The sequence below is a fragment of the Falco biarmicus genome, chromosome 5 (genome assembly GCF_023638135.1).
Source record: "Falco biarmicus isolate bFalBia1 chromosome 5, bFalBia1.pri, whole genome shotgun sequence".
Lineage (NCBI taxonomy): Eukaryota > Metazoa > Chordata > Aves > Falconiformes > Falconidae > Falco > Falco biarmicus.
In genome coordinates, this window is record NC_079292.1 from 66,614,620 (window position 1) to 66,902,977 (window position 288,358).

Genomic DNA, 288,358 nt, shown 5'->3' on the forward strand with positions numbered 1-288,358 from the left:
CATAAGGTCATGTAAGTAAAAAGGAGAGAGAAAGCAAGCTATGCTCAAGGAAATGTTCTACTCTTCTCCTGTTTCTTCTTTCTTCTGCAGTGACAATCAACAGCCACTATTTAAAAAAAAGTTTAAAAAACGTGGTCTAAGCTCCCCATTTGAGACATTTTAGCGAGGTCTGATTCCCGTGGCAAGACTGACAACTCTTCTAAGTGTACCCCATATCCAGAATCAATAGTCTCTAGATTTTTTCCAGATCAAGTTAAATTCCTTGTGGAAAATAGTGAATTAAAAAATTAGCCAAAGCTGCTCCCAATATTGCCCACAAGTTCCTTATGGTCTGACAGGAAAATACATTCCAGCAATATCCGGGGAGTGCTTTTCCCAGGAGCTGCTGGGGAGCTGGCGGTGAGCTGTGCTAATCCGCTGCTGATGGCAGCAGCCAGCTCCTGGCCACCATCTCGTATGGGCCCTGCAACTTCTCCCTCTTCTAAGAGGGGCCCATGCCTGGTTAGGTGGTGGGACAATTGGTAGTGACTCCTGGGGAAAAGATAACAGCTTGTGTGGAAGGAGCTGGTGGCTGCTATGAGCTGTTCCTCTGGCATGCTCCCTGCACGGGGTTCACAAGCTCCAGGAAGGGCTGCAGCTGGAAGAAGGGGCTCTGTCCTCATGGAAATGTGTGACCATGAAATGAAGTGCTCTTTAGCATTGCTTTGCATTTATTTCCAATGCTTAGCCTGGGAGAACTCTGCTCTCTCTTGTTGGTGCTATGATATGTGGGATTGTGCCTTATTTAAAGAGCCGTGTACTGCTAAGGTGCTGTATACATTAAATATTAACCATACTCTCTCTATGAATGATTACCTAAACATTAAAATGTTTTAGTTCTCTTCTTAACAAATCAACACTTGGAGAGCAACTCAAGGCTGATAAAACACGTGGAAAGAAAAGCATAATTATTACTTCCTTCCCTGGAAGTCTCAATATTGCAATACTCCTTTAACTTTCTTTTCCTTATTGTAAAACCCAAGCTGTCAAGTACTTAGGATTGTTTCTAATGAGGCAGATGGTACATGCACAGGAGTTTCAGCATGCTTCTCAATAATTTATAGTGACTTTAAACAGAGAGACTTCAAAGCTGTTGCTGCATTTGCAGACTCCTCTAAGTTAGCTTCATCCATCCTTGTTTTCCTTCATTCTGTTCCACATTCCACAAAGTCCCTTGGATCTTTCTGGGCTGAAATGTGACAATGTGGAGCAAAGGCTGTGAAAAGGATATAAATGCTGCTCCTATTCCACTTAAACTCGCACTTGTATCCTGAATCACAAAAATAGCATTCCATTCGTATTTATAATTTTTTGAAATGTATTTTTACCTCCAGAGATCAAACAGTGTCTAATTTGGAACTCAGTACTTCAGGCAATCTTTACGGTATACATCTGAGGCTTTATGCACTGCAAATGGCTGTAGCTTTACCATACTGAAATGTGCCATGATTTTACATTCAAGCATAAATAGCACTAAGCATAACTGCACAGACAAGGGGTCTGAAACCTCAGAAACTCCACGATCTTAGTTTAGGCTGTATCACAGATTTATAGTCAGGATTTTGAACTCAGTCTTTAAAGGAATGTCGTCACTTTAAAGGAAATCCAAGTTCTCTACTGAAAAAGAGTATCTATATTTTACTGAGCTAACATTGCTGGGGAAAGAAAAGTTTTCCCATGTTTAGACAATATTTTCATCTTGTGCCTTGTGAGTCAAATACCTTTTTGGTTTACAGGCCTGGCAGACAGTCAGAAGGAGGGCATAAGTCTAAGGAAATTAAATACAGAAAGTGGAAGTTAAACCTCAGCTATTTATAGTGAGGTTCTATTAATATTAAGCACTGCAAAAATAAGGAACGAGCTCTGAACCAAGCCGAGCACTCAAGCAATGCAGGTTCTGGAGCAGGGTATGTACCACATGGACTAAATAACTCACCTTGCTGAAAGCACCCGGCTACTGCATCTAAAACTACTTTGGTATTCCAGTGTGTGCAGGGTGGATGTATGTGGAGAGATGAAGGGTTACAAGTAAAGAAACCTGGCTCACTTTGTAGAGTGTTGATGTTTTCCCATAGCACAGTCTCAATTTGTCTATCTGTAGGTGAGAGATAACAGTAACCATTTTGCAAAGACGTTTTGGTAATGAATTAATACGCATAGAGTGCTCTGAAGATAAAAAGAACTACTTTACATTTGGCTTAGATAACAAAAACCTTTGAAAGCAGTGGTGGCTTCACAGAGGCATTTTCTTTTTAGGTAATGTAGTACTTTGAGATTGCTGGTATTTGAATGCAGTGCACTTATAGTAGTTCTAATTTTACATTTCGCATGGCTGAAGTTGAGTAACAAGCTGGTCATGAAAGCACTCGTCAGTCACATCTTCAGATTGCATGAGATACTCACGTTATGCCCACCGTCCTGTCATCTGCTCCACATAGGTAAGTGCCCAGCATCTAGATGGGACTCACTAAAGTCCATGGCACTTAGCTCCAACCCAGGGGTCTCTTTAAATCAAATTTCAAAGGAATGAACTGAATGGCAGGTCTATTCATTCTTGTCAAAGCAAGTTTTCCAACCAGCTGTGAATGACACGAGATAAACGCCGCTATAGCCATGAAGAACAGCTGCCACTTCATCTTAGAGCACTGACAAGCTGTACCACTATAGAAAGAGTTACCTGGGATGGATCAGCATTGAGCCATCTGAGTTTACAAAGGCTGTCTGCCTCTAACAGAGGTTTCTTGCCACTATAGCAGAGTCATTTAGTCTTTTATAGGGGGATAGAAGACAACCTCTGTACTGCAAAACCAGTAGCTCTTTTTCTGCTGTGATCATAGGCCTTTCCCACCTCTGGGTGGATGAACAAAATATTGGGCCCACATTTTCTGCATTCAAAATTCGATCTTCAGGGGAGCTCATGTAGCTCTCCATATTAAATTCCTAATCTGAGCAAACAGCATGACAGCATTGAATACCAAAAATCAATTTCCTTGAGAGAGGTAATCAACACTTATAAAGATGAAAGCCCTCCCCAGGGAGGGTATCCTATGAATAAATTTAAATGGACACAACTGCCTCATCATTTATTTCCAAAGTTTCCTGGTAACTCACTTAAGGGGGATGAAAGGGCTTCTCTTTCCCTCTCATATGGAGCTTTCTCACTCATAACATTTTCTCAATCGCGTACTATTATAACAATATTTTAAACATTTTTTTTCCCCTAAAACCAGTCACCAAACCTTATTGCTGAAGTTAGTTTCCTCCAATATGATAGAAGAGAATTTATTAATAGTAACAAGTGAAATATGCATTTTCTAATATCCTGCTTTAGTCAAGAAGGAATAATTCTTGCAAAGGTCAATATTTTTTAACGGGTTATTAAGCTTCTACTGAGTTGTCAGCTATAGTATTGAGCCTTATTTTGGTGCAGTCAGGACTTTCTTCTTTCATTCAGACAATGACTCAAACCTTCCACTGAGAGGAAGGCCTTACTTCAGATGAGAGCTGGCTTTATTCCAAGTATTTTTTCCCAGGATGTACATAATTACTATTATCATTTTTTCCCCTGTATTTTGTTCTATATATAAAGTCTTCTCAATGTTTGTCATTCACAGGCTGCTAGATGTGGATGTCAGCTCTTTGGTATGGCTCTTTTTATAGTACCTCTGTTCTTGTTACTGGTCTCATGAATCATGAAGCCTAGGTTTCAACTTTGTTCAAAATTATGCAATAATTTTTTACGCTCAACCTGAGTTTCCAGTGGCCTGTTGGTATTTTATGTTGTTAACAGAACTAAACCATGGCTCCTGCTGCCTTTAGGTATTACGGGGAGTTTTTACCTGCATTTCTCTAAACATAACTGCAGGATTTATCAAGGGAGGTATCTAGAAACAAAGACTTGCAGAAGTAAAGTTTAGCTTCAGCTTCTTTTCCATTTTCATTTGGCATATTTCTGTAGGAAAACCAATAGTTCATTTGTCAGAAATTACCCCATATTCCACAACAAGGGGCAAAGGTGCTTCTCAAGGGAGATAGAGTGCACAGATATTTTCTTTAGAAACAAAAGATACATTTTTGGAGTTTGTTTATTTTCTTTAACCCAGACTATATAATTATTTATACCATTGCCTTTCAGAGAGCTCCACAGGACCACCTGTAGAGACGATACAGAGGAAGGGGAAGGAGCTACACAGGTTAGAAGCTTCTCCAATCAACTTTGCCATGAGAACATTCACACAAGGGGCAACCCTCTGGGAAACTGCTACCAAAACAAATAGGCGGAGGAAAAAAAGTTTGCCTTCCCCTTTTTTTAAACTCTCAGAAGAGAACTCTTTTAATTTAAAATTGAAGGGAAGGAACACCCAGTGTAAGAAAATTTTACCCAGAGCAGTCACACTTCTGCTAAAACAGTCCTGCAATGCTGTTGCCAAAGGCACTTCTGCAATGAACACAGATAAGGTGGGAGACCTCCCCAAGCTAGACGAGAAAAAGGAAGAAAAGGGCCAAGTGGGAAGAACTTTGATAAGTAACAGCTCTTGAACTGCCTTTCTGTCACCATGCACAAATCCTGTTACTATCCGAAGCATCTCTGTAGCCAGCTAAAAACAAAGCCAGCCCTCCAATTGACTTCCGTTGGGTCAAGCATCAGAGCAGGCTTGGAGGTGCAATCCTTCCTCCAGGCTCCTCCCGTTTCCTGGCCTTTCCTAAAAGCTGGACATTTGCTACCCCTCAGAGACCCTGCGAGCAGTGAGGTTCACTGGGGGAGCTGCAGCAGCTGCCTGCCTGCCAGGAGCTGAGCTCCCAGATCAGTGCGGGACTGGCTGCTGGGGGAGGATTTTGAGCCCCTTGCTGTCAGAGCAAGGCTCTTCCGCAATGGAAAAGGATGTTGTGGTACGCTGTACTGTGCACAGCACTCCCAAACCAATTTTATGCTGACTTCAGCTCTTCTTTTGCTTCTACATCCCCTGAGGGGTATGCGGAATTCTTACAAGGAATTCTTGTACTGAGACTATGCAGATGTTGCAGCATTTCAGAGATTACTCAGATCTGTTGGAAACACTATATGGGGAATCAGTGTTTTATTATCTCTCTCAATCTCAGAAAAGAGCAAGCATCTTTGCTTTAATTCTCATTTGCGTTTCCTTTAATGTTGATTTCCCTTCTTCATTTCCTGTCTGATACCTTTGAAACTTACCGTTATGGATCTTTATGAGCTAAATAAATGTAGAAGTATAAGCCAAGCCAAGGCACTGCAAACTGATGTAAATAGAAGTAGACCAGACAGCGTGGCATTAAATGAACAAAAATGGCCAGTTTATTCACTGGAACAGTTATGCATTACACTGTAATTTTAATTGGAACATAAAGATGTAAGAATCAGTATATTGGCTTCTTTAAATTATTTTCTTCAGCACTAGAGTGTTTTTCCCAACCATTTGACTGCATGATCATATTACACATGTACAAGCACAGACTTTATGAATCCCTCACAAGGCATTAATCTAGGATTGTCTACAAGAACAAGGAAGAGTTAACATGGAAAATACTTCAATTTTAAAAACAAATGATGCATTTTTGGAAACAAGAATTATTTAACTTTTTTGCTTTTAGCATAAAGTAGCAACAAGAAGAGTTTCCAATATTCAGTCCTTAGCAAATGAACACATATACTTTTATATTCTTCACCACCTAGAAACACTCTGTCATTTAACCCCAAGAAGGCAGGACAACATACTGTCAATTCAACATAGGAGTAGCTGAGTTATTACAGCAGTAAACATACAGTATACAAATTTGTGTTTGTCACAAACTCCACCAATGTTAAAACTCGTTTGAAAGGAACACAGCAATCTGTATGGTTTGTTAGATACAGAACATCATGCAAATGGAAACATTCAAGAAATTACAAAAGTCACAAAACATCAGTTTTCTTTTTTTTTTAATTGTTTACAAAGGATCGAGTTAATTAACCCTTTAACAGTCAAACCACAGGGCTGAAAATCAATAGGACAATAACTAATAAAATTGACTTAATTTATCTGCTGGCATAGCACACACAGCCATATCTGTGAACCGGAGAGAAAAAAAAAAGCTAGATTACTCTTATTTCTTCTTCATAGCTGATAAAATAACAACGCAACTAGCAAGCCATTCTACTTGAAACTTTTATCAATCACTTGTGTTTATTGATTTCCCAAATATTTTTGAAATCAAATAACCAATACAAACTGTTTAACTCAGATTACTAATGCTGAGGAAAAAAACACACACTCTTTTCCATGCTTTCTTTTGCAGCAAATTGTGATAACCAAAATAAATACAGAGATTTGGAGGAAGACAGTTTTGAAACACAGGGCCCTGTCACCCAAAGTCTGCCTGCAATCAACTCCAGTCATGGAATACAGGATTTTTCCTTTACCTTTTGTCAGTTTGTCACTTGCTTGCCATTAGATTTCACAACAGGGATTTTCAAGACTTGCACAGGAAACAGATTAAAAACCAATAAGGATTTAAGCTGTGCACCTCTGAATAAAAGATACGGTGTCTCTGTGACAGTCCTCTTGCCTTTCTAGCAAGAGGAATATGCAGATCGCACAAGAAATAAGAATTTTCTAGCTTGGTTATGGATATGGAAAAGCTAAACGATGTTAAGAAACTCATGCACGCATTTTACATTGCATATTTAGATGCATATGTGCCTGAAGGCGAAAGGCAATTGCTTTTTTGTTTCTCTTCCACAGGATGCTTAATTATACTAAAAAAAATCCTTAATTGCTAAAAAAGTCTGAATATTGTATATCCCTTTCAGACTCACTGCACACACAGCAAAGGAAAATTGAAGAAAAGCAATGACTGTAATTTTTAAAAAGGTAACTATAGCAATTACCATACTTCAAAGGTAAAACATCAGTGCCTGCCATTCTCAAATGAAGACTTCCAAAGTACAAAAGAAAGAAATTTACTGTAACTTCAGTGGATATGCATCTTCCGCCAAAGAAAGGAACAGACCTCAGAAGGGCTGATATAATCTATACCTTATGACGATGATCAATGCAGCTATAGTCGAACTGGTAGCACAACTACTGACTTTGGCATTGCACGCTGAACGACAAGGTTGGTATCAAAATAAGGGCCCAGATTCATGGGTGTCATTCCCAGTGTGATAAGGACTGGGTTATATCTTACTAACAGCTTAAGTATTTTCAACATAACTGCCATGAGCAGCCTTCATAGGTGAGGTCATATTTCATAAATGAGGCTATATTTCATAAAATAATCTCCTTTCTGTTCACACTTAAATATGGCAAAAGGCTTAAGTTTACCATTTTTAAAAACAAAAAATAAACTTAAAGTCATCTTGGCATTCAAACGTGCAGTGTTAAATACAGTTTCATTCTAAGAACCCTACTGTATATTTATGATTACATTAGTTTACTGTGAAAAACGTGGATGCAGAGAGCAGAGAGATGCCAACCTGTCAATCAGATCTTTCAGAAATAATATTCCTATTACCTCCATCTAGAAGGCAGAAACTTCTATATGATTAGCATGAAAAATGGTAACATTTCCTCTTTCTGTAAAACCTCCATTTATCTTCTGACTGATAGAAAATATTTTTCCATACTATTACATTTTACAGTTCATTTATTTATCTTTTCCTCCCCATATATTTGATTTATTTCCTTTTTTTTTTCCTTTTCTGTTTTCCCCCACACATTTCATATAAACTGGATTTCCAGAAGTAGATCATTTCACTGAACAAGGAATATTTTTTCACTACATTCGAAAATAAAACCCAAACCCAAATGTCCCAGAACTGAATAGGGTATTCCAAATCCAAAGAAATGTCAAGGCCATCACAGAGAACAAAAGCTGCCTTTCAGATACAAAAGTCAGAGCAGGGTTTGAATTGCTTCCTCACTGTGTAGGACACATTTCGGCATTTCTGAGTATACTCAACTATTACAAATACATGTATATTTTTTTCTTCATCTTTAAAAATCAGAATAAATATCAACACATCTAAATTAATTTTAAATTGGGAAAATATAAGAATTTGCAACCTTTAAAAAAACAGGCTTTCATTTCTGGTTTTGTCTGCATGTAAATATTTCGTATAAAATCTCTCACAAAGTTGTACGTTATTAATCACTATATAATAAAGAAGAATTTATCATCTCAAGTTCAAGATATGGATTTTATTTTGCACTGGTTAACTGATAAAAGTTGTCCCAGGGACCTACACAGGTACTTACAATGCAGTAACTACAGCCATTTGTACATTTACGTTGGTTTGTTTCTAGTTCTCTTACATTTCCAACACTTAAGTTTTCTTACATATAAAAAAATGTAAATTGAAAACTTAGAAATTAAATATTTAAAGCTTAAGAGAATAAAAAATTTAATAAAATCACTTATTTCTATAAAAAGGGGCCACAGTTTCTATACCATTGGATGCTGTTTCATAACTCTTGATCCACATGGACATACCAGTACAATGTTTCTATTTTCCCAATCTGCTCTGCAAATCACAACTGGAAACAAATATGTTTCTAAAGCACTGTTCTAGTACAACATTTTTTCCACTAAATTCATATCTATATAGAAAGAAAATGTATTTCACTGAATTTCTGTTTATTTTGACTTAAATTTGGGGAAAATGCATTTGATTTGGATATGAAAATAGGAAAAACTATTCCAAGTGCAGCCTGCAGTAACTGTATTCAAAGTGCAATGCAAATTCTTTTTCTTTTTAACAATATACAGTAGCTGTCTTTGTTGAACGCAGACGTGGTCACTGTATGATATTCATACACCAGTCTGACAAGGTCAAGAAATTCTGAGACACTTTTTGAAGGCAGCATTTGCCTCAGATAAAATGTTGGTTTTTAAAAAATAAAAATCAAAATAGCAGCCAATCTCAGTGTTAGACATTATAATAGAATGGAACAAGATTTCACTTGACTTTTCTATGACAAGACAACACATAGGTTAAGTACAATACAGAACAGGGATGTAAATGCGTATGAGAAGGATCATGTGAACCGCATGGATACCGAAGTCGAAACACTGCTGAGTGCTGTCTGTTTGATCTGATCAGAATTGGATATCAGTTTGTTCCTATTTTCTCCACCTCTGGCTCTGAATGTTTTGTTACAATAGCTCAGCTGCTTTGCCAAGGTTACACGACATACGTTGTTGATGACATAGAGTATTTGTATTTACAGCACCTTAGTTACTGGTACTATGGTAATAATGATTTGTTAGGCACACTGAGTGGTCACTGATCCTTTCCTCTGCTGATGTTTTGTGTATTGTAACATTTGGTAAGCACTGTTAGTAACAGAAGACTGACTTCATTTTCTCAGATCCAGGCAGAATATGAAAGAATTATTCCAACCACACCTGCAGCAATTTTTTTTTTCCCCAGCTGCTCTCCACCTTATGCTGAACTGGTTTCCCACTTGTAGGTCATACGTGTGCTGCAGAGAAGGAATAAAGACGTGGAAATATCTAAGCCTTTCTTCTGTAAATAAATTAAGGCCACCTGACAAAGCAAGGAGTCTGCTAGTTACCGACAAGCAGGCAGGGATGCAGTACTGCAGTCTTTTTTTTCTAGCTGATGACCAGACGGGAAGCTCATAGATGCTGAACCATGACTCCCTACTTAGCCGCTTGCCTTGCTGTCAGGTACTGTGCAAAATAAATTCTGCTATCTTTGATTTTGTTCTGAAACTCACTACTTTTTAAGAAAAAAAACCCAGACTTACTCAGCTTTTACAGGAAAGAATCTTTAACTAGGAACACTGTGCACTGTTGCGATAGAGTCTGTGTAGCGTAGATCACCTGAGTATTTGTCATAAATCGACATGAGCTAAGGTTCTGCGTCTGTTGATTTTTGGCAAGGAAAAAATGCACTACAGTAAAGTCTTACTAACTCTGATCCACACCATTAACCCTACCTGCATGAGTTCTTTCATCACAGAATGCTTCACACAAAATGCATACGACTTTGCCATTCGCACTAGCCTTTCACAGTAAGGCCTCGAGCTATTATCCTGAATATGGGAGCAGGAAGAAAGAATGTTTTTAAGTAGCACACAACATTTTACTTGTTTTAGATTTTCTTTCTCAGATACCGAATAGAAAGTAACCTCAAAAAACAGCACCAATTCATCTACATGTCTGAAATGCAAAAATATAGTTACATTGCAAGCAAACAACTGAAAACAAATCAATACATCATCCTTTCATCTCCTTCTTAGGCTTAATAATTATCTTTCAGTGAAGAGCTAGAACAAAACCAGAAGCTAGTGTAATAGGAATTAAAAACCAAGTGCATAAACAATATCAGTGCAGCAGCAAAATATACAGTCATTGTTAACATTCCAATTCAACCTATTCCCAACATTTTTGTGCAATAAAAATTGGCCATATGCTGGCCAATGCAACAAGCCTCTTTTTAATATTAACACAGTCATTCTTCACTTAAGCTATTTCTGTTTTTAAAAAAGAAAATCAATTAAATACAACTCTCACAAAAAAAAAAAAGACTGTATCTTATAAACACAAAATTCTGGTGCAAATAAAGTAAGAAATAAATATCACACCCTTAACAACAAAAGGAAATTTGAACTGGTTCCTATGGCTGAACTTAGAGGATGTGAGGGTAGGATTTTTGTAACATACTTTTTTTCAGTATTGGCTTAAGTCTCTCATTATTTCCGAGGTAAAGCCAAGCAGCTGGGAGAACGTTTTTGTTGACATGTTAAATTTTACTACACTTTAGTTGTGATAGCAAAGTTTGAATACAGTCGGAGGAACCATAAAAAGTCTTCTTGATAGGTTGGGCTCTGTGCTTTGTGTTCTTCTTCTCAACCTTCCCTCAGTCGCCAGAGCAGGGGATATGAATCCAGACTTGTCAATGCAGCAACAAGGCAGGATTGTCTACCCGCTTGCTGGGAACAACCCCAACCTTTGTTGCATGAACTCCACTCTGTTTGCATTTTCTCTTACGTTGCATATGAAGATTAGGGGTAAGGAGGAGGCTTAGAGAGACAGTTGAGAGGGGCACACTGAGAGCTGGAATGTGGCTGCTCTTCTGGAAGAGCATTAGGACTGAAAATTAGAAAAAAAAAAAAAAAAGAGAAAAAGTGCTTAAAATACAGAGCAAACTTTTTACATGCACGTAAATAGTACAGGACTGGAAACAAACTTTAAAAGGGGATGAAGCCTCATCTCTGAATCTGGATCCTCAGATACACAGTATACATAAAGAAAATCCTCAGTGTGCACACACATTCAATGACACCTGGATGCATATCTGAAGTGGCACAGATATCCTGCTTGCCAGTTCATGTACACAATTTCTGTGTGCATGCTCTGATGAAAAATGCTGTGTGGAGAAATGAACGCATGTGCAAAATGGGGGAACAAATTTTGAAAGACAATATAGGTGCCATCTTTGTGGGATCATTAAAGATTTTCTATATGCAACTCTTTAATTGCTTGAAATGAAGGACAGTGCCATTCTGGAAATAAGTTTTCATAACTTTGTGAAAATGTGATCTCTTACCGAATGTGACCTATTTACTAGTACATATGAACAAATACAGTGTAACCTTCTTCATCAGGCAACCTAAGCATTACATATTTTGTAATTGACACTTCCAAAGGGGCTTTTTTGTGGTTTGTTTTCTTTTGGTTTTGTGCTGTTTGAATCCTCTTCAATTCTGTCATATACTTTGTCGCTTGGCTGTTTTTTGTGTACAATTTGTTTGAAAACAGTATTCAACCCTTAAGCCTCTAAAAGTGCATCTATAGCGTGCACTGTCCTATAGCGCAGAGGTCTGAACCAGCGTTCAGCAAACCAGGTGGGCCTGGAGTAGCAGCCTAGCAGTGGCAGCACAAAAATAAGGGGCCGCTAACACAAACATACCCCACTTCATCCTGCTGAGTGCCAGGGTGCTCCTGCTAGAAAAGTTTTGGATAATCAGGTTTGCTCATTTAAAGGCAGCTCAGCAGTCTGCACCACACAGCAGTAGGCAATGCAGGCATAAATCGCCCCGTATGATTCCTCAGCCTTGACCTGTCCTGTTGTAAAAGGATGAACTTCAGCTCATCTTGATGATGTCAAGCTAAGTGACAGCCTTTAAACTTTCAAGGAAAGCATGTGGCAAAACAAGATACCAAAATAGAATGCAAGTAAATGTAATTTATTAAAAAAAATAAATTAAAAAATCAATCAAAAACCAGTTTTCCTATGTGTCTGGGGAGACTTTTTTTCCTAATGCTTCAAATGTTCTGCAGTCTTGAAGTTATTCCAAGCTCGACAGTGTGATATATATGAAGCACAATCATTTATGTCCCTGTCTTCAAGAAAATTTGCCTTTTCCGTTTTCCTTCTTTAGAAACCGAGATGTTACATATTATCTCTGCAGCAGACTATTGGAGTGTTGGCTGAAGGGATGCAATTACTCTATTGCTGGAAATGAATCAATTTGAAATGCCAGAGGTATATGAAAATCTGCCACTGGAAATGCCAGCTATACTGAAATTGTCTGTAGTTCCACATATAGCACCTACTTGGGGAAACAAAGAAATGACATTGCACTTGCTTGAAGACAGAAACAAGTGTGCGCCATCACCATTAAGAAAGTAGATGGCAATGTCCACATTTTCAAATCAGAGAAGCCTAGGAGACAATGACCACAAATCCACAGGTATTACAATTCAGCAGGAGCTACAGTCCTTGCACCTCTGGGTTTGTTTTGGGTTTTTTATTTATTTGAAGATCATAGACTTGCACATTTTAAGTTAGATTCTCTTTCACATTAATGCTCCTGAAGATGAGTTTTGTGATCGCAGAATAGCTGGTGAAAGTGGGTTATAGAAGCTCAGGACCTCACAAGCTTTGTTTTGTGCTCAGCTGTCTGAGTAGGTCGGTCCCCAACATGTAGTGTTAGGGACTATGACTCTTTGGTTTCCATATAGATTTAGTCTAACCTAAATCTCTATGTATAGATAGGCATAAATACTTAATCTAAAATATTTTCTTGCAACTTAGTAGTTGGACTTGTTTAATCGAACACTCTGAGAAGACACAAACCCTGTCTTCTCCAAGTAATTTTTTCCATGGCTGTATCCTTTTCTTCTGCCATGTTCTGCCACACACAGATGCAGATACAGCATCTAAAAAGGTGTCTGATCAAGATCTTTGCCTGCTCTACCCAAATGAGTCTGTATCAGGAGTGACTACAGATGGATCAAAAAGGTCTGCATTTACTGTCAAACTTATCCACTCATCAAGAGCCAGCCCCTGGCTTGAGCTCCTCCTAAATTTACAAGATAGGCTTAGGAGAAGCACTAGTCTTAAGTCCTTCAGAGAAACAAAACCAATTTAGAACTTGAACATCACATTTGGGGAGTAAAAACAAGGAGGTGGTCACATTACCCTATGAAGACTGCCTGACTCTCCTCCCTTTCTGTCCCATTTGATTTGTAAAGGACTTCCATAATTGTCAGGAAGGAACAGAAACTTGACCGAATTTTCCTTGCTCATTAGCAGAGATGTGTTTGTCTTTTGGGGCTTCCTTCCCAGCTTTAAAAACAAGCAACAAGCTATTCATGCTCTGAGGGAGAGGACTGGTGAGGAAATGGCCACAGTTAAGACTTATGTACAGCAATGGCCTGAAAGAGGGCCTCTTTGAGACACAGCAGGTTCTCCTCTACACAAATATGCACAAGCATATTAATGTTTTGGCATGACCTTCAGTACAAAGTCAGCTCTGACTGCAACTACTGTAATAAAAACTATCCCAGCCTATGCTCAGATTAGGAAGCACTGTGCTTAGAATTCCTTTCATTATTACATTCAGATTACACACTTCTGTGCACAGAAGAAATGCAAAACTTTGTTTCACCATTCCCCTTTCAACCAATAATAAATATTAGGGGCATTAGGAAGAGAAAAATAATTACAAGGCTACAAGGCACCTTTGTAGCAACATGTATACACCCATCATTTGCAGTAGGTTTCAGTCTTTTCCTAAAGCTCTACTGTTACACCATCCTCTCTTCAGAAACACAATATATCCAGTTCAGTAATGCAGACTACCGTAGCAGTATATAAACAAAAATTAGATCAGAATCAGCAAGCGACACATGGCACTCAGTGTGCTTTTGATGGCAGTATAGGTGATCATGGCAGCAGGTCCTGGAGCTGAGCTATCAGGCACATTGACAGTCGTGGGCAGTAGAGGATGGCAGGTGAGATTAATAACACAAAGCAATAGAGAGACATGGAAGAAACTGAAGCTGTTGACTGTTAACTGAGAATAAGGAAGAATATTGTTACATTCCCCCCATGGGATATGTGCAGCTTTTAAAACACTTGGTTTTAATAGATATTTTTGTAAACCTCTCTTTAAAGGCTGGTGTCATTTGGGGATATATTCATTCAGCTGATGAGTGAAGCCTGTGTCATTTTTTGCGTTAGTATTATTTTCTGGTTTTAAGCATATCTTTTTTTTTTTTCCCACCAGTGCTCTAAATGCTAATCATGTATTTCTAAAATCAATTGAAAAAGAGCATGCAAAGCCCTTCAGTGTTAGTAAGTACTCTGCTCTCTGCCTTAAAGATGCCATTTGCATGCAATATTGTCTGGCATTGATTCTAAGTGTAACAAATCAGCAATGGAAAATATAAACAGACCGGTAATATTTTCAGAATGCAACTATTCTGCATGCAGTAATATTTTACCTTATTTCTTATTTTATATAAAATACAAGCATTATTTCTTAAAAAAGATAATATTAATTTAATTTGCAGTATAAGGTTTTTTGGGTTTGTTTTTTGTTTTTATTAATACATAACTTGGGTCTACAGTTTGTCTTCTAATAAAGAAAATGAGATTTTCACTGCATTAAACAGAAACCTGAACATTATCCAAAGACAGACATGCTTTTTTTAATACTACATGATGGCAATATCTTAGCCCTGTCCAATCTTGTCCATCGGACAGGTAGTTACAGACGCTAGGAATGGTGAACATCATCCAGTAGTTTTCAGGGTAGGCCTAGGTTTGGGTGCTTGCCCCATACTCCTGAGCTTAGAAATTTGAGGTGGTGCATGGAGGGCAGAGCGAGACTTTAATGCATTGTTGCATTAGTTTACTTAGAAAATATCTTACTAAAAGTTCTAACAGATTCTTTAGATCAGGTTCCAGTTGAAATATGTAGACTTAAGCAAAAAGACACAGATGAACAGGTAAATAAATTTACTAGATGTGTCCTGGAGTGTCATTTGGCTTGAATCTGTTCATAGCTTACGCAGTGAGGTTCACCAAAACCTATGCACTGGAATCACAATTACCAGAAAATCCAGAATTACACAAATCCCACTTAAAATCCAGTATAGATAATGGATGAGGGAAATCTTTCTGTATTTGATATTAAAGTTCAAAGTGAATCTATGTGTTATGGTCAGGAATACTAACTAGCTTGAACATGATTATACATACTGCAAGTTGCAGAAAACATCCGTGTGAATTACAAATCTTAACGAGCTGTTGTTTAATCCTGGGTGAGATGCCACTGAGAGGTCACGTTACTGCAAGAGTAACGTTAAAGACTTAAAAACAAGCATACCTCTCTCAAAATGGGTGACTTCAGGGCTGGACAGAACTTTAATCTGCATCATTTGGCATCACCACATGACTGAAAGCATGTCCCATGCCAGGAGGGACTGTCAGAGGACAAGGAAGGGCAGTGCAAGCTCTCGTCTTCCTCCTCTGCTGGATTTAGAAAATCTGAACCTCAGTAAGCCTAACTGGTTCTTTACATGACTTCAAATTTTACTGCAGATTTCAATTACTTTATTTAAAGCAGATGGCAACTTCTGCCATCAGGCTGACTTGCACTAAATCTTGTTACACTTCACTACTTTATGACACTGTGCAGCTACTTGGCTGAGACAAGCAAGGCAACAGTGCTAATATCTCAAAAATAGTGTGTTGTTTTCACCAGAAGAGTATCAATCTAGTGGTAAAAAGCAATAGTCATTTAAAAGTCAATAGTTCAGCTAAGTATACAGGTGTGTGTTGTTTGTGAGATGACTGATCTGATTTTTTAAAAATATTAACCATATCTGTAAATATCATTACTGTTTTCTATGTGCCAGATTTTGATTTGGAAACAGTGGCAAGAAGGGCCTCTTGAACGCTTACAGTTCTGGTTGTAGCTAATGGGGTCTTCCTAACTGCAGAAGAATTCAGGGACAAACCAGAAAACCTTGAGACTTTCCGTTCGGACCTTATCCCTTTCTGTGGGTTTGTTTGCAGAACAAGGTAATGCTTGTGGATAAATGTATAGCAGCAACAAATCAGGTAGGTCTTCCATTCTGAAAAGAATTTTTAAAATTGCAGAAGCAATTTGTTTGTTAGCATTTAGGAAGGGATGGTAGTAGAGTATATTCTCCACCAGAGGAGTAGCTCTGGAAGGAACAGGACAGGCTTTGGTTTTGTGATGGTAAATTAAATAGGGTTAAAATAAGAATCATTGACATTAAACTTCTGTGTATCCAAAGCACCTAATGACATTCTCAGATTGCTGTAACATCTAAAATACAGCAGAACTACTTCGTATGGATTTTAAATGGAACTAGTTTTTTTTAGTGTGCTGTAAAACTCCTATGGTACTTATCAGTTATAATGAGCTTTTGCCAAATTTTCAGTAAGATTTTTGTAGTACCTTTAAATAGAAGGAAGTTAATAATACTTCCACTTTGTAGGGAATAAAAGATAAGCACAAATGAAGTGGCTGTTCCAAGACAACTGAGAGAGCCCCTGTGACTCTCAGAATTAGTGCTTGGCAGTGTCTGATGTGCAGTCTGAAATCTGTAGCATACCTATTTCCCGATGCACATGAAGTTTAGTGCTGTGCAGGAAACAGCTTCATTATATGTAGGGCTATAGATCAACTTGGTCACTACAGACCAGGCAAAGGTCTAAAAATAATGTAACCTATTATAGGCATAAATGAATGTATGCAAATGATGTACCATGAACAGATAAAAGAAAAATATTGTAATCTCTTTTTGCTTAGGTTTAGGTTTGTGCCTTGATTAACTCAACCACCTCAGAAGCACGATTTGACCTTTGCACCAGCTATGAACAAGGACACCAGGAGTTTACTTTTAACAACAAGATTAAGAACTGACTGCAGTGGGTCTGAGTTTCCAGGTCAAGGAGAGCTTTCTAAGAACTGTCTGCTAAAATCTTACAAATGCCTTTAAAATGCCATCTTGCAAAAGGGAAGCCTATACCTATGCCTAAAATTAAAAGTCCCCTTTTAAGTAAATTTATCTAGAAACAAAATAAAATCTTCACTATTTTGGCATCATTGAGAAACTGTCTATATAAAAAGACCAAATGAGGACTGCAAGATCCAACGCTGCATTTTTTTCCATGTTTTTACATGGATATAAGCGCATGAATGCTGTCATTCATGTCTGTGTTGTCACTGCAGAGTTATCACTGTTCCTCAAGTTGTTAAAAGTTTGCTGTTAGTGAAGAAGTGTAGGGAAGAGCTTTTGTACAAGGAAGAGGAGGGGAGTTGCAGACGTGCATGCAGCTATGTGCAAAGAGAGGAGAGTTAGTTAAGTTTACCTGACAGTCTGGCAATCTGGCCCCCTGGCTAGTTGTGAGCCGTGTGGCGGTATGGAGGCAGCAGGCTGCTGACAATCTACAAGAAACTGATAAATTAGACATATATACAGAGAGATTACAGAGCAAGGGGTTAGTAACAGTAGTACATAGGCTACGCATCTGATGGAGAGATTTAGTGAGGAATGTGTTCTTGGTTCCTTATCTCACAGAAACATCTTTTTTCTGATAGTAATAACATTAGGTTTTGCCTCTTTTTTCTTTTCAGGAGAAGCAGTAGAGACCTTGGGGTTTTGTTTTTCCTTAGCACTGGCAAATTTTTGTTTAAACAGACAGCAATAATGGGCTGTATTCAGGATCTGGGTTTAAGCCTTGTAATTCTCATTCTTCTGCTGTTGCTGAAGTTGTTTTGCTTAATCTATTATAAGAAGTGTCAATAAAGCTACTCAACTTCTCCAGTGAACTTACATCCATATAACAATTACAGATGTCATTTCATTATGGCCTTTGAGAAAAAGCTTGCAAGAAAGTTTTCACAACTTCTAAATAGTGCTTGTGAGATTGTTTTTTGTAGAGAAAAGAGAGAACTTGATACAGTCTGTTTTCACTCTTCCGTCTAGATTATTTTATCAATTCTCTGCCAAAGCAGTTTCCTCATTAATCACTTGCAAAGCTGTATTCTAATTCTTAATTTATTAAATAACAGTAACACCAAATAATCCTTTGTTGTTACGTTTTTACTGTGACATTTGCAATATGAAGATAGCTTTAAACTCAATATGTGTGGGACTTCATGAAAGTAGCTGAACAAGAAAACCCTGCTTTCTAGCTCACTAGTTTCTACCAGGATTTCCAGATCTCAAGATCTGCTCATTTTCCCCGCAGTGGTCTGGCCTTTCATTCCACTGCCTGTGTGATTCAGACTGTCAGATAACAGTGTCAGCAGGGTCTTTTTGAACATTAAAATCTATGGGTGAAATTCTGACCATCTGGAAAGCTGCTGGAGATTACTCTTTGTTTCCAGCAGGGTTTGCAGACCTATTATCTTCTCTGACTGCTTCAACCTAATTCTTAACTGACAATTCAGTGGAAAGGAGTTACTTTCCCCTGAACCTTAAAAATGAGACAAAAGCACTTCATGTACTTGGAAAGAAGTTGATTCTGTTTTTTTCAATTGGTTCCTACTTAAAGCTCAACACCAGTAATCATTTCTCTTTACAAGGTAGGTGTTTTCCAAAACCCACTTCTATTCTTTGTCTCAGTCAAGTGGAAGAATATACAAGCAATTTGCTGTCAAGGGTCTTGAGGTGACATCAGGTACAGTGCAGAGAAACACACCTTCCTAGCAACACTGAGCATCACATCAGCTATCACATTTCTGTTTCACACAAGCCCAGAGTGCTTCTCCCTACTTCCTATGAAGATCTGTGCTGACCTCCAGTGGGTGGAAGCAAGCGTACCCAAATCACTAGTTTCTTCCTGCTTCAGCCAAGAGGAGAGTGGTTTGGACCTATTTTCAATTTCACAGGTACCTACGTCAGAAAAATATATGCAGTTAGTGCTGGCACCATTGTGTCAGGAAGTAAAAATGGAATGAGAAATTATACTGTGCCATTCTCTCATTTATCAGGATGGTCACTACAGTCCTCAGTACGTCTTTTATCAGAGGAGTGCAAGAGTTTGCTGTGTATTTGACCCATGAATACAGTCATTTCAGTGCAAAGCTCAGTTAAAAGAAAAGGTGCCTGGGGGGACAGACAGGGCAGGTTAACTGCAGATGAGAAATGATTGTAAAAAAAATAATAAAATAAAATTTTAAAAAGTGAATGCCTTGTTCTAAACAAATTAGCTTGCAGAAGTCCAAAGCAAAGTCATCGCTGACAGCTTATAGAAGGTAGTCAGTGAGAAAAGGAGTACAGAACAGAATGCTGTGTGATAAAAAGATGTGGACATAAATACAGAAGATTTTGTTCTGACAGGCTTTTCCAGAACAAGGCAAATGCCTGATTTATGATCCTATTCTAATATCTCAAACATCCTGCAAATATTTTATGATTCCTCTTCATCTGCTAGATTTGGCAGAATGCATGAACAGAGTGCCAGTCTGCAAGCATTATGCAAGCTGCATAATAACTATTCCATGTGAACAAACTCCCTTGACTTCATATGAAATAACAATTTACCTGGTGTCAGCAATGCTCACATAATCTGGCTCACACTCACATCGGTATGAAATCTAGTGCTCCACATAACAAAATGGCTGAATCGTCTTCCTACATCCTCCAGGAGTGAAGTTTTGAGGATTATGCTAAGAAAGAGCTAAGCAGAATGCATATAGCTTAGATACACACATTTCAAATTCAAAGGCGCTCATAGCTACTTATTTCCATAGCTGTGCCAGAGCTACCTTTATTCCTTCTATATTTAATCCTTTTAAGTATTTTGGAGGGTTTGTAACACTACTCTCTAATGTCATGACAACCATAAAATGACTTCTTGTTACATGGTGCTTAAAGGTGAAAACTAGCAGACAGCAATTCAGTCCTTCATTTCTGCTAAGGAACTCCTGCCTGTATCAAATAAATGTTTGCTTCTTTCTGAAATACTCTGCTGACGGTTAAGAGATTCAAAGATGTCTTTGCTGATTCTGTGGTCAGTGTCACATACCATAAAGACAAGGTAAGAAAGACATGCCCTCTTTTACTCAAAAATAAAAATAAGATAAAAAATGATGTTGGAAGATGCCTGTTCCCAGTTATTATTCAACAAGGAGTGTCAGTTAAGCTATGGAGTGAAGGAGATGCTTGGGGAACACCAGCACCAAAATTATTAATAAAGTTATTAAATACAGATTATTTTATTTCTCCATCACGTCCAGTTGCTGTGAGAAAATAAACTACTAGGGGCGCTCTGTGTGTGTGTGCTTTCTGATCTCTTAAGAGTCCTTTTATGATTCTATGAACCTATAACCAAGAAATGAAGTTCAGTGACCATTTCATCCACAAAAGGCAAAGAGCTACTGTACACAAAAAAATCATATGATGGTTTTCACTGAATTCAACAGCTGGAGTCTTTACAGAGTCCCATGGCAGTATCAGACAATGTTCACCGCTATATCTGTTGGAGCTTTGAGGCTTGACTCGTGCTATACATTAGGCCTGTTCTGATTTTCCAGTTCTTAACATTTCAGCCATTTTCTAGCAATGGTGGTGTAAAGGCCTCAGAGATTTCCTCTGTCTCAGATTAGCCAGTGCTGATTTTCCTTTGGAATCTAACACCTAGTCCTAATCAGGTTCCATCAGCTCCTGATGCAAGAGCATTAAAAATACGAAGCTGAGAGAAGCTACATCTGCTCATATGAGGATTGAATGTGCTGCTATAAATTACTGGCTTAGAGCAAATCTCAAAAAGAAAAAAATGCACCAAACTCTTTTCCTGTGCTTCCCTTTGGCTCAGCCACAAGAACAACGCATTTCCCTCATGTCACAAGGTGTGCTTTGCCCTCCGGTTTGTGAGGTGTGTGATTCTAATCAACACAGGCCTGCTTAACTGGGTTAATAGTGTCCAAGAGATGGGCATTGCCTTCTGTTGACATCAGCAATGTCCCCAGTGAAAACACTACATGCAAGCATTTTCAGTCCCACCTGCTCAGGAACCAGCATACTGCAATGGAACATTTTAGCACATTTTGACACTCAGTAAATTACTAATCTCTGTATAGTGCTGTCAAAGATAAGCATTGAGGATGCTGTGAATGAGTAACTGATACATAACATACTTTTAACTGTGTCTAGTTCAGTTAACTAGTGGAGACCTTTTTTTGGTTTATCTGAAAGGGTAAAATTGAGAATCAAGCAATGAACCAATCAAACGTTCTTTTTTTTTTTTTTTTTTTTTTACAGTTAATGTTACATATTTGGTATTTCTGATGTGAAAAACACTGGGAGAAAAATCTGTTCTTGGTGAAAGAAAAGCTGTCAAGAAACACTTATAACAAAATACAAGACTGAGGCTTTTTCAGTCTTTTAAAACAAACTCTCCTTACCATCCCACTGACCACCCCAGGCCAACAGAAAATCCTTGTTTCCTACCTAAAAGTTTTCAAGCTACCTAGCTTTGTGTCATGCTACCCAATGTCAATTGAACTTGCCCCATAACGTTTGAGGAATTTGATAACATGTCTATGAAGATGTTATTGACAATTTACTTGAAATGAGAAGCTGTCTCCATTTATATTGTGATGAATTGTTTTCTTTCCCAAGATGTCAATTTAATGGGAAAAAATAAATGGTTAATAGCATGAGTCAAAAGTATTGGGCAAAGAACAAATCAGTAATCTTATGACTGTGCAGAGGCAGAAACATGCTGCATCACACAGAAAGTCCTATAATGACAATAAATCAACCCTCTCTACTCAAAGGTGGGGAACAAGGAAAATTTCCAAACCCAAAAGACAAATGCGAAATGTCAAGAAGAACAGGGCAGAGAACACTAAAACTCTCACCAACCTCACCGTATTGAGATTTGTGGAGATGCTTTCAAACTGTAATCTGACAGGATGAGAAAAGTCCCAAAACTGTTTATATCCAGTGGTGACAGGCACAGAAGTTTTTACTATTTTTTGACTAGCTGGTTTCACTTACAATTTTTCTCTGTTTTTCTAAAGGATGTCAAGAAAACCTTGACCTTCCTCAAGGCCAAGAGGAACTTTAAGTGGTAATGGTTATCACAAAGAACATCTGGTGAGAGGACAGCTGTGGCTTACTTTAGGAAAAAAGCACAAACAATGGTAGAGGTCAAAGATTAGAAGTGTCTCTCCCTTCTGCTTCCAGGGTCAGCTTGGGTCTGGAAATAACACAGTTACCTCTGCCCTATGCACAGCCCCAGTGGGTCAGTCCGCCAGCTGCCAACTGGGAGCAGCTCTGTATTTCTGTGGGCTGTCCCTGGAAGTAGAGGACTATAGTGGAGCAAACCACATGGGTTCCACTCAGAGCCTGGTCAGCCTTATTAACCCCAGCTCTCAAGAGCAGGGTTGACTCGGGTTGTCCTGGCCTGGGAGCAAAGTGAGCAGCGCTGGGGGACCAAGCCATGCTGTAGAGCCATTGTACAGCTCCATGACAGCCAGCCCTGTTCTGGCACAACTAGCACACAGGCAGCCTGACGAACTTCACCAGCTGCAAGGCAGCCTCTGCACAGACATTTTCCAGTACCCAGATGCTCTGGGTTTCCACACTGTCTGAGTTTTACCTCCATTCCCATTAAACTGAATAACGGATTGTTGCTTGGAGATAGTTGGTACTTGGTTGATAAATTTGTCTAAGTTTTGGCTTACTTCACGGTAAAGCTGATCTACTGTAAAATTTCTATGTCAAGTCTTGTAAATAGCCAGGTAACTCAGATCGTAAGCTTGCTATACAGAGAAGCTTGGTGTCTGAGATTATTGTTGGTTTGAGAAGTTTCAACAACAATGAATTCTTCCACTCCTTATTTCTTAGTCTTCTCAAAACTTATTTGAAGAATAACAGTTAAGAGATGCAAGCACACTGATGAACTCCCATTAGCACACAGAGCTGGAGGCATCAGAAACATCTATATATTGCACTAAGATGCAACAGGCCAGCAGTAGGATGCGTCTAAAATCCTCATCTCCTGTCACCTCCACATGTCCATTCTCTTCCTTCCAAATGCGGCCCAGGAATGTCCCACTGTTTCTACAGACTCTTGATACAGGCTTCCTTCTGCTCCTCTTCCTCTCAGCTCCTTACCTTCAGGACAAGGCCAGACAGAGTGAATGTAACAGAGAGCCTTCTGTTAAATGCTGCTCAAGAATAAAAGCATGTGATTAAGCTTATTGGAAGAGGTAGGGGATTTAATTGCTATTTCTTTATAGCATTTAGAGAAATGCTATCTGTCTTGGCAAAGCCAACTTGTGGAGCTTCACTAACAACTTCACGCACTACCTGGCACATAACACAGACAGACATGGTTTAGTAGGTCACTGATTCAGTGGTTTTCCAGAACGTGACAGGTTTCCTGGCTATGTTCCAGTAAGTCCTTTCATCTATACAACAGCTACAATAGATGAAGTGGTTTTTCTCCTTATTTCCTTATTCTGCATGATTTGATTTCTACTTTCTTTTTAGACCTGAATTACCCCAACCTAGAGAGCTGTTTTGCCTTCAGCCCACGTGCTTCAGCGGTAACGTGACTGCTGGCTCAAAGTACAGTGATAAAGCTATAAACCTAGCCTTGCCCTTTGCTGTAGCTCATATTCAGTATAATTTAAAAAAATAAATAATACCTAGTCATTAACAAAATTAGTGAAATGCATTTTTCTCCAGTTACAGACTAAGAACATTAAGGTTTCTTGTCAGCTCTGTAGGTTTTTTCACACTTTCTCTGTCATGATGTGTTTATATTGTTTCTCAAATGATTTCTGTGAATGCTTTAAGTAATTCCTCATTAAATCTACTGAGAAGCTAAATAATGGGTTAGTAAAATAGCAGAAATGGAAATGGTAGAAGGTGAGAATATATATTCAGTTCCTCTCTTTTATATACAGTTCATAAAAAGCACATTTAGAAAGGTCTGATGGTTCAAGAAATACTTACTCATTAAAAGACACACACATTTTAAACATTTCAAAAGAGGAAAAGACAGGTCTTAAAAATACAGGTATCGCCACACTTGTGTCTTGTTGATTACTCATCTTTCATGGAAATGTAAGTGTCTAGGATACATTTCAGACAGCCAGAAAAAAAACCCACAAAACCAAACCAAAAATACTTGTGCTATTTTATGGGTGAAGAAGGGCCTGATCCAAAAGCTGAAGTCAGTGGGAACTAACTTTAGCAGGCTTTGGAAGAAACAGCATAAGGTACAACTACAAGGTTTCATAGCCCTAAGAAATACAGACAGGGAGATACTTACAATCAGGGATACTAGTCTTGATTAAAGAATTGCTGGTGAGCTTACTCCATACATCACAACATCCCAAGGAACTGCTCTATTAGAGAGCTAAAATATCAGCATGTCTAATTTAAACAGAGACTTACTTCAGCTTTGCCTATTTTCTGAGACGAGAAGCACAGTATTGAATATTCCTGTATATTTGATGTTAAAAATCAATAAGTCATGAAACCACATTAAACCTTGTCATAAAAGAAGATGAAGATGGATATTTTTTGTTACCAACATTGTCAAGGTATTTCAATAACTGTTTCAGTTAATTGATATGACTGGATTCCAAAGCCCAAAATTTTCATAGAAAGCAACAAATATCTGGTAACACGCCTTAAAGATATGACGTGTCACCTGCATACCTGTTTAGTTAGAAACAACCAGAAGTCTAACAAGATTTTACTGGAGAACTTGAACAAATGACACTAATATTAACCATTCCATCCAGCAATGACATAACTTAGATAACCATGACATAACTTAGATACACCAGCAAAGCATGGAATTCACTGCACTTTTGGGTTTTTTTAGTGTTTTAACAAACTGATTGGGGCTTCCATTAAAAGTGGGTTTTATTTCAGAACTGCTTTCTTTATATAGTGAAAAATACAAATACAAATCAAATGAAACTTGTAAAACTGCAGTGAATTCATGCCATTATTCCATTCATGCCAGCTAAATTATATTGAAGTAGCTAAATTATATTGATCAGCATGAAATGTATGGTTTTGATCTCATCAGTGATAACTGGAAAGCTAAATGCAAGAGAGAAAAAGCATAGAGCGAAAAGGTCCTATTCACAGTGGCACCAAGAGGTAAAAGTACATTGAGCCAGCTGACTTCTTCATCAGTTACAGCCAACTAATGTCCTTGGCAAGGATACTGTTCTTCAAATTCAAAATGGCCTCCACAAGGACAACGTACCATGCTTGAAATGACATAAATATGCAATGCTCATTAAGCTTACTTAAATGAGCATATCAGATGCAGGACGTGGCCCTGAGAGCAGGAAGATATATACATATATCTGTATATATGCACTAATACTGCTCATTAAACAATGAACACATATATACACAAACACGGCATGTTTACAAACCCCACAGAAAATAGAACAATGCAGAACAAAAAAGTGAACACAGATAGAAAGGTAATAATGACTGAATTATCCTTTTTGTGAAGAGCATCATGTTCCAGTGAAAAAAACCAAAACAAACCAAAACCAAAGTACACTTGATTTTAAAAAATTCTGCTGAAAAGAAATAAAATCTATTTTTCACAGAGAGCAGAGACAGATTAGAGCAATACAACATGAGTCTTGCAATAGCCAGTATCTTGCCCGATTACACAAGCTCAGACACATCTTGCAGGTACAGGATCACCATCAACACAAATACATTCTTGGTAGATAAAAATACAACATATTTATTTATAGCTGAGGATTCAGAAGAATCACCCACAGATCTCTAATGAGGCAAAGGGAAATTTGCACTCAGACTGTAAATTTGAGTTGTCAGAATAAAGTTGTGTTTTTAAAAAAATAATAGTTCCGAAGAACTTGCATGTTCCACCTGCTTTGCATTGCTTGGATGAAGCGAATCAAACTTACCTGACTGAACAATTCAGAGCAGACTAGTCTGACTAGTTAAATATTATATGGCTGCATATCTTATTTAATAGTGGTGGCTCAGTTAACCGTCTGCACTACTTTTTAAGAATAAACTTTCACTTAATGTACAGATAAATCCATATTGTTCATGAAGTAGCATTCAGAATAAAATTCTTTAACACAAAATCAGCAAAGAAAGAGGTATCTAGGCCCTAGTCATGTTGATTTTCCTTTTCATTAATCTATAAAATTCCTTCATGAAGGAAAAGAAAGAAATAATTTAAAACTGTTCACTGGGTGACCTGAGCAATCAAAGATCTACAAAGCACCCTCCTAGCAAAATTCATGTCTGAGCTGACAGTGTTCCTCAAAGGACTTCTTCCACAATAATTTTCAAAAGAAGCTCTGCTTTCCTCCATGTTCAGATTTCTAACAGTCCTGCTGTTTCAAAATTGAGAAGTGCATAAAAAACGAAAAGTTGAGGTACTGAAGCAATGTTTACAGCAGCAAGGCTTAGATACCCACAAGCAGCTTTCTGACATTGGACTTAAGCTCAAAAGCAAAGCTAGAACTATTTTTGGCAAAATACTCTTGAAGAAAAAAAAATGTGCGCAGCTGAAGACCTTGCACATAAAGCTGTTTCACCACACAATGAAAGAAGACACAAACCTGTTATCAAAAATTTATTCCCCCTACCTTTCCAATGCTGTAAGATATGCAGGCTCACCTCTGCAGCCAGCCTCTGCTGTGGAGAGTAGTGTCAGCCTGAGCATCCCTCGATCATTTTCCCAACCCCATCATCCAAAAGGGCAGGGTAAAGACAGCTTCATTTCCTATCAAGAGTTTCTACCCCTAATATTCCTTTTGACCATGTTTTTCCATATCTTCATGCTTCCTAAACAAGATGAAGAAGCAAGGAAGAGGAGCCAAAGCCAAGAATCTTGCCCCACATGGTAAATTCCACTTTAACATTATTTTAAGAAAAACATACAAGGAACATGAGCTTCTGATTACACAGAGAATAACCTTTTACAGAATATTTCTGAAAATTATATCCTAAACACTGCCCCTTGAAAAAGTTCAAAATCCAGAAAGAAAAAACTAAACCAGGAACACTCTACTCAGCAGACCTTCTGCCCCTTGTGTTAAAATGTGTTTGTACTACGTCCAATAGATCAATGCATTCCCAGGTTTCTAACCTATTACAGTTGAAACCACTTCCAGTGTAAAGGGCAATTAGTAAAGACAACTCTTAAGCAATTCCCTTTGAGTCTCAGCTTACAGACTTAATTGGAAGACTTCTTAGGACCTCTGCATTGGGGTGATTGACTTTTTTTCATTATTATTTTCCTTGTTAGCTTCTACTTACAGATGTTGATTAGCTCTTGGAGACACTATTAGGGTCACTCTATAGAAATTTCCTTTGGGATAGAATTTCTGTAAATTAAGGTAAATTTTATGGTAAGAATGCAAGCCAACAAACAAAAGCTAGTTGTTGGTATCATATTGTTATTCATATTTGATTTGCCTGTAAGCATAGAGCCACAGCAGAAATTAATCTTGGATTACTTCTATATTGACAGTATTAACTACATAGTCTTAATTATGTGTGACAGGTGGTGAGCTTAGTGCTTGAGCAGTTGCTGCACTATTATATGGCATTTTTTATCCTGTCTTTCCATATCAGTCTCACCTTGTGAGAATTAAATGCCATTCTGTAAATCAGTCTTGAAAGACACATGAAAAGCAAGAAAACTTTCAGGTTTAATGTGCTTTCAGAAATGAGCAACTCCACAAAATTACTTGATTTTGCTACAGTCTTTCTTTTTACAAGTTTTAGAAGAACAATTTTATGAAATGGACTTGTAACAATGAAGAACAATAAAATCTAAACCCTACAAAACAAAAACTTGGGACTGGAGTAAACTAGCATAATTCTGCTGAAACCTGTGGGGCTAGTCTGGTTGTGTCAACTAAACATCCAACCTCAGCTGGACCTTGAGTTTGAGAGAAATGTATCACATTTTAAGGCTACTTTCCTTTTTCTATTTTAATAAAGTGAAATATATGACTGTACAGAATTCTCTAGAAGGGAAAGGATTGCTTATTATGATCTTATGATCTGATTTCCTTGGAAACACAAAATACTTCACTATTCAAAGTGTTTTCCTGTGCAGGATTTTAAATACTGAAATCTGCCTGGTGATACCTTACAAGCATAACAATAGGGAAAAGAAGCATCTACCACAGTTTGTTTGGGGTGCACTCCAATGAAGGAGAGACTCTCAGGTGGGCTGTTGTTGACTCTGTTTAAGGGAGAATGCTGCAGCCATTAGTTGTTCTCCATCTCATAAGCCTGTTGGGAAACCTTTTTCTTCAGGTGCATCATCCCTGCAAGAATCTTAATTGATTTAATTTTAAGTTAAAATCACAGAACTTTATATTCAACTTTTAGAATTTCCATGCTCAAATAAACAGAGAGAAAAAAGTGGTATCAGGGCACCCACAACAGACTTTTTCTGTCATGGTCTTTCCCTGAAGAAGTCAAGATAAGCATATTTTGTATTTGGGACTGTGGGATATTAAGAGGCATCTGTTGACTTCGTCTTCAAGGAGTTTGAATGGAACTGCAATGGAAATGTCACTTCTAATACAGTGTTACACACTGTCAAATCCAGCCTTAGGCTTTCTACATGCCCTGAATTTTCATGTAGTTATGAACACAGTCATGTGCAAATGTGGGCTGGAACTGTGCTGGGCACATACTGGCTGCTTCTGTCTATCAGAAGAATAAAGACTTTAAAGTGTAAAAATAAATGTTAATAACAGAAGTAAAGAAGAAACACACAGCAAAGCTAAGTGCACACTATTATCTAGGAGAAATAACCAAGTGGCATTTTCAGCCACTGCAGTTAGGAGCTATTAGTTCAATTAGAAAGCCCAGATAAAGTCATACTGCCACAGTTTATGTTGGAGGGACATGCGTGCTGATTTAAAGCTGAGGGCAGTCAAAGGGAGACCAAGCAGGAAACTACAATCTATTTCTTGAGAGGTCTTCGGTTCAGCTGGTCTTCACCCCTGAGTCTTCACCAGAGTCTTCCTCTGAAGAAGGCAGGCAAAAGCAGTCCCAGCTTTCCCTCTGCTAGGTAGCCAGCAGCAGTCAAAGCCAGAGCTGGAGCACAGTGAAGGCAGACCCTTCTGCCAAGCACCAAGTCCAGAAGGAGATGCAAGAGAAAGACAGGCACAGCTGGCCTCTGCATGAGGCAAGGGAGCCTGCCTGGCTTCTCCCTCTATCAACTTGAGTTATTTAGGCTCCTGGCCTCCATGAAATGCATTACCAGCCTCCCAGTCCCCACCACACTGGGACCCAATGAAAGGACAGGAAAGACCACACATCATATGGATGAAATATTCAGATAAAGGAAACAGTTCACAAAATTTAAAAGAAAAAACAAACCCAAAACCTGATCCCATTTAATTTAGGCTTAATCGTTCTTACCCCACTACTGAGGACACAGCCTCAAGCCAAGCTATACTCTGCTCCACGGTGTTTGGGTTTGTGTGCTGCTCTTGCAACCCCCAGATGAAGAAGCACGTGTGGGTGGCTACACTTCTTGCTGGCTTGCTTGACTGCCTAAATCATCTGAGAACAGAAACTCTTTCTGATACAAGGCTTTTAAACATTCCCTATAAAACCCTTCACTGTTTCTTACTTTCAGGAAGCAGATAATTAGACAGAAGGTAAAAAATCCTAGTTGGTGCATCGTTCCTTTGATCTGCTAACAGTAAGAAATCTTCCAGAAACTGGTAAGAACAATGCTGAAAAAGCCCTACCTAATCCTCAATCTGGTTCTAGCACAGACCCTGCTAATACTGGAATCTGAGTGCTCAGAAATATCTCTGGTTTGAGCTGGTCGGTCTCACAGGCTGAGACTAAGGCCGTGTGATAGCATAAAATTCTGACAAATGCATTCAGAAAGCTGGGACTGTTGTAGATTCATAAGGACAACTGTAACATAAGTCATTAATACTGTCTCAAGACCCTTACATTCTGAATATGTAGAGATGTACCTAAAGTATACCAGACAAGACTGCAGGCAGACATTATTTGCTGGACAATTCTACTTTTTAGGCTGCTTCACCCTTTGGCCTCTGTTACTGGAAAAAGTGAGCGACTGCGTCAGAGTTTCTCAGTCTGTGTTGAGAATGATGATATCTCATGGGATATCAGATGGTGGTCCACAAAAATAGTGAAAATAGAAAAAAAATATTAATGCATGAAGACAGGATACAGAGTCCCAGATTCAAAGATCACATATTTCATCATTTACTAACAATTTTACAATACACTTAAGTTGTGTTTCCCTATCTGTTGAGCATAGTTCTTTTTTTAATCATTACTTCTTCCAACCACTAGACTGCATTTATATACAGTCAGGATTCTTCACAGAAAGGTCATCCAGGCCTGGCACTTTTGTAAATTGTACATGGGAAGTACAATTACATTTAGAAGAGTCTAGTAAATTGTACTTTAGAAGATTGCCATTTTTGGGCCTAGATCCTCACATTTCCAAATTACGTAGGCGAGTTTGGCTATACAGCAAATGGAAAATCCAGTTCTTTAAAGAAATTTAAGTGTCCATCAGAAAGAAAATGATCCTTATTCTGTTATAGGACAAAGTAGAAAGAATGTAAGAGACATTGCCAGTGTTTAGGAAACAGACTCCTGTTGATGGAGTAGAAAATGAACATGCGGTCTTCCATTGCCAACAACAAAAAAAAAAAAAGGAACTGCTGAAAGTTCAGTACTTTACACATTTTAAAGCCTTTGCTTCTTTCCCTCTCCCTGCCTTTTCCTCCCCAGGAGCCAACTCTTTTAATTTTACTGCAACATTCCTTAGGAAAATGTCTTGTTTAGACTCTCTGCAGTTTTACACTTGTCCTCTGAGTGGGTGTTATTTGCATGGCACTACTCAAAGGCGGCCTGCGATATTGCTGGCACTGAGAGATATAGCATACTATTGGGTATTGCTTAGCTTTCCAGAACAAATATCTGCTTCAGCAGAAACCACTTTATAGGCCTTAGCTTTTATATTTTCTACTTACATTTTTTGTGCATAACAAATTTCAAAACAAAGAATGAAAAAAATCACCACCAGACAAGAGTGTGCCCATTTAAAGGCTAAAGGTTCTGCTCAGACACAGAAAAAAAATAATTATCAACTTGTCTGTCAGGAGAAGAAAGATGTCACAACCTTTGAAATTGCATTCCAGTTTGCATTTCCTTTCTATGCTTGTTTGAAGCAGATGCTACATTTTGGCAGGAAACAAAGAGCAAAAGCTTCCTGCAAAGATAAACCTCATGACTCAATCTATATAAACTAAATCTCTCTGAGTTTAACATTACCCTTTAGAAAAACCTGATTGAATGCTCCAGGGTGAGCAGAAGACGGATGCTGCATAAGCTCCTGCACATTGCCAATCACTCCCTTGCTGGTCCTCACGCATCTGACTCCTCTGTCCCATTGGGTTCGTGACTTCCATGGGGACTCCAACACAACCACCAGACTAAGCACACCCAGGCACAGGGGTGCAGCTTCTGTGGATGACAGCAGGACTGCACCCACCTATACCACAGCAGGACTTTCCCCTACTGCATCTGGAACCAGTTTGGGCCGCTGCCAGCAGAATGTCATCTCCTGCTACAGGTGATACAGAAGGAGACATTTTGCTTTTCAGGTCTCAAAAATATGCCCAAATTAGATTGCATTTGCAGTGCTGGGAGGGTTCCCTGCTCTGCTAAACACTCAGCACCACATGCACCCAAGGAAAAAATGTTTACCTGGTGTGGCCACGGTTAACCTTTTTTCCTTGCTGAGACGGTGCCCATGGATGAATTCACTCATGGAAGGGGAGCCCCTCAGAAGATATGATTCTGTGGAGGCAGGATGAGGGGGGGCTCTTAATAATTTCTGGAGGTAGGTCCCTGAAGTCCTGGGATGGCTCTGATCACAAAGGGAAGGTGAGAATAGTCTTGCAGGAGATCCAAGAAAAATACATATGGAAACAAAAGAGTTTTACTTTAATTACCTTTCAAAGCCTCATGAATGACAACATCATGTTAATGTGCTTAACAGGTAAAAATCAACTAGCGTTGCCACCCCATGTCATTTCCACAGCAGGGCACCTTGCCTGCATTGGAAATCCTGGTGCGTATTAGGGGAGGAGGAAATGAGGCTGAGTTATATCCCAGCATCCTGGAGTCAACATGTACAAGGCTCCCTGAATGTGCTCTTGTTTTTGCATTGTGACTAGAGCATATAAGAAAAGGGAATGGTTATGTAGGACTTCTCTAACAGAGAGTCCCCTTCACCTTCAGAACTGTGGAGGTCCCCACATCTATAGAGCTTTGGCAGGGCAGTCACAAGACAAGATGAGAACTCACTGCTTGAACAGCAAAATATTTGCATCAGGTTATGAATGGCAGCCATCCCCCTTCAAAAAGTTGCTTGCTCCCATGTAGAAAAACTGATCTGAGTGAACACATCCCATATTCTTTTCACACTGATGAAGAAAAAGTGAGCATCAGCGCTTAACAGATAGATGTAGATTTGTTTGTGTTAAGCACTGAAATGCTCGTAGAGCACAACCCTTTTTTTATTTCAGATGCTCGTTATGGAAAACCTTAAGGAAAACTTAAGGAAAATGTCATAAAGAAAATACATTCACACTGATATTAAAGACATACAAGATGCACTGAGACACTGACAGAATATAGTTCAAAACACTGCATTAAGGAGGAGGAAATAACAGTGAGTAGGTGGATCAGAACCACATGTTGCCAGGCTTTGAATTTCTTATTCATATCCTCCCCACCTCCTCCCCAGTCGAAGTACGGAGGAAAAAAAAATTAAAAAAAAAAGAAAATAATTATAATGTTTACAATTCAGTGAACAACTTTAATTAAAGTCTGGCCACTGCACTGTACTGTAAAGATCACTGCATGCATACCTTTTCCTCTGAGTGCCACTGCTGACCAGTAAGTTTGGTTGCTGTGGGCCCTGACTATGCAGGAGGAAAGTGTCTATGCTTGGCACGGTGGCTGATGCCTCCTCACTTACTTTAGGGCTGCCGATCTTGCTCTTTCCAAGCTTGCCTTTGCTGCGTCTGGACTGCTCATGGTCGAACTCTAAATCCTCCAGTCGCTGGGTAAGGGCAAGTTTTTGCTGGATAGCCATGCGCAACAGAGAGTTCAGGGTCTTCTTCTCATCCTCCGCAGCTGCAAGCTGCCTCTGCATCTCATCCAGCTGTGTGACGTACTCATCACACCTGGGAAAACAAACAAGGCAGAAATCTGGGGAATTGATCCAAGAACCAACCCTACTGGTGATCACATTCCTGGGCTGCAGTTACAGGGGCAGATTCAGGTCCAAGTTTTTGCCAAACATAATCCTGAAAGCAGACAGCCTAATTCTTCCTTTCCCACTTTGAATAGATTTGGACTTGGATCTGAATGCCAACATTTCCTATTCAGCAGGAGAACCTGTATCTATAATATCAGATTAGTCTGTGTCAAAGTAATAGGCTTCTAATGCAGATGAGCAATCAGAGAGGGGTGTGGGATTATCTCCAGGCTAGACCACAAATAGCAATTCTGGGTGCTGGTTCTGCTAGTAACTCACCATGGATAAGGATGTCTACTAATTGATAAGACTATCTGCCATTAGACAGTAATATCCACTTCAGCAAAACATTACAAAAAATGATGATGAAAAAGACTGCAAGTACTCGGAACACCTGAACCATCAGATTTTGTGAAATGAGAATCCCTCAGTTGTTTGCCATTGTTAACTGAATAAAGAGGTACCATTCCAGAAACTCCACACCTGGAAGTTATTTCACATTTACTGTTAATTAATTGTTACATCTCTTGGAGGTGTGCTCAGGTATTCATTGCTACAGTTACCTGCTCCTTCTTAACCCTCAACCTCTTCTATCTGCAAGAAGAATTGTATCTTTCTCACTTGCTTTAGATCTCTCAGATTTTGAAATAAAACCCCCTTTCTCATGATTTTGTTAGCATTTAAGACTGAATTCAGTTTAGTTCTGCTTTAAACAATGATTTCTACAGTGAGCAGGAAGAGCAAGGCGTTTCAGAATGGCCTTTATCACTTAAATGGAATAGCTTCAGTTTGTTAACAACAGACCATTTATTCAGTAAGAACCAAGAGTGATAAATGCATACCGGTAGTGTATGATTCGCAGATAGCAGTACTGTCTGACCATTGGACATTTATGGCAACATCCAAGACTTTTTCATGTTAAATGCAGCTTTCACCAAATCTCTTCCCCATCTGAATAAATCTATATAGCTTTGCTGTGTAATTACAGCAGGGTAATTGATGAGGATTTAACTTTACCAATATCACTCACAGAAAACAAGCATAGAAAATAATTTTAGTTTTCCTTCTTATAATATGTGATGCAATAAACTGTCAAATTATTGCAAACTGAGGGATGAAACTAATTTCTCCAAAACTAACTTTCTCTTTGGGAAACAGAAATACTTGAAAATTCATAGTTATTCTTCACACATGAACACTCACATATATATATTGCACTCTCCTTTTGAGTAATTCAGGTGCTGGAAGAAAAATTACGAAGTCAGACATAGTTTCATGTACAGTTTCAGTATTATCATTCTTCTGCAGGACCTTAATAAGCATGACTGTCTATTCAAGCCTTGAGGAAGAGCGATATTTCTGAAACACTGGTTGGCTTAAAGCCAACTTGCACACCTATTTCTGCTCCAAGCCATGAGATGTCTATTGATGCTTTAGCCAGTTTCTTTGACAGAGACATTAGAATGACATCAGCATTCTGGAGATTAAATTAAATTAATTTGAAATAGGAATTAGTATAATGCCTGTGTTATGAGAGTTTTAAAGACTCATTCTTGCAACCAGATGGATCCTGTATCCAACTCTTATTCTCTGCTGCTTTCTAGGAGACATCTTTTTTTTCCAAATACATTTTCTGTTAGAAATTTTAAACAGTAACACCTGCAGCAACACCTGTAGCACAGTGCTGCCAGGAATGAACAGACTTGCTTCAGTATGCCAGTAAGCCAATTCTGGTTTTGGAAAAAGACTGGGTTTCCTCAGGCCCCAGGATGTGTTCTTGCTATTTAGGCAACTGCTTTGTAAAACAGTGTAACTGAGCACTTAAGAGACATAAGCTCCATGAAGGTGGGTATTACTAAAGCAGACTTAGACAAAACTGCTTTTCGCTACCTGCTACAAACTATAACAAAGCTGGCCCTAGGAACGTGGATATACTACACGCTGTTAGCTGGCCTTATACTTGAGACAAGAACAAATCTTGTTAATACATTTTCCTACTGTTCTGGTTAATTATATGCCCTTCCTAGAAGCCTCCCCATAACTGCTAACCCACATTTTCGGCAGTTCACTGCAGTGTTTTGTGGTTCCAGTCATCTGACCTCCACCATGACTCGAAGTTTCCCATTAATTTTCACAAACACATGGTCCATTGTCTCTGTGTTTTGTTGCTCAAGCATGGTGATTTTTTTGTTGAGAAATAGTGTTCAGAAAGGTTAAACCTAAATCGGTTAAGTAAACGCCATAATTAACTTCAGAAACTGCTGAATTAGCAGCCTCAGATCTCCTTGAATCTGCAGCAGTGAAGGTTATTCCATGTAGTGGGAGGCAGCTACTGCTTGCAGCCACGGCATTTCCCTTCACTGAAATATTCCCTGCTACATGCAAGTGTGGGATTAAGAGAGAAGTGTTGCCGATTAAAAAAGAAAAATGCATTACACTCACCCAAATTGCCTTTTGCCTACACATTTTACAAATGTTTGTGAAGTCTCACAGTATGCCAAAGAAGAAAAAGGTTAAGAGCTCCTAAGAGAGATAACCTGACACAGCACAAACCGTTGTGGACTGAGCAGGGCTCCAGGATGCATCAGGGTTCCACGAGGGTCTCTCAGAAGTACTCACACAGTAGTGAATAACGGAAGTTAGGTTATGTCCTGCTGAGTCAGCTCTTTCCAAATTTGTCTCTTGCCCCAGGACAGGTGTAAGCTGCCAGTAACTATTAAATAAACAGCACCCTTATCTTGCTGTCTGCTGGTCTACTTAATGCCAGAGCAAAAGTCAAGATTTCATCTCTTTCTCATTTCTCTTGTCTCAGTAAGGAAGCAGATAGACAGACAAGCCCACTTATTTTGTATTAACTGATCCAATAAGCTTATATAGGAGTTTAAGGGAATTCTAGTTCCATCTGTCTCTCTCATCTAGGAAGGCAAACCAAATACCGAGTCAGGTTTATGCATAATTTAGGTAACATAAATCATAGCAGATCTTGAGCTAAAACCCAGTCATGCTGACAGTGACAGGCTCCTGCTCTAGCCATATAAACATAATTCTCTTCTGCTCATAAACGTTTTCTCATCTAGGATAGATCCAGGACCTGTCTGCACTTCCTAGTCCATCTCTTCAGTACACGTTTTTCATTAAATATAAATCATAAGAAAACGTTTTGATGGACGGCGAATAAAATCAATGCATGCAGCGTCAGGACTTTGGCAATATCACTAGTAATATTTCCTCTCTCCTTTTGAGTATCTCTGTTGAGGCTGGGAAAGCAAGCAAGTAGATGGACTCAGTGAAATTAGCTGCCTGAATCCCTTTAGGATCCTGCTTTAAAAGTATGTTCTCTCCTTTAGCACAAGACTTCCCTTCTTTTCCCGGACAACTCCTATTCTAGACTGGAAAACTAATGTTTTAAAGAATTTATTTTTCATTTGCCCTCTAGATGAGTGCTGGCCACCTGTCTCACTGCCTGACACTCTCACAGCTCCTGCCATGGGTCAGCAGCTCAGGGTTGGAGTGAGGGGCAATGACAGGCCGAACAGAAAAGGCTCTCACCATTTTTTTAGTTTTTCTGGTAGTTTACCAGTTTTTTACCAGTTTTTCTGGTAGTTTATTACTACCAGAAGCAGCCCAGGGCAAAACAAGCAGGCTAAAGGCAGGAGCTGCAAATCTGATGGGCAGCACATGGCCCTGGCATCAAACAGGAACTTCAAATCTGCTCTGCCAACACCATGCATCCCACAGGAAAGGTTTTATATGCTGCTGCTTTCTTTTTTAAGAGAGATCTTTGGGGAAAAGGGAGCTTGAACTGTATTGAGGACATATTCTTGACAGGTCTGTAGTAAATTCAGAAAGGAATCATAAGGCTAATGAATAGGTAAGAAAAAAGCTGTAGAGATCAGAACCACAGAGATTTTGGATTGGGAAAAAAAAATAGTCCCAGAAGGAAAAAGAGCAAAAGTAGAGATGCAAGCAGAATGGATGGACTTTTGAGTGGAAGGAGAGAAGAACTGAAGAAAGAGCTTAAGGATTGGAAAGATACACAAATGTAAGGGGAAAACACAGAAAAAGGATGGCTCCTGCTTTCTGTATAGGGGAGATTTGGAGAAAAGTGTTTTTGCTGTTCAGTCCAGAAACAGGTGTGCTGTGTTGTCCTTATAACATGGCATGACCTTTATCTGGTGCATTTGAGGAACAAACTGTGCAGTTCAGCACCAGAATGAACAACCATTTGGGGACCAAATGAACAGAAAAGAATGGTTTATGAAAGAGAAAGCATATTGCTCTATCAAACAGTACATGAAATAATTTTCAGGTCTATAACATAGCTCTACTATCAGCAGAATGTTCTCCCTACAGTACAAATTCAGGAGTAAGTACCATGTGATGCAGGATAACCATGGAAACCATTGTTTTATTCAACAGAAGACTAAGCAATTGCTTTTTTATGCTGAAGGTTGCTATTGCACCTAATGTTACTGCATGGAGAATCTTACAGTCTTGTATTTTCAAACAGATTTCTCTTCAACAGACATCTAGAGTATATCAGCTCTCTGTCGTTTAAATAACTGCTGTTCCAAATGGACTATTCAGAATGAGTCAATGATTTGAACATTTAGGAAGACTGATTTAATTATAAAGGCCATTATATTCCAGGGAAGGAAGGAAAAGGAATATTTTACAACAGAAAAATCAATAGGAGCACACTGATGCACAAGACCTTGCAGTGAATGACTTTTTATAACTGTGCTCAGGTAATACTAGGCAAAACTTATGACCTCAAGGGCAGAAATACATTCCATAGTCCATGTACTGACTTTTTAATCACTACAGAATGGAGTTTACCAACAACAGTAGATGCTTCAGGTGGGTGTGATGATGCATCTCACCCCCTTCTCTGGGCTCCTCTACGATCTCAGGAATCCCCATTGGGCCTTGGCATTTGAGTAATGAGTTGGGCAGTTAAGCACCCCTTCACCGTACCAGCAATTCTTGAATGACTAAGTGGGGAATGGTTCTACCTGTACCAGGAACTCCTGTTGCCTGGCAAAGGTGAAAACAAAAATGATGATCAGTCACCCTCTGACAGCCCTGGGACATTCATGACCTAAATTGTAGCCTGAGTGAAATGGTACCATAGTCACTGAAAAATGACCAACTCAGATTACGTCCAGGATGGAATTTTACAGATGACTGAAATCAATCATCTCCAACTCTATAAACAGTGGTCTTAAGTGAGACCCTTTGAGTTCTCCTGGACCGCAGCAGGCTGCGATCAGTATCTCTCTCTGAGGGGAGAGCTCACAAACTGCCAAGTTTGCAATACTAAGGGGACCATCACCGAAAGCTGACGACAGAGCCTGGGCTGATACCCCTGCTCCTCAGGGCTCAACTCTTCGCCTGTTGAGAAATGCAGAGGCATTCAGCATGAATATTTCACTAAACTTGAGGAGAACTTTTAATAGGTATACAACTTTGTACATTTGTACATATATAGCTATACACCTGCCCCTTTGTGTGCTTGTGTATGTGTGAATTGATTTAGATACCTCATAACCAGTACAGTATAAGTGTTATTATTTCAGATCCATAATTAAATCAGTTACATTTGCAGTGAATCCTGTTGATTCACTTTGTAAATGTTAATTGATGAGTAAGTGCTGCTAAAATCTTGTGATCAACCTTAAACTGTGAAGAAACCTTCATTCTCTACATACATATATCTCTATATATGTTGTCCTAAGTCTGAGACTAGGATTGGACCCAGCTGCTCTGAGCTCTATCAAGAGTTTAGAAAGCAAAGGGGTCCACTCTGAACCTTGTGACTCAATGGGAGGGTCTCCCTTGCTCTTTTACGTCTTTGGTCCCTGTGTAAACCATTGCAGCACAATTCTAACTTGATTTTAATTTGATTTTTCTTTTTGTGTATCATCCATATAATAATTGACCATTGTCATCAAACTTTGAAGTTGCACTCCCACAAATTCATATTAAAACTATTTCCGTTAATACCTTTGATGGTAATTCTTTAAGCGACCCTAAACCACTCATTTGCGACAGCGGGGTTTATCTCTACTAACGTTAGACATTTACAAAGAGGAAATCTGTAACTCAGCAAGGCACACTGATTCCCTTTATAGTTCATAGAAGAAAACAGAAGCTTCATTGCATCCTACACACAAGACATCTAGAAAAGATACCTAGATGAATGTCCTTACTTAAGCCTAATTCTCAAAGACAAGATGCTGCTGTCTCCCACCAGCTTTAGGACATGCCTTAAACTCAGCCCAAGTGTGCACTCAGGATGCCCAAATAGGATAAGGAGCATTCAATACACCAACAACGTAGCATTCCCTTTAAGTAACAACTTCTAAATCTTTGCAAACTGCTTTTACCTTGTAGGTTCATGATTTATGCTCCACACAAGACCCTTGTTTGCTTTATGCTCATGATGCCACTCCTCTCCTCTGGAGTTAGTAGCCTTCCAGATAGTCTTATAGAGTTAGTACATTCATGCATCTCCTAGAGGAATTAGCTTGCAAGTAAAGTTCAACACATGAATTTCTAATACACACACACAACTTTCCTTTCTTGAAGAAAGTGTTTAGATACCAATGAAATCAATGGAGCTACCTTGGTTCACACCACCTGCTGAGTTGGTTCTTCATTTCCATTATGGCACTACATGTACTCTTCTGACGATGAACCTATGATGAATTTGTACACAGCACCAAGGTTATGGCCTGTAAATGTCCCTTCTCGTTCCTTCCCACCTCTCCCAGCTACTGCTGCCACTGTCATTAAGCAACAAAGGGCATTAGAAGCCTGGAAGAGGTTAAGATGGCACCTATATACTGCAGGGAGCACTAGGCAGACTTTGGCATGAAGCACAAAGTCATCTTTTTACTTATAGACTCAAGCACAAGCAAGAAATCTGCATTGTGTTTGACCATAAGGGGTGGTGGGTGGTGGAAAGCCTTGATATAACAGAATAATTTCCTGAGGATACTAATTTCCTTGCATATTTGGGATTTAAGAATTTATTGATGAAAGTGTTGGATCTTTAAAGAAATTATTTTTAGATAATCTTTTAAAACACAGCTAAACCCAAAAGCTCTTCTGAAGAAGGTGTGGGTGAAGGAAAGATGAGAGATGATTAATTACTGTTCTGCCAGGAGGAACTATGTTAGAGAAGATAAGTGAAACTTTTATCCTGTGAAGGAGAAGATAATAAATTGAATCTCACAGTGGGAGAAAATAAGAACTCATGTTGGAATGGGAAATTGCAATGGCCTCACAATTATTAGTGCTGGATTACAGCATGAGCTGGTTGATGAAATAGATTTTACTAGTGGTAAGTAATAAATCTCACAATAATGAAAACATGGGATTCCGAAGATCATCATTAACCATGTGATAGCTTTACATGACAGAATCTCTGCGTACTTCTGAATGCAAAGATCAGTCACATAAATCTACTTTTTGATTTCCACTTTAAAAAGTCCTATAAATGCAAATACACTGCAGGCATACATTGGCATTTATACTTTGCTCAAGGTTGTATTGACATTGCTATTTTCCAGCTTTATTTTCCAAGACATGCATCTCAGTAGCACTTGAAAGCTTGCGGGTTTTGCACAGTGTGCACTCTAAGACTTGTTCACCTTCATCCAGCAAACCTCCGACCTTGCAGAAAATAATTTCTGTCTCTCCTCCTAAACACCCAACATACAGGGCTAAGTCTGTTCTCACTTTGCACACACATGTTCACTTTCACAGTGCTGAGCCAGACGGTGACACCATTTCCCCTACCTGGTTGCAAACATTGCTCTCAAGGATGAGAAAGTGGCTGCGTCTTCCTTCAAAGCCTTTAATTCATTCCGTAGTTTGGTCATGGTTTCAGTTACCATTGCTTTTTCATTTTCGTATTTATTCTTCAAATTGGCTAGTGCCACTTCAGCTGTCTGAAAAGACACAAAAGGACATATACTTATGAGACAGATATCTGAAAACAGCTAAGATGCCCTGTTTTATTTTAATTTTGATTTCCTCTTCATTCACACAGTAAAAGAAGTTAGATCTGAGCTTCATCACACTGCACCCTTGAATATCTGCTTTTAAGTTGTACTCCATGAAACCAGGAAAAGGGGTAAGCACTTCAAAGGACAAAGCCAATTTCAATGCACTGGCAGCAAGTTGATGCCTTAAATGTCTCTTCAAAACTGTGCAGCTGTGTTGAGGACTCAGGCAAGTAAATTACTACAGCTTAAGGAGCTGCTACCACGTTGTTTGAGCTGCAGTAAACAACCAGGTGTGCCCGCTCACCACACTGGAAGGAGGCCACACGGCACGTGAGACTCGGCCTCTGTAGCCAAGGTGTGAACTAAGGTGTTTGGGCTCATGCTCCCTGCCAACTGAGGTTTTCCTCGGGCCAGGTGACTGCCAGGACTTGACAGCTTGCTTTGATGTCTGAGCACTGGCAATGCCTACTGTTGTGCAAACCGGCATTATTTTGGCAGTTTCAACCACTACAAAAAAAACCAAAACAAAGAAACAATTAAAAAAAACCCCTACAACAGCAACAAAAACAAAAGAAGTGGAAATTATAATTTTCCCTTAAGAGGAAAGCAGTGCTTTGTAGTCATCCTATTCATTAATTTTTTCTGCTCCCTCTTGTCTTTTTTCAATTTCATCCAGTAAATTTACTACCCTACTACTTTTAATAGTTACATTTGTCTTATTTTTGCAAGATTTGAGCTTTTTGTAGTATCATTTTGAAGTTATTCAAAATACACAGTTTTGTAGAGGCTTTATGCCTACTGCTGCTATGATACGTTTATAATTATTGCCATTGAATGAGGTGAAGAAAAAATGATTCCTTTTACATTTACTCAGTGGGGGTTATGGGTGTTTTTTTACTTCATTTAGTGCTTAAAAAGTTGCAGCATTTCATACAGGCAATCAATTTCCCCTCTTGATCTTGTGGGTTCTTGAGCCACCACCAAGGGAGAGAAGTGTCGAAGAACATCAGTTTAAAGCGACCAGCAAGGGGATGTGACACAAGGTGGTAATGGCCAAACAGTTGGAAACCTATTTTAAACTCAGTTTTCTGAAACTCAGTATGTTTCCCACTAACAATGTCTCTTAACAAAGTGCATATTAGCATCTCCTACTAAAATACAACTCTGTTTATTTGGGTCTGGTAACAGCAAGTTAGAAATGGAAGTGTTAAAATAATTCAATATTTTTTTCATATTGCATATTTACCAATAATGTTTTCTCTGCTTTCACACTAGTTTACATTGAGGGAAAAGATTTTAAAAAATCACTAGTAACTACCCGTCATTTTAAATAGATGGCTTTTTCCATGCCAAATGTGAAAGCATCAGCAATACATGTTAAAAAAATCAACCCCTTAGGGATATATTCAAATAAATGCAGCTTTTCTCAACCTTGCTGACAAATGCTTTGGTATAATGTAGGATGGTAGACACCACCCTACACCTTGGCAAGCTAAAGCTGAAATCGTCAGCTTTCTATCTTTTCAGCTATGAGCAAAAATGTACACTCGTAAATTAACATGGAGACGAATTAACCGTGTTTAATAAAACTACATTTCTGCAGGGAAATCTAGGAAACAGTGCATGAAAGGACAAATTCATATTTAATAGATATGATTAAATCAGATTTATTTAAGAATTTTCAGGTGACTAATGAGGCAGAAGTGATTTATGAGAGCACAGGTAGACTCTATAGTGCAAACTGAGTTCTGCTTTGTCCCTAAGCCAGGAACTCTGATCTCTTTGCTTTGCAAGAGAAATACAGCCCCATGTCACTTAACCTATCGTACCTCATTTTCAAATACAGAATTCATGTAAAGATTTTCCTTTGTTTAGGAATGAAAATGACTTAAAGATATGTGCTACCTAATGCTAGACTTTTTTAAAAAAGCACGTTAAATTGTTTGAGCAGTGGGATTACATATTCCGTGTCAACCCAACAATTTGCACATCAGTGAAACAGTGCACAATGATCAGACAGACATTTCAGTCTGGATGTCAGGATAAGTTAAATGGACGTGTAACACCACAGGATGAAAAATAACTTAGAAATATAATTTACTTGTTGAACAAAGGTAACAGAGGAAGGACTGTGTCAGATCTTCAAACCTTTTTTTTCTCCTTGTTAAGAGTTTTCCATATAATAATACATAGAAAACAAAGCATAAATTACAAAACCTATTGGAAATTCCCGGTGGCTCTCCATGCACCAAACAAGTTTTTGAACACACCCCTTTGCAGGCTGGTGAGGGTCTCCCCTCTCAAAGTCCCCTAAGCAAATAATGAATGAGCTCTACTGAAGAGGCAAATAAAACTAACAAAAATGTGTTTTTAATAAGTAAGAGAAGAAAGAAGGGGAAGCAAGCTATGAGAGCTGCTGTTGGAAACCTGCAGCCAGGGCCAGCAGAGCAGCAGGGCACCACGTTAGCATGAGGCAGTGTGCACCCAGGAGGTCCTTGTAAGAGCTGGTGGGCACCGGATGGTGCAGATGTTCAGGTTACCTACAGCTCATTGGTTTGGGACCTGGATGCTGACTGAAGCCAATTGCTGTCAGACTCCTCAGCTCAGAGGCTGCCATTTTACAGTGCAGCTAAGTCAATTTATATTGGTTAGCTGCTGCCAAATGATTAATTACCCAGCCTTTCCCCAACCCTACCCTATGCACACCTGGTGGTTTTCTTCTGTGCCTACTGGAACCAGTTTGGGGAGTTTGAAGAGTCAGAAAACTTGCCTGAAGTACCCTGAAGCCAGAATATGTAATGGATAGTGGGGCTGAGGGGAGAAAGGGAACTTGGACTCCATCTTTCAGAGGTACCTAGCTTCATCTTATTCTTCCTCCAGCACCAGCTACAGTCTAAATTTTTCTAGTCTCCAAAATCGTACCCGCTGAGCTCTATATGTGTGGTTGTGCCTGAAACCAGTTCTGTAGGATAATCTAGATTTTAAAGACCTAGGGCAAATGGTGCATTCAGAGAGTGCTCTGAAGGGAAGGATGGGGCAAATAAAAGTCTAAGCAGTAGGTACCAGAAGGAAGCAGGTGCCTAGGACTGGCTTTGTTTTTAACAGGTTTTTTTCTGAAGCATTTGTTTTTAAACTATGGGTAACTACAAAATTGTATTAGAGAAATTAAAGAACTTTGATCCATGTAAAAATACAGCTTCTGATCAACACACTTGGAAATGGGGAGCACAAGAAAAAAGGTGAAAACTCAGAAAAATGTGTGAATACTCTTCAGTGAAATAAATAATGCAATAAGACAGGAGAGGGGCTAATGACACTCCTGTCAGACCAGTCATGCCAAGGAACTGGGCAAACAAACTACCCAGCTGCTCAGTGAGCCACCTGAAGGCATGGGATTAACAGCTTGCAGAGAACGTAGCATTTGCTGTGCAGAAGACATCACCTGGAGCTGACAGTGAGGCCAGGAGGGAGCACAGAGTTCCAGCACCTGGGCTTCTGTGGTGTGTGAAACAAGGAAAGCAAGGAAAAGAGAGCTGGGGCACACAGAGCTGAGCACCCCCTACCCCAAAACCCAGTCATGGAGCTACACAGGCTGAGGTGAGCGCACACCTGAGCCCCAGCGCTCCAGGCTCTGCCAGAACATCCTTTCCAACCCTCTCTTTATATTTACAGAAGAGATGTTTGCCCAAATCCAGCTGCCTAGGGGTTGCCACCTTAATCCTGAAATCTATGATTTTCTCTATATATCCATATTCTATGATGACTCCGTATCCCATTTACTTTACATTAACAGTGTGAGCAGCACACCAAGTAAAAAAATAGTTGATGAAAGAATATTATGTCTTACAGCGGTATTTTTTAACACAAGAAAGCATTGTCTTTTTTACACAAGAAAGCACAAAGTCTGTTATTTTAGTGCACAAATTGTATGTGGTACTGGATCTTTTCATTCAGCCTCACTTTCCCAGCAGAAATTCTACCGTATTCTGTCTATATAATATTGGAGCATTTGTTTATAGATAAGGCACTGTATGTCTGGGGTTATGAAGTTATTTTTTCTGAAGGACTTTTATGGGTTTCTCCGTTATGGGAGGTAGAGACACCATAGTTACTGCCAATGCAGATGTGAAGGTCTTACTGACTCAACTCCTTCCCATCGAACCATCTACCTATGAGAACAACCAATCATTTTTCAATCAGAACTTTAGGATATTAAATTTCCCTCACAGGCAGCTTTGCTTTCTGTGTGTTATTAGAAATCAAAATCAAAACCATTATTGAACTGGTCCTAAAAGTTACTGTATCGTTAATTTGATATTACTTTACAATTTATGCTACTTGTTAATGTTAATGCTACTTGGGTTTGCTCCACAAGACTGGTGCTGACACAGTAATTATGGCTATGAATAAATGGATACATAAATCAAGATAAGGTAAGCAAGCAAGCTAGCAAGATATATGTGCCTTGCTATCCTGAGCAATCGATTTAATAATCCATTTTCGCAGGATTAGATTTGCAGCTTCTTACAGCAAATCTTGCTGTCTTGTTTGTGTTACAGAATTTTGTGTAGTCTGTTCACAGCTCAGCCTAACACTAAAATGTTTATATAAAAATATTACTAAAGAAAACACAGATAGAATAAAAAGAAATATCAGATATTGTCAAATGCTTTGAACTAGGCAACAGCTTGTCAGGTTCAAGCAGAAACTTATTGTATGTTGCTAAAGAATTAAAAGGCGTAGCTGCACTGCTGGAGTGCCAGGTGCACTGCAGCAAGAGACAGAAACAGAGACACCTTCAGGGCTCTCCTGCAGTCGGACAAGTCATGGTGAAGAGAACTGGAAACAATTCAAGTTAGGAGGCAGAAATTCCATTTGCTCTTTTTCTCTCCCGATGAACCATTTGCCCCTGCATAATTAACAGTACGTCAGCACACTGCGCCCAAGTGTATCACCAGGAAAACTGTATGATTCTGGTTTTGATCTGATGTTGCAATGCCTCTGTGGTGGTCACTAAACAGCACACATGCTTCCCTGGTTAAGGGTGCGATTTCTCTGCTTAAGTGTAGCCCAAAATACCCGACCCAGGGACCTGCTGCTGGTCTTCACCCCTGGATCTGAATGGTGAGATGCTCTAGGAAGGCCAGGTCTTGCTATTTTTACAGTGCGTTTGTTGTGTTCACCTTGCTTTTCCGTATTACTCCAACCAAAAAAGCTTCACCTAAAGTGTCTCTGGAGTGCTAATAAATACAGATGTTCTGTAACAGTATTGCTACAAAGCACGATGAGATGTGATCTGGCCCATCAGGAGGCTGAGGATGGGCCAGGGCATCCAGCCCCCCGCCAGCTGCAAGCTTCCCTCACCAAGGGGCCTCCCTGCAGCTCTCCCCTGCTACCCTGGGCACCAGCATGGTCTCACTGTGCCACGTAAGGGATGAAAACGCATAGTTTCATATTAATGTCGCTTTATTAGGGCTCAGGGAAGGTGGGTTTAAAAAAAAAACAAAACAGCAAAATTCTAGCTCTTGTGGTTGTGGAGCAAACGTGAAAAACTGAATTAGATGTCCTCTTTAGGCTCGTCTAAACTGAAACCCACAAAGGAAAAAAAAAATATTCCCAGCTTATTTCTGCTTAAAAGCATTATTTTGGAGCGGAAGAAGTCAGGGGAATGAATCTTGGCTCCTGTTTTTTGAACATGAGATGTGCTTTGGGTCCTGGGATATACCCATAGCTTCAGGCTGGCAGTACTGCTAGCGCATAATAAAACTCACCTCCCTCTCTGTAACTTTAAATTTCCTCTTCCCTTTTACGTTTTTTACACATATATATTAAAATACATATTTATTTTAAATACTTTATATATTATATATAAATATATATAATTATATATTTATATATAATTATGTCATTTAACTTGAAAGTTTGAGGATGTAGATATTTGGTTTGCATGAGCAGTATTGCAAGATTCTATATCCAGTTATACAGCTACCAATATCTACGTTGCTATCCAATAAATAGAAGTTTAGTTAATAGTGCCTCCTTACCCAGCAAAGCTATTTATCCATTTCAGTGAGCACACTTAAGGATGATGCTCTATTTCTGACAGCAATAAAAGAGTAAGACTGAGTTAGATTCTCTGGTAGTATCAAAAAATAAATGACAGCTCTATGCTAATGGAAAAAAAATCTTTAATTTGGAATCTAAATTGATATACTTCAATTATATCTTAATTACATTTTAATTACATGGAAAATCCGTGTATGATTGCTCAGAGCTATTATTATTGCTTAGCTAGAGATGGTCTTTAATTACTTGAATTAATATTTAACACATGTTGTATTGGAGGGGGGAAATGCTATAAAAGACTCTACATATTGAAATATTGCTGTGATTTCAAAATCCCCAATACGCTAGAAACACGATTGCAGACACAACAACCGATTAAACTTGAAACTGTCTTGTTTCTTGGCTATTGGGAACTTTAACACTGAAATCCCATCACTGTTATCAGGTAATAGTATCCCAAGTTGTTAATTCAGGATTCATGCCCCCACGTGGTGATCACTGCACTGGTTTTAACTGGAGAAAGTCCCAGAGCACCTGCAACAATGACTCTGAGGCTGTATCCTCTTGCATTCAGGTTAAATTCTGGGCATAAGGAGAGGCACTGAAGTAAATAAAACTGTTTGCATGCTTAAATTTAACTTCTTTTGAAGTATCTGCAGACCTGGAATCTAACGGATACAAAGAGCTTGGGAGGATATATTATGCAAAAAAAGTCAACAGTACTTCTGAAAAGCACACCATTACATGGTCCACTTTTGGCATTTGATATAAAATGTGATAATTCTCAGCTTATTTGCATTGATGAAACATCAAAAATAAAGAGATTTCATTACTTTTTTAAGATGGAAACCTTTTTAAATTATAATTTGAAATGGCTTATTATCTTAAAATACAACTTTATAACAAATCCTTCTCAAAATAAAAAAATCATAGTTACTGCTTCATTCAGCTTTATCATTTAGTGATGTTCTTTTTCATAAAAAAAAATAATGCTGATTTTATTTCTCAAAGGTTTAAAAACGTGACAATGGCAGGAGACATTATTTCTGACTAAAAAGGAAAAATCAGTTAAAAAAATTCTAACTACCTGTAATGAAAATAACTCGGTACTTTGCCTTTTGTCTCATCAAATAAATGCTCAGTTTCTGTCCAAAGCCACTGGTCACACTCTTAACACCTGCCGTTCTCTTCCTGAGGCACACTTTAGCTTTTATGGCACTTATCTTTCACCCCCTTAAATCTGCTGGGGGGCATACAAGTTTTGCAGCCTGCGGAGTATTACCAAGAGCCAAGCAAAATGAAATGGGTTGTTGGCACCACCAGCCCTGCTAGACCCCACTGGCAGGGCCACCTGCAGCTGCTGAGGTGCTGGCCCAGGTGGCCTCCCCTACGCTTGCCCTCCCCACCGCTCCAGCAGTACCTGCGCTGGCAGAGGGCCAGCACGCCCCTGGGAGCCTCTCCATGCACACTCCATTTTCTTTTCCAGTGTTGGCAATCTTATCATTTTGCAATAATACTAGCAGCCCCTCAGCTTTTCTCTCACTCCACAGGAAAGGTTCCTCTGCCTGTGCCCTCGGTAAATAGCAGGTGCTGAGAAAAGCAGCACTGAAGAGCTTAAAGAGGAGGCGAGGAGGGAGGGAAGAAAGGCCTGCCCTCACCGTGATTGAGAGATGGGCTAAATAGCCTGTGAGTAAAATCTCTCTTCTGAAATACTCCTGCTTGCAAGTGACCTGTATAAATAGCAGGCATTCCCAACTGACTGCTTTATTAGCATCTTACCTGCTTGTTGGCTTTCAGCACTGCTCTCAGGGTTGCGATCTGTTCCCGCTTTGTACTCAGGAGCGATTTCAGTTTCAGTATCTCTTCCATTAAGGCCTCCTTGTCTTTATCGATCATAGGCGCCAGCTCCCGAGCTGCAGCACGCTGGCGCGACAGCTGCAGCGACCGATCGACAGCCTTCTGCAAGTGCTTGATTTGGTCCCTTATTATGGCATTGAGGTTATAGATGTTCATGGGCTCTTTACGGATGTCACTGGTATCGGAGACAGGAGAGGAAGGAGGGGCTGTGATGACAGGAGAAATGGTGGGTGTTTTTGTTGGGCTTTGCTCTTTGCCAGGCTCCGTGGCCTCTTTCGTCACCTGTTCGGTTGGGGTCCTGGCTTCTACAGGTGATGCCACCCCCCTTCTGGCGAGCCGCGGGGAAAGGAGGCCTCGAGGGTCATCTGGTCCCTTCAGGCTCCCACTGCGGGTGACTCTGCTTTGCCTGTAATAGTCCAACATAACCCTGTTTGGTGTCTCGTTGTTGCACAGGCAGACGTGATGGTAGAGCTGAGCCAGCTCCTCACTAAACGTCACCAGCTCGTCCTGGGCGGTGTTGAGGGTATTATGGTTTTCATTTGCTATGCTTGTCATCCTTTGCAATTCCTTTTCCATGTGGACCATTTTTTCCTGGCTTTCCTTGGTCGATTTTTCCAGGCTTGTCACCTGCTCATCATAAGTCTGGATTCTGCTCTCATACTTGGCCTTCTCTTCAGTATAATTTTCCACGTACTTATTATATTTCTCCTTTAAGGCTTTGATTTCTGCTTTAAGGTCTATCACCTCCGTAACAGCTACTTTGTATTTACATTCTAGGATCTCCAAACCATTGATGTCCACTTCATAGTCATGTGCTTCTTCACCGGGGTCTCGGCCCTTCTCACAGTCAAGCTCAGCTTTTAGCTCTTTGTTGCTCTGCAGCCCCCTCATGGCATTGACATGCTCCGTGAGCCTGTGGACTCGCTCATGTTGCTCAGTCAAGGCTCCCTTGGTGTGCTCCAGCTGTGTCTGAGACTCCTGAAGGTTGGCCAGGAGAATGGCCTTCTCTCTCTCTACCTGCAACAGAATCAAAGTGAGAAACCCAGGATCTCGTCCTACCTGTGCTGAACACCAAACTCTGCAATCACATTCATCTCCTCCGCTCTGCATACACAACTTGAGGGCTTCCAAGGCATTTTAGCCACATACACCTAAACCATAAAATCAAGTCAGAGAGATGCATGTAACTCTCAGAGGGTTATAAAGTCCCAGCCTCTGTTAAAATTTGCAATATCACCAGGTCATGATTTTACACACTGACCACCAAAGAATTACTTAGGGCCCAAGCACTAAGTGCCTAGTCAGCTAGAGCAATAATACGGGATTTATTAAGACATATGTTCCTTCAACACAGGAACTGCATCACTGTCAACTGTAAGCCATTCCATTGGTACATACAAATTTCTCAATGGAGTCTGAATTTACATTTCCTGTGAATAGCTCCACCAATCCTTCACAATATTTATTTGTATCTTTGGACTGTTGCAAACTCTCATCAAGGTTTGATTACTGAATGCAAACACAGTAAACAAATGGCTGTGTATATTTCCACAGATTAAATAACCCGCTGTGTGGAAATGTAACACAGATCAGAAGAGTGAGCAAATGCCATCCCCAGGACTCCCCATCCCCAGCACTTGACTGTAAGCAAAATCCATCCTTCCAAGGACAAGGCAGAAAAAGCAGTATTTGTGGTATAACTAACTAACAAACCATTGGTTCTGACCTAGTAAGTTCTTTTCTGAATATCCACAGAGAAATGTGGATGTTGAACCGCAGAGGAGGTCATGGAGGACTCCTCTAGAGGTTTTAATGCACAGCATCTTAAAGCAAGTGAACAAGACAAACTTAAAGTTTGATCTGCTCAAGTATTTGCTACTCATGATAACACCCCTGAAAGACTCCTATTTCAAGTTTTAAGTGTAATGCTCCATTTTTTCTGTGCCTTTGTCCTATTCCAAGCTGTGAATTGGGAAGCAGAGTACACTGAGATGGGATCCTTCTTGCTTTCAGGGCTTTTGCAACAGGACCCTGAGCCTACCAGCCTTACTGCTCGTCCCCCTCCATGGCTGCAGGATCTCAGCCTTGTGTTTACACGTGCAGTGAAAATGGCATGCTCCATGTTCCCTTTATGAGTGGCTGAATTACTAATTCTGAGAACGCAAAGCTTTCAGCTCTGAAAAACCCTTTAAGAAAACCCAGACTTTCCTTCCCTATCAGTATCCCCTCAGGTAGTATTTGGAAGAGAGTCAAACTGGCCACCATGCATCTTACTGAAGGAAAAGAAAAGCCTTTTAGGGACTGAGGGGCTATTACTGCCATCTCACAAAATGTTCCAAGCAGCGCTTCAGACTCCTATTTTCTCATAACAAGGCTTTTGAGCAGTGGCTGCTGCTCAGGAGTATTAAGGCACTAAAGCATATGATGATCCCCTGGTTTTACAGACAGACTTTCAAAACACAGCCTCTGGTAGAACCTGCAATCAACTGCAGGCAGAAACTGCAACAATAAAAATAGAAGCCATGTTAAAAACATCTAAAAAAATCAACCTAGTTTTCTTGTGTACAGGGGACTGATGGCTTAAGAATTAAAAAAACAGGGCCAAACCTCATCATTATTTTATGATCTGGGAAGAGCCTGTCTCCTTAGATATAGGGCGCTCCATTTTAGTCTGTGCAGAAGAGGACAGCCAAGTACCACCAGTGTATTGGTACCTTTCTCCAATTGATGCTGTTCCTCCATTGCTGCCTCAGTCTGCCTGCTACCCTGGTAGCTGCTCACTCGCTCTGTCAGCCCATTGTCCTTGAAAAAATCCAAAACAGGGCAACCTTTCCCTTTGCCAAGAGCATCTTCTTAAAAGGTGACTGCTTTACACGGATCTCTCAGTCAGACTGGCCTGGCGAGCCTCAGAGATCCACTCAGCAGAAGCCTCTTCACTAGCTTTCCGCTGCTTTTTCCATTAAGCAATCTGCCCCAAGTCTGCTCTCCCCAGAAGTTTTCAGCTGAACTCTAGTTGTTACCACCTGGTATAAACCAGCTTAGTCTTAAATTACATTACCCTTATCAGATAACGAAGGTATTTATTCCTTCAGGTTGGTAAGGTGAGCTACACGTGTGCATGAAAAATCTGAGTTTTGATTAATTTAAAGGACCATGTCACCTTATGGTGAGAAGTCTTAAGGGTAATCAAACCCCATACATTACACACCAAAGGCGGTTGGCTTTTTAAGGTGTATAGGTCCACTGTATGTTCATACCAAAGTAGGTGATTAACCGTAGATTGCACCAGTATAAGAATAAATATAGAGCTTACAGTCAGAGAGCACCTTTCCTTCAAGAAAACAACTTGGTGTTCAAGAAACACAGTGTTTCAGTGTCCACTTAAATTAATCAGACTGAATTGATACTGCTGGATTACTATCTTAGTTGTCATACTCTATCATGAAGGAAAATTTTAACAGAGTTAATTGGGCTCTCTATGATAATTTCTCTTCTGAATATAAATGTGTTCTGGAAACAAATATTTCTTTCAAATAGAAAGTATACTCTCCAGGGAAAACATGCAACTTAAAAACCCCATATAACAACTTGGATAGTACATAAAATGAAATATGTGGATCTACTAAATTTTACTCATTCTGGTCCAGTAATTATGGATTAAACTAATCCACATCTGTTTGAAGCTGTACATACATGCTCCTATTTCCAAGGGAAAGAAAACCCCAAAGCTCCAACTCAGCCCTGAGCACACCTTCTGCATATTAATGGCTCTGCTGTTTCCAAGTATGGTAGTTACATTTCTTGTTCTAGACAATACAATACTCTCTATTTCCACCCACAGCAAACTTTTGGGAATTGCAGTTATTTTCCAGTCCAATTGGTGGAGGCTTTCTGTTGACATTGAAATCAGTAGTTGCAGTAAGAACTTTTATCATCTTAAACTAAAAATTAAAACAATTCAAAAGTAGCTTTACCTATTTTGTGATGCATCTTCCCCTTCAGAGATTTCAGTTTAAGGAGATTTCCTTCCCAATTTGTTCTATACTTGGCAATTATGGGAAAACAATTTTACCATTGTTATTTATCTCCCCCCCTCGCCCCCCCCCCTTTTTTTTAAATAATATCAGAATATCAGTGAATAATTCCTAATGGAGACTGGAACAAATTAACAGGAAAACTCAGCTCAAGAACCCTGAATCTCATTTGTATCAAATGGTCAGAGAGTACCAGGCAGCTGGAGAACAGGGTCAGAAGCTGGGCTGCATACCTTTTTGGTTTTTTTCTTTTTCTTTTTTTTTTTTTTTTTGTAAGAGAGTTTTAACTAAAGGTTTTGAAATGAGATGTTGGTCTCAGAAATAGGAAAAGCATCACCATGGAAGAGAGAAGTCCTATGCTTTAAAGATGACATACAGAATTCTTTCCACTAGAAAATAAACACGAAGAAAGAGCAGAAAGCTTTGAGCTTTTCAGAGAAAATCTCAGAATACAAGAATTTTCAGCAAGTTACTCAATGGAATTCATTGATGGAAAGGGAACAATTACAGTTAAATCTCGCCTAGGTGTGAGTACAGATCATGGAGCAGCATCAGCATCCTAAAGCTGCAGAAGGAATTATATCTGTCATACCAACTCTTTTAGTGAAGGCTTCTTTTTGAAATTGAGGAGTGAAAAAAATTGCCACGCACATACAAAATGGCAAATCTGAAGTCTGCTTGTCTCAGAGAAGTCTGCTGTCCTATAGACATAAAAATAGTTCCCAAGAGAGGGTCAGCTCCTTCAGCAACTCCAACAGCCTCTTCAGAGAAAACAAGAGGAGTAATTTTCTGCTGGGCAGAAAAGGACCTGGGGTTACTTGGTCAACAGCGAGCTGAGCACTAGCCAGCAGTGTGCCCAGGTGGCCAAAAAGGCCAACAGCATCCTGGCTTGTATCAGAACTAGTGTGGCCAGCAGGACAAGGGAAGTGATCGTCCCCCTGTACTCGGCACTGGTGAGGCCGCACCTGGAACGCTGAGCTGAGTTTTGGGCCCCTCACTGCAAGAGGGATGCTGAGGTGCTGGAGTGTGTCCAGAGACGGGCAACGGAGCTGGTGAAGGGTCTGGAGCACAAGGCTTATGAGGAGCGGCTGAGGGAGCTGGGGTTGTTTAGCACGAAGAGGAGGAGACTCAGCAGGGACCTTATTGCTCTCTACAGCTGCCTGACAGGGGGCTGTAGGCAGGCGGGTGTTGGTCTCTTCTCCCAGATAAGTGACAGGACAAGAGGAAATGGCCTCAAGTTGTGCTGGGGTAACTTTAGGTTTGATATCAGGAAAAATTTCTTCACTGAAACGGATGGTCAAGCACTGGAACAGGCTGCCCAGGGAGATGGCGGAATCACAATCCCTGGAGGTGTTTAAAAAACACATAGATGCAGTGCTTAGGGACACGGTTTAGTGATGGACTTGGCAGTCCTGGGTTAACAGTTGGACTTGATCATCTTAAAGGTCTTTTCCAACTTAAATGATTCTAATTCTATGATTCTAACACATACCAAATGTTGAGATATGGCTGAATGAACACCACATGGCAAAGACACGAAAAGGAGAAAAAAAAATCCAATTTTACTGAAGAATTAGCTTTTGTCAGTTTAACCTGATTAAATCTCCCATCTACAATGAGAAAAATTTTCAGAGGAATTTTCACATTTAATTTGTGTGACCCAAGGTGAGCAGAGGCAAATCAACAGAGAAGATGACCACTTTATAAAAAAACGTACATCAGTGTTTTGCAGTGAGCCTTTTCAGTATCTAAAGAAATCAGGTTTCCAGCTAGGTCCAGTCTTTCTTTTTAAGGCATAAACCTTGTAACAGGATTAGAATGCCAAGCAATGTTATCAACTATTGGCAGGAGGGTGCTGGGGCCCAGCACTGAGACTGAGAAATGGTTATATTTATTGTGTATGGTCCTAAGTTTACAGTTGGTGACTGTCAGAAAGCTGCCTCTTTGTTTAAGAGGTATAAAATAAGTAAGTTTTCAAGTCAGAGATGATAAGAACAGTTGCAGTACTTTCAAGTAGAAGTTTGCTGATTCATCAAGTTCAATATTTAATCTAATAAAATCAAGAAAAAAACAATATTTGATTATTTCCAAGCAACTTTCACTCCAAATTTATATTGCATAAACTTCATTGTAAATATGATTCAAAATTCTTATGCTGTATTTTAAAATGTGAACATTTCAAAGCATTTCTTCTGAAGCTGTGTTTTTTAAATTTGTAACATTGCATTTCTGAATGAAATCAAAAGCTACACTATATATGTGCATGTATTATATACATAAATTTATATGTACATAGACATGCATAATTTTATGCACATATGCATATATGCACAAAATGCACACACTATTCATATTTTAATACTGGAGAAGTCTGACAAATTTTTCACAGAAATAAAATTCTAAATGTTAAGCTTTCCCACTTAAATTATGTATGTCTTACATCAAAGTTATTTGTGCAAAGCACTAGATGTCATCAGTGTTTGCCATGTCACAGCTCAGATCAAAACTTCCCGTGGTGAGCTTGGCAATGAAGTAAATAAAACAATTAACTCTTCAGCAAATATAGGACAGACCATGCAGGGATTTATTTTACTTTAGCAAGCACTGAAAATTGAGTTTACCTTCCAAATCACCTTTTAGGTTTTAAGCAGTAAAGGATTCACCTTTACTTTCTTTAGAAGAGGCACTTTTTGGAAGCCTGCAGCTAGAAAATGCTGGCTGTTTCATTGATGGTGCCGAAAGCTTTCAAAGCTCTTGTGGCAGAGCTGATGCTCAACAGCTTGGGCAGCGGGACCCTTTCTCTGTGTGGCACTGTACCCCTTCTAAGATGATGTCAGCATCGGGGCTGGCAGCTTGACTTTTTATCTGGCTGGCATCCCAGACTCCTATTCTGGTTGTGCCTGGGCTGGGCTTGGATGAATAGAGAACAAACGCTCGCTGTACGGTCCCCAAGGCACCCCCTGCAGCCTGCGCATCCGCCAGGACTGCCAGTGTGGACAAGGGCACTCTGTGACATCTCACACACCACATGCTCTCCCAGTGCACGGTTATTAAGAGGAGCACTCCTCTCCTTTTGTTTTCTCTTGATGGTATGCCAAATCTTGTTCAAACTTAACGGCAAAAACTCCCTCCGACTTGCAAGGCAGAAGGATCAAATCTGTATGTATTTTAACAGGGTTTTGTTTTTTTTTCCAGATTTTGATCAAACTGAAGAGTACTTTATTCTACTTGCAATTTCAGGGACATTTCCCATTATCAAAGCAGCAAAAAAAAGAATCTAACCATCTGCAACCACAGCAACTAGGTCCTTTTCTCCTCTTTGCACTAAACATCTGCTCAGATCACACTGACTTTTTGCAGACATGCTGTTTACTAGGGATATTTCTAGCAAAACCTGGATATGAAGAAACGAAAGCAGAAGTCTGAGAACAGAACATACATGGTCAAGAACGTCACTGAGGGAAATCATTGCAAAAGCTGGCACTAGGGTCTACTGGATCATAGGATCTACATCTAGACACTTCAGGACATCAAATTCAGCTCTTACCTGCATGAGTTGCTGCTTCAGTTTCTGTATTTCTGATATATTGAGCTCACTGAAGAGGTCAGAGACGGGGTGCAGAGATTCTCCTTTCCTACCTGTGGGAGTTCGGTAGTCACTGTTGAGTTTCACAAGAGGCCCATGGATATGTCCGTTCATTTTGTCGTCATTATTGGGCTCACCCCCATCCTCTGCAAACTTCAATCCATCTACTGATATATTAATATGGTTATTATACATACTATCACTGAGGTTGATATACTGCGAGAGTTCCTTCCTCAGATTGTTCTTTTGCTCTCTTTCATTTTTTAAAGTTTCCAGGGCTTCCTCCAGCTGATGCTCAGCAATCTCCTTCAGCCGGATGGCATCTTCTAGCTGACTATTAAGCAACACTGTCTCCTCCTCAAATCGTTTAATCTCATGCTTTAAGCCTTCATATTCAACCTGAATTAGACAAGACAAAGAACATTCATAATACTAAAACTTGAGTCATGAAAACCTGCCATTTATCAGCCTTATTGAAATAGGTGTTACAGAAACTACAGTTTGAAATACCAGGCACTGCCTGCAGCTGCAAAGAACTGACTGCAAAGAAAATGCAAGTGGAGCTTGCTCTGTTAAATACTCCATTGCTCACTTTTTCAGCATGTAAGAGTCAAGAAATACAGAACCTTTTTCTGAGTAACTTACAAGGACAAACAATGTATTTATGTATTTCATGGAAAGAGGGGTGTTTAGTAGCAGATATCCTGGTAACCATAGATTTGTTATGAATTGCCATAAGCAATGTTGGTACGTACAGATCTTATGTTAATATTGTCTGATTTATTAATTGCAAGTATTCTAAAGATGACTTCCTATCCAAATTCTTGCCAGATGTAAAGTCACTCAGGCACAGATTCTCAAGGATCGGTTTCTGAGTAGTTTTCAAAAATACGGATGGAACATACAGAAATGATAGAAGAGCCTCAACTCTCTTCTCTGTCACACAAGGCTCTCCATTATCCAAGCAGCATTTAATTTTAAAAATTAAACAGCAAACTATTCATACAATGAGTTTAAACTCTATGATGCTCCATGTTAAGAGATTTTTAAACTACCAGAAAATGCAGTAAACAGCTCATTCAGCCACACAGTCCTTGATCTGCACGATGAACACACATCCCTATGCTGTTTTGGAGCACACGGCAACTTGTTGCTCCAACAGCGCTCCCTGAAGTGTGTCCCAGCGACCTGGTGCAGCCTCACCAGGCTTGGAGGGACTTGCTCCTTCTCAGAGGGCAGGCTCTCTGCCTCAGACCGAGGTGCAGTGTTTTATCAAAGTATTTACAGGCACTGTGGGCTGAGGAAAACGTTAGCTTCTTCTCTGCTTTAAAGACACCTGCCATGTTTACACAGTCCTCTCTATTGTTCCCAACAAGAAGTAAAGCCTAGGAAAACCCAATCTAGCTCAAAACCAGTTACTCAGCAATATCTAGATGGTGCAGTAGATCCCCACTGCAGAATGCTTTGCCTTGCTGGCCCTCCTCATCTTCCTTTTCACTGCTGGAAAATCCCACAGCAATTGATGTTCATGACCATGCTTGACCAATTCTCCTAGTAAAAATGATCACCCTTTGATTTTTTTTAATTTAATTCTAATCATGTTACTCATATACCTCGTCATGTATCAGGTGAAATAATTCAATAGCTCAGTGAAAAAGAAATACTGAATTTTCATGCTTCCATAAAAATACTTTTTGCAGCTGAGGCCTTTATAATTCAAATGCATCACTATCTGCAATTTTAAGGCATTGTCCAGAATATTTTTTTATTTTATATATGTATAGATATTTAAATAAACTATAATAAGGTTCTTGTGAAAATAGAAATAGCCACCATTCCTATTGGAGTAGAATATTTATCAACCTGTCAAAAGTCTCATACTCAAACCTTTGGAAAGGCAAACTTAAAAACCAAAGCACTAATCTTCAAACCCATAAAATGGAAACATATCAAAAACAAAGTAAGTTCCAAATTCATACTGGGAATTCTTAAGTAGAAAAGGAAAATTCATGAGATTTTCAAATCTACTTTTAGGAACTTTGTATCTTTTCTGACTGGAGGGACAGGTCCATCTGAAAAATTATGTAATCCAATCAAGTAGCTATGTTTGCAACTTAAGGACATGAAAAATAAAAAAAATAAACCCCCCAACCATTTTACAATTTTAAATCCATATGAGAATCAAAGGTCTATATTATCTACCTGGTTACCATCACACAGATTCTTAATTACAAAAGTTGCAAAAAACCCCCCAAAAACCCCAGGCAGTGACAGTTTAGAACTACGACTTGTAATATATAGTTTTGAAAATTAGAGCATTAAAGTATAAAATGCTCTTGAGATTTTATCTTGTATATCAAAGTTATTTTAGGAATCCTAAGTGCATAGATATGTGATGAAAAATGACTGATTATTAAAGCCATTCAAAATATAGCAATGCTTTTCCTCTCCATAGACTGCTGCTGTTTGGTTTCACTAAGAATGAAACATTATGACAAATATAAACACTTGCAAACAGATTTTTCTGCTGGAGGAAACTAGGACAGTCCATAAAGGGTCTTTAATTTACTGATAGTGTGAAAATGTCTCCTATGAGGTTGGTGAGGAAAAAAATCCGTGCCTCAAAGGGGGAATTTGCTGGCTTGGTAAATAACGGATACAAAGATGATCCGCTATAAATTCAATTTCAGGAGTGTGAAAGTCTAGGTATCTTTGTAAATAAGGAAAAAACATAGCCGCTTCTATTACCTGCATATTCCCTGTCACACAGCTCCATCGTTTTAAATGTTTCAATTACATTTGTGCTAGAATCCTAAAATAGTAAAAGATAGCTGAAATGGCACTGCATATTCCTGCAGGAATAAGGCAGATTTGTTACCAGGCTGCCGTTAGAAACAGCGACAGTCCTGGCTATTTGATAGAAACCCTAACTGAACCAGGCAGTAGGTTAGGACGTAAAGCAGGGGCTGCAACGCAGTGCTGTTACTATCTGCTGGCAGCTAAGGAAATGGTGTTTGGAAGTGCAACAATACGCTGATCTGGACAGTGTCTAAAAGGCAAAAAGTGTTACATCATCCAACTCAGATACTTAAATATTGATCATGGTACGTTAACTCATCTGATGTGCAAAGAAATCTCTTTTGTTCTATTTAAAGGACAACTGTGTTCTGGATTGCTTCCTCAGCGGTATGTGTGTCGCACAGCAAAGGGAGCTGCGCTTTTTCTAAGGGGAGAGAACAGACTCCATGACTTCTCACATCTGGATGAAAAGGGCCTCTTGTTTATGGGGGCTCCTTGGGGTGCATTCTGCACTGCAGTGAGAATTGCTGTGGGTTGGTTTGCCATCAGCTGCAAATTGCTGTAATGAGGAAAACAAAGGAAAAACTAGGAACACCTGATATCACCTATTTTTGAATCTTGCTAAACTTGTGGGTTAGCATGGCTGAGAAGAGAGTAGCACCAGTACACGAAAACCTGAGGAGCAGGAAAAAAAACCCGGAGAACAGGGAGAAGATTATTTCCTCTTTTCTCTGCTTCAGAAGAGGAAAGGACATGCAGGAAACCAACCAAGAGGAAAGAGAGGGCTGAACTCTGCCACTGGGCACTGAGTTGAGTCTGCAGGTAGCGAGGACAGGAAAAGCAGGAAGCAAAAAGATGCTATTCTATCTATTTTAATGATTCCTCTGCTTTTACAAAGTTCTGCAGTGAAATATTCCACCAGGATTTCACTAAAGCTGTGGTAAGAGCCTCCACATACATCAAAAAAGTTATTACACTGTTTCAGAGCAAGCATTCAGCAAAAAAACAACCGAAAAAAATGTACAAAGAAACTTCTATCAAAGTGCTCTGCGGGATCACATTATGGGATACTAGAGGAAAAGGTGTCATTTTTCAGCATAATGGCTTGAATCTTTCGTTGCTTACTTGATTCTGCTTCAGTGTGGACACCAGTTTCTGTAAAGTAATGTTTTCTTCTTCAAGCTCAGTGTAGTCCTGTAGAAGTCTCGCCTCTCGAAATTTGTATTCTCTGATTTCATCTTTCATTCGTATCCTCTGTAGTTCCACCATTTCGTTATTCTGATGAAAGAAAAGGCAAGTACATTACCATTCATGCACAGCCACTTTAATGAACACTGCCCTTAGAAAAGACTAAAGAAAAAATTGTCAAATAAAAACGATTTAACAGTGAAAATCAAGACAGCATCACCTTTTTTAAAGTGAGGCCAAGCAGTAATTTCAGGTGTGTGTTGGCAACGCAGAAATGAGAACATCTGATAAGGAAGCTTGATTAAAACAGTTTCAAAATTAGATGCTTACTGAATTGGAAAACCTGGCAAAGCTTTATCATCTCATTAATTTTATTGTTCTACGGTACAACTTGATTTAAATAAAATTACCACCTGCTTTCCACTGAAGGATGCTCTCCACTTTTATACAGAAAAGCAATGAGTAACAGCATCTGTTCTGTAAAGGCATCTGTTACTGAGCAAGACGCACTCACAGGCTGGTATCTGCAGGCATTAGGGAGGCACACAGGTAGGTGGGGGGGACCTGCCAGGCAGATGGCTGTAAGGCACTCCTCAAAAACCTGACAAATGCATTGCTGTGCTGAGCAGGATTACACCCAGGAGTCCTGAGAACACACAAGGTCACCACTTTATTTTTCCCATTAGTGAATACAGCTCCCAGGCAGCCTTATGAGAGAGCTCGCGAGGGATCAGTTTCACCAAAAATTGTTTCCATCACATTCCAGCTCTGAATGAGTTTGACATCAAGGGTCAGGTTATTCTGTGAGGACTCTGCTGGCATAACCCTGATGTAAATTGTGCTATGGGAAGATGGAGTTAACACACAGCTGGAAGAGTACAATGACATGGTGGGTAGGAGCCCTCTCCCCCTCAGCTTTGAAGAGAAGCCCACATTTTCCTGATTAATAGGAACAGGCATATTGGGTCACATCTTCTCCTTGCCTGCCAGAGAAATCTGAGCATTGCCACAGCAGGTGCTGGAGAGAAGCACTACTGCAACCTTAATGATGGGGCAGAGCCCCCTTGCTGCTGGGGTGTCAAAAAGAGCACACCTGAGCAGCAGTGAAGGGTTTCTGTAAAAGATTCCAGTGTGGAGGGAGGGCAGCCACTGGCCTCACACCTACCTGAAAAAAAGTCAAATGTTTAAGAAATCATTACAGCAGAAACTGTAGTCAGGGAGCTCTAAACACATCAATCTGTACAATTCACCTTCTGATATGTAAAGGATAAAACCCCGTGTTGTGATTTGAGGGTAAAAAGAACTTTGCTTAGCACCTAGGTTAAATAAACAATTATAAGCCCCTGGAAAATAACATTGCAAAGCATGTGGAAAAAAACGTTGATGCAAGAGTTACAAAAGCACTTTTTAAAATGAAGCCTTTTTCTTCAAGAAAAATAAAACCCATCACCCTCCCCCTAACAGCTAATTAAGAAGAAATGAAGAAACCACCAAATTTCTTAACTGAAGGCAACTGAAAAGATCCCCGGTGGCAGAAGAGTCACAGAGCACTAGATAAAAGTAACTGCAAATATTCCTGCATCCGTCACTGCCTAATAAACCTCTGAGTGAACTGTAAGACTAGTACTGCAGATGATTTCATGAAGTGAAGGCATTTGATACCTCAGGGCTGCCTTTATACATTTTGTTTCTGCCAGCATGTTCTCAGCTGTGGCAGTGATTTACACTGGCTGGCTGCGGGTATACGTGCAAGTCTGAGGCAGCGTGTGGACAGCACCAAACACACGACTCCGCTGTGTCAAGTATAATTAAGCCGCTCTGCAACTCTCCTGGTGTTTGGAAGATGATTGGCCCAGGGAATGAATAGCAACTGGCTGACATCCATCCAACACTGACAGGAGCCCCGGGAGCACGAGGCTGTGCAGAGCAGCTCTGCCTGCTTGGCTCCTGCCATGGCAGCAGCCGGCCGTTCCCAGCGGCTCAGCCTGCACCTCGCTGGGGTGAGCTCACCGCCACCACCGCCACCACCACCATCACCACGCAGGACAGGCGGCTGCCAAGGGTCAGCTCATGGCCCAAACTGGCTCTGCTGTTCAACACTGCAGATTGAAAGGAAGGCCTCTCCCAAAAAGGCATAAAAAGGAACAAAAAAAGGTGGCCAGAGATGGAGGACCTGAGCAAAAATTTTTACAGAATCCTGATATATTATTTCCCTGATACAGTACAAGGCATGCTGCTTTGAAAAAGCCTCAAAAATTAACTCTGTAAGATCAGAGCACTCCTTTGTCTTTTCTGTTATTGCAAACAGCAGCAGAAAACATGAGCTGTCATCTTGCTTGAATGCACCACCATTTCCTTAAGAAGAGAGAAACCACATTCCTTCACCATTCTCAACTTCTCCTTCTCCTGTATCATCCTGGAGGTATAATCAGAAACATATATAGCTCTCCTCCCCTTCTTACACACAGAGAAACGCTCTCTGCAGAGCTACCTCTATTTGTTATTACTCATGGCATTTGGTCAAGGAAGAAACTACATGAAAAGGGAAAATGCACCAGCCGCAGCATCCCGTCTGCCAGGCCTGCCGCAGGGCTGCCTGCCGTGCTTCCCCCAACCGGGGCCAAGGCCTCCGCTGGAAGCAATCCTACTGCTCTGCCACATGGGCAAAACAAACCCAGCACATCACAGGATACAGTATCACCTTCTCAAAGTAACATAAAGCATGTGTTTGGTCACTGAAAACACCCCGGCATCATCCTCCGTGCTCCCAGATCCCTCCTCCTGTTTGCAAACATCTGCATTGTGCTGGCAAACATCCAGCTGCAAAGCGCTCTGGTGCTGTCACGGCTTCCTACGAGAGGCAGGGCTTCCACGTTACAGGGCAAAAGCCCGGTGTTATCAAGGTTTACGAGTGAGTAGCCACAGGACCTGCTGGAGGGCTGTTCTGTTGTCCTTCATAGGAGATTTCTATGCATTTTGTGGAAGCAAACTAGTCTTCAGCCTATTAAAAATATTCATGCTGAGTTTATTCTTTGTTATTGTCAGTAAGGATATTAGTTGTTTCCACCAAATGATCTAATTAAATGCAGTAACTCCTCACAACTCTCTATTGTTATTCTGAACTATTTTAAATATGTATTTCTTCAGTAGAATATATAGAGTTATAGAGGATAGACCTTAGCTGTACTGACACAGTGGCAGTAACATACAAACTTTTTATTTGGCCATTGCATCAGTCCTCTTGTGAGGTGACTTGGACTTGCATGAAAAATGCATGAGAGGATTTAAAAGCACAAGGCAAAAGGAGTCTGTCATCAGGGCAGTTATCTATACGAGCCACTAGAGGCCAATGTAACCCAAACTGTTAGTAAAAGAATTCGTAATTAAACTTTACTGGTTATCAAGCAGTGAACATTAAATCCCCAGGATAGAGCAATCGAGCCAGACGATTTTACTATGGCACTGCCTCAGGACTTCTTACGTTTCCAGAGAGGATCCCCCTATGAACTTACTGGATCTGTAAAAACCAAATTAATCCAAGAGGTGGAGCTAATGATACACGAGCAATGCTTTAATGGCTGTAAATTATTTTCAGCCCTTGTCACCAGCTGAACATGGTGCAATGGTTTTAATGGTTCGGTGCCAAAGAAGAAGGAAAAAGCCTTTCTGTGAAACTATAGGAAACAACAAAGTCCTTCAGCATTGCATCTCATTATACATGAGCTCTAATTGTGGAAGATGTCAGTCACATAGCACGTCTAATGAACCTACACATAACGGAACAGACCACGAGAAGTTAAAAACCAAAGGATCGGCTGAGATCAAGTCTGTTCAGGTCACCTATTCACTGGTACTTAGATATATTTTTCAGACTTGCCATATATGAATGGTGAAAGACATCTCTAGATTTTACAGGGGCAAGGACCACATCTCTGCAGTACAGCCATCACTTCAATCCTGGCAGGTCTCTGAGCATCACTGGAATACAAATATTAAATAATAAACTTTTGTACTTCTTACCAAAATTAAATGCAATATATATGAATATATTATTAATTTTTGATTCAGCATAGACTTTTAAAATGCTGTAGTCCATATGCTACATACATAGCACACTGTATTAATTGTGTGTGTTGATACATTGTAATGCATTGTGTGATATCAAATAATTGCAAGTGAGAAGGTACTTTAAAATGAAAGAATGGAAATGTCTGATGTTGAAAATTATGAGAAAGAACTATGAAGAAATATATGATTCCTCCAGGGTCATTTTTATGTCAGAACACCCCCAGTGTTGCCCAAGAAAGATACCTGTTACATTTTTGTCTCCTACAAATATACCGAAGGAAAGCAAACTGGGCAAGGGGTAGTGACCTTAAGCTGACTGTTCTCATCTCTGAGGCAAGAAGTGAGCTCTACTGGCTTTTGATTTCCTGAACTGTGGACCCATAAATGGAACTTCTCGGAAACTGGTGGTATTTTGAAGCCTTCTTTTTAAAGTGAGTGCAGCTCCATTAACTATTTTGGTCCTCCCCCATCCTGGAGTGCATAAAGGACATTTTTATTTCTGTTTTTTGTCTACTGGGGTTTATTCCAACAAAAATTAGGGAACTAGTGTTTGGGCTTTTTCCCTACAGTTTTTGTCATAAGAATTTTCATGAAAAGATTTCAGGTCCTTACTGCAGTGACACATGCTATTTTTCACACTGTAAAGCAGCCTTATAATCAGAAATTAATTATACACGCCAAACTACTCTAAATCAGTACTTATCTGTTGGAATATGCAAGTCATAGCATGATGTTGTGCATAACTTTCTAATTTTCATAACTTGTAAGAGAACAATTGAAAATTTATATATTTCCAATTTAATGGCATTGTATTATAGTTGATGCAGTATGAAATCCCATTTGATCCAATGACAGGTTTTGCAGTAACAGTAAATTGAATGTAATAGAAAGTTTATGCTCAGAATAACATCCAGGATTTCATGTATTTGTTGACAAGTCTCCCTGTAAATTTGTACGTCATGTTTACTTTACTCTGCAGAGGAAAATAAAAGGTGTATTTTTTACGAAGAACAATAATAGGCATATCATAGAAAATACAATTTAACTGGGGTTCAAATTTAATTACAAACATGCTAACTTCACATGAGGAAGCACTACCAGCACAATTTTGGCCAAAATCAGGTTTGGGACTTCCTTCAGGATCATTCCTTCACAAAATTAACCCCACTTGGAAATTATTTTTGCTTCTCTTTAAGTGCATTGTTTGTATCTACTTGGCAACATGCAAATATAAATAAATCCATGAGAAATTAATGAGGAAAGAATAACCCAACCCCAAAGTACCTTTGATTCATTACTTTTAGAATATACAGATATACCCTTAGAAACTTTAAAGCCCAATTATATCTCCCCTTTAGAAGCCTCTAATGTGATTTATGGGTACACATAAACAGTGGAAAATCTCATTCTGCATCATACAGAGAATTCTTCTCACCGGCACGATGTAGCAGGACACCACTGGAAAGCCACCCCTCCTCTCCTTTCTACTGATGGAAGAATCCAGAGAGGAAAATAGTACAAATTAAAGACCCAGAAAGAGATTTGTCACATCAGGGAGGAGGCAGCCAGGGAGAATCAGGTGGTCTGCAGAGATACCCAGCTTGCCCTGGCAGGTCCTGATTTTTCATCCTGAAGGGATAAGGGAAGTTGAGAGAAGAGAGGACGAAAGGGAGAATAGAAGAGCAAGGACTATTTTTATTTACCACCAACTTGTTTTAGGTCTCCAAAGAAGGTCCTCTAGGCTAACCTTAAAGTTTCCCTTTCTCATATGCAGGAATACTCACCTTGAAGTGAAAGAATGACATTTTCCATGCTTCCAGATATATTTAAAACCATAATGGGATTTTGTGGATGACCTAGTGTGACCTCTTCTGACCCTTTAGCAGAATTTGCAGCCCGATCATCCTGATTCATAGATGTAAATGCCTAGCTGAGCAGGGATGGAGCATGTCTTGCAGAACCATTTTTGCTTGCCTTTCAATACACAGATACCTCTATATCCCAAAATAAATAGTCAAATACTCTCTTTCCTCATTGTTAGAGGTCTGCATCCTCCTTTTTAATCTGAATTTATCTGATCTCATCCATCAAAATGCATCATTCAGTAGCATTATTAGAGTTCATGGTATTGTATCTGATCTAAGCAGCCGTATTGGCATACTACCTTCAGAGCATGAATACAGCTTCTATTATCTAAACCCAGAAACTACTGACTTTTGAAATTATGTACGATTCTGACATTCTTTAGCTTTTGATATATCATTCACTGTCTCAAAACCAGAAAAAAAAAGCAGACGTGCTATTGTGCACAAGATATTTTTACAAATACATCTGTAGAACAGCATAAGCAACTATAATCTTTCCCTTCCATGGATTTACTCACAAAATGACAGCACTATGAAAGCCAAGGACAAAAAAAGCCATATATTTGTTAGCTATAGCATATTGAATAGAAGCCAGATCAAGATAATGTATGTTTCAAGTTTCTTCACCAGCAACGGCTTTTAATTAAAGCATTTACAATACATCTAATAATTTAATCCTCTGAAATGCTCAACACATTTAATTGGAATCGCTAACTCTAAAGGAGTAAGGTGAATTTCTATCAAGGGCAATTAAATGCCCCATTTATGTAGTTATCACAGAGTTTTAAACCCATAATATTTAACATTGTAAATCCTGCTACATATAAATCCTTATGAAGTATCTATTTTATTGACTTTCATATATAAAAAGACTGAATTAAGGAATGTTCTGGTGGTTTAAGTATTTAATTTAACTGCTGAATATCTGGTCACATAATATTATAATGACTTCATAAAATGAAATAAACTACAAATCTCGAATCATACATATTCATCTGAAAAATAATGGTTTGATTTGGCTGCATTTATAGCAATTAATTAATTAGTATTAATGTGTTGTATATATTAATATTTAAATTATAATTAATACCAGCACCCTGCAACAAACACTGCTATAATACTCCTAACTAATCCCATCAAAGGAAGGAAAACTTTACCAAACTAAACTGTATTAAAATAGCATGATAGGAAATTGAGACTCCAGGGTTATAGCACAGTTCAGTTACGATCTTTCTCAGTATCTGCAGAATGACGCCATACGTTAACATATGATCACTGCAAATAGAAAAATATCAATTGGCTGGAAAATGTTTTGCCATAAGAAGGACATTGTGGTGGTCATTTTGTTTAAACGTAAAACTCTGCTACTCAACTCTCTCCTGCAGCTCTAGTGGCATTAAAATTTTCTAAGTGGAAGAATTTATTTCTAAATACCACACTGGCTGGGTAGAAGAGAGATGATGACACATCTATGCCTTGGAGCAGGCTGGTAATGACATCTTACAAATGCAGCACTCTCCATGGAGTCTTCCCACAGCCCATTCATGCCTATACTGGGTTTCAAATTTCTCCAGGTACCAATGGACAAAAACAAGTCCACCTAGGAGCCAGCCATAGGCCAAAGGCCAGTCCCACTCCCACTTACAGAATTGTAGAATCATTTAGGTTGGAAAATACCCTTAAGATCATAGAGTCCAACCATAAACCTAACACTGCCAAGTCCACCACTAAACCATGTCCCAAAGCACCATATCTACATGTCTTTTAGACACCTCCAGGGATGAAGACTCAGCCACTTCCCTGGGCAGCCTGTTCCAACGCTTGACCGCCCTTTCAGCGAAGAAATTTTTCCTAATATCCAATCTAAACCTCCCTTGGTGCAACATGGGATCATTTCCTCTTTTCCTATTGCTTGTTACCTGGGAGAAGAGACCAATATCCACCTCACTACAAACTCCTTTTAAGTAGTTGTGATGCCAGAAGTTTAATGTATAACCTTAGTATAATTATTAGATTGTAATCAAGAAGATCTTGTATAGATAAGATTTATGATCTAACTTGAAAGGAACATCTAGCACAAAAGAAAAGATCTGACTGAATCTCATGGAGACATAGCAAGTCTGACAGGAAAACATTGTAAAAGGACTAAGGTGGCCAGGTCATGAAGTATTTAGAAATCAACATCTCAGTAGTTGCAAAAGCAGCCCTCCAACTCAAATAAGATGAAACCACGTATATGCAAAAGAAGGGACTAATGCAAATGAATTCCAGGAAATAATCAAATATGTGTGAGATTTCAGGGAAATGTAATGCATATGTATGAGTATGCAGAATACAAAGGGCGTGGATTCAAAGACAGGGTGAGCACCTTAGGTGGAGATATCCCCAGTGCTCCTGGCACCGTAATAAAGAATGCCTGCTTTCTAAATTTAAAACAAGCCTTAGAAAGTTCATTTGACAGATCTTTTGGTAACAGTTATAGAAAGTGATAAGGTCTCCCCTCAGCCTCCTTTTCTTCAGGCTAAGCAACCCCGGTTCCCTCAGCTGCTCCTCACAAGGCTTGCGCTCCAGAGCCTTCAGCCTCCTCCATGCCTTGTCACTGCTGCCACCTGCCCAGCCCCATTGCTGCAGAGCAGGATGCTCTCCCCGGGGAGCCCTGCGCTCTGGTCACAGTGAAAAGCACAGGGTGGGAGCGTGCAGCCAGGGTGGACAGGGCACTGCCTCCTAATGTCACACTTTAGCTGAATTACGTCACAGTATCCTCACTATTCCTGCTGCACTGAATAGTGCCTGAGTAAGAAACACCGGAGATCGCACTCTCTGGAGCAGGGCTGTTGCCCATTCTACACCACCGATTATCCCACGGCTGACCGGGTGCTATTGTAAAGACACCAAACCCAAATCGCTCTTGTCAAATTATCTTAGGAAAAAAAAAAAAAAAAAAGAGGGGGGCATCCTGGGGCATTTTGGACTGAACAGAAATTTCTTTCCTCCTCAATTACAACCTTTGTTATGAAGGTTGTTGCTTTCTACCCACAATTTAAGAAGCCAAGGCAGTGTGACAATGCCTTAAGGCAGGCTTTTTGATGGAGGAGCCACACAGGCCTTTTCAAGCTCATCAAGAAACTAAGAGCTGGTTTGAAAGCCTAACTGATCATTTGGGAGAGGCATCTGCCAGTTACACACATCTCTTTGAGAGGCCATCTGTCAGGTGCAAAGTGCCAAATTTCCTTCCAGACCCCAGGGGCACCAGCTAACCCACAACAGAGAAGTTGTGCTAGCAGGGTGTGGGGCTGTGATCGGTTTAAGCTCAGCAGTCCCACAGCTGCTGTTCCCATGTCCTGAACCTCCCTTGGGCCAGTGCTGCCTTTCACATCACCAGCCAGATCAGGGCAGCAAGGCACCCCAGAAAACAAACAAACAGTTAGTTTTAATCGTATTTACTCCCTGACACTGCTGACAGGGTGGACACACAGACACTGGCATTAGCAGGAGGCACGGAATTGGAAAACACGCCATTTCTAGTTTGGATATGCTTGCTGCTCAGCAGCAACTGATGATCTATTCCATGTTCCAGATGTGGAAACTCAGCCCCACCAAAGTAAACTGTGAAGTTTATATGTAGCCTCCAGTAGGACTAGGATTTCATTGTATGTACTGAAGTGTTAAGGAGCAGGGAGCAGTAAAAAATCCTGAGGATGGAAAGAAGGAAAGAGAAAAGACACAAAAACACCTAAATAAGGGGGGGGGGTGAGTATGACTATTTTAAGACCCATTGTGTTTGGTTGGCGTGGGAAAATATGTCCCTGTTTACTGACTGCTTGCTTTTGCATTGCTTTCTGCTGTCTTACTCTAATTTTTGCTGTCAGGATAGTTTCAGAGGTCCCTGTGGTAACCCACCTCTGAGTGTGCCAGGCAGTGACCCCATTCTCCCACGTTTCAGGCACAGAGCTAGCTCCTTGTAAGTTTTCCATTTCCCATGGCAACTGCCTCCCTTCCTTAGGACTGGGAGCTATTTTAATTACAGCTGGCTGCTAGCTCAATCCTACCTTCCTTACACTCCTTACACCAGTAATCAAGCCACACTGTCGAGGGATGCACGTGCCGGGCCAGGGCTCTCAGCTCAGCCTCCCCAACCTGCACTGCATTACAATACTATCCAAGCTCTGCTTTTTGCAGTTTGCATGCCAAGCCAATCTTTGGTTTTATAAATACTAGCTAGACACTTCTCCTGCTGTGCTGCATCACTGTCAGGGCTCAGGAAGCAGAGTGTGTTGATGCACAGACCCAGGGCTGGGCAGCAGTACTAATAAATCTGGTCCCTGGGACAGCACGGCTAAATTAGTAGGGGGCTGAGTTCAAATTAATCAGACATGTGATTAATCCTGATCCTCAGCTCACAAAAGATCATAAAAATCATAGGAAAATGGATCTCAAAGGGGACCTCGGACAGCATCTAGTCCATTCATCTTTCCCAGGATAGGAGCAACTACAACTATCATTCCCAGTATCTGTAGCATCTCTTAAATACTTTCAATGACAGAACCCACCACCCTTCCCAGAAACATGGTTCCTGACTTCGCTTTTACCTTTGCCAGCAATCTCTTCTGAATGTCTAATCTGAATTTCACACTGCAGGAAGAAAACAGTATTTCTTCTCCTACCCACAAAAAAAAGGAAAATAAAAGCATCTGTTGTTCTCTGTGGGAGTCTTCCATTTACCCACTGTACCCATCTTCAGCCACCTCTCCTCTACAAACAGAAGAGCATATGAGAAATGTAGTTCCTGCCACAAAGTAAAGTTGTTAAACGTCCCTGCATGACATACAGCAGAAAGTCACCGAGATGGGCAATGACGACAACGGTAACTAGATATTGGGGGAAAAAAAGAATAGGAAACCCCAATTAACACTCTGTATTCGTTCTTGTACCTGATTCCTCACAGTGGATTGGGAGAGGAGAAATACATTGAAAGAAGCAAATAAGAAACCATTAATACTTTTTAAAAAGTAGTGTAAGTACATAGCTAAAGGATACAAAGGTACAAATCTATTTCAAGTAGTCCTCTGCTGCTGCTGCATCCTCTATTGTGCTGTAGAGGAGCTGCAAGAGCTCAGCATCAAGGGAGCTTTGTAAGCCCATGCTCATAACAGAGCTTCCCTCAACAAAATTATTCTTGCAGATTAGAACAGTTGCAGAGGTGTTTTAAAAGCTCTTTGTGAATCTGCACCCACTGCCCTCCCAATAGCAACAGACTAGTTCCAGTTCCCCTTGAAAAACATCAATACAGTGTAAAAGGTTGCTACAAAAGGAGGAGCAAGAAAGCTAAACTTCAGTAATTCTCCTTCTCTTCTTGAAGGACAAAGACGTGGCACATTTAAATAAACACATCTGTGCCACAAAACTCAAACATTACCATGTGGTCAATCCTGTCATTATTGAGGGGAAGTATTTCCTCAAAGTCAGGAGTAATTTCAATAATTAAAATCCATGTAACATTACCCATCTGCTGCAAAAAGAAGCACAGCGTTCTGCAGCTTATTTGACCTTGTGTGCTGCACACCCACACCCCACACCCCCCAACCCCCACACACTTATTCTTCTTGTGGCATGACCAGAAATATCGATTCAGAAACAGGAGTTGATTAATATTGAAAGGATTAAAATGGCTTGATGACTTATTTTTTTTTTCCTCAAAGACTTAGCATTTTTATTTTAGGTAAAATATTTGAGTGACTTAGGTGGCAAATATAGCTGAGAATAAGTACCTCATCTGTCTGTAAACTACATCCTTTAGAACTGAATTTTACATGTAATTTTTATTCATTACAGTGGACATGGTGATTCATGAATACAAATGCCTATGTAGAAGATATGGATAAAGTAAACTGCACTAAAGGTTCCTTGAATTTATTAATATGAACAATAAAATACTTGTCTTCAGCAAGTGTCTAACACTGTAGTACTCTTGACTGTTCTGTATAAATTGGTTTGAAACTTGATTTTGGCTTTTATAATCTGCCCTTTGTTTATTTTAATACAGACTGCAAATTTCACAGATTAACCTTATACATATATATATTACAGTCAACCGTAGTAATTTTTACATTGACAGTTTTCTATCTTGTCCTTAAAAGGCTGAGCAAACAAGATTCTTACTGCCTGGCACACAGGACAGAAATACAAATGTCATACATACCATAAGAACACAGTGCAAGGGCTGACTATTAACACTGTAACTCACAGAGATTATTCAAGCATGTTGCTCATAGCAGCACAGCCTTAGAATTGAATTATTCTTTTTGAAATTGAATAAGCACTGAATATTATTCACCGCCTGCAATGCATCAGAACAGGAAAAATGTCATAAAATGCCATATTTACTCAGGGAGTAAAATATCAGTAAAGTTATGGGATTGCTCAAATTTGGATATTAAAATTATGTTTACATCTCTTTTTTTCTGTTCTGTTGCACTCCCTTTTAAACCCACTGCTGTTTTCCTTTCACCCCGTTTGTTTCCACTGGACTTGCATCCAGATAATGACGTGTGTTGGGTCTGATAACAGGAGCCTTGTGCTGAAATGGATTACTGACTTATTAGTAAGATATGGTTAAAAGAACTAAACTGGGAACACGCACAAAGAACTTAAACCAGCCCTTTGGTGACCTAAAGATAATATTCATTAAAGTATTGATTATTTTCTACAAACACATTGTGGCATGAGGATGACAGCATGTTACAGCAAATACTGAGGGATTGCAGTGATTGTTAGAGCACACAGAGCACACATGAGCAAAAGGGACATACACGGCAGCTCTTGGAGCTGGGCTGCAAAGTCCCCAGCTCAGCAAGAGAGGGAAGCAGTTTCTTTGTCCTTGCAGAAGCTGGGCTCAAGGAATGTGATAAACTAAGAACTGCCTTTGTCTAGATTTATGGAAATCTAGAAAAACATGCCCATGTGAGAAGTAGAGGGGAAAACATTTTATTTCAAAGACATTGAGGGAAAATTACTTTGGGGGCAATTAGAGAAAACTGGGACCTAATGGAAGCATAGTATTACAGAAAGCTTTTTGTGGTGGTTTAACCCCAGCCGGCAACCAAGCCCCACATGGCCACTCACTCACTGCCCCCACAGTGGGAGGGGAGAGAGAATTGGAAAAGTGAAAGTGAGAAAACTTGTGGGTTGAGGTAAAGACAGTTTAATAGGTAAAGCAAAAGCTGTGCATGCAAGCAAACCAAAGCAAGGAGTTAATTCACGACTTCCCATGGGCAGGCATGTGTTCAGCCATCGCCAGAAAAGCAGGGGTTCATCACGCATAATGGTTACTTGGGAAGACAAACACCATAATGCTGAATGTCTCCCCCTCCTTCTTCTTCCCCCAGTTTATGTGCTGAGTATGACGTCATACGGAATGGAATATCCCCTTGGCTAGTTCAGGTCAGCCGTCCTGGCTGTGTCCCCTCCCAGTTTCCCCTGCCCTCCAGCCCCTCCTTGACTTAGTACAAACATCACCCAGCAACAACTAAAGCCATCAGTGCGTTATCAACATTGTCCTCACACCAAACCCAAAACACAGCACTGCACCAGCTACTAAGAAGAAAATTAACTCTAACCCAGCTGAAACCAGGACACATTTTTAGGGTAAAATACAGTTATCGCTTCCAGGATGGTTGACATGCATTAAACCTTCTTTACCACAGCTCCTTAAGCATGACACACCCTTGCCATCTTAGCACATACTGATAGGAGTAATGGAGGGTGGAGCAAAGACACCCTGGCCAGGCTCTGTTGTACTCCCTGCAGGATTGGGAACTTGATGGTACCACACAGCTGATAAGATGAGAAGATGCCTGCTGCTGGGCCAACAATTTTGGCAAAATTGCTTCCCTTGGATGAGATAATCTCATTGTAATACTAATGCTCCATCCCAAAGTTACCTGCCTCCAAGGTACTACCACACCTCACTGGGTATGCAATACCAACCAGTAACAAAAATATGTATGACTTCAGTCACTCAAGGTCCACCTAAAGGTAAAGAAAACGAACTGGGTTTAGACTGAAATAAGTCAGAAAAGGGGGAATTGTTGTCCAAACTACAAAATTATCAAACTCTAGTTTAGTGTTTAACTATAAGTTAAACATTTCTGTGCACAAAGTTTAGGTCAAGCTGACCCATCCTCTAAAGCCGTTAAATTTGATGAATGAAAGGACTTCTAATCAAGGGTCTTGTCTTTCCTGGGAAACGGACAGGCTGAGCCAATACAAAGGGTTCAAGTAAAGTCCCCCCCTCTTTAACATGACAGACACGTTCACCAAAGCTTTATCTAGCTCACTATCACTGTTTCCAAATTCCAAACTCATCCTTCGCTCAAGACTTCAAGCCTGCCAGTGGCAGCTGGGGTGCCAGACTGGCCACCATGCCTGGCCCTGGCAGCCGTGGTTGCCCGGGGCAGATGCAGGCAGCGTTACAGCCTCCCCATCTTGCTCTCTGCAGCGATAGCCCCCGAGGCACAAGGGCACACACTCGTTGGAATGCTGGACTGTAAATCTCCAGATACTGATAAGAAACTTCCATGGCAGTGAAGGATTGCAGTCCAAAGGCTTAATTGCTCCCTCTGCTTTCTAACCTCCCAGCAGGCCACTGCTGATTGATAGCTTATGCCTCCTTTGGGTTTTTTCTGACTGATTTTTAATATAAAATATAAGAAAACATTAGAGGATGGCTTCAAATTTATTACAGTGTTCTTAAATTTCCTCTGAGTTTTTAAAATAATCAACCAAGATCTTGATGTAACATTATTACTAATGAAATCAAATACCAGTTTTGGCAAATAACTATTTAAATGCAAGTTTTTCAGTTCTTACTCTGTTGTATGCCCAATGGCTTGATACAGCACAACTGAATTCAGTTTTGATACAGCACAACTGAATTCAGCTGTACACTGCAAAAAAAGTGCAGCAGAATAATCAATCTAGTAAAATGACAGCCATCCTCAGGGAGGAAAAACAACATCACGCTTGAACTAGGTCAGAATTCAGACAAGCAACTGGAATAAGATGAGATTTATGAAGTCCTCCTCATTAATTGATCAATATATTCCACGTCATACCTACAGAGTCATGGACTATTCCCAGGTTTTTCATCACTGAAATATTGCTACAAGTTTCTACAGGGGAGACTACCCAGGCTGCTAACGATTTCTTGGGCTCTTAATTATTATGCTGAGGTTGAGTTTACCCAGCATCTCAACCAGAGAATCAACTTCCTGATCTTGTGTGCCTACACACAAACACAAATGCGGGACATGGGATAAGCATCACACCTACACACCTGTACCGTGCTCTCTGTGCACTGTAATGCACAACATTGCCAAATACAAGGACAGAATGAGAAAAATCCCCCAAACAGAACTTCTGGTGTAATCACAAATTTTGGCAAGGCATTACCCCTGTTAGAGACTGCACGCTTATTTAATAGCCTCTACCTTTGATCACATGGAAATTTCTGTGGCACAAGTAATTTTTCTTCAGTTTGTACAGAGCACAAGTAGCTCTTGTGAGAGACTGAAACCACAAGCAAAAAAAAAAAAAAAAATAGCCTTGCAGGCACGTGCATCTGTCCTATGCCCCATCCTCAATTGATGGAGCCTTCTTACGGTCAAGTGGCCAAAATGGAGCCTTCTTATGGTCAAGTGGCCAAACTGCCCTAGTATGTGATCCCAATGTATGAAATTAAAGTGCCACCCATTTTCATGTTCCAGAGTGTGGCAGGCATTACTCTGCAGCAGTTTGGTGTCTGCTGTGGGAGCGGTGTAGCTGCAGCAAGCACAGGGAAGAAAGCTGAGCTGCTTTAGGAAAAGAACATTCCTATTACAAGTCAGAAACATTAATAGTATTAGAGATACTAAGTCAAAATCCCTGGGTTTCCATAAAGTAGGATTTCTTTCTATGTGCAATTCAAAGCCTCAAGTTTAAGTTAAAAATCGATTTCTGGCCTTGGTCCTGAGAAACTAGGAACTATTGCTTTCCCTGTGGACATTTCCAGTTATCATCACTAAAGGGGAAGCTTTTGGAGACAGCTCTCACATAGCAACAAAAGGATGAGTGAGACTACATTCTCTGAATCCTAAATGTTTTTCCCCCACACTTCTGAGCCCCTCAGAGATCATGTTAGTTGAATTACAGGAGCATCTACACAGAATTCAGATGTACTCTTGGTTATTACCCTAGCACACTACGGTGTCAAAACTGCTTCTTCTAATAGGGCCTTTTTTTGCTTGCTTTCACAAATAAATGTAGCATAAAGTCTAAAGATTTTTCTCAGTCAGTCTTATTAAGGGACTGAAGTTGCTTTAGCACTGTTCTGACAGGCCACTGTTTGACCCTGACTGAGCTGCAGTTTTATAACTGCTTTACTCAGTAAACTACATACATAAGGGCAGGCATTCCAGTTTCCTAACAAAGGAGACAGATTTCAAGCAAAACTAAACATTCTTGTACCGAATAGAATTTTATTTTCCTTCTTCTCATTCCCTTGGGGAAGTGTTTGGGTGACCCAGAGAGCACCCACTGAATCTTTTCCAACCATTTTACTCAAATGTAAACACCGTACTGAAAGCTTTTCCTGTCCTGACTTGTCCTAAACTCAGCCATAAAAACATCACACCCTGCCTAGCACTACCAACAATTACATTTTTTCTCTCCTCTACCATTTGTTGTCCTTTTTTTCCCTCTTGAAGATTATGAGGATGTTTTTTTCTTCTGCCCCTCCAACCCTTACTTCTTATTCCCTGTTTCTTCAACAAGAGGTATGAGGATACTGAATTTGCAACAAATACTAATTTCTCTCAAATATCTGTCATTTGGGTTAAACAGGGATTAATGAAAGACAACCAATGTGTAACAGCTAAATTCAAAGTGGTAAGAAAATAAGACTGCTAATCTTACAGGCTGCTCTTTGCCAGATTTCATCTACAAAGTGCGTTAGTACCCCAGTGATGACAGATGTTTTAAGCTGCACTTATTTATTTGCTAAAAAAGAAGAAAGTATCATACCTCAATGACAAAAATCATAAACAGAAGTGAACAGCAGCAGCCTAGGCCACTCTGCCCCTCTGTCCTCAAGACAGCAGACTGGTCTCTAATAATGTTTTCTCCTGAAGCTTTATGAACCTGAGGATAACTTCTGGGAATCAAAGTATTATTTTTTTAATCAAAATTTTCTCCAATGTTCCCCCTTCATTTTAAGACCATATCCTCATATTCATGGGAAAAACTTAGTTAAGAAAAACAAAACCAAATCAACAAAACCAAGCCAACTCATTTTGAAAAAGAAAGCCCAGCTGTCAGTAAAATAGTTGTGATATTCTTGGCTCTCATCTTGGCAGAAGGAGAGGCTGGGGAACCACTGTGGACACAAATTTTTGTCTCCACAGTGCAGACCCCCCTAGGTGAAAATGCATATTTTAACATATATTAGCTAGCGCGTGTTATGTAGCCCATATTAAAAGCATACAATGGAGAAAGTCAGTCATAATACCCTTGCATGTTACACGGCTGAGTTCAGCCTCATCAGGTGTTACCAATGTAACATGTTAGCATGAGGATTTTAACACTGATCAGCTAATACCTGCAGAAGTGTGTGTGTGGGGGAAGTCTTTTCTTTCTTTTGTGTTTGACAAGACCCTAAATGTTTGCTTGAAATGAAGGGTAGTAAGTCAAGGTTAGTCAGAGCTCGACTAATCACACCTAAACCTTATTTTTCTCCTACAGCAGAACTACCGTCACACATTTTACTTAGGTGCGACAGACTGCGATAAGAGATATCCCATGCCACAAGCTCTAGCATCAGCCCTTTCTCTTCTACAGAAATCTTAACTGTGATCCAAATCCAGCTATTCAGGGGAAGGGTACGAGTAGGAAACTTTAAAACACTGTCAATCTGGTGAGCTTTGAATAGGATCCCCCACCTCTGGCACATGTGGGACTGGAAGGGATAGGTAAGACAGCAGCTGACTGCAAAGCATACACCAGCCCATGGCACAGCTGTTTTCTTGCAGCAGACCTGAGGTCAAGCACCAGCTCTCTGCCAGGCTCTGAGCAAAGACCAAAGGCTCTTCTTCTCCCAGCCCTGGGAAACGGCTCGGAGATGGAGCTCCTTCTGACTGTACCATGTATTTCATCACACCAGAACTGGTGCTGGTTGTGCATTGTGCTGATAAGGACAGTCAAGGCTCCGGATAAAGCTCAGTCAGGCTTTTTGGAAACACTGAAATGCCACAGTACTTGTTTCAGACAGGAACTCTTCTTTGTTTTCAAAGGTGAAAGGGGATTGCTTTATATAAGGCAGTCTCCATTAATATGGGCTTTCATGGGAGAACAAAAGCAAATGATGCGATTTTTCCTGCTTAGAATCTCAATTAGAAACTTGGATTTAGCACCAGTACAAAGCTTTGAGAGTAACTCGGGAATGGAAGAGAAGAGTTGATGCAGAAGACAGGATTTCTGAAAGTGAAAAAAACCCTTTTTTTGAAAGAGAAAGCCAGTTGTTAATACCCTATAATTTAATAGCAAAGCAAAAAGGATGGTAGGTTCTTTAAATAATCCATCAGGAAAATTGCAGAATGTTGCTAGTATTATATCTGTTTAAACACACAAAACAGATGTGAAAGACAGCTGCTACGTGACGGAGTCTGGGTATTCTTTTGCAGGATATAAAGAACTCAATAGATTCACACTAGCATTGTTAAAAGCTCTTGAATATCGAGGGCACTGGAAAAAATATTACAATATTTGAACCTTGGGTAGGGAAAACAGTTTCAGTTAGTATTGTGGGTATGGGAATCCCAGGAATTTCTGAGCTTTAGGATGCAACACAAACTTCGTCCATCATCTCACATAGTTCACTAAGTGTCAATCACCAAATGTCAGAGGCACCACCAAATGCAAGAAGGCATCCAGTTATGAGAAACTGGGACCTCAGCCTCTGTGCCTCAGCTCCCCCATTAGGGGAAAAAACCTTCATCTAATTATAGGAAATTTGTACAAATTACATACCTTAAGAAATTAGACCACCATTAAAACACAGTGCAAAAAACCTGATTACCAGGTAGAACAATACATGCATTTATATAGAAGAGGTAAAAATTTGTAAAACATGTCTTGGTTTTAAAAAAACAAAAAAAAGTCTTATTGCAAACAAAATTTCAATTTCTTTCCATAGTATTTTATCTCTCATATGACTAAAACTAATGTGTGCTCTAAGAACAGACTGGTTAAATTATCCCACCAAATAGGCAAGGAGCTGAACAGATGGCAGCACCACTGAGGTAGCAACAGGAATCACTAGTCCTCACTTATCCAGATGAACTTTATCATTTCCGTAACATTAGAAAATTACTCACCTATGAAATACAAAGTTCTGAGGATGGGGCAGAAAACTTCCTTTTTTTCCCCTGGAATAGAAGATTATGGACTGTCTAGACACCAGCATGATAATGTTAGAAGTTCTAAAAGGAAATCACATACAGACATACCCCATTTCTGCTAATTTGTAGGCTTTTTAAAGACCACTGATTTGACAGACAACATTTAATTTAGAATGTATGTGAACTACATGCAGTCTGCTGGTAGCTACCTCGGGTTATTTTGTTTCTCTTGTAGGAAGCGGGGATTTTGGATAAGATTACCTTGAACTGCACATACACCTTTATGTTGCCCATAAAGAAGGCTGGTTTAAGAGGAAAATTAGTGTGCTCAGCCAAAACATGCATGACAGCACTTACAGGGAGCCAATCCCTTACAGACAGAAGGCAAACCATGGTTGGTTTGGGGCACTTTTGAATTTATACAGTCGTATGAAACACACAGGAAAAAAATACCTAGGTTTTAGAGAGAAACAAAGCTTCTTTTTTCCTGCTTATTTATCCCATCCTGCCATATGTTCCAAAACAAAGGAGAAAGGTCTTAATTACAGGAGTTACTGGGGTACTTTCTTGCCTACAGAGCACAGCAGAGCCTTTTCAGAAAAAGAATTGGTTTTATCACGATTTTTGTTAACAGTTGGAGTGCACAAATGAGTTTAAGTGTAGCAATGCACACTGAGACCAAGAAAATTCACTCAGTTGTACTGAAGGGAAGAGAGCAGTGTGGAGTCTGTGTGTAGGGTTTGTCTGGGGTTTTTTCATTTGACTTCGCATGCCAGTATGCAAATAGTTAAACAGCAATATTCAGCAATTTTTAGCAGCAAGTTTGCAAACAATGAGGCAAATACATACTAGATACAGTCCAGCTGAAGTCAACAGTGATGCATCAGGAATCAACTTTGGTCAAGGTCTATAAACATGCTATGCAGACAAACAGGTCTTTGATGCCACTTGATATCTAGATGAGACCAGTTCCAGAAAAAAAAAAAAACCAAAACAACACACACCAGAAAACAAAAAGGGCAAGGGAAAGAAAGAAAGAAATGGAAGAAAGAACGGGAAAAAAAGCACTCAACAAAGGTCTCAGAAACTTGTTCTTCGCATAAGCAACTGAAAAGAGAAAGTAAAACTAAGGCCACAGACTGAAGCAGAGTTTTTAAAGTCTGGTCTTGCGCCAAGAAAGATGCTTCTTGTAGCCAGCTGTCTGTACCTTACAGACAGAAAGACTCCCAGGGTAACTCTTGCAGTGTAAGGAAGTTGGAAAAGTTCTCTGTGCTACAGAGCTTTATTCCAATGCAAATCTTGCATTCAGTTTTTCACAGTAAGTATGAGGTTTAATGTCCTTGAATAAGGGCAAGTGCAGAAAGCTGAGGGATGCTGACTTTTCCATGATGGCACAGTGCTGGAGGATATAATCCCTGCATCCCCTGAATCTTGTACAGGCTTTCTTAACCTCATTGAAGATGCACTACATGCCCGAGTTTCCCTTCAGGCTATAGTTACACTGAGGACAGCTGAAATGCATGTGCCTGGCCTGGATAAGGCACAAAATTATTAAAAGTGTAAGGCTACAAAATACACTGGAAGTCAATAAAGCACTGGTAAGAAAGGGATACAGTCCTCCTGGGAGGTGATGCACGGAAATCATGTTTGAGTACACAAGAGAAGACGTATCTGCAGTTTTCCCTTTACTCAGAACAGCAGCAAGTGAGATCTGCAAGAGCCATTTCCAGTCTGAAATAAAACCTGGTGGTATCAGCTCTGTGTGTTTTTTTCCTTATTAGCTCTTCTTAAAACACAAACACCAGTTCTGCTTACCTTACACAGCAGTGATCGTGGCAAACAAAAGCCTACCAACACGTCAATCCAGAGGCAAGCACACTTGTACAAGTCTCATATACAACCTCTTAATGTTCATTATCTTAACCAGGGAAAATGCTCTATTAGTGCTTTGGTTGTTCTTTCATATCCATGCCCCCTCATAACTCAACTGCTGTCCTACTTATCTGCTCCCAGAAAAGCCACACTGGAGCCACAGGAAATCCATCCGTCTCCTCTGGGAGAAAAATCCTCTTCAAATAAGCCCGGAGTGCTATCACTAGCTGCCAGCCTGCTACCTGGCAGCAGGGGAAACCTCCACCAGGACCGCATTTATTGCAGTCGGTGCCCTCTGAAGGCCCAGCCGTGCACAGGGGAGCTCAGCACTCACCCAGACGCATCTCCATCACCATTTTTAAACCTCCAAGTACAGCTACATCTTAAATCCGACTGGGTTTAAGAGAAGGGGTAGGATGTGATTTGGATGCATGACAACTATCTGGAACAAATAATTTGTTTTAAAGGAAGTCTGAGGCCTCTTTGGAAAAAAAAAATAAGTACATAAATATAGAAAAACACTCACCTTAGGTAAACTGTCTCTGCTATTAAAAGAATTTGTCTTTACCTATTTTGCATAACAGAAGTTTTTTTAAATAAATTATGTTTTTATTTTTCAGTGAAGCATTTCACTCCAAGATATGTTAAAATGTGAGGCACCGGTACTGCGTGAACTTGCAGTTCAGCTGGCCAACTGCAAGGACATGGTGCCACCAACACCCCAGCAGAAGCTGCAGCACAGTTGGGGAAAGGGGGGCCAGGGGGGTGAAGGGTGTGAGAGAGAGAAAGAGAGAGAGAGAGAGAGAGACTGACTTCATGTAACAGGTGCACTTTGCTGAAGAGCCAAACTAGTGCTTCGGTGCTTGTTTTTATTTTCTAAAAGAAAAGTAGTGAAAATTCTAGAAAAACACTAAATAAACAAATTTTAAAAAATATCTTCTGAAGAACATGAAAGTTGTTCCCAAAACAAGTGAAAGCAAAACATCTACTTCATATATAATCAATCTCAGGCCAAATTATTTTTCCCCACCCTTGGTTGAGCAATAATAGGCTATCAAGGCCGTGCAATAAAACCCCACACTATAAAGTGAAAATTACAGCAAGAAAAAAACCTGAATCTAACTGGAGAACAGCATAGCTGAAAACACAGGTTCCATCTGTATATTCATGACAGAAAGCAGCAATAAGTCACATTTAGAAGTTAACCCAAATCATGCTAAAATAATGAAAGTTTCTAATGGAGTACAGACAGGAGACGAAAAGCAGAAAGCCAGAGGAGAAGACGACACATGGCTCCATACCCCAACAGCCCCTGAGTTATGTGCTTCAGTGGAGGAAGTGACATGTGTGTATTTTACTTTGCTGTTGTTTTCACAACCCATTTTACCACACCATTGAATGACACCATTATAGGGCCTGAACTGTGTTTCAGCTGCATCACCAGCTTTAAAAATAACTTGACCTTCTAGACCTGGGATGGAAATGATGCTTAAAGCTGCCTCCGCTACTTCAAGGCACAACTAAGACGGGGAGTTTCTTTGCAGAGTGCAGCATAAAAAACCACAACTGCTAAACAAAGCAAAACCTGTGGGTTTAGATTTCAGTAATAAGACAAGCTTTGATATTTCAAACATTGCAAGATGGTATATCTCATATCAAATTGTTGTGGTGGGACAGGAAAGAAATAGTCATGGCTAAATTTCCTTAACTCACAGCATCTAATAAAGAATAAACCATCCTATTCTGTTTTTAATGTCCTGGGCTTGCTTACAACCCCTGGGGAAAAGGTCAGTGCAATATGATATGAAAAAAACAATGATAATCCAGTTTTTGCATGTGATTCTTGATGGAAAGAAATATTCTCTCTCCAATTCACTCTAAGTTATTGCGATGATTTTTAATGAAATCACAACAGAGCAGGAAAACTCCAATAAATTTGCTACCTTTGGAAGCAAGGAGCTTTCCAGTTTTAGTCAAAGAACAAAATTTTTGCCAAGTATCCTGCCTTTATATATATGATCATGACTCTCTACCTTGAGGCACAAAATTACAGAGGCTGTAGCACTGGTTATTCTGACTATGCAAAGAATCAGTGTCTCCAACATTTCTGAGCTCAGCTAAGAACTGTAGGACTGTAGACTGTGTCAGGGGAACTTCAGAGTTTCAGTTTGTAACGTGCATTTATTGGGTCTGAAAAGGAAATACAGTTCCCCAAAGTAAATAGGTATCAAAGAATGATTAATCTACATAAATGTTTCTGAATCTGAGCTGGTAGTTGATTCACCTTGCCCTTCTGATTGCTGCAGTGAGAAGCTAGGTAACAGTATTCATTCAATTCCTGAAAACTGGTCCTTAGCTCATGCAGGCAATTCACAGCCTGAATTCAGCAGGAGGCAAGTGATGTTGCTGCCCTGTGTCAGAGCTGATCACACAAGAAGGGTTTATTACTATTGAATAACATGCTAAGAGGAGAAGGATTTCTTAAACAGAAACATGAGCAGGGTTGTACTTTTCTTATTTTAAGTTTCCAGACCCATGTGCTCTAAAAATTTTTCATTTTTCAAACTTCAGAACATGCACTGCCTTCTTTCCCTTGAAGACATTAAAACAATTTCAAGTGGACTAACAATACAGTAGTATTTTTAAAGTCTATTAGCAATTTAAGGTTCCATTTAATTTATAGCCTATAAAGCCATTTATTTTAAAACAGAGTTATGGCTCTGGTATGTAACTCCACTTTGTAACAGATATGGTGAAAAAAAATTTTGTAGTCAGGTTAGGAGAAGGAGTAATTCATAACTTTTAGAGGGCAGGAAAAATGATAACAGAAACTCATAACTGGCTTTCAATGGATAAAACCACAAAACAATGCAAAAATTTAATACATGAAAGCTGTTCAGGGACTGACTTTAAATCACCACTGACATTTATAGAGCATGGGCAAATGAAGTTGTATAAAAACCAGCTTTATCTCCTAGCCTCCAAACCAAGAATATTTTGATGATGACTCAAAGATCTGCAATAAAATGAATGTCAAAACCACACTAATCTCATAAATCTACATCTATAGCTATTTCTTACCTGCTTAATAACATACTGCCCAGTAAAATGCTTATGAGAATTGCTGCCAAAACAGGATGAGCGTCAGTGCTGCAAAGCGCCTATGAACATGTCTGAAAGTATCATCAGTAAGCCTATCCGTAGGCTTTCTTGGGTACCTTTTATGCTGCTGCTTCAAAACATGCTTAGATGTCTTTGTGAATTGGAACTTCTTTTCTGACATCTTGCAAAGGGGTCTGCAGATTCAGTCCTTCATTGCATTTGAAGTCTTGAACAACAAACCAAGGCCATCCTTCTCCTCCCAGATTTTCCAAGCAAGCCAAGGCAGAGTGAGCTTATGAAACCTTGTTACTGGCTTGACACAGGCCAAAATATTTAATTTCTCTCTCTAATATATTCCTAATTACTTGACAACCAAGCCCTTGTCTATACCTATTCTTCAGATTTTTTTACTTTTCCTTCCCTGCTTTTCTTATTCATCCTGAGCTCTCTGCATGCCTCATTTGAGAGAGGCAGATAGTCACTGCACATAGAATACCACTTGAGAGAAGTTGTTTGGAAAAGAATCACTTTCCTTTTCTCCATATTGACCAGAATTTTGCTCTTGCCATGTTAATCACCTACAGCTACTAAGCACAGAACCAGAACCTGGTATCTTCTCACTGCTGTTGTGTTGCCACTTCCCTTGGGAAATGAGACAGGAGGAAATATGAGCAACAAATGTAAACCACCCTCTATCATTAGCCAAAACTCACAGTATCGCATCTGTGAACAGCATTGCCTTTGCATCCCATTTTCGTGACTAGGTATGAAGGGCTGATAGGAAGTGGCCCAATTTTAATCCACTTGACTCCGAAGCTGACACTGTAATGCCACAGCCATTCTTCACATATATTTCACAGCCAGCATCAGAAAAGCCATCCTGACCATTTAACTGAAGTGAAAATCAAGTATCTATGATGATGACTTCAAGGCATATTCAGCTGAAAGAGCCAACATACTGTGCTTCAGAAGGGAAGGAAAGGCTACACAGACAGAATGAGTGAGCAGCGAAGACAAAAATGGCATTCATATCTAGTCCTACCTATTTGATAGGGTTTTGGGAACAATAACGTCACAGAAGCAGACAAGCTCTGATTATGTATGAGCATCTGCACGTACACATCTAAAACATTTGCCAGCAAAAGTGCATTTCTTTCAATCCTGAGGCTTAAAAGTGGATTTGACCATTACAATGAAAGGGTGATAACACTGTCTGACCTCTTCCTGACTTGCTGCCCTCCTCCTGGATGCTGACTGGCACCGACTGTTGAGAAAAACTAAAAATAACCAGCTTGTTTCATGTATTGTACTAAGGGCAAAGGGAGAAAAAGAGGTGGCATATTTGAGTTTCTTGCTGTTCACCCTCCTGTCATCTTCCTTTTCTATTTTTCCCCCTGAGATAAAAGTTTGTTGCAGAAAGCACAATTAGCATGGATGATGGGAGCCAAGAACTTATTAACGCTTTCATACCAGTGCCAAACTGGTAATGAGTTTGACGTTTTGAGGCAGAAGGGGGAATTGAACTGGAGAACATACTCCACAGAGGACTATGCTTAAGGTTGGCATCACATTGCCACACAGAGCAGACATCAGTTTTGTAAGATGTAGGCTGAATGAATCCAAGTGAGAAGATACCAACATAGAGAACACAGAAATATAAACCCCAAAGATGGTTGCTTTTCTCATCGCTTTCAGGGTTTCATGGGTTTTGTTTCTATGCGGCTTCTTTCTTTTTATTTGTTTGGTGGGGTTTTTTGCCAAGGAAATTTTTACTACCTGCTGACTATCCACGTATTAGACATGTCATGGTCAGTCTCACTCTGACTACACCTCACAAATAATCCACTTCTGGGGCCAGGTCACCAGCAACAACACAAGCTCTGTGCCCTGGTAGCTAAGACACATTCCCGGGAAAAGGTAAATCCTATTTCCCAAAACTACCTAGTAAATTGTAGGAGAAGCCCTTACAAATAAGACAGTACTGAAAAGGACAAGAAAAAATACACTGAAAATAAATGTGGCTTTTGAACAAATGAGAGCAGATGCAGAAGCTCAGGTACCCTGGCTGGTAATTACTGTCCACCTGTGATCGGCACGCATGACTTTCTCTCAGGGTCCAAGTACTAATCACAGTATCATAAGAGATCATTAGGTTTTTCAGATTTGTTTGGTGAATTTCATCTCTGAATCAATTACTTCAGTCCTGCACTGCTTAATCACAAGCAACATCGAAGAAAGTTCAGGAAGAAGCAGGTTAGGAAAACAGGCCATAATGCATCCATATGTAGAGAACAGGAGAAAGTCAGCAAGAGAAGGTAAAGTCAGGCAGACCTACAACGCGTGCAGGGACTCCCAGGAGAAGAGAAATACGGCTGCACCGCCTGTGCACTGAGCACTGGGAATACATCAAGATTACTGTTCTCTAAGCCTGAGTCCTGAAGGCATAAAACATTCAGCAATTGCCACATTCTAACACTGAATGGCTGATAAGAACAGCATCAGTCTCTCAGAGAAACTTGTAACTTTTTTTTTTCTTTTTGAAATTAGAGACTGCTCAGGATATTTTAAAAAATCAGAGAGAATTAACTGGAACAGGGACAACAAACTTACTTTCATTTGTGGAATATTCTTAAACAGTGGTGCATGTCACTGAAACTTATGCTTTATTTGTTTATGTACTGAGAACTTCCAGAAAAAAATTTCTCCTCCTTGTTGTGTCTTTATCTGGAAGAGTGCTTAAGCTTTTGGACTTAAGCTTCAGAAAGTCTGGCATCCAGGGTTTTCTTCCTTCCTCACTTAATCCCAAGCAAATGAATGAAGTCACGAGGTACAAATCAACACAGCTCCTGGGCTCTTGCTCCTAAGAGTCCAGATCACATTGCAAGGATTCTTTAAAAACTGGCAACACAGCTAATCCTGCCACTGCCAAAAACTGTACTACTCCACACCACTTGAATAGACAAAAGCCCAAGTTATTCTTAACCAGCAAATTAATACTGAAAAGGGTGAGTCAGCACAAGCAGTTCTTAAAAGGGCTTCCTCTTCTAGAAAGAGAAGCATGCCAGCAAAGTTATGCATTTTAAAAAAGTAGAGGCTGCACAAACCCAACATTTTCTCAAGTTCTGAGAGCTGCTAGCCCAGCCTCCAAGCAGCCACTCAGAGGTGCATGGTACCTGAGAAACAGGGATGTAACATGACTATGCTTTCCCTGGCATCCCCTCCTAGCCGCCTGCATCAGGAGGCTGAGGAACTTTCTGAGCTGGGCCCTGCCTGGGTCTGGATCTTCAAGTACAAGCAGCACTGATGGCCCCATCCTCCGTGAAATTCACCTCACTCTTCTTTAAACCCAGGTATACCTCTGGGCTCCACAGCTGTCCTCTCAGCACATTCTCACGTGATACCTTGCACAGAGGGGTACATAAAGGGCTTTGAAACACTAGCTCGGCACAAATAAGGGGTCATTATTTCACAGATCTTATGTAAGAACAAGCACTGCCAGATCCGATTTGATTAATTACTGCCCAGAGATTACAAAGTGCAGCTGAAAGGGCACCCTCTTCATGTTCTATTTGAGGCCCTGCAAAGGACCCTTTCTAAAAGAAGGAGCTGGGAATTTGAGTATTTAACAAGGTGGCACACTGTATGCAACGGTCCCTTCATTACGCTCCATTATCCCACCTGGCCTTTTTTTGACCTCCCTACTGTCCATTGTTTGGCCGTTATTCACAGCAGAGCTAAACGCCTGAACCTTGCCAAAGAAAACTGTGTCATGCATGTGTCAGATCACAAGTTTGCATCCTAAGTCACTGTCCCCGGCTCATTAACAGGAAACATAACCAATCAAAGCTGCTTTGGCTAGCTTGCAGGTATATTTGAGGGCAGGAACAGCAAAACAAGGAGCTGAAGATTACACTGAAGAAAAAGTGCCACAACAAAATGTATTTATCCTGCATTCTTGACATCCCTATTCAATTCCAGTTAGTGCTTATGAGGAGTATGAGCTTGGAAAAACAATGATTTTATGAGCAGCTATAGAATTATAGCAATTTAGGGTTATAAACCATACTTCAGGAAATAAAAGAGTAAATCTTACCATGGCCACCTCTGGTTTCACTTGCAGGAGGGAACAATTTGTTGGCCAATGCATGAAACAAGAACCAGAAGAAAGCGTTTGGTGGTAACTAAGTAATAGATCAAGTTGAATGGCAGATTTATAATTAAATCTTTATCTGTTAATAAGGGTACTCAGAAGCAGTCTACAGGGGACAGGTCTTGCTGCCCATACACAAAGCTCTTGCTTTGACAGACAATATCAGGCTACCAGTATATCTATCCCTTTCACAGCATGAGGAGAGATTTGGTAGGATTGCTTTATTTTTCTGTCTCCAAGACAAAGAAAGCCATTTTGTTTCTTTTCAGAAAGAAAGTTCTGCAAACAGGGGAAAGTAAATACACAGAGCAGAGAAAACCATTTAACAAGCACCAGCATCTAACTCTACAAAATAACACCCTCACAAAACCACTGTAAAAAAACATGGAAATTGGTAATGGAAACAAAAACATGGAAAAAAACATGGAAATGGAAGTGTCAGCAAACACCCACTGATAACAACCTGCAGCGTTCTGTACCTTTCAGACTGCCTCATGCCGCAAAGCCAGGCTTTACGCTTCAGTGTGGCCTGCTGCTATTTCTTCCCATTGCAGCCCACGGCAGCCGCAGCCACCAGACCCATCTGTCCACTGCCTTCGCTCCTGCTAGGAGACATTCTACAGGGGACCTTGCGGTGGTGTGTGCCCCCCACCCCATCCTGACCTAACAATGAATGGCTGTATTTCAGCTCAAAGTGGATCTGGGGGCTCGACTTGAGCAGCACATCTATCTCATAAAACAGATAATGGATGTGATCTAACAAGCAGACAGACTGAGTGGTGCCCCGGGGGAGGCAGGGGCTCGTGGCCTGGTGTTGCTTCAGTGAAGGTCAGGAAGGTCCCCACATGACCCTAACCATGAATCTGTATCATAAATCTGGCTGTAGCAAATTCTGTAGCAGGGCCCAGCTGACCTTCCAGAACTAATACCTTGTTAAGGGCCAATCAGCACACAATAATTGACTTAGTCCCACCTCACCATGAGTATAAAATCCAACATTTTAGATATTTTTTATTATTATCATTATTTTTTTTACAATGAGAACTCTAACTGCTGGATGGGTTAACAAGCCTGTACCTCTCTCCTCCTCAAGCAGGGATGCCTCTTCGGTAAGACTTGTGTCTCTGGCTACACTGGATGTTACCCAGGATAGTCTTGTTAACAAAAGCGCTGAACCCTTAACTCAAGCTCGATTTTTCCAGTAAGTCCATTTATCAACAGCAATTCCGAACTTGTTATATCCATTGCCTTAATAAATCATCTATTTTTTTCAACTTTGTGAAATTGTTTCAGTGAAAGTCCTTAAACTGGGCTCTGACAGGCAAACATTGACTCTGATGAGTGGCTGTACATATAATCAATCCTTTAGAGTTAAAACCATTGACCAAGCCTGAGACTAGAACTGGAACTAGGCACACCTAGACTTCTCTCTGAGAAGTTTAGGAAGCAAGGGGATCCTTTCTGAACCTCGTGACTCAATGGGAGGGCTTCCCCCCCTGCCCCCAGCCACTCATTAGACTTTTATCATGACAGATCTCTTTTATAGGAACTACACCTTGCTTCACATCAGTCTGAAGTGAGCAGTTGTAAGCACTTGTAAAAGAAATAGTCACATTACTATGAACACAGTATGGATGGAAACTGTGTAAGTGTCAGGAATCAAAAACAGAACAAGGGTTAAAGGAGCAGCTTTGCAGTGATAGTGAAGGGCACCACTTGCAGTCAATCCAGTGGCCTTCACTTATAAACACACACTGTTGATTTTCCAGAGCCTGTGTGAAGAGGACAGTAATTCAGAGCAGGGACAGGGTCACTCTCCACCCTGTTCAGCCTAAAGTCCCCAGAGGTCCTGCAGCTCTCTCCAGTCTAGATAGAACACAGACAAGTGAGCAGCTTCCCAGGAAAAACACTGTTAACCGTTAACCTGCTTTTAAAGAGGTCCAGGTAAGACACAAGTATATACGGGAGTTTGGCTTGAAGCAGATCAGCAACATCTAACAAGTTTCCCATGTTACAGAACATTATGCTATTATATGATAATTAGGATTAGGGTCAATCTGAAAACCTTTCCTGAAAGCAAAAGGAAGCAATACATTTCTAGCAAACTTTTCAGCCTCTCAAGACAAAAAACCCCCACCCATTAGCACTACCAGCAAAATAGGGGAAAAAAATTTGAGAGGGTGGCTAGACAACCAGGAAGCTGGAAAACCTCCCTTCGGCAAGCTTTTCTAAAAACAGGAGGGAGAGAAGAAAAATACCTCCCAGTGGGCAAAGTAACAAATTTATATTCTAAGCCTAATTTAGAGCCGGTTCTAGCCAGTTGAAGGAAATTTCTAAAACAAAGGAATGTAAATATAGACAGTTAGACTGACGATGCTAATACTGCTATAAATTGTGATGAGAGAACCCTCCTGACAGGAGGAACAGTTCTGCTCTCTCTCTATCATGCCTTTGTTTCTAAGGCAGCTCTGACCCCCACAGTCATCTCACTGGGCTGCTGTGGCATCATTTTCCTACAGCTTCTTTTCAAAAAGCAGCGCTTGCAGGAAGGTACAGTAAGATGAAATCAGTATTACCAATGGCTGCTCTGAATACTTCACCATATCTCCTTACTCATTTTCCCTCTAGAAATGAAGCCATTGGTGCAAGTACCAGCATAATATTAGTGAGAAGATAAATACATTTATAATGCAGGCTTTATTTAATTAGCATAAATGCCCAAATAAACTTTTATTCTTCAGTAGATTGAGTGGGACGTCTGTTGATGCAGCCAGTGGAAAGCACAGAACACCACCACGAGGGAACAGGCAAGATCATGGAAGGATGCTGCACGCTTTGTTGCAGTCAATACTGCAGTTGCTCAAATCACTTCACTGTCTAGGATAATTGTCAAAGCACAATCACAGGTTCCCTATTCTATGCATGAAGGAAATTAGACAACTACGAGGGAAAGCAAGTTAGTAACACTGAAGAGGGTCCACTACTCTCCAAGAGAACTTTGTCACTGTGCCCAGGCCACTAAAAGGTGCTTCCTGCAGTACACGGTTCGTAGCAGTGATTCTTCTCCCAGACTTACCTTTTCCATGTTTCTTCAACACAGAGTTGGAGAAAACTGCTTCCTCATTTGGTAACCTGGAGCTGCCTCCCCAAAGAGCTCAGTAGCCTAGCCACTAGCCATGAGAGATCCAGGCAAAAGACCATGCTCTCTCTGAGGGATGGAGGCATTTTTTTCTGAGGGCTGTCACCTCACAGAGGAGAGACTGGGGTTCTGGTCTCTGCCCCAATTAATATTTAAGTATTTCTTATTAAACATTAATTGAAAGAGGGACTAGAGCTAGTTCCCTATTCCCAGCTGAGTGGCTTAGCCTTTAGGCTACAGCCATTCTTACAAGCATGCTCACTCTCGCCCTTCCTGACCCACAAAATTCTACCTATCCCTCAAAGTGAGCAGCTTCATCTGAAGGGATGAAGTGACTGCCAACTGACTGCTAGGGCACTTTCTTCAGAGGGAGAAATGGATTCATGACCCCTCAGGCAGAGAAGAAATTGGAGCCCCAAACCTTGCTACAATCACAGAACCAGAGAGTGGAAGGACATCACTAGGTGATGAGGTCAGCTAGGCAAACATCTCTCCTTGGAGGATCCTGGTACCTACAGCAGTGCTCAATATCCAGCAACAGTGTAGTAACAGACCTCAGCCCAAGCCAGAGGTGTTCCAGAATGTGTCTGTAAACAGACATTTTTACACGGGCAGAAAGTTTTACAGGTGCTAACTTAGGCATATAACAGCTGTAGGAGCTCCCAGGAGTAGGTGACAACTGAATGTATTAAGGATCTCAGGTTTAGACCTAACTACATGCTACATTAAACATGAAGCACTATGTACCCAAATCCTGTCACAGTCTAACCCCAGAGCAACAAAACAAGAACGTGAAACTGGCGTCTGTGCTGGTTAAGCCATGACAGGGCATTAACTAGTTCCAATTTAAACATTTTAGGATTTACCCTTATCCTAAATCTTCACATTGAATAATTATGATTTTTAAATAGGAAACAGCCATAGGAATTTTTTGAAGGTATATTTAGTATAGAAATACCAGTTCTTAATATTCTTTTTTTAGATAAAAGTCAACTTGAACACAATGCCTGTAAATTTTTCCCATTTCTCATGTATTTTCAGAATGCAGATGTGGCCACTTCGCATGAGGTTACATTTCTGAAATGGCCATAGCTAGCAAAAAAACTTCTAATTATTTACCCAGCACAAGTGCTCACACTTTGCATCATACATATGTTCCCCTCAAAAAACGTCCAAGCTATCACACCCATATATTTCCTGATTAGTGCAAAGTACAAGATCTTTGTACTGCTGAAATGAATAAAAATTTAGCTATTGATTTCAAGGGCAGCAGGGCTGCACAACTTCAAATCAGATTATATTTTTTTCCCTTGGTTTCAGCACATAATGCCTCACCAACCAGTATTTTTTCTGCCCTCATCCCTGCTTTTGCCCTCCAGAAGCCCAGGTGCATGCTGTTGCCATGGCCCATTAACAATCCCATCATATAAACCTCCCTGTTCATCTGTTATCTCCCAGACTGCAGGTACGCAGGTGCCGATTTCATTCTGCAATCCCAGCAGCTGCTGCAGTGACATTTAGTAGCATTGGCTAGCATAGGTTTTAACCCTTTGCATCCTGACTTAAGTCGTTCTTTCTCCTTTTCACTAGTCTTGTTTGGAATAAAGAGCTCACCCATCACCTGCCAGCCTCTTCAGATACAAAAGCATTCATCTACCCACCTCACACAACTAATCCTAATCTCATAACACCTACAAAACTCAAACTGTACTTTCATCTTTCATCTCCATTTTCTACAGTTTCACCTGCTTCCCTTCTTTGCTTCATGTTCTTTCCCCTCCAGCTGCCATCTGTTTTGAGTCAGATGCCCAGCCCCAAGACATCCAGCCTCCTCCTGAAGGAGGGGTACGATCTCATCACAAGAACTTTCTGCTCCAGCTTCTGAGCTGGGTCATCTGTGCTTGCTTAACCACTTCTGTCAGTTGTCAACCTCTCAAGCCAGTGATTTCATGTTCTTTATCCATCTATAAAGTGCTTACAGTTACCATAAGAAAAGACTTTTCAGTGGCACAAACGGAACAACCAGTCACCCATCTGCCAGTTGTAAGTAAACAGTGAAAAAAACAAACACCAGAGAATTAGAATATTATGGAAGATTGTATTTTTTAAATATGTTTTAGAAAGAGTATTTCTTTAGCATTTATAACAAAGGCAGGCAATTCATACGTGGTTGGAAAAAGTTAAATGAGCTAGTAACCATACTGATCTCTCCACACAGAGAGGCCATATACCACAAAATGTGTGCTGCATAACATACAGATTTTGTAAATCTGGTCTCTGACTGCTAAAAAAAAGATATCTGTGGCCTCAGTTTTAAGACCAGTGTATTTTTCGTTCAGATTACAGCAGTTTTAAAAATCACCAAATAACCTTCTATATCCCTGTATGAGGTGGGAGAAAAGAATAAAAAAAGAGCTTCCTACTTTCCAAAAATGTGTATTTTATTTAGTTAGTGATAGTTAATAACATCCCTATCCAAAACTCTAGGGATTTTTATTACATCAAAAATAATGCTGCTGATGTTTTACTCTTTTGATTATTTTAACATGAATCCAGGTGGCCATCTGTGTACAGATATTCCTGGTTCATCCTTCAGCATCAGGGTGAAACAAATACTCAAGTTCTTCAAAAACATGTCTTTTTCTAGTGATGAGCACTGAAATCTCTTTGTTTGCTTTCCTAGACTGAGGCATAATCTCCAGAGACCTGAGCCTTTTATAGCAAGAGGGATCCAATTCAACCTGCCCTGCAGATATCAGCTGTGACTGTATGACAGGTACTTGCAAAAAGGCATGAATTTTTAAACTTTGGGGCTATAGAATACCTGAGATCCCTAAAAGTCATCAGTATTCATGCGCATGTATTCTGATGGTTCACAAAATGCTCATACACATTCATATGACTATGGATTTCTGTGCAAATTCAGAAAGCAAAATGTATTTGGAAGAGAGCTCCCATTATAGACTAGAGAATGGAGAAGCACCAGCTGTGTTATTTAGGGTTACAGTACCAACAGGGGTCACTTTGTGAAACCTTAGCTATCAGTCTTCAGTATCATAAGGGACTGTGTGTCTGGATAAAGTACCATAAATTTCTTTCACCTATGCAAAAATGCTATTTCCAGAACCATACTGCAGTTTTATATTAAGTCTAAAGGTGAAAGGAGTGATTTTTTTTTTTTTTTTACTTAGTTCATAAGATGTCTTAGTTATGTTTAAAAAACAACAGTAAAGCATATTATCTTGCAGGAGTGGGAGGGGGTGGGCAGGGAGGGGAAGAGACAAGATACAGCCAGGTAACTTACATTCAGAATCTACATCACTCTGTACAGTTGCTCACATGAAAACCATCCTTGTTTCTTCCTTTTTTCTCTAACTAGATTTTCAAATATACTGCTTAAAGAGACAAATTACATTCTCACTGTATTTTTCAGTGAGATCTACCTGTGGCAGCTTCTAACAATTGTCTTTACCCCAAAATGTACCAGACATTTCATTTTTCCCCCCACCTTAATGATTGTCAAGATTCACAGTAAGCTATGCCTGCATTTTCCTATTAGCAGCACCCAGAACCAAGCAAAGTTCATAAACACTTACAGTAGAAGGACATCTCACTTCTGCAGGCACTTGGACATGGCAGCCATGGGATTTGTGTGTTTGGACCAAGGTATACTGAGCTGGGTACAAGGGTCAGACTTTTTGAGCTCAAGGTGAAAAATCAGTGTAATTCAGTGTGACAAGATACGCAAGAGCCCGAGGTAGGTGTCAATTACCTCTACCTCTTATTATACTCAGGTAATTAATCATAATAGTGTGTGGTGTAAGCTTGGTAATGAACTGCCTGCACTAATCCCATTTATGTTTAAATAGTAGTTCCACAAAATAAAAGTTCAACATAGCCATGGACTTTATACCCAGGGTCCACCATCATCTTAATAATAACAATCAGTTTACTAGCCTTATTTTTATTGAAGTAAAATCCTTTCATTGCACTTTTAACTACTAGGGCTTGTTTCTATTTAGTATTACAATAGGAAATAATTGCAGCTGGTCTTACACTAGGGGTTACTATTATCTTCAAAGAAATGAGGACAATCAATATTGTAGGGAGGACAGGTACTGAAACTGCCTCCTGAATAACTTACAGATCAATAATCATGACAGACAGTGGAAGGGAGATTTGCATTTGAAGGAATCCCAAGGAGACCCCAGAGGAAAGAATCTAGTACCAAGACAAAAACGTGTATTTTCTAACCTGGTTGTTCATTTGTGACTGAACCCCAGGTCATCAGGACCTGCAGGCTTTAACCAAAGATTTTAAAAGAAAGATTTTAGGATGAATATATATAAACTTGGGAGTTTGGGGGTCTTTTTTTTTTTTAACCATCACAACAGCAGTTATAATCACATATCTGAATTGGAACTTGTGAGTAAATAGCATCAATTTACTTCTTACTGCAACCTGATTTGTATTATGGGCAAGTCCAGTGCAACCATTAAATAAGAATGTTCAGTGGGAGTAAAGGGCCCAGTTCCAGGGAGACCATGTCCCCAGGGGTTTCTGTAGGTTAAAAGGATGCCATTCCACTCAGCTGCAGAAAACATAATATTCTTTGTTAATTTGCTAAAGTCACGCAAAAGAATCACTTTCCAAGATCACCTCTTCCCACAGCTGGACAGTAGGGAAGGAGGGAAGACGGGTTATTTCCAAGCGCTGCCTTACTGAATATAGTTGCTCTGCTTAGAAAACTGAATCCATGGAAATTTGTAGGAGAAGACTGGTATGAACAAGGTATGAATGTATGTGTGAAAGCACTAGAAGAAATAGCAGAAGGATAAAAGACAAATGTGCATTGAAGGCACCTCGATGAACAGGCCATCAAGATCATAGTAGACCCATGTGCAACTTCTCAGACTCCCAGACTGCAAAAACAGCCAACACCCAGGGAAGGATACTAGAGAGCAATGAATAGATCAGCAGTGTCACACAGGGACACACAGGAGCAGGATGAGCAGAAAAGACAGAAGTTTTTGATAACCATCATCTCCTTAGGGACAAAAAAGGCACGTCTGAAATGAACACACAGTCACAAATCTATGAGAAACCCAGGACAGGTGATGAGAACTTGATAGTCGGTATTCCTTACCCTCCATTTCACTGTAATTAATGCTGGCCAGTGTGGTGGGACACACACATCTTCAGGAGTCTAAGGTGTTTGTGTCTAAGAGTCTAAGAAAGCGAGCAAGAAAAAATTTGCTAGCAAAGCTGAAGGGAAGTGTCACCTTCCTTTTATGTATGGTCTTGTGTTGAGCCTTGCTACATCACTTGTGCAAACTAACCAACAATATAGAAAGAATAAACTAGAAAAATTATATCAGTTGTCAACTAATTGGGATATAGAAACAATAGTAAAAAACCTTCTGTCTAAAACTCCAGATTTCATGGGAAAAAAAGACAAGTTCTTAAATATTACTAAATTCTCCACTTAAATTAATCAATAACCACTGTGTCCCGTATTTCCAGCAACTACATTTGGCTTCTTTACTATGGCCCATTTTCTAAATACGAGCATGCGTATGAATTTTGCTTTAGAGTAGAAGAAAACTGGTGAAAGCTTCATCAAATTCTTGCTAATCCAGAATACCTGAGAAATCATGTGAATGTTGAGAAAGAGAAGAGTTGCATGAATATCTGAAGTGTGCAGAAAATGTGCTTATGTAAAATCCACTTATACATAGGTGTTATAAAATACAATGCAAAATGCTGAGTGCTTCAGAAATTATAGCTTCCTGAATTAGGTCTTATTATATTTGTAGGGGGTTTTATTGTTGTTCAACAATAATCTTTAAAGTTATATTTTTTTCCTTTCTAAATTGCAGCCCTTTCAGGTCAGGTGGATTCTCGGATGATCACAGACTGGTAGGTGAGCATTTTTACTTCTTGTAGTATTTTCATGACTCAGAACCATGCCATCCATGATACTCCAAGAAAATTCAGCCCTTTGCTCCCAGCACACCCCCATTTACCTCTTTCAAGTCTTGAACAATAGCCGTGAGTCTCTCATTCTCTGCCTGAACATTGGTGACCACCGCTCGGCTCTGCTTCAGCTCATTCTGCATCTCCAAAATCTTCCCAAGGTAATAAGCTTCTTTTGATGCAGATTCCTGCAGGAGGGTCTCTTCACGTGTTTCACCATCTTCAGCCACTTTGCGGTGAATCGAGAAGGATTGTCCAAATGCCTGCAAGAGGAAAACAGTGCACAGTATAAAACTACTGAAGCCCTAGAAAAATTATCAACAATAATGAGCAGCTGCATAGCCAGCGGGAATGAAATAGATCTGTGAGTCCCAAATTTTGACCCAATAAATACTGCCTTAACAGCTGAGGGCCACCATCTCATTTAGCTGAAATGAAGCATCTTGAAGCTGTTCTCATTTGCAGTATGGATTTATGGCCCCTATCCAGGCGACCTCCACTGAGATCAAGATGGTGTTCTGCTAACTAGCCATTAATTAGCACCAGTATTTAACTCTCCTGCAGGAGGCCGGTTGATAAATCGTCAATTCCTTTCTTCTTTAGTTCTACAAAATAAACGTGTGGTTTGTTTTGTTTTAAAGAGCATAAATAGCTGACAAATCATTCCAAATTGCCTTCTATTTGCAACAATCTTTTATTACAGGAGCTGATGTTATGGTATGGAAAAAAGCTCCCATAACTTGAGAAAAAGATAAATGAGCCAAGTACAAGCAGTGACCACCTACAGTGCTGGTAAGCTAAACAGAGTTTGACAGCCCCTTCATTTCGTTTGTACTCAGTGTTTTCTGCTTCTGCTGAAAAGAAACAGTATTTATGTAATTCAATAAGTTTCTAAATATATAGGCAAATTTCCAGTGATTCTCTTCCTCTTGTTACTAGCTTGGAGTGGTCAGTTTAGTAAGGCAGTATTTCTCAGTGGCAATTTCTGGTGTTATTTTGGACAGCTGTGAAGCAACCTGGAAGAAAGCAAAGTACAAGGCATGACAGTAGAAGTAAAGAAGGTATCATTTAGCTGTGAAAGACAGAGAAAAGCCTGCAATAATTTAATTACCTAAAAATAGTAACACAAAATAACACATAAATAAGAAGAGTAATAAAATATACAAAGTAAGATAAAAGCAAAGCTTGTTTTGCTTTTTTGGTGGGTTTTTTTTTAGTATTATTATTATTATTCCCTTTAAAACCAGACATTTGGTTGAAAATGACATGTTCTAATTCTGGAAAAAAGCCAAAAGAAGGCCTTTAATGTTAAGAATATTTAGCCTAACACAGGCAAAAGCTCTCTCATATATCTTAATTCAAAGAAAGTGTTTGAGAGACCATGATTTTTAATTTTTTTCCCCCCCAACATAGGAGAGAAAGATGTAAGTTGTGGTAATATATGTTCTTTCAGTGGGTTATCCTCCTCAAAATCCTAATCTCTGCGCAGTTCTGTGAAACCAAAGTAGAGTATACATTTGTACCCACTGTAAGCAGAGGCCTACTTTGCCTTCTCATCGGTAAGAGCTACTTGCCAAATGAAATCCATTGTTTTACTGCCACTATTTATAGCCTTTCAGAACACATTCGAAGTTTTTCTGGCATTAGAACTGAAGCAGTCCCTTAGAAACTTCAAAGCAAAACCCTGTTCAAAAACTTTTTAGCTTTTAAGTCTACTTCACTTAGAGAATCCTGTGAACTCAGCATTAAAGGATTCTAAAAATATTCAATAATGTATTAACCCAGCTGTCTTCTTAAAAGATCTCAAGTTACTGAAATAGCAAGCATCAGCAACTTGCCAAATAGGATTTTCCAAATAACAAGAAATTCAATGTAATGAAACTGTTAAGCACCGATTCAGTCACTATATCTATCAATCTAAGACAACTGTTTCAGGAACACTGCTAATAAATACTATTTTACTCTCCATACTTATATCCAATGGCTCACTCTTCCTAAATTGAGACTGAGCAAAAAGTGCCAGTCTATTAAAGACCCTACAAGACAAATGTAAACACTGCATATCCGGGGGGGGGGGGGGGGGGGGGGGGGGGGGGGGGGGGGGGGCAAATCAGAACACAATGGAACAGCAGGTCAGACTGACAGGGCCGAAGAAGCTCATGAAGACATGGGAGCTGGAGCGCTCTCTGCTAGAGAGCAATAGTTCAAGTGCTATGGGTAAATACCTGCACACAGTGTCAGTGCCCTTCCAGGTGCATAATGTATTTTTCTCACACGTACTTTGAAGGTGCATTTTGGCATGCGTGATGTTTGAGAACAGCCAAGAACATAAAATTTGGGGAGGGTACATAGTATAACAGAAAGTTACTGTATACTTAACATTTCCCTGTAACTATAACTACAGAAAACGTCAGAGAAAATAATTTAAAAGTTTTTTCCTATGAAACCAAATTTGAACGTTATTGCATTCAATTCAAACCTTATTCAATTTCTTTCTTAAACTACTATCAATACATTAAAAATCAAAGGAAGAAAAGAAAGGAAGCATAGTTCTCTTTCTATATTGATGGAAATTATGCAGATCCATGAAATAAGGAGAGGAACACAAGAAATCTTTTAATTAAAAAGCAAGCCCAAAAGTCCTATATTTCATGGTCTGTATAGAACACCAAAAAGCTTAAACCTTCAAGACACACTCACTTAAGGCCTTCTATGAGATGAATCACTTTTAAATTAAGCTATATATTAATATTTTTCAGCTGGTAGCCAAATATTTGTTCTATTTTGATATTATGTTTTAATAATTTGCTTAATATGTTTACTTATTTATAAAACCTTATAACCTTGCTATGATATATTATTTTTTCCATTAACTGTGCTCACTGATTTCACTGAAGCAATCCCTACAGTAGCAAAAGTTAGACCCTGAAAAACTTTCCAGGTCAACTAACTGTAACAGGTGAAACCATTATCTTCCAACCTTTACCGGATTCCAGGCCTGGACGTGACAATATGCCTCACACCACTGCTTCACACAAACACCACGCTCAGCCAACAGCATGAATGGGCTGCAGCCTGGGAGAGCTGGAACAGCCCACTTCAACCTTCACAATTACCTCCTGAACGTGTTGGACAGTAAAGAGTCAAAAGGTCCCCAGGAGCTGAGAAATCCTTAATAGTGAAAGCCAGCAATGGATGAGATACAAACTGGAGGAGCATTTGGCACAGAGGCATTCCCATGTGAGACCTGGATGCAGTTGGCATTGGGTATGCAAGGAAAAAGCAGATGAAGCTCAAAACATGAGAAGGCGGCAACCTGGATCACAAACCAAAGAAAGTTCACTTGCATTTGGGTCAAATGTTGGATACAAACTGGTTTGCTGAACATATCTTAGGGTATTGTAGATGGGAAAATACCAGCCTGCTGTGGAAGTCTGATGGGGCAAATAGCTTTCCTTTGACACTGTGTGACACCAAGGGAGAGGAAGAAGTACCATGCAAATGCAGAGCAGATGTTCTGTGTTCACCATTGAAGAGGGTACTGATATTGTGGTCAGATACTTATACTGGAGATACATAGTTTGGCTCCTGGACAGATGCTGTTGCTGCTTAGAAGTACTGTCACCTGTATTAGTACCAAACCAGCTTCTCCCCAAACCACAGGTGATGCCAGGATGGCAAAAGCAGAGCTAGGCTTCTCCCATGCTATTCCATCTTTTCAACTAGATTAGGACAAGAACCTCAACATGGAGTTCTCTGACCTAGCCATGAAGAAGTAACTGCAGAAGCAAAGCACTGTGGCTGTAACTGCAAGAAGAGCAGCCAATTCATTCACTTGTGTTGCTTCTATGATAGTATTTTGGATGGGTGCCGTAGCATGTCTTGCAGATGTATTAGTTACCACATTTCTTTTCAGTATGGTGCTGCCTTGCTTGGTATGGCTACTCATTATAAAAACCTAGAAATCACTGCTGGTCCCTTGGCACCTCTTAGTTTCAGCAATCACACTGAAGAACTTTTCTGACAAAGCACATCATCTTCCCAGTTCAAGTTGGGACTCAGAGGGGGCTATATAGCCCTTTATGGCTTCTACTGCCTTGAAAAAAAACCCTCCTAGGCTATGCACAATATCTTACATCAGCTACAAAGACTGAGATACATTTACTGTTTTGACGAAGACTGTCCTAACCGCAACCAGTCTGAATTTCACTGTATCCTAGTCCCATCACTTCTCTCAAGACTTTGCTTGAAAGGATGCTCTTGACTGAGTTAGGAGATTCTTCTTTTGTAAATTTGTCATAAAGGCTGAGCAACAAGATGCCATTATATGTTGTATATATTCTAAGACCTGAGAATTGTATAACAGTACCAAGACGTTTTAAGTGTGTCTTAGAATTCAGACTTTGAGAATGATAAAATAATGATGAGTACCTGTTTGAGCACATGATAAAGGATGGCAACAGTGGGCACACGAGGTCAGTCTGATTATGGAGAAAGGCATAACTTTTGAGGAAAAGGCCATTTGCCACTCAAAGAACCCCAGATAGAAATTCCAGTGTCAGAAGCAAACCAGTATGAAAGAAATAATGCAGTTAATACAAGAGGCACGGATTTGTAAAAAAGCAATAGATAAACATGACTGTTCCAAGCAACATATGCAAGAATATTTATATGACAAATATATATAAACAGCAATAGCAAGCTAATGTGCAAGTAACATGAAATGATGTCTGTAAAATTAAAATTGTATTTAGCACTTAAAAGAAAAAAGGGAAAAAGAGAAGCTAAATGTCTGATTTAGGTGTGGAAAGCGGCACATATGCAAAAGAACAACTGAAAACACAAGTAGGTGATGAAGGATACTATTTCTATGTTTGAGTCTTATTGTTACTATACCACCTCCTGGGGCAGGAATTCTCCAGCATTAACATAGAAATCCAGTCTTCTAGTCTGTGATGATTAATAGGCAATAAAAAATTACCTGACTGCTATCAGGATGAGCAGGCAGCCTACCTTTATGGCTTTGACACTTAATGTAGTTTTTCCGATGCATAATGCAACAGCACTGAACCTGTTGAAATTATTATCTATTGCAGCTGCTAACTTGCTGCAAAGCAAAATGTATTATGTATTAGTTACCTCCACATACCTACAAAATCAGGGAAACCAGTTTGGGATTATCCAAGAGGGTAGTATATTTCCCAGGCAATTGTCAGTATGGCACCAGAGACAAAAATCTGTGCTAGAGATGCATAACTGGAGTTAATGCCAGGGACAGATTTTATTTTGTGGCATAGCTTGAATGCCCACTGATCACCAAGTATTCCCTCAGCCACTTGCAGATCTGTCTCTCTCAGATAAGAGGTGGGGGTTTGTTTTTTTTAAAGCTTACTACTTTAATTTCCGCCCCCCCTCCCCCCCCCCCCCTTTCACGATTCATTAACCAAGGCTCAGGATTCTCTGACATTTTTCTGCTAAGGAGGAATCAGTGGCAGGCACAGGTCTGTGAATAAATCCCCTGTAGGCAAGCCTGAGCAGTTGAGTGGGCCCTAGCCCTTCCCTCAACACCAGCTGGTACAAAACTCTCCCCTTCCCCTACAATGTGATGTGGCTCCAATTAGACACATTGTTTGCTTAGCTTGCCTCCAGTCTTTCACACCCTGCTTACCTGAATGCTTTTGAAATCAACCTGCACATAGCATTTTCTTTGCTAGTAAATCCAAGCCAGCATTCAGCCTAACTCCGAGTCTCTCTCTCCATGGCCTTCCTTACAGATCCAGGGTTTGGTTCTCATCACTCGGCTGTTTGCCATTCCCTGCTCCCTCACACTTGGAGCACACAGATTGTCCAGGGTCTTGGACAAAGACTGTATTTTATTCTTGAAGCACACAGGAGGTACCACCAAGCCTAAACTCAACTGGTGTTTCCTGGCAGCGTTGCAGTGCAACAGCAAACAAAACACCCTTGCAGAAGTGACTGGTAGGGTCCAATTATATCTGTTTTTTTACAAAGTGGGAAAGTTTTATGCCTCTAAAATTAATTTATAATTTAGACTAAATCTTTATGTAGTTGACATGATCTCCTGATGTTCATTAAAGACAGCAGAGAGACGTCAATAGATTTCCTTTTGGAACCCAGTACTGAAGTGATTGAAGTCTTCAAATGTGAATAATAGGCACATTGCAACCAAAATACAGACAAATGCATGCTTAATGATGACAGAAGAAAAAAAAATAATAGGTAACATGTGGATAGTGCATGCAAGAAGGACAGTCCGTACAGGGAAGCAGACTGAAAACTCAAAACCAGATTAAGAACACAGCCTGAATCAGCATGGGCACACCAGCAAGAAAACAAGACCATGAACTTCTGGGTTGACAGGGTAGCTGAAAACAGCTTGTGGTTTTACAGCTACAGAAATGTCCCATTTGTCTGAGTCCTCCTGTGTTTGTGAAAGCAGGATGCTGAACTCTCCTACAGAGAGGCAAATGATAAAAGATGCTCAGTCCCATCACCAATTCCTTTTTCAGCTCAGACAGCAAACAAGGTTCCTAGACTTAACCAGTTCCCCAGTCAAAAGGTATATGAGATAACGGATCAAAATTCTGTTGTACCCAAGCAACTGTCTAAACACTGGTCATTTCATAATTTCCAGACTCAAGATGATCAGTTTTATGCTCCATGCCACACAACATGAATAGGATTTTGTGTTTGTGTGTCTTTGGGGTTTTTTTTCTTTTTTTAATGTAACAACATGCGTTTTACTTCATATGCCCCATCCTGGAGAAAAAAAACTCTTTAATGTTTTGAACGCTGTTTGAAGCAAGCTGACAAACTGGGGTTTCCTTTTTTCTTAAATGATGGAAGTTGAACTTTAAAGAACAGTTGTTTTCAATTCATGCTTTGCTACCAACACTTGATATGGCCTTAAATAAATTGTTCCTCAACTTCACATTTGAAAAAATTTAGAGGACAGTAACTGCTACACAGTGGAAAGGACTGTTAACGATACACCCATTCATGATCTGAGACACAATACACTATAGTCATGAGCACAGTACAGGTAGGCAACTATGATAAATCCATAAATCTTACCTGAAGAAGCTATTTTATTACCTCCAAAGGCAAAAAGCATTTATTTCCAAATATCAGCTTAATCAACTCAATTAAATAATAATGTAAATGCTGCTACAATGGTCGTCATGTTAAGTTAATATCTGCATGAAGGATTTAACTTGCAAAAAAACCTTACAAGCCAACATGCTGGAGGTTTTATCCATGCCAGAAATACTGAGGAGATCAGATACATGGAAAACATAAGTAATACCACCACTGTTTATAGATGCAGAACAGTTGAACAAACGTCAACAATTCAGTATTTTCCCCAGGGAAGCTTTGGATAAAGGTGTGCACAGTGTGGACATCTTCTGTTTGTTCTCAGAAGATCTCTACAGTGTCTACAGGTCTGTTGAAATTCATATATCAGATGCTAATCAGCAAAACCTTCAGAAAGTATTGGGGGAAACAAGCATTTACATTCAACTCAGCTACAGGCACTGCCGTGCTTCTGCAGTCCCAGTGCATGCTGTGCTGATTTCAATCAATATGCCACAGCATCAGGCCTTAGGCAACCATGCTGCTTTTTTATAATTAAGGAACAAAAATATTCCTAAATGTGATAGTTAGGAAATATTTAAAGAGCAAAAGAAGAAAGCACAACTATGAAAATGAACGTTCTATAATAACCTCCATTGTTCATCAGCAATCCAGTAAAAGGGAGAGCGAACAAGAATTTCCATTTAATTGCCTTTAACAGCACTCTAGATGAGGATTTAAATTCCCCATCCTGAGCATTCCCTCCAGGCACAGAAAACACTAGAAAGGGGAAGCCTGTAACAAAGAGCACCACTTATCTACAACACAACTAATTAGGCTCGTGCTGGTAATTTTAAAGCAGCTTTGTTCAAAATTAATATGGCCAATAATTAAATTATTTCTATAAACAAAATAATTCACACATTATTAATGAAACATAAGGTGGCTTAAAAAATTTGCGTTGATGTCTATATTGGTGCTTGTATGAGTTTGCACTATTGTCAGGCCAACCTCCAGCTATTACAAAATTCTAATTAAAGCCAAAAGAAGCACTAGCGGAACAAAAATGGAAGACTCAAAGATTGATTTTTTTTTTTTTTTAATCAAAATATGTCTAAGTACAAGATGGATCATGTCTTCCTTGAAGGCTGTGTTACCTTTGCAGTAAACAGCAAAATCCCATGTTTAACTGAAACATGATAGTTTATTCTTTTTTCCTTTTTTTTTTCCACTTTTCTGACTGATTCTTTTTTCTGTTTGTCTAGCTATGAAATGGCAGAGAGAACTTCAATTCCTTCTCCTGTGCCTGCTTGAATAAAGCTGCAAAGAATGTGTGCCAAAATCCAGTTCTTTAAAAAGTTGTTAGCTTGCCAGGGCATTCTATTTTTTTTTTCTATTTTCAGATATTTCTATTCTAATTTCAGATTAGCTCCCCGTATATAAACTCACATTCCATAGCAAGACCACGATTATAGCACATTTTAGGAGTGGTCTAAGCAAAGTCATGTTGAACAATGCAAACAACCCATGAAGTACACCAACTGCCTTTTATATTGCTGCTACTACTTTTGCTTCAAGTTTCAATCAGTATTGCGTAGGGAAAGATTATTTGCAGCTGCAAAAGCACAACAAAGGTAAGGAAGCAAAGAATCTTATCACAGCAAGTTAGGACTATCCCAGAGCAGCATATAAGGAAGCAGAGGCTGCACGCCCAGAATGGCTCTTCTAGAAGAGAAGGGAGGAAATAAGGAGTAGGGACACAACCATGTCCTAGATACAGATGCACACCAATCAGTGAAGCTGGATGGAGCAAGGAAAGGAAAAGCTGCTCCTTAGAAGATAATGCTCTTTGCACCTTAAAGTAAAAAAACCAGCAGAGAAATCTTGTATCAGTGTCTGCTGCAGATGCAAGGAGTGTGTCTCGATACAGATTAAAAAAATGAATGGAAAACTGTAATTTTATTGTCATAATATTAAGTTTGTGCCAACTTTCAAGTACGTTCATACAACTTCAAAAAAAATATTGTTATTTTCCCACACCATCCCTGAAGAACAAAGCTACTTATACACCTGTAGGTTACCCGCTTACTGAATCACCCGAAAGCTTTAAACTAGCTGTGCCTCGCTTTAGGAGAGATTTTGACGTTTGGTCTCAAATTTAGAAGGAAATAGTATTCCTCTGCTGCAAACAACTTAGATGTATTTACGTATATCATGGAAGCAACAGAACATCTCTATTTTATTTAGATAAACTTTTAATGTTTTGTACTATTTTCATTCCATTAAAAAAAGGAGGGATCTAAACCTATGTATTCCATGGTAAGTGGCAGTGTCTTTGCCAAGCAGCAAAATGAAAGATTTTCTTCTCTAAGAACAGGAAACTCCTCCTCTTGAATGAGAAAACAAATACTACAGGTACAATCTTGTCTTCAAAGGGCTGTAAAATGTCACCCTTGGGCAGAAGTTGTTATGCTCAGAATACTTTGTCATACAAACAAAAGAACTAAAAGCTAAAGTTTAGGGCATTTCTGCTCTTCACATTTTCAGAGAAGGAAAAAAAAAAAACTATCTCCTTTGAGGTATTATTTGGATCCACAGGAAAGTCTCAAATAATTAAAGCAGCAGTATCTTATCCTTGAACGGATATTTAGAGACAAGCACAAAGCCTTGCTCTACCCTTCTTTGTGTTTCTCAAGCTTTTTCAAAATACGCCCTTATGGCTTGTCTTCCTCAATGAGTCACAGCTAGATGGGGTCCCCAAATGCAGGGGAAGAAGAGAACTCGCTACTGTCAGCATGCTCAGAGGCAAAACACCAACACCCCAATCCTCATAATGCTACTTTTCCCAACAAATTTCAATCCTCTCTGAACCTTTTCATGAACCTCTCAAGAGACAGGTTTCTATAGTTTTTGTAAATGAAACTGGCATAGAGAGGGGGTTTATTTGTCTCTCAAAAAGCAGCCATCTCTTTTGGTGCCTTTCCCCTCTCCTCAACAGGCTGAGCATAACAGCTCCATTTGGAAAATACTGAACTGGCTGTGACTAGTTCTTTATTATCCTGCTGGTAATGACCCAAGCATACCACCCGGCAGAGCTAACTGCATTCAGATGGGCTTTCCAGGAGATCTACTCCCAGCACGCACAGTGGTTCATGCTACAGGGCCATCCAGCAGCAGGCTGCTCAGGGAAGTAAGAGCCAAAGCTGACCAAAGAGCTGCAGAAGGCTCTGGCACTCCTGAGTGATCAACTAGTAAGTTAAAAGCACACTGTTAAATGCAAAGCAACACATAGGAATAGGAGCGGACCTAACTCTACAGGCATGGCAACGGGCCCTATTTAAGGCTCATTGTCAATAGCCCTGCAAAACAAGCAGCCCAGGAGCAGCAGTGGTCAGGAAGGCAAAGAGAATTTCATTGCTGGGGGTGCCTGAAAGGTTTCCTAGAGAAGAAACCTCTATATGTCTACAACTGACCTCAGCTGGAGCGAGAACTGACTTTTGGATTAATCCCAATGTTCACTGATGCTTGGAGCCTGAGGCTTCTCATGCTGAAGTACATGCTTTACTACCTGGATTAAGGTAGGTCAAAGGCTAAGATGTTTGGGGATCTGGAGCACATGGCATACAAGGAGAGGCTGAAGGAACGGGGTTTGTTCAGCACAAGTGGGAAAGGTTAAGGAAAGGGAGACCTACTCGCATTTTTCTGTTGTCTGGAGAGGGATAGAAAAGACAGAGCCCAACCCTTCTCAGAGGTGCACAGAGAAAGGGCAGGAGGCGAGAGTCACAACCTGAAACAGAGGAAAGTCCCACAAGACAAAGGGGAATTCATGCCGATAGTAGCACAGCACCAAAAGAAGTGCCCAGAGTGGCTGCGTGTTCTCCATCCTTGGAGAATTTCAAAACTCGTCTGGAACAAGACCCTGAGCAACACCTGACCGAGCTTTAAGCAGGGGATAGACAAGGTCATCTTCAGGAACACCTTCCAAACTAAACCACACTTCTCATGGACCGAGCAGTTGAAAGAGCTATGACTCATGGTTGGCCATTTTCTTAGGTATCTTCAACACCAGTCTAAAACTGAAGACAACCAAAAGCAAGATCGTTATGGTTTTACCGTAATAAACAAATCTGATTATTTAAATGACACATAGACACAGGAAATGTCAACACCAGGAGAGCTGATTTCAAGTCATAAAAATCAGTCCCCAAGGGGCTCAGTCTGAGCCAAAGTCATAGTAACTAGACAAGAGGTAACTCAGGTTTGTCGCAGCCAGGGCAGTAAAAGATCTTCTAAACTGCTAAAATCCACAAACAACTATACTTACAGAATACATGTTCCTTGTATACCCCGCTAAAGTAGTCATGCTTATTAGGTTTACAGTCTTAATTTGTCTGTCATCACTTATATTTCTGTTCTCTGCAGTTCTTTATGTGAATTGTCAGCACAGCAGTTCTGCCTACTGCCTAGGTGGTTAATAAGAACAGACTTCCTCCTTGTGACCACACATGACAACGTCACCATGGCACGTGGCATCCAGGGTTGGGCTTAGCATGAGTAGCTTGGACAAACAGAGTGCAAGGAAAGAGCTCTGCATTCCAGTCCCTAGAGCTGAAGTATTTAAGTTTTGGGGAGGCAGGTGGGGCACAGATTAGCTTTTAGAAAAATAATTTGTAAACCAATGGTTTAAAAGGAAAAAGAAAGACGATTCAGAGACTTCTGCTGCTCTGGGCATTTATAAAGCTTTCTAAAAATTTAAGTTGGAAAAATCTCTAAATAAAAGCATGCCCTTCAGAAGAAGAGGCCAAAATTACAGACCTCTCATTTATTTTCAAAGGAAGGTTTAATTAGAGTGTTTCTAGCCACAGATTTACCATGGGGAACTTTATGCTTCCATTAGCGTTGATCAATGCAGCATACACTGCTGTTTCATACAATGCTATTGCAGCTGGATGCTTACTGCAAGTGTTAGATAATCTCATGCCTCCAGAGCAAGTGAGATTTTAAGGCATATGGTGGTAGTGATAATCACGTTACAGTAACAACAGCTTGCCTACTTAATACAAAAAAAAGTAAGACTTGAAGAATGGGATTGCCATAAATTGCCCCCACTGTAATCCTTAGGGAGCTTTAATTCATTTTGTACAGGCTAAGAAAAAAAATGCCCAAAACACCCAACAAAAAAACCTGCTCATTTATTCAACCAAAGACAGTGACAAAAGGAGTTTGGTGTATGCTGCTGACCAGCAGATCAGCTAATGAGAAGGGGGACTTGTCTGACATATGAGGATGTGTGAAAAGGTAGAAGGCCTGGCGCTCCCAAGTACTACTGAATTCACACCAAACACGTCTGTCTTAAGCCAACCTGATGATAAATGGAAGGTGGCAGACCATGCCCCGTGCTGAGCAGGGCTCCAGATTGATCAGGGTCCCACATGTCACCCCAACATAAGCAAAAAGCAACAGTGCAAACAAGATTTAACTTTATAAGCAAGAAATTTGCAATCTAAGCCATTTGTTCAGGCACAGCTCTTCCAGTGCTCTTCCCTAAGGACTCAGCTGTCCCTAGCACTGCTTGCCTTCTACTGCATGAAAACAGAAGAGGAAGGCAACTGCAGTGAGGATGGGATTTGAAAGCCACATGCAAACCAATGAAATCAGGAATCCGCAAGCAACAGCCAGGGTTGCGGGCATGTTTATAGGATGGGCCCGTCTTGCCTCAATAAGAATCTTAAGTAGTTCTCAGCCTTGTTCTCTGACGGTGTTAAATACATAACACTTGCCGGATTATGAAAACTCCTATTTTTGAAGTTGTTTCCCAGTAAGCAAAGAATAACAAGTTTAAGAGGATAATATGCTTTTGCTTTGTCAGCAGCTTTGTCTCAGGGTGACCCATCTTCCAGACTGTAAAATAATTGCATAAGCATATGCAAATTAAACACCCATGACTTATCTAGTTCTACTGAGAAAATAACCAGAGTTTTCATTGGCTTCAGTGAAGCCCAGATTTTACCCCTGGGTATTTATTTCTGGACAACATACTGCATTTTGGCTCCTGATTCACTTTATTTGCTCATGTGGAAATGCAAGCAAATTGCAAAGAGTTTGCTTTGCAAAAAAATTGCAAAAAACAACTAACTTGAAAATCAGCAAAACCTGTCAATATCAGCTCTTTCAGAAGTGGTCCTGTTTTCACAGATGCTTTCAAACTACTTCACCATCATCATCAAAATCTTCCCTTTGGAGTTTTCCTTCTCACAACAGCAGTTTTCATGGAACGGAAAGTCTTCTTTTCTCCCTTGACACCTGCCCACGGGAGCGATGCCTGTGCTGCCACAGAGCAGAGGGTCAGCGACACAGACAGGAGAACACCCCAGTCAGCAGCCAGCGAGGGAGTGCTTAGCTAGCAAGCTAAATCTGTCACAGCACCGGATGGCAGAGCTTTCCTTTTCTTTTCCAGAAAGGAAGCTTTCACACGTCTCTGAACTTGATACTTAGCAAACTGTAAAGGAATGTATTCCAATGAGTCAGATGGCCATTTGCACAGTTGAAATGTCAGAATGCAAATATCAATGCCTTCCACAAATGATTAAGATGAATGATTTCCTACTCTTCTGAAGAGATTTAAAACAAAAGTTAAAATCGGTATGAATGAAGTACAAAAGAAGATACGTGTTTGTGTGTGCTCACGTGGACACCATAAGAAAAAGCAGAATAGGGGTTAAAGGGAAAGTTAGCAGTTACTTGCTACAGAGTGCCACATACCATAGAATCATAGAACCATTTTGGTTGGAAAAGACCTTTGATAGCAAGTCTGACGTTAACCCAGAACTGCCAAATCCATTGCTAAACCATGTCCCTAAGCACTGCATCTATGCCCCCCTTTTTTTTCCCTTTTTTAAAAAAAAAAAAAAAAAAACGCTGCCAGGGATGGTGATTCCACCACCTACCTGGTGTAACTTCAGGCTGTTTCCTCTTGTCCTGTTGCTTGTTATCTAGGAGAAGAGACCCACAGCCACCTGCCTACAACTTTTACATTTCATGTAAAAAGAAAAGGCTGATCACATTGACCTAAACATAAGATGTCAAGATAATGAACAACAGGACTGGAGCCATAATATATCCATAAGGAAAAAGAGAACTGTGAAATTCAGGATTTTTGTGGAAGAATGAAACAAAACATGAGGCACAATATCAAAACCATCACCCACTGCTAATGCATACAATCAAAAACCAGTCTGTCATTGCCAGTCAATAAAACTTAAAACACATGAAGAGCATCTGATAACCCCTGTCCCACGTCACACAAATGGTCCTGACACAACTACTTGTGCATACATACATGTCTCAGTTCCTGAAAGTATGTGCATATGAGAGCATGAGGGAATGAAATCTATAACAGAATGAGCGCAGATGGGTAGATGTCAGGTATCTTAGTGACTCTGTAAAATGAGTATTACCTACCCCTTCCATAAGGTCTCCAGAAGCGCTAAGAATTTGCCTTGCTTTGGAGATGGTTTTTTGTTTGTTTGTTTTTTAAAGTATACCTCTCCAACATTAACAACTCATTACAATATCTCTTCATATTACCGGAGCTACACTGGCATCACTGGGCAAATGAATCTAAAACAGCTGGAATTTTCCTAAAGGCATACATTGCAAAACCCAAGCTTCTATTCATCCTTCAATGTCCTAGTGGTGCAGCTGGAAGACTGTGGTACAAAGAGTCTGTGACCAACACCCTTGCTCCCTTCTCACACGTGCAGGTGTGCTCTGGGTAGCCTGTGATACCAACCAGCCCTGACAGAGTAGCCACAACCACTTCTCCAGCACATGCTTCCATATCACAGATACCACGTGACTGCTGTACACAATAGTATAATTAATCTGTGTACACATGATCAATGCATAGATAATCAATGTTTATATATACACGACATATACTCACTTCTAAGTATATGTATAGAGCATTGTCGTGTCCTTGAAATATTATGTGCACCTGTACAAGAACTATAATTTTATTGCTATAAGACAGCATAGTATATTAGCCAGGGGACTTTTCAAACATCTGTCTTCCAGACTTGACTGCTATCAGTGATTGACAGAAAAGTATTGTGATCAAGACCCTACAGGAGTACCAGGTGGACAGAAAAGGCTGGTGACACTCACCATGGATGGAAACGATGATGTGTGCTGTGGGCCACCCAAGGCTCATCCAATGCCACAGCAGGTGAGGTCCCAGCATCCAGAGGGATGCAAGATTGCTATCACTCTCTCTATAATTTCCATCCTTTACTGAATACTTTAATTAACCAGCTTCAAGCATTGGGTGCCTTTCTTACCAAGATTCCAAAGGGACCAGGACCTCCTCAGTGCAAAACAAGTTGTCATAAGCAGTTTCCATTTATTGTCACCCTCTCATACTCTGTGCTACGAAACATTTCCATTACTAGAAGAGCATTCCTAATCTACATTTGATTATTCATTAGGTTAAAAAAAAAATACTTTCACAACATGATATCTGACAGATACGATGAAGCTGCCTATAGGGATGCTGGTTTTCCATTCATTGCTTTACAGACAAGGAACCTTTGGAGAGCATCAGACAAATCCACATCAGGAAGATACATCAGTTAATTGAAATATTTAAACATTAGAAGGGGACAGAGAGATCCCCATTGAGTCCCACTTGGAGGGAACTCCTGAGGGGGTTGACGGTTTCTTTTTTTTTTTTTTTTTTTTTTTGAGCCTGCATACCCACCAGACCTCTGACCTGCAGCACATCTAGGAGTGCATTTGTAGGAAACACACCAACAGAAAGAGATACACAAAGTGAAAAAGATAGTGTCATCAAACAACATAATTCTTTCGCAGTGAATTCATAGATATTCCTTTGTGCCAAAACATAGTTATAGCTACCTTCACTGTTGGGAATCTGCAAGCCAGCCTTTTAAAGGCAGCGGTGACCCCATATAAAGTCTATGCAGATGATGTTTAAGCCAGACTTCACCACTTTCAAGTCTCTGCGTACCTAAAGAGGGACATCACAGAACAAACAAAAGCCACCTCACCCAAATGACCCTAGGAAACTGGAAGGACGTGTGCTTCTCAACATACTTTTGAAAATCTTTTAAGTACAGTTGTGTGTATAGCAACACTGACACCCTCTATGCAGCTGTGCAGTGCCCCATTAACCAGGGTCCCTAGGAAGGCAGAGAAGACAATTCCCACAGGGCTCAGGACCATCAGCCAGGACAGGATGTGGGCAGTAGTGAACCAGAATGAACGAGCCCTGCCAGACCTGGCCTGACCACTGCAGTTCCAGCCAGACTACTCTGCATTACATTTCTCAGCACTTCAGGTTTCCCACAGGCTTGCTAGTTAAACAACGGCCGGGTTCCAAAGCTCCAGGAAACATGGTCTTGCACCCAAGTTGAGTGATGCCCCCAGATGGCACAGTAAAGCCAAAAAGGTCTGCAAGAGCCAGCAGGATTTTCTTCACCCAACCCAACACTGGTCAAGCCAACCCAGGCTACCCCTGTAGAAAGCTCATCAGTCATCTCCATACCGCGTTGTCCCACAGCACTGGTTTCTGAGCTGGCCTTGCGTGGCAGGAGTCCCTTTTGCACAAAAGGCCATCTGAGTCTGTGAATCCAAGGCACCTCCAAGAGTTTCTCAGGCATTGGTTTCCCTTTACAGGATGAACTGCAAACTTGCAAAAACTGCTAACACATCACTGGGAAGTGTGACAAGATTTCATAAAGCATGGCTTGGAAGGAAATATCAGGGAAAGGAGAACGGAATTAAGTATTTTTAGTAAGTTTTAGTATTGTGCTACTATACATCTCTTCCCCAATGCAAATTAGAAAAGGCTGGCAATACACAGAACCCACAGATTTATAATGCTGTATCTTTTAAAAGAAATCGATTAGGAGAGAGTTCAAAGTAAAAAAAAAAAAAGATCAGCTTACCTCATTGTGACTCTGCTGTTTATTACACAAATAACACCAAGACACTGTATTGTGTATTTATGTGCACAGACACCTAATTGCACACCAGTGGTGATGATTTCAGAACACTCCAGGAAATGGAGATGGATTTTTTTATTTAAAATGCTGTCCAAAACCCTTAGGCTGCTTTGGAAATAGCAGCTCATAGGTTTTTTTTCAGGGCTACTCAATCCATTTTTGCTAACACGCTCTGAGCAATTTTATGAAGGTCTGTTCAGCAGGGGCAGCACCGCAGCTCAGCTGGGCCAGCCATGTGTGGCACGGCATCCTGCAGCTGAGAAACACAGGCACGTGCTGGAACTGTGCCCAGAGAGATCACAGGAACAGTAATAAAGTGAGAGGAATCAAGTAACAGGAACCTCATCATAGTCATACCTAGCCTAAGGTCCGCTGCTTATATTGTCCTGATTAAATACAGCTGCCAATGACAGAAGTAATAAAGGTAAAGAAAAAAACCATAAATAATGTAGTATAAGAGAAAATATTTGAATTATTGTCTTTAAAATTTCTTCCAAACATTACCCAGCACGTTTTAATTTATCACTTTGAAATTCACATGGATATTATGTAAGACTCAACACAAACCAGGTTTATTGAGCTGTGTTGAAAAAAGACATCACATGGAAGAAGTAAAAAATGTTAAAATGTTTAAAATATTTGACTTCTTGGAAATACAGCAAACAATTGAGATAGCTCTGCTATCATAGCAGTATATTTATCAGGAGGCTAGTCCCAATGGGTCAAAAGGTTAAATGTCTGAGCCACTGGGAGAATTACAGGAGGCAGGAAACTATTTCATTAGATCCCAAGATAACCATGCTTCATTGCTGACCCTGGCAATACAGCACAGAATACAAATAATATTAGAATGACAGCACACAGCAACCCTTGGTGACAAAGAATAGGTATGTTTGGAAATAAAAGCAGAGACTTTGGTATTTCACTGAAGTTAAAAGCTGTAGAAGAAAGTCTGGGGTTTTGTCAAGGTCGGGGTAAGATGACAAAGTATTTTCTGTAGAAGAATCAAGCCATTTATTGAAAGCCCTGATGGCCTAGGCTTCTCAGGACAAAAAGCACTGAAAGTAAGCACAGAAAAAGCAGCCAGATTTCATCTTGTGATACCATCATAAGATGTGCTACTATTCAGACTGAGATTATGTGCTCAGCATAGAGTGAGGGTTTCTGTCTTGCATTACCCAGGAAATTAGACCAGATTGTTTTAACAACCACTAAAAACTGGACGGTTCTTACTCGCAACTTGTGTAGCTGGAGACATTTCCAACATAAAAATCTTATAAATGGTGGTTTAAAGAATCAAGTCACCAATATTTGAGTGAGCGGAGGTTAGCATGGGGGGATCGGAGGTTAGCATGGGGGATCGCTCCACCAAAGTCATGCACCCCAAGGGAACCTTTCAGCCCCCTCTTTATACAAGCCACTCGTGTCTATTCATTAACTTTCCGGGAACTCATTAACATATCTCACACCTGGACAATAGCACATTCCCATTCAAGGACCTAGTACATCTTCAAGTTAACATTAACATATCTTGTGCCTGGACACCTAGCACACTCCCATTCAAGGATTTAGTGTATCTTCGAGTTAAAATATTAACATATCTTGTGCCTGGACAATTAGCACACTCCCATTCAAGGACCTAGTATATCTTCAAGTTAACAACATGAACATATCTCATGCCTGGACAACTAGCACACTCCCTATTTCACCCATTCAAGGATTTAGTGCATCCTCAAGTCAACAATAAGGGTCTCCTCAGATAAACATGAGCACACAGTTCTTTAAATAAATCATATATGGCCCATTATTCAATGGCAGCATGGAGAAGCGCATGTCTAATGAAAAACTTTTCATCGAAGACTCATTTATTAGCTACCTTGTAGAGGAGTCACCTACAACAGGCATCCTGATTTTAGGAACACTGAACTCTTGCTGTTGAAGTGGTACGTACCTGGAAACACATTACCCACCTGGTATCTCTAAGCAGAAGCAGCACTGCACATGAGCTACCAGCTTGTTTCAGCAGGGATCTGGCCAAGCCTCTTCCAAGGGACTGAGGACATCACTCAGGTCCTGTCACTGGCCACCTCCTTTGTCCATCACACCTCTGGAGGAAACCCAGACCTGCTTCCTGTGGCCTCTTTTCAACTGCATTGTTACTACCACTATGTTAAAGAGGGAATGACAGGAAAAACAAAGAACCAAAGGGGAACACATTTCTGCTTTGATAAAAGCAACTGCTTCTAAACCACTTCCAATCCATTTCAATTGCAAGGAGACTCATCTACTCTGCCTAACAAAAAGATGTCGTTTACCTCATTTATTTCAAGGGTAGAAAATACCATGAAACAAGAACTATTTAATCAAAAGGGAAAGATATTTAAGATGGACAAGTCCAAATGAGAAACACCATGAATAATTTAAGAAGTGATAGCAAGAGAAGAAATCACTAGCAAGAACAGCAGTTTCTTCAATGTTAAAATAGAAGTCACTGTATTATAATTTGAAAAGGACAAAAATACCGGTAGCATAGCAGTATTTAGACAGAAGTTAATAACAAGTTATTAGGAAAAATCTGTCTATATATATACACACACACTTTTAATATTGCCATGTAGCATGCATTTTCAAGGGAACCTGAGAAATTTGAGAACTCCAAAGAGCAAAGGAATATAACATAATAAGTAAATGAATAAAATTACCTGACTAAAAACCTGTTTGCTTACATCAATCATGAAGAACCCAACAGACACCATGAGGACTTTGTTAATAGCTGGATTTCCTTGTCTTCTATGGTCTTTTAACCAAATAAAGTTAATTATTCCAACAATTAAGTTAATTTTGTGAAATAAAGATCACCTTTATCTTCAGATGAGGTGTCTCATTAAGTTTTGCCACACTAAGTTCCTGCACTGTGATGGGTGGTCTACAAATAAACAAGCCGATGAAAACAGACATCTCTAAGAAACAAAACAAAACAACTCATCCAGCCTGATGGCACATTTAGACTGCTCATAAGAGACTGCAAGAAGCAGCACTTCATTGCTCTTTTCCACGGAGTCCACAGAATTGTTCCTGATCTTATCAGTATACATGGAAGTACATAAACTGGGTTTGCTTAGCCTTGAGAAAAGAAGGCTTAGGGGACACCTTACCACCATGTTCCAGTATTTAAAGGGTGGCTACAGAGAAGATGATGACTCCATTTTTACAAGGAGTCACATGGAAAAGACAGGGATAACGGGTACAAGTTACTCCTACAAAGATTCTGATGGGACACAAGAGGAAAATTTTTCAGAATGAGACCATTCAGCCATTGGAATAATCTCTCCATGGAAGTGGTGGATTTCCCAGCACTGGACACTCAATATCTGGCTGGACGGGGCACTGGGACATCTTGTCTAGACTGTGCTTTTGCCAAGAAAGGTTGGACCAGATGATCTTTGATGTCCAACCTGGTATTCTATGGTTTGCTGAAGTATTGTCCTATCACCATTAAAAGGAAAATGCATTTCAAATATTTGATCTTAAGTTTGCTGTTTATGCATGGCTGGTCTGGTCACCTCCTTCTGAAGACTAGTTGTAAATCTTGGATGAAACAACTGATGGAGAATGTGGACAGTCTAAAGAAATTAAGGATTGCCAAAAGCCTGGGGGGAGGAGAAAAAACACCATCTCACTATCAGTCCACAGCAGCATCAACAGCCTAAGCAGCTAATGGAAAGGAAGTTGTTTAGCTTTCAGTGCTTTGCTGTAAGGTAGTTTCAAATGTCTCAGTCTACATGATTGAGAGCCACAGAATTACACAAGGGCTCTTGATCTGACCAGTAACTCAGGAAATACCCAGAAACAATGGATTGAAAGGATCTCCATCCGTTGTCATCGCAAAACCAGAGCAAAACAAATTCTTAGAAGCACAGGGCTCTCTGGAGGTCCTAATCCACGGACAGAAGATATATTTTTAATGGCAGTTAGGAAATGCAGAACTTTTTTTTTTTTTCCCCTTGAGATCATAAAAGTAAAGATGAAGTAGGGAACTGAGTTAGGAGCACCTGAACAGCATTAGAGCCTTTGGACACTGTGCTATATGCTAAAAATAGCCAAAAATAGGAACTGAAAAATAAGATTAAAAAGACTGAAAATAGCATTAAAACCAAAAATCCTGAAGCCCTAGAGCAGGAGCTAGAAGTTGCAACAGTAGATAGAGGAATACAAAGACAAGAAATGCAGTGCAATAGCAGAAAGGTTGTGAAGAATCTTAACAAGAGTTAAGAGATGTCCAGGAAAGGGCGGCTTCAGCAGAAAAAGGGGTAGCCATCTTTTTTAAAGAGGGGACACAAGAAAGAAATAGAAAAAAATTAAATGAAGTGCAGGCTGCCATTCAAATTGTGCTGGAGGTGAAGGAAGATCAGAACACTGCTGATCACACACTAGGTGATAAGCAAATGCCAGCTTCAGAAAGTTAGCAGGGAAAACAGGTGCAGCAACAGCCACAAGAGTTGGGGGAAATTCAAACAACTGGAGCAAAAACATCTAGTGCAACTCACTTGTTGCAGGGCTTTGAGTGTTCTACAGAACATAGTACATGCTCTCCCTGCATTCTATTAGAAAAGAAATAAACCAAATGCAAAAATTTTGAAAGAGCACATTATTAAACACAGAGAGCCAGGGATCAAAGCAAAGCAGGAATAAGCAAATTATTACTGAAATGAAATTAGATGCCAATCAAGTTAGAACCGTACCAAATTATATTAGGTGTTTAAGCAGGGAGATGTGACTGATTTGCAATGGAATAGTAAAATATAGATCAAAACGAAATTGTTCAAGCAACCAGAAAAGTAGATGACAGGGTTGTGCTCAATTCAGAAGTGCAAGATAACCCAATAACTAAAAATGAGCTAATAAGATGGAGTATTCTTTCAGTGCTTTAAAGGCTTTGCTATATTATCAAGACTGCCTTAATGTTATATATCCCTCAGATGTCTCATTTTCTTACTGTTCTTAACAAAGCAGCAGCTACTGGGAGCTGCAGCTGCATTTGTGCTCAAGAGCAAAAGGGAACACAATTATAATGAAGATAGCTTCAAAGTAACAGTATATGAAGGCTGAAGTCACCTCTCAGAGGTGATTATTGCCCCACCAGATAGCTGCTAGCTTGGGTGACCTTGCAGATAACTCCTGAGAGATCAAAACATTTTACAGAAAGACTGCAAGATAAACTTCTGCATGCTTTTTTAATGAGGATGAAGAAGAGACTATTTAAGTGGTACTCTATTACACTGAGGGCCTGAAGTGTCAAGCAAAATTCATGGATGAAGAGGAATCAGAAATAAAAAGATGTAGATATCTTATAACTTGCATTAAAAGACTGACCATGCCTTTAAAGGATACAAGGAACAGAAACACTGGGTAACATCAGGGAGTAATTAGAGGGGTGGGGAGAAGACACAGCTGAGATAAGAAACTACTGCTTTAGTGAAGGGCTCAGGGAAAACTATGAAGGACATGAAGTACCGAAGACTACAGTTACAGCAAGAAAACCTTTATGATCAGATTAGGGTAGCAGTAATTGTTATTTTGGGAGGGCAGGAAAACTATAAATAAATCCCAACCAGAACCACCCCTGTTTGTTAACTGGCTCCAGGACTAGAGTAAGAGTATTTAACAGGCTTGAGAACCAAAGGGAATCAGAGGGACTATGTAAACAGGAGATGCAGTTCATCAGTGCATCTGAAGGGCCTGATGTCACAGCTGCTAAGGGCAAAAAAAGAAAAGGTAACTAGCAAGGGAAAGGACCGCTCTGTGCTCAAGTGAAGTCTGACTCAAAGAAGCACAGCAAGCCATACTAGACAGCTTATTTTTAAGGGAGAATAATTCGGTGCTGATTTAGTAAGACATGCCTTTGAATGAGGTTAGTGAGAACTGGATTTCTATAGTTCACCCATACTGGGCAATAGTAGTGCCCAGCCCAAAAGAAAAACAAATGTGGGAATGTCCAAGTGAAGTACTTATTACTGGTCCAGCCCCAAACCCACAGTGCCGGTACAGGTACCTAGCAGAAGCTGAAGATGGATTGCAGTTTATTAGGGATAGTTTAGATCAGCAGGCGGCCCTGCGTTATGCACAGATCTCCAGGCTGGTCAGTGCTGCAGCAGGCAGTACACCAAATCCTAAAATACACAAAATAGCACCAAACCCAACAGAACGAGCTCTAAACCTTTCAGCTCCACAAACAGCTCCAATTGCAGCTAAAGCATGACAGAAGCTGGAAAGACAAAACTGTGTTCAGCAGTACATTTAGCAAATTTAGTAGACTAGCACTGCTATAAATTCCCTTTGATGTGCCAAGGGAAGCAGTACTGTCTTATTAACATGCTGCAGGCTTTCCTGTGCACCTGCTCTTTGTCCACCCAGCATGCTACAATTATACTCACACAGATAACTAAGCAATACCCACCCAGTTAGTAATATTCAGAGGTGGCTGAAAACCCAGAAAAAGAAACCAAGACATCATACCTTGACCCCCGACAGAAGAAGGAGAGCTGTTTCTAGACTGCCCATACAAGACCAAACCACCATTTGATCTCCCCTTTTCATAAGAACTGCATATGTGGTCGGTACTCTGATAGCCCGGTCCGTATTGCTATGTATGCATGTACTGTCCTGTTACCCCTGAAAGGGACATTCATTTCTACTACTGGGACTGTATTTGTCTGGTCAGTCTGTTCACCTGGCCTTTGAACACTGGTGGTAAAGTGGATGCAATCACTGCATTAGTCAAACATAGGTTCTTGGGCTCAACAGAAAAATGACTATGAAATTTCATAGCCTGTAGTTAATAGCAAATTAATATAGTTAATGTAACAGTCTCTTCTGACCTTCAGATTTATTCTTCTTTTAGTAGTCTTGGCCTTCTTAAAACATATCTTAAAGTGGCTCATTATCCTTTCTATTTTCACAAATTGAACACTGAAGACCCTACACTGGTAACTACTGAATTGACTCCAGTTAACTAAAAGCAGTGGTTTAATACTGTAATTATACTGACGCTGTCAGTGTCCTCAAAAGCCTATCTCTTAACTGAGACACTAACATAACGCATAAGCAAAGAATACTTCTTGAGTATAAATTAGATATCATCAATGGGTTTCACAGAAGAAAATTAAAAAATAGACAGGAGTCACTAGTTAGGCAAAAAAGGAACTATATTGTAAACTCAGGAAAACTTTCTATGTAACCACACTCTTTTCACGTTACCCCTCTGTATGATCAGTCCACCTCTCCACTACTTGGCTAAGTTAATTATTCATAACTAATAAAGATTATTTTTCCTCCTAGATAGCTAGAACTTACAGATACCACTTCACTATGAATAAGTAATAACATACTGACAGGAATCTTCTATTCATCTGGTCAGGAGGATGGTGGAGATAGATCACTGTTCATTTTATACACCAAGCAGATATCACAATGATCGTGGCTTTAAACATCACCTCATCATTTTCATAATGTTTTCCAATATCAAAGTGAAGACACTAGCCAATATTTTTCAAAGAGTATTGAGTATCTATGTCTATAAATCTCAAAAAGCCTTTGAATCTTAGAAGGCAGGAGGTCAGTGCTTTCTAAATACCAAGTCCCTTGTAACCTAGTTTCAAACTGGGCACTCATAGGTAATTTATTACTGTTGTTATTTTGAAAGCTTTCTGGAAAGATAGATTCTAGTTAGTATTTCTCCCCAAAAGTTTAGCAGAAAGCCTTCTCTAGATCTAGGACATTTCATATTTTTAAATCAGAAAAATATATTAACCTTTCAGTTTGCAGAGTAAAGGATCTAGGATCCAATAAAGAGAAAGAATCAAAATCCCTTCCTTTCATACACTCATCCGGGCAATCCAAGGCTGTGTAAGTACTTTCTTATTTCTCAGAATAGGAGATACTATTTATCATACTTTGTTTTTGTTGTTCAAATTACCAAATTCGATTTGACAGTGTTACTGTCTTCAACCTAGTTGCTTTAATGTTCTATGGAACTTCTGTTGAGGGCAGTCCCAAAACCAAAGTTTTCATTCTGTTTTAAAATAGACATATGCTATAAGCATCATTAACAGCAATGGCAGGAAATTACAAATGTTTACACTTTAAAAGAACAGGTATACGCTCTTTATAAGCAAGATGGCCAAAACATTTAGCTTAAAAAAAAAAGCCAGAAACTACATTGCCTTTCTCTCTGACTAAAAAAAAATAAATTACATCATAAAGTAGTTTGCGTGTATACAAATCATCAGCTGATGCTGCAATTTTGTATTTTTACTGACCTGTCAGAATGCTTCAGAAAATCCATATAAATATTTTAAGGTAAATCACGTAGCAGGAAGGACAGAAATGCTACCCCAATTCTCTCTTGAAACAATTGTGGTCCAAGTAAACAAAATCATAACAGTAAAATTACACAACCAATTTTAATGCTGCTGAAATAGCCTCCTGATTTGCAGAAGACATCCACATTTTTCACCCAAAGTACTGTGGATGTCAACTGTGACTATTACTTAAACCACAAGGGTTAGTGCTTTTCTGTACGCCGAATTTAAATTGGCAAATCCCTACTATAGAGAACAGTTTTGAGATAAACTAATTAGATTTTGAGCTGTTAAAACACTGACAGTGAGTGATGGCCTGGCTGCTTGCCTTAGTATTTCTGCTGAACCAGAAAGAAACCCTTACGTTAATAACAGGGCATTACTAGAAGCGTTTTAAGATAAGACACTACCTGTAATAAGGAGCAGGCATTAGTGCAATCTGAAAGTACTTTACAGAGGCCCCTGAAAGATCAGCAGATGACAGTGCGCTAAAAGCCATCATAGGTGACATTCAAGCTGAGGTTTATTGTGAAGGACAGCGTTGAAGTTACAAGGCTTCCCAAAAACTCCTACATAACTTGTATAAGTATTCATTCAAGCACAACCAGTGACTGGTGCCAAAATAGAGATCCAAAACAAACATGAGCTTGAAATGGGTCAAAAAACCCCTGATGCTATTTCTGCTTTTGCATTGTGGTCCCACCTACTTTCACATAACTATTACTAGGTCTTTAAGGCAGAAATTTTATAAGGAAGACCCAATCAGCTTCCCTAAAATATAGTTAAACACATGTACAAGAAGCTACATGCTCCATGTAGGCTTTTTTGCTATTGATTTGTTTTATGGCAGTTCTCCACTTAGTGGAGCTTTCATCACTGACCTTTGGGCATTATTCTGTAAAGTAACATACTGACTTTTTTCCACTAAGTTTCTCCAGTATTAGCTTGCTTTATTTTCATTTCAAGTGGTTCACTCAGTAGGAGCAGCCACAAGGAAAGCAGAATGGGGGAAAAAAAATATTTTATACTTGAATACTATATCACAAGCCTTCGCTATATTTTCAGTAGTCAAAAAAAATAGAGCCTATACAAATCTCACTAGTTTAATAACCAGATAATTCTGCTGCAACATATATATATATACACACATGCACACACAGAGCACATTTACAGAAGCAGAAACTAAGGCAAAAAGAAGGTTAATGCCAAAAGCCCGAATCCATTAACAGGACAGAGTTTTAGAGCTGCCACTATAGACCTCCCTTGCTTTCTTCACTAGGATTGTAGATAAATGATTTCTTTTAAAAACAGGCTACTTGTCTAAGCATATACATTTTGACAATTGGTTTCTATCTTTTCATAGCCAAGGATCAACAACAGTGGCCCAAATTCCTTCCCAGCTTGTGTGTCCATGGCAAGGGAACCCAGATCTCCTGGTCCCATGGAAATGATCCAGTTGTATTGGTTGTAATATCAGGCAGCAGGGAGGACAAGGAAGAGGGAAATGCTATGGGAGATGGGATAGGAGAGAAGAAATAAAGAACTTCAGTACTGTAAGACAGAAATCTTCCCAGATCCTTAACCTACCCACTGGTGTGACATCTACTCTGAGCAAGACTAAACTCAGTTTTGGGATACACAGGATACGTGGTGCTGTAAGAACCTCAAATAAGCTTTGACTTAAGAAAAGTTTCACTGAATTTATAAAGGCATTTTTGCATTTGCATTCCCCATTTTCTCACTAAGAGTGTACCTAACATCCATTTTGTGAGAGGAGCAAATTGCTTACCCAGGATCCCCAGACTGTTACACTGCAATAGCAATTAATCTACCAACATGACAGAGACAGCAGCATATTTGTGCATCTTAACACCCTGATCAATTTTATTGAACAAAGCTGCTGTCCATTCAAAAACTGCATCTGTAAGAAAACATCCTGAACTGCTTCTGTTAAATAAGTTCAACCAATGCAGAGTACGTCAGAACCCTCTTTAGCATAAATTTCTCATAATTTTTGAAGTGGAATAAGGAGAGAAGCTCAAACATTTAAAGCCACATTCCTTCATCCACAAAAGCATTCTCACCTCTTCAGGAAGATGGGGAGCTAGATAGCTTCTTTTAAGTACCTGGGATACTGTCAGAGACAGCTAAAAGGAAATTTGGTTTCAATGCTGGTTAGGTTTTGACTTCCATTTCAGCCTACTGAAAGTAACTGAAGAATCACATTTCTGAAAACATACAAGGAGAAAAATAAACAGAAAACCACTCAGTAATTCTAAGTGCATTTCTAACAACTGCTGACTAATTTTCAGCTTTCAATTACAAAATGCCACTAACTCCCTGCATGTCATGGACTTCATATGTAGCTCAAACCTACACCTGGAATCTCACAGCACACACTGTAAAATGAAAAGCTCCTACTAAGATGAACATTCCCTTACGTTAAAACTTCATTTGATATCTGGGTCAACTGAAAAATTGTCACACAGAAAGAACATATGCCCACAGTGTCAGCATGGTGGGCAACTAAGCCTGCAGTCTGTCCTTCTGATACTAAAAATAAGAAAATTTAAAAAAAAAAAATATCTGCCAGAAAAATCTTTCAGAAATGCTTTCTATTTACTGTCCCTTCTTCTTTCCTTTCTAGGAGCCAATTAGAGACCCATCAATTATATTTCCAAGCTGCTTTGTGATAAGTGTACTTTTACACCCAATTACTCCACTTACTTTATCAGCTGGAAAACATCTAATTTCCTTTTGCAGGTACCCTTTGGTTTTATTGACAATATCTTCTGTAAAGGTATAGGACTGAATTCATCTTTCCTGACTGAACAAGCTGTTTTCCATCACCTATCTTTTTCTATGTATTGCTTCAGAAAGTCTGTCCTACTATTCCATGGAGTTTTCATGCCTGCACAGCCTGTATTTTCATAGCATCAAACTGACAGCATCAAATTCTGCAGAGTCTGGGGATTATTTTTTTTTTTGGTAACAGCATAAAAAGTTGCTTTATGACAATGGTAAAGAATGCTTTTCAATATATCTAAATACTAATATATTTTGATATGTATGTATATGGGGTAATTATAAAGTAGAGGAAAATTTACTGCAATGGGGATGCAAACACATTTGGGCAATTAGATCTTGTATACTGTTGAGCTGGGGGAGGAAGATGGGGGAAGGACTGCTTACAAGAACTCCCCTCTCTGCTTGGCTTTTGTCCAGTTTAACAGTCTGTGATACAAAGTAGCCCAACAAAATATTAAAGATTATTTTCCATGCATATACTAAGGATGGATTTATTTTAATTTATTTTGAAAAAAAAATTAATCATACGGCTTATCTACAGAACAACCACACTCAGAAGTTGTACCCTGTACATTTCACGCTAATTTTATAGTTGGTGCTGCTCGCTTCTATAGTTGATTTGCTTCACTATTTTAAAGAATACATTTTCTATTAAAGAAAAAAGAAAAGCTACCACAGAGATGAAGTGTTTCCCCTCCCACTCACTCCCACACAAAATTTATTCATTCAGCAGTCCCGGAAATTCAACAGGGAATTACCAGCCTGCTGTTCAGCAACACAGACCAGCTCCAGGGAAACAAAATTAAAAAAAAAAAAAAAAAAAATAGCAGCTGTGAATTGTAGCTGCCATCAACACCGAATCTAACTGAATGCTCTTTCTGTTAATCTGCAGGAAAGAAGTCAAGTCAGAAAGAATATTATTTTATTTACCAATAAATGCTATAGAAATAAGATGGCAAAGATAACCTTATACTTCAGTGAATGAGATTGTTCAATAAAAGGAGCGCTGCACAGCTTAAGAAATTAAACCGATTGTCCTAAATCAAACAGGCTACAAGTAACTACTTCTCATGTCTTTGTGTGGTTAGCCCTGCTACCGGGGAGGAAAGCCAGCCTGTGCTATCTGTTAGCCCCCAGCTTCCCAGCTGATGCCTTGACCACGGATGAATTAAGTAGCACATGAATAGATGAGAGGGTGCTAGCTCAGCTGCTCAGGTCTCAAGCGAGAAAAATCAGTGTTTATAGAAAGAACAAGTCACTGAACTGAAAGCAGCTTAATAAGATGCCTCCTCAGGTGGCTGCAGGAGGCCCATGGTCCGAGGAACGATTGACCTATCACACTGGGAAAAGCTACAGCCACCAAGAACATCCTCCAAGCTGCATGAAGTGCTACCCACAAATAAAAACCTTGCACATGACATGGATGTGATCAAAGTATAGAGTCTGCTAAGAAGTCTGGTCAAAAATGTTTGGTTTTCTGGTTTGGTTTGTGGTTTTTGTTTGTTTGTGGGTTTGGGGGTTTTATTTTTTGTATTATCCCAAAGACAGATCCTCAGAAGGCATGTCATGACTGGCACAAAAGCCTTTCTTATAGCTCAAAGAGGCAGAATGCACTTGCCTCAGCCACTGCCAGCAGGATGGGGTCAACAGGAACATCAGTCTGACAGCACATAACAGAGTCAGAAATCAAACCCTGTCCAGCACCATACAGGTGCACCCAGCTAGTCATGAACGAGCTAGCTCATGCACTAGCATCAGTGTGACCGTGCTGGCATGGTGCACAGCTTGGGTCAGTCGCAATCAAGAGCTCACTATGAATTAGCTGCCTGGTGGAGTGCCACTCAGTGTACTACGCTGCTTCCAGGATGCATGGCAGTCTTTCAGTCAATGTGAATCTTTCTACATGCCACTTTCTTGTGCAGATGTACCTACAGTTCCCCATGGACAACCTCTTCCAACTGATGTGGGAAAAGAAGTCACCTTCAATGAAGTTCAAAAGCATGTCCATCATCCATGTACTTAAGAGCTAAGGGCACGTAACATGGTACAAAGAGAGATTGCTTATGAAAACAGCTGTTTTCACCATGCTGCTGCAGTCACCATCTTAAATCATTACATGATCATAGAAAAGTCTCCCAGAGACCCGATGTGGATTCAGAAAGGCTGATGTACAAATGATTCGGTTTTCACCAAAAGACAACCTCAAGGAAAGCAATATGAACAAAATCCAGACCTTTGTTCAGTCTCTAGGGATCTCGTGAAAGCTTTTGCTCCATTTGGACCTTATTAAGCAAAGCAGGTTGCCCTGAAAAACTCAGCTAACAAGTCAGTTCTGGCAAGGTACAACCACCAGTCACTGCAGATGGGTACACCTGAAGACACTTTCATTAATCCTGCTAAAGAAAACAGGGATATAACTTACTTTCAGCTTTGCTTGTTATATCGTTCCCCGTCATACTCACAGATGTTTCCAGGTTCTTGGGTAGTTTGAGTGAATGATTCAGCAAAGTGTACAATTTTTGCTGTCTAAAACCCACACTCTTACAGGGTTCAGGGTAAGGACTGCATGGGATATGGTCTGCAAGATGCCTAACTTTATAAAAGGCATCTTTTGTATTTTTTACAAAAGGCATACTTACATCTGCCCATCTGAAGTAATTGGTGCTACAGAGCAGTTGAAAGTAATGGCAAAGAAAGAAAAAAGAATTTCTAATGGCGTTTCAAACAAATCTTTTCCAACTAGTTGCAGAAAGGCAAGACAGAAGGTGAGAATTAAGCCAGGCAGTTGTTGTTCCTATATGAGAAAATATTCCTGGCAAAAAAATGGATTTCATAATCAAATGAACTTCATATAATACAAGAAAATAGAACATCTGCTCATGTTCGAAATATCTTCATTGCTTATTCAAAACTGTTTTTATAACCCCTATATATTACTGTCTTGGAATAGAAGATTTATCCATAGGGCTTGGAGATTTCTGAGAATCAATCTAGGTAAGTGATGTTCTGCCTTCATCTTATTCCAGATCCCTCGAAGAACTTTGCTGTAAAGTGAATTTAAATCTACTGACATTAAGACTACATTTAGGTTAGTTACTCATTCAGTCCTTAAGAGAAGTAATTTCAAAGCTGCAAAGCAGCACTAGATCATGCACTGAACACCACTCACAAGCTCTCATTTAAGCAGCTGGATTACATGAAACATTAATATGCAATTTCTTTAAAAGTTACTGGGCTCCACAGATTTTACCTTGCTGTTTTCCTTTAGGTCACAAAGTAAGTTTGACTATGAACAGTTTTTAAGATCAGGTGACACTATTTAAAGTATGATTAATACTTTTCCGAAGGTGCGGTCTACTGGCAGGGGGGAATACTACCACCACCCAAAAAAACCCCACCAACCGACTACTAACACAAACAAAACCCACCCACCCATCAGATAATTTTCCATTAAAGATGTTCCTTTTCTACTACAGAAATAGCTACTCCTCCCCACTGTATAGACATGATATGCAGATAAAATTTTTCATGGATACAGACACCTCATTTCAAAAGCAAGTCAGATGTAGCAATTACTATACTCACTTATATAAATACATTGATCAAAGTCTTTAGGGGGAGCTGGACTCATCCCGTGGCTTAGGCCTACATTAATCACAGGCTAGGTCATACACACTTTCATAAATCTTGACTGGTAACTCTGCTTATGCTTTAAATTTCCACAATGAAACAGCTGCTCAAGTCCCTAATGGCTCAAGACGTAGGAATAAGTATGTAGATGATAATCTTGCTTCTTCAGGACACTTTTTTGCCTATTAGAAAACCAACATCTTCCTTTTCATCTCCCACCCACCCCTTGTTTTTTGGTTGGTTTGTTGTGGGTTTTTTTCCAAATATACCTAATGTTTCTGTGAAACATGATTATTATCTTAATCTGGACCTGGAGAATGACTGAAGCATCTCATACTCAAGGACTAAACTGGATTTTTGAAGTTTCAGCCCTAACACACTCAAATGAAAGATTGAGACATCTCTGCAGATGTTTTAAGATGCAGATTTGCTCTCCTAACTTAAAAGAAACACAGACTTAATGGTCATATGAAGTTCTGGTGATTTACTCTTTATTCAGCATAGAAGATGAATGTAAACATCCAAAAACTAGTTACCAAGCTCCTTGTGCTGATACATTTAAAGGACAAATATATTGATGACAGTAAGGGAGACATTTCACACTAAAAGGCATGAAAATCTGAGGTGGGTTCACTTCGAGTCATGAAAAAGAGTAAAAGCAGTGTGAAAGAGTCTCAACATTAGTAAAGGAAGAACAGCAGCGCTGCAAACCCTGTTTTAGGAGACTGAATGGCAACCAGATTGATCTAGTAATTTTTTAAGTGGATTTTCAATAAAGATGCAAAAGAGGTCTCAAAGATGCAAAAGAGATGTCAATCCAGCAAAGCACTTAAGCACGTGATAACCTTAGCATGTAAATAGGCCTCCAGGTTTCTATGGCACTAATAAAGGCGTTGTTTCATTGGATAAGAACAGAACTGATTTTCTCCTTGCAGCTACTCAGGTAATTATTTCAGGCTGAATAAGGTCTGGGCTATTCACAGACAGATTCACTATTACCTGAAAGAATGACCAGTGAGATATACCAACGAATATATTATCCTGGGTGTATTTCGCAATCCTAAAATTGAAGATTTCTCATTTATTAAATTTTCAGGGAAACTTTCATAAACTTTAATATGTGATATAAGTAATACAATAAGTATCATCTATAAATGACCTCTCCAAAGTCATTAAACATGAGGTTATGTAATGCAAATCTGCATACTTTTATTATATTTAGTCTCCCCTTGATAGTATTTTGGAAGGATCAGATAACTGTTTAACTTCTTTGAAAACAGTCAATCTTCAACTACCTTTTAGAGACAGTAATATACCATAATGAATATTTCACAGAACAAATGGGTTCTTGGTCTGTTTCCCCCAATGAGGCTTAGTGTTCAGTTTAATACAGAAAGATTAATGCACACCAGCTTTTTAACAAAACTCCATGCTATTAATAAAGCAGGGAGAATAAATACTCTTCCAAGTGGGCAGCTGTGCCCATTGAAATGGGAATCTGAATCAAAAGTCTACCCCCACTCCACAAATTTATTTCTCACAAACACTGGAATCTATCCCAGCCAGCCACATATCCATTACCAAGGCTGATTTTTCCATACTTTTCTACCGAACTCACCCCTCTAAAGATATGCTGAATCACTGGCATCACACAGCAACATATTCACAGTGCACATGTGCCAGATAACCTCAGCAGGTTTTTGTGGTTCTGCATCTGCAATGCTTGTTAGAATTAAGCTTAATAACATCAGTGAAATGCTAGATGATCTTATAAGATTACAGTATCTTTTTTTGGCTAATTGAGTTTTATATTCCATCTGCATAACGGTCCAGCTCAATTGAAAGAAAAACTTAAAGTATGTAAACACAAAAATTCAAAACAAATCAACTTGTTTTGCTTCAGCAGCAAGTTTAGGAAACATATAATCCTGAGCAAAACAAAACAATCACTCAGTTTTCTACACAGTCTGTCCTACTGTGCCATCATAGCCAAAGCCAAGTACTATTTCAAGTCCTCATTCTTCCAAGCAGTCCTGAAAAGCTATCCTCATGCAGTCCTCTTCCACAAACTACCTAAGAGTAGATAAGCAAGATGGAATTAAGAGTGAATAGAGAGACACCCACAACAGAGCATCCCTCTTGCCTGAGAGGTTGCATTCAGACACGTTAGGCAGGCTGGTTACAGCCCTGCTGGCAAAAGCGCCCCAAATCAGGGCTGGGGGCTGGCAGAGCATGGTGGGTCCCCACGCTTTCCGCCACAGCGTACTCACAACTAGGTATTGCTTCGGTCTGCGATACATGATCCTTGGCTGTCATCATCCTTCTATCTTTTACTGTTGATCCAGGAAGATAACTTCTAGAGCATCTTTTTTTCCTGAAGAGAGTTGTTTTTTAACCAAGATCTATACAGCTTTCCTCTTCAGACACACAAAAGGTTACTTTGACCTCTATAATTTGCTCTCAATAGCTAAGAGAAGAGCTTAGGAGTTCCTCTTTGGCTTCTTCCAAGGAAACCAAACCAAATAAAGATACTTTCATAAGGTAGATTAATAAAGCAAAGAATTACTTGGAAGCACTGTATTTGACAGAAACAATTCCAACCATACTGTCTTTAAAAAGAAAAACACTTGATATGTGTATTACATCGTTACTGAGCAGATAGAGAATAAATCCCTAGAATAAAAGTTGCATCAACATGGCTACGAATATTTTGTATTTCAAATGTAATCCAAGCTTGTTTATCTCAGTGAAGCTTCCCATTTCCTGTATATACCCCAAGCGACAATTTCACTTCTCCTGTAATAAGATACAGGAGCTCCTCATTTTGGTACAATCATCTACTTACCACTCATACAGGCCAAACTACAGCAGATTCAAAGTAAGCAATGTGGAAAATGTAATAGCTCTGTAAATCAATAAGGGTGTTAAAAGTGCAGAGAGGAGGGGAAGGACAGCCACTGCCTGGAGATCACAGTCCAAGGATTCTTTCTGCTGTACCTCTCAGTTATCCAACACCTACCTGTGATGAGAGCTTTTTTTCCCCCCAAGTTGATTTATTCCACTGCAGTTTCTCTGGTGTTAAGAGCTAAATTGCAGAACTTGAGGCTACAAGATAGAATTGCGTGAGAAATATTTGCATAGATTTTACTAATACATATTCAGCAGAATCAGAGAAAGCCTTTGGTCAGCTGGCAGGATGTATCTCTCAGCTTACATACTTTTGGCACATGTCTACATTTCCCCTTCTCCTTCCTTTGTTAAAAATGCAGCAAAATAAGCAAGTGAAAGCAAAATCCTGCTAATTCCTTCAGGACAGAATTAATGTGGCCTGATCCGAAAAGCTTTCTCTTCAGAAACCACTTAATGAATCATTGTCCCTTAGTATTTCCAGGAGGCATGTGCAGATTACTTTGCATCTTTAATTCAGGAGTCTAGAGCAAGTAACAGGAGAGTTGCAGTTGCTGCCTACGCATGTAGTTCCACCCATTTAGAAGTAACATGCTCTCCAAGAGCATCCTATTATATTTCAAATATTCTCGTACGCTTCACCATTCCAATTCACCAAAATCAGATGAATCTATTTAAAATGTTTTATTCAGCTATTATTAACAAATCTAATATTCATGTAGCATTCCTGCTATGGCTTGTGGAAAGGAATAGAAGTCTATACTAAGATTATTTTTAACCCACTTTTTGCATTCTGACCTAAGGTTACAGTCAGTCAGCTCCAGCAAAGGCACTGGGCTGGCCCCAGGACCGACCACAACTAAATACCGTAGGATGGCTTTCTTGAGGCAACATGCAAGCAGCCGAGATCATTCCTTTTCCTGGTAGGAACAAAACAGAAGTTGGGGTTTTTTTTGGAAGGTGGGAGGGGGGCAGAAGTTAACTTCAAAGTGAAGAAGGCTAATTTTTATATTAATATTTTATGCATTTTTATGGAACTAAAAATATTCTGTACTTGATCTACATCTGTATTAACAGTCTGTTTGAAAAGCAAAAGAAACATATAGTAAGATGTAGTAACATGAGACGATAAAATAAAAAAAAGAAAATACTTCGTTCTGCTCGTGGAAATACCATGCATGATCTATACTCAGTATGGCCCCTGTTGATCACAAGGAACAGAGATTTCTTTTTATCACAGTTACTTCATAATGACAGAACTTAATTACACCTATGAAGAAAAGCAGCAAAGTGCCCTCTGCCTTGTCAGCTTTTTTCTGTGACAAGTCTGAGCACTACACGAAAATAAGGATGGAAAAATTCCCATGAAAAGGTTTTGATTAGAGCACACACAACCCTGTTACCAGATGTAGGCATAAACTCTACTTAAGGTTATTTAAGGGCATAAGTGGAAGACTTAAGAAGCCCGTCAGGAAAAGTACAGAGACACAAGATAAGGAACTCCTAGGCAGTGCTTTTGTCTGGAAGATGAGGAGATAAGGCACTGAATAATGAGCCTTTTCCATTGCCTAGGTTTTGATGGTTAGATTGCTACAGTTGTTGCTCAGTTATATATTGAACACACACGTCCAACAAGCCCACAGACATCAAACGAGGGAAGCAGTGCAGTAAAGGTTATATAGAACATGTGAAGAGCCTTGGGTTAGCCTGAACTAGCACAAGACTGAGCACACAAGGAAGAAACCCTGCAGCCTCTGTCCAAGGGACAGATCTGCAGCGGCTGGTGGAAGGGCTGATCAACAGGGGATTCACTTCTCTAATTACAATGCTGATGGGTTAATTGCACACATTGTCTTGAATAACTTCTGCCTTACATATTGGGCTGCAACCTCTGTCTTGAAGTTGAAACACTATCCTTGAACACTTAAACTTGGAGTAACGTAGATGAAGAGATAAAACAATGCTAGGGCTTTCTTGTACAAAAATCCTTCCTGAGTTGCTATTTCAGTTTATGGATGAGGAGCTGCATATTCTTTTCTCCCCTCTTCTGCCACATGCTTCAGGGGCTCAGGGCAATGGAATATATCTGAAGGTACTCCTAGCCTGGTGCTTTCTTAAAATGATCTTTTCCACTGTGATATTAATGCCTTTCCAGTCTGTTTGTTGAAGATAAAGCCCTTTCTCTTACATTTTATGTCTGTTAATTTATCTGACAGAAATGCATGAAATTATACTAGCTGCAACTCTGAAGACTTTGTTTTCCTCCCAGAGAATGAAAGTTGTATTTCCTTTTCATCCTTAAGGTCTTCTTAGAACTGTTATTTCCAGTGTATACCTCAACTGCGGCATTCTTTCAAAGTAAAGGCTTTAGTGTAAAGTGCATGATTTTTCCATATTGCAATAAATCTGATTTTATCAGCTCTGTTTAGGAGAAATAGTCAGAGCACATGAATCATATTAGATGGATAACTCCCAGCATGACTGGAGTTTTCAGTAAACATAGCAAATGACATACTAATAAAGCAGATGAGAGACTTGGCACTCAGAGGGTGGTTTTTTTTAAGTCACTTCTCCCAAATTCTTACTGTACTGGCACTCCTTTTCTCAACAGCTTATAAAAATCAGACTAAGGAAAGTCAAAATGCCTTGCCAAGGACTGCTCAATGACATGGGCAGGCTTCCACCTGGCTCTTTGCTGATCCCTCACATAACAAGGTTAATTAGTTACAAACACTATCATCATCTCGAAGCCCAGCCTAAAATTCTGCCATTTCATTATTTAGGAGTGTTTTGGTTTTATTTCTTGAGCAACAGTCCTCTGCACCATTTTCTACACCCAAATACCAGACAACCTCACCTTCATAATGAATGCAACTTTGCAATATCACTAAAGACAAAATGCCAATCCAATTTGAGTTCCTAAGACTCTACAGTGATGGCTTCTGACAAGGTAATCCAGGCACGGCGTGTTTTCAAGACATTAGATCTGAGGTGGCAGTCCTGGGTAACACTAGCTTTGCTGCTCCAAGCATCCCTGGATAGAAGGACATAAGCATCCCTTGGGTCCTTATAGTCATACGCTACTCAGGGCTTTCCTCACCGTTACCCTTCCTGAAGCTGCCAATATTTCTTGTTTACGCTGTTGGCAAATCTGTATTTAGTTTGTGCCTGCGTTTGAACCTTGCCCGGCAAGCTTACCAGTCCTCAGGACTTCTCTTGTCGCAAGGACACCTCAAGTACTTCTGCTGTTTCAGCTATTGCTCCCCACAGTAGTCTCAGCCCTGACACTTTGTCCTTTCCTTTATACAAGTATCCGTGACAGAACTCAGGCAAAAGTAATTTTGATTTAAAAAGGCAGAAGAGATGAAAACCAGCTCTTTGTGCTTGCTCCAGTCTGCTTCAGCCTGATAGTGGGATTTTAACGATAATCTGTTTGTTTCTCTTTAGATCAAGAGATTCATTTTTTCCCCTTCAAGGTGGTGAAAATGTTTCCTCTTTCTTTTAACCATTGGGAAAACACTACTAAAATTTGAAATGGAGGCTGAGCTGTGGAACTTGCCTATTCACGTTAAAAATATTTTTAACCAGTCACAAATTGTACAGTTTAGATGGTATTCAGACATGCAACAGTATCTGTGTACACATATACACACTGAAAACCAAATCTCAGACATACAGAATAAGGTATACTCCATAATACCACTGAAGCCACTGAACACACTAATTTCACTTAAATCTGCAGCACGTCATGTATCACCACCACTTGCATATACCCTAATCAAGAGACTGTGGATGCCAGCAGGAACCCCCTGATTGACTTCAGAGGATCTCGACTCAGGCCTCAGTGTTGTTCCCACTTGCAAACATTCCTGCCTGCTGGCCCTAGCCAGCAAGTGAGTCCAAAATGGAGCTCTGATTGATTTAAAATATATATATATCTATTCAGAATACGCTGAAAACTCATCTCTCTAGTGGAATTTTGTTTAAAGAATAACCACCTGCAAAATCTGTATTCATCTACAGCTATATTCTGTATTTTCCAGCTTCCCTTGAAAGAATAATTTCCATCTGTTTTAACAATGTTTGAGATCAAAAACCGGTTTAATCATCTTTTCAGCACAAAAACATTGCCACATACCTAAGAAAAAATAAAAGAAGTCAAATTTGCATTTTAAGCCTAAAATAACTGTGAAACCACTAAAGACAGTAAGGCTGGCTTTTCCCCAGTCACATCATCTGAAGCTGTCTGGGCAGGTACAGCCAGTGAGGGATGGGAGGGTGCTGGGTTACTCAAGTCCAGCCTCACATTCCCATAGCCTTACAGTAGAGAGAGGAATGCAGATAGTATGTGTTTTTTTAAAAAAAATGTTTCCTTACTTGACCATCTCAAACTTACTTAAAAGCATAGGACACCATTGTTATTGGATGTCCCAAAAGACTAGACCCTTCCAAACTTGATATAAATCCAAGCAATTCTACCGTATATCTTCATGTAGAAGGAACAACTTCCAACTGAGTTTTATTATTTACCATTGCAGCTTTAAATCAAGGACTGCTGCTGCTTAGAAGGGAGTTAAGGGCATGCATTGAGCTTACTAATTAAACAGTTAATTGCCAAGAATGATGACAATGAACTTGACCACAGAGGAAAGAAAAGGAAAACAACGATAAACGTTTTAAAGGTTGTAATTGCAGGAAGAACAGCTCCTCATGTTTAACTGAGGATATCAGATTTGAAGTAGCAATGGAGTATCTTCATGAAGCTGAAACAACAAGTGGACCTTACACAACTACATGGTAAAGCACAGTAATTATACCACAGATGGCAGAGAAACAAGTAGTCATATCTCACCAACAAGACTTACACAGATACTTAGTCAAATTTCTCATTCTACCTCACCCACTAACTGTGTGATTATACCTTCCCATCTTCCTACAGGGCTCAAAATAGTTAAGACACCTGGATGTATCATAAACAGTTTCTGATATGTCAAGGTACTGATTTCATCATGACTTGCTTCTTGCATACACTTATCAAAATCAATTGCCAATAAAAGTCAAGAAGATGAAAAAAGTTAAGAAGGTGTAAATAAGATTGTTTATGAGATTCATTCACCATTTGCTTTAGTAGATGCAGGACCAGCCCGTTTCAAGGGATCTCTTTCTTCATTACATTGAGCCAGTTACAGACATAGTACTAAAAAAAAGCCGACCAATTCTTCTTGTATGATTTGCAGTACCATCTAGAAGAATGCAGACATTCATAGTACATCTTCCCAATACATATTGGAATAGTAAGCCCAGATCTCCAGTAGTTCTGCCATTTGCTTCTCCTCATCCTCCAGCATGTTACTTTTTTGCTGATAAAAGAAAACCAGCAATAGAATTATTAGATCAGTGTTGTATTTCCTACAGAATTTCTGTTCTGTACTATTTCAACAAAGAAAGTGGTAGCAAGTCTGCTAAAAGCTAGACTACTCAGTTATAGATTCCCTGACTCAGCCAAACTGTAGGGCAAGCCACTAAGGGACACTTCTCCCCAAAATTTATATTGGCCCTTCCCCCTGCAACTGTTCTTGAGACCTGTACAGTGCCCATAACACACATTATATCCCCCCCTGCTCTTCCAAAGGAGAAATGGAGTCCCGTGACGCCTGTATTTGAGTCCACATAAGGGGAATAAAGCAGGAAAACGTGAAGCAGAAACAAGTGTGGAAAATGGGTCCTCAATCAGAGTGTCAGCCTGCCCTGCACCCCTGATTAGACAGGGGAGGAGAGCTAAATATATGTTCTCCTCCCCTTCAACTACCCCCTCTTGCTTCCTCAGGTAACAGCCTGCTTTTAAAGGACTTAAAGAAAACACACACAATTCCCGCACCCCACCCCCAATAAAATCACCCATTCACCTTAGCGCAGCCTAAAAATATGTGACTAAACAGAGGGGGGAAAAGTGCATAAATAACAGAGGAGCAGATAGTTTGGTATGTTTCCTTTGACACAGGTCTTGCCGCATTGAAGACCATCTATAGCAAGATAAATTGAAAGCAAGGTAAAATCTGGAAGTCAGTAACTTCACCCTCCAATCTCACTTAGAAATTCTAAGCTATCGTTATGTTTTTGAAATCTTACGCAAACTCCCTTTTCTATTGCAAGAGAACCAAGGACAACAAAAAGGAGAAAAAAATATTAGCATCTTCCAGAAAACATTATCTTCAATTCTCCAACTAGATGCTTATCCAGCTGCTGAACACATCACTATATCCTCTGCATCAATAAACTCCAAAATAATCGTTATTCAATGTCTAACCAATGAAGCAGAACAAGACCAGACCAAGCACTGTAATTTCTTGGTTAAAGCATGCAGAGAGCTATAATACCACAGTCAGAGAACTGCAGAGTGCAGAGTCCCACTAAAGCTGTCACTGAAACACAATATATTAGGTGTTACCATGAATAGAGTGTACCTCAAGAAGAAGAGTTTCCTTTTATATGCACGTATATGTGGCAAACTCATCCCAGTGAATTAATATGGTGTTAAAGAAGGTGTGTTGCAGGGCTTCTTCACCTGAACATTTCTACATAAGCTTCATTTACAAAGCTACATGAAGCAAATTAGTCTGATATGCTGCATATGGACATTTCAGCTCTAGCAATGAACAGTTTGCCTGTACCTAAGATAGCACAAACAAAAAAATATTCCAGCTATGGAAGTTGCATGCTGGGCAAAAGAAAAGTATAAAGCTTGCCTCTACTGCAAGGAACTGTTTCTTCTTTTTATTCCTTAGATTTCATCTGACCCCACTGCCCTTTTCAGAAAGCAACAGAAAAGAAACCAAGTATTTGTTTTCTACCTACTGCCCACAGTTACAATAAATTCAATAGAAGTTTGATAATGTTAAAAATCACCCTCAGTTAAATAGTAGCTTAACAATGATGATGCAATTTGTATCTTCAAATTAATTGTATCATAGTATACTGGGTGCAGCTGGGATGGAGTTAACTTTCTTCACAGCAGCCCACATAGTACTGGGTTTTGTGGCTAAACCAGCGCTGATGACTTTTAGCGATTGCTGAGCAGCGCTTGCACCGTGCCAAGGCCTCCTCCTGTTCCCAGTTCTGCCCCTCCACAGCAAGAGAGGTGGGCAAGGGGCTGGGAGGGGACACAGCTAGGACAGCTGATCCCAACGGGCCAAAGGGATATCCCAGACCCCATAACATCTGGCTCTGTGATAAAACTGGAGGACAGTCTGCCCAAAGTAACCACTGCTCATCATTGGTCTGCTAGTGGGAGGTGTTGAGTGGTTCCCTTTGCATCACGTTTGCTTTCCTCTTCTTGATCAGTGTTTGGTAAATTGGCATTTGTTTCTCATCTGGTTTTTTGGTTTGGTTCTTGTGGGAGGGTACAGAAGGCCATGGAAATGGCTGTCTATGCTGTGAACTGGGTTGAACTGCCGAAGAAACTCAAAGGGCAGTCAAACATGAGCATCCCTTACCAACTCCTTCAAAAGTAGTGCCATGCCCAAGGAAGTCAGGGAGCATCCAGTTTAGGAAACAAAATCTGTAATTTAAATCAGAAGAGGCAACAGCTCATCGGCAGACAGACTGAGCAGGGCTGCTGCAGTTTAGCAGCCACAGCACAAGCTACGCTAGGCACACATCACACTGAATGCAATGAGAAATTGCCTTCAGACAAGTCTATCAAACAATTTTTCGAATCACAGCACCTTGAGACAAACTGAGCTCCCAACTATTTCTAGTATTCATCAAGCTGAAGGTGCCTAAGTGAATGAGACTGAAAATTCAGTTTCCTTCCCAGCTCTGCTGCTGATCTGAACCAGACATAAACTGAAAGCCATCAGACCATGAGCAATTAGCAGACCAAATGTGTACTGCCACAGCTGCTGCGGGGCTCCGCCTCCAGCGCTGCACCACCTCCTTACACAGGTGTGCAACTTCTTCGGGAGGTTTTAAGTCTCTACCAGCTATAAGTTCCCTAGAGCACTGTATAATTACCATTGATTTAATTTTTAAAGCCAAAAGTATCAATAAAGATACTGCTATCCAAAACGGCAACGCTAGGTTTTCCTTTACTGACAGGCAATTTGAATTAAAAAACCCAAAACCTGATCGTTTTCATTACAACAAAGATTTTAGCAAACAATTTTAAAACCTAAACAAAGAAATCAACTAGAGATCATCAAACATTAGCTCATAACATCACCTGTTATTTCATAATAACGTGTAATTATGTTATACCCTGATTTTGGGAAGCTAATGCTCTTACTTACACAAATGTGTAGGTAAAAGCAGAAGGCCAGCAGAGTCCAGGGATCTCGTCCATGCCTGTTTGTCCTCTACCTTCAGTTCACCTTGTTTATTCAGTTTCTGTCTTGAAGAGATTACTAGGTATTTTATACAGTGCCATGATTTTGTGTAGAGCCTCCAGGCTCCAACAAAAAATAAACACATCGGTAATAATGTGACAAGTTATATCAGATTCAGAACATGTCTTCATCTGAGCAGTTTTTAAACCTCTTCTGTACAGGATTTAAACCTTTTATTTACTTACATACATATAAATAGTGTGCGCATATACATATATACGTGTACATACACTCAATATGCATGTTTTACATAATATATAATTTTATAAATATTGTATATTATAACTTATAAAATGTACATATTTACATATACTTCATATATATTTTATAGTATATAATGGTGACCGGTCACCTGCTTACTCCTGATTGCTGAATCCATTTCCCTGTAAAGCAGCAATCCTTTTCCAAAAGGAAAACCACCGAGGGTATCAGAAGTAGAAAGTGATGGAAAAGCCCAAAAGGAGAGAAGAGAAGAGAAACATGGACACTGATCCCACTTCCCAGTAACGCCAGTGTCTCAGGACACGGGCAGCGGGAGCAGAGGCCTGAAGCGCAGAGTGCTGGGAAGTCTGCGTGGGTACAGCCACCAGACCCGGGAGCCTGGGCTCACACACTTCCCAGCGGAGGAGGATGGGAGCAGTGGGAAGCCTAGAGAGCATGTTCCAAGCAGAACAGCAGGAAAGAGGTCAAAATGGACCATTCCAGAAGGGAAATTTTACCTTCTTGACTTTCCCACCAGCCTTATTCCCTCCCCTGCCAACTCACTGCTTCAGAAACCAGAGCTGAGGCATTAAAATGATGCATTTGTGGACTTCATGGTGTTGCATAAGCTTCTAACTCAGACTTTACGACTGCAAGTCATTTGTATCGATTTATTTACTTTATTAGCAAGGGGAATATGTAATTCTGCATTGATGGAGAATCAAATTGAAGAAGGAATAGCTGATCAGACATTTTAAAATCACATTTTGAAGTGAAGTTTTCCAATTACATATCCAAAATTAAATAGCAAGAGTATAAAGCATCTAAATCTATAGTTAGAAACTTAAATCACTGATCTTATCTGCAGATGAATGAGTTATGCAGCTGCTTTTACAAACTGGCACCTTACCTCCTCTACTTGATAAAGCTTGACAAGACCTGCTAATGTAATTATGAAAACTCTAACTGCGTAAATGACATTGCAAATTTTTACTCCTGGGCTTTGAAGGAACTGTGTTAATGGAGATCAACAGCTTCGTAGAAACACAGCTGAATACTCAGTCAGGGAAGTCTGTTCCTACTAGTCACTGCACATAAAGCAGCGGACATTGTGACTTTGAAATTCAAACCATTTTGTCATTTCCCATCGATGTAGCCTCTCCAGCAGCATGCTGGCATAATTGCCATTAAAGCAATAATTTAGCAAGCATGAAACAACATCACCTTTGAGTAAGGAATTAATCTTTCTAGATTAAGAGATGTAAATATTTAATTTTAATGTACAAAAATTAATAAGTGGGAAAAAGAAGGAAGTTATGAATAACAATACTTACCACCTTCCCGTTGGGCATCTCAAAGTACTATAAAAAGATAAATAAGCATTATTTTCTTGATTTACCTATGGGGAACTTTGAGATCAAATTGCTCAAGGCCACAAAGTAAGCCAGAGACATAACTTAGGAGCAAAGCTGAGGCTCTTTAGTCCCACTCCAGTACCCTGCTACTGCACCGCACCTTATCATACAAATAATTTCAGAAACAACAGTGAAGAAATGCGCTCTCCTGTTGACCTCCCGAACATCACCCTTCTTTTGGTGGCTTTCTACAGACCACTTCCAACCTACCTTCCCCTTTTGGATAACTCTGTCATCTGGCAAGGCCTGCAAGGACTGCCTTGAGCATCCCAGCCAGCACCAAGCCCAGGACAGACCGCAGTGCTAGGACATCCCGATGGCTGCAGCACTCGCTGCATTCTCTGTGAAGACAACCAGGGGACCGCACCAGTAGAGGCAGCGCTGTGGGAGGATCTCCTGAGAAACCGAAGTTCTCAGTAGGGCTGAGTCAGCTCTATTGCTACCTTGTGAAGATCCAGGAATGGACATAAACAAGCATGATGTCAGCACTCAGAGAAAATTATCTGTCATATCAACCTAATAGAGCCTGAAACTTTAATGCGATATTGATTCTGCTAATGTTCCTCCATGCTATCATCTGGAAGCAAAATACCTCTTTGTTATACAGCAAACTATGCTCAGGGTCATGTGGTACAACAGTCAATATCATTATGAAGGGGTCTGAGCTTTTTCAAACAAAAAAGGCATTTAAAATCTCCCTATTCGAAGGCAGTCACTACCATTATTAGCACTAAGAGGAAAACAGGTCATGCCTAATTCCAGTCATTGTGTCTTACATCATCTAAGACAACAACACCCCAATGTAGTAGGCATGTCCTAAGCAAGCAGGTAAGGCTGGCAGAGCTGCAGGAGTCACAGGACAAGGTGCTACAGCACTAAACCAACAGCTCAGTGCTCATTTGAAAAGCTTGGGTGGTCAGAGGTTTTGCTCCTTTTCCCCCATCTCTTCTCGTCATGCGAGTCAAATACAACTTCACACACACAAAATGCCTAACAGTATGCCCACCGTATTTAAGCATCAAGATTGCCTGCTTTAAATTACAGGCTGAACATTCATCAGTTCACACTGATTTCAGAAATAATACAGCGCTTCTGTTACCAAGCTGCAGACACAGGAAAATCAGAACTGACTGGGGTGATCGGGGAAATCCTGGTAGCAAAAGGGCTTGCTATTAGACTCCTTCACTGAACTCCACACCTCTTCTTGCTCTCTATTCTTCCCCATGCCCTGTATGACAGGTTAAAACTCTGGTCCCATTTCTTCCCTCCCTTGAATTGACAGCCAGCTCTCATCTGTTATCTCACAGCTTTTTATACCATCATGATTAATAAAGTCATGGTTTTGATAAGGAAGAGAAGTAACAAGCATTTTTATTTTTTTTTTTGTGCAACCCTGCCAGGTGTCTGAAGAACTGCCTTTTGTCCAGTTTTGAAAACTGCAACATTCATGGTTATTCAAAATTTTTGCCTTTGATACTGTAACTGCAGGCAGATGAGCTCATTAAGCAGAAAGCATGGTGAATAATCTCATACACCTCGGTATGATGTACTTGAGGCTATTCCCCTCTTCTTCCCCCATGTTTGATACATGCTACCCCTCTCGTTGACTTCCCCTGCAAACAGCAGAGACCTCAGCAGGTTTGGAACGCTATCATGATGAGAAAAGCTATAACAATACACCTTTGGTCCATCTACCCCTTTTCTCCAAATACAGAGCTGACCCCCAGCAGGATCCCACTTAAAGAAGTAGTTGCCCCACTTTTGAAGTGCTTGAGAAAAATCTTCATCCTGCAGACAGCTGCAAAAACTCCTGGCAGTGAATAAGTTATGAAATGCTTCTCAAAGTGTTATAACTATAGTTAGAATATACGAGATGAGTCATAATCCTGACAAATGACACCCCCATCTGTCAGGTTCACAAAGCTGGGAAGTTTATACAGAAACTACACAACTTTCTTTCAGATAAAGCCTTCCTGCCAGATCTGTACCTTTTCTGAAATAGTGACTGGCCTCGTTCTCTGGATCAGAATGTTCTATTTTTGGATGATGCCTCATTACAACTAGGGATTGCTTCATTTTGTTTGCACTGTATCCAGCTGCAAACAGGTAAAAGCCTGGAGAGAAAAAAAAAAAAAAAAAGTAATCCTTATTTGTCAGTGCACACACCTCTGCCAGATGGCCAAAATGAAGGATGTAGCGGGTTAAATACATTTTACCTCTGAGGGAAGTTAACTATGCAAGTGTACTGCTACTGGAAATTGTATGTACATTAAAAAACTATACCATTCATAAGCCATCCTATTTTAATCAGAAATATTCATGCAGAAAAATAATTTAAGATTAATAGTCAAGTGCAGTCAAGCTTTAACATATATAGGACATGAATGTTGTGTTATCACAGGGAAGTTTGGGGGGCTTGTTTGTTGGATATTTTCTTTCTTTTTTTTATTTTAAGATGGGAAATGCTCTCAAGCAAAGCAGGCCTTGTGGACATCAGATCTTCATTGATCCCAGGAATTTCTACAGTAAAAGCAATATCTTATTTTTATATTATATTTATAAACATCTCACTTTAGGAAAAAGATAAAACCATCTACTTTGCTGTTTAAATGCTATCCAAATAGCTACATGATCACTGAACTGAAGATGCTATAGGGATGACTCATACAAAGAAGTTTATGCTCCAAGCACAAGACCTGCAAGCCTTTATATGATAAACACAGAATTTTTTGTGATGTTTAGAAAAAAAAAAACAAGAACTTATTTTAATGAACTGTTTTTACTTTACGTGCAATTATTTTTCTCAGAAAAAAACCCCACCATATCTGAAGCACACACTAAAATTTGCAAAGTACCATCTCTGTTCCCAAGTACTTAAATCTAAGGTGATCTTAAAATGTTTTATTGCTTTGAGTAGGGTCAGGTTGTTTGTTTTTTTTTTCATGCCTGTGTAGGAGATACTACCAGGGTATCCTCAGATGCACTCTGCCTCTTCATTTCAGTTAGGTCATTCAGTTTTGTATCACAATTCAGGTGTTTCAAAGAGCCCGTTCCTTCTTCACTGAAGGGAGCACAGGAAGAAAAGAGTAATTGAAATATTTTGTGCAAAAGTTTGTCTGGCTCATCACAGAACGAGAACACCTACAGGGAAATGAATTCACTTATAAAACGAAAACCTTTATTCAAGAATATTCTCTAAGCAGTTTCTCTTTTTCATGATTTATGAAGCTGAGTCACAGCACTTCCATGGTAAAGGAATTTTAAATGTCATTAAAAAAAAATCCATCTAGTGCAGTATCAGTCTTCACTTTTACTCTTTAATTCCTCAGAGCTTTCATTGTTTCCAACCTTCCTGGCACCTTTCAAGCTTACATTACACAGGAAAAATAAATGAGTCCCTCCCATCCTCTCCATGAACAGTAACGATGCTACAGAAACTAAGCAAGCAGGCAGGAAACCTATTCTCTAAAGCCCAGAGAATATAGTCCCAGGGGCAAGGATCTCAGTGCTAACAGCCCGGCTACGTGGACAGCTTCTCTAGCTGCTTCAGCTCCTAACAGGCATGCAGGGTCCTGCCTCTGACAGCAGCATCCCTTCAAGTTACTGCACCATGGTAATAGTTTAAGCTACAAGCGTCAGCAAAGGGTGGTCGCACACAGTACTGATGAAGGGGATGTCTGTCCAGCACGTGAAGGAGCTCTGCATGCATGAATTGGGTAGTCCCTACCACACAGTCCTTCAGTTTTTTTCACCCCCCGCTCTCGCATTCAACCACAAGGGAAAAAATAAAATAAAATTAAAAAATCACAAACTGAAGGGGAAACAAAAAGCAAAACCTGAAAACATTTCTAGTAGTTTTGTAGGACAGTTGAAAAGGAACAAAAGAGCTTGCACAGGCAGAAATGTAAGCGTAATTCAATCAAGATGTATTTTGCGGCACAAGTAATGGGTTTCAGGGCACCTTGCGGCATTAAAGGAACCGATCAGTTTATCGAGAGAGAAGGGTCTCCTTCACATTCCAGCTCAACAATGTAAATAGCTTCATAGACCTTTACCCATGGGTAGACTTGATACAAGAAATTGAATTAGCCATGCTAGCTCAATTAAATATACACAAAATTAGACCAGAATTAGTGAAAAAAAATGCTGCAAAGCTGATTATATGTTAAGCATTAGCTACTAAGAAAATTAATATTATACATTACTATAATGACTTTTAAATCTGGACAATTAATATTTTGCTCTGTATGTCTTCATTATTAGATATCACCTTTAAGTAAATGTCAGCATTTTTACACAATAGTTCAAAAAAATTTTTATTTTTTAAGAAATATCTATTCTTTTGAACTCTTCTCCTCTAAAAAAGGTACTATGGTGACTAGGTTTACTCAAAAATAGGATTTTAAGTTACCCATTTTGCACACACATACCCTGTACAGGCCAGTTTCAAGTACCCTGAATCATTATGGACCACAAACACCAACTCCCACGTGCTATATGAGAGCAGAAGACTTCAAAGGCATTGATACAGGTCAGAAAAGAAAAGAGGAAGATCCACCAACAGGAACAGAAGTCTACCCCACATTTGAGGGAAAATAGGCTTTTCAAGGCTGTACTGGAAAACACTTCATTAAAAAAAACCCCACTGCTTCATAGATCACCATTCCTAGTCAGCTGCTGGCAATATTTACATTATTTAAAGCTACTTCTCACTCTGCTGAGCGTGTATTAGCTCAGCGTGGACTTTCTCTAACTGCTGTGAGGTTCAGCAGATCATGCAACTTTTCTTTAAGATAACCAGCAAACTTCCGTCATCCGCTGCTCATCAGATGAGCCTCTCTGCTTCTCAGTCACTTCCCTCCTTTGGCCAAGAGGGCAATGCACAGTTTGCAGTCCCCGTCCCATCTGCAGCCGATACGAATGCTGGGGAGCAGAAAGCTTACCCTGGGCAGTGGGGAATGTTGACCTATTTTGTATGAAATGTCCTGTCTCTTCCTGTATTTCCTGGTGCCAGTCTTATTCTTCTGTTCTGCCCTGAAAACACCCCAAAACAGAAATAATTTAAAGAGTCCAGCTCTTTAAATGGTTGCTAGCTCACATTCTCAATGAAAGAATGTGAAAGATTTCTAAAGCAGCCTTCCTGAAGCTTCTAAGCCCTGTGGCAATACAAACACAAAGAATCTACTGCCTAACTTACAAATTACTTTTTTTAAAAAAAATCCTATTGTAAAGCTGCAAAACCTCCTGCCATTAGTTGTAATTTAGTTATGGCTAGCAACATTTTAACTTAAAGATATTACTTGCTAATGCAAGCTACTCTGTTAGCTAACAGGATCACACAGGTTTATGATACTCTACCTGTGATTTTATACCAGTTTCCAAAAAGCAAAGCAATTTTGATTGAACAAATGCAACTTTCACACAAAGAGTAGGCATGCCTTCCATGAGCAGGCAAAGGTGCACAGCTTGACAGTCTGTGCCAAGCACAGTCTGCTTCCATGAGTAGCCTTCCCTGGTCCCCGTCCTGACCACCCATTCCCACCTTCACACTCCCATCAGCACCAGGATCCATGCAATTGTGCTGACCGCCAGACCAGGGACCCAGAAAAGCCAACCCATTACACAACTCAAATAAATCCCAAACAAAGTAGCGTTTAATTCACTTTTCAGTCACCAGTGATCCCGTCTACTCTTCAGTGAGCTTGCTCTAGGTCAACAGGCATGATCTAGAGTCCTACGTGCTTTCCCTACAGCAAAGCGGAGCTCTTGTCTGCTGCTTTCAAGGCAGCAGCTCGAAAAACAGCCCCAGAAACCTAAAAGACTGAAGAGAGGATTTATTGGCAAATGCTATTAAAAAACAAAGTCTACAGAATAGCAGTGCAATTTACAGGTATTTCCCCATACATACACTTCTTTTCTATTTTCAGTGAGGTATAAAAGGCTGTACAAACCAGGCAAAAGCCCACATACGCTCTCCAACAGTCAGCTCTAGCAGCACCCTAGGGAAACTGCTCACAAGGAGGCAAAGCATACACCAAGATATCCTCAGAAAACATGCTGCTTTGAACATCTGGGAATTCCCGAGACAGAAATACCACCTCCTTATTTAACAGCCTTCAATAGATATTCCTGAAACATGTTCTATCATTTTGTGAAACGATGCAAAGTGCCACATGACAAGCTTTGCAGCCTAAATACATTGTGTAGAACAGTCATTCCCTAGGAGTCTCCTCCCATCAGTCACAAACACATAGATCTCCACCACATCCCTGCACTGTAGCACTTTTACAGGCTGAAGATTCATATCTTTGTTCAACATTCTGCTTTCAAGAATCATTCTGTGCCTTTAGTCACCCTTGTTGCTCTTGTCCATGTCTACTCCAGTTGCGTTGTATCATTTTAGAACTGGCAGACCACAGGAAAGGGAGGCCAGAACTGCACACAGTAGCCAAGACATGGGTGCACCACTGCCCTACTGTGAAGATTTCTGCTGGTTCTCCATTCCTTCCCTAATAATTCTAATAATTCTTCTCAATTCATATTTCTTTGGGGGTGGAGGGTAGGGAGTGGCGAGGTGACCACTACGGAGAGTCTGTTTTCATAAGAATGTCTTTTATAACCTTAAGACATCACTTCGGAAGGGAAATTGGCAGCTCAAATCAATACATTGATTTTCATTTGCCCTTCCATTGCCCAGTTGCTCAAACCCATAAAGCCTGCCTGCTAGTTTTCAGTTAGGTCTCAGTTTGACCACTTTGAATACTTAAATATCATCAGCAACTTGGTCACTCCACTGTTCACTATCTTTTCCAAGTCAATATCAATATATCAAACAGTACAGGCTCCAGCAGAGACCTCTGCAATAGTTTACTGGTGCTTTATCTTCACTGTGATACTTTACTGACACCTGCACTTTGCAGTTTTTCATCCATTATTAATTCATATGAAGACTTAACTTCCTGGCCCATTGCAGTGTTGAAGTTTCTTATTTATTGGGTTTAAATAAAGAATGGTGGGGGATTTTGTCAACTACCTACACAAAATCCCAGTATACCATGTCACCTGGAAGTTATCTTTGTTCACATATTCATCATGTGCTTCAAAGGATGCAAATAAATAAGGCAAAACTTGTTGTTGCAAAAGCTATACTGACTATTCTGCTACAGATCACGTTTATCCAAAGGTTAATTACTGAACTAATATTAAAAGTAACCTCAATTATCTCCCCAACACAGACAATGGGCATTTTGGTCTTCCCTGGAAACTCTGCATCCCTCCTGCCTTTTATCATCCTTTCAGTTTTCTGTTGCAGAACCGTATTAAAGTGAGTAGTTACTTATCACAGGTAGCTTTTCTGTTCTTTGATGCATGCCATATCATAGTGATGACTTGTTATTATCTATTTTACTTATTTGTTCCTCCAGTCACTTCTACAGACACAAAGACAAATCCTTCGGTACCCCCTCTCGCATATAGAGGAGGATTGTGGCATGTAAATCTCCAACATTCTCCACCGTGAAGGCAAAAGTAAAAAATAATTTTATTTTACTGATGTGACTATGTTCTCTGAATGCTTTTTTAAAAAAAAAACAACAACACACCCCTCTACCATGGTGGTCTGTTAGCCCTGGTTGGGTGAGGGTAGGCTCAGGGAAATCAGTGACAGTATTTCTATTTCCAATGTATTTGCAAAGAAAATACTGTCTATTTACTACATGTTTACAATCTGACCTGCCAGGTTTCTGTTGCTTCTTACATCCCCCATTTGGATCCAACTTTCACTTTTCAAAGTAATCTCTGGGGTTAGTTTTGTTGGGTGTTTGGTTTTGTTGCAATATTCTCTTTTTTTTTTTTTTTTTATAACCACATTGGTTTGACTTTTCCTTTATTTCCTAACAGAATATACTCTTTTCTTTTAGTCTCCAGTACAAGGTCTTTAAACCACCACAAAGGTTTGACCCTTCACTATGACTTTCAGTGTTTGTTTGAAAAAAACACAACAAAAAACCTAACCCCAAAACCACAACACCAACCCAAACAAATCCACTCTGTTTCTGCTCCCTCAGCAGTGTTGTCTTCAGCTTCTGGGAAGGAGTCTTCTGGCTTTTGTTACCCCTGCAGAGATGCTGAATTTACACAAGCTATAATTACTACCACAGAGCAGCTTTTCTACAGTGATGTTTTGAAACTGCTCTGCATGCTCAGGAACCAGATGCTGCCTGTCCCCTTATGAATCCCCTCACTAGCTGGCCCACCAATCTGCCACTTACAGTGTCTATGATTTAGTTTCAATATCCCATCCCAACTGAGACAGACATTAAAGACACATGGGATGAGGCACAACAATGCTGCGGCGCTTCATCCCTCTAAGCTCTCTCCCGTCTTCCCCAGTAGCACTGTTGGTGTAGCCACACTGATGGCAATAATACAGTCCTGCTGCCCCATTTTTCTTTTCTATGCCTAAACTCACTGGTATTTTATGGTACTTATGGCAGGCGGCTGATCTGACTTGACTTTAAACTTTAGCATCCAGCACAGTTTCTCCGTCAGCTCAGCCTACCCTGTCTTTCGCCGTACATTGACACTGCATTATCTCAGCAGCTGTCATCCTCCTACCACATTTAAGATGAATAAGTGGATATTGACATAATAAAGACAAGCATTTGCTTCCACGTTTTACTACTTATATTTACAGTATCAGTGCAGAAATATGTATACCATGTTTTGGGTTTATTTCCCTCTGTGCATATTTAAGCAGCACTCCCTTCAGTTCCACTCTTCCCTTTATCTCCTACCTAATTACTGCTGAGGGGCAAAAGAGGACTTGCAGAGAGCACAGCAGAGGAGTTACTGCCCGTTTTGTTTCCAGAACTTCTGGATTCACTGTGTCAAGGATACAGGCAAGAGACCTGGATCACTGGGTCCTCTCCTACCCTTCCTAGGAACCTGTCCAAACACCTTGTGACGCCCACCATCACCCCAATACCCTACAAGCGAGTCAGCGGGTAGCCCTCTTCGAATAACAGAACCTGGTTTTAATATATTCCTCATAGTTTAATATTGCCTCCTATTTCAAAAGGCCTGGGAAGATATGTTCAGTGTGGTGGGACACATTACAAGGAGAGGCACTCATTACACCCAGTTTCCTCTCTACCACATCACTGCCAGAGTGGGGCTGCCCCTGTAGAGATGGGACTGGAAGATGTGGCTGGAAGACCACAGGGTAAATACGTAGCTTATCTGGCTTGGGACCATGGAAAGATTTATTACCACCATGTTTGTTCCCTTAAGCAATGATTCAGGGACTCAAACCTGAACAAGATTCCAAACCCTTAATACAAAGCCCTTTCCCCCACCCCACTGCCACCCCCTTCCCTGCACCAAGACACAGAACTTTACTGACAGTGTTTTACACAGATGATTATACTCAAGAAAGATTCCTCACTGTTTCAGTGAAGCTGGAAAGCACAAACATGAAAGATTAAATATCCCTATTTATGCCTGGCAGCTGATACTCCCAAATCCCCCACAACACCCTACACTGAATCTTTCACAAGAATTATAGTGGCATTCCATCACTGTGAACATAAAGCCATCTTAAAAATATACAGCAACACATCTTCGATAAGCAATTCAGAGTAGCAATGTACATCAAAAGCTGAGCTGCTATGAGAAGCCACATCCCCTCCACCAGCATCAGCACTTCAGGGAATAAGCACAGGAGCTACCACTGCACTTCCTCCTCCACAACTCCTGGACTGCAATGGTGCTGTCACTAACGAAGGATTTCAGCAATATATATGCAATTTTGAGGTGCAGGGAAAGTCAAAATATAAAGACTAGGAAACTAATGTAAAGGAAGCTTTGAAAACAATTCTTACTGACATTACTAAGGAACTAAATTATCCATATTACCAAGTGCAGAAAAAGGTGCTGACACAGGTAACTGCTTGGATGAGCAGCTTTCCAGTCTCCTCTAGCTACACTAAACTTCTGCTTTTAGAAAGATGCAAGAGGTCTTACTCTTTGATAAATGTTATTTGAAGTGATTACTTATCTACTTTACATCTAAATTGCTTAGAATTAAATTTTTATTTTAATTCCTCCAAGACTCTTGTCTGCTTATCTGATAAAAACAGCAGTTTGCCAGTTGTTAGAGAGTTCTTTCCTTCATCTCCAATATTCAATATCCCTCTAGGTACATCTAGAGGTATCTAGCAGATACATGCATACTGAAAAAGAAGTTTCCTTATTGATTTATCTGAGACCCTGATCCAGTAAGCCATTTATCACTGCCATACAGATGGTCACAAATATATTTAACATGATGCATTAAACACAGAGGCTATGAAACGGTTGCACCACGTTTTCCAAGGGGCTTCTGCTTAACCTAATGTCAGAGCATGGTCTGCACCTGTGAAACAACCATACTACAGTTGCACCTACACTTTTCCACACATGAAGTTGCAGGCACACTACCAGAAGTGGGCTTTACTACTTTTTAAAAAAAAAAAAAAAATCAAACCGATCAAATTTGCCTTTATACGTTGCTTCCAGTGCTGACCTGAACTCATTTTTTTCTGAAGTCAGATTGATGTGATACAGCTTGAAAGCCTGGAAATGATCTTACTGGCAAATTCTCAGTTTCATAAGTTACTTTATTTGTGGCAGATACATAAGCTACTGGAATTTAAAGATCTATTTAAAGATCTCTTATCACCTCTGCAAAAAACTGAAAATGGACTACAACTTGCTCTCTGCCCATGATTTATCACATGCTTGTAAGCAAGGATATTTCCCATTGCATCCTAAAATTTTACTTGAAAAATCTCTATTCAGACCAATCCTGGGGCTCCCACACTTAATTACATATCTAGACATAACGTAGATCATCTACTTCATTGAGACATCATAAAACATGTAACAAAATTCAACACAAACTCTACTGAAAACTTCCAAGGTATATTATCAGTTTTCTTATTAAATGAATGCACTTTAAAAAAAAGTTATGTAGCCATTCAGCCAACATTGTCAACTAATTCAATGCACTCTACATACAATGAAGGCACTCTACATACAATACAGAGTACAGCACAGCTCCTTGGTTTGTCAGACTAGTAAGAAATATTGCCAGGTGCTACAAATATCTTCCTTGATCTATAGGTAGCACATCCCTCAGTACTCCTAATGCACTGTGAACAGATGATAAGAGGTGATAGTTAAATTAAACACAAGACAACTGCTCACAGTCAGTAGCTTGCTTGAGCTTGAAGCTAATGCTTTGGTTTCAGACTTGAGGAAAGGTTTGGGTCTTGAAAGGCTTGTTTGCTTTTCATCGCTTTTTCATTTGCTCTTATTAGAGCTATCACATTTCCCTCCTAGTCTCACTTACTATAGCTTTACTAATGTCACTGTAACTGTGATGGCCACCTTTTAAAAACCTACTGAATGTTATAAGCTTTTTTCTGCAGCTTCCAAATCCAGTAATATTGCTGTGGTTAGGATATAGAGAATGCATACTTCACTAATCACGGAAGCATAAGCACTACTTTTTGTGGGCTTCCCACCCCCACCCCCCCAAGACTGCTCAAGAATTTTAGTTTCATGGTAGCAATTTCTTTTCAACACTTCCTGAAAATCAGAGGAATTTTATAAAGTTTCATTCAGCTTATTACGATTCTGAATAATTGAATGCATGCACAAACAGACCACATCGCCTGTTGCAAATAAACATACACCCACCAAGCAAGCATTTATGTTTACCATACACAATTGCATTGAATGAAAGCTATCAGACCTCAATTAGTTTGGACCAAGCCCTTCACCATGGACACAATACTGCCTGATGCTAGTCTAATTTCAAGAAACATCTGCAAGACAACAGGAAAGACGAAGTCGAGAAAGTCTGACAACAGAAGAGTTTGTTTGGCTTGCAACACAGAAGGTAGCACATCTGGAATAGTCAATGCACATCTAAAAGTATATTAGGTATGCCAAATTACAGTGTAAAGCTTTATTTATTGTTTTCAATTTTTTATTGCCCTTAGAATGCCCCGAAGGTCGCTCTGCAATAATCCAAACATGCATATCTTGGACATATTAGTCACACCAGTATGCTTCAGATTTAACATATAATTAGATCCTCCCCTCTTCATTCCCTATAAGATTTTCTGTCTTTCGGTTTGAAATACCAGTCTATATCACACCTTAAAATCCAAACTCTAAATCTGAATATCTGCAACATTTCAGACAGCAAACTAAATCCCCATGTACCACCATCCCTAAGGTTTCTGCCTTGTGTTTGATGGGAACATATTACATCTTTCAGTCCAGCAAAGCTCTCTCTGACCCAAGAAGAGGCAAGTGCACATCATCCATAACAGCCTGTTTAAAACATGTTTCAACAGTTTATTTTATAGCCTCAACAAAACCAAATCACTAGTTGCAAAGGCATATTGTATGAACAATAATGGAAGGAGACAAATGCTAGTTTTTAAAAGGCTCAGTGCCTCAGGTCATTTGCAGGGAGGAACAAGGGAAAAGCTCAGAAAGTGTATTAGTTGCTGCTAGCTGGACCACCATTAACACAACATGGCTCTCACTCTGTGCTAGGTGCTTTTTAGAAATACAAGACTAGGAAGTATACCATGCTTTGATATAAGTTATCAGCAGATAGATAAGGCAGACAGCAAGAATAAAGCAACAATACCTCATCCAAGAACAATCGTCAAGGATCTTTAAATCTTCGTATTTAGACCAAAGATTATGTTTTCTGAAAACTTATGCCCACAATTCTCCTTACTGCATACAGCAACACCTGATTCCAAACACATTGGTTCTTGTCTAAAGCAATTATGGAAGCACCTAAGAGCAAACTGTTGTCTTGAGAGAGCTGATGTTTAACTATGGGTAAAACAAAATTAGAGCTAAACCCTTGGAAATACTTTGAAGTGGCAGTTGAGGGAGATTGCTAAGAAATACTCCCAAAAGGCAAAAGGTTTCAGCGACAGCTAGCATTCTAAAAGAGGAGTTTTCTAAAATTAATTCAATGACGGAGCTATATCAGCCCTTCTCTCTGTCATTTCAGTGATTTGTGGGCTAAACACACAAAGGCACTAAACCAGCAAGCAATCAAGAAAAACCTGTACACTTAGCAGGCATTACAGGAGACCCTCAGAGGCTTTAACTGCTGAATTTGGCTGCAGGTGGTTCAGCAGTGGCTACAGAGCCTATTTTGGCACCTCAGAGAGACTGTCAAGGAGCAGACTGAACCGAAGAGGGCTGCAGGAGTGTCCGATGCAATTCAAACCACACTTCAGCATCTCCTCCCCAGCACCAGGCTCTTCTCGTGCACCACACACACAAAAAAAACCCAGTTCAGGATGAGCTCATGCAATAGAGGCACCTGGAAGTTTCCACCTAATTCAGGAGCCACGCTGTCTGTGGGATTTTGAGGCTGGTTTCTTTAACCGTTCTCTTCATTTGCAGGCGTTTGCTATTACCAGCTGGCAGAGAGTTCACACCGCTGCCCTAGTACAAGTGTTGGAGGCAGAGGACCAAACACTTAAAGGCCTTGCACAGGCTTTTGCACCAGAGTTCATGATTCTGGGCTCAGCCTTTCAGCTCACAGCCTTCAGATATTAAAGTCTGGTTTTCTTTTTCAAAAATCTTTATCACAAAGTTCCTGCAGCAATCAGGTGTTACTTCCAATAAACTTTGATTCTCATTTCCAGATCAGGCCAGGAGATAATAACTATGGGCACAAATAATTATCTGTCTTTCAGATCAGATATACAATAAAGCATGTTAGAAGGTGACACTGGGATTCAAAATATCTAGTATGACAGGCTTTTGTACAGAATATAAGTTAGCAGTGATGATGAGCCATTAATATCTCCCATTAATTTTTGCTATTGTTTAAGTCTCCTGAAATACCACACAGTAAGGAATACTTTATTATAATGGATGCTCTTGGAAAATTATCCAGCACTGTGGAATGGCCAAAGCCACTGGACTGAAAACCTCAACTAATTCAGATGCTTCCTGTCTACCCACCCCTTCCCATTCAATCCTCCCAAGCTTACCAAGCTACCAAAAATATTATTTCACATCAGTTAAAGGTGCTCACTGTTCCTTTTGTCTCCCTGTGCGTCTGTTTTGTAAGTGCTTGGCACATTTGTCTCTTGGCATCTACTATTTGGTAATGAGCAAGCACCCGCCACCCATCCTACACAAATACTTCTTTACAATTTAGGTTTTGGTTGTTCTGGGGTTTTTTTTTCCGCACCTAGGTGAAAAGTAGAAAGTAAAAGCCTCTGCCTCTCCAGGTGAGCTTCTTGCCATGCATATTAACGCACAGACCTGGGCTACAAAGCAGCACGCAGCCTTTGCTCACAGCCACCCTTCTCTGGGCTTGCAGGGACTCTGTCCCCAGCCCTCACCTCTCCTCCTGGGATCTGGCAGTCAGTTGACCCCAATGGAGATGCTGTCCTGCCTCCAAAGACAGACAAGTTTATTACAACTGCAGCGACTGCTTTGGTGCATACTGGGATTTTACTATCGTCCTTTGTGACCAAACATTCAACAGGCCAGTTACCTCTGGCCAGAGTTTTAAAGTGTTGACAGGTCAAACAGGGGCTGACCCTCAAATAACTGAGCTCTTCAGATAGCTACAAGTACCTACTCCACTGCCACAAACAAGTATTTGGCCAGCTGGTTTCCTCACTGTATCTTCATGGCTTAGGCTTAAGCAGCAGAGTAGCATTTTGTCACTAAAACCAAGGTAAAGACTGGATTTAAAAATAGCAAATAAAAAACCCACACACCACTTTAGACCCTGAATACTTTAAGTGCTATCCATAATTTTAAACAGATTCTTTTCCCACCTGTAGATCGTAAGTCACATCCTAGCATCTACTACACAAGAAATAATTTCAAGTTCCAGAGGGTTTTTTTACGCCTGCTTATATTGATAAAGGCACTTGAAATAGTGAAGAGAAAATCATGTTTATTGAGAAACACACACAAACCCCCACTCCTTATTTCCCAAAATAACAGGTAAAAAGTGAATCTTACACACAGCTTTACATAAGGAATTGTTATGAGCTTCAGAAGTCCTCTGCCTCCTCGTTGATATTCTAACAATGCTCTGTTGTCTGAAGATGGAAACACTAAAACTTCAAGATAATAGCAGATAATATTGACATTTTAGTGTGGTAAACAAATTTCAGCTGGACAACGTGGTTTGCATACATTAATCAACCTCCTTTAAACAGTTCACTCACCAGATTGTTCCTAAATAGCTTAAGTGACTGGATACACGAATACTAGTGTCAATGCTAGAAACAAGGAGGTTATCGCTGGATTCTCCTGCTTTCCATAAAGCCAGTCTGTAAAAGAAACAGCAGGCACATGCTTCATGGAACACGCTGTTGCTATGAGACAGAAGCTGCCTTATTTCTGCATGAAATTTTGCAACCACTCTCAACCGGCTTAACAGGACTAGAGCAACACCATTAGCTCAGACTACAGACTTGTATCTGGTTTGCACCATTATGGAGCTGGCCCTTTGCCTGGCAAAAGTAAGCAAAACCTTGCAGAAGGTGTGGGAAACAAGGAGTCACTGCTCAGAGCTCCAATTCCGGCAGGAAGCCACCACCACTTTGGTTAATCCTTAAGTGCTTGCTGAGGGTAGGGCTCCTCTCCAGAAACATCCAAGCAAGAAAGCTGGAGGCGGCTGAAATCGAACAGAAACCATTTTCAGGAAATCAGCTGTTTGGATGATGAGCAAAGAGATTCAGGCAGGGCTAGGTAATGATCCAGGAAATACAGAAATAGAAGACCTATAGATGGGGTAGACTGCCATGATTGCTTTACTTTCCTCCATTTCTGTAGCCCCATGTGGATAGAGAAAGCCACTAGCTCAGGCATCAGCACAACCATCTACAGCTTCATTAAAAGAGATGTAAGCGGATTTGTTCTCGTCTCTCATGAATTCAGGCTTTCTTTCCAATTTATCCCTCCAGCGTCATTTGCACAGTCACAGACAGAAACAGGTACGCTTCCACAGAAGAGATGGAGCAAGTGTGGAATCCACCCAGGCAGGCAGGGTTCCCCCTGCTGAAGTGGGAAAGAGCAACAATCTCAGGGAGCAAATGGGAAAGTGGAGAGGAGCGTACAGCTGTGCCCCTCTGGCCCGTCTCTTCCCCACTACCAGCACTGCTTTGGCTGTTCAGAGACCTGTAGCTTAACCCTGCTCAGAAAAAGTACCTTCCTGAGAAGCATCTGTGAAATCAGATCTTTGTGATCCTCCTGAAAGCACAGCCGTGCAAACAGATGAACTGACCTGCTGGCAGAAGAAGCAGCAGCCTTTTAGAGCAGCATGAGGGAAGTGGGACCCCTAAACTGAGAAGTGTCACCAGCAGAAAAGCAACACAGAACCTCAGTGGCAAGTATTGCATCATACCTGGGTGTGGGTTTGGGGTAAGCACCGTGAGGTGTGCATCACTGCTTGGAGGGAGGAGAACCACCTCCTCTCCAACGCAGAAGTACAACCAACAGAGCTATTAGGGTCTCCCCAGGTGAACAAAATCTGGGCAGAACCAGAGAGTTTACCCAGCTCCTGTGTTACAAGTGCAGCAAAAGAGATCAAATCCCTCAGCCAGGGCCAGGGCCACTGAGGGTGTCATGTCCCACCTCTCAGGAGAGGGATTTCTGCAGCCACGGCATTATCACCTCACCAGTTAACTAGAATTGCACAGTCCGATCAAAGAGAAGTCCTGTTCACCTTAGCTGGAGAAAGCAAGCATCCACATTCTTAAAGGTGCTCAATGTAGAACAAACAACAATGAGAAATGGTATTTAACTGGCAAGGGTTATAGTTCCACATACTGTTTTCCTCATCTCTCTTACATCTTGGTGGAAGGAGAAGTTACATTTCAAAGAACAGCTGTTACAGATTCTGCCTTTCCCACAACCAATCTGAAGGACTCTGACTCCCACCATGACCCGTTAAGCCAGTGTGTGGCTGGAGATGTACACCCTACAAGCCACCTCCTCTGCACAGATGCACAAGGACTTCCAGCACGGGAATGATACAATATCAGCAAACAAAAAAAAAAAAAGGCATCTTTATGATCTGCCCTGTTTAAGGAAAAAACCTATAAACTAGTTGTTAAAGAAAATACATTTTTAATTAAGCCATTTGAAGTGCTGAAGCTGCTAAATGGCAGAGTCAGGCCTCATCCCTTGGATAGCCATGATCCAAGGCTGGTTTAAAACCCAGTCAATCCAATCAATAGGAGAACAGAGAAACAATAGATGATCAATTTGTGTACATAGGTGCTCTCGGAAATGCAGGTGTTTCTAGAAAAAAAATAGTATTGTAAATAGGAACTGCTTGTTCAACGACTAAGTGTGCTTGAAGGATTGTGTGAGTTAAAGCAGGCAGAAAGAAGATCATGATCCGAGGAGGTCCTTGGAACAAAGGCAGAGACTGGAACCAGAATAGATGAATCAGCTGGGACAGCAATGGATTCGCAGAACTGGCAAGACCAAAGCAAACTTCTAAAAACTTTGACAGTGACTAATGATTTGGTAAGTGTATGTAAGCTGTGCTGTATCCCTTTGTTCTCTGCCAGTCACTGAGGTGGTGGCCCAACTCTGAGTTGTGATTGAAGCAAGCCTAGTGGTACCCATGTCTGTGTGACTTTTTCCTTTAACACTAGTTAAAGCATTCATCATTCAGTCACATTATCTTCCATTTGATACACACCACTGTTCAAAAAGTCACTGCCCAGCCTCACAGAGCAGAGTCTTTTCTATTATTGACAAAGACTCTCACATAAACAAGGACAACAGCACAATCCTCATGGGCTAAAAAGCTTGGTTTTGACCAAAGCCTGTAGAATGAAGGTCTGGAGTTATGTATAAACCTGCTAATACAGATCCTGTCACCACACTTATGCATGATGGCTTTTGCAATTCATTACTGCACAGTAGGAAAGTCTCCATTTGTTCTGCAAGCTTTTTAATAATTTCTAGTATACAGTTTTGCGTGCAGTTGCTTCAATACTTTATTTCCATAGCTGTTTATATTCTACCTCAAATATATTCATCACCAATTTAAATAAAAGCCTGCCTTTAAGCAGATAATTACTCCCAACAGAGCTTACCACAACAGTTTGCAGTTCTGCATGGACATTTTGGCAATGCTACTGAATGCATTTTGTCACAGTAAGGTAGCAAGAATAAGTTCATGATACTTTTGCTTAACAAGTACTAGTAACATCAGCCATGACGGTGCTAACCTGGCAAATAATCAAGTTCCATGCTTAATGACACATTGGATCCTTTAATAGGCAAAATGTTTCCATACAAGAAAAAAATTATTAGATTTGCTTTGTGAAGTAATAAAAAAAAATATTTTTCATTGTCACCTGCCCCTCCCTGACTTTAATCTTTAAACTGATGGGACAGTAAACGCAGAAAAATTAATGACTGCACATCATATGGAATAAAAAACTATCCACGAACAGCTGGAAAGGAATTAATTATTGCTTACAGAAGCAGTATACTTCAGATATCCTTTGCCTTGAGCTGCACTAATTATCTAGAAATTCAGGTGTAAAGATTAAGTCAACCGCTCTTCCCAAGTCATAAACAAGCTGTTATAAACCTGGCTGCAGGATTGACGTTTCTGAGAAAATAAACTAAAATATTCATGACGGTATTCACAGTAACTATGCTTGCAAAACATAAAGCAGCACATCTTTTATTCACCTGCAGAAGAACATTTCTCTACCACAAGAATGTCTGCAGCTATGACTTCAGGTGCCCGCTTCCCCTTTGGTCTTGGTTAGCCAACCATTTCAGCATAGCCGGGGCTGTTTGATTCGCACCCTTCAAGACCCACCAGGCCCTGGCTGCTCTACCTACTAACCATTATTGGGAACAAGACCCTAGAAAGAAGGCAAATTAAAGCAAACTTCTTTGGCTTCTTCATCCTCCATTCAAGTCAGACCTTAACTTAGCACAGCCCATGAGTAGCAACCCAGAGAGCTGGCCAGCAGGGCAAGGTAGAGGGGATGGACTGGCAGGATCTTACCCACCGAGTCTCCAGCCTGCTCAGAATACACATTTTCTGCCACTTTTTGTTCTCCTGAGTAGGAAGCTTAAGCTGCCCCAGAGAGGAGGCTGCCAATACCTTTGAAAATAAGAACATGCCTTTACAGATAACACTTCTAAGAAGGAAAAATGCAGGCCACACAAGTGATAGTGACACTTTCCAGAAGCATCATAGGGACCATGCCACAGATGAGCTGTCACTGTGGCCAAAACAAGCCAAATTCAGAGGAGACACTGCACCTTGCACAGCTGGGTCTCTCAGTAACAGCCACGGCATTGAGGAGCATTCTGTCTTCAAGGTAACAGTCTGATTTGCACCTACTTGGTCACAGGAGAAACAGTTTGTGCCCAAGAGAGGCAAACATGACAAAAAGCTCATACAAGCTCCCTTCACCTCAGCATCTCTAGAACAGGTCTTCGAGTTCATAGTTTTTTCTGGGTAGCTACTGTTCCTTGCTCTCAGCTGGTCTTCTGGACCATGGAGGCTAGATGTCCTAAGTTTACTCAACTGCTGAGAACATTGGCTTTGGGGTTTGCTTTTGTGTTTTCTTTTTTAACTAAAAAAACCCCAAACAGATGTTCCGCAGGAGTTTGAGATGACGTGCATCTTACCTGTCCAGTCATTCACTTCATGATATAGGCAAAACATTGTAAGTGTGTATGCAGATCAGATCCAGATTACTCCTGCACTTAGAATCAGCATTTTTTCTGAAATGTTTTTGCAAGAAAAAAATTCTGTTCAGCAAAGTTGAACTGTTAGCAAGAAAGTATCACCTGAATAAAAAAGGAATTCTAAACAAAAACACTGCAACTGCAGAGGGGGGTGGGGGGGAACCACTAGACAGTGTGAATATTATCACTGTAATATACTGTGCAATGCTATTAATCATTGAAATTACCATGCCATTTTAAGAGCACTACAGAAAGAGTCTTGTTAGTACTGGGGAAAAATTACATCCCCTAAAAATCAAAACTGCATCAGAATATTCTCAACTTTTGAACCAGCCAAGGTGACAAGCCCTCTTGCTACAGCTGAGCTAGACTAGAAGAGGAAATCTGCTCCTTGCATTTGAGATAATCTCAATTTATGAAATCAATTCTGCTCCTGTTTTTCACAGCAGAATTTAAGACCATATCAGTGTCTCCTGTCTGTGTTGCCAGTGAAACCCTTTGAAGCTTTGTTATACATCAAACTGCTTCATAAAAATGCACGCACATGAAAGGAGTATTTTTCCAATTCAACATTAACATTGTCTTAAGATATAATCAAATGCATGCAGCAGTTACTTGTAAAAAAATATTTCAAAAACAGTGATGACATGCATAATTACTGGTGTGGAAAGGTGTGCCTTGGGGTCACCTACCCTTAACCTCCAGGACTTCACTAAGGAACCAAAATGCAGAGAAACAGCAGCATTTACATTTCTAACAGATCAGCAGCGTGTGATGCCAGAAACTAATAACTAGGTAGTTTCAAATTAAACTGTTTACATACTTTCTAAAGCAAAATAATTGCAATATTTTATCTTGTTTTAAGAGAAATAACCATCAACAGGCTATACAAAGAGGCATCATAGTTAATGTTTCATGTTTAATTCAGTGACAGATTTGAATGCTAGATTTTAAACCAAACCACCAAACAAAATACCCACAAGTCATCACATTTATGAGATTTAAACTATGGCCCGATTGCAAAGTTCATTAACTAGAGAGGTCAAAACATACTAGGGTTTCCGTGCTGTACGTGAACAAATTAGGCAGCTATCTTTACACTCACAAGCTAAATTGCACCTGCATATAAACCCAGTAACATCAGCTGCAAAGTGCCAGAGTCAAAAAAACAAAGCATCAAAAAAGTTCTAACAGCGATGTTGATGTTCACAACACCAGAGCCTAGTCAAACATGCTCAATAAAGGCAACCCGGGTTGCAGGGAGGTGTGCGTCTTGCCATTCACCAAGTGATGCACAGTGGTAGCAATAGCCATACATACCACCAGCACTTGCATTTAGTGGATTACAATTCCCACTAGATGAGTAGGATACCATCGTCCGTTACATTTAGCAAATTCCCTCACAAATGCAAGGTTCAATGTGGCAACAGTTAGCCAGCTTCCAGCCAGACTCCTACCCGATGCTATGTAGTACATAGCTGCTAGCATTCAAAGGTATAAATAACACTCATAGGTTCATAAACTATAGGGATTTATTTCTGCTTCTGCCCTGTTCTGCAACTCAGGCAGGGCAGCAATTGCTCCTGCACAAAGAGTAACTTACAAAAGATCTTCCCAGAAGACTTTCAGCACTTTCCAATTAATTGTTCCACCCCAAGCCCCTTACAGGTAAATTCCCTTGAGCCAAATGGTGGACCCCAGCTGCATGATTATTTCGTTCCTCCTGTGCAGTCTCTTGGCAGAAAGTCTTGGAGTTGTTTTGCCTTCAGTATATCCAAATGGGAATTCCCTGAAGCCCAAGGAAGTTTGTTGTCCATTTCCCTAAGTACACTTACACTTTGGCTAGTGATGGCCACAAGTCTTTTACCCTAGAAAAACTCTCTTCTAAACTTATGGAAGATTCCTCCCATCTTTCTTCCTGCTGCATCGGATTGCACAGCTCTTTTCATTTTTGAAAAAAGTTTTCTCTTCCTCTCTGATATATATCAAAGTTGATACCTTAAATTCACCACACCCCTGTCCATACAAACTTTCTTCAAATAGGACAGACACTTTGATGAAGTTCCCGTGATAAGAAATAAAAAAAAACAACAACACACCAACAACTTATTTCTGATCACTTGTAAGGAAATGCAATCCTCCTGCAGCCCTCCATTCACTTCTTGGGTTCAAACGGTATGACTAGAACTAAACGATGGCACTGAGGAAGAAGTAGTAATATTTTCACTAAAATATCTGTTTAAATAAATGAGAGCATTTTTTCAACAAAATTCCACGCCTAACATCTGTGCACTCACCTGTACAAAAATATATTTATCCTGTTGCTGAAGTCAAATGCATATTTGAATTTCTTTCCAAATAAAAAGCAGTTTTATCTTTTAAATGATATTTTTCTCATCTTACAGTTTCTCTGATATGGCAGAAAGTTTTTCAACAAAATTTAAATGTTTTCATACAAAAAAACCCAAATCCAGTTACATCAACAGTTTTCACCATTAATCCATACCCTGAAGAGCTGCAAGGTTTCAGGGACAGAAGTCATCTCCTGGTTCTGTGTCTGCACTGTGTTAGATCAGTGAGGTGCTACTCCAATGCCAACAATCACACGGGCCATAGTAACACAAATAGTAGACAGTGATGATAACATAGACCTTCCCAAGCAGAAAGCGGTAGGTGTGAAATAAGGAGATGTGCTAACCCGCAGAGGCGGCTGGTGACCTCCTACTCATGCAACCCATAACTCCATTATATAGTCTCTACACAGAAAGCAGCAAGATAGCCCCATCGTGGTGCTGATATTCTGCTTGTACATGTCAGGTGAAGGTCAGACAGCAACGGCACCTCCTTCATGAGGTGACAATCCAACATTAGAGCAGTAATGTGTCCAGCTTCAGAGAAGCTGCGTGACTGGGCATGCTGGTCCCATGAGCACTGAGCTAACACGGTGGGCTGAGAAGCTACATCACCCTCTCCAGTGTCCTGTCAAACACTTCTAGCTGTTGGGAAGCAAGTTCTGATCACATCACTTGGCAGCCAACTCATACCACCCAAAAACTGTTACACTTCTGGGAGCCAATGCCATGCTGGACCCCCATCAGCTGGCAAGAGGGGCTTCAAAAGCATCTGCTGCCATGTGAGGTGCCACTCCCAGGCCACTGTCTTCACTAGCAAAAGGGTGTATTTCCACCACCTGTTCACTACCAATTTTTTTGGTTTCACCAACCAATATCAAACAGTAGGAAAGGGCCTGAGGTTTTACACTAGGACAGCCTTTGTGAAGGTGTAACAGAATGTTATTACATAGCAGTAACATTCACAGGTGCCTTCCACTCAGAACCTGCTATCATCCCGCTGATCACCCTAGCCACCCTAACTGTTAACTTGAAGTAGCCCAGGTCGGTCAGATTGAGGTCCTTAAGGAAGAGCAAAGGCTGTGCTGCGCCTCCCTAAGGCCCCGACAGCCAAATGCTGAGGCCTCAGGCTGAAGGAGTTCAGTGCAAATATAACGCAAATCTCGTTCCTGTTCATTTCTTCTCAGAACAAGAGAAAATGGCTACTTAAGAAATTGTGCATTCAATTACTTCCAGCTTTGGCAGACTTGATTTGAAACAGATACAGTTCCAATAAGAAATTGCTTTGCACCTTAAGAGCACCCATAGACTTCTGTTGTGAACAAACTGGCTTGTTAAAAGAGCTGTCAGAAGCATTTTTGATCTTCACCCCATCTCCTCTTCTCCTCAGAAAAGAATGATTCCCACCCAAGAGAGGCTAGCAGAGGCTGAAGTAGTCACCCAGCCAAGCCACTCACATAGCTTGTGGAGAACTCTGTTCAGGCTGGCACTTTGGTTAATTCTGAAGTACCTGACTCCAGACCCTTCAGATCACCTGGGAGTGACATAACCATTATGGTATTCCCTCATTTGACACCTCTTCTCTCTCTCCCTACCCTCCAATAAACTTAATTGCTCAAAGATCAGATTTGTTCCAATTTAAGCTACAGTATTCACCAAATGGAATTCTTCTTTCCAAACAGCCCTAGTTAACTCCCGCTCAATGTTTGGATTGACATCCAAATACTTTCCATGAACACATGGACTTACACATACCACCAACCTCATCTTAAAGCAGAGTTGGTTAAGACGTACATTAGTACTCAAAAAGCTGTTTCTGCCTTAGCTAAGCAACTTGGAGTACTGTACTTCTGGTGCTTTTTGATTGTGAAGATAATTGTGAAGATTGTGAAGATAAATATACTGCTGGTTTGGGTTTTGTTTTGGTGGGGTTTGTTTTGTTTAAATTTATTATGTACCTTTATAAAATAAATTCTTCAATCTTAGAATTCTATATAACATACAGCATTTTTGCTAAACTCTGGGCGGGGTGGTGGTGCTGGGGGGGACTCATTATCTGCAGCTATGCAATAAGGAATTGAAGGAATGAATCAGTATTTTTCATAATGCCATTTGAAAGGTTTTACAACCAAACTTATCACATTATATCTCAAAGGTATGAAGCAGTTAACTTTTTCATACTTCATTCTTTTGAAAAGCAATTTTTAAATCCTAGAAATTAGCTATCAGAATATTTGTATTTCTTTAATTTTGCAATATTATCCAGACAAAATTGCATAACTACAGGCAGATGATATGGTATACAAGAGAAAACACAGCATCAAATATGCTTTTCCATTAAGCTTCCACCACCACTTCCTATTGAAAAGTAGAGACTGCAGAGACCGTTTCTAATTAACAAAGTCCAGGTTTGGCACTGCTCAGTATTTTTTATGAACAATGTTGGCAGCTACAAAAGCTCTGAGGAGAAATGAGACATAGTAGAGGATGAACAATTCAGCAAAATCTCAATATGATTCTAGGTCAGAAAAGAGCAAATGCAATCATCATATATAGAAAGGGACTAGGAAGTAAGAATACAATTTTTCTCCCCAAGTAAGGTATCAAATACACAGATGCAGGGCTGAGAGTTCCAATAGCTCATTTCTTTTAAAGGACATTGAAAATTAGAGATTATGTAGAGAATTACAATACTGTTTCAAGGTTATACGAAACCTTGGTATTGAGGTTAAGTAGCTCACTTTGTTTAGCAGATGAAAGGCGATGGCTGGGTGACTTGACTATGAATTCTAAAAAAAAAAAAATTATAAAAAAAACACCTCAGGCAGAGATTGCTATGTCCTTGGGGCTTTTCATTCAAGCAGAGAAAAGCATAAAAAGGAACTTCCAGCTAGAATTTAAAACCAAACACATTGAAAACTGAGATTAGGTACAATTTTATTTTTTTTCAATCACTGCATTACCTACTAAAACTAATTGCCAAGGAAACAGTACAGTCTGCCTTTTAATGTCTTTGCATCCAGACTGGATGCCTTTTCAGATGCCCACACTACAAATGTAAACCATAGGGTTCAGCACAGAACTAATAGGAGAGTTACATTCCAGCTCTTACTGCCGAGGTCAGACTGTGCAAACCATAAGCACTTTTTTGCTCTTCAACTCTATGAATTTGCACGTCCAGGCAAGAGCAAATCTGAATGCTGTAGCTGTAAGCACTTTGGATGGGATTTATCTTCCCCAACATCAAGTCATGTAAAAGTTTGTTGTGCACCTTAAACAAGCCACTAGCTCCTCACAGTGGAGACACTTCCAGAAGTAACTCTTGCAGCCTGAATGTCTGTCCATCCCTCTCCCTCCCAAGAAGGGAGGCCCAAAGGCTACATGCTTAACGTTCAGTGGCAGAAGGTCAGCAAGATGAATCCAGACTTTCATGACAGCAAGTAACACTATTAAAGACAGAAGCACAAATTGGTTACTCAGGCACTGGGAATGAAATCTCAGCCTGGCTTAAAGTCAAGGGAAGGTTTGCCTTTGACTTCAGGGACTCTAGAACTTTTGCCCCTATTGTGAATGACTTGTATGGCAGGTGCACCTACTAGCCTTTTAGTCAGTGACTGGGATCCAACAGGCTGGGTGCTCTTTGGAGTAGAAAGGCAGACCTCTGCTCTAGGGGGCTCAGTGTTTATAACAAAAGCTGGCAGGGAGGTACACAGGGGCACTGGCGGGCAGAGGGAAACAACCGAACAGTATTTGTCAGAACTGGCTGCTGATGCGTTAGACTATTGAAACAGCACCAGCGTTACTCCAAAGAAATGCTCTATGAAGAGAACTGAAGGGAAGACAATGAGATTTCTCACAGAGGTGTACAGAATGTCTCTCCCAAATGTGCGTGGTGAATTCATAGAATCCTTTAGGTTGGAAAAGACCTTTAAGATCATCTTAGAAGGCATTACTTTTCAAAGCAGAAATAATACTTCACCATCACGCAATGCGAATTCCTTTTTCAATGACAGATTTAAATATTTACAATGTGCTTCCTTGATATTGAACCAAAGTGCTTCCTTCCTAAGAAAATTCACAGCAGTAACCTATGGTAACATTGCAAGATGACAGCTCATTTTCTGATGGGCTATCACTGCAGCACAGATCTCCAGCTTAACTGCTAGATAAGACTTTTTTTTTTTAAACTACCCCCCCCAAAAAAAAAAATCCAACAAGCCATGTGACCCCCTCCCCTTCATGTTTCTTGCCTTAGAGAACTAGTTTCTGTAAGAACTCATGAAGCTAAATGCAGATTTTAAAATATGCCTTTACATATGTAAAAAATAGCTAAAGAATAAATGTTTTCTCTTCTAAAATAATCCCACTAAATTATTTGCTACTAAAGGAGTCTCTGAATACAAGCCAAAGAAATATTTTGGAAAGTCTAGACAGCTGTGCATGATGCAGTTTCCCAGAAACTTACTCCAAACGCTTGAGATAGAGAAGCCTAGTAATTGGAAAAAAGAACAGAGCTACTAAAAGAACAAGAAATTAAAAGTGACACAGCGGGGTGGGGGGGAGGCAGATAACACACATGCATAAGCAATTATCTGTAATTTAACACTAAGTAAGAAGCATGTCTTATGTGATCATTAGAGATAGTTTTAAAGGACAGATACAGAGCATTACAAGTTTGAAAAAGCATATGCTAGATGTCTGTTTTTAGTGAGAGGAAGTTAAGTGAAGCAAGGTCTAAAACCTGAAAATTACTGTTCTCTCTTAATCCCAGTTCTGTTAACAGTCATAGCATGTCTGGTTTAGAGGACACATTTCTGCACCCATGCAGGGAGGGCTCCTTTAATTCTAGTCCCTGAGCTTTGAGATCCCACTACAACTGAAGAAAAAAGCACACAAAGAAAGAGAAGAAAACACACCCCCACAGTCACACACACACAATCCATCCTTTTTCTTCAAGTCCTGTCAAGCAACAAATGTATTTTGTATTGTCAAAGAACAAGTTGACATTGAGCAGATGAACTCTCCTCTCACCTTTTGAGAGGGAGAAAAAAAAAAATCAGACAATGCAGTAAACAGTGCTGAAATACTAACAAGCCTGAGATTTAAAAAAAAATTATCATCTAACTAGCGTTTAGCAGAACCTGCTACTATCGAAATGAAACCAGGATGGAACTGCATTTAATTCATACCTCCAATATTACTGGTCTTCATAGTGCCCACTGACATTTTATTCTAAACAATAATTCGGAAGAACAATTGCATTTTAGGTTTCTATTAACAGTATCATGCATGCAGGCAAGTAGCAAGAACAGGACTCGTCTAACACACAGGTTTAGTTAGCGGAAAATGAGACAAAGCTGTAACCTGATGGTATCATTTATATGAAGAATACCCTGTCTTATTAACAATTAATTTTTAATAGGTGTTGATATGGCTGTAGAAAAGTTTTTTCAGCATATTTTCCATTTAATCAGAGCAACTAGTACAGAGGTTTGCAGTTGGGCACTAACTCTAAGTATCTGTAAGCATTCACCCACTTTCTTCTGCAGAAACCATCCTGAACCTAACAGTCTTGGTGCCCTCAAGGCAAGCCTTACCTATTTAATATATACAGGTAGGCATGAACAAATGTAATCATGCTACACATAATATAAGAAGTTGAAGCCTAGAAATGAGGCTACTTTGCAGCTGTAACAGACACTTCATCGTGAGGTATCATTTGAAATCTCTTTGAAGACCATCCATGATGACATAAAAGCTGCACCCAACTTCTTGTACAGCCAAAGAGAGGTAGTACATAACACTAAATGTTAAACCCAAGTCCCTTTGCCCAACGCATCCAGCACCTAAAGGATTACAGAAGCCTCATCTGTAAGATTAAGCCAGAAAAATACAGAAGGGCAAGTGAAAAGGAAACACTGATCCCTCAAAATATTTAGTGTCATACATTAACTCCTGTTGAATGGCTACAAATGTTCAAATTAATACACTGCCTAACACAGAAATGTCACAAAATTATCAGCTAACAAGCAGGGAAGTCGGTCTTTCAGCTCTACCACGTCTGACACTTGGTTAGCCCAGGGGATCAACCACTGCCACCAAAACAAAGGCGCAGTTTCATCTGAGTTACCAAGTCTCCCTCGCTTCCCCTGCCGCCTCTCTTCCCCTCAGAAGAACCGAACCCTGACGTTTTAGGGTTCTGTGCTTAAAATTTTATGGTAGAGCTACCAGTTTAAAAGAAAAAAATCGGACTTTTCTGAATATCACTCCCAACTACTTGCCAATAGATCTGAAATTCACACTGAACTCACCACTTCTCACATGCCCTCAGAAAAAAAGGAATCCAGAAGCCCAGTTACCACCTCAGTTATATCTCCATAGGTGAGCTACTAGAATCGTAGAACTGAAGAAAGAGCATTATTTAAGACCTTATTTACCCGAATATGGATGAGACAATGCTGATATCTTTCAGGATGTCTCAGCAGAAGCAGCACATTTCACACAGCCAAGGCAAAGACACACAGGAAAGAGAGGTGCTGCTCACTGCTAGGCAGCTCCCGCAGCCTGCGTGCAGAGTATTTCTGACCACATGGGGAGGGGTACAAAGCCAGATAAATACATACTGATAAAAACACACATTTTGTCTCCCACAATATGCACAAGCCACAGCCCTAAAAAGACTCCCCAGACCACCCCACAGACATCCCACCCAGTTAATTCCTACTGCCCTGGCACTTACCCAGCTTCAAGCCAAAACCAAGCCCAGCACTCTCCTTAGGTATCCCCACGTCTCTTAAAAGAGAATAGGTCTTAATAATTTCAGTACTAATAAAGCAGTATAACCTTCTTAGAAGTCTCAGAAGCCCAGCACTAAAAAGCAGACAGCCCCAACAACTTTAACTCCAAGAGACAGCAAAATTTACCACCCACAGCATTAGTAAATAGTAGTAAATAGTAGTAACCTATTTTCATCTGTAATAGGAACGAATGCTCCAGAGCACTGCCCCCTGTGACTGCAGCATCCCTTCAGCATGGGGAGGTTAAAGTCCAGCACAGGAGCAGAGCAGGCAGCTGGGAGTTAAGTCTATCTCATTTCTTTACTGCAGACATGGCAGGATTGTTTATTTATTTGTTTGACCTCCCTGAAGCATCAAAAACCTCCAAAACAAACACAGCAGACCCTGAGCCACAGCACACCTTTACTCACAGCTCCTGTGCTGTCAGCTGGCCTGTATTGAGCTGGCCCTGCCTTGGGACACACAGCTGAACCAGAGAGACTGCCTAAAGCCTTCAAAACAAGCTGCATTTTGCACAGCACTGGAAACATACAGATAAAAATAGTTACCAACGCTGCTGCGAAAACTAAGGCGGGGAATAGTTCCTTGAATATTGTTTAGGATCAATCTATAGCTTTTTAATCAGGTTCCACATGGCTTCTCTGTTGTAACCATGGGACATCCCTACCCCTTGAGACTTATCTCCTTTCCCTTCTCCTTTATGACCTATTTTATTTCTCACCTGATGCTATTGCTACGCCAAGCCCACAAAAAAAAAGGAATCCCTTACATTTCTCTCTTGCACATAAATATCACTAAATCTCAGTGGTTAAGGGCTGTAGACCATCCTTTTCACATGCTTCTTCCAGAGCTGCATGAGGGAGCAATCAGGCAACGAGTAGCAGGCACTGAGGAATGAGAAAAGGAAGATCAATAGGTAAAGGCAGTTATCCCTTACTGTGGTGAAACAACAGCAGGAGGAATATGTATGACTGCAGGCTCAATTATCCCTGTGCGCTCCTGGTGGGATTTCAGGAAGAGTGAGAATACCTGCTTTCTTTGGACTGCTGCAAATTCATTCCTGTAAACCCCAATCATGCAGAAAACCAGGTCAGCCTGGTTTTCTTTAAATGCATCAAACCAGTCTCTTACACTGAGGTGCTCTCTCTAGAAAAAATGTCATCGAAATGCAATGGCTCTTTAGATATTGCTTAATCCAGAGGATGGGGGACCCAGCCTTAACAGCACACGGATGACTTTACCTCCAGTAAGGCATTCAGCGATGCAGCAGTAGCCACCACCAGACACCATGTACTCATGTAGACATATTGTCCCAAACATCTCATTGCATCTTTGGGAGTAAAAACTGTCACTTTATGCAATACTGAATCTGTATGAATTTAAAATTAGCTTCTTCATGACTGTCTGTGTATACCTATAATAAAAGACTTCAACACTCAGAACTTGTGGGAATGTCTGTGTCATTCATAAATTATGAACAAGACTTCTTTAAACCAGGGTAATTACTACAGGTATACAGCACTACGCAGAAATTAAATATTTACATAGAAACGCCCTACTAAAATGTCAATATTACAAAGCCTGCAATAACTGAATAAATTATTTTGGGGTGAGAACTTCAGCAATGAAACAACACAGTTTTCCGACAGAGGCAGCTGAATTTACCAGCTCTAAGTTAGAACCATTTTTCTGCTGCTTTCTTGTCCTCTGTTACATTACAGAGCACTAGCACATCTTACAAAGGCTATCATAAAATATAACGTCTTGCAATGCAGTTCACTGTAATTTCACAAGTCACTAGAAGTATTTACAGACAGGAGAAATATTTCAGAAATACTGTATGTGATTACGGCCAAAATCAGGAAATTATGGACAAAACAAAGAAAAAAACTGTTGCAGAAGATGCACATCATATTTTAATTTGAAATGAACAGTTACTGCAAACATTTTCCCCCCATGCTTTCTCAAACTACTTTGTACCTCTGTTACAAAGAAGGTAAAACTTGCCTACTCTGAATGACAGATATGTAGACAAAATTGAGACAGCCTGGGAAATATAAAAAGGCTTCCAATGGAACTGAAAGGAAATACTGCAATTTATTTTAAATTATTTTAAGCTTAATTTAGAAACTGTTTCATTTCAGCTAGTCACAGATGGAAGTTTAACGTTATTACCAAAATTATTGTGATCACAAATATAGCAGTGATTGCTGCAAACAGTAAGATTTTTACTTTTGCTTGAGATGCCATCTCTTTCCAGTTCTTGCTGACCTTTATATACCTATACAAATTGAGAGGACAGGGCAGTTGCTGTTCAGTTGTTGTTGTTTGCTTTTGGGGGACAGAGAACCAGTATTCTCCATTTTCTCTCCCTTTGCTCCTGGCAGTCCTGGGTCAGATCCCACAGAAGATCTTGGTTTACAGACATGGCAGATGCAACCCGGTGCAGCTCAGCGGAGAAGGTGTACATTGCAGGTGTCCTGCTGTTTCATGAGCATCTATCTACCCTCTTAATGGCATCTGTTCCTGTGGGATTAGAAGCCTGCATACATAGAAGTTTCATATTTAGACTACACTTATTACTGGATAAAGTTAAGCGGAAAAATAACAAGCCCAGATCACTTCATCCAAGATCTGGTTAGACAAATCTTTAGCAATGTGATCATACAAACAAAACCAAATTAGTGTGCTGTGCTCATCTAACACCTGCATCCCAGTTCCAGCTAGGTCAGGAGGTCTTCCGTGGTTTTTTCAAGCTAATACTGCTGGGGACAATCAAGTGTGCAGCCTTCTTCGGTGACATGCTCCTTTTATAAATCTGATCTCTTGCTTTACTTTAATTCACCTTTGTGAAAGTGATGGGGGAATTCAAATGCAGAAGCAAAGATCCTCCATGAATTTCACATGTACACCTGAAGTTTTGAAGCCAGCTTTAAAAACTCCTTTACCTAGACACACAGACTCACAGTGTGGTTGAGGTTGGAAGGGAGCTTTGGAGGTCACCTGGTCCAACCCCCTCCTCAAGTATGGCCACCTGGAGCTCTTTTGCCCAACACCATATATTTCTTTGCTAGCTTAATGTTGCTTTAAAAGGCCTTGCTTCTCTAAGACTTTTAAAGGAACCTTATCTATTTGATACTTTGGGAAGTAAAGTGGATCTCTGAAGTGCACAATTTATTTCATTTGCTTCTACAGTTGGTGGCTTTCAGACATAGCCTGTAAAATAGTCTTGCATGAACTATGTAGCATAGAAGCTCCTTAGCTCCCCAACCCCAGCTTGCATAGTTTAAAATTAGACTTCTTTAGTATTTTCATAATAACTCTTAATATAAGTATTCAAGAAAAAGACTAGCTAGACAATGTTTCTGGTGGTCCCTTAGCTCAAGTTATGTTGAACAGATTCTGAACTATGTACCGCGACGTACTAACAGGTGATTAACTTGGGGACTGCTGTGCCTACCTTTCCTTCTTATGTCCAAGTCAGGAATTTGGCTGGCAGACCATTTGTTCACTTGGAGGGAGTTCTAAAATATATTAGATCAGCTAACATTTGCAAAAGGTACAACTTTCTAGGTTAGCCATGAGGGCCAAATTCTGCTCTTATCTGTTCCAGTGTAAGAAGCTGCCTGGTTTGTAAAAGCCGACGCTTGTGCAGCTGCCCTTTGCCTTCCCACAGCTATCACAGAAGAAAATATCCTTTCTGCAAGTAGATGCCGAACCTGAAAATGAGAAAGGAATTTGGCTTTAAACCTCACTGGGATGCCTTTCAGCATGGAAGGTGACCAAAGTTAGACCTATCACACAAACTTAGACCTATCTATCCAGGACAAACAACAAGCAGCAAGTCTTAGCCTGTTTCCTATGGGCTCTCAAAGTCTCACCTTTCCCAATAACTTGGAATCTGTTGGCTAATTATGACCAAATTTGACTGACGGATATAGACTGCAAAGGTGCTTAATCTCTCCTACCAGCTCTGTAAAAAGTGAGGCGTAGCTATCTCAATACTAAATTAACAAAAAAGCAGCAAGAATACCAATTTTCCTTTTGAAAAATTCATATTAAATAATTTTATGAAAACAAATGAGTTTACATCTCATAAGAACAACACAAAAACCAAACTGCAAACTGCATTGCTGGAGCAGCAGTTCATTTCTGACTCAAAAGACAGAGCACTGCCCACTGAGTCACCAGTACCTCCAGCATGCTGCCAAGTCCTCCCACCAAAACACTTTATAGTTCTGGAAACATCATCATGACAGTCACTGTTAGAGTTGTGTGACTTAATGCTATGAAGGACCAAATTCTTCTCTAGCATAATTCTGTTGATTTCATCATGCAGCAGCAGAGAATTCAGATCATAATTCACAGTGTTGTCATGGAGCCCAATATTTTTATTTTTAAAAAAATAATGAAAAAATACTTGCTGTACCTGGCTCTGCATACCTTATGAGTACAGATTAAAACTGCATTCTGAACTAGTACCAGTGCCTTTGGCTCCAGCCCACAACTTGATCTTTATACCAAGCTGGTACCAGAAGAGGTTTTGGTCATGGATAGGTTAAAACCACAAAACTGTAGCTTAATTACTATGGTTACCAGAGTAGAAACAGATCAGGGATTGAAAAAAAATAATTCAGAAATTACTATCCTCCTCATTAGCACAATCTACCAAGGACAATTAGCATCCTTGTGTATCTTACCGGGAGCCCAGTACTCTAAACCCCTGAACTACAATGTGACATTCTCAGTCATACTGATCATCACCATCACATCACCCGCTGTCAGCTTCCTGAAAACGTCATGTTTGCATTCACTGAAGGAATAAGGTTTTTATTAGTCATAAAAAATGTGGAGGAAAAAAGTACCTTTGGATACCTAACTTTAAGTTTCAAAGTCATTAATGCCTTTTTTGGCAGAGTTCTGACAAAGGCTACAAAGAAAGTTGTGGAAGAGGTCTCTGAAAGCCTCTACAGTTCAGCTTCCCTTACATGTGGGGAAGATGGACAGAAGGAGCTTGCAGACCTCGATGAACCCTGTGGACAGGAGGACCTGTGTTACATCATTCCTTACATTTTTCTACCACGGCTCACTAGGCTCTCTAAATGGCCACCTGTAGGCCAGGTGCCGCCCCTCCTGCAAAGGGGATTAAGAACGGCTGTTGAAGGGCTGTGACATGCCAAAGGAACTAAATGCTTTATCATGCCTCTGGGCCCAAGCTGTCGTGTGGGTGAAGGCAGGGTTCAGAACCACCATCATCTCATAAACCACACCTGGAAACAAGAGCTTACCTCTTGCAGTTGCAGCAGTTGGATCATTGTGATGGCAGTGTATTGGCAGTGCACAGCACGGCTAATTCTGCGTGCTCCGTAAGTGAATCAAGTACACAGAAACAGGAATCAGTGGTTTGCTTTGCATGATTTTGCTTCTTTCCCCCTTATTAAAAATAGCAACAGTTGAAACCCACTCCTAGTGAAAAGGGTCTTTAATCAAACAAGGTTCCATTGCGTAAGAGCTTGCTGCAAGAAAAGATGCACAAACCAGCGAGCCATCTGACAATTTAGTTTTGGGAATTTCCATCACTGCCTATGCAAACAAAGCTAAAGGTTTGTGACAGTTGCTTGTGTTTCGATTATCTCTTTCGGGATCTCAAAGTTCAAAACCACATTCTAGAGAAGCAACTGGCAGAAGGAAATTATTTCTAACAGCCCATCCACAGAGGAGGCCCCATTATTATCAGTAATTACTCATATTGCCATAGAACCTAATTGTCCCGGCCAAGAATAGAGGCTCACTGTGTTCATTCAGTACAAACAGGCGGGCAACGGCAGCCCTTGCCCCACAGAACCCACTTTCTACAAACTCCCCGTCCAAGCTCCACGTTAACCGCTGCCAGCTCCGCAAGGAGCTTGATGTGGTGCTCAACGCACCCCGTGAGATTTTGGCCAGCCAAAGAACTGCAAAAGTCATGCCTCAGGTTTCAACGAAGATTTCCCACATACTCTCATCATGAAGGGCATCCCACACGCCGGAGCCCAGCACAGTGAAGTGTGTCGTTTAACTTCTCCCCATGCAGCAATAGGAACAAGGGGTGCTTTGTGGGGCCAGGCTACCCAGGGACAGGCGAGGAGAGGCGAGATGCATTCCTCGCAGGAGAGGCGGCTGGAATTTGGCCTCTCCCCGCAATGAACAACTAGATGTGGGGAAAGACCAAAGAAAAATGAAGCGTTTCAACCAGCTGTTTAGGGATTAGTAAATGCTGATGTGAAAATCTCAGTCATAGCAAAGAGTCATGGTTTGGAAAGGGCTAAGTGGGAAGGACTGGGAAGACTGCTACAAATACTGGGATGGCAGCCAGGAGCGGTCAGCTTCCAGAGGGGGAGAGAGCAGAGCAAAAAGGGCAGCTGGGGGTGAGAGGTGGCAATGTACTCTGGGATCCCAAGTAGTTCCCATGTGCTCTGGGATCACCAGAGTATGTGGGAGAAGGACCACAAAAAGTAAAGGGAAGTGTGTGTGTGTGGGGGGGGTCCACAGGGGGCAGGATGGAAGTGAAGAGCTACCGATGGCCTCTAAAGACAAGGGTTTCACCACTGACATGCTGCCAAATAATGAATTAAGAAACAATAGAGGTTTCCGTAACTTCTTCATTCTCATTTTTCCTTAGGTTTTGACAGTGTTACAGTAGCAAAACTACCAGCAACACCTTTTCTAAATGGCCTTACTGGTCACACTGGCACCAGCGGGAGGTACTGCCAGTGCATACACTGGTCAGAGAGCACAGGCAGTTCACTGCTTTGGTTTTCTGGTTGACCAGCTTTTTAAAATGGAAGGATCTTTGGAAGATAAATGACTGGATTAGATCTGAGAAAAATCTGTGTTTTCTTTGTGATTTACCCACAGATTTCCTATGAAATTATGGCTGAACATTGTATCCCTCCACAGCTTCTGGGCCTACATTACTCATCTGTAAATGCCCTTTATTATTCCTTAATAGCAAATCCCTGACTAGGTTGTCTATTTCCACTGTAAACTCTCTAACCTTTTATTTATATGCCTGAAACTCATTATGCCAGGCATCGCAGAATCTCCAGGTACTGCTGTCATGCAACAAATCACAATTTATCCCACCCTGCTGAGACTTAGTAGGCAAAACAACAGCTCATGAAATAAGCAGTATTTTGATTTGTCAGGATGTTTTCACTTTAATGGAGTGCGGTCTGTTCTTTCACAGGGAAACAAAGAAGTAGACCTGTTTCCTAATAAAATTAGCTTTTAATAACTACAATCTTGTTTATGCTGATGCCTTCATTACTACTATGTACATGTGACACCTGTCATACACATACCAGTGGTGGTTACTCAAGTGAATTTTATTTCACCAGAGGCTCTTCCTGATGAAGACCCCAACCAATGTCAATGGCCATTGAGGCTGGATCCCTCCCAGGCTGAGACCCATCCCTCCGGCTGCAGCCAAGGTCATGCTGAGTCACTCCCTCTGGCTTTTCCCCCACATCCATCCAGTGCCAATGCTTTGGTAAGTGCTTGACTATTCATAATACTGTCACTTGCAAAGCTGCAATTCCTTTCTCCACAGACAGCACAAAGCGTTGGACTGCAAGCTCCTAAAATTGTTGCTTATCAGATTTTGGAGTCCTTTCCAAGCAGTAGATTACTTTCTGCTAAAAATGTAAGTGATAAAAGACTTGAAATAGAGGCATTTCACTCTTAACCAGAGAGCTTTCCTAAGGGAACAGTTGAGCTGGGGAACCTGGCGGGAGAAGAGTCTGCCACAAGGTTTTGGGGCAGAATTCAGGATCCCCTTTTCCAAACCCACTTCTTCAGAGTGGAATAATTAACAAGCAGATCCTTGGCAGCAAGAAAATCAGTACCCAGTCCAGCTTCACCTGTGGGTGCCTAACTCAAGTTCACTGGTAAAGAAACCAGGGGGCACATATCAAGAAGAACCTTGCAAATAAGAGATCTTAACAGAATAAAAACGGTACAGCACGGTCTTCAACTGCAGCTCTTCCTGTTATACCCAGGGAAAGGGTTATTTATACCCAAACAAAGCCTATATGCTCATTTTAAATCTCTCATCAGTCTAATCTGCTACAAAAGCAAATTCAACAGCTATAAAACACAGGCATGACCGAGTGTCTCTAATGTCGGCCCAAGGAACAGTGAGTAAAATACTTTTCTAACACCAAGTGCTAAAGCTGTACTCAAGGCATCACTGCATTTTCTGTTCTTGAATAAATAACTCTCCCCAAGCAAGAAAACAGAAAATACTTGACATCACAAGTCATGAAGCAGCATTAAATAAACTACAGCAAAAAAGTTTAAAGCCAGGATCCTAAATGTGCATCTCAAAACGCACATATAGTCACCAGACAAGTGCGATCTGTAATTTCAAAGTATGTGGGCAAAAAGAAGTCATACCGGTTTCAATACAAGGTTGCTCAGCCTGCTTAATAAAGCAAACCAAATGTTTTCCATGATAACTAAAATACAGACTTTAGGGTGCAAATTACCAGGTATCTAAATTGGATCATTCAGTTCTATCACTTTAATATGGATTTTATTTTAGGAATAGTAAGCATCTAAGAATTTATAGCATCACTGTAACTTCAAATTCAGCACATTTGGAAAAAAATGTTACCACTCAACTGTGTTGTTCCAGATTTGCTACTATTTTTACACAGCTAAGCTTACAGCATCTTAAGTGAAAGTTTTGTTATTATCAGATGGCAACCATTAGTCCTTAAGTGGCAGAAAAAAACCCAACTTACCTAAGGCCCAAGAAATGGAATTACCTGATGCCCAGAGTAATGCACTCCTAACAGACATCACAATGCCTCCATCTCCCATATTGGTATACACAATTATATTCCATCTGACTACTGGTTCTCTTAGATATAGTTATATATCATACACTTTATTTCACAAAGGAGTCCTTGTTACATATCCTTACATTTTACTTAAAAATTTGTTACCAGGGAGCCAGCTTTATGTCTGAGTTATTATGGATTAGTAATTGATCTAGTGCACAATTTTAGCTTACTCCAGATGGAAGATACCTGTCAGCTGACAACTTTTTCCTTCAGGTTTCTGCTGGGTTTTGTTTGGGGTTTTTTTGCCTTGCCCTTACACATTTGGGGCTAGCCAAGTGCATGCACAAGATCAGTTACTGAGGCTCAGCAGAGTTATGACAATTTATTAAGCTGCAAGAATAAGATTACTTGTTTGAAAGCCAGTAATTATAGATATGCTAGTTCTCCCTTCTTTGCTGGGAAGAAACCTGAACTCTTAAGTTTATAACACATTTCTTGATGACAGTGCTCTTTGCCAGCAGGTGGTGGGCACAGACTTGGCAATTAAATCATTGCCCCGTCTTATCTCTGATTTACCCAAGTAGCCAGGACTTCAGCGTTAGTCTTCAAGTCATACCTGCTATAAATGACCCTGAGGCCCAACCCTGAATATAGGGTATATTGTTAGAGATAGCATTCTTCACATGAGATGCTTAAATAAAACCTTTCCTAACTGTTTGTAGGTGGGAATCACATGCAGTTGTCAAAGAAAGAAAGGACTGAATGCAGCTGTTCTCCTCAACTAAACTTGGACGAATTCTGCATGTTTGCCACTACTGTGCAGACACCTGGAACTATCCAGAACAGCACAACCTTTTAATGCTTTGTAAAAACTCTGTGGGGTATTCAGGATATTCGAAAAACTTCTCCCATCCACCTAAAAAAATGCAACTTGCCTTTATTAATACTATGAATTATACAAACGACAAGCTATTGAGAGCACATTTTGAATAAGAGGAATCATAGATTCAAGTCGGACAATAGTTGTTAAGTATCCTGGATTAGCTGTCAAATTGAGAATCAGAGCCTATGCCTACACAGACAGTTTAACCCAATTGTGAACTCCCCGTGTACCCCCCCTACCAAATGCTCTAGCTCTCTTAAAACTCAAACGTCAAAAGTTTGAGAACTCTGTCTTGCTGGCCAGGATTCAGTGCCGTTTGGCATCCTGCATCTTGCCTTGCAGATGTGAGTAGTCAAGACTCCAGTCCTGAGCAAGATTAAATCCAGATCATGCTGTGTTCATGTTTGGCCAACAGCCAAGCTTTTATAAATGAATTATTTCACCAAGCCACCTGTTCCCTTTGCCTGACCCAAATTCCTATATTTATACTTACAGGCTTGCTGGTCCTTGTCCATCTTCCTGTCTGAGCTTTACAACTACTAGGAGCCGGTTCTCCTTCTCTTAAGTATCCAAAACAGAAGTTATAACTGCAACTGTTAACAACTTCCAGCTTCCCGCCATGGATTAGTCAGTGATGACAAACAGCCCTTCACAGTTCATTCTCAGTACACTCACATTTGAATCCATCCAGAGGACTAGGGGAACCAAGGAAAGCTGTTTGGTGTGGATAAACTTCCCAGAGGGGTGTACTGAATTCTTGGCATTGCCCCTGCTAACTGCATGTCGCCTGTGAGCTGTGAGAGGTCACAAAATTAAAAATGAACAAACTCAGATGAAGAACAACAGGAAGGAAAAATGAAGTTTATATAATTTATTTGAAATGTCCCCAGAAGTGATTGATTGAAGTGCAAGATGACTAACTCAGGTGACTGAGGATGCCTTTTATGCTTCTTGGTTAACCACAGTATTGTATATATTAGTGCTAGCACTGGAAAACTGCTTGCTGTGTAGATGGATTTAACACAGCTGTACAGCACAGAGGCAAATTAGGCATGATTCAGGGGAGCAGGAGCGATGGAGAGGGTATGGCAGCACTGTGTGGATAATGGGCCTCACTCCCAGTGCTGATCCCAAGGACTAAGTGCATTAATGTAACCTCATTGGGCATCGATTTTCCTGTCTGGGGTTACATAAACAAACAACCCCAGAAACCAGACAATTATTTTTTTTTTAAAAAAAAAAAAAGGGTTGATTTTTGCAAAACACAAAAAAGGTGAAAAAAGTGAAAAGGTATCTCCTTCCTGTGCACACATGCAGCCAATGCAATTTTAAAGCTGCCTTAAAAGTGATCTTTCCAAGGATGATTTTAATGGTGAGGGTGCTACAAAGCAGAGCTGATAAATCCTCTGCTGTTGCATTTTCAGCCCATGTTAAAGCAACATTTCTAAGTATTTCCGGGATTCCTTCAAGTCATCACAATACCTGAACATGGTATGGAAGGTCTAGGCTGCCACAAACGGCCAGTTTTCTTACATTCACACAACGATGAAAAGGGTCTTTAACATAAACAATTCATCTCCATGTCTTACAGAGCAGCAAATCAACACTAATTAAGATGTAGGGCAAAGACTGAAAAAAAGAAGATTAGAAAGTACGCACACCACCATGGACAGGAGACAAATGCTGTACAAGAATGAAAGGCAGAAAATGATCGGCTACAGACAGAGAGGGATGAGCCTCATGAGAGATGCAGAAAACAGCAGTGGACCAATTTCAGTCTTAGTGAAAGCCTTTTGGTGTTAATAGTTTTCATAGGTCTGTTCCAAAATCATAGATTTAGGACAGTGGCCTGCTTTGTCTCTTAATTATTAAGTTAATTAAGCTTTGATAGTAAAAGAAATTCAGAAACACAAATATTATAATCCCAAAATTATTTTTAATACTACCCTCTGCAGAGAAGTAGAGTCGCTGTTAAAACACTAATCTGCAATCTAGCTTAATTTCTACCTGCTTGCTTCAGCTTTAGGCACCTGCCCTTGCTGAGACACATTTTTCACCTTCTGACTAGCCCTAACTACTTCCATCTGTAGCTGGTAGAAATCATGGACTGCTTTCACAGTGCAGTATAAAAAATTGCAGGTTTCTCTCCACAATCATCTGCTGCTAGTGATGCAAGTGGATAAAGGGACAAAGGGCACATTCATGTCTCTACATGCCATATCAATTCCTCTACATCCAGAAGATACCCTCTCTCCTTCCCCATAAAATAGTGTTGTTGAGTTCACAAGGAAAAGGGGAAGGAACAGGGCTATGAAAGTCACACCACCAATGTAAGACAGTTCAGCAGAAATGAATGCATGCATTTCAGTCTCTGCCATTATAAATTTAAATCATCCCAAATAAAAAAATGGACAGTAGAGAACTGTATTGAATTAAACATTATCCCCTCAGGTATCAGACAAATATGGAAGAGAAATCTATAGCAAAGGCAACTGTGCAGCCAAAGCCCTACAATGTTTCAGAGCCATGAGGGATACAGGAAGAAGATTTTATTCCCATTGTCCATATGCTGAACAATGCAAAAACATGAGTGAAAACGAGGTGCTGAAGAACAAATGTATTTGAGCCCATTTGGAAAACTGAGAGGTTGTTCCAAGAAGAGAGCTCTTCTTCTAGAAGCCCTCAATGCATCCAGAAAAATATGATCTTTCATGTATTTTCCTCCAACTGCCAACTGCATAAGGTATATAAAAGTCACTCAGCTGCAAATCTGCTCTGACTTTGAGAATGCTCCTCGTTTTACCATGATAAATGTTCACAAATTACTGGTTTATGCCAAACCTTATTTCTCCACCAGTGTTTTGTCCCTAGTTGCACTTTCAATAAAGCCAAATGTTCAATCTGACTGATGTGCATACAGACTGCATGCATACCACTTAGAAAGAAAATCCACAGTGCAATGCAGAATGGAAGGAAAAATATTTCACCTAAAGGAAGATGGAAAGATGGCAGCAATTTTTTTTTTAAATCCATTACAAAAGGCCTAATTACAAACAGATGTGGACCTTTATATTGAAATCTCCTCAGTGAGCCCTAATGTTACATTTTTGAGCCTTGGACAGGAAGTAGTTCACAATAATAATGTCTGGCTCACCCATTAACACGTCGGTCAGTCACTTCAGATCTGGTACTAATCCACCATTTTCTAGAAAATCTATGGAAAATTAACTTTTTCAAGACACAAAATCTAATTGCAACTTCCAGTTATCTCTGAGGAGTTCAACCCAGATGACTGACTGATTCAATCAGAATCCCTCAGATTAGAGAGGAATTTCTTAGATTTTTTTAGATGAAAGAGTGAAATTAAGAAAACAATTTAACTATTGGGAGACAACAAATTGAATTCTATTTAGATTTATTTTGCGGGTATGTGAGCCCCGGTGTTTAAATCTGACTATCATTGTTTAAGGATTGGCTAGTGTAGGAGGACTAAAATCACATGTACTGGCTCATAAGGATGCAACACAATTACTGAGAGCAACTGGCAATATAGGTCTCTGGGGGGGGAAAAAAAGTTCATCAACATTTTTCTTTGCATGCTGCCAAAGCTCCAACAGTAGCCCTAATTTCCCTTAAGATGATTTCAGCTGCTTATGCTTTCTGTAGGATAGTGCAGAGGATTCATTTCCTCTTAGAGGAAGCGATCCTGCCATAATTTGATCAGCATCTCCTGTAACATCAGTACCTGTTTAAGCAGATTTTAAAAAAAAAAAATTTTTTTTGTTTACCGTCCCCCTTTCCTCAGCATTCATTTCTATCCTCGTGCTGACTTTCTGGCAATACAGGTAAAACAGTTTACGGGAAAGTATTGTGAACCAGATCATGCAACCAATCTGGGTTACAGACAGCATACACCCCCTCCTCGGTTATTTTTAACTGAGGCCAGTTTTCTACCCTGGTGTGACAGTATAAACAGTTGAAAGCCAGAACACCAGCACGAATGACAAAGGGAGATGTAGGGTTGTCTTGCTGGGAGACGAGCACATCAAACTGCACCCTTAGTAACCCCAGGCCAACGCAGGCTTAATGACAGGCAAGAGAAAATGAAATTCAAGCATGAAGTGAGGCTATGGCTCTGCTAATGGTCACTGTTTCCAGGCAGCATGCTGTTACATATTGGGTTGCTCACAGCAAGCTGCTACTGGAATTTAACTGGGCACAGTGGGCATCTTATCCTGCATCCTACCCCCTACCTTGCATCGTCCAAGGTCCCTTGCTGTCTGCCTCCTTTCTTCTCCAGTCCAACTTCCAGCTCACAGCAGGGTCAGCTCCGAGTTCAGACAGGGTTCCTTAGGGCTGTATCCAGCTGGGGCTTGAAAACCCCCCCGGAAGGAGACTGCACAACCTCTCTGGGCAACCTGTGGCACTGCCTGTGCTCAAGGAGAAACAGTTCTACCTTAAATCCAGTCTGAGCCTCTCTAGTTTCGGTTTCTGTCAGTTGCCTCCTCTCTTCCCACCATCCACTGCTGTGAAGAGCCTGGCTCTGTCTTCTCAATAACCTCCTTGCAGGTATGGGCAACTGCTGCTGGGTCCCCCACAGCCTTCTCTTTTCCAACCTGAAGGAGCTCAGCCCCCCCAGCCTCTCCTCATAGGACAAGTGCTTCAGCTCTTCATCTTCTTGATGGTCCTCCACTGAACCCAGTTTATCAGTGTCTTTCTTGTATTAGGGAAGGCCAAAACTGGATGCTGTTTTCTAGGTGGGGTCTAACAAGTGCCAGTTTAAAAGTGATTAATCACTTTGCTTTCTGGCTATGTTTCCACTAATAGCAGGCCAGGATGCTGTCAGCTTTTTCAATGTCAGGGTACACTGCTGGCCCATGTCCAGCTTGCTGTCCTCCAGGATCCCCAAACCCTTTGCTATAGACTAGATCCCCAGCCAGTCAGTCCCCAGCCTGTAATAACTGAACAAAAGCTTTGCAAGTGGCTGCTGGATCTCACAAAGGCATTGTTTATAAGTGCACCTCCCAGAATGAACTGCTTTTCCATTAGCAGTGTATGCCTTAGAGACAGAGGTAGTGTTGGCTGCATTGTGAAGGAGACCACACTGTAGAGAGTATCTGAGTACTGTCCCTCCAGGTCTGCAGCTCACTCACCCTTGCCCTGTCCCCATCTCTGAGCCGGTTCCTTGGCAGCACAGCCTTTCTGAGTGACAGAACATGAACAGACACCAAGAAGAAAGTGTTGAGATCAGGATGAGATGCTGAAAATGTTCAGCCTCGCCCAGCACAAGCCCACAGACGCTGGCACTGGAAGGAGGTGTAAAGATATACTGAGATGGCACCAGTTCACAGCTCCCAAGTCATATATCTTGGTCACGTTCATCTTTGGGGAGAATACCTCATTGGGATTTATGAGTTGCTTCACACTTTCCTAAGCATCCAGTGACGCAGACAGGCATGTAGAACAATCCCCATGTAACAGGGTCATATTTGGGATAAGAACCCTCCCCCTCTTCTGCCCTTTTTGGATCCAGAGAAGTCCCACCAGCTGCACACTTCAAAGACGGAAGAGGCAGAGGTGACTCCAGCAGCAGCCATGAGAGGCTTCAGAGGACAGTGGGGGAGCTGGAGGGGCAGCGTCATGTCAGAAGAGAGGAGAGATGGAGCCTGAGTCACTTGCATTAAAGCAGTGCAGGGGAGAGCAGAACAGAAAGGAAGGTACCAGAGACCTTTGGCTCTAGTCCTCAAAAACCCTTTTCAGTCACAGACCCAGAAGTGTTTGTGGAAGCCCTATCAGTAAACTAAGTACTTCACAATCATTGTTACAACATCTCTGAGGTAAAGAAAACAAGAAATTTTGACCTGCCATGGATAGGGCTGCTTACCCATAGCCTGGTTTCAAATAATTTACCAAGGGTTTAAAGTAAAGAAAATACCAAACTGCATCTTCAACCTGGAAATCAAATAGCCAGTGCTATGTGTAATCCAGTGGAAGACTTTGTCTCTGTAGAATGAAATACATAAAAGCCAAGCCAAGTGAGATATTGCCTGAGTTAGTCAGAGAGGGAGTCAAGGAGAGGAACCTGGGGGTCTGCTCAGCTGCTATGGTCATTCTTTGATTCCCAAAGAGAAATCTCTGTTTAGGATTTACCAAGCCCAAATATCTTGCAGAGTTGGATACCAAAGCTGCCTTCCATCCCCATTTTATCTTGACTGGATGTAACTGATATTTGTCCCCTTTAAAAACATTACAGGCCGCGAGTGCACAGTAACTAATCACACAGTCACAGAACAGCTGAGGTTGGAAGGGACCTCTTGACATCATCTCATCCATCCCCCCCGCTCAAGCAGGGACAGCTACAGCAGATAGCCTAGGCAAGAAGATATTTATGAAGCCATTTTACACTTCATTAAAAGAATGAAAACTAACAACAAACATTATCCTTACAGCAAATGCAATGTGAACATGTAAGAGCACAGATACTAAAACCACTAGAAAATGTTCTCCAAAAAATATGCTGGTAATGAAACTCCCAACTCAGCTAGACAGTAAAAACAGGCTGCCTTCAGTCCCATGACTGCTAGCAATGAGTCTTATTCTCTGCATTCTTATGGACTGCAGGTTAAAAGGTACATCTGCTAAAGTAACTTTCTGAACAGAGGCCCTAAAACTATTGTGTTTTTAGCAAAGGCCCAAAATTCCACCTGTGAGATGTAATTGTGAGGCACAGAAACATCATTTACAGACTGGAAAAAAAAAAAAAGCTATGAAAATTAATAAAGCTTTAAAAATAATAATGTTTTGTTTAACACTACAATCTTGCCTAGGACCACAAGTACCCTGTTTCGTAACACTGGAAGCTGTTAAAGTCAACAGAACACAGTATACCTTTTCACATTCCTGCCATTCATTTCATTTTTGAAAACATAAGGTCGGTAGCTGATAAACGTCTCAAGTTTTTTCTGGACAGCTTATATGTGTAATAACTGCTCTAATTTGGAAGAAGAAGCCTTTATGAGGTCACTGACTAAAACCTCAAAGTTTTTGTCATGTACGTCAGTCTCATGGCCCAAAACATTGAAGTCTTAGGCTAAAACAGAGACCTATGAATACAGCACAAGAAACATCAGAGGTTACTAAAACAATTCATATTGCATGGTGGATAGCATATATCCTGTGTACAAGTATTAATATTTAATGTAATGTATTGCAAGTTGCTTTTACTTCAACATCCTATAATGGCCTTACTCTCCCATCTCACTCTCCAAGAAAGGAAATAATCATATAGCTGAGGCTCTATATTGCAATCTATATGGAAAAAGCTCTGCTGAAGTTCACTGAAGTTTTGAATTGCCAAGAAGCACAGGAGAAGACTTCAGATCCTAGACTGCTAAGACGTGACTTGGTAGTTGAAGATGGGCAGCTCTGTTTGCTTAGCTCCAAACAGCAGAACACAATAATTTAATAATGAAACCGTTAAAAAAATGAAGACTTGCCTCAATAAAATTTGACTGCAGTAACTGAATCTGTTCAGAGAAGGTCCACAGAAGGAGAGGTAACAGTCCTAAACATAATCCTGCCCACACTCTTGCACCTACTATTCCTCATGAATGGATAAACTACTTGTTTCAGCACAAACCTGAAGCCTCATTTCTATGCCCCAGTATGACTTCAGAGAGGCTACAGATGTAGGGAGGCAAAAGCAGAAGCACAGATTCTCGCTGAGGTAGTGGGTGTCTTCCGAGCTCCGCTAGTCAGTCATGGTGCTTTGATGTCCTGCCATGCAGACCCAGGCTGCTGTCCAGCCCACCCTCTATAGGACCTGCTGGGGAAGGTACGCAAAGACCCTCCTCCGCACATCTTGGACTGAGCCTTAGTAAAAAAGCCACCTTCAGACTTCTTCCGTCACTTTGAGAGCTTTCAGATGGAACCCTACAGCCCCGAAACCTATGCCCCCCAAGTCTCCACAAGGCAATTTGCCCAAACCAGCTAATTCTGCCTCACTAGTGTCATCAGAGGCACCATTTGCTTATGTCTCGGTTATGAGTCTGATCTGCGCTCAGAGAAACGTCATAATGGAGGTGGTAACAGAGAAGCTAGAAAACAGATTACAGCATCAGGAAGGGATATGAGCAAATTCTCTTTTGCAGGGCTGCATGTGCAAGAAGAATCTGTGTGGCTTCTCCTATGAAGGTTAGAAGCAAGAAAAAAAACCTCTTGCAGCCTAGGTGGGGGACAGAAATGCCCTACCTGCAGCTAAGGAGAGCTCTGGAACTGAGAGCTCTGGGCCTGGACTGGAGAAGCTCCACTCTTGCCTGGCATCAGGCAAGTTACAGGATTGCTCCTCTTCCTCTCTCTGTGGATATCTTCAGTTCCATGCTGTGGTTGGCACAGCATGAAGGCACCACCCCACGGGAGACATTCTGGGCTGCCGAGCATGCAATCCCATTGACTGCAAGAGGAGGTGAACATGGAAGAAAATTTGTGCCCATCTTTGATTTCTGCTAACCATGTTGACTAATCCCTCTTGTTACTAATTTCAACGGAATTCTTTGCACTACCCCTTCTACCTGTGGCCACGTGCACCCATGTGTCGTCCTGCTTTCTGATCGGTCTTCTTTTCTACGTTATTATGATGGGCTAATGGCTAGCTGCAGCTCTGCTAATCGCCATTGCCCCCCACACACTCCCCCAACCCAAAACTGCATTGCACTTTTCCCCCTTAATTCTGTTCCTCTATTACTGCCAGGTCCTTTCGAACAGCCCTGCCTTCACACCACTGTAAGTTATGTATCAAGGGATCTTTCTCTCTCAACCTGTGGTTACTGGTTTCAAAGTCTTGAGCCTACTGCATAGGTTCGGGGGGGGGGGGAGGGGGTAGGGGGGGGTGGGGGGTGGGGGTGGTGAGGAGGTAGGGAGCCAGAGATCAAGTTTAAGAAGGTGAATAGGTTTTTCTGAAAAACAGTTTTATTCTTACTGAAAATATAATTTTTTCAACTCTTCTGGACACTGAACCAAGTCTGTAGCATAACTCATTTACCTGCAAGTAAAATGAAACCTTTATTTTATTAAAAATACTTCTAAAAGTGCATCAGTTTGTATTCAAAAGAATATGTACCTATATAATCTAAGTTTGTTAAGTGGCTTCCCTCAGTATAGACTATGTTCATAATTTCTAATTGACCAGAATTTCTGTTCCTTTTATACAGCAATATATTTTTGTAGAACGAAAGGATACCTTTCAAATTTGGAAGCCTACCCGTGTGACACTTCCTCTTCTCTTTACAAAATATGTAAGCAGTTCCATTCTAAGGTAGCATAACCCCCCAAAAACCCTAGAGATGCGTGCTGCAGACGTGTGTACGCCCCCCCCCCGCCCCCCCCCTCGGCAGCTGCCGTGCCTGTGCACTGTACGGCTCTCAAGTTCCTTCCCCTGACGATGACCATGGGAAAAGCGACGGTTTTTCAGAGTCACGTTTAAGCAAAGCTGAAAGGTGAGCTGCTGCCCTCGCCCACTTTATACTTTTTGGATGTTACAAAACCACACTTGAAAGATAAAGCAAAACCACCCCTCCACTCAAATATTTCATCCTTTCAGCATGACGCAGAAGTTTAATTTCCACTGATGGGGGGTGACCTCGAGACTACTGAATAGCTGCTTCACCCCCCCTTAGTGACAGCGATTCCCCCCACTGGCAGAATAAAGCGGGTCTATAAATAACTTCGAAAGGAACCGTCTCCCTCCTCGCGCACTGCAGACAAGTGTTTACACAGATCCCGAGTCCTCACACACTGGGTTTGCTCAGCAATCATCCCACGGGCTGTTTCATCTCCTCTTCCTAAAAAAGCCGTGGCCGATGCAGGTGCGGCCGGCGGTACCCTCCGCTGCTGCAAATGCCCCTTGCCAGAAGTTGTGGCCGCCGCCGGCGGGGGCTGGAGCGCGGCCCCGGCTCCAGGGAAATTTCCCAGGGCAGGGGGGTTGCAATCTCGTGTAATCCGTCCTTAAGCTCCGCGGTCCCGGCTGATCCTCCGGCCCCGGGAAACCCCTTCTCCCCACCCCACGAATCCCCGCAGCCGCCCCCGGGCCCGGGCATCTTTGCTCGCTCACCTGCAGGGGGTGGCCCGGGGCTCCGGGCAGGGACACGCGTGGAGTGTCCTCGCCCCCCCCCCGCACCCGGCGGGGCTGCGCGCCCCGGGGCAGCGGGGAGAGACAAAAGCCTGGGATCGCTCACCTCCTTCAGCTGCTCCAGCTCCTGCTTGAGGCCGTCATACTCCGCCTCCAGCTCGTCGTACTGCTGCTTGAGGGTGAGCTTCTCCTCCAGCACCACCAGCCCATACTCCGCCGCCTGGATCTTCTCGTGGGTCGTCTCGGAGAGCTCCCGGGTCAGCCGCTCGATCTCGCTCTTGTAATGGTCCGCGCCCTGCAGCACCTCCTCCGCAGCCATAGCCCCGCCGGCACTGCCGCGCCGCCGCGCCGCCGAGGCAGCCAGGGGGCGGGCGCGGCCGAGGGGCGGCACCGGCACCGGCACCGCCGCCGGCGGCCTGCGGTGGCGACGGGGATGGCGACCGGGGCCGCCTGCGGCAGCCGCCGCCGAGCGCGGGGCCGCGCCGCCCCGCCGCACCCGCGGGCCGCCCCCCACCCTCCCCGCGGCCGCCCGAGAGGCGGGGAGGCCGCCTTCGCCTCTCCCGGCCCTGCGGCGGCCCCGGCTGCCGGCGGCAGGGGCGCCTGGGCCGGGCGGGCCGAGCCCCCGCTGCCCGGGGAGGCGGCGGCGCGCTGGAGGCCGGGGCGGCGGGTGGAGCGGCCGGGAGGCGCCTTCGTGCGGCGGCTGCCGGGGAGATGCTGCTGCTGGCGCCCGCCTCCTCCCGGGGAGCCGGCACCGCCGCCCCCCCCCCGCCCGGTCCCTCCCCTGCGCGCTTCACGAGGACAGCGTCGCCAGGTCCGGCGTTCCCCGCCGGGGAACCGGGGACGCGGCTCCGAGGCGCGGGGGCACGGGCAGAGGCAGCCGAGGCGGGGGCAGCCGGAGTCCGCAGCGCCGCTGGCCGGGCCGCCACCCTGTGCTGGCCGCCGCGGGGCTGCGTGTGCGGGGCCGCGTGTGCGTGCGCGGAGCTGCGTGTGCGTGTGCAGGGCCGCGTGTGCGGAGCCGCTCCTGGCGCCGCCGGGCCCCCTCTCCGCGCTCCGCCGCCCCGGGGCTCCCGCCGCCCTGCCGTTTCGGCGCCTCTCGGCTTTTCGTAGCGCGTTGCGGCGATGGGCGCGTTAGCGGCGGCGCTGCTGGAAGCGGGAAGGGAGATGCAGCCCAGCACACCGCGGGAGCAGCTGCGCAGCCTCGAGTGGTACCCTGCCTCTTCGGGAAGCTGGGAAGGAAGAGCTCCCTGCTCCCTGCCCTGTCCCCGATGAATGCACATGGGAATGGGCAAGGAAACCTGGATGTGAAACAGCGGCGGGATTGGGGCATCGAGCTAAGGCCGCACTTGCATGACCGCTAGTGCAAGACCTGCGCTGCTGGTTAGACAGCAGGGCAGAACTGATGCAGATCAGAGGCGGCCACACCATTGTTTTTCTGCCAAATTAACTGGGGGGCCTAATGCATAGATTATGTCAGTTTTATACTGGCTTTATGCTGGCTGCAGAAAGACAGATGCTACTTGTCCAGCATAAAATTAGAGTGGTGCAGACAGACAGTAACTGATCTCATACAAAGCCGCCAGTAAAAAGTTAGCACACCGGATTAGGGGCATTTTACATATTTGAACTGGAAGAGTGAGTTCATCCTGGATCGATGGCCTAATGTCCCATGGCACAGCCTTTTTTGTTTGGTGCTAGGAGTCAGCCCAAGTTTACCATTTCTTCAAACTCTGGCCTGCAAACAGAGACCTGATCCCGTTGATATCAACCAGGTTTGGCTCTAGATACTAGCAGGACTGGGTTTTCACACTCTACAAACATCTCTTTTTTTTTCTTTCTAAAATAACAGCAACATAAAGTCTTTAAAATTTAACAATTGAGTTAAAATTTCCATGAAAAGGAAGGGTTTTTTTAAAAAAAAAAAGTTACGTGTACAAGATGGATATTGCTGCCCACCAGTGCAGCACTGTATTGAAAATCAAAGACAGATTCCCTTTCTTGCTGACCACATTAACAATGTGGTTTTAAACAAGCCACATCCCTTTCTGCCTCCGCTTCCCTTGTCTAAAAATGAGGTAAAAATGTTTAGATTCCTCAGCAAAGTGCTTTGAGATCTGGAAATGGAAGCACTGACACTAGTTATACAATATACGCATACAGCATGTAACATAGACTTACTTTATAAATACATATGCATGCATTCATAACTAACACATTGTAATCTAGCCTGCGTAAACACTTCTTATTGCCTAGAACATAAATGGCAGAAGCAAGGAAAGTAATAGAGGTTCTGTCAATTTTGTAGCTTGAAAGCAGCTTCCAGAAATGCACATTTTAATAGATTCTACTGTAGAAACAAGCATGAATTGTAATAGGAAAGAAACAAGTATGAATATTAATAGAGAAGGGGAGTGAGTGGCTCTCGTCAATGACTGAGTGTCAAAACAGAGAGGAAAACACCAGTACCCCAACTGTATGCCTAACCTCAACCTCCTTTTCTTAAAAGAAGATGGAAGGTTCCATAAATTAGAAAAGGGGGAAAAAAAACCCAAAACAAACCCAAAGCAGGAGCAAAATATTGTCTCAAGTTTTTTACAAGTTCTAGTTTAGCTGTCTTCCTCAGCTTTCAATCTAGGCCACCGTGCAAGCAAGCCTTTGGTGAACACGCATTCAGGAACGGATCAAAAAAACCAGCTTAAAACCAGCACTGAAAATGAGCGGTTGGGTCAAGAACAGTGTGGAATCAGGTTGAAGCAACCAGATGCCCATAGCTAATCTAGCCTTGATGTCACTCCATTTAACATCATTCAGTTGGCAATCTCACAACCCAAGGGCAGCCTCACCACATGTCTGAACATCTGCACCCCAGAGTGTGCCTGTTAGAATGTGTCAGTTTTTCTGCAATACCTCACAAGAATGAAGTCCAGCTATTGTGCACTGTGCAGAAGTTCACAGTGACTGTAGGGAAGCATCTGTAAACTGGAGGTCCTGCAGCAACTCTAAATTGAAAACACCCAGCATGCCCATGAGTTGCTATACTTAGCACCAGTTTATTCTGGCGCCTTGCCTACTAAACATATCCATTATCAAATCTTGCTCCTTTGGTGATATTTGTCTTTGTTGTAGAAGTCTGCTTCTTTAAAAATCTTCTTTTAAAAGTCCCCAATTGTCAGTTTCTCTCCACTGACTACAGAGGACCTGGCATGGCCAGCATAGATATATACATTCAGACATATATATACATTTAATTAAATGAATCCCGCCTTTCACATCCATGCCTTTTCTTAGGCCTTTAAACTAGCATCTATATTCTACTGTTGAGACTCCTCCATCTATATTTATAATGGACTACTCAGGTCACTGGTGGATCTGAAATATACTCAAGCTCTTCTCCCCAGTATAAGGAGCTCTGATTCACCTCATTCCTGACTCTGTGGAGACAAGAAAAGATGGATAGCCCCATAAATAGCATCTTAGTTATAGGAAAAGACATCATTAAAGAAGGAAGTGTTGCAGTATGACCCAAAGGTGGTCATTCTCTACTGAGGATCTCATAACTGAAGTAACGGGACCTCATTTGATGGAGACTTCTTGCTTACATAACAATGTATGGATTCAAGTGACCGTACAGTGGTGCCAGCAAAGTGCTGGTCTCAGTCGCAGATGTGGTACCTTTCGGAGCCTACTTATCAGTGCAGACAGCTATGAACAATGATATGGGCATTTAAAAATAATCTCACCACTCAGGCATGCATCACCTCATATTGGTTTAAGTCCTGCTACAATACTCATATTTTCTGCCTCCCCCAGCTCAAAAAACATGCCCTGATCTTACTAAAGGTTGGCATATCACTCTGAACTGTTATTTCTCCTTTATTTTGCCCTCATGCACCCCTTTCACATGAATATTTCAAACCAGTCTGTAGTCATTTAGTGACATTCAACATACCCTCATAAAACAAGCCTCCTTCTGATTGCATCCATTTCATGGGCAGAAATTGCCCTTCGAATTCCTGGCATGGGATACTACTAGGAATCTTAAACTAAGGATAGTAGGGCCCAGTACCAAAAAATGCTGTTCTGTTTACACATTTTTTGAGACATTCAGATATTCAAGGACAGGCAAAATGCTACAGTTCAGATCTTGCTCAAGAGAATATTATCCAAATTGCAGCTCAAAGAAGCATTTAGTGAGCTATATGAAATGAACTACTGGTTCTACATCTTAGTAGAAGCGCTGCTGTGAAAGCCACCCTCTACCATATTGCAGATGGCTGAATCTCTGCACCTACACATACACAGAAAGCGCTTTGAAACATGTGTATGGAACACCTCTGAGGACTGGAGCCCATATCTAACAACTGCTAATTAGTGGTGTTTGGCAGACTTGCTAGAGTGGCCAAAGGAAAAAAAAAAGTTATGAGGACCAATCTGTCACTGTTAGTAAGAATGGGATGGATTTCCTGAAAGTGAAAAGAGGAGAAAAGCACTGAGGGAAGGCAGTATGGCAACTGTACTGGGTCTGGTTTGGAAATAAACAAGTAGCTGTTATATTGCCAGGTCTTCTTAAGTACTGAATATAAGCACCACATTTGTAATGAATGACCAGCCAAGAGATAAAAGGGAGTCACTGAGGAGAAAATGAAATTTAAAAAGATATTTCAAGATCCTAGTGCAATAGAAATAGTAATAGGTTTTAAGAAAATTAGTTTATAGAGAATATTAAGGGAAACTAAACACAGGAGCTAATAAGCAATAATGCATATAATGAAAAGTAATGATGTTATGGTGATTAACATGAGTGTCAATATTCAGAAGAAAGGTTTTCAAACAGCAGTGTCCTCATGTGAGTCCTCTGTGAGCAACCTTTAAAGGGTCTGCAAAGGTAAATAAATCAGTATTTTTTAAAAAAGCCTATTATCAAGTGGACTTAAAATTGGTGTATAGCATCCTGTATCCCCACCAGAATAATTTTGGGCCCCAAAACCTGAAAAGGTCGAAACCCACTAATGTAGAGCATACCGAAGCCTAAAGGAAGAATGGGATAAAACAGAACACTTCAACAAGGAAATCACAAAAAAAAGGACTGTACAAAAACAGTTGGCAGAATGTTTTGTGTGTAATGAGCAGGGGTTAGAGAACCAAAAACTAGTTTTACAAGAAAACTACCAAAAATAAATTATAAGGACATTTAGAAAACATAGTCAACTAAAACTAAGTAGCAAACTGATACCTACAGTACAGAAAAAATACAGACTATGCAAAGAATGTGAATTATTATTCTTTAAAGTGAATAATACCACCTCAGACTGAAAGGGTGCTGCTTTTGGTGAGTGTTGCACATGAGTTTTGATTCAGGTTCACAGACATCAGCTGAGTTTTAACTGACAGCATTGCCCCTGGGCTCAAGACCCAAGACACAGCTCTGCCACTCTATACAGAGACATAGTACAGAAAAAAAAAAAAAAAAAGGTTGAAAAAAGCACAGAAAATATTATTACACCTATTTAAACTACTAGGCACTTTTCTGTGACACAAGGAAGATCTGTCCACCTAGAATACTTTGTCCAAACAGCTTCTCAGCAATTTAGCCTAGATAAATTAGTGTCATGGTGCAAAATGTTCTTTATCAGCCAAATTTAAAACTGGGAGGAGAAGGGAGAACGTGGTTTATCTTAGATGAACCGTAAAAACGTCCTTGCCCAGAAAACCACTACAGCTGGGGCTCAGGCAAACTGCAAAGTAGCCAGCCATCTAGGGCAGCAGATTGTTATGAGATATGAGGACCACATAACTATATCCTGAAACACCTTCTTTTGCCAGAGCCTTGGAAAGCCAGGCCCCCAGTGCTGTGCCTACTGAGAGCCCGGTGATGTGGAGAAGCAAGGCAGCTTGTTTTTAGGAGACTGGAACCTTCCAGCAGTGACAAGTTCAGCTCCACTTCCGCTCTCTGAGCTTCGGCAGAGCGATGGGACAGTCTCCACTGCTTCCTGGCTGCACTTTGCACCTTGACCCTGCTCAAGATCATTTTGAACATCCTCTTCCAAAAGGCCCACAATCATTTCTTTACAGAGGCATCAACAAAGTCATACAAATGCGTGATCAGCTGCTCTTTGTCCAAACATTTTTCATTCCCAAAGAGCAGAATCAGATCAGGCAGTTTCTTCACTACACACAGTTGACTTTGCCATATTTAACACAAATCCAGCATAATAACAGCATGTTGGGGTTTTGCCTTCACAACAGCTGAGGGTTTTTTAAGCAGAAATATGCCAAAACCTGCACGAATTCAAACTCCTCAGAGCCTGCCTGCTGGCCACAGCCCCTAGCTCTCCCTGCTTGGGAATGGCCACCTCCCTCCCATGGTCCCCACCAGCTCAGCACCAGGCTGGTGCCCTGCATGCATGGGGGTCCTCCCCATGGCTGCCAGACAGCCCATCTACTGCTCCCCAGCACCCCAGCACAAAGTTGTCACGCTGCCATCAAGCCGTCAGTAATGATCCCCCAAGATGAGAATGTACCTGTGGAGATTAACCAGGGGCTTTACTGCCTGGAGCACCCGGTCCCTCCACTCAACAGCAGCTTTTTGCTCTGGCAGAGGTGACCCAAACCTCCCACTGCCACTTACCCACCCAGCCAGCTGCTCCCCTTAAAGCAGAAAGGGGCAGGTCCAATCCCTTTTTTCTTGGCAATTCTACTTCTTAAACCTGATTATTATTTTTTTTCCCAGACTCTCGCAAATCATTTGCTCAATCACCTTTAGTGTCTTTCTGGGAAGTGCAGTGAAGCTATACATTATTCCTCCATTCTTCTCCTTCCTTTTATTATGTCAAGTCCCATCTTTGGAGTGAGTGCAGAGCTACCCAGTTCCTGGGCTTCCTCCTATCATCACAGTATGTGCCAAATCAGCTGGCAAAATTAGATTAATAGGTAGATCCACTGTTTGAAATAGGAGCTGACTGAAATAAACAAACTGCAGCTTATGGCCCCATTTATACTGATTGTTCTCCTCAGAAGTGGTTAGTGTAGGAGAGGAACAAATTTGTATTTAACAATGTGCCTTGTCTTGAAACTGCAAGCCTGGTATCTGCAGTGCACCTATTACACATAGCTTCAAAGAGCACTTATTTCTGCTAAAGTTAGCATTTGCCTTGCATTCCGTATCATGCATCAATGACTAAAAACATTTACAGATGATGGCTGAGAGAGAAACTGAAATTTTTGTGTGGAATCTAATTATAATGCTGTGTTGATAATATTAGTAAAATACGATTCAGACACTAAAAAAGACGTACGATTCAGCTTTTTTAAAAAAGCTAAAAGCTAATATTTTAGCACTCAGGAATAGTTGGTTATGGCCTTCTCTCAAATACAGCTGCAAAACACACATTACAATGAATGCAGAACATACAAAGAAAATTGCATTGTGTTTCTATTAAGTGAGTGTGGTATTTGGGAAAGGTGCCAGATTTATGACACTATCCTATAAAACTGGGTTTCATTAGACTTCTGCCAAAATACCTAATACAGGGGGGGTGTATTTAAAATGCTAAAATAAAGGCTTACAAAGAAAGCATGTAGATCAAAGCTACAATTATTTTCCTCAGGTAAGAGAAAAGTCAAAGCACAATTAGGAGATTAAGATCTTCAACTGCAGATTGACTTCAGTATGACATTTCCCACTCACGCTTTGTATGTCTTGGATGAAATGGTTGGTTTATCATAAAACAGGGTATCACAAGCTTAACTACTTTAAAATCTCTCTAGAAGTTTTTTTTTTTAATAATTGCATTTATACTATAAATGCTTCTTATAATAATTACATTATTTAACACACAGACAAGGATTGGAATACCTGAAAAAAGAACTGGATAAAATTATTTCATGTGAAATCTGTATTGTCAAATCTGATCCTTAAAAAAAAATTGAAACCCATAAAGAATCCTAAGGATATTTTCTTTGCGGTTTGTTTTCCCACAATATTTGGGGCTATTTTTATTTGTCTTATTCTTTCTGAGCCAGGTCAAAATTTGCTGGTATCTGGTTCCAGCTTTTGCTCACAAGCAAGACCTTTATTTTAAAAAGCAAAACAAAACAAAAACCCCCAATTGCTGAATGAACCTTTGAGGTCCAGGAGAGATGGACTGTAACTACACCTGCAGATTAGTAGTTGCCAACCCTGACCTTACAGACCAGAAAATATGACTGAATTCCTAGAGGTCTCCTGGTGAGAAACACAGTAAGATTTTGGGATGAAGCATTTTTCTTTCAAAAGAAAGTCTTGTCAATGATGATATGCAGGAAGGTATCACGTTGTATTTTAACAACAGCTATATGAATGTATCTAGCTATAACTGTCTAAGAGTAGAGTAAACCAATCCCACAGTGCCAGAGCCTTTCCTGATATGTTTGGAAGGGGGATAAAGTTAATTGGGAGTTTCTGTGGGGTTGTCTCCTGAGGCTTTTTTCATTCCTTCTTGGATGATTAGGAGATTCTGAACGTGTAGCATTTGGACCTTGGCATGGGAAGTCTGTGAAGTGTGGTTATAACCACCTTTGGGTGCTGAATGTTACTGTTGCTTAGAAGGAGTTGCTGGTATAACCAGGCAACAAGGCAAGAGGGATGCTGCTATTTGCCTACCTTTGTTTGCCCAACTGGGCAGCAGAGGATCAAGGGAGAACAGAAGAAACAATCAAATGGTTGCCAGCATTGTACAAAATTGGGAAAAGAAATGACAGATGGCAATTCCTTTGATGCAAGGAACCCATCTGCTACTGCTTCCCCCATGAGCTCCTGGAGATACTACATGGAAAAGCTTCAGAGACAGCCTGTGAACGGCAAATGTGAATGTGGGTAGTACAGAAGAAGATAGAAGAGAGAATAGTTCTGCTCATGGAAGGGGACCTGAAAAGAAGGGGAGCTGTACGTCTTCTGCTCAGCTCTCGGTAAGTCCCAAAATAGCCTTGTGAAAAGCTGAAACAACTCAGCTATATAGGACAACATATGAAATAACTGCTCCATGATGTCCTACGTAGAATACACAAGTGATAATATCTTCTGAAAACCTAGTTACAAGCAAAGTCCATGTAAAGATCATACTATAGCTGTGGTACCAGATTGTACAGTCCTGCAGAACATCTCAGTTCTGCTGTTGACATCATCTCTGATCACACCTCTCATTCTTGCCTGCTTTGATAAGCAAAGGTAATACATCTTTATATTATTTAACATTGATGCCTGATGATTACCATTTATTATTCCTTTTAAGATTAATAAGTTCATGAATCTTCCCAATTTTCAGGCTGTCTGAAAACTCAGGCAGCTATTATTGTCACATTTGTCTATATGATATAAATGGAACAATCTCTGCAAACACAGATAGAGACAAACTTATCTGAAAGAAGGAAAGTGCTTTGGAGCATTCAGTACAACTATGGGAAAATAAATTTGGGCACCTGATTGTCCTCCTGCTTCTGCCTGACTTCCAGCTGCCCTGATGTCTGCTGCTGATCACTCAAAGCTGTTGTTGACAGTCAACTGAATAAACAGGAAACAGCTTTCAATCAGAAAAATCACCACCATGGAGAAGACAATACAAATGCCCAGATACAAGGAGAAAATCAAATACTAACCCCTTTCTCCTCCCTGCTTTTCTTTAAGAGATTCCTTCTCTTTAATATTGTCGGAAAATGGCAGTTGCTACATTTTAAGGGATTTGGCAATTCACTGGTGTTAAATGCAGAAGGGAAGGTTGATTTGCAAACTGGTCACAGATTCTCTCTGCAAGGGATCTGTCAGAGTAGAAACATGTTTTGAAAATGAATTAGCAGGATGTGGGACTTGTTTTGAACAAGCGATTCCTGATAGGAATGGTCAGGGGAGACATGTCTCTTGGATCACCTCTATGGCCGTTAGCTGGCATTCTTTGAGTCCAACCCATGGAAAGCTGGAACAGATGCACGTTTATGCACACACTTCAAGGTTATCCAAAGGAAAAGGCAAGCAGGATATACTTTATCATTGTCTTTTACAGCAAACAGTTGCGATTTGATGTTAAGTAAACACAAAACAAGGCTTAAACACCCACAGGCACACATTTATTTATATACTTGTTTATAAATAATGGTATTACAGAGCCATTATGATCATTACCTTGATCAAGGGTTGTGTTACTGAGTGTAATGATCTATGGCTGGTAGGATAATGCAAATGCCTGAGTGTGATGAGCCTTGGGACAGGCTGAATCAACAAGTGACTGAAGAGCAATATCTGAAACGGCTGGGAAAGTGGTATTGTTGACAGATTTGGCTGATGACCTGTGTTGACATCTGGCTGTTAAGTCCCCCAGCTTTAGAGAGTAATAGAGACTGGGGGGAGTCATTGCTTTGAAGATGTCCAACACCTCATGGAAGCAGATCGCTTAAGGTGGAACCATCATATGTTGGTGCTGAGCTGCTTCCCAGAGCCCAACACAGAGGCAGGTTGGAGAGAGCAAGTGTCACATTCCCCTGAGCTTGACTGTGCCAATTCACTGTGCACGGTGAAGGTCTCAGTTAATTCTGCGTGTGCATGTATGTGCCCATGTGTGTAGCTTCTCCTCACACAGCCTGTCCTGTGCTTGGTGAACTGCATACGTTGAGCTTGGCAGTATCTCATTGTTTGGTTTTTCTTTTCCACCTGTGACAGACGGGAACTAGAAAAATACAGAAAAAGAGAAAGGGGGGTGGAAGGATGACTTTGGCAATGACAGTAAGAAGAAAATAAAAAGAAAATGAGAAGACATATGGGAAATGTATAAGACTTGTGAGACTGGCTGAGAAGGGAGTTCTCGGCAGACCAGAGGCAGAACGGAGGGTGGCAGGGGTTTGTCCACCCCGCGCAGCCCTCAGGGATGGCAACCTGCCATCTGATCCTTGTCAGCAGTGTCTGGGGATATGACTGGAGAGTGAAATGGGTCCTCCCTTCCCGGCCCTTCAGGAAACACAGCCAGCGGTACATTGCTGCTCCCATGCTCACGGGAAATAGGTGTCAGGAAAGGAGCTGCCTGAGCTGACAAGCCAGCCGCCTGCTCCAGTGTGTGGCTCTCTTTTCACTCTGGGGCTTCATGCACTCCAGATTCTACTGTTTGAATAAAAATATCAAGAGAAGACGTACTTAGGTGACTAAGCACTAAAAAATAATGAAATGAAAGGGCTATTATAGCCAGCCTGGTAGATGAGACTTGATGTTGGAAAATGAGATTATATACGGGAAAGCTGTTGGCAGCCTAAGGGGAAAAGAAACCTCACTGTTAAGCAAAGTTTGTTTTAAACTATTGCTGTTAATCAGCTGTGGTTGTAATGACTGGATGCAACAAATGTAGGTAGAGGTTACATTAGCTGCTCTGAGACTCCCGATTTTCTTTTTAATGAGCAATTTGCTTAAAGAGAAAAGCAAAAAATATTACAGGTGAACAAAATTTCCCAGTGGATCACTTCCCTGACCCCATTCAGTGCACAGCATCACAAGCTGCCAGGCTGGCTCAGGGAGCAGGGAGGATCGGGATGCTGGGAATCCAGGAACAGGCACTGCCTGAGGCACCGTTCCCCGAAAACCCTCTCACCTAAACCCGACAGTCTGTCCCAATTCAGGTTTACTTTAGCATGGCTAAACTGCTTCCTCTGACTGCAGTTAACCTCTACACAACTAAATACTTAAATCTTTGGAGTGTGAGCTACTGACTGTCAGTGTGAATTTTAAAAAAGCCTTTAAAGATAAAGGTCTCTGCTGCCTTTTGTTTCATTTTCTCCACATCACAGAGATCTGATGTTTGCACCGGATGGCCCTGTATTAATGGTGTCGATTCCTTGAGACGTCTGAAATAAATCAGTACTTCTCTAAACAATACTTCATGCTGAATGTTGCAGACCTTCCAACACATGTAAAGGCCACATTTACCTGTTCTGCAGCCCATAGGACGTCTCATCCTCTCAACCACTACAGCAGCTCCGTGGCTGACACACAGGGACAGCAGAAACATACAATGCCCAGCGTGAGTGTTTGGTCTTTTAGATGGTGAAGGTGGGATTTTGTGGTAAATTCCAGATGTGTTTCTGCACCTCCCACTGCATCATTTGCAGACATTTCTGAACAATGGGTAGCAGTGGGCAGGGACAGCTCTTGCCTACTGCAAGTATTATTTGCCATAGGCATCAGTGCTTTACATTTCTACTCTCTGTTCTTCCTCATGGGTTTGTATGTCAATAGTTCCCAAGCAACTTCATTTGGTTCCCTGGGAGAGAAAAAAATCTGCTTGTTTGCTCCTTAAGCAGCTTTGCTTTCCTTAAATCCCCCTTTGACACTGTGTAGCACTCTGTTCTGCATATTCCTTTTCTTTTTGTCCTCTCTCCATTCCCCTTTATACTCCCTGATTTCCCCAGGCTTCACCTGTTGCCATACCATTGAAAATACTAAGTTGTCCTACAAAAGCCACACTTCTTCACATCATTTAGTTTCATATTTATACTGCATAAAATAAAAAACAAGAAGCCCGTCTCTTGCAAACCCATTAATATGGTGAAAATTCACAGCATTTCTATATGTAAACTCTAATCTAAATAACACTGTCATCATTGCTGGGTTCAGCTGCTGTGTACTGACAGAACACTGCTAAAATATACATGTGATGCATCCCCATCCTTAAAAATACATAGAAAAGAAGTATATACCGATGAGACCAATTATTTTTCACTCAGCATAATGAAATGTGCCAAAGCCAGCAAGGACTCATTGTGACATTGTGAATGTATTAAACACACGTCTAAGGCTATTCTAGTCGCAGCATCAGAGGAGATCTCAGACAGACCTCTCATGCATCTCCTCCCAATGACAGCAGTTATTCAGCCATTCCTGACAGCTGTCTGTCTAGTCAGTTCTTAAAAATTTTTCTCATGGAGGCTCCAGAGTCAGGGAATCTATCTGTAGCTTCTGCCTTCGGTTTATAATTGAAGGAAATGGTTTGCCTGACAGTTTGAGCAGCAAAGTAAGTTGAAAAAAAAATTCTTTTTTTTAATTTTTGTTTCTTTTACTCTAGGCTGCTTTACAACTGGAAGCAAACACACGAAAGAAACCTTCTGTGAGATGTGGCATAAAAACCTCTATCATTTTGGGGGTTGGGATTTTTTTTGCAGAAGGGCTAGTGCTTCAGAGTGACAGAACTGACCTTGCTAGCCAGGAGTTACAGAAAGATCTCCCAGTACTGTGTGGCTAACAAAGTGCCAGAAGAAATGCAGCACTGCTGAACGCAAAGCATGGTAAAGGGTGACCCTAATCTTATGTTCCCAATAGCAAGTTCTCATGTCATCTTTTCTCACCAAAAGAAGTATTCTGCATCGCTACAGATAGTTCTTTGGAAGATGAAGCTCCCTACTCTCCAACCATCAAAAAGACCAGGAAGGGAATAGAAACTATCATTTGGTACTCCATAAAGCTATGGTGTACCCAATCTTGTGTAAAGCTCTGGTCTCTTCAAAAATGAGGTTTTACAACTAGAAAGTATACAGACAGGGAGGTTCAGATTGGTCAGAAATAGGAAACAATTTCCACTGTAGAAGAAAGTGAAGAGGTTTGGTTTCCTCAGCTTGGGAAAGAGATTACTGAGGACATGATAGAGGTCTAGAAAAAAAAATCACGTGGAGCAGGTGGCGAGGGAATGATTAGTCATTGTTTTTCATGAGACAAGAACTACGGGGCACTAAATGAAATCATCAGGCAGCAGGTCAAAGACAAATGAAATAAGGTACTTTCACATGCAGTGCCTGATTGCATTGCAGGACATAACATCTTGTTTTGTTTTGATGCCTGAAGTATAAATAAATGTCAAAAGCTACTAGATGGGTTCATAGAAGAAAGATCTGTCAAGAGCAGCTGGACAAGAATATGTAGATACAATTTGTAGATCAGAAAGTCTAAATCACAAATTGCTGCAAACTGGAGGAGTATCTTGGAATAAACATGAATCTAAGATTTCCCTGGTTTTATGGCTTTTTCTTTACTAACTGCCACTGGCTATAGTAGAGATGTATATACCAGATAGGGTATATACATAGGGTACTACCTTTCCCTCAATGAAAATTTACATATCTTGAATAATTTAAAAAGTTCAAAATCTTGAAGTTGGAGGAGTGAAGACATAAGAACAATAGAAATCTGTACACATGAGAAATAAAAGAAAACACAAGTCAATCTCTTCTGTGAGGTAGAAATCAGCACTCTGTGAAATCATAAGCTTTTCCATTCTTCGCAGCAAGACTAGGATTTCCTGTGGAGGATTACATTTTGTGCGGTGTCAATATGGCAAAATGATGACAATATCAGATCTCTCATTTCTCTCCCTAACTAGGTGTAAGAGGAAAAACTAGATTATTTTTTTTTCCAAAACTGACCAAACTCAGAATTTGATAGATAAATCATATGAACTGAGGAAATGCGCAGAAATGATAAGGTGAATTAAATCTGGAGCTTCCGTGTACACCCAGTCATTTTCTTCGCGTTGTTTGTAAAGGTAATGCCAAGGAATTTAAGAAGGACTTAAACCAAAGTACTACTTTATGAATCAGTATTTAATTTATCCTCCAGCTCACATCCCAGCCAATGCCAAAGATGTACTAGGAAATTGATCAACAGGAGATATGATTTTCATTACAATAAGGAATGATAATTACTAGCACCATCTTGACACATAGGCCTGTAAGAAATTAGTGTTACTAGAAGAGAGATCTATTGCCTCAGCTCAAATAATAAACTGTTTTACCTCAGTGTCTCTATAACTGATTTAGAGAAAATATTCTTCAAATAATATATGGCTAGGAAAGATTTTAATGTCTATTGCCATTCACAGGACACCTAGGATTAGTTATTTCTATCTAAAAATTATTTCAGATTATTCAGGTACATACTAGCAATTCTTTAAATCCCCATTGAGACTTGCAACTTTAGAAAGTTGTACTTTAAAGAGCATGTTTATCTATCATGTGTGTTATTATGCATGTCACTGAAACTTAAGTCACGTTACCGTGTATGAAGATCCAAGTAGTATATTGATACACTGCAACATCCTCTTAATTGGCCTAGATACAGAGGAAAGTTTTGTTCCATTTGATACCTGCATCGCTTTAAATCTTTTCAGAGGCTAAAACTTAGGAGTAGGTGGTAGATATTTTATTTGTGTTTCTTTCAGCATGTTTCAACTGAAATGTATCAGCATATTTCCTTGGGACAGGGGTCATTAATACATTTTTTAGGAGGAATCCTAATAAAATTTCCCCATAGACTTAAATCCCTGGTGTCAGTGCCCAGAGAGAAATGGGGTATGTATATTTGAAAGACATGTTGGGAAAGGAAGAAGTTCTCCTCAAATAGTTCTCTTCAGCGGCATCTTTCTATGCTTCTGTGATTTGCAATATCACATCTCACTGGTGTCAGAAATGCAGCAGAATCAGGTTCTATTTTCCAACAGAAATTTCCATACAGCTCAGCCTTTTTGATCTCATAATATTCTGCAGCACTGGAGAACAAACTCAGTCAAATGATCATCAAAACATGGAAGCTGGAGGTAGATCACTGGAAGTTTTTGGCCCCATTTTAACTCTTATTCAGACCAAACTACTTTATTTTTAGTTTATACTGCTTTGCACCCCTGCCATAAATATTTTATCTTTTCACTTTGATTGCAAGTTCATAATTAATTTATATTAACACTTTTAAATCCAGAACAGGGAGCCATATAATGATTTGCAGATTTTAATAATTCTTTGCCATCTCCTGTCTCTTCTTCCATTTATCATGTACTGCCAGAGTTTCTTACCAGAATGAATAAACTTTAATCCAAGTGGTAAAGCCCTGGATAAGCTTCACCTGCAGAAGCTACAATGCTGACCCCAAACTTTGATTTTCCTTTATCTTGTGCAAATAGGTCTGCCGGTTCCTCAGCACTGTCTCCTTGACTTCCAGGGCTCTTAGTTCCTATGCCAGATAAATGCTCTGTAGCAAACAACTTGATGTAGTTCAGCTACCTAACCTAGAAAACAAGAACAGGCTCGTTCATATCTTACCTGCAGCTTCTGCACAGCCTGAGAGTACCACAAGCTGTGTCTGGTTTCCCTGTTCATGGATGATGTGATAGACCAAGTTACTCACAGACCTTCACAGGAATACCTAAACACAAGCTTTACTCTAGAGACTGATCAAGAAATTATACAAAGCTAAGGGAAACCAGCAAGACCTGCATGCAGTTTCTTTCCTCAGCTTTTTTCAACATTCCACCCCTCTAGTCCTTGTCCTTCCAGGCAGTCACCTTCTGCTTTGCTCTGCCTGATTCCAGGACAGATCTCCGCCTTCTTACTCTCTCAGAACTGGATCATCAAAGAACTCCTTTTTAAAAATTCCCTTTCTTCTGCTACCAGATGACTTTCCTCAAAGACTTCCATGCTTTGCCAGGTAATGCAAGGCTTGTTACAAGCTTAAATTAATTGCATAGGTCCCTCATACAGGAGCCAAAATCATTCTGATTAACTAGCTCTTTGTTTATTTACCCTTCAAGAAATATTAACACCCAAAGGTCTAAGGTTCTAATTAAAAGTAATTCATTGTGACTCTTTCTGGTTTTGCTGGTATACCTTTTTCCATCAAGCACTATCAAACTGGTAAGTAATCTATTTCTGATGGGGGTTTTTTTAGCTCGTTAGATTAGCATAGTTACTACATGCTAGTTTCTGAACCCAGCTGCATCACTTGTGTCATATCAACCCAACCTTGATTTTTCCAGTTCACACTGGGAAGTAGCTTTTGACAACTGGGTCAACAGGATGACAAAGTTTAATTACAGTTCAGAGTAGTCTTGATCATAAGATTCCTTCCTTCTGATGAAATCACATAAGATCAAAGACAACAGGTCATATTTTCTGCAGTATGGGCCCTTTACAGCCAACAGGAACAGTCGATTGCAAAGGCTTTTGGGCATTGAACAGTTAGCTCATTTCCTGATGTAAAAGCAACTTTTGCAGACTTAAAATTTTCCACTAGGAAAAAATTCAGTTTATTATCAGAAGTATTGAGATGAAATACTATCTTTGTTGAACTCAATGTGGAAAATACTTAAGTTGAAGTGAAGTTCAGTATTCTTCCAAGTGACCCAAAATGTTTCATTCTGAAGCACTTCTACAATAAACTGCAACTGTTGATTGCAGTGTGTTGTATGATACAAATTAGAGTACCAGTATCCATTCTTTCTTAATATCTTGGTTTCCCTAACATAATTCAGTGTGTTCTTTATTTAAACAACATGGATGCTGCATTGTGTGAGCCACAGGACTCTCATAGTGCTATGGAAAATGTGTCTGACAGGGAAATTCTGTGTTATAGTGAGCATCAGGTTGCTCAAAGGTAGCATCCAAGATGCAATGCACAATATTGGAAAAGCTGTATGTAACAAATGATGCTAAGCAAAGCATTTTTAAAATAAAAAACTGTTTTTCAGATAATATGACTTGGCTCTGAAATTATTCATATAGTTATTATACAGTCCAGTAATGTTCATTTGTTGTAGAGACAAGTTCTGTTATCAGTCACAACAAATTGACTTTAAGTGGGGTTACACTAGCTTATCTAAACCTAGAATTTAATTTGTGTTACTGTAGTTTCATAAGAAGTTACAGAAAGATGTCTTTCCCTTTCAGGAATGTCAGACTGCTTTGTTTTGATGCAAATTTTCACCATTTCTAGTAGAAAATCTTGAGGGGAAAACATTTCCTATTTGCATTCCAATTTAGGTCAAAACTAATGCTGCAGTATTCTTGATCTCATTTTCACCCAGCTCTAGAAATTACCTCTTACAGTCTCGAAGCCTACCATGTGAGTTGAACGAGGGGATTGCCAACATCTCTGCCTGCACATTTGCCTTGGAGCCTCCACTGATGAGTAAAATACTTTTCCTGAGATCCTGGTAGCTATCTGTCTCCTCTTCATTAGAGCAACTCACTCTTATGGGACTCCTCCCCTGTGTTAAGTGCCGCTTTTCTTACTGCAGTTTGCGTCATTGTTCTCTCTACTGTGGCTCACAAATAAAGTTATTTTCATAAAAAGCAATGCAGTGGCTTTTATTTCAGGACCAAGGGACTGAAGTACACCCAGTTTTATTAAACAAACCTAAATATATTTCTAAAAGACCGAAAAGAAAATCAATAAGAAGTGACTAAAAAATGTATAAAGATCTGATGCATATTTAACATGAAAAATTTTTCTCTGAGAAGACTGTGTAAAATGAGGTATTTCTTCGAAACCCAGGATTTTCTGGATACTTACTTAACTCTGTTCTGCTGGCAAATTCTTTTGGCAGCACTGTGCTGCCAAGTACTTGTAAGTTTACACCGCACCACAGTACCGTAAGGCTTATCTTGCAAGGTCCAAGTACCCAAAATTAAGCACGTGCACATTCAGGAAGCATTTACCATAATACTCCAGAAGTACCAAGAGGTTTTACAGCACGCATTTGCTTTTGTCAAAGGGTCAAATTCTGTTCCTGCTTACAAATCCCTGAGGTCAACCTGAAACCAGGCCTTGGCCCTGCTGAGCTGCTGTGACTGATGCGCAGAACAATAAAAGCAGATGAATTTGATCATCCAGCTGATGAGACCCTAGACTGCCTAATCCAGAGGCAGGTGAGCTTTTAATCTTGACTCTAGGACTGTAGATGTCCCCTGTACACACACCATGCCCAGCTCTGAGCCCACACAGACCTAAATGTCCCCTCCTAGTGCCCCTTGGTGTCTGCTTCACCACGGCTGAGACCAGGCTAGCTAAGGGAAGACAGATCTTTTTCCCTAAGTGTCTCTCATAACCTCATCCTCTCAGATGATGTCTCTCATCATCGTTTCAACTAAAATGTCTTTTAAAGTGTCTTTTACTGCTACATAGTTTTCCAAGACAGGCATGGCAACTCACCAGCCATCGTTCACAGTACAAGCAATGGCTTTCATGGGGTCTTCCACAGTCCCGGTACACTCTGCTGACCAAATTAATTTACAGTGTAGGCGTTTGCAGACATCTCACTGGAAAAATAAGATCAGGAAGCCTGCCACGTGATGAACCCATGAGGAAAGCTACTGCAGTCCCAGGCTGTTCATTGCCCCTTCCAGAGGGAAGCAGTGTCACTAGAGGATTGCATGCTTTTGGCTTTTTCAGGCAGGCATCAGAAGCTCCCCTCCCTTCCACAGTTTAAGGGTTGCAGAAGCAGACCCCAAACGTTTGACCATTTAAAAAAATAACAAGGCTACTTTGTTCTCCATCCCAATTTTTCATTGCCTAGGCTGCTCGGCTGGCAGGCAATTTCGTGAAGATACGGTCTGATAAACTGACTTTGAACACTGAATCAATTGTGTGATTTAAAGCAAGAGCCCAAACTCAGCCAGCAAATCACAAAGCAAAAAATTGATTAGAAGGAGAGTTGCAGTAAGCCACTGTAACAAAGGGCATCCTAATAGTTTTATGTTCAAAACAGTCTTTAATGATAAATAATACTGGGTCTAAGAAGTAAAGAGACTGAAATAATTGTTTATGAAATTGTAATCTATGGTTAATTTAGAAGAAAAGGAAGATTCACAGGCATCCTGATTTTAAATCTTTCTCAGCACAGCCGCCTGATCCAAAGGCCATGAAAGACTCATGGATCGGTGGTTATTAAGTGAGATCACTCACAGTATTTCTTTTCCTCTTGCTAGTTACAGAAAGGGTGGTGAGGAAAATTGGACTGACAAATCTTCCCCTAGATGGAAAGAAAAAGCAGAGCAAAAGAAAATCCATCTGTTCTCACTCCTGGAATTTCATGTTATCCCATATAAGGACAAGTTTCTACAGTACATGAATCAAAAGTCCTAAAACCGTGGGTATTACAAAATCACCAGGACAACCACCAAGTGTCAGTGACAAGGTGACGGTATCAGGCTAAGACAAAATTCGGGGTGCTTTGGGATTCCAGTGCATGGTAAGCTGCACTACAATAAATAGCACAACAGATTAATATTTCATGTCCCTTGAACTAAGGCATTTTTTAGTAGAGGAGAGATGGAGCAGAAGGAAGTGGGCAGTCACCTTAGTCCCATGTCCAGCAATCAGATGGTTTGTACCCTCCACAGCACTCCTGCCCCAGGGAGGCCACCATGAGATGACATCACTGTAACCTGCCTGGGCTGGACTGCAGGAGCATGACTAAAAGTCATTAACGTTTCAAGAAAGGGATGGAGAGCAACCCATGGAACTGGTGTGAAACACTGACAATAATGGGGTGAAAATGTGTGGTGTCCTACAAAATGAAGGGCATTTGAGAGGACTAAGCAATAAAGATCATATCTGTCACCTTAAAGCAAGGCTAATCACAGCAGCTGCACACTCAACTTATATCTTGCCTCTATACTGATGGCACATTTTCAAAACAGACAGTGTTGTCATAAAAATTACATTATATATGCATAGCACTTTATTTACATTAACCTAGTTTGTACTGGTTTTTATCAATATACTGACTTTGCTTCAATTTTCTTTTTCTTGTAGTGTAAATCCTGGTTGGTCATTAAATAGTCATAATTTCTAGTGGTCCTTCACACTGCAGCTACAATGATAATATCTGTACACTGGGTCACACCATATCCCAGGTTGAAAGAGGCTGTGTGGAGAAACCAGTGCTATGAAAGGAAACCTGCTGTGTTCCCCAGGTGTTCTTACCTTGCTTTGCCCATTACCTCATGCAAAACTGGAAAAGCCACAGAAGCCAAAACCGAACTGTGCATCTAATCCTTGTCAACTCACTGCCTTCTAGTCTCTTCCAGTTTTGTTATGTTTTGGGGTTTGTTTGTGGGGTTTTTTTGCTGTATCAGTCAATGGTCCCTGGGGAACAGATGGGCCAGGCACCACACACTGTAGAAATGCACCGAGGCAGCAACGGGGAGAGCTCATTGTATGCAAACAGAAGTATAGAACCATAGAATAGTTTGGGTTGAAAAGGACCTTTTAAAGGTTGTCTAGTGCAAGCTCCCCCTGCAATGAGCAGGGACATCTTCAACTAGATCAAGTTGCTCAGAGCCCCATCCACCCTGACCTTGAATGTTGCCAGGGATGGGGCAAATACTACCTCTCTGGGCAACATATTGCAGTGTTTCACTTCATAAAAAATGATAATAAAAAATTCATCATAAAAAATTTCTTCCTTATATCTAGTGTGAATCTACCCTCTTTTAGTTCAAAACCATTACCCCTTGTCCTATTGCAACAGGCCCTGCTAAAGAGACTGTCCCCCTGCATGACTGGCAGCAAGGCTGCAAGGCACGGCAGAGAGATGGTGGCTACCCCTTCATCCTTTATCTCACTTTCCATCATCACTTCCCAATATAATCCAAGACTCTGGACCTCTAGGCTTAGGAAAAAAACGCCAGTGATGGAGAAGTGACAGTCAATTATTTCACGCCAGTGTTACTTTTGTTGTTGGTACCAACCAAGACCAGCTTCTCTCCATGGACACATGCAAATCCCCTGGGTACAGGCAGGGGCACGTTGCAAACTTTGATTTTATAGCAGAGAGCAGTGACAGTGCCAACAGGCCTGTAAAGAAGACAGATGTTGCTGCCGGGCTGAATGCAGTCCCCACACTGTCACCTAGTGGATTTAGTAATTATATCCAGAGCTCAGTTTAATAACACACTAATTTCACTGGATATACCACAGCTTAAACATTTTTTTTTTCTTGTACAGTTTCTGCCTTTTCTCATCCAGTTCTCTTAGGATTGCTCCTTCCTGAATCCTCTTTTTACAATAATTTTATTCTCTTCATTTTAATCCCTTTGTACAATAATCCCTATTCCTTTGGTTTACTGTAGTTGATGCCAAAAAAGCACAGAGTAACTGCTCAGAGACAATTTTGTCTTTAAGCAGCAAAGGTATTTATTTAATGCAATGTTGGGGGGCTAGCCGGCTCGCACCGGACAAACTAGCTCCAAAGTTTTTGGCGAAAGTCAGGTAATTTATACAGTTTTCCTGAGAGGTTACAACATCTTTACATACATACTCATTTAATTTCGACATCTAATCATCATATTCATAATAGGTGGGGTTTGGGCAGAGCTTGAGGCAAAGTCTTCTAGAATAGCCTTTGGGGAGCCTTTTGGGTGTTCGTTCCATTCTTTGGCCTTACTTTTGGGGGTTGCTTCATCTTCTTCCTGGCTTGAACTCTTAACTTTGTTCAACAACCTAGTTTCTGGAGCTTGCAAAACTTCTTGGCTCATGGCCTTCTTATGTCCTTCAAATGCCCACCTTTTCTTTATTTATGACTGCTATATAGCTCAGAGTACATTCCTCCTATCTCTTACTTTAGTACCATCAGCAGAACAGAACAGGCCGTGCCATCTCTGTTATACTTCAGCATAAACAGAGCATCACCCAGAGCGTGGTACCAAACCCATCCTAACCCATCCTTTAAGACCTTGATCTGTTTCATCGTTCCCAGGCAGGTTAGTTCCCCACTGCCAGCTAGTGACTGCAGAACGTCTTTTGCTTTCTTTTAGGAAAGTATCCTCTTTTCCTTCCTTACAGTAAAGTAGGAATAAGTTTATTGTCTGTGAAAGACAGAATAAATTCTCCTTATACATTTACTGCAAGCGGTGCAGGTGCCCTTTGATACACCTCCGGTCTTGAAAGACAGATCTGCAGGCTGAACACACTAGGTGTCTGCCTCTTCACATGGTATCTGCCTTCCCAGGCTCCAACCCCACACTGTTTGCAGTCTCCTACTCTGAGAAATTCCCCAATAAACTCAAGTACTACAAGGGTAAGGAAATTATGACATACAATTATGCCAGTTATGTTTGCCTAAACCTAAAAAGTATGTAAATACAACAAACTTAGCAGTATGCAGGTATGAGAAATATTAGAAAAATGGTGTTATTAGGATGACAAGCACTCCCAAAATCGGAGTTGTCCCAGCTCAAGAAGGTCTGCAAGGGGCAGCTGTTGGCCCATAGGTTCCGCGCTTATGACACGTGTCCTACCTCATGCGTTAAGGTGGCCTGGAGAAGACGTTTGTCTTCATAGGTGTGGATTCCCAGACAGTGGGATTTACAGTGTTGATCCTATTCTGCTGAGACCTCTTGGTCTTTGATTCTGCATTTTACCCTCTCACTTTCAGTGACCTGTGACTTTCTGTACCTCCTTATTTATGCAGTCAGATTGCTCATCACTCCTGGAGAGTCAGCTCTGAATCTGTCCCAGGGGCAACCCTTCACTCCACCAGCATCCTGCAGCAGCCCTCCTGAGGAGTCAGCTCCCCAGGCTCGCCCAGAGATAACCAGTCACTTCACTCTTGCTCTGCAGCTGGTTTAACCACAGTCATTTTGCAACATCGACCTTATGGTCTACCAGAAAGGAGTTAATTAGCTAAATATATTAATGCTGTGTCAGCAATTTTATTACTGCTTTACAGTTATACTAAGTCAGTGATTTGGCCAGTCTCTGCCCCATTTGAAGAAATGCTAAATATGTTTGTGCTGGTTTGGCAGTTTTGTCACTGGCCTGTCTCAGCTCAACGGTCCCTTTTCTGTAGCAAGGGTCTATGACTCCCCACTGCTTCCAGCTTTTCTCTTACAAAAACTGAGAGAGAAGGGAAAATGACTTGTCAGAAGTTGTAAAGAAAGAATATGAGGCCACTGACATGCAACAGAAAGGGGGGGAGAGACTTTAAACATTATTTAACAGTTTACAAACCACAAGCTTATAGACCAGTTTTTCTTCTCTGTATGTGTGCTTCTGCATTCACATCAGACTCTACCAAAAACCTCTTGCATGAGTACATAATATAACATGAGGTTATTTTTAATAAAAATCTCCAGTTTAAGAACCATTTTAATGACCTTCTGCCAAAAAAAAAAGAAAAAAAAAAGTCTTTTCCACAGGCTACAGAATGATGTAGCTGGGACAAAGACACCCATTGCCATGTTCATAGCTGTCTCCTAGACAAAAGCTGGGAGTGCAGAATTCAGGCAAACTGCTCTAGAGAAAGCTGGCTTCTTCAGCAATTAATTTTCAAGAATTTAGATCGGCTTTAATGATGATAAATTAATGATGATAAATTAAGAGGGATATGTTGCACAAAGGACATAAAGAATCCAGAAATCGGTGTATGTACTAGATACGACTTTGAAGCTACAAACAACTGGAAATTAAGTCGTTAGATCTTGCTAGCAGGTGGCCACTCTCCTGGAGATGACAGAAAACGTGCCCTGTCACCAAGCTCTTAATGGAAACCTGTCCCTATTGAAAGGACCACTGGAGTAATAGAAGTCATGACAGGAGAACACTTATTTCAGAGCAGAATTCTCCTTCTATAATCTTATGACAAATACATAGAACAAGTCTCCCAACTAAGGCAAGTGGATATACTTTCTTACTTGTTTTTAAACTCATTTTGGGGGGAAAGTCTTATTTCATTCCTTAATTCTGATGTGTCTCATTTCTGAGCTCTGTCCCACTGGGCTATTTCCAACTGGTACGATTTGGTCTAAGTGTTGCCTCTATACATTAGTAAAAACCATAATAGTAGAGTTCTAAGTGTCTACTGTAAAGCATTACCTTTCACAGTTGCTTGTACCACAAAAATGAAACAAAAAGGAAGCCTCTTTATTTTAGGCATGCTAACAAAAGAAAGAAACTTAAAACCTTTTCACACAGGGATAGCAGAATGGAATCACTTAAAAGAAAACTGAGAATGGTGAACACAGCCTTGAGAAGAAACCAAGACCTGATATTTTTCTTTTGGGCTCTTTGCTTGCTGGAAAAAATGGACAGTCAACTATGGGAATAGAAGCTGCCTTCCCCTCCCCTGGCAGAGGTTTCTCTACTGCTAAACCCTCAGGGGTGTGAAAACACAAGCTCACAGTGTGGGAACTCCAGCAGGCCTTACGGGGGCTTTCGGAGCTCTGCTTGTGAAACAAGTTTAACAACCCTTGAACAGATACGATCACGTGATGATGATTTTTCATGCCTGTGCTTCTGCTGTCATTTCCCTTTTGGGGAATAAACAGCCCTTTTGCTATGGTTATGGGTAACATTATGCACTGAGCAAAGGTGTCACAGCTTCTGGGCATCCTGGGAGCTAGAGCATGCCTAGGACTAGAGGACATGGACTACATGGTAATATAACATCCTGGCCATGGGTAAGGAGTGGATTTTATGTTCTTCACCTCCTTGTGCACTACTGTCACAGAGAAGTTCACGGCTTCCTCAAGGCATAGTGATTTTCTCCTTTAAATCTGCAGTGGATCACAGCCTGCTCATTCATCCTTCAGTAGGATGGGAAGGAAATAGCAAAAAAAGAAATGGAAAACTCAGGTTCAGATAAAGACAGCAGGATCACTTCCCAATTACTGTCATGGGCAAAACAGACTTGTCTTAGGGAATTTAACTTAATTCATTGCCAATTAATATAAATATTTGAGTACTGATTTGGATTTTTCTTTCAAAAAAAAAGAAACGAACGTTTATACACAGGGAAAACACTTTTCCTCCCCCATTCCCAGGCCCAGCTTCACTCCATCACTCCAGGCACTTCTCCTCCTGCCTTGTTACCACTGCAGACCACATTCAGTCCCTGCATTGAGGCAACAGGCAGTGCAGGGAGTTGGGATCAAACCATTGAAGTTTCTCTGCTGCTCTTTCCTGTGCTCCAGCATAGGTCCTCCATGACCTGCAGTCTCTTTGAGGGTGTTCCTGCTTTGTCATAGGCTCATCCATGGGCCGCAGTCCCTCTGAGGAAGTATTTTCTCTAGTCTGGGTCCTCCATGGGCAGCAGTTACTTAGGGAATATCTGCTCTACCATGGAGCACCTCCTCCTCTAACTTTGGTGCTCCTTCTACTGTTTCTCATTCTTTTGTTTCTCATTCTCTCTTTGGTGTCCTCTACCCTCTCTTAAATATGTTATTCTAGAGGAACCACCAGTCTGGGTCATGGTCACAGCTGTGTTCTGAGGTGGATGCATTGTGGACCCAGCTGGAGCCAGGGCATCTCCTGGCCTCCTTCCACAGAGGCACCCCCTGCAGCATCCCCACTGCCAAAACCTTGCCACTAACATCCAATACAAAATTATATACCTATTGTCAGGGGAAAAAAATCAGTCCATTTTATTAATCAAATAAGAAACCACTAGCATGCTGTTATAATGTTTTACCCTCCAGGTTTCTTCCCAGACTCTCTCATTAAGGCATTGCCTAGAGTCAGAACCAAAGGGACATCTCAGCCTGACTAAACCAAGGAGCTCTGCAAACACATACCTGTTTGCTAATTTCAAGTTTATTCATCAAGAAGTTGACCTCTCAGTCACCTTTCAAAAGTCAGATCTTTCAAAAGAGAAGCTTCAAGAAGCAAAATGGCACAGTTTTAATCCACTTTGTGCTTTCTATAAGTTGTATCCACATCAGAATTAATCATGAATGTGTGTAGCAACCAAGAAAGAGTTACAAAGAAGACAGGGCTACAGAAAGACAGCAGGGACTTCTTCTGCTGAAATCCCAGGAAGACCTCTGACCAGCTCCATGTAGGAGACAGCACTTGCAGCTATAGCGTCCATACATCCAGTCACCATTGACTATGCATTTGGCCCTTCTCTGTTCCCAACACACAGACCACTGAGTAAGCAAGGTTCTCGTCAAAATACTGCAGAACATCTCTCTGCAGTTTCTTATATCCCTTGCAACAAAACATCCCAGGAGTACAGAAAAGCTGAAAGCCACTTGCACTAATCCAGCAGAGTGCATCTCCACTGGACAGTAATAAGACTTACCTTCTTTGGTTTTTGGTTGTTTTTTTTTCCTTGAGAGCCCTTCTTTACACTGTGTATGGAAACCTGTCATCTCAGTGCCAAATAAATACAAGTCAAAAGCATTCTGGGGCTAGTATTACAAGTATATTACTCGTAGTACAAGTATCCTCGGGTTGCAGTCATTACTAAACATCTCTTTCATGTTCCTCATTACATCAAAACACGTCTAGGTGAGAGACAGTAGTGAGCTACCCAGAATATATATTGTTATAGCAGAGTATAAAGATGTCTTTCAACATTAATACCACAAAATCAGCAAAGTTTACAGAGCCATTAAACCCTTAGAACTAACCTTATTTTTATATATAGTCATTTCCAGATATTAAAGCATGTTGTAATTTTGTGCTTTATTTGAGCTCTCTTTCCCATATTCTTTCTATAAAGACTATCTTTTTGTCATAATATTTTTAAATCTAAGGTTTAGGGACTTACACATGTTTAAGTCTTGTCTGTAGCTGTTTAAGGTCTTATCAGAGAAGAAATTTGCTTTGGATGTACTTGTACATCAGAACAGGTTCACCACAGTTAGCTGCATGAGATGCAGAACAGAAATGCTGAGAAGCAACATCAGGTTTCCCAACAGAAAGCTTTTCTTGCTGGGTCTTCTGCCGAGCTACCCATCTATACTGCAGCTGCTGGAGATGCCCATAGGTGAAGCAGAGAGCACCAGAGATGGTCGTGTTTGGTCTGTTGCTGTGCAGGTCCGTGCCAAGCCAGCATGACCATAACAAGAGGTTTGATGTTAACATGCAACTTCTGTGCATGTATCCAGAGTGCTTCTTCTATGGAGCAGATGGTCTTCAGGCTTTTTATGCTGTTTCCTGTAGGTCCCCCTTGTAGTCATCATGCTGCTCCTTACAGGTATTTTCCTCTGAGCAGCTGTCTGAATGGACAGCGGCCAATTTATCAGTCACGGCAATTTATCAAAGATATTCTAATATTGGCAAAATTACTACGACGTTAATACACTGGAGACTGAAACTGCATAGAGCAGTTTAAAATAACAGCAACCTGCTGAATATGGCATCCCAAACTGCAAATTTCATTAAAGGACATTTGTTTATGGAGCTTGACAAATTACAAATGTATAACAACCCCTGACATATCTCAAGGATAACTGCCACTGAACAATTTATTCCATGTTGATAAGATCAGACAATTTTCCCTTTGTCAATATGCCTTGGCAAGCCAGTTGTGATAATGAACAGAAAAAGACCTGGGTTTTTTTCTACCTATATGATTTTTGCTGTCTTGTTATCGTCTTTTTCTTACTGTGTTGATATTTACTCCTATTTGGAAGCAGATGATCTTTGCTGATTTACTGACACAGGGATTCTTAATATTGGTATGATGATTCCATTTGTCTCTTCCTCCTGCACTAAGAACTGTGTGCAGCAAGGAACATTAATCTCTTACACATTATATTTATGGACAGTTTTGCGGTAGTTTCCTGTAAAGCATACTGCCAGATCCAGTTAGGATTTTCCCATTTATAGGAAAATGCCAATTCTACCAGCTGACAAGCTGTTGTTGCAGTCCTACTAGTTTGTATTAGGAAAACCTCCATCCACCTACAGAATATGTCTGCTATGCCCATCAAATATTTTTTACTTTCATTTTGGTTCTAATTAAATGTCCTGGAAGACAGATTTCCATGGTGGGCCACAATCTATCTCCTGCTGGGGTCTAAGAAGAGCATTCTTTTTTCTTGCTACTTGCAGAATGATTGCACACACAGGTATTTATCTTAGTCTTCATATGTATCCATTGTATTTGCAGTCTGATATTTCAAATCTATATTGTTTTGTCTGTTCCTCAAGGTCCTCCTGAGACAACACTATGGACCTAACAACATCTTTCAGGTTTGTATTGCTACTGTTCTTTCTATTTCCTTATGTCTTTGAGCATGAACAAGCACCAAACTTAATTTTGGTTCAGTTGAAAGTTGAATCCTGCAATAAATTCTCCTTGCCTATTCTTCTTTTTCTTGCCTATTCTTCTATTGCTTCTGGTAACACTGCATCTTGTTTCTGCAGTGCCTGAAGTTCAGGACAGTATCTGAAATTCTAAAGAGCAAGAGACTGTTGTTTTGGCCCAAATACAGCACCCTAACTTCATTCCATATTGTTCCCTAGTAAGGTATAAGCCAGCATCTCTTGTGGCTAGCTGGAAACCACATGTATACCAACCTGTGGGCTAACCCGAGGGCTGACTTCTTGCCTTTACCACAGTGTTGGGGGAAGGAAGGACTCACCATTTTTCTCCATCTCGAACCAGCCATCAGCTGTGGGACAAGGCCTGAGGAGCCAGTCTCCGAGTACAGTCCAAATGGGGACATGTTAGAACTTGTCGGCTATAAACCTTGGGAGGACAAGGAATGTGAACAGATAACAACCAACAGGATGAGTCATGCCGAGAGAGATAAGGAGATGAGGAACAGATGGTGCCAAAGGAGAAGTAACAAAGTTTGTGCTAATTGCTGACTGTAGAAACTTACTTAAAGTGTCCTTTGTTTGTTGTTAACCAATCGGGGATTGTCTAGTATGCAATGCTTAGCTTAAAGAACCAATCTGTTTAAAGCGTGCAGCTTCTGAAAACATATATAAACTCGTGATTGTGTACAATAAATCAACATTTGTTTGCATCAAGCTGCGTTCCGTCTCTCCATCGCAGCAATCAGTGTTACCTTCTCGTGGGGGGTGGTGGTGTGACCCTGGCTGGATGCCTGGTGCCCCCCAAAGCCACTCTATCACTCCCCCTCCTTAAGCCGACAGGGGAGAGAAAATAAAACAAAAGGCTCGTGGGTCAAGATAAGGAATCACTCAAGCAATTATCGTCACAGGCAAAACAGATTCACTTAGGGAATTTACTACCAATCAAATCAGAGTAGGATAATGAGAACTAAAATAAAAAATTTAAACCACCTTCACCCCTCTCCCTTCTTCCTGGGCTTAACTTCACTCCCAATTTCTCTACCTCCTCCCCCCAGGTGTCACAGGGGACCGGGAATGGGGCTCACGGTCAGTTCATCACATGTTGCCTCTGTCACTCCTTCCTCCTCACACTCTTCCCCTGCTCCAGTATTGGGTCCCTCCCACAGAAGACAGTTCTCCATTAACTTCTCCAACATGTCTTTCCCATGGGCTGCAGGTCCTTCACAAGGTCACAGGTCCTGCCAGCAAACCTGTTTCAGTATGGGCTTCTCACAGGTTGCAGCCTCCTTTGGGCACTCACCTGCTCCAGTGTGGGCTCCTCCATGGGCTGCAGGTGGATATCTGCTCCACCATGGTCACAGCCTGCCTCGCCACAGGTCCTCACCACAGGCTGCAAGGGAATCTCTGCTCCAGCACCTGAAGCACCTCCTCCCCCTCCTTCTTCACTGACCTGCGTGTCTGCAGAGTTGCTCTTGCATATTCTCACTTCTCTCTTTTGCTGCAATTTGCTCTGAAGACTGTTTTCCCCCTGGCCTTATTAAATATGTTATCCCAGAGGCACTACCACCACCATCATTCATGGGCTCAGCCTTGGCCAGTGGTGAGTACATCTTGGAGCTGGTTGGCATTGGCTCCACCAGACATAGGGGAAGCTTCTAGCAGCTCCCCACAGAAGCTCCCCTGCTACCAAAACCTTGCCATGCAAACCCACTACACTTCTACAGGTTTTGCTTGATATTGGTCAAGAGTCCAAAGTTACTGGGTGAGAGTACAGTTGCGGCTGATTTCTTTCTGAAAAATATCTAATGGGACGTAAGGGAAAGGCACTATGAGCCAATTAACATGCAGAGTACTGTTTTACTCCTTATTAGCTGTATCTCCCCATTTTGGTCTGAAGACCATCTTCTGTGGTGACTTACTGCAAGATTACTTTGTTACAAAGATTATTTTTTCCAGATTTCAGCTTGTAGTCTGTTGAACAAGTGTTGCTATGGCAGAGGGACTTTAATTTTATTTTTAAGGAGAATGCTATTTATGACTTTTTTACTAGCATTTATAATTGGAGGACAGAGGATAGTCCCCCAGGGACATGGGAAGGCTTGAGGTGCATGATGATGCAGGCTGTTTTACAGTCCCAACACCCTTTCCCATGCACTTGACTTACTAGTGCCATAGCAACGTAAAACTGAAACAGAAGCAAGAAGCCAAGGGAGGTTATGACTGGCAAGGCTGGGGGGGCCTCACCAGGCAAAGCCTCATCCCTACAGCACCCAACCAAGGCAGGCAGGACAGGGATCAAGTTAACAACATGAACATATCTTGTGCCTGGACATTGTCCTTGAGGAGCTGTCTCTGCGCAGACTCTATTCCTTAGTGGCCATGTTCAAAGCCTCCATCTTCGCCACGTTGCATGTACAACAGGAATCTAAGACAAAATGTCCCTTCTAAAGACAACCAACCCAAGGACTTAGCAGTCTGTACATCCATCATGGGGCAATAAGGGTCCTTGGACATGTCCCGACTGTAACTAAACATAGGTGCGCCATCCTTTAGATAAGTGGTACAGCATTCACTATTCAATAAGAAGCAGGAGAAATGGCAGCAGAGTTAGAGCATCTGGTACAGTTCTCTAAGTATGCAGGTGCATGCTGGAATTACACAGCAAGCATAGCACAGGCTACAGGCATGCCATAAAGTGCAAAGTACTTTAAGTGCAAAGGCTTACGGAATAGCTAGTGACCCAACACGTGAACCGAGCAGACAGGATGTGGCCACTCTACCCCAAAGATCCCAGCCGCACCCAAGCAGTGCAGGCACAAGTCATTGTGTAAACATGGTCACAGAGCCAAGATTCAGTCCTTGGTAGAAAAGAAAGAAGATGCAGCCACTGAGACTCAAAACTAGCATTCTCACTTATTGTGTGCACTGGGCCAGTGAGCAAACTTCTCCAAGTATTTAGAATATAATCGTCATGGGTCGATGGATTGAATAATTTCCCATTGAAAAGAATTCACTCAAGCATTTAAGTCAGGCTCATGTATCATTATGCAGAACAAAACCCAAAACAAATACTTGGCAGAACTATGTCTTGTTTGTACTGGGTACACTTAAGGCTACAATGAATCTTCCTTAATACAGGCAGTTAATACAGCCGCTAAACTCTCAAGAAAATGCAAACAAAAACCTTCTCAGAGTTGCCAACATTATTACAAAATCCTCCAGTGGCAATGTTCCCCCCAGACTAATAGCTGGGCATGCAGCAAGAAAAGTTATTGGGATAGCTGTGCCAGACAGAAAGGGAGTTAACCTCCTGAACAGTTCCCTAGTTTGAGAGAAGAAACATACACATGATGTAAGGGGAGGACTTCATCCCCAAAAGCCAATTTTTCATTCAGCATACAGATAGAGCTAGGAAATTATAACATTACGTTCCCCTGGGTAATTGTAGCCAAGATGCCTACAAGCACAGATCTTGAGAAATGGAGCAGTACTGAAGGCTTTTTAAGTACTCATGACAACTAATTTCCAAGTCAGAGCTGGGTGGGAGGGGGCAAGATGCTGAAGAGAAAAACATTCCTGGTGTTTTCTGAAGTGTAAGTATGTGCTGTTAAGGAGATCACTAGAGAAAGCTTGTACTCAAGTCCAGTCCTCACTTGCAACTATGAAACCTCTTAAGAAGAAAGATCTGGCACTTATTTTAAAGCTGGTTTGCATCTACAGGAATATCTCAAATGACTATTTTAATTAACTGCAATAAACACAACTTTATACTTTTAAACTAAAAAAAAAAAGACAAGGCATAGCCTTCAAAAGTTTATTTCAAGTATAAAAATCATACAGTGAAATATCTACTGAGTTCTTACTTTCAGTATAAAGGTTTAAACAGATAGAAAGAATCAAGTACCAAATTTCTGAAAAAATATGATTTCATTCAAAACTCTGAACAATAATGAAAAGGCACTTAAACAAAAGATATCCAGCAACAAAGAAAACTCTTATGTCACAGTGAACATTTTACAAAGACATTAATTACAGTCTGGTTAAAGCGAGCAACGTAGTCCAGACAGGAGTGAATTCAAACTCCCAGCGCTTCAACAACAGCACTTTTCTTCTAAGTGTGAAAAGAGAGGAGAGAAAAACAAGAGAAGTCTTAGTCAACTATCGGTTTACAGCATTGTGTTCAGATGAAGAACTGAGAGTTCAATTTGTACAAGTTCCACAAAGAGAAAAGTAAGAAAACTACATAGCAGCATAAATACTTTGTGGAATCCCCTGACCTGTATGGTTTTTTTGAGGATTTTATATTTGTATTCCCAGTTTACATTTAAAAAAAAAAAGTTTCTACAATAACAGAAAGCCTTGTTAGAAGCACCACAACCAGACTAGCATAAATAGAAAATGAAGGTGTAGTGCTTGGGAATCCACTGCAATCCCTTTCCAGTAGCAATATTTTTCCACTGCCAGCAATGGAAAGCAGAAATTTTCTAGAATCTGAAAACAAAGAATATGACAATTTAAGTGAGTTTGAGGGGTTTTGTCAAGGTTCAACTAACTCCTGCATCTTTTAAAAGAGATTCAAATATGCCAAAAAGAAACAATATATTTGACAATGGCATTTTCAGCATATTTGTGCAACAAACACAAAATAAGAACTCAATCATTCACAAATATGAGGCAATGGGGGGGAAATTGCAAACAACCAAAAAAATATATTTTTTTTGTTTTACTATTATTCAGAAATATGAAGTAAACAGGAAAAAGCATTTAGTGTTGGCATGTTTTTCCCAGTTATATTGAATAAGACCTATGACACAGGAGTGCTATCATGGCTTTTGCATCTTTTTTTCCAGATACATCTTCCTGTAGGCCTGAAACATCTCTTTTGAGTCTTTGTTTGGAGTGTGAGGAGCCTCACCACCGCCATCCAGGATCTGTATAGCTGTATCAAGTGGAATACTGTCCTCAGCTGAAAGACAGACAAAGAGGGAGGTTAAACCAAAAGTCGAAGAGTATCAAATGACTGCTCCTAATGTATGTGGTACTTAAGGCCATCCATTGCAAAAAGAATGCCACAAACATCCTTCCTAAAGCACCAGGCACCTCAGATTTAAATCAATCTCCAAGCATCCTTAAGCACCAAATGGTTGTTTGGGTGTCTTTGTAAGAGAGATTTCTAAAGAATACTAAGAAAGGTATGAATGAAGATGTGCATTTGTAAAAGCAAGAGAGAAACAAGACAAAGGGCTAAAAGAATTAATGACAGGCACCAATAGCCAAGGACACATGCGACAGCAATAAAAGATGTAAAAACTGCAAAATGCATTGCCTGCATCAAGACCACACCACAGATAACTTGTCAGCAGAGGATTTGCACTCTGATAAGTCTAACAAGGTTACAGCATGCTGAATGCATCATTTTGCTCCCTGTGAGACCAGTAGGAAAACAGGATTATAGCTAGAAAGGTATCTAAAGCAAAGAAACAAAGACAGTGGGGAGCAACCTCACTCAAGATTTACAAAGGATGGAACAACCAAGATCTTGAGATTAAAGATGTCACTGTTCAAACTATTGACTCCTAAAGGGTACAAAAGACCATCTAAAAAGTAATTTGCCAATCAAGAGAAACAAGAAAGATGTAATAGTGGCACCACTTTCCCTCTGTGTGTCATACAAGTAATCCTGTCCATACTATTGGGACACAAAGGTCCCAGTACCTGTGAGCATGGGTGTATGCACAGACAGCGTCAACTTGCTGTGAAAGCCAAATAAAATTAAAACAACAGTTTTTGGTTTATCGGCTCACACTAGATTTTGTTACATTACTTCCTACATTTTAAAGTGGGAAAGGGTTAGCTTGGTTTTTACCTACAGTTTAAAATTGTACTTGCATCTTGTCACCAGTGCTACTTCTGATTCAACTGCACACATGTAGGCAGGAAAATTCCAATAGTTTCCAACAACAAATTCTTACAGCAATAAAAATCTCCACAAATCTTTGAAACTCATATGTCCACTCTACAGCTTCCATTTCAGCAGCAGAGCTAGTAAAGAGTAAGTTAAAATTCTTAATTAAGATTTGCTACTGTAAATCAAGCTATTTGAAATCAAGCAAAGAGTATTTAACTTATATTTCAAAATAAATAATGAGTCATTTCACCTGTAAAGATCTCTTCCAGCTTTTTTTGCTTCACTGGATTACATTTTAACCAATCTTCTTTTTTACTTTTGACACCTAAAGAGAAAATTTAAAAAATGTTTTGAGGTTGGTATATCACAAGTTTCGGTCTCTATTCAGCATCAAGCTTTAGCAGATAGACCAGCACATGCAAAAGGAAATTTGGGTGTGAAAGTGACTACAAGTGTTGATACATACAACTTAAGATTTGGCTTTATCTAAAATCAAAATGCTACATTTGACACAAATATGCTTCACAATGCACCATATTAAACGTTGAAAGATTCAGGATAGGGAAGAAGAGGAGCAAAGAAGGCAGCTTAAAGCATACACAGCAAAGGTCACAGAAACAGTGTGCAGGATACGTCTGGCCCAAGCCCTCTCTCCATCTCAGTGCTCCAAAAGATCTTCCCCTCCCCCATCTACCCAGCCAGATTTATTTACAACCAGGTGAAAGCTGAACACAGATCAGATCACCTTTGGTAACTACGCCAAGGGAATCTGCTTTCTATGAACAAGACAAGCTACCTTGTGCAAGCAGGTTAAGCCTTCTCAATTTTACTTGAAACTGACATGCTCTGAACTACTCTGTATTCTGTAAAACTTAAGGAAAAGGAATAAAACATTAAATTGAAGGAAAAAGACTCATTCTTTTTCAGCTTAACACACAGCTACAGTCTGTCAGAAAGCTAGCTAAGCTATTGCAACCTTCAGCTTCTCGAGTCCCGCGTTTTCACTCTGTAGTTCTGTGTACCATGAATTTAAAAGCAGTATATATATATAAAAAATACTTTTTACTTGCAAATCAATTTACTTACAGATTAATAATCAAGATAGCATCATACCTGCCACAATGGCCTTCTCTCTTTCCAAGGAATTCTTTGTGGCTAAGCTTTCTTCACCAGTGCTTGGTTCTCTGAACAGTATCTCTGGACACAACTTAAATTCAAGTACTTCTATTTTGCATGATTTCTCAACTTCTGAGAGAGAAGCACCTCTTTTTGCATCGTTTTGTGACACTTTGGGCTTTATATGCCGGACAGGTCTGACAGGTGACGTCTCCAATTTTGTCAGATATATGCATTCCTGTGCCATACGTTTAAATCCCACTCTGTTCAGATAGTGTTTTTTTGGTTCCTTTTGAAGATGCAATTTTAATCTGTTATTTCTTCTATTTAAATATAGCAAATTTTTATCAGGAAACGTTTTCTCAGAGCATTTGTCTCCGTTTTGACCATCATGACATCTCTCTTTGTTAGAAAAGTAGTTTTTAGAGACGGTAGTAGATCGAGCCCTTTTTCTCTGTAGCTTAAGCACAGAGAGATCTGCTAATGAACTCTTTGATTTCCAGCCATTTTCTGCTTTGAGTCTTTTAGCTTTGTCAGTATTTACCGTGCAATTACGTGAAAGCTGCTTGGAATTCTTTGCTTCAGATTCTTTCAGTTTTTCCTCTTCCACTTTTGTTTTCTTAGGGTCTCTCCTCCCAATCACATTTTCTTTCCTCTTCCGTTTGTATGGCTGCTCCTGTGAAGGATAAACTTTCATAGATTTATGCGGAGAATATTTAGGGTTTCTTGACTTAAAGTCTATAGCGCCAAAATATGGGAACTTCATAGCATCAGCACGATGACCATTCAGCTTTTTATGTTTTATTTCTGCTGACAATTTGGCTTTCTCTTTGATGTTAATTCCTACATCTTGCCCAAGTATCTCCTTTTCTTTCCTACAGTTCTGTTCTTCAGATGAGTTCTCTTGACAGGTTTTAATTTTTTGTCCTTGAATGACTTCAGCGTGCTTAATTTCAACAGTTACTGACTCTGTACATTTGTGAATATCAGTTTTGGATTTCACTGCCAAACCTGGTTTGGTTTTATCTTTTGAAAGGGACTCCATTTTGAAAACTGTCTCTTGCTTTTCAGATGACTTGGTTATGTTGTCTGCATCTGGATGGCCAGCTTTCTCTGACAACTCTTCCAAGGCTGTCTGATGATCTTTTTTGTCAGAATTAAGTTCTTTGCCTAACAATGGGAACGCTCTGTCAATTTGCAGCTCTTCCTTCCAGCTACTCTTTTTAGCTTTATCAACATCCTGGTTCTCAGAGGAATTAAGTGGTCCAATTTTTTCCTGTTCTGTTGCAAGTGATTTGCATTCATCATTCACCTTTAGCTCAGCTTTTCTGTTCATTACAGAGGTGTATTCGCAAGTATCTTTTTTATTTTTGCTATCAGTATTTGGGATTTTTTCAGAAATCTGCAGGTTTCCCACTGTACAGCTGTTCTTCATTTCAGCATCAGATTTACTGTTGTCTTCTTGTCTCTGTAGAGAGCTAGTATTTTCAGCTTTTGAAAGCTGATCAGCATTTTTCTCTGAACCAGACATTCCCAATTTACCAGGACTCCAGGGCGTTGTATGTGTTACAGATAGCAAACCCATTAAAGAACAATTTTCAATTTTTTTTCTCCTGGGGTTGGAGGTTTTTTGTGGGGTTTCTTTCTTCTCACATAGACTCTGATGAGGCTGAATACTACCTTCAAGGTTCTCCTCAGCTGAAGCCTTTTCTGACTGTTGACTCACTACTGTCTTGCTGTCACTAGAGGAACTCGGGTTGCGTTCAGGAAACAGTTCTTGCATTTGATCAGCGCTTAATGCTACAATTTTTATCTGATCTACTGGATCCTTCGAAGGAGGATTCTTGTCACAGATCTGAGTCTCTTTCTGAAGCTGACTCTCCATCCGCTCAGCCACAGAATCATTTTGTACTGGTTCTTTTGTCAGCCTATTGGCACCTTCAATGCCATACGGAAACTCTTTCACTAGTTCGGACAACTGATCATTTAGACATTTAATGGGTTCTGCTCCAAAAACGTTCATGTCTTTTTCTGTGCTAGTTTTACTGGATATGTTATTTTGTTTATTGTTGCCCCTTTGAACAGCAAACACATTTCTTTCAGCAGTTACACTGATTGAGACATCTGGTGTACGTTGAGCTAGCTCCTGGTTTATGCCAGCAAGCATTTCCAAGTAATTTTTAGGATGCTTGAAAGATGCATTGAATGACTTTTTTTGTTCTGAGGTAGAAACTGTTTTAAGAGGACTGCCACTGCTTCCTTTCTCCAAATTACTAGTTGTGATACCATCCAAAATCTTACCCGCTTTCCTCATGCAGCTTGACGATTCATTCAACATCTTTTGCAGCAAGGTCTCTTTCTGGGGAGCATTATTGCTCAGCTTATTTTTACGTAAGTCCAGCTGTCGTTCCTTTTGTCTTGGGTCAGTTGCATTTCCTTCTGATGAGGTACCATTTGGTGCATTTGTCTCAGGGACTGACTTGAAGATACTTGCTATTTGTGGGTTATAAAATCTATCACCTTCAACAAGAGAACATACACCAGAAATACAAAACATCTGTTCTCCCAACACTGCTGTGGATTCATCTCCTGTCTCTAACACAGCTTGCTTGTCTTTATGGTCTTTTATACCTTCCTGAACAATTTGACTAGAAAAATTTATGCCCAGTTCAGGAAGAGGTGGCTTGTTTTGTAATTCAGGCTGCAGATTTCCTCTGGCATCTTGTGCCGATTGACTAGTAGCTTCCCTTTGGTTTTCACCATATGAACCTTTTGCATTCACGCTGGTTTTTGCTATGTTTCCATCAGCTAATTTTGGCTGTTGCAAATGCGGGTCCACCTTCTGTACCAGAACACAATCACTAGGTGATGACCTAGCAGTATCTATTGTTCCTTTACTGGTATTTACCACACTTAAACCACTTTTCCCCTCTTCTTGCAAGCTACATATGCTTCCTGAATCAATCACTGGAGAAGTTTTACCTGCAGATGTTGGACCTTTGTCTGCCTGCTCACTCTGTGTTCTCTGTTTGGAAAGTACTAAAGGAGAGACAACTGCAACTTGGAGTTCAACGCTTTTTATGAAATTGCAACTTAAAGTATCAACTTTTTGTCCTACAGAAGCAGTTGTTACAGGCAAAATTGCTTCATCTGTACTAACAAGAACATTATTTTGTTCTCTATTTTTTGCATTTTGGATGTGCAGTGAAATCTGATTTGCTGTGGGACTTTCATTTACCTGACTATTTTGCACACTTACAGATTCTGACGAATGTTTTTTCCACAAGTCCAGGCATGCAGTTAGCTCTTCCATAGAGTAATGATAATTGTTCTGTTTAACAGATTTATTTTCAGGAAATGGCGTTTTTTTCTGAGCCACATCACTCTGGAATTTAACTTCACCAGATTCAGTTGTTTCTGACACAGAAGAGTTTGTGTCAACAATAAATGGCTGCTCACCTTTCACACTTTCTACATTCTTCTCACTAGTGTCTTTTAGTAAGTTTCCACCCGAGACAGATACACCTACCAGTGGTTTCTCACTGCACAAGAGACTTGTCAGTATTTTATCAGCAGTAGCACCAGCTGTCTTCTCTTTCAATACATTTGTGCTGCTCAATACAAACTGAAGAAATGATGAGTTCTTGGGGTTAGCTGGCACATTCTTTGATGCTGTTTTGACAGAGCTATCCACTTGACTAAAACATGAAGCATTGTTCAAGGATGTCACAAAGTTTTGAGATGAGGCCAAGGCATATGAATCCTTTTGTTCTGGTATGGGAGTGCTCTCAAGATTATTTAATTGAGTTGGTAGTTTGCTCTGAGAGGGAATAGGAGCAGGGCTTGAAAGGCTTCCTTGCTCCACCTGAGAGTCACTTTGAGTCACCTCTAATCCTCTGTTATCAGCATCAGCTTTTTTGTCATTTTTTTCTTCAGGTGAAGAGTTAAGTATTGGACACTCAGTCTTCGCTGTTTCAGATGGGGAAGGTGATAGAGTTCCATTGGGCATCCACGGAAGACAATTGGCAACAGTAGCCTGATAACTTGGAGGAAGCAGGGGAGTACCTTTGTCATGTTCTGAAGCTGATAAGAGTTTCCTTCTGTAATGATGCATCCTTTCAAGCAGGACACATTTTTTTTTAATAGTGTGCAGCCTTTGAGCTTCCCAAACTAATCTGTCCTTTGTAATTGTTTTTCCATCTACTGCTGCTGCTGAACAAATTTGAGAATTAACAGGCCTATTCGTTAAACTACTAGTCTGGCCTTCCTGAACTGAAACAGGTTCACTAAGTTGCTTTGAAGCAGTCACTGAAGAAAGAGTTTCCATTTCTTGTACAATCTCATACAGTTCTTTGGAAATGCCGGTGGGTGGCACAGGCATTTCATTAAAGGGCCGATTTGCTGTCACATTTCCCCTTGAATTACAGACATTCCTAACTGATTGACTGACTGACCCAGATTGCTGTTTCTGATAGCATTGCTGAAAACTGTTAAAACCAGAAGCATTTTTTGGATCTGATGGGTGCCTCTGTTGGCTAAAGGCGTATCCATTAGGCACATTTTGAACAGCATGTGGAACACCTATTGAAGATTGTGCTGCAGCTCTTGAATCACAGTTGGCAGGCAACAAAGATGGTGCACAACATCCTCTAGGAGTTTCTGATCCCAACTGACTTGGTCGATATTGTTGTAGCAGCTGGACATTTGCTTCAGTATCTTGATTCAGCGATTGTACAACTTTAAACTGAGTGTTGGGATGATACATATGGCTTTGGACATGGTGCCCAGATGTACCAAGGGACACAGAATTATTCTGGGAATGAATGTTACTTTGATATAATGTTGTAGTTCTCACAGAATTATGCTGCAGTATTTGTGGCTGCACAGTGTAACTGTTTGTGGTGACATACTGAGGTTCCCGGAGTACATTCCTCATGTTATTTCCAGTGTTTATTTGAGAAGACAGGGGAGGTAACTGTCTAAGGGGACAAAAGTAGGCGTCAGAGTTTGGCCAAGAAGCCCGAGTCATCTCTGCCTGCAAACGTGGTGTATGATTGGGAGGTTTTGGAGCTATTGGTAAGTAGGGTGGTGGATGTCGATTAACTGAGTATTTAGAAATAAATAAATCATTACCAGCTACAGATGCTTCTGGTAAGGCCTGATCTGAAGTTTTGAGTCCTTCAGAATTTACAAAAGGGAAGGCAACATTGCTAGTTGGCAGATACACCATTTGGTTATTTCCAGCACAAGTGCATGCATTTTTAGAGGAACAGATGTTTGTCTGAGGAAAATCATGTGCATTACAAAGCAACTGATTGTGACATGCTTCTTCATTTTGCAGGTTCTTCTTTGCCTCAGCATTCTGGAGTGATCTTGCATTCCAGTCCATCTTTTCTTAATTTCTTTTTCTTCAGCCAAAAACTAAAATGCTAAGAAAAAAAAAAACAACATTCAAACTTTGATCTTTCGATCAAAACCTATTTCACTTACCAAGGAGTAATTTAGAATGCAATATGAACAAAACCATTGAACTTGAATTGCTAAGCAGAAGGGCAACTCCATTGGCACATCCCATGGACATCAAAGTTGTCAAGTTGCATAAATTATTTGCCAGAACACGGTTAAGGTACAAAATGACAGAGTAGCAACTAACAATTCTATTGACTGTCTGATGAATAACAAAATCCTCACATTAGTCCGTTAATTCTATTGTCATTCAACTTTTTAATTTAACTATAGATTGCTGTATTTACCTTCTCACCCAAAACCAACGGAAAAAACCCAATGTATTTTGCATAACATGATACAATTAGCAATGCTCAAGAGCTGAGCATAAGCAGCACGTATTTATATATATAGATATAAAACACAGGTCACTCAGTTTTCAGACAAGAAGATTCAACTTCAATTACACCTTCAAAGAAAACAAAAGATAAAATTAATTTGGGTTCAGTGAAGATCTCTCATAATAATGTGGCCCACTTGTTTTTATTTTACATGTCATTTGCCCTTCTGCTACACTGTGAGCGGTTACTAATATTTGAGGAAGATGACTCTGTGACTGTAGTGAACAGCACATGTAGCTACAAGTAAAGCACCCCTAATTCTGACTTACTCAGCCAGCAGAAGGCATGAAGCATAGAGATTATATCATCACCTCTACTATTGCAATAAATACACCTCCAGGAGGTGAAGTCACAAATCTCTAACTCTTCATATGTTATATTCCTGAATTTACATTGATTACCAAAAGCCCAACTGGGTGAGCATGTTACTTCTGAACAACCTCTGGGAACTTGTTAAAAGACAACATCTTCAAAACAAATATTATTTCAGTCTTCAAGAACAGAAAGGCACAAAGAAACATGACAACCTACAAGCATGAATGCTGCTTGCATGTCAGTAAGTTCCTCTCAGTATGGTCAAACCCACCTAGCACAGAGCAAACACCTCACTTTATGCAGGGTGTAAAGACAATTTCCCAACAAAATGTTTCAGGTAATTTCTCCCAGATCACTCAAGGCTCCTAATTTTCTCTTTCATGGGCTCTTTTAGATTTTAAGACTCTCCTGACTTCAAACGTAGAAATTAGAAGCATCACTCAGATCTGGCCTGTAAGAGACACAAGCTTTATAATTTTCCAGGTCTTACATCAAGATTCAAAGATAGCTCTATCTTCCTTCACTCTCTCTTTTACTTGTTCCACTCTCAAAGACACCAATAAGAAAAGAAAACAGGAAAACAAAGTCGCATGTGAAATTTGTAAAAAACATCAATAACATTATTAAGGCAATACTTACAGTGATGCAGGAATGAGAAAACAGGCTTTTGCATCCAAGCTAAAGATTTCAGACTGCTAATGATACACTGGGTATTTCCTGAAAAATAATCAGAGGATAAAACAACCATGTCCTTGAATTAGATTACTGCTGAAGAAATTTAAAGACATTTATACATTCCAGAAATATGATCGAGGTATATAAACAAGATTAAGATGCCAACTAGTAGTAACTGTAAAATTCTTGCTGAACAGAGGAAAAATATTGACTATGTGTAACACACAACTTTGCCAAGAGTAAACCCAAGTCTTGTCACTGTCAAGACCATAAAAATCAGTACAACCACAGTTCATCATCATTATTAGCTGGATTAAGAAAATTAAGTTTGTGACTGATGACAACCTTAACATTTTTATAACCAATACAACAAAACATGCTACTTTAAAAAGTGGCATTTGGCAGAAAGCACTTGTCTTAGGAAGACCATTTGAGAGGTTCATTATCAGTACAAAACTCTGAAAGCACATACGATTGCTCCACTCCTTCACCTGCTACTTCCTCACCTTGACCACAAGCCTCAGAAACCACCAGCAACTACCACACAGGCAACTGCCAACTTTTGATTGACAATGCATAGAAAGGGAATGGAGAGACATCCCCACTGAAAGCAGGAAGTAACAGCACAGCTCTTCAACAAATCTATCATTCAACTAAAACAGCTACACGTAGACTTCTCTGTCAAATAGTTTTAGGTGTGGCTCTGGCCTCTGTCTTATGTAGTGACTCTGAATCACTCTGCAGAGACACCTCACGTTCACCTCACAGAAAGGTTTCAGGGGAATTTGGGTCATCTATTGTTTTGCCAATAGACAGGGTCAGCACAACAGACACAGACACCAAGTTAAAGAAGTGAGATTATCTTTACTTACATTTAAAGCAATAGAATAGTAAGTGAAATAATATAGCAAGAATAAGACAAGGCAAGGCATCTAATTACTACTATATACAGCAGACTATAAGAATAAAACGAGACAAGGTAATGCACCTAATCATTACTACGTAAGGTTAGCTATAGTGATTAAAAAAGATACATCACCAATCACCCTAATACGCTACCGTCACCCAGATCTGCAGTCACTGGGGAGCCCCTGTTGCAGTGAGGATTTGGCAGGCCTGTCCCAGCAATTGGGAAGTCCTGTGCAGGGCATCCCCTTGTAGGTGAGGTCTCCAAAGCCACTGCAAAAAGGTCCAAGTTTCATACTGTTGAATAAACAAGCTCACATAATTACAAATTACAAATGCGGAAACATCTGGTTTCACTCTCCTTTCCAATCCCACCAAAGCCTGGCCAGGGCTCAGGGAGGAACCAAGTGGGTTTCCTTTACCTACCCGATTTTAACCACCAGTTTCCAAACAAGGCCATGTGTCTGGTTTCGAGGCCTTGACCACCTGCCTTTAAGCAAGGAAGGATGCACTCTGTCTTTGCTAATGATTATATTTTATCTGAGCTACATCTTTTGCTAATGATCATACATATTTCACTAACAATCATGCATATTCCATTAATGATCGAATACTAAATATATATAAAAATATTTGGTTGGTAGGTTCATCTGGAGGTCAACTTTGTCTCAGGGCCTGTTTCTCAGGCCTCAGTACTTTATATAATATAAAGCCCAGCAAGTTTAACTGCTACAGGTTTCTATAAAGGGGAAAAGGAACAATACATCCAAACAGTGGAAGGTTACATTTCCTTCTGTTTTCTAATAGCCTTAATCTACACAAAACATCTAAATTAATTTCTGATAGGAAAGACCTCAATTTTTATTGCCAGTGTTTGTTACTAATTACTTCTGAGAGGCCCTCCTCTAAGAAAATACATAGAGAAGAAAACAAATGAAGCCTAAAACACAGAATAAATTGTTACAGGCAGTTGATTGTCGCAGCACTAGCAAAACTAGCCAGCTGCAACAAGGCTTTTACCATCCCATACCAGGTTAACTTCAAGAAGTAGCTCCCACACCTTGCCCTGGCACAGCCACTGATCCCCCACAAGGTTTCAAAGGTTCATCTACTGTCTGTGCTGTTTCTTCATCCTCTTCAGGCCAGTCCACCCTGCTGCTTCTCTCTGCTGTGTCTGGCCTCTTCCAGCAGCCTCTCCTCATCTGGGCCCCGTTCTTCTCTCTGCTTCTCCCAGGGCCTCTCCTTGTTTCTCCTATGTCCCAGGCGCTCTCTCTCCTCCCTCTTCTTCTTCCAGGTCTCTCTTCATCCAGAGCTCCTCTTCCATCCCCCTTAGAGCTATTTAACTACTTAACAGGAACCAGCCACAGCTGCACATTATCCACATCAGCCAACCCACCGCTCTTGAAGGAAGCCCACAGCTGTATATTACCAATGTTAATTAACCCAGCTGCATTCCTCTATAATTCCTCTACAGTTGATCTATTGGATTGGCTAAGACATTCCAGCAAAGATTTAATACTTCATTCACTGAACACTGTAACTTAACACTAAAGTCTGTACATGTGCACACTGGAGCCAGAAAACACATAACAGGGAAAACACAGGGAGAATATGAGACTCAGCAATGTGTCAGACTCATGAGGGACCAACCAAGATCACAGTAACAGTTGACACCTAGAGTATAGAAAGCACACCCAAAACCAGTTCACTATCACCAGTCAAAAAGACAGTGGACATGGAGTGGACTCACGAGGTCACACCCCTTGTCCTACACATTGCTGGAAGAAAAAGTTAACACAAATGCAGCAAGACGCCACAGAACCATGGTGTGGAAACTACTGTGCCAAGACTGGACAGTAACTGAATGGCCAGCCCCGAGCAAACACCATTTCTGCAGAAAGCAGCTTGGTAGTATTAATGTATTTAGCATTAATGTATTTAGCATTAATGTATTCAGCATTTCAGTTAAATGGTAAATGCAACAACATAGCAGCTAAGACACCTGCATGATGATCATCAGGTAAACTACTGACCTGTCAACACCATTTCTGCAGAAAGCAGCTTGGTAGTATTAATGTATTTAGCATTAATGTATTCAGCATTTCAGTTAAATGGTAAATGCAAAAAGACAACAGCTAAGACACCTGCATGACGATCATCAGGTAAACTGCTGACCTGTCAATTGGTTTCTGTGATTCACCAGGGAACATGGACAATCAGTTCAAATAGAGAGTCAGAAAATGCAGAAAGCAGGTTGGTTGCTGAAATTAAAGGGTATAAAAAGATAGCTCACCAACTGTGGGCTAAGACCAGCAGCAGAGGATCAAAACACTGAAGATCCCCACCACCTTAAAAATTGTTATGGAGGTAAGCATCCATCGCCAGGCTATGTCAACACAAAGACAGGTAGGTGTTGTTCAAGCCCCCGTGGCATAAGCATGGTCTGTTAAGTACCAATACACGGATCTTGTGGACTGTAACAGGCTGGGAGAACTTATTCTGGGGTTGCTGCTATAGTCAACCTCTGACAAATGGGGTGGATAACAATACCTGGTAAAGTAAAAGTAACTTTTACTTTTTAATACCTGGTGTGTCTGAATGCTAAAGACTGGTTTATTGGGAGGGCATCTGCTCAAAATTATCAAGTCAAAAGCAAAGATGCTTATCAACCACCAACTGATGGTGTTGAAGAGGAATACTGCAAGAGCAGGCCTGGAAATTAGGACCATGCATGGCAATCAGTTAGCTGAGGGGAATGTGCCTGGGAGGACAAGGAGTGTGAATAGACACAACAATTAACATGATGAGTCATAAGAGAGGACAGGGGAGTGGGGGTGGCCCCTTGGTGCCAAGGAGAGGTAACACCTTGCTGTTAATTGATGACTGTAAACACTTAAAAAGTGTCCTTTGTTTGTAGTTAACCACCAATCAGGGATTGCCTAGTATGCAATGCTTAGCTTAAAGAACCAATCTGTTTAAAAGCGTGCAGCTTCTGAAAATATATATAAACTCGTGCTTGTGTACAATAAATAGACATTTGTTTGCATCAAACAGCGTCCCATCTCTCATCGCTGCAGAATACAATCATCATCTAGATTAAATAGTAACTCGAGAAGATCAAAGACAGTTTTGAAACAAAAAAGTATTCAATAGGAGTATAAAAGAAGCATGAAATACTTAAGAGGAAAACACTCTCGAGTAGACAGCAGTAGTCAAGACCCGTGTACCAGTGCCTTAAGTTACCCTGCCAACATCACAATCTCTACCTGCGCCAGACAGAGCACCCTCTCCATCAGATAGATGTGTCTAGCCACATGGTTTAGCCATAGACTTGGCAGTGCCAGGTTAATGGTTGGACCTGATATCGCAAAGGTCTTTTCCAACCTAAATGATTCTATTGCACTGTGAAAGAAGCCTAGCCTGTATCCAGCTAAAGGACTGACAGTGCGGGCTGCAACAAGTAGGGTGCCACACTTCAGCTGTATGCATGTAAACTCATGGGAATGCCTTCTCACCAACACAGGAATTTACTCCTAGGGAACACTAGCAAATAGATTTTCCTAAGTCACCAAGCTGCAATCAGTAAATACTTACGTATTTGCTTGTTTTAGTAGACACCTTTTCAGGATGGACAGCAGCTTTCCCTTGCTGTACCAATGAGAAGAGACAGGTCATTAAGATATGTGAACCAAAGAGCTCCTTTACCTTTGAACTCCCCAGTGCATCAGTTTTGACCAGGAGATTTGGTTTGCCTCAAAGTTCGAAAGACAAACCCCTAAAAGAGAAGTGGAAAGGACCATATATTGTTTGGTCTGCCTACTGACATAGCACTGAAATTAGGAACAGACTCCTGAATATATTACAGAGTGATGAAACAGTGGATCACTAAGTAAACTGGGGACTGTAAATTAAAAATTTCTAAACTTTGATGAAGCGTACAAGGGATTTTGAAAAATCACATCTTTAATTCTTAAGTATAATCTAGTTCATTTTGCATTATTGCATACTACCAATAAGAGCTAGTAATGATAGAGCACATCTAGAGAAACACTAACTTCCTTGTAACAAAAAAATACTCCTATAAATTGCTGTCCTTTGCTTAGCTAGTGATAGGACAATGCAGGAATCCTAAGAAGCAGCCACGAAAGGATCCTTGGGAGGACAGAAAATGATACAAATAGTGAGCAAAAACAATTGTTGGGTCTGTACACACCTCCCAGAAACCTCAGAAAACGGAATACCTCTAACTGGGATTCCCACCACTGCTAACGTCTCTTGGGGAGAATTGTGGACAAATAAGTCTTTCAATATAAGCCGAGGAATAGAAGACAAGGAACGGGAAGTAACTACCCCAATCTCCCAGCAAATTATTGCACTTGGGGTATCCAGTGCCCCAAAAGGAATAAGTAAATTAGATAGCAAAACAGGTTATCCAACTTTCATTTGGAAATAACCAAAATATAATAATAATACAATTGATGTTTTGACACCAGTTCTTAAAATCCAAGTCTGATCTTGGCCAGTCACAGAAGGAACAGACTGGTATTGGATCAGCGGCACAAAAGCAAGAAAGGCCTTACCTGTACATTGGTCAGGAGTTCGTACTTTAGGAGCTATATTACCCAATTTAACTACAGTCGAAGAATTGGCACCAGGATTATGGGTATGATCACATATGAAGAGACACAAGAGAAGTAATCCTTTGACTGAAAGACCTACAGCACGGTTAGGAGTAAGTGAGCTCAAAAAAGCTATAATAAATGTATCAGCAATAGTAGAGAAAATAGGAAATGAGACCTGGGATGCAGCGTCCACATCATAGGAGGAAGTATCAAAATTAGCAGAAAATACTATTCAGAATAGAATGGCTTTATTTGACATGCTATTAGCATCTAAGGGGTGTGTGTGGTGGTGTTTCAGAGCAGTAGAAGATCAACAATATTTGGAAACAAACTAAAATTTTACATGAGATGCAAAAGGATGACACTTCTATTGTCTTTGCTGAAACATGGAAATGGCTGACCTCTTGGGTACCAGATTTAGGTTCACCGATAAAGGTGGTGATATGCATTGTGACTGTAGGAGTTCTAATGTTTGTACATTGAATTAATACATATGTACTCACATGAGGGACGTTGTTTGATCTTGGGTGGACCAACTAATGAAAAGGCGAGACTTAATATAAGGGAAAAAGATAAATTCTTCCTTTATACAGTCTCAAAGGAAGATTTTGATACAATAATTATTTATCTTAAAAATAAATATGTAAATATTTATAATGAAAAAAATTTGAAAAAACCTGAGGATGTTAATCAACCCTTATAAACAGTTAATAAGATATGGCCTTGAGGGAAGGCATAGACACCATAAATAAGTCAAGCTAAGAGATGTGGCGTATGAAGGCATAGACTCCGGTTGTGGTTCAACCAGAGACACTATTGTGCAGAGGTCATATTAATATATCTCAGTCTGGATATAAATTCCAGCTGCAGGTACCACCAGGCTCAGGACAGAAACTGTTTATGCAGTTACATAGCTATATATTATTACAAGCATGCAAACACTTTTTGGCTAGATAACCATGTTTATCTTTCTTACTTTCCTTCATAATACCCAGCTGTTCTCTATCTCCTGTCAAATCAGACATTCTCCATCCTCCTCTCATACATCTCTCTTCAGACATTCTCTGTCCTCTCATAGATCTCTCTTATCTCCCATCAGTAATGATCAGACATTCTCCATCCTCCTCTCCCACAAAGAAATAATAAGATCAGCTCAAGGAGAACAAAATGGTTAATGAGACCAAACAGAAAATTACTTGACCTATACTCGAACTATCCTAACTAGCATACTAGAAGATCCCCCCTCGAGCAAAGCAAGCCCCCTACTAACAAAGCACACCCCCCCACACACAGAACATGCACCTTTAAATGGGAGAGGGGGCTTGTAAGAACCAATGAGAATTAAGTGTTGTAATGGTTGTCTGTACTGAAATGAAGGAAAGCGCGGTTGTAATTCATGTTTGCACAATCAAGTGGAAAACTGCAGTTGTAAAGATTGCAAAGCTGTTCACGAAAGTGTGTACAGTGGGTTTTGCAGGTATGCCAAATAAGGACAAAGAAATCAAACAGGATATGCGATTGTACAAGAATCAGCCACATATATTCTCCGCATCCCAAGATCACCAAAGGAGGACAAATGACCCCTAGTAACAGACAAGAGCATGCGCAATAGACTGAAGCTTATGCAAAACCCAGGAAATGGAGTAAGGAGGGGATTTCTCGGAAATCAAAAGAAGAACCTATAAAAAGGAATGCTGCAAACCTGCAAATTGTGAGCTGTTGGTGGAGTGCTGACTCCCCGGCCGCCCAGCACTGCTTTGCTTGCTAATCTCAATAAATTAACCGTTCAAACTGCAAATTGACTCTAGTTCATTTTTATAACAGTGTGACTAAATGCAATTGTAAACAATTGTTCAACACATGGTAAGACAATTTATATGCTTTAAGAGGTGTGCTAGCTTTGTTTACTTACCACTGAGTACCCAGCTCTGCGCAGACATGCAATTAACTAGTATCTTGACTCTGCACGTGGATCAGCTTGAAGAACCCTGATTTGGGATAACAGTGCTGTGCACGCACTGCTCAGCAGTCACCAAAACACTGGTGAGTTACCAGCACTGTTTTAGCCACAGATCCAAAATTCAGCACCACACAGCTGCTGTGAAGAAAATTAACTCCATCCCAGCCACACTCAGTACAGGGCTGCAAAGAGCATGTAAAACTCACAGCCAATATGCCTTATTTAGAACTACTGTTTTATTAGTTTCAGGTAACAGATTCTTGAATCACAGGCTCATCTTTTTTCCTGGCATATCCACTTCCACACTAATCAATCAGCTAGTCCCATCACAACATGATGAAATTCAGCATGCTGAAGGCATTAAAGGTATCAACTGCTACAAATTGATCCTTGTGCTCCAGTGCCATGGCTGTCCTGGGATAATCAGGTGGAGAATGCAGACAGCACAGAGGCTGTCCTACAATATCCCCACAGCACACAAGTATACATAAATTAATCAGGGATATAAACAGTCAGGAAGTAATGCACGGTATAGAAAGCAATGCGAATAAAAGTAGTTTGTCTGCCTCAGGTTTGCAAGATGACGACTTGTATGTAAGGGTTAATTAATAAACATACCAATTATTTCCATTTAGGTGTTAAGTCTTGTCTCTTCGGCCAAGTACAGACTGACCTAATCTTGCTATGTATTTTTAGCTGGCCAAATAAGATCTGGCTTGAGCCCAGAGGTAACTGCACATTGGCATCACATTCAAGCCAACATGCTTTGCTGATACTGATGCTATGCATTTCACTTATATGTGGGAACTTAAGTTAAAACTGCATTTTGAGCTCCCACTTCTTTTTTCTTAAATCAAACTTGACATAAAAGTTTATTTATATATACATGTAAAAACGTAGGAACACAAACTAAGAATGAACATCTTAACTGAGAGGATCTTCAATTTAATTTTGAGTTTACTCATGTAAACTGTTAGCCTGAACACCCAGTACAACAGCATTAAAAAGCGATCTCTCACTACTATATATACACCCCTACATGTAGTGCTCGTGCATGTGACTAAGAGCCATTCATACACTCAAAGAGTGCAAAAATAAACTGGTGTGGAGAAATTAGTTCAAATTGTGCTGTTGTAGTCAGAGCCTCTGCTGCTATGAACCCCTTGAAGGAATAGTTTCAAGGCACAGAGTGAGGTTTATTGGGATAAGGCACTTGTTAAATAGGTAACAATTACACCACCCTGCAAGTGAGGACTATCCTGTTTCTATTCCAAATTCCTTACAATCTGCCTAATAGGCATCACTCAGTTCCCAGGAAAGTGCCCTCACCTGGCATCCCAAGTAACAGGGAGGATCACCAAGGCATGGGCCAGCCACTCCTCAGGAGTGCTCCCATCAGGGCTCCCAGGCAGCAGTTCATACATCACTCTCCTCAGTGCTTTCTGCAGTCACTGCTTAGTGGTGTCATTTTGCTGTTGCCACACAAGCCCAGGGCACTACTTGGTCGGGATCATCTCCTCACTGGTGCCTACGTTTGGGATCTCCAAGGTCCTGGGTAGCAAGCATACAGGCTTAACGTCCAAATTCCCAGTGAGACACACAAATCATGACAGCAAAACTCAGGGTCTTATTTATCAGAAAATAAAATACAGGAACGTGAATGTACAAGCATAAACAGTTTGTTACAGAGCTCCTTAAAAATAGTTGGCAATACATCAGGAATCATACTACTGAAGAATCATATCTTCAATCAGCCCATTGAATCTGAGAGTCAGTAACTACTAACACACCACCAAATAGGGGCTATATCCACAGAGGTTCCTTTGACAAATGGGTCTCCCAGAACCTGGGCAATTATCCAATTCCAATCTAAAGAAATTTAGAGCAACAAGGAGCGACTAATGACAGAAGTGTCTGAGCTTGCAGTGAAGAGAGAAAGAAAGTGAGAGAGAACGAGAGTAAGCCAGCTTTCCTTTTTCACATGAGTAAAGTGAGGAGAATTTATACCTGTCCTTAAGTTTGTGGTGAGTGGAGTCAGGGTCCCTGGTGTGCGATTTAGTCCTGCCGGCTCCCCTTCCTTCCTTCTGCTATTTATTTACATTGATTCTTATGGAGCCTTTTCAGGTTTACATGTATTAACAGAAAGGGACCCTTAACTCGGAAGCGGTGTTTGGGGCAGCACTGGCACAAAACCAGGGGTGCTGTGAGTCCTGGAGCTGAGTCAGGGAGTGGGAGATGGCTGCTTCTCCTAGGAACAAGAGAGACACACCAGACAGCCATTACCTTGGGCAGGACACCCAGGGCAGGGACATGAGCAGCCAGCAGCTCTTCCTAGTTCACTCCAGGCACTTGTCCCTTGAAGGAGACTGGGGTACCATGCCTGGAAGGGGAAACTGCACCATGATGCATCCCCAGCCCATGCCCATCACAGGTGCTGGGATCCCTGAGTTGCCACAGCAGGGGGTCCAATTGATTCAGAAGCACTTGAGCCTGACTGCCCATCCAGCCCCTTTTCTTTTCTTTATTGCCAAAGACTCCTATCCACTCACCCTCAGGCACAGCTGGGCAAACCTTCCTGCTTAACCCTTGTTGCTTTGGATCTAACTTTCTGTGGGTCAGCGGACTGCCCAGGGCCAAGCTGGAGCTCTGCACAAAACATACAAGACTATTAACATCTGTAATGCCTTTAGTTGCATCACTTTCCCATCTTCCCACCAGAACTCTGTAGCACAACCAGGAGAGAACCCAATTCTCAGGGCAACACCCAGTTTTAGCCCTACAAACTCTCCTTCCAGACCTCTGCTTTTTCTGTTTCAGTCATTTGAGATTTCACATTTTCTAAAAAGAACAGAGTATTTCCATTTAAAAGGGACAATATAAAGAGACTCCACAACAAACTCCTCTCTGCACTCAATACCCTCAGGGGGCACGTGTGGCACAGATATCAGTCCTGGCATTGCACAAACAGGACACAACAAGAATGCTTTTCCCCACTGAATCACATAATGAAGGGGTGGAAATGAGGGGTTAGTATTGTATTATACAGTGGTTTTGATCACACCAAAAAAAAGAAGCAGCACAGAAGGGAGAAGTTGGATGCAACGCCTGGGCAGCAAATCCAGATCATGCTTCCATGACTCAATAAAGGCAGGACAGTCCAACCAGACAATTTTTTATTCCCCAGGCCTCTTAGCAGGCCAAGTCACACATCTGAAGAAATACAGGACTACACCCACTCGTGCTTTGGCTGTCAGCCACATTCCTACTCTGTTTGTCCCATAGCCAAGGCCATATGAAATGCCCAAGCAGGTGTCACTGCTGTGATGAGAAGGGTAGCAGTGGTAGCAAACACTGACACCTACGATAAAGCCAGTCACAGTTCAACAGTAACAGATGAAACTGCAGAATCTTCAACCCAAGCCTCCAACCTGAACCACAGAACCACCATAGTAGCTCTCTGGTTGCACAAGTGTTGGGGTCATCCTGCTGCTAAAGCTTTAGTCAGGGCTGCAGCACACTATGAAATACATCTTCCCTCAGACATGGCACAAAGTGTCACAAGAACTGGTGTTGTCATGGTTTAACCCAACCAGCAACTAAGCACCATGCAGCTGCTCACTCACTTCTGCCCCCACCACCACAGCAGGACGGGGAGGAGAATCTGAAAAAGGTAAAACCCATGGGTTGAGATAAGACTGATTTAGTAAGTTAAATAATAACAGTAATGAAAAGGGAGATAACAAAAACAAGAGCGAGAGGAATAAAACCCATGAAAAACAAGCCATGCATAATACAATTGCTCACCACCCACCGACTGATGCCCAGCCAGTCCCTGAGCAGTGATCCCCACCCCAGTCAACTCCCCACAGTGTATATACTAAGCACAAATGGTAGGAAATACCCCTTTGGTTAGTTCAGATCAGTTGCTCTGGCCATGCTACCTCCCAGCTTCTTGTGCACTGGCTCACTGGCAAAGCATGGGAAACTGAAAAGTCCTTGACTTAGGGTAAGCAGTAAGCACTACTCAGCAACAACTAAAATGTCAGTGTGGTGTCACAGCACAAGCAAGCTATCAGGCTGCACCAAGGCTTTTACCATCAGTCAGATTCTACTGTCCATGCTGTTTCTCCTCCCTCCAGAGGCCAGACCACACTGCTCCTCCTCCATCCAGCCACCTCTCCCACCATCCTCAGGGCTATTTAACCACTTAGCAGGAACGAGCTACACCTGCACATCATCCACGTCCATCAACCCACTGCCTCCAAAGCAAGGCCACAGCTGCATATTATCAATGCTAATCAACCCACTGCTGCATTCTTCTGCAGCAGGGGTCCTCAAACTTTTTAACCAGGGGGCCTGCATGCGAATGAAGTGGCAGGCAGTCATCTGCGGCTGCTTGGTTCCCCCTCCCCACCCCCTGGCTGGGGGGCGGGGGCACAGTTCTGTAAATACCAGGGGCCAGATTGAGGACCCTGGGGGGCCATAGTTTGAGGACCACTGCTCTGCAGTATGGTATCAACATTATTCTCATACTAAATCCAAAGCACAGCACTGTACCAGCTACTAGGAAGAAAAATAACTCTATCCCAGCCTAAACCAGGACAGCATCCACCCCTTATTCTATACCATTTGCCATGCCCAGGCCTCACACTTTCCAGTACATCCCAGTTAACCCCCACCACCTTCCCTGTCTATTGATATATACACACATGTACAATCCCCTTAGTCTATGGGGCAATCCCTACAAAAGTCCATTGAGTTAATTTAGTCCCTAACTTCAGGCTCCATCCATCCTAAATCTTTCAGAGCAGGAAAGATGGTGCATGATGTTGGACAGTTGCATGCTGAAGTCAATTCCAATTATATCACTGCTGTGCTGCTCTGGTTTCACTGAAGTTCATGCTTCATTAATCTGAGTGATTTTTACTGTAATATTCTTGATATGGCATATAGCACCATAGAAATTATGATATACCATATTATAAAGCAGTTAACATCATACAATTTAATTCATTGGCTCTTCTCACTCAAAATCAAATCCCCTCAAGGCACACATCATAATTCCCCATCCTCCCACATTACCCACCAGGTACATCCAGGCCCTTGAGCAAAAGCAATCCCACAAATGGTTTGCCTTTGCCTGAGGCAGGAATAACCCAGGCCGTTTCCCCTGGCGTATTTTTTATATGCACTACAGGAACTTTATCCCTTTCTATAGTATGTAAAAGTTTTGATTAAGCAGGGCCAGCCCAATTGGCAGATCCTCAAATGCTGACTAACCAGGTGGCTTTTGCTAATGCATAGCCCCATGTCTGAAGGTCCTACCACCCACTGCCCTCAGTGTAGCCTTTAACGGTCCATAGCATCATTCAGTTTTCCTGGAGGCTGGTACGTGATAGGGGCATTCAGTACCATGTTCTTTAGCCCAGGTGTCTATAAGGTTGTTTTGCAAATGAGCCCCATTATCCATGTCTATTCTTTCTGGGGTGCAGCATCCAAGTAAGATTTGCCTTTTCAAGGCCCATGTTGTGGACAGTGGCATGGGACACTGTCTGTTTCCAGCCATCCAGCGGTTGCTTCCACCACTGCAAGCACGTAGCACTTGCCTTGGCAGGCTTGTGCGAGTGCGATATAATCAGTCTGCCAGGCCTCCCCATGTTTATACTTCAGCTATCATCCTCCGTACCAAAAAGGCTTTAACTGCTTGGCCTGCTTAACTGCAGCGCTTGTTTTACATTCACAGATACCCTGTGTGATAGCATCCATTGCTAATTCCACCCCTCAATCACAAGCCCATCTATATGCCGCACCTCTCCCTTGATGGCCTGAAGTGTCATGGGCCCAGCAATCTATGAGTAATTCACCTTTATGGTCCCAGTCCAGATCTACCTGAGCCACTCCAACCTTAGCAGCCTGATCCACCCGACAGTTGTTTTGATGTTCTTCAGTAGCCCAACTCTGTACATGAGCATCTACATGACTTATCTTCACAACCAGGTAGCAGTATCTTGCCACTGTACAGCAGCCCAGATGGGTTTACCTCTGGGCTGCCAGTTGCTACAACCACCCCCACAGGGCATTTGCCACCATCTCTAAGTTGGTATAGAGATAAAAGTATTGACCATTTTTCTCATTCAGCAATGTCTAAAGCCAGCTGGACGGCTTTCACCTCTGCAAACTGAGGTGATTCACCTTCTTCAGCAGTTTCTGCAACTTGTTGTAGGGGACTCTGTACAGCCACCTTCCACCTTCAATGCTTTCCTACAATATGACAGGACCCATCAGAAAACAGGGCATATTGCTTCTCACTTTCTGGTAATTTATTATACAGTGGTGCCTTTTCAGCATATCACCTCCTCCTCCAGTGACATTCTGAGTTCTTTGCCTTCTGGCCAGTCTACGAGCACTTCCAAGATTCCTGGACAACTGCAGTTTCCTATTCAAGCTTGATGCGTGATCAGTGCAACCCGCTTACTCTATGTAGCATCAGTTGCACAGTGTAGATCAGACCCTCCCTTCAAACATCCAGGCCAGCACCAGCAGCCAGGGTGCCAGAAGAAACTGCACTTCAGTACCAATCACTTCCAAAGCAGCTCAAACCACTACATAAGCTGTCAGTATCTCTTTCAGTTGGCATATAGCGGGTCTCACATCCTCTGTATCCCCAACTCCAAAAGCCTCAGGGCTGACCTTGAGTCTCCCTCAATGTTTTCTGCCAGAGGCTCCAGGCAGGGCCATTCTCCCTGGCTGCAGTGTAGAGCACATTACATCTTGCCTTGCTCAGACTGGCCCATGGGCTACTGCTTGCTTGAATTGGTTCCTGTTTAATTTGTTCAAATGCTTGTCGTTGCTCAGGGTCCCATTTGAAATCATTCTTCTTCCAGGTCACTTGATAAAGAGGGCTTACAATCAGACAGTAATTTGGAATGTGCACTCTCCAAAAACCTAAGAAAGAATGTGCATTCTACAACACCTAAGAAAGCTTGTTTCTTCCTTACCAGTTGGCGGAGACATGGTTGTTATTTTATTGATCACATCCATTGCGATTTGACAATATCCATCTTGCCATTCTATTCTTAATTGGATCTCCTGTGCAGGTCCCTTGACCTTACCTTGTTTTATGGCAAACCCAGCTTTCAGAAGGATTTGGACAATTTTTTTCCTTTCTCCAAAACTTCTCCTGTATTGCCCCACATGATGGTATCATCAATGTATTGCAGGTGTTCTGGAGCTTCGCTCTGCCCCAGTGCAGTACAGATCAGTCCATAGCAGATGACAGGGCTGTGTTTTCACTCCCCCAGCAGTCAATTCCAGGTGTACTGGATGACCGTCCAAGTAAAAGCAACCTGTACTTTGCTGTCAAAGGGATTGAGAAAAATGCATTAGTGATATCAATTGTGGCATACCACTTGGCTGTCTTTAACTCCAGTTCATATCAAAGTCGTAGCCTAGCCAGTGTGGCAGCACGACTTTATTCAGGCCATGATAGTCTACTGTTAAGTCTCCATTCAACTTTCATACTAGCCATATAGGTCTATTAAAGGATGAGTGAATCCTGCTGATCACTCCTTGACTCTCCAGTTGACAGATCAACTTACGGATGGGAATCAAAGAGTCTCAGTTGGTGTGACATTGCCACCACTGCACTGTTGTGGTAGTGATTGGCATCTGTTATTCTTCAACGCACAGCAAACCTACAACAGAAGGGTCCTCCAAGAGACTGGGCAAGGTAGGCAGCTGTTTAAGTTCCTCCACCTCCACAGCAGCTGTACCAAAAGCCCACTGGTACCCCTTTTGGTCCTTGAAATACCCTCTCCTGAGATAGTCTATGCCAAGGATGCACAGAGCTTCTAGGCCAGTCACCATGGGGTGCTTTCGCCACTCATACCCGTAAATTAGGCTTACTGCAGCCTCCAATACAGTTAGATGTTGGGATCCCCCTGTCACTCCAGAAATATAAATGGGTTCTGCCCCTTTATAGCTTGATGGCATTAGGGTACACTGTGCATTAGTGTCTACTAGAGCCTTATAATCCTAACATGCCAGACCAACAGACCCACACAGTCCAAAACCCAGTTTCTCTCTCCTCCACCTGGCTGGAGGAAGAGCCTCTCTAGCCCTAGTCATAGGATCCTCCACTTCTTGTAAGAACAGATTAGAATTGCTTTCCATACGATCAGGAGTAAGACCAGCCCTTTCACTCCGTCTGGGGAACTACCCACTGGAAATTGGAGTAGCAATTTTCCTGGAAGAATCCCCATTTGTGATTGTTTTTCCTTTGAATTCACATACTCATGCCTCTAAGGTCAAGGCAGCTTTTCCATCCCACTTCCTTATGTCCTCTCTGTGGTCCTGTAGGTAAAACCACAGGGTATCCTGTGGTGTGTACCTTCTATATCCTTCCTCTTGAGCATACGGACGCTTGCTGTTAATAGCCGAGATCCGGGTCGGTACACATGGGGAGTAGGATCTATACTCATCAAATTGCTCAACCAGTTTCTCCACAGCTTGAGTGAGGAAGAGAGATTTTCTTCATATTCCCAGAGCTGGCAATCCACTTCATCCACTGCTGGCACCACTTCATCTCTCCAGCTCATTACTGCCAAGGAACTGGCATACAACGATGGTGCACTCTGTAGACATTTCCACCACATGGGTCAAGTCCATCAGACTTCGTCTGGATCTGTGGGGGACTGTGTGTTGTTCAGGTCTCAATAAATCATCTCTAGCCAGCTAATTCCCTCAGATACTGGATACCTCTCATCTGTTGCAGTCCACTTGCCTGGGCAACACATAGTGTCTTCCTTGAAGGGATACCTTTCCTACACACTTGACAGGAGTCGCCTCCAGAGGCTCAGGACTTGTGTCCCTCTTCCAATTGCCTCGTCAATACCCTCTTTCCTAGTAAGTGATCCCAGTTGCTTAGCTTTCCTACTCTAATTCCAAACTATCAGCCCCATTATTCCAGCACTGGAGCAGTTACGTGATAATGCGCTCACCTGGACGACAGCCGAAATCTTTTTGCATATCCCACAGGGACAGGGATCAAGTCGTTACCTCTTGTTTTGCCTCCTCCTCCTGTTCTTGTGGTAGCTCTATTTCATCCTCCTTTACTAAATGAGCTGTCTTTCAAACCCATTTCTTGTTGTGTATAGAAGTGTTTGATACCAGCACAGGCTGGTCCTCTGTATCAATTGCATCACTCACCACCGAGGCTGGAGTAGCTGCAGTACCTGTCACTGGCACTGGAGTAGCCACAAATAGCTTAACCCTAAAGATGACCAGAACTAGATTCATGGTTTCTAGCAATAGGACCACGCTGGTTTCAACATCCCAAGGATATTCAAGTTGTTGAAAATTCTCAGATGCTACCGTAATTAGCCTGGAGGAGAAGGGGAAGATGTCTCCTCCAGAGGCTGGCTCTCTGAGGAGACAAGGTAAAAGGTGTAATTATTAATAGTTTCCAATAGATGGCTCCTGGCAGATGTGACTGCAGGGCTGAGTACAAATACTAGTTTCACAACCAGCAATTCTATCATATTATAAGCCAGTATTACAAAATAACCTTAGCCCAGCCCCCCGAGGTGACAAACACCACAACAGAGAACACATACGTAACGTAAGAACAAGCGCAACAACTCAGCACAAATAAATCAATATTAGGAACAGTCATTATTAAACTAATACAGTGAATGCTTATAAAAAAGTTGGGTTTAACATGCTCTGGTCAGATCTGTCATTATCTCAACTCTTCTTTGTCCCACACTGGGCACCAAAAAGGACTGTCATGGTTTAACCACTCCTGCTTGCTCACTTCCCCCTTTCCACAGAGAACTGCAAAAAGATAAAACCCACAGGCTTTACCCACAAAAAACAGGACACATGTGCCTGTACCAACCCTTTTGTCGCATGTCCCTTATATCTTCTCACCCTGTTGACATTGTCTGCCTTTAGGTTAAGTTTAATAGTATTCTCTTGTCTGAGTCCCACTTGGTACTCCCCTTCCCAAGTTTATCGCAGCCAAGCCTCCAACTGCTCTTCCTGACTAACTCTCAACTCAATCTCCCATTGTTACCAAAGCATTGATTAGAATCAAATGTTTGGGTTGAAGGGACCTTAAAAATTGTCTAGTTCCAACCCCCCTGCCATGGGCAGGGACACCTTTTACTAGACCAGGTGGCTCAGTGCCCCATCCATTCTGACCATGAACACTTCCAGCAATGGGGCATCCACAACTCCTCTAGGCACCCTGTTCCAGTGTCTCACCACCTGCACAGTAAATAATTTCTTCCTAATATCTAATCTAAATCTACCTTCTTTCAGTTTAAAATTGCTATCCCTCATCCTATCACTACATTCCCCAAGACAGGGTCCCTCCCTGTCTTTCCTGTAGGCTCCCTTTAAACACTAGAAGGCTGTTACGAGGTCTCCTTCTCTTCTCTAGGCTAAACCACCCAAATTCTCTCAACACATCCTCAAAGGGGACGTGTTCCAGCCCCCTGAACTCTTCGTGGCCCTCCTCTGGACAAACAGGTACTTAGGTGATTTAGAAAAAATCATGTGCAACAGCTACTTTTGGATCCTAACTGGTCCTTAAACAGGCAGAGTTAACACTGCTAACCAATGTGTCTAGACTCAGTATGCCCCCCTTCTTGTCTACCGCTTCGGAAGGATAGCTAGCCTGGCTCCACAGCTGTAAGCTACCTCAGCAGAACATACGGAAGCCTTACAGACTATTTGGAGTGCTCAACAGTACGGGTGCAGAAGCCTTAACCAATAAACTAAACACAATGACCCCCTCACTGGAGAATCTTCCACTTTCCCTTATAGTTATTACTTAAATTGGGACTAGGACAGTGGTTGACCACAAACACTTTACCTTTATGGGAATGTCCAAAACACAGTGACTGCACGTTATTACTTAATCTTCTGGGGTTTTCCTCAGCTCAGAGCTGCCTTCAAGCCCTACCAAGCACTTCAGCTGCAGTAGCCAGAATTTTAAGACAAGGTGACAGCAGAATCCCACCTGCTCAAATGCATAGAAGTTGTCCAGAACAACGCCACTGACACCAAATGACACCTGCAAGCCCAGCAGCTCTCAGTAAACTTCCATACAATGCAAATGCAAACTTAGCTGTTGCCTGTGTATTGACTATAGGAGATGTTACTAAACAAATCTACCCTACCATCTCTGGTTTTACACCAAGATGGATCTGTGATCCATCCTATGGATCAACAACAGGCCTGGCAGAGAAATAAAGGATGACAATAGATAGATATTGAAGCTTGCATCCCTGATGTAAGATGGGGCTCACGTGAAAGGAATTCCCCTGAGGGAGTATGACATTTTTCAGTACACTCTGACAAACAAGCTGAGACAGTACTTGTCTATGTCGGCAACAGCTGTGTGTATTCATGATCTTGAATGATCAACAGCAACTAAAGCTTTGAATTTGATGTTACATCCAGTTGCAGTTTTATTAGTTTTGACTTGTATTTATTGCTTATAATCATTCTGTCTATCAAAGCTGGGTGAATAAGGAAACAAATCCTGTTAATCCAACATGTAAAACATATGTAATCAACTGATTCTGTATGTGTGATGGTATATAATCAGCATTAAGCAACTCAACTGTAGCCTTACCGCTGATCTGCAATACACTGCGTATTTATGGTGCAGAGGCAAGAAGTAACCATACCACCACTCTGAGTCAATAAAGTTTGATTGACTGTAGTCACAGGGTGGAGTGTGATGGATGCACTTGACTTCTGGACCAAACTAGCAAATAGTTTGGTTCAGGCTCCCAAGGAAGCAAAAGCCTAGGTCATGACCAGGTCAAGAACTTCTCTAGTTTCAACCTGTTCTTTGAAAACCCACACAGGAGCAGGATGACATGGTGAGCTTTGATGCATGAGCTGGGAAATGGGAACGCTGATCATACGATTAACACATGAATAGCAGGTGGTTCTTCCAAGACTAATTTGTCAAGGAACAAATGAAGTTGTGGGTACAAATAATCTCATGCCTACCCTCTCCATCACATGTAATTTGACTATGAGCCAACCGTTTTATTCCATAAATATGACAGATTGAAAACCTTTTTGAGCTCTCCCTGCTAAGCAACTGGCTGCACAGCAGTGATCTCCCCTTGAGTTTGGGCAGCCTCTCAAGGTTACTCCTCAAGGCTGAGAGACCCCTTACCAACTTCTTTGGTATGTGACCAATGTTTTGCATAACCTTGTATCATAGGGCACTAAGATTTTGTATTGCTATTTTTGAATTATTATTATACCCTCCGTACAGTAAGTAATAGATTGAACCTTGCCACTGGACTTCCTTGTGCCTCACCTTTACAACATCTTACTTCAAACAAACCCATTTTTGCTGCTACTTAGATGGTGGTTCTTTAAGTGGTGTAAACCTCTTCTGCAACAAGTGTAACTGAGGCACTCATAATAGTTATAAAATATTCTTATTCATTATTAAAAGCTTCCTTTAATTGGACCAAAACTCTGTTTCAATGCCAGTCACTCCGATCTCGGTTGTTTCCCATCTCTCCAGGATATGGAGTTCAGCAAATACAAACTTCCAAGAACTGAAAGGACAAAAGTTCAGCTGCAGGCCAGCACACCTTTGCTCCCCTGTTTCTGCTTCTGCACTTCTAGCAGTCAGTCTCAATTAAACAAAAGCATTTAAAATTAATTCAGCATGTCTGACATCATAGAAAGATTAGAGAAGCTTGGCAGACCTGCACCTGTGGTACAAGATGGCCTAAATCAACCAAACATGCCCAAAGAGTACATATACACCATGAATTCTCATTTTCCTCAGTTTATAACTGTATTTTAGGTATCACAGAAGAACAAGCAGACAAAAGTTTTCTTGCCACGAGGATTCTCAGCAGTTATGCAAGAGAAAATCTGTCAGAAATTACTTATATCTCAGATTGACAGTCAATCACAGGGTGGTTAGAGTAACTGTAAGCATCTAGAGCAGGGGTCCTCAAACTTTTTAACCAGGGGGCCGGCGCGCGGATGCAGTGGCAGGCAGTCATCTGCGGCTGCTTGGTTTCCCCCCAACCCCCGCCGGGGGGTGGGGGGTGGGTGGGGGGGTGTCTGTAAATACCGGGGGCCGGATTGAGGACCCTGGGGGGCCGTATCCCGCCCGCGGGCCGTAGTTTGAGGACCCCTGATCTAGAGACTAGTCACTTCTCTCTGCAGATTCCCATTCCACTACTTCCAACAGTGTATTTTCCACTTTCACTTCCACTTCACCTTTGTAAGAAACTATGGACTAGGGTATTGTTTATTAAGATTTATGTTAAGCCCAATGTAAAGGTTAGGCAACAAAAGATAGGAAATCGCTTATGCAAACAGCCACCAGACACCCCTTGTGTAAGATAGGATAACCGCAATCGCTTACACAAACTAAACCAGATACCGCTTGTGCAAGATAAGATAACCGCCAGATGTCCAGGAACCGACAGAAACAGGACAAACAACCCCATATAAGGACATATGAGTGAGGGGTCAACTATGGGACAAAGGAGGAAGACTTCTTACTTCGGCCTCAACGACCACCAGGAGGCAGAAAACGACCCCCTAACAACAACTGAAGCATGCGCAGAGTACCTCCACTACTTCATGAACACGGAAGTAAAGATGTATAAAAAGGGACTGTTTGAACTGCTCAGGACGGCAGTTGGCAGAGCGCAGACTCCCCTGCCGTCCAGCGCTGTTTTTGCTCATATTCTACTTGCTATAATTAATAAAATTTTAATTGGATTATGATCCATTGTGGTCTCAATTTATAACACCTTTGTTGTCCTGATGCCATCTGCTGCTACAGATACGCATTACAAAGTGATTATTGGATGGGCCTATTTTAGTTTTACATCCATGAACTTCATGTTGAATCCGGCTCTTCTCCCAGCCTTCCTGTGTTCTTAGCATTGTCTCTTTGAACTGCCAGGATATTTTATGTGATTTTATTCAGTATGATCCAGCAGTATTTCTGAGGCAGTTTGTTAGTGGGTTCTTTTTGCTTGTTTGGGGATTATTTTTTGTAAATGATCACACTTCATTCTCCGAGTCCTCAGGGCCCAAATCTACCACAGCAGGAAGAGCACTCAGAACAAACAGGACCATTTCAGAACAGATAAAGTAACAGGACGAAGATTTTTTGGTTCAAATGACAGTCATTAAAACAAAAATGATCAAAATTATCCTCTTCAAAATTATGTCATTAGCATAGCCCCAGTACTTGTTAAGGGATGCCTTAAGTGACCACCTCCAGAAACTCTGTGGCTTGATGGTTCCTCTTGCCCAGAGGCTCCTGGAGCCCAGTCTGGAGACCCAGATGTCTCCGTTGTAGGCCCTTTAACACAGCTGCTGCTGCTTTCCTGTTTGCAGGTTCAACAAGTAGCAAAGCTGGGCATGCAAGCCAGAGACCCACGTAGGACACTGACACAAACAGCCACAGACCAGGTGCTGCCTTCAACAGCATCTACATGTATGACTCGCATAAAACAGAAGTATAGACAGACAAGTCTCTTTCCTCCTCTTTGGTTGATCAGGACTGAATCTCTCTAAAATCCACACATCCCCACCCTCTACAGTCACAGGCACACACACATCCACAGATCTCTTAATTCAGTACAGCCCCTCTGCCCATTCTATACCCCCGCACAGAGCTCAGGCCCTCTTGCCCACTTCACAGGATCTCATAGTTGCAGGCTGGTCCAGCTTGATGCTCACTAGCAAACAGACACGTGCACTTACACACTTGTTTCATAAGCACTCCACACTCACAGATCCCCCTAAACACCAGCATGGGCCCTCTGCCCATCTGATGCCCCTGCCTGGACCTAGACCCTCCTACCCACCAATCAGTCCATTTGAAATCCGCTAGCAAATTATACAAGCAAATGCCACAAACCCAGTTGGGGAAGATATGTCCCATGCACCCCCACCAGCAGGCAGCATCGGGCATGCAGGCTGTGACCCACAGTCCCACCTTCTCACTCCACTCACCCTGCAATGAGGCCCCCACTTACTCCAATTGCTAGCACCACAGGCTACAGGTGTCTACACCCCACTGTGACCCCAGTTGCTCGCACCAAATCCACTCATGTGTCCCCCCAGTAGCTGGCACTCCAGACAAAGTCTGTGGAACCTGTGGAGATGCTCCCTGGAGCTATGGTCTTTCCAGCTACTGACACAGACACCCTCCTGCTCCAGTTGCTGGCACAATGGCCCAGGGATGACTACACCTCCAGTCTGACTCCACTTGCTGGCCCAGTTACCAGCTCACATTGGTCACCTCAGTAGCTGGCACCTAGTCCTTGCAGCACATACACACAAGGACAGAGTGAGACTATGCAGACAGATAGTTAAGAAAGGACTGAAGATGACAGACTGGCTGCAGGAGTCAGGCACAGGGCTCAGTCAGACAGACTGCAGGAGCGGGCTGGAAATTAGGACCATGCGTAGGAATCAGTTAGCTGAGGGGAATGTGCTCGAGCTTGTAGGTCACAAACCCTGGGAGGACAAGGAGTGTCAATAGACACATTAACATGATGAGTCATGCTGAGAGAGCATAGGGGAGTGGGGGGGATGGCGCCAAGGAGAGGTAACACCTTGCTGTTAATTGATGGTAGTTAACCACCAATCGGTGATTGCCTAGTATGCAATGCTTAGCTTAAAGAACCAATCTGTTTAAAACGCGCAGCTTCTGAAAATGTATATAAACTCGTGCTTCTGTACAATAAATTGACATTTGCTTGCATCAAACTGCGTCCCGTCTCTCCATCACAACAACAGACCTCCTGGACAGTCACAGTTTAGACACAACTAGCCCCTTCCATACTCTCTTCTGTCTGTTCTCTCTCTGTGTAGTTCCACCATCCTCTTCCTCCCACCCATACCTGTGACTCCCAGGTTTGCATTCTCACTAGTTTAGAAGTCTAGGTTTGTCTGCAGTTTCTCAGTGGTCCATCAATTAGAAGAAACAGGCAAGTGTGAAGGAAACAGAAGAAACAAACCTTGTCAATCAGGTTTGTCTCTCTAAGCCTTCTTCACTGCTTCCTTCTTTTCCCTAAAATCCAATTGGACAAGGTCCAGGACCAGATAACATTGCCGAAATAAACACTCATATCCCACATATTCTTATCAATTAGCACAGCTGAGGAGGTTTGCTTCTTGTTATCCCCAGTACTCTTTGCCCATCAGGTTTGCATCCCTGAACATTTGGTTTATTCCTTCCCCCTTGCTGTCTCCTTTTGCACTGAAGAGGTCAGTCCTTGAGCAGATAACCTTAAAGCAGCAGATGCTCTCACCTTCCATGTACCCTTACATTCCACACATTCCTCAATTTTATTGCTGGAAACAGTGTCCTGGAAAAAGTAGCCCTGCACTGCCAATGCAGGCAATTCTTTTAACTCTTGGTCCGCTATTTCTTCTGCTGCTTTCTCACATATTTCCATTGATACATGAGTTGTGGCAGTTTCAATATTTATGTTACAAATCTGAAATTATGTCTCAATGGGGCTATTTGAGGCAGGGCTACAGCTGCAGGTTTCTACTTCTCATCACACTTCATGAAAACAGCAGCAAAATGCAGAGAAACCACAAAATGTGCTTCTGTCTCTGAATGCACCTTTAAAACTTGGAAATTCTGCAGCTGAGAAATCACAATCATATAATTAAATTTTAAGACTTATTCAGAGATAGGACAAAAATAAAAAAACCAAGGACAAATTACTCCATCATACTGGCAATGGACCTGATCAGTCTTATAGCTATACAATCGCACCAGGCAGCACTGCCATAAAAGTCACGGGAATTGCAGTCACAGCCAGAAGGGCAGCAGTAAAGAGGCCATTCTTCTCATCAGGATGAGATAATACAAATAAACACTATGCCACATATCAACCATCAGGAGCGCTAGATACAGCAAATTCACTTTTATCTTTCAGAATAATCTCTTTGAGCTCAGTTTAGATGCTGCTTAAAACAAATCCAGATTTTTCTGTAAGAACTCTACCTATTTGGAAGAGCCATGCTTCACAAGGAGTTTTAAAATTCTAGTTTTCCACAATACCAAGCAACATACCAACATCAGCAAAAGAGATGTCACTGTTCAGACCAAAACGAAATTTGCAAGATTGTATCTGATGGTTTGATGGCATCAACAAAGTATTTACTGCTTATACTCCTCAGGAAAAAAAAATATGTTCACTTTTGACTAATATCCATAAGCACGAGAAAGTAATTTTTAACACAAAGCAGATTTGCAGGGAAAAGACATTAGTAACGTGTGATGAATTCATCACACAAAATATTCTCCTAATATTCTATTCAGAAGCCTACAGATAAACTAGCAGACTCCTCTATATGGAAAAATCCCTGCCTCTGTAGTATAGTTCATGTATATAAAATATATACCTGTAAGTATACAACTATAGCTCATGCTTTTCCAGTTGTGAGCATTACTGTGATGGAAGAGGTCAGCTAACAATGAAGCAGAGTCCAAAGTTGCTTTTTTCTTGGCTGGAATGCCATTTCTTAGAATACACTTACACCCCTATGCTACAGCTGCAGATTTCTACTTATCACACTTCACGGAAACAGCAGTGAAATGCAGAGAAACCATGAAACGTGCTTCAATCTCTGAAGAATTTCCAAGTTTTAAGGCACAAAGAACTGTCTTACATCTCCAGTAGTTATAGTTATGTCCTTTTAAAAAAGTACTGCTCTCTAATCATTCAACACCTAATGACTACTAACAGAAGAAAAGTTTGCAATCTATGTATGGAATACTAGCTGAAGTACAAATTAAGATGTTTCAACTTAATTTCAGTCATGGAGAGTAACAGTAATCTTTCACAAACACGTACTAGAAGAGCTCTTTGGCATACTTGCATTTTATGGAGACCGTTTATACTGGCAATAAGGCATATTACTAGCTTCAAGATCACAGGAGTTAAAAAAAAAAAAGTATAGCTGCGATAATGCCTTTCTTCTCTGCTGAATTGTGAAGTTTCCTGTACACTGTAAGTTATATTATTCCACTCATTACATTATCTTCCTTTCAACTCCTCCAAGTTTAAAATCTTAAGGCTTTTTTGGTTTATACTTTTACTGCCCTTTGCATTTTCAAAACTGTTGAAAACTTAAAACTCTCGTATTTATCAGAAACGCAAATAATAGTCAAAAAGATCTTAGTGGTGTCTAGCAATCAAATGTGTGAAAAAGCAAACATCCATTCCCTGTCAGCAATGGGAAAGCACTAGAGTCCTTCAAAAAACTGAGGCTGTAATATGTAATACTAGTTAAGTATAGCTTAGAAATACTTTGAGTGGCAAAGACAGGTTAAGAAGTTCACATTTCCCCCAAACTCATTTTCTTCCCCATTTCTACATCTTCGGGAGCACTGATGCTACTTGTGGTGCTTCAGGATGAGCCAGACTATAGGTAATAAAATAGCTTTCGTATTTTTTAAAATTTTTTAAAAAAGAAAGTAAGATTACATACCTCGGCAATCTTCTTTGTGTGTCCCTTCAGCCAGATCTGTGGCACCCTGTGGAACAGCAGGAGCTCCTTACTGGCCTTTGCTCCTGGAATGGACAATAGTCATTAAGCTGCAAGTGCAACTTTTACCAAAGTAACAATGGCCTGTACCAACAATATCACTGGACAGCCTCCTGCATTCCTGATTACTCATAATACATCAGGTTTCCTGGCAGGCTCGGAAGTCCAATTTGCTGTGAACAGCTTCCTTTTGTTAGTGACCAGTATCAATTCATGAAGGCTAAGAACAGCAATCACCTAATGGTAACCACAATGCTGTTTTCATCATTTTTCCTTGTCTTTTTTTTTTTTTAATTTTTCTTTCCTCTTCTTAAGAATCATCAGCAGGCTCTACTGTTTCTCACAAGTTTTCATGGTCAGGCTTCGCAAAGCATGAAGTACTCTAGGAATTAAGATAGCAGAACAGCACCTTCTTAGACTTTAGCTCCCTTTGTTTGCTGTCTCCAGCCTTCCCTCCTCAATGCTTTTAAATTAGGGGGTGGGGAGTATCAATCTCCCTCCTGTGCCCTCTTGTTGACTATTAATCAAGGAGAAGAAAGGTTCAACATCAAACTAACAGGTTTATTATTGCTTTGATTAGGACCAGGAGAGACCACAAACACTGTGACAAAGTCACAAATCTCCAGCCCACTAATACATTGCTCATGGTCACAGCAAACGAAATCGAGCAAGCTCTGCACATACAGAATTTAAGAAAACACTTCCCTGTTTGCAAGCCACAGACAAAAATCAACAGACCCGAGTGATGGCTCAGGAGGTTGTAGCTAAGTAGCTCAGCTGGTCCATTATGGGCAAAAGGCCTGGCAAGAACTGCTGGTTGCCAGAGGAGCACACACCCTCACTTGACCAGGTGAACCATCACACCTCTACTCCATCAGAAGTGACTAAGCAAACACAACAGGCCCCTTCTGATCATTATTTCTCACCAAAAAAAAGCAAACAAAAGAACTGGGAAACATTGTTTTGTGTAATTTTTAGAAACAGATGTAAAAATATTCTACTACCAGAACAGGTTTGCCTGCAGAAAACACATAAAGCCATAATAACTTGCTTACTTGTTAAAAGCCATTGTTTAAAGGACAGCCTCCTGTAGATCTAAGTATTTTACTGGTCTACAATTATTTTTGTTGAAGAGCGGTAGGAGGGGGGAGGATCGAAAAAGCATCTGTGCTCTTAAGTATAAAACAGAACCACAATGACAAAATAGAAGTTCTAAAAACTTGGCAGAACAGTGAGCTGGAGGAAGTTTCAGCTACTATTAAGCACGAAACCGAAACACCCTGTAACAGACTTGATACGAAGCATGCTGTAATGTTTGTGGTTTTTCTCTGCGAAAACATCAGACAATATAGTATTTCCTGGAGAAAAAATATCGTTTAAGCTTGAACTACAAAGAGGGCTCCATCCTTTTAACTGCAAAGCACCAACCATTTCCTAATAAACATTTTCAGAACTGCCTCAGCACAATGGCAACGGCTTTGCTTTGAAAGGCTTGGGGGAACTTTTATACTGGCACAGCTATCAAGAGTAAAGGATTTAATTTTGTGGACAGTAATATAAAACTGATCATTAACAAGTCTGCTGTCTCTGCCTGGAACACCTATCTAAGCGTTTTGGGACACTGGCTGGTTAGTTCAAGGAAACCGGGCGATAAGAGCCCAGCTTTTGGCGTTACAAGTTTCACTCTCAGCATTCTCAGATGCAAGAGCTAGAAAACATTTACCAGGAGTCACGATGCGCTGGGTTTGTTTTGTTCTAATTTTAAGTCCTCCCAGGAGGCTAGTTAAGAGCAGGGAAAGGCCCAACATTACCACAGAGCTCCTAGAAAGAGTTGAGTCAACCTCGCAACAACTTCTAGGAAAACAACCTCCAGCATTCCTATGGGCTTCTGAAGTATATCCAGCACTTCAGGGGGAAAAGGGGGAAACCTCATGTTCTACCTGATGCCTCTAGTTTTCAACCAATACCAAGAGCATATGAAACATATTTCCCCGAGCACACGAAGAAAGTCGATAAAGAAGTATCAATGGGGTACTTGCCTCTTTTCTCACATTTCCATCTGCCTTTGCAGATGGAATAAGCTACATAATTCTTTCAACTACACAATTCAACCCAAAGCAGTAAGAGCGACCTATAGCTCTTTAAAACAATTTTTTTTTAGTTATATAAACAGGTTTGTCAGTTCAACCACAATATGAGACTGCAGGTGTCCCTCTTACACAAGGCCGAGCACCGGCTCCTCACCACCTGCCTTGCGATACCCACCTGAAAGGCTCAAGCCAAAATCACAGGCAAGCCCTGGGCTTCCACCACAGAGCTTAAACACAGGGGACCCGAAACACTGTTAGCTCACAACCCTGAATGCAGTTACTCTTTCAAAAAAAAAAAAAAAAATTCAGTCCTATCTCCCTGGATGGGCACACCCGATGGGGAAAAGACAGTAAATCAACTTCTGCTGAAGGCGGGGGGGGGCGGGGGATGTTTCGGAGGCACACAGCCCGGCCCGAGGCGCGCCTGCCCCGCCGGCCCCCGACCGCCGGTTCTGCGGGACGAGACGCAAACTACCGTCCGTGCCCCGCGGCGCCCAGCCCGCTCCCCGCCGGCCGCCCCCGTCCCTGCCCGTCAGGAGGGGGCCCCCAGCCGCCCCGGCAGACCGTGCGGTCCCGCGGGACACTCGCCTTGCGGCGGCCCCGGGCGGCTCTGCCAAGGCCTCCCCCGCCGCCCCGGGGAGGAGCTGGGAACGGCCTCACTGGGCCAGCCTGAGGAAACGGCTCCGCCACCGGCCCCCGGCCCCGCCGGAGGAGCGACGCGGCCCTTGCTAGCGGCCCTCCAGCTCCCTCCCTGCCCGCCCGGCGGCCAAGGGAGCGGCTGTCACCAGCCGCCGGCAGGCACGGCCGCCCCGCTCCCTTCCCTTCCCCTCCCTGCGCGCCGCCGCCGCCGGTACTCACCGAACCCGGCGCGGCCGCCCGGCGAGTCTCTCGGCGCGCAGAGGCGAAGCCAGCGGCCCCGTAGACTCCGATGAGAGGCGGAAGGAGGCCGCCGGCGGCCGGCACGGCGAGGCGAACGCCAAGGCCCGTCCCGGGGCGGGACGCCAGCGCCGACCCCGCCGCTCTGTCCGACCCCGGGCGGCGGTGAGGGGCCCCGAGGCCTGCGGCCTGCGGCGGGCGCGCTGCAGCCGCCCGGCCGGGGGGCGGTGGGAAGGCAGCGGTGCGGCCGGCCGGTGCGCCACGCGGGGCGAGGTCGATCGGCGGGAGCGGAGGCTTCCTCGTGGTCGCGCCGCGCAACTGGCAGGAGCTGTGCGGCGCGGTCGGGTTTGGCTCCCGACTTCTCCAGCCTCTGCAGCCGGAGCCCCTCCCTCCCTCCTCCCTGCCTGCCTGCCTGCCTGCCTGCCTGCCTGCCTCCCTCCTCCCTGCCTGCCTCCCTGCCTGCCCTCTCCGTCCCTGGAGAACTCCAGCTTCAGGCACATCATGATTTCTAAGAAAAATACAGTGCTTCTTTCATCCCCCGCCGAGACTTGAGGACCAGCTGGGACTTCAAGGGGAGCTTGCAATTAGGGGAAATGGAGACTGGTATGTATAGAGGCTCTGTGGTAAATACTAGCTAGATGAAAATAAAATTTTTAATATTTGATGGAAATACTTGATTCAAAGAAATCACCTCACGGTCTGCAACTGTCAAGTAAAGCACACCTTTGTTGGTGCCGGGAGCACGTAGGGGTTGGCACCTCCCCGTACTTGTCCAACGATCTTTGAAATTACAGGTAAATTATACCTTTTGGTTATTTGATAATAGTTGTCACATGCGATGCATACTGAAGGCAGAGGTTCCTACCTCTAGGGCCCATGTAGGGTGGACCTCCGGGCAGACCTCTGGTACTTAGGCGCTGGTCCTCCCCTCACCTGGACCCTGCTCACCTCCTACGTGGCCTCGTACATGGCAGTAGCTGTTCTCATCGCTGCTTTACTCTTATTTTATAAGTACCACCCCTGCTTATAAGCTTATTTACAGAAACAGAAGCATCAGCGCCTAATATGTTTGCAAAACAGGCCCCTGTCTCACTGCACTCACACTGTATTTCAACCATCAGGCAATTGTTACCGAACTGGCAAGCAATGCATGAATTCCCGTTTCATACACATAAGTACTTCAGTTTCACATCACAGAATTACCTTAAAAGGTCTAAGTTTCAGTTTGATACAAGTAACAAGCCTACACTGTGATATGGAGAAATAGTGTGAAATGGGGACAATGGACATCTATCGTGATTGTATATGTCTGCTCAAGGAATGTGGGTATGGTGACTGGTCATGGGTGTGGTGTCTGGTCACATAGCCACATAGCCACACAGCTTTGAGGAGACACCTACCCTTCTTCCTCTAACAAAGGGGCTATTTAAAAAAGGGTGAGAAAAGGATGAGAGACATTCCAATGTTATCTAGAGGGAGGGAGTGCTAAGTCTTCTTGCTGGAGAGCATCGGGTGGTCACAAGGACATGAATCACCTACAAACCTGCAAGACCACCACATTCCAGGCAAAGGACTGATAAGCTAATTAACATACGGAGCGAGAGTAAGTGGGTTTAGGTAACGAAATCGTATAGGTGTTAATTGAATATTCATTTATTTTATTGTATAAATGTGAGATGGTTCGTCACTTCGGGCATGCACGTTTGTGGTAGAGCGATCCCCCGTGCATCTGCGCGCAATAAACATACCTACTTTATAACTTTCGAGTTATAGAGTCTAATTCCATACGTCAACTGTATAAATCTTATAAATTATGTATCCTGAGTAGCAGTTAGGCAAACAAAGCTCATTATATAACTATATAGTCAGGGAAAGTCATTTTTACTAAGCTTTACAAATGAGTCAACTCTGCTCACTCACAAGTATCAGAATGCATTTCTTCAACCAGGTTGGGGTGACACATAGGACTGGTATGTGACAGAGGACATGGCAGCTGCTGAATCGTCTCTGTACATCCTAAGTTTCTCTTCATTGCTCAGAACAAACTGCTTTTGGATAGACCTTATATATATAACCTTTCAGAGCAAATAGTTATTGTGATCTTTTGCCTCCATGTGAGTCTTCAAAAACGTTGCTTAGTTATTGTTGTGCTTTTGTTTTCCCTTTCTAGTTACTTTCTGTCTCCAGGCCAGTTGTGCCCCACTTCATGGTGACAGGTAGGTTCTTTTAAGGACTCTTGTAGAATGAGAACTGCCCACAGGTTTGTAGTTAGATTAGAGCTTTATTGTTACATGAAGATTTTAGCAACAGCATAGGTGGTTACACAGAATTTCTGGCAATTGGCATAACTTTCCTATTACCTAAAATTTCAGTTAACTAGATTTTTTTATCACCTGGACACCCTCTACAGATCAGGTCAAATTCTTAATAATCAGTAAACAATACAATAATCTAGACTTACTTTTAAAAGTGTGAGTCTACCCATTCACCCTGACTTCCAGAAACAAACTTCACAACCCTTGAAAGGTTATTCTTGTAGCACTGGGTGCAAGGGGGATCACTTTTCCTAACTTGCACACCGTTTCGACAAGCAGCCGGGTATTTATTATACAAAGACATGCATATACATAAGATTTCCAAGAATTTATTATCATAAATCTCCACCCTCTGGCGCCTGCGCACTGACACCTGCTGATCGTGGTGGGAGGTCCTCTGGGAGGAAGGCTTGCAGTCTTCTTCAAGATATAGTTTCACCTTTGGTATAGAATGCTTTGAAATGGGTTTATTCTTCGGTGATTACCTAAAATTCTTGCTTATCTTTGCATACATTAGCAGGCCTTCACTGTTTAGTTTGTGTTATCTGCTAAAGATCATTGTTCTATCTACATACACATCATCTATTATCTAGCTTTCATTCAAGTGTAAAACATCTGCTAGCTAAAGATTAGCCCTTCCTGATTGCCCACTCTAAACGCATCAAGCTAATACTTGCCCACTGGGCTGGTTTTAATCTGTATCAACCCTCAAAGGAAGAAGAACAAGGAGGCCAATACTCTAGCTGATGGTTAGCGTTCTCTGTGCCTATATCACACTGGGGAACACAAAGGTCTTAGCAGTCCAGGTGCTGTTGGATCCACTTCAAAAACCTTTTGGATAAGCTGATCTACATATCTCTCTCAATTTGGGAGTATGGTCTTTACCATTTCCATAAACTAGTAGATTCTGAAGAGCTTGCCAGAAAAACAATAGGCAAGAATTCTGGCTGAAGGAGACAGCAAGCTGTGGGTGGCAATGGCTGAATAAGGGTCTTTATCTCTTATCTCTTCCTGTCCAGTCCATCCTGTCTACCTGATGTTGCTCTGGCTTTGACCTAGTGATGCTGCTCCTAGCATACATCAGGCCTTAGCACGATCTGTGCGTTAGACAAAATCTAAGCAAGAGTAGAGTGAGCACTCAGAGGAAGCATCCCTGACCACAGGAAGATCACGGGTTTTGCCATCCAGAATATCTCACATACGCTTGTTCCATTGTTCTGTAACAGTTGTCACCATGTCCTGGTGCAATCCTGTACCAGATGTCAGAAGCAGGGGATATCAGTCACATGACTTCATTTTCTTGCTCTCTGGCTATTGAATGAAAACATGTGTGGCTTGTGCTGTGATCCAGGTGAACTGCCAACCTTAAGTAACAATGCATCATCCCTATTTTATTCAAAACAACTTCAGAATTTCTCTTACAAATTTCTATCATCCCACATGTAAGAGGAAATCTAAGAATAGCCAGAGACAACAAACCCACAACAGGGGAAATGAGACCATGTGCCACGACAGGACAGCAACCACACTCCCAGCACAGCACAAACACATTTAGCATTTCTTGTGATGAGAAAAAGACCAGCTTGCTGGTTTAGCACATTTAGATCTCTGATCTGATGTCTAGAAGGCAACAGGATAACCTATGTAAGAATGCTGTGCTTAAGAAAGCTGCAGGATAACAGTGCAGTGACCAATTTTCTCTGATTATCTCTGGGATGATTGTACAAATTGTGATATACCAGGGAGAATTAGCAATTAATCTAAAGGATATCAGGAAGTGCAAGGGGCCACAGAAACTAAAAAAAGCCAAAACATTAAAAAGCTTCTCAGAGACTGAGGTGGCACCAGCAAGAGAGAACTGAAGGCCCTACTGTCTCATGATGTCCTTCTGGACAAAGAGTCCAGCACACAGCCAGACAAGTCCTTAATACATTAGGTGAGCAATTGGCTGGTGGTTCGTGCTCAAAGAGTTATAGTAAGTGGGGTTACATCAGGCTGACAGCCAGTCACCAATGGGGTCCCCCAGGGCTCAATTTTAGGTCCAGTACTCTTCAATGTTTTTATAAATGATCTGGATGCATGAGTCAAAGTTATGCTGCTGATACTAAATTAGGAGAAGCTGTAGACTCCCTCAAGGTTAGAGAGGCCTTACAGAGAGATATGGACACACTGGAGAGCTCAGGCAATCACCAACCGTATGAAATGCAACAAGAGCAAATGCCGGATTCTCCACCTGGGACAGGGTAATCCTGGTTATATGTACAAACTGGGGGATGAGAGGCTGGAAAGCAGCCCTGTTGTTACCATGTGGTATAGTTTATTTTAGCTTTGTAACTATATTGTTTGTTTCAGAATAATCACTATGGAGAGACTGTTAACCAACCTTAGTTGTGTAATTTTATGCCGAGAGGGAAAGAATTGTTTAAAACTTACAGTCACTGAGGAGACTGTACAGTAGCTGAGGAGACTGTTGTATAGGTAACTAATGAAACAAACTTGGACTCTCCATGTAAGGGAAGGAAATCAAGGTTCAGTGATTGGTCAGCTGTAACTATAAGGTTGACTATTGTTTGAGACCCCTTAGAAGACTCTAAAACACTTGTAAGGATCATGCGTGACATTTAATCAACGTAGTACTCTCTGTTGCATGAATATGTATGGTTTTTCTGAGAAATGTAATGCATAAACGTATGTGGACTACATAACTTTGCTGGAATGAAACATACGGCATGCACATCAGGTGGAGCGATCCCCCGTGCATCCAGTGCAGCAGTAAAGGAATGCCTGCTTCTTAATGCTACGTTGGTGTTAAGGAGTTTTCTTATTCCCAATTTTGGTGACACTGTGGAAAGAGATCTGGGGGTCTGGGCTGATGGAAAGCTGAATATGAGTCAAGTGTGCCCCAGCAGCCAGAAGGGCCAACTGTCCAGGGGTGCATCAAGCACAGCGTAGCTAACCAGTTGAGGGAGGTGATCTTCACACTCTACACTGCACTGGTGCAGCCCCACCTCAAGTACTGTGTGCAGTTTTGGGCTCCTCAATATAAGAAGGACATCAAACTATTAGAGGATGTCCAGAGGAGAGCAACCAAGATGGTGAAAGGCTTCAAGGGCAAGACTTACAAGGAACAGCTGAGGTCACTTGTTTTGTTCAGCCTGGAGAAGAGAAGGCTGAGCAGTGATCTCCTTGCAACCTACAACTTCCTCAAGGAGGGCAGCGGAGGGGGAAATGCTGATCCCCTCTCTGTGGTGACCAGCAATAGTAGTACACAAGGAAATGAATAAAGCTGTGTCAGGGGAATTTCAGGTTGGACATTAGGAAAAGGTTCTTCACTGAGAGGGTGTTTGGTCACTTGAACAGGGTCCTCAGGGAAGTGGTCACAGCACCAAGCCTGTCAGAGTTCAAGGAACATCTGGGTGATGCTCTTAGTCATATGGTTTAGTTTTAGAAAGTTCTGTGAGTACTAGGGAGTTGGACGCAATGATCCTTATGGGTCCCTTCCAACTTGAGATATTCTATGATTCTGTGACCTGAAAATCTCCATATCTCTCTCTCTCCTCCCTTCCCCCAGCTCTCACCCCCCACCCCCCACCCCCACCCCCCGCCTCCCCACTTCACATTACAGCCAGAGAGATCAGGAGTCTGATGCAGCAGATGGGCTTGAGGTGCTTATTGGGTATTAGTTTCCCTGTTGCCCAAGGCTTTATGGTTTCTTTGCCACTCGGTGCTTAATCTTTTGGGGATCCTTGACCTTTGCCTTCTCCAGATTCCAAGCTACCAGAGCATGCCTCCCATCCTAGTGCTGTTTGTGTGGTATGGCTGCACCTCCTTCACTGTCAGGCCTGGCCTCTCCTGGGTCAAGAGCTGAGTATACTACGCAAACAGGAGCTGCCTGTAATGAGATGTGACCAATAGGATGATGCAAACAGGAACTGGGTGTAGTGAACCTTGATGGCTGCCATGGCTGAACTATGGACAGGAAAACATTCTGCAAAAGAAAGAGAGTCAAGGATAAAGTGAAATCATTCTCTTTGGAAAGCATATAACATAAATGAAACAAAACCACGATGAATTGAGTGTTGGAAGGTAGTAAAGCCTGCTTTACTTGAAGGCTGATACAGTCCAGCAGTTATATCACTATTGCAAGTGGTTTAGGTCACTTAAAGAATCACCATCAAAGGTATTAGCAAAATAGTTTTAATATGAATTTGTGGGAGTGTGACTTCACAAAGTTTGATGGCAAGGCCCACCCTCTTACTTATTACATAGATAAATCACACAAAGAGTAAAATTAAAATTAAGCTGGAATGATTTACACAAAGACTAAAGACATAAAAGGGTAAGGGAGACCCTCCCATTGAGTCATGAGATTCAGAGTGGGCCCCCTTGCTTTCTAAACTCTTGATACAGCTTAGGTGCAGCTAGATCTGATCTCAGTCTCAGACTTGAACAATGGTTTATATCTAAAGGATGTCTAAGGTCTATCCCCAGTTTAGGGTTGATCACAAGATTTTAGCAACACTTAATCATTGACTAAATTATCATTTACAAGGTGGATCAATATGATTTACTACAATCACAAAAGTAACTTTATTATTGATCCAAGATGGTAACATTCTGTACTTGTTATGAGGTACCAAAATCAGATCACACACACACAGAGACACAAAGGAGTAGATGTATAGAGATGAACATATATAAATGTACAAAGGTATACCTGTTAAAATTTCCCCTCGAGTCCAGTGAAATATTCACACAGAATACCTTTGCATTTCTCTATGGGCAAAGGGTTGAGCCTCAAGGAGTTGGGGTACCAGCCCAGGCTCTGTCATCAGCTTTTGGTGATGGTTCTTCTAACTGCAGACTTGGGAGTTTGTGAACTCTGAGAAGCATCTCACTCAGAGGGAGGTGCTGTTTGCAGCACACTGAGGTCCAGGAGAGCTCTAAAGGGCCTCACTTAGGTCTGCTGTTCATAAGGTCAGAGATGGTTTGCTTTAGTCAACAGTAAATTACCATTCTGGCCACAATCCAAGTCAGTAATTACTGGAATTTTCAAAATTCCAGCAACGGTGATACCGTACCACTCAGGTTACAATTCAGATAAGGAATGTTCCAAGGCTGTCAGGGGATGTTATGATTCAGATAATGAACGGTTGTGGTATGGTCAATGCTGTTTTCCCACCTCAGCCATGCAAGAATTGCTGGTGTGGTCAAGGGACGCTTAACCATCCACACTAATTACACAGAGACCAAGGCCTAACAGGGATTCCTGAGATTGTAGAGTGGCCCAGGGAAGGGGGCGAGATGCACCCCCACAACCAGTTACACTGCACCAGGCCAAAATTGTCTAGGTAACAGTGCTGGAAACACTAGGTTAAGAAGCAGAAGTAACAGAATTGATGTCAATGAGGAATAAGTAATGGGTAGCGTTGTTTATTTTGGGAGTCATCTGGGTAGGGACAAGCCAGTATGTGTAGGGATAATGAAAAGGTAGGCTGGAGGAAAGAGAAAATGGGTAATTAGGTATATGAGGAGATAAAGAACAAAGAAGGATAGGATCTTTTAGCACTAGGACTGTAAGTGCTTATTGATGGTTGTAGAGGAATTATAGAGGAATGAAGGCAGGTTAATTAACATTGATAATATACAGCTGTGGGCTTGCTTCAGGGGCGGTGGGTTGGCTGACATGGATAAGGTGCAGCTGTGGCTGGTTCCTGCTAAGCAGTTAAATGGCTCTAAGGACAGTATGAAGAGGAGCCTGGAGAAGGAAGAATCTGGATGTAGTAGAGGCAAGAAGGATTGGCCTGAAGAGGATGAAGAAACACCATGGACAATAGAATCTGACTGATGGTAAAAGCCTTGTTGCAGCCTACTAGCTTGTTTGTGCTGCAACAGGTGGTGATACTCAAAAATTGAGGTACTGTGGACTAAACACTTCCTGGTTTCAGTTTCCACTTTGTCCTAGAGCCTCACATCTTAATTTCAGTCTGTGGCATGTTTTGTCCTTGTGTTTCAGTGCATCTCAATGTTCAGATTCCATAATAACTACTCTGTTTTAATGATTGTTAACATGAGTGAGTCTGAATAAACTCTTCAGGTCAGGTTACTACCATGCAGTTGGTCCACACAGCTCATTTTCTGCCCATCAAAAACCTCCCTCAGTAACAATGTTGTTTTCAGCATCTTGAAACAGAAACAATATTACTGACCCATTGCACTGACTTCCCATAGTTCTTGGAGTGAGGGCAGATGCACTCATTACTTCCATGATCATCGCCAATAATAGGTGGAAAACCTACTTTCACTGAAAGAAAGAGGGTTTTCCTTGCAATGGGGATGCTGCCAAACTGGATCCATCTTTTCTTATTACTATGGCCCAGGACCCCATTTCAGAGCCCTCCTAGGGCTGCCAGTGACACCACAGCAGTGCCAGTCTCCAGCTTCCCCACAGCCCTGCCCTGCCCAGCAATGGGCCCCACTGAGCTGCACCAAGGCACAGGTCAATATCCTGGCCCAGTCTTGCAAAGAGCTTTATGGTGAGTGCCAGAGGCTACAATGCCTTTGAAGGACCTTGAAGGGTGAAGAGGAAGGAAGTAAGATAAGGTTGGCTGAATGCCCAGAAGAGAAACAGGAACTTTGGCTTAAAAACAGGATCTTAAGCAAGAAGTTTAGTATGTTTATAGCTTAGCAACTAACCAATGAAATGTAGCTAAGAAGCTCATGAATAGTATTGATTGACCAATGATATTTAGTATGGTGTGCGTGAACAGTGAATTAGGATATATAAGCGTGGGTTTTGGACTAATAAAGGGTCTTCTGATCAGTATTCAGGAGTCTGTGTTGTTAATCTCCTCGCATCTCCAGGGCACTGCCCAGCCATCCTGGGGCTGTGTCTGATGCTGGTCCCCCTCACTGGGCTTGACCCTGACCCCCATCCACAGACTGATATCCCAGCAATGCCCAATGCCAAGGGCTGGGGCTGCCCCTGGCTGCCCTGCTCCTCATCTGGGGTGGCGGGATGGCCCTGGCTGCCAGCCCTGCCCTGCTGCCCATGAGAAAAACAGTCAGGGCAGGCATCCAGCTGAGGCTCAGCTCAGGGGTGTCCCTGCCTCCACGTATATACTCTTTTCTTTTTGACAGTAGATTATGTATTATCACTCTCACATGGCTGAACATCAAAATTCAATGTTGCAGTAATTAGAAGCTGTTGTCACGGTGAACTGATAATTCATAAGGGGCAGGATGTTTGCTTCATGAACTTAAGGCTAGATCAAGCAAACCAAGCCATGTCCTCGACTCCTCACCAATCTTCCAAGTCCTTGCCTTGCAATGACTAACATAGCTATCCAAGGTGTGTAAAACAGCAGAATAGTCTTAGTAGTCCATATGTTTGAACTGTGATGTGATGTGGTGTGATGTGATGTGATGTGATGTGATGTGATGTGATGTGATAAAAAAAATATATTTTGAATGAAGAAATTTAAAGTGCTGAAGCTGCTAAAAGGCAGAACCAGGCCTTGTTCCTTGGATAGCCCTAATCCAAGGCTGGTTTAAAACTCAGTTAAGAAAATCAGTAGAAGAATAGAGAAACAATAGATGAACAATTTGTATACACAGGTGCTCTCAGAAACACAGGTGTCTTTAGAAACATTAGTATATGTGAACAGGAACTGCTTGTTCAAAGAATAAGTGTGCTTGAAGGATTGTGTAAGTTAAAGCAAGCGGAAAGAAGATCATGAATCAAAGAGGGCCTTGAAACCGAGGCAGAGACTGGAACCAGGATAGATGAATGAACTGGGACAGAGTCAGGTAATGGATTCTCAGAACTGGCAAGACCAAAGGAAACTTCTAAGAACTTGGACATTGACTAATGATTTAATAAGTGTATATAAGTTGTACTGCAACCTTTTGTTCTCTGCCGGTCACTGAGGTGTTGGCCCAACTGAGTTGTGATTAAAGCAAGCCTAGTGGTACCCACGTCTGTGTGAATTTTTCCTTTAACATGATGCACATGCTCATTTTTCATTGTGGCATTTCCTTGATTTGGTATGACAGAAGACCCATCCTATTTATAGTCACAGATGGACCATCACCTTTATCCTGTTAATTGTGTTCTGTCATCAGCTTTCTGAAGTACAAAACTGTGTCCCCAACCTCTGCATATATTCAAAGGGGCACCTTCACTTCTATCATTCCTGATCTTTAAATCTTGTACTTTTTTTTCGCTTCTATCCCTGACCATTCCTGATGCATTCAGTTATCTAGGTTAAAATATCTCCCTCTGAAGGAGTTTCAGAGTGACATTAGGGGCATAATGAATGACATCTGCATTCCAAAAAAAGGATTTGGAAGAAATAAATCAGAGAGGCTAATCAACTGGAGCTTCTTAAAACTGTCAAGATCAGGAATAGTAGGCAATTTCAGTCCTTCTTGCTCTTACTCGCTATCTTCCATAATGCCTTTGTAATGGTTTAGTTTTAATGCACCACTTGTGCAGTCAGGATGACTGAAGGTCATTCAGCACTTGCAACCTTTGCTTTATCCTCAGACCTTGGAGGTTAGATGTGATCGCTAACCCTTGAAGCAAAGACCTCCAGCTGAGTCAGTGACTTGTGGGGTCATGCATGTGGGGTATGTTTCCACTTATCATGTCATAATTATATGTTTGTTTATTTATTCCTCTGTCTTCTTTTCCCTTTCCTGTTTTCTTGATCTTTGTGTGAGCTGGTTTTGGCTGGGATAGAGTTGATTTTCTTCATAGTAGTGGGTATGGGGCTGTGGTTTTGATTTGTACTGAAAACTGTGTTGATAATACAGGGATGTTTTCATTATTACTGAGCAGTGCTCGCACAGAGCCAAGCCCTTTTCTGCTTCTCACCCCACTCTGCCAGCAAGTGGGCTGGGGGTGCACAAGAAGTTGGTGGGAGACACAGCCAGGACGGCTGACCACAACTGACCAAAGGGATATTCCACACCACATAACGTCATGCTCAGCATATAAAGCTGGGAAGAAGAAGGAAGGGCTCGGGGGGGGGCATTCGGAGTAATGGAGTTTGTCTTCCCAGGTAACTATCATGCATGATGGAGCCCTGCTTACTGAAGATGGCTGAACTGACGGCCTGCTGATGGGAAGTGGTGAATAGTTTTCTTGTTTTGCTCTTCTTGTGTGCACAGCTTTTTCTTTACCTATTAAACTGTCTTTATCTCAACGCATGAGCTTTCTCACTTCTGCCCTTCCAATTCTGTCCCCTATCCCAATGCAGGGGGCAGTAAGCCAGCAGCTGTGTGGTGTTTAGCTGCTGGCTGGGGTTAAACCATGACATCATGTTTCTGTTGAGTACTAATATTTGCTGTTACAGATTTGTCACATGCCTTATGCTGGCAATTTCTCTAACAGGCCTACCCACCATTCTTTTGTTCAGTTTCCTAATCCTGTTCCTCTGATGAGCTTTCACACCTGATCCACAAATGTTTCCCAGACTGATTCATCCATTTATCAGTCACCTTACATGGATCCTTATTTGAAATGATCTTCCAGTCTCCTGACTTCTACCACCTTTTGGCTCAAGCATATATCCAGAATTGTACCACCTGCACACAATGATCTGAATCTCAAACCACCCATCCTTTTATCACCTCATGATCTCGAAAATCACTTGTAAGCCCACATCACATGTTGGATCACCTGCCCAGAAGTTTGTCCCCACAGATGTTCAGGGCTGCACACCCAATGCACCATCTTCCACTTAACTTTGAACTTGCAACAGTGAACCAAATTTTGCTTATGGTGAAATTACGCATTCATGCTTCAAACCCCTCTACCCATAGGATATTCTCTTACAGTAGTTAGGCATTGTATCATAACCTGAAAAGAATCAGATTTAATTCCTACCAGTAATAGGCCATAGATATTAAGGACAAGCAGTTGAAAGAAGCATTGTATGCCTGTATTATTTTATCATTAATGTATAAAGTGAATTCTGAAGGTTGCTAGAATAACGAAGTATCTAGTTATTAACCCTAGAAGAGGACCGTATTGGAATGTGCTGAGACTGTTAGGACTCTACACCCAGAGAATACTATCAAGACACTATACAAGATACTGTATGTTAAATTATGTTAAACTACACCATGGAAAACATGAACTATGCTTCCAAGGAATTATATCTTGATGGATTTAAAACTCATGGAGTCACAAATGCAAGTGCTGTTAGGAAACTATATCTTGACAGTGTAGCCTTGTAGCCCAGGTAAAGTAGCCGTTGCCACTGCTGGTTCAGAGGCTGGAGGCTGTGGTTTAGTTTGGTATAGCTTGAAGGCTGGGATCAGTCATCTGGGCTTGTTTTGGCCTGCCTGGGGGTTTGCCTTAGCAAGTTTAGCTGTGTCACATGCCTGTCTGAGACCGGAGTGTGGTTCTGTTTGTATTCTCAGGAACAGAATTAAGACTCAAAATGGAGTCAAGAGCCGAGGAACTTTATTTGCCCAACAATAAATCTGTGAATGCAATGGGAGAGAGAGCAAGACATAAAGAGAGGAAGGAAGGAAAGAAAGAAGGAAAGAGTTTGCATCAATAGCTACCACCCTGGAGCTGCGGCATCCCAACAGTCTGATTCATTTCCAAATCAGGTGGGGGAATGTTCCGTCCGATGTTAGTTGGTTCCATTTTTTTATAGAGTTGTTACAAGCTGTTCTGCTTAACCACACCTTCCACCTGGCAATGATGTACGTGCCCAACATTCCTCAGGGGCCTCCAGGCACCTTGATCCCCCTGACCCCAAGTCTGGGCACGTGCACAGGGGTTTGGTTAAGTTTTGCAGGATCAGCCTCCCCCGTTGCTCCATGGCATCAGTCGGTTTCCTCCTTTAACAATGTATAGATAAATCTCTGCAGTGGTTGTGGTGTTATCTTCCTGCCTTAACAATGTATAGATCATTCACTGTGGGATGGCATGAGTTTCCTGCCATAGCAATGTTGAGACAACATATCTGCTGTGGTGATGGTGGGTCTCACCAGCGCAGTCTCTTACAAGCTGTAACAGCAGTTGCCTAACAATTAGATTACCTATAATATTACCTAACTTGTTTTAATTTGTTACCTTTGTGCAATGGTATGCTATATTGTTATAGTAGTTTTGATGTACTTCTGTGTAGAGGGCACTGTCTATGAGCTAGAAGTGTAAAGGAGTACAAGTGCAGGATGATAGCAGAGGCCTTGAAAGTACAGGCACCAGATGATACCAGAGGCCCCAGGTTTATAAACAAATCACCAGTGGTCAATTACTGGTCACTAAAGGAATGCAGCATTGGGAGCTGGATAAAACCGGTTTTCAGGATAACATAGAGAACAAAGAGTAGGCATCCAACATAACATAAACTGCACCACAGACAGCAAATTTTTTTATAGTAAGGAATTATGAAGAAATAAAGAAGGGAAGATATGCTGCATGTTCCAAAATATATAAAAATAAATTTAAGCACAAACCCTAGAGTAAGGAAGAAGTCCGCACCAGCAACATCTAATTCCTCCCAGTGAAGAACACAAGACATCAACAAATCAGTAATTCTCTTTTCCAAGTAAGAGTTATCGCTGTCAGCCTTTGGGGCCAGCTGGGCAGTGGAATCAAGCATCTTAACACCAGAGAACAGGGACAGTGGAATGACAAGTCTTGACACCAGAGAACGGGGGGGGGGGGGTACTAGAAAGTTTCTGTACAGCTGTTAAAACTGCTAATTAACATGGCTTTTTCTATAATAGTTATATGAATCAGACTGTTAATGTTGGTACCATCATCATCAGACTGATAACAACACTTTACTGTTAAGACTTCAGTTATTCAAACAGTGAATTGTTGGTGCTATATCACAGCACTATCCTCCATGCAGCCACCTTCCCCCCCCCCCCCCCCCCAATCCTCAGGGCTATTTAACTAGTTAGTGGGAACGAGCTACAGCTGCACATCATCCACGTCCATCAACCCACTGCCTTGAAGCAAGCCCACAGCTGTATATTGTCAATGTTAATTAACCTGCCTTCATTCCTCTACAATTCTTCTACAGTGCTAGTAAAGTGCATTTCTTCAGCCCACACAAATGGTACATGTTGCAGCCCAATATTGAAGAAAAACTGTCATTCAAACATTGCATAAGAGACATGTCAGTTGACCATGTGCAGAAACAGTTGAGGATGTATGTAACATAATCAGAATTGGAATGATCTTTAGATGTGCATCTAAGACTGCAACAATGACAACAAACCCCACACACCACTAGCAGGCTAATGGTTATAACTGCAATATGATAGTAACTGCAAATGGTGTGGGCATCATTGCCTCGGATTCAACTGTGCAGAATCAATCACTGCCATTCTGCAGTTGTTATGTATTTCAGTTTTATCTTATTAAGGGCAAATATATCTCTGATATTTGTGTGGCCTCTGATTACTTCCACTCAAAGCCTGCTCTAACATGGTTGCAACAATGGGCCAAGAGATGAGGTTCCTGGAGTATCTGCTGTTTCAGGCAACACAAGTCTAAGAAACTCTATTTCCTGCCAATGATCCTAATAAGATATGCCTTAAAGGGGATTTTAGAATCTCTGACCATGTGTACCTGGGATATTTGCTTTGTCCAAACATGGACTGTATCATCTGATTCAGCGCTGATTGGTTTTTTGGATTTGTAGCTGGTACCAGCTTGCCTTCCTGATGTTTTTCATGGCAAGACATTGCCTGTTGTTGGCGTGGTAGCTAAGAAGGTTGTGTTGAATCTGGCATTTTGAGCCTTGCATCTTGAAAAGTTGCCAATTTTATTGTCTTGCAGCCTCCTTCTGCCTTGGACCTCATTCTCACTCTGTTTCCTTCTTTAGCAACTGTGTTAGCAGATGTGATGTTTCTGTATATTTAGGAGTATGCAGGTGCAAATCGGTGGTGCAGTTCTCCCAGTACCATTCCTAGCGATCTCCTACAGGGGTTGGCATTTCAAGCAATGTTTTTAGGTTTGTTTTGTTTGGGGTTTACTGTTTGACATTCCTGATGTAACAATTGTATTTCCCATCATCTGACATCCATCTGCACTAACCAGGCTTTACTTCAGTTGTTTTTGAATTTGCTCTGTTTGATCGGTTTTAACACCCTCCTAGTTCTCATTCATGTTTCTTGCTTTGTATCTTCTGTAGCTGTAACTCTGCTAAAACTTTACCTTTGCCTGCATAGGCCTATATCTATTATGACAGATGCCCTCGCAAGTGCCACATAAAGTTTTTAAGCTTATAGTTAAAGCTGTAGAGAACCTTTTGCTGATGTATAGGATTTCTACATATGTCATTGCAGTGGGCAGCCTGTAAGACTATTGTGAGAGGAGTTAGTGATCCACATAATATCTAAGCCAGGTGTTTGCCCCTGTGTCATGAATACCACGTGACCCTTGCTTAACCCTGACACAGATGTGTATTTAATCATTGTGTAATTAATCAATGTGTTTAAACATAAGCACATGTGTAGTATATTGTTCTGTCCACTTGAAACACTGTGAGTCTTTAATCACCAATTGTATATACTGATCCTAGCAAGTGTGGCTTTATTAATGTAATAAGGATATTAAGTGTATTGCCAAGGGACTTTTCAAAGCTAAGTCCATGTCCCAAACCTGACTGCTATTGGGGCTGATGAATCTGTACTGTGAGCAAAGCTCTATAAGAGTGCAGGTGAGCACAGATCTGACCAACCTCACTATGGGTGAGATCTGTGCATCATGCCGTGCTATCACCAGAGGTCCATTTGATGCTGTGCCATCTCAGGGTTCCCAACAGCAGAAGGAATGTAAGATTTTATAACTTGTTATCACCTTTTCTGGGACATTAAAAAAACCCTATTTTTCTTGAGCATGTTTGTGTCTTTCTTGTTGGGAACCAAAAAGAACCAATGCCTCCTGATACAAAATAATCATTAGCTTTTTAAAAGAAACTGCCATTGCCATGAAAACTTTGATATGAAAGTAGGATGTCGCTGTCTTGACAGAGAAGGTAGCAGTGAGGTAGGAAAAAGGAGTTAATGCATGAGTGGTAACACACTAACATAAAAGAAGGTAATTTCTGAAGAAAGAAAAGAAAAAGAACCATTTATCGTGAAACTGCCCTTCCCTACAGAAAGACCAGTGCCTGACTAAGGACTCATTTGGTTTGGGTGAAACTGATAGAAGCTATAAGCTTCCTTATAGCTTATGTTTTGCTTTACTCGGACACAATATGTAATTAACATAGCAAAAATTCATTGTGCTTTATCTGTTGTAGTACCATCACCTTGGGTTTCTACAGTCAGCCATTTAAATCAAAACTTACAGACTTGCCGCCTGCTTCTGATACTTTTGCAACTTTATCTCCTGTGCAGTAGAAGTTAAATGTACCTGCAGGTATATAACTTTATCTTGTATTCCCTGGTTTGATACCTGCATAGTCTAATTATTACATTCTTGTATTTCTTATTTGTCACATGCTGGTCCGAGACTGGGGTGAGGTTCTGCTCATATTCTCAGGAACAGAATTAAGACTCAAAACAGAGTCAAGTGCCAAGGAACTTTATTTGCCCAACAACAGGTTTGCAAATGCAAAGGAGAGAGAGAAAGATAAATAGAGAAAGGAAGCCGAGAAAGAATGAAAGAATGAAAGATTTCATAGCAATAGCTACCACCCTGGAGCTGTGGCATCTGACAGTCCAATTCATTTCCAAGTCCAGTGGGGGAACGTTCTGTCTGATGTTGGTTGGTTCCGTTCTTCTATAGGGTTGTCACGGGAAGTTCTGCTTAACCACACCTTCCACTCAGCGGTGGTGTGCATGCCCATTGCCGTCAAGTCTCCAAGCTCAAGGGTCTCCAGGCCCCTCAATTTCCCTGACCCTGGGTCTGGGCTGATGCACAGGGGTTTGATTAAGTTTCTCAGAATTAGCTCGCCTTACTCTGTGATGACCACTTCCTGCTATAGCAATGCTTGAGACAAACATCTGCTGTGGTGGTGGTCACCAGCGCAGTCTCTTACATCTGCCCATGTATCAACATTTCTATTTTAGAGATTGTTCTTCATGGCATGAACAATAGAGGTAGAGAAAGGAGGAAGGGAAAGACAGAGTGCATGTCACAATAATTAACAACATCTAATTAACTTTGGCTAATAACTATATATAACTAACTTAACAAAACCAAAACCTGATTTTATGGTTCTGGGGGTTCAGAAGAAGAAAAAGTTTTACCGGGGCAATTACAAGGTGAGCATTTGCAAGGGCAAGTAACACATACTACAAGAGCAAATAAAGCAATAGTTAACACAAGGCTACACAATAAATTGGCACAAGCACATACATCTGATCCATTATTTCCTGTGACTTTGATGACATGAAGCTGAGTGATTGTGGCTGTCGTGGTCCATGCAGTCTGCTGCCCTGGTCTGCCAGAGTCAGGGTTGGGATATGCAACAGGAAAATCAGTTTCCATGCCCCCTTAGCTAAAAGTGTATATACCATCTGGGCCTAGAAACTTCTGTCCCAGATTTAGGTGAAGGAAAATAAGCAGTAACACTATATAATCTGTACTGCTGGTGGTATAGTTTGGTGCACGGCATGAATTTGTTTAACACTGCCAGGTGAGACAGTAGTTATAAATTGCATCTTAGCCACATGTCAAATCAATTGTATAAAGCATGGAATGATATATGGTAAAAACATCAGCATGGCAAGACCACATAACAAATAAAATAGGATTTGCTTAATCCATGGACCACCAGGGAGCCAAGAAAACATATCAATACCCCAGCCTTTCTATGTCTGGGCAGGAACATGGGCCACCTTTCATATTCCTGCGGTAATATGTTTAACAATTTTGCAGGTATCATCAATTTTTAAGCAGCAATTAGAATCATTTAGTTTACCACAAACACCTCCTTTTTTGGCTAGCAGGTAATTGAAAACCATGCGATGTTGCAGTCTTGTTGTTTGTGTTTGTGTGGCCTGATCCACTGATAGGCCAAGGGCATGGCCTGTCTTGTTAGTAATGATCTCTAGTACAGCTTGCAATCAAATAACTCAATTTAGATTATAGATAGGTTCTCGAGCACCATTAAACCATTCATTCCAGGTGGCAAGTCCATAATGTTGTATGATATGTCGAGGGGTCCACTCCTCTTTGCCCCAGGTTTGATCACTTCCACCTGTTACAGAGGTATCAATGGACTACCGATATCAATTAAGGTAATCATATATCCTAACTCCCAAACTGTCTCCATTTCCCTCTGGTAACAAGAAATAGAAGGGGTGTATATAACCTACATAACACATTCCACTCCAATTATTTAGTAGTTTTCAATAAGCATGATGACCACAAATCCAATAATGACCTTTTAAGGCCCAAGTTCCATTTACAAACAGTCCATTCCCTTTGTGTCTTAAATTGGAATTACAAGGAGTTTCAAAATAGGTGGTATTTTTTAAACCCAAAGGGTGCTTAATTTGATTATTCGCCTTTTTCCCTTTAATCCAAAGATCACATTTCCACGCTTCTACCAGATTACTGTAGTTACACTTAATCGTTATTGTTTGGTTGGTTATGCCACTGATGGCACAAGTTAAAGGGTTAGACTCTCTCAATACCTTAGCTCCAGTGAGATCAATACTAGACCAAAAGTTATTAAATTGTTTTCTATGTCGAGTTTCATTGACCCATGCCCAACTTAGCCTGCGAGGGATAAGCTTTTCATCAGTGGTGTTGCTATACAAACACCATACCATGTCGCCCTTCACATGAAGAGAGTGGTTATAAGTTGAACAATTAATGAGTTGACAGCCTGGAATAATACAATGATTTCCATATTTAAATGTCCAATTACACACACTGTGACCCACAAAAACTCTATTACTGTTGTTCTGATTAAGACAATATTCTCCTTTTTCTGGAACTTGGATTTCCCATGGGCTGATCTCCTCATTCCAATAGAACGAGTTATTACCAATAGTTATGCCACTCAGATTATTCACGAGCCATTGTGGGGATAGTGGTTTTGATGTCCATGGCCAATCTTAAATCCTAAAGGGCTCCCACATATCCAACAATTAGTCAAGTTAAAAATGTTGGCCATCTGCTGGCCTAAAGCCATAAATTCATTTTGCCACCCTCTGAGAGCCAGGGGGGGCACAGGAGTTTCCCTGGATATTAAACGTGGTGACAATGGTCAACCAAAACAATCTCTGCGATGGTATGCCAAACATCCTAAAAATATTAAAGCAAACACTGAAAAAACTACACAGAAAATCAGCAGCTTCATATGTTTTTTTTCACAGGCAAGTTCCAGAGTCCTCAACTGGAAAAGAAAGAAAAACAGGCTCGGTTCATTCAAAGGAACCAGAAGCAAATTGTTATTAGAAGGATGGAGTAATCCACCTGGTGTTGATTTTATGTTCTTTTCCATGAGCATCTTTGGCTTTCCAAGCATATTTATTGAGAGGTTCAGTGAGCGTGAGGAACAGTTCCAATGGCTGGCATTTCTACTGATACAGGCTGTCCAGGAGAAAAAGCTAGTTCTCCAGGAGCCTCAAGAGTCTGGGTCTTCGGGGCCAAAGTCAGGGGTTTAGGACAAAAAGCATTCAGTTGGGGACATCCATTTATTCCCCAGCCATCGCTGACTCTGGTAAATGCATCCCAAAGGTGTTCCACCCAGTGTGGCTTGTGAGGTTTCAGAAATCGTGTTGAGTCCATTAGTTTGTTCTACTATCCCTTTAGCTTGGGGGTAATATGGGGTGTGGAATAACTGATTGATTCCCTTTTCCCTCACTCACTTCTGCACTCTGGCAGCGGTAAAATGGCTGCCGCTGTCCGGTTGAATGGAATCAGGTTTGGGGAGGGAACTAAACCAAATTTTCAGGGCTAGCACTGTATTTTCCCCAGTCACTCATGGAAATGTTTTGGCTTGGACTAGGCCAGAAATCACTTCCATGCCTCCTAATGCATACTGTTTCCCTTCCGATTTTCAAAGGCCCAACATAATCCATTTACCAAGTTTCCCAGAGAGCCTTTTTATCTCTTAAATGAAGGGGGGATCCTTCCATGTGGTGTCGTTCCAGTCTGCATCATTCACAAGCTGAAATGCAGGTTTTTCAAGATTCCTGAGAGACAGGCCAACCTCTGGCATGTGCCTCTTTGTATAAATCATTAGACCCTGTATGGCCACGCTTGACGTGTAGCCATTCCAAAAGCCTGTCCCAGTTTTCCCCTGTTCGGTTTTCCTCCTGCAAAGGAGCAATTCTGGCAAGCTCCTCTGCCCTATTATTCCAACCACCTGCCAGAGTACCCCCTTCCCAGTGGGAGGGCACCCATGCTACTGAAAAATCCCCATGTTTGGCAATATCTAAGGTTTCTTGCCACTTCTGCTTTTGCCATGCCGGTACTCGGTTTACTTCCCAGTTGTTCTGTTCCCAAAAAGGGGGTCATTCCATGCATCCTTTCAACGCTGCAAACAAGTCTGTGTAAACATACGTTGGAGTCTTTGCCCCTTCCTTGCTATTAAACACACTCCATACTGCCACTAACTCTCCTGCTTGGGCTCTGCCCTCACCTTCGGTAAAGATTTCCCTGTTAACATCTACATTAATAACTACAGCTCGGTATTTCCATTGTTTGCCCTCTCTCTTAACAGAGGCAACCATAAACCACACGTTCTGAAACGCCAGAGTGATTTTACCACAGAAGGAGGAGCGCTATCCTCCTCCAGAAGGTTTGTTACTTCCTCTTGGGCGTTTAACTGTTCAGTGACAGTAAAAACACTACAATAATGTTTGATCTTAGCATACCATTTTCTCACAGTATTTCTTTGGGCCACCCCGTCAGGGTGGGGGGAGTTCCTGCTAACACAGGTTTAATTACCTTAAAAGGTCCCCTTAAAATTATAGGTTGTTGGCTTATGGTCTGCTCTGCTTCTCTGAAAGCCTCACTCACTACAAACCAACCTTTTTCCCAAATGAAGTACTGTTTCTCGACATCCTTAAAGCTCCTGGAGTAAAATCCAGTCTGGTGGGTGGGACCTTCTGGTCCCTTTTGCCAAAAATGAATTGACAATCCCGGGATTGCAAACCCCCACTCAACCTGGACAGGGTCAGTGGGGTGAATAGGACCCAAAGCCTGGTGGGCGTTTGCTTCAAACACCAAAAGCTGTAATGTTTCATCGTGGGCTGGAGCCCATTCCCAAGCTGCTCCTTTTTGAAGCAGGTCATATAAGGGTCGTGCAATTATTGCAAAGTCTGGGATGTGTTTTCTTCAAAAGACCGATAAACCTAAGGCATGCTGCAGCTCCTTTTTATTTGCTGGAATTTTTACCTGATCTAGTTTTGAGAGGGTGTCCTGAGGAATACAGGCTGACCCTTCTTTCCACCACATCCCTAAAAATGTCACTTCTTTTGCAGCAGTTTGTATCTTTTGCTCTGGTATCTGGAGTCCCAGAGACTCTAAGTGCTGTATAATCTTTCCCTGTGTCACCTGTACTGGAATAATTTGATCCCCTCCTATCAAAACATCATTGATATAGTGATAAACTCTAACTCCCGGTTCTGGGAGAATTTGGGCTAGTTCTTGTGCCAACACATGATGTGCTAAGGTGGGAGAATGTTTATAACCCTGAGAGAGGTGAGTAGAGGTGTACTGTTGGCCCTCCCATGTGAAAGCAAAATGATCACAGTCCTCTTCTTGCAGGGGAACCATGAAAAATATCTTTCACATCAATGGTGGCCATCATCAGATGAGCCTGTCCCTGAATGAGTGAGAATAGCTCCGCTATATTGGGCACTGCTGCCGTCAAGGGACTGGTGTTAGCATCTACAGTCAGTCTCCACTTCCCGTTTGGTTTACGCACTGGTTTACACAATGGGGAATTGTACAGGGAGTGGGTGAATGTTAAAATGCCTCCTTGCTTAAGATCCTCAGTCACAGGACATATCCCTTCCCAGGCCCCTAATGGCAAGGGGTAGGGCTTCACATTAGTCATCTTGGAAGGGGGGAGGGTAGGTGCCGCTTGCAATAGGCATACTTCTGTCCAGGACATTTCAGCTAATTCTGTGATCTGAGGAACGCTAAAAGACTACGAGTTCCCCTGGGTATCATACCACTGTCTGCCCTTCAATATGTCTATGCCCAAAAGATTCGTTGGGAAAGGGCCTGCTGCAACCTTGGTGTTCACTGGGTCTTCCTGCCCGGGCAACCATAATGTTACCAAGGCCATAGGTACCGACTGTGGTTTCCCCAAAGCATTTAAGACAATTAGGTTTTTAGACGAAGTCAAAATTCCACATTGCTGTGCCTCACTCTGCATCAGAGCAGTGATTTGTACCCCCTGTGTCAATTAAAAAGGCTACTGGTTTTCTCTGTGGCCCTACAGCCACTGTAATCATTAAATCCTCTCTCAGATTTAAGGTGAGTTGCCTTATAAACATCCAGCCCTCATTCCCCCCTCACCTTTGGGGGCTGGAGGGTCTAGTTTCTGATCACCCTCTTTATTTCATTGGCTTTTTCCCTGATCCCTATTGATGATGACTGGGCCACTAGGGGTTGGCTCAAAACTGACTTTTTGCCCTGACCATCTCTATATAAGTTTCTCCAATTTCTGGGCCAGGAACCTATCCATTAGATCCCAGGGAATACCTCACCGGAGCCCCAGTTGCCACCATTCCTGTCGGCTTAGGGGCCTCCCTCTCCCAGGATCAGTAAATCAGACCAATTTTGAATCCTGACTTCTCTGAACCAGAGCTGACCATCCCTCAGCTTTTCCTGCAGCTCATACAACTCTGATTTAGGGTCTTTGCTAGGATCCACCAACAGGACTATATTTTCCCCCAAAGTTAATTAGCTCTTGAGCAACTTCCCACCACGTAACTCTGTCTGTTATGGAGATATTTTGTATCTTCCCCTGTAGCTGGATCCCAATGGATTTTAGAGAATCAGGAAGTCTTTGAATGAGAGGAGTCATCTGTTCTGGGTCCACAGGCATCATCACTGGAAAGCGAAAGCCCTGGTGACGTTCGAGCCTTCTATCATACATCATCTGCAAACAACCTGCCTTTTGTACACTTTCTACTACTTTTGTACACTGTCTTCAGTTAACTGGTGCATGCAGTGTGCATGCAGTGCTTAATGTTTCCTCCAAGGTACAGGGTTAGATCTCTTCATTAAACATCATTTCTCCAGAGTTTTTGGAGCAACAACTGTCAGATGAGGGGTTGAAGAACATTTGCTGGACAGTCTGTAAGTGCAGTCTTACCTGAATGCTGTACCACTTATCTAAAGGATGACGCACCTATGTTTACCTAAAAGCTGGGAAATGTCCAAGGACCCTTATTGCCCCGTGATGGATGTACAGACTTCTAAGTCCTTGGGTTGGTTGTCTTTAGAAAGGACATCTGGTCTTAGATTCCTGTTGTACATGCAACATGGCAAAGACAAAGACTTTAAACATGGCCGCTAAGGAATAGAGTCTGCGCAGAGACAGCTCCTCAAGGACATTGCACAAGTGTGAGATATGTAAATGAATTCTCAGAATTGTAATGAATATGTAAATGTTTTCCTGGAAAGTTAATGAATAGGTATGAGTTGCTTGTATAAAGGAGAGACTGAAAGTCCCCTCAGTGTGCATGACTTTGGTGGAGCGATCCCCCATGCACCCAGTGCTGCCGAATAAAGATAACCTCCGCTCACTCGAATATCAGTGACTGATTCTTTAAATCACTACCAGTTGATCCACCATACCTGTTAGAGCTAGGGGGTCTCCCCTCTCCAAAAGGTTCGATCCCTCATCCCAATATGCTGCTCTATGCATCAATGACCATGGGGCCAATGGTTGCCAGTAGTTAAAAACACACCTGGACCCCAGTA

The 288,358-nt window shown here is 41.2% G+C and overlaps 2 protein-coding genes and 1 long non-coding RNA gene across 10 annotated transcripts; 1 reads left to right on the forward strand and 2 right to left on the reverse strand.

Annotated features, from left to right (window-relative positions):
• Nucleotides 1-5,330: 5,330 nt before the first annotated feature.
• On the reverse strand, nucleotides 5,331-196,271 carry BICD1 (BICD cargo adaptor 1). Of its 5 annotated transcripts, XM_056341113.1 has the most exons (11): nucleotides 192,534-196,271; nucleotides 98,871-99,083; nucleotides 61,156-61,308; nucleotides 57,193-57,630; nucleotides 49,534-50,628; nucleotides 41,480-41,631; nucleotides 33,282-33,599; nucleotides 32,113-32,303; nucleotides 17,953-17,961; nucleotides 17,705-17,780; nucleotides 11,070-11,157 (listed from the first exon to the last, which is right to left on the reverse strand). In XM_056341113.1, the coding sequence occupies exons 1-11, from the start codon at nucleotides 192,744-192,746 to the stop codon at nucleotides 11,070-11,072; spliced, it is 2,946 nt and encodes a 981-aa protein (XP_056197088.1). In that variant the 5' UTR covers nucleotides 192,747-196,271. The 5 variants fall into 5 exon arrangements, with proteins under 5 accessions (XP_056197083.1, XP_056197087.1, XP_056197084.1 ...); XM_056341108.1 differs by lacking the exons at nucleotides 17,705-17,780; nucleotides 17,953-17,961 and having other exon boundaries at nucleotides 5,331-11,157; XM_056341109.1 differs by lacking the exons at nucleotides 17,953-17,961; nucleotides 32,113-32,303 and having other exon boundaries at nucleotides 11,044-11,157; nucleotides 33,392-33,599.
• Nucleotides 196,272-225,049: 28,778 nt separating this feature from the next.
• On the reverse strand, nucleotides 225,050-264,447 carry RESF1 (retroelement silencing factor 1). 4 transcript variants are annotated; one of them, XM_056339316.1, is made up of 7 exons: nucleotides 264,137-264,445; nucleotides 261,132-261,214; nucleotides 249,710-249,953; nucleotides 235,074-235,151; nucleotides 228,271-233,702; nucleotides 227,408-227,482; nucleotides 225,050-226,215 (listed from the first exon to the last, which is right to left on the reverse strand). In XM_056339316.1, exons 5-7 carry the CDS (start codon nucleotides 233,660-233,662, stop codon nucleotides 226,073-226,075), a joined length of 5,610 nt encoding a protein of 1,869 aa, XP_056195291.1. In that variant the 5' UTR covers nucleotides 233,663-233,702; nucleotides 235,074-235,151; nucleotides 249,710-249,953; nucleotides 261,132-261,214; nucleotides 264,137-264,445; the 3' UTR covers nucleotides 225,050-226,072. The 4 variants fall into 4 exon arrangements, with proteins under 4 accessions (XP_056195291.1, XP_056195289.1, XP_056195292.1 ...); XM_056339314.1 differs by lacking the exon at nucleotides 249,710-249,953; XM_056339317.1 differs by lacking the exons at nucleotides 227,408-227,482; nucleotides 249,710-249,953 and having other exon boundaries at nucleotides 264,137-264,447.
• A 229-nt stretch (nucleotides 264,448-264,676) lies between these two features.
• Nucleotides 264,677-276,288, forward strand: LOC130149553 (uncharacterized). Its single transcript, XR_008821950.1, has 3 exons — nucleotides 264,677-264,757; nucleotides 266,325-266,370; nucleotides 275,535-276,288. It is a non-coding gene; the product is annotated as an uncharacterized LOC130149553 (long non-coding RNA).
• Nucleotides 276,289-288,358: the final 12,070 nt, after the last annotated feature.

Coding starts and splice junctions, on each gene's coding strand:
- BICD1 (XM_056341108.1), bottom strand. CDS start 192,746: ATGGCTGCGGAGGAGGTGCTGCAGGGCGCGGACCATTACAAGAGCGAG. Junction 41,632..49,533: donor TGCTGAAAGCCAACAAGCAG/GTAAGATGCTAA, acceptor GTGTCTTTTCAG/ACAGCTGAAGTGGCACTAGC. Junction 33,600..41,479: donor AGAGCAATGTTTGCAACCAG/GTAGGGGAAATG, acceptor TTGTTTTCCCAG/GTGTGATGAGTACGTCACAC.
- RESF1 (XM_056339314.1), bottom strand. CDS start 233,662: ATGGACTGGAATGCAAGATCACTCCAGAATGCTGAGGCAAAGAAGAAC. Junction 227,483..228,270: donor AGAGAAGGCCATTGTGGCAG/GTATGATGCTAT, acceptor TTTTCTCTTTAG/GTGTCAAAAGTAAAAAAGAA. Junction 226,216..227,407: donor GCTGGAAGAGATCTTTACAG/GTGAAATGACTC, acceptor TCTGTCTTTCAG/CTGAGGACAGTATTCCACTT.